Source organism: Pseudorca crassidens, chromosome 2 (assembly GCF_039906515.1).
Source record: "Pseudorca crassidens isolate mPseCra1 chromosome 2, mPseCra1.hap1, whole genome shotgun sequence".
Classification (NCBI taxonomy): Eukaryota; Metazoa; Chordata; class Mammalia; order Artiodactyla; family Delphinidae; genus Pseudorca; species Pseudorca crassidens.
In genome coordinates this window covers 42,514,840-42,734,488 of record NC_090297.1, presented here as the reverse complement: position 1 = coordinate 42,734,488, position 219,649 = coordinate 42,514,840, and the positions used below count along the sequence as shown (strand labels likewise).

The following is a 219,649-nucleotide window of genomic DNA, read 5'->3' as shown; positions in this document are numbered from 1 at the left end:
CGGCTTCAAGTAGTACTTATTGAGCACTTACGATGTGCCTGACACATGTGTTGCATGCTGTTTCATTTAATTCTCCCAGAAACGATGAGGTAGGTAAAACCTTTCTATAGATGAATAAACTGAGTCTCAGAGAGGCTAAAGATCCTGCTGAAGCTAGTGGAAGAGATGAGGCCCTAGCCCAGTCTTCTGATTTGCACTACACCACAAGCCAGGCATCCTGGGAGGTACATTTTGGAAATGAGTTCATTTGACAGAAGAATCATTGTTAGTTGGCCTCCTTGGTTCTGCATCTTTACAGATGTGGCTGTGATTATGTGTATTTATCGGCTAGATGTGGGAACACCCAAACACCTGTTATTTTTTGTTGGATGGATCTCTGGGGACATACAGATATTTGAACAGTTTGAAGGAAAGATTTAACAAGGAAAAAAAGGTGGTAGCATCCAATCTTGGTAAATACACTGCTCTCTTGCTCTCAATTAATAAGAGCTCTCCTTGATCTGGCCCCTCTGCCCTGCAAAACCATACAGCACTGCTTGAAACACCATGCTGTTTCATGCCTCAGGGCCTTTCCACATGCAAGGCATTCTGTTTGGAACACCCACTCCTACCTTTTCTCCTTTTTCAGTTCTTCTTCAGGCATGCCTTCTCTGAAATCTACCCTGACTCTGGAGGGCAGTCAGTGCTTTTCTGAATTTCACTGTCCTGTGTGTCCCTCTATCACTCCCCTTACCACACTGTATTGTAATTGTTTACTTGTCTGTCTTTTCAGACTCTGAGCTCCCTGAAGCTCGTAGGTCCCTGGAGGGACATGGTCAGATTCAAGTCTGTGCCCCTGGTGCCTGGCATAAAATGAATACTCAAGAAATATTTGTTGAATGAAGGAGTAATGAGCCCAGGACCAGAGTACAGTAGAACTGAGCTCTAGTCTCAGCTCTGTAACTGGCAACTGTGTCCATGAGCAAGTTGCTTCCTTCTCTTGGCTTCATTTTCTCTATACACAATACAAGGAGGTCAGGTTAGTGACCACGAAGGGTCGTTCTGGCTTGAGCCTTTTATGATGTTAAGATGTTATGATGTTAAGAGGAAAAGTATAAAACATTAAAATGGAACTTTATTAACCAGGTGACATTATTCTCCTAACAAGAAAGGCTGCTTATTTGAGGACATCTTAAACTGTGGCAAGTTAGATTAGCATCAGTACTGTTCACCCAGAAAAAATGATTAGTGATAAGAAGTTCTGAGTTCTGTTCTAACCTCTCCTACCATAAAGTTCAAGGTGAAAGCTGTAAACTGTTTCAACATGCATGCCAGGCTCAATTAACATTTGTCAAGTGGATTAATAAATGAGTCAATCCATTTGTAAGGCTGAGAATCTATGGCATAGGCAAAAGGCATGACCATGCATCCATTCAGTCATTCAGCAAATGTTTTGGTGATTTACTCTGTGCTAGAAACTGGGACACAAGGGTTAGTAAAATAGTTATGAAACTTCTCAGTCTGGTGGGGAAGACAGACATTACTCAGACTATACACAAATAACTTTATTAATTACAAACTGTAAAGTACTATGGTTGATTCTTACATTTGCTGTACACTCTTTAGGTTATAAAGGACTTTTCACACACATGACTTCATGGGAAGCCGTATAGTATAGGGATCAAGAGCACGGATTTTGATGTTGCAGAGCCCTGGGTCCAAGCCTGCTTTACTCATCTAACTTACAAACTTTGTTCTTGGACAAGTTTCAGAGTTCCACTCTCCTCATCTTTTGAATGCGGGAAAAAATAGGACATTTGTCACAGAGCTATTATTGGACTACAATGAGATACTGCATGTAAGGTCCTCTGCACAATGCCTGACATGTAGTTGCTAAGCAGTAGCTATTATTATGATTACACAAGCTTTTTCTCTTCATAACACTTTTCCCTGCATCCCCCTCTCCTTCCAGAGAAGAGGCAGTATTTGAAATCAAACAGATTTGGGTTCAAATCTCAGGTGAACCACTTACTAGATGCAAAATGGAACTAATAATATCTATCTTAAAGCATTATCCATGGGAGTAAATGAGGGGAAATTTTCAGGGAGCCACACAAGGGTCTAACACATAATAACAAATCTTTTGACTTTGACATCAATTCTTACCCTTCATTGCGTCAACTATGGTCAGGGAAGCAGGATCCATTTCATTCAAGCCACAGCAACTTGAGGCAGGAAGAATCTCCTGGGGCCCCTCCCTCAGGAGTGATGGGTGAGGTCGTCACTGAGACGTTCTGGCCTGTGTAACACGAAGATCTTGGGAGTGACGGGGAAGACAAGAGAAAGCAAGCCCCTGGGCCTCAGGAAGGGAGGTCGTTGGTTGTTAGACTTGAGTAATAGGAGTCAACAGAGCCAACTCAGGGTGGCGTTATTAGAGGTATGTTGATACGGGTTTTCATGGGCAGAGCTAAGACAATAACCCTAGATATTGGGTAGTCGGATTTGAGAAAGAGAAATTCAGCTGCAGGGAGGAGACAAAATAAAGGCTACCCTCAAGGCCTCTTCCATCTCAAGCTGCCAAATTGCCCCATGACTCTGGGACTGTGGTGGGTCCAGGAAGTGGGAGTCAGCAACTCTGAGGCATAAAATCAGAGAGGCACTGAATGTTTGGATGGAGTGCCAGGTCCCAAAAAGAATGCCTCTTTGTCTATATGCCATCTATGCCAAAGCAAAACAAATTTATCACCCTCTCCTTGAAACTGCAGAGGAGAGTCTAAAAAGTTTAAGCAATAAAAAAGGGTAAATGGAAATTGATTGTTCAATATCATCATTACTAATTCAAAAAGTATAAAATGATATTGCTAATCTCTTTACCTGGTAAGCTAATTTTATTATTTTATTTTACTAAACGTAAATATGTATAAGGGCTCAGGCCCCCAACCGTATTTTCCATCAACTTTTATGAGAGTGTCTCATGCCTTTCAAACAAACATTCCTGTAGTGGTTTTCAGGATTTCACTTTCATAGGGGAGGGTGGGTTAGAGCATTAATGGAACACTAATCATATGGTAGTGCATAAATGGTGGGGTTCAGGCATCAGATAGTGAGGGGGATTTCAGGAATACTGGAGTAATATATTTTATTTTACTTTTAATTTTATTTTATTGAAGTATAGTTGATTTACAATGTCGTGTTAGTCTCAGGCATACAGCACAATGATTCAGTTGTACCTACATATATATTTTTTCAAATTCTTTTCCTTTATAGGTTATTGGAAAATATTGAGTATAGTTCGCTGTGCTATATAGTAGTTCAGAGTTACCTTTTGATATCCCGTTACTGTTCCCATAAGACTTGATCAGCCTTGGCTGTATTTCATTGTCTTTAAAAAAACACAAACCATTTTTATATGTTGCTTTACTTCTTAACTCCATAGATGGATGGAAAAAAGATGGGTTGAATCTAAACATAAGCTGGATTATGGCAAATTTCAGCTCACTGCAGGAAAATTTTACAGAGACAAAGCATAGGGTAAAGGTAATTACTACAATTTAAGAACATACTTGCAAGAGGGAGGAGATATGGGAACATATGTATATGTATAACTGATTCACTTTGTTATAAAGCAGAAACTAACACACCATTGTAAAGCAATTATACTCCAATAAAGATGTCAAAAAAAAAAAGAACATACTAATTTACTGGGAAAGTTCTGAGTTTTATACAACTGTTTTTATTTGTGATTACCAGTTCACTTCTCTTTCTTAGAATAAAAAGAAGTAGTAGAATGTGAAGGATGAAGTCTCCACAAAAATAATAATGTATTTGTTGAGTAACAGGTATTTAAAAGTTCTTAGACACATTATCCCCATTAATCTTCCTAATAACTTCATGAGATGGTTACTATTATGTTCCCAATTTTTCAGGGGGCCTCAGAGAAGTTGAATAATTTGCCCAAGGCTATATTCACAGCTGGCAAGAGGTGGGGCTGAGACCTGATTCTAGGTCTGACTCCAGGACTGTGTTCATTACCCCGGACCATACTGCTTTCCCCAACCCTAGGATTTTTTGAATTTAACACTCTGCACTCGAAACAGGGGAAAGCACTATGTAACCCCCAAATACTGCTCTCCCCTGGAGGTGCCTGCTACAATAGAGAACTGAGCAGACAGACCTAGAACTATGACTTGCTGGCTGCATAATTTAGGCAAGACTTTTCATTTCTCTTAGCCTTGATATTAGATGGAGATAATAGTCATCATTTGCCATGTTCATTAGACAGGGCTGCTGTAAGAGCCAAATAATTATTAGGAGGGAAGGAGGAGCTCTAGGCAATGGTTTTTTGTCTGAGAAAGCTTCTGTCCTATAAATAGAATCCATTGATTGTCCTCTGGAGTGATTTCCCATCTTCTTTCTCCTGGCTACTGTTATGAATCTCATTTTCATGTTTAGTAAAGAGGAGAATTACGAATTGGCTTGAACATTTAAAGTCTCATTTAAATCCACTCTGGAAAATTGTTTCCCGAGGAGAAGAGAACTGGAGGCTGTCTGAGTGACTCTTCTGAGGGCTCAGTCTGCACAGCGGCCCACCTACGCTCAGTTTGTTTGTTTGTTTTTAAAATTAATTAATTAATTATTGGCTGCACTGGGTCTTCGTTGCTGCCCACGGGCTTTCTCTAGTTGCGGTGAGCGGGGGCTACTCTTCCTTGCGGTGCTCGGGCTTCTCATTGTGGTGGCTTCTTTTGTTGCCGACCGCTGGTCCTAGGCGCACGGGCTTCACTAGTTGTGGCACATGGGCTCAGTAGTTGTGGCTCGCAGGCTCTAGAGCACAGGCTCAGTAGTTGTGGCACATGGGCTTAGTTGCTTCGCGGCATGTGGGATCTTCCCAGACCAGGGCTTGAACCCGTGTCTCCTGCATTGGCAGGCGGATTCTTAACCACTGCACCACCAGGGAAGTCCTCTACTCTCAGTTTGATTTCTTGGTTGTTGCTCCCCACACCTCATCCTGCTCAGGTTCATTAGGTACCTCCTGGTTTTCTAAAAGGGTTCTGGGTACAAACGAGGCTCCGGGGCGTCCGTGTGTGTGTGGGGAAATCACATGGTTACACAGCTAAGTTTGGTAGAGTGGAAATTCAAGACTTGGTTTTCTACCTGTGGGTTCAGTGCTCTTTCCTTTGAGCCCACTCCTCCCTCCATGAAGTCTTCTCTGGCTTTTCTAGCCTCCCTTGAGGTCTTTGGGGAAATAAGCATGCTCTTTAAAATATAGACAGCTCCTAATGTAATATTAGACATGAAAGTGCTTAAAGCACAGAGCCTGGTGTGCAATAAATGCTCAAGAGACATCTGAATCAGCACCTGTGATCCTTCTGAACAACTTAACGCATATTTATTGAGCATTTCCTCTATGCCAGATCTTTTTTTTTTTTTTTTTCCGCCATGCCACGTGGCTTGTGGGATCTTAGTTCCCTGACCAGGGATCGAACCCAAGCCCTTGGCAGTAAATGCACAGAGTCCTAACTACTGGACTGCCAGGGAATTCCCCTTAGATCTTTATATTAAAGATGCCCCTGCTCTTCAGGAGCTTAAAAATTATTCAGAGACTGAAATAAACTTAATTGCAACATAATGTGACCCAACGAATTACAAAGAGCTGTGGGATCATGAAGGAAGGACCCTCACCAAGCATGAATAATGATAGTCCCTTGCACTTTATATTGACAGTTTACAAAGTGCTGCTCACATCTCTTACCCATTTAACTTTCACGGGAACCCTCTGGGGTATGATTAATTATCCACATTTTGCTGATGAGGAAGCTAAGACTCAGAGAATTAAAGTGACAGAGTCATAACCAGAAAACTGGGCAGCAGCTTAAAATAATGAAAAGACCACTAGCCTGGAAGTCTGGACATTTGGCTTGTGTGTCTGTCACTTGTGACTATATGATCTTAGATAAGTAACTTTCCCTCTCTGGGTCTTGGTTTTGTCACCTGTAAAGTAATGTAGTTAGACTAGAAAGGCTCTAAGACCCCTTACAGCTCTGATATTCTCTGGATGAGGAGATAAAGTCTCGGGTTGGGGGCTCTGGAATTAGATAGACTGGTTGTGTGATTCTGGACAAGTGAAATAGCCTCAATGATTTCATGATAAAGTGGAGATATTAGTAGGGCCCACCTCATAGGGTTTTTATGAGGATTAAGAGTAGTAATACACATGAATGAAACATATTGCCTGGTAAAGAGGAAGTGTTCAACAAATGTTAGCAACAATTATTACTTATTCTAAGAGTCTGTGCTGGGCCTCTTCCTACCACAGCAGTTGTGCACGACAGAGCCTGATTCTGGCCACCCATGGGGTCTTAATAGAAACAGAGCTTGTTTTGTAAAGCTTCAGAATAGTATTTAAGTATCTCTTGAAAATCAGAGACAGTATGGTATAAGGGAAAGAAAGAATCAGTCAAACATGTCATAAAAATCCCAGTTTAGGGGACTTCCCTGGTGGTCCAGTGGCTAAGACTCCACGGTCCCAATGCAGGGGCCCTGGTTCGATACCTAGTCAGGGAACTAGATCCCACATGCTGCAACTAAGAGTTCGCCTGCCACAACTAAAAGATCACACATACCACAACTTAAGATCCCTTGTGCTGCAATGAAGATCTCACATGAGGAAACGAAGATCCCCTGTGCCATGACAAAGACCCGGTACAGCCAAATATATGAATAAATAAATAAATATTAAAAAAAAATAAAGTGGGTGCATTTAAAAAAAATATCCCAGTTTAGTTCCTTACCAGCCTTGTGGCCCTAGGCAGGTCACTTCACCTCCCCGTGACTCAGACTCCTAATTTGTAAAAGTGAAGATAGTACCAATTTTGCAGGGTTGCTCTGAGGCTTGAATAAGATTATGTGTGTAAAGCATCCAGGACGTCACCAGGACGGCATGCAGTAGGTAAGAATGTAGCAGAGATTGGTGAGACCAAGTGCTAGGTTTCTCTGACTGCTCTTAGGGTATTTAAATCTAGAGATTCTGTGCTCTCTGCTCTCAGGTCTCCAGACCAGTAAAGATGCCAAGTTTTATGCCCCTCTCCACCAGGTTCAAGAAGCCATTCAGCAATGAGAACGAGACCTTGGTGGTTCAGTTTTCAGTAAAACACAAGCAAGGCATCCATTGCGGTGGTGGGTTCGTGAAACTCTTTCCTGACACCCTGAACCAGGAGGATATGCATTCAGAATCCGAGTATTACATCATGTTTGGTAAGCTCTCTAATAGCAGTCGCTGTCAGCCCTGTGAGGTCTTAATGAGAGCCACTGTAGTTGTAGAAAAGGCTCAGATGGAAATTTATTTTTTTAAAAATTTATTGTATTGAAGTATAGTTGATTTACCATGTGTTAATTTCTGTTGTACAGCAAAATGATTCAGTTATATATATACAGTTTTTATACACACATACACATACTAACATACACATACTTTTTCATATTCTTTGGAACAGGAAATTTCTAATGTGATAGCTCCACCTCCCTCTGTGGTAAGACTCTTAGAAGACCTGAGAAAAGCAACTCTAAACCTAAATGTTAATATAGAGGTGAAGAGTCACATGGTATTAACAAGGCTACAGTACAGAGAGACACTTTCCATTTCTAAGAGAAAGAGAAAGGGATCAGAAACTGTGTAGATACCCTCAAATGTACCTATTACAATAAGGCTTTGTGCTCTGAAGGAGGTTCCTGCCCTCAGGGAGAGAAAGGCACAGAAGGTTAGGGAAATAACCTTTATCCAACATCTGTAGTGCATCCAGTGTTGCATCTGTAACCTCAGTATACTGGCCCTCCTTGGGGCAGTCCAGCTCTTACTTAGCTCAGTTTCAACGTGGTTGATATTTAAAAAAACAAGAAACAACGGCAACTAATCCAACTCCCAAATCATTGGTGAAGAATGTGGATTTTACTGAAGGTTTTTGCAAATTCAGAGGAAAGGGTTAAACTACACATCATAAACCAACATTTCCTTAAAATTCTCTCTAGATATTTTTTCTTTTCCCAGGGAGCTCCAGATCTCTCTCTTGCCCTCGCCAAAATCCTCCTCTTCATCCTTTTTCTGTCTGAATCCCTTCTCCCTCAACTCTCTTTCTTATCTTTCAACCTCTTTCTTATTTTTCTTTTTTTTTTGCGTTACGCGGGCCTCTCACTGTTGTGGCCTCTCCCGCTGCGGAGCACAGGCTCCAGACGCGCAGGCTCAGCAGCCATGGCCCACGGGCCCAGCCGCTCCACGGCATGTGGGATCCTCCCAGACCAGGGCACGAACCCGTGTCCCCTGCATCGGCAGGGGGACCCTCAACCACTGCGTCACCATGGAAACCCTCTTTCTTATTTTTCAATTCCTTTCTTAGGTAGACCAATAAAGCACTATGGGGGTCTAAAACATGAGTCTGCCCATCTCTATTTTTTTCAGAATCTACACTTCTCACAAGGCGCTTATATCTGTAATGTACATGGTAGTTGTAGTAGGGAAATTGGAAATAGGATTTTTTAAATGTGATTTTTTTTCCCTTTCAAATGAATATTGTTTACTTGATGCTCAAACAACCCAACAAGTTTGGGCTATTATCATCTCCATTTTACAGATGAGAAAACAAAGGCAAGAAATTTGCCCAAGATGAGCAAGTCGGAAGTCAGATTTTGAACCCAGTCTGTCTGGCTGTAAAGCCTGGGCTTTTTCTACTCTACCCTTTTGCCTTCTGCTTGGTGTGGGCACAGGCATATGAATCATTTTTTAAAAGGCAGAATGAAGACATATTTTTAAAAAGGTATTGATGAGGAGTTATGAGATCACAAAAGATGACATGTCCACCTGGGGGCATTTTGGAGAAGATATTAATTATTCTTTGAAGAATGAGTTAGATTTTAATAAGCAGAAAAGGAGAGAGAGGAAATGTAATTTGGGCATAGGAAACTGTGTATACAAAAGCTCAGAGACACGAAATTCAAATGCAAGTAGGAAAACGATGAGACCAGTGTAGCTAGAGCACACTGAGTGTGTGTGTGTGTGTGTGTGTGTGTGTGTGTGTGTGGTGCATGCAGGAACATATTTAGGTTAGTCAGAGAGCAATAGCATGGGAAATTAGGTAGAAAAACTAGGTTAAAACCTATTCTTGGTGAGACCTTCCTGGTGGCATGGTGGTTAAGAATCCACCGGCCAATGCAGGGGACACAGGTCTGAGCCCCTGTCTGGGAAGATCCCACATGCCTCAGAGCAACTAAGCCCGTGTGCCACAACTACTGAGCCTGCGCTCTAGAGCCAGCGAGCCACACTACTGAGCCCATGTGCCACAACTACTTAAGCCCATGTGCCTAGAACCCATGGTCTGCGACAAGAGAAGCCACCACAGTGAGAAGCCGGCGCACTGCAATGAAGAGTAGCCCCCGTCGCTGCAACTGGAGAAAGCCCGCGTGCAGCAACGAAGACCCAATGCAGCCAAAAATAAATAAAAATAAATAAATAACTAAATTTATATTTTTAAAAAAACCCCTATTCTTGGGCCTTTTCCAGGTTAAGCTCTCTGGACTCACAAATCAACAGTTTCCTCTAAAGCTTTCACAAAGCAGGAAGAGCCCCAGGCTCTGTTTCTAGTTAGGCTTGGGTTTAAAGCCCAGCAATGCGACTTATTAGCTGTTTGAACTTCTGCAAGTTGCTTAACTTTTCTGGGCCACAATTTTCCCAACTAAAAGTGGAGATAGTAATACCTCCTTGTGAGAATTAAATGACGTGGTATTAAGTGCCCGGCACAGGAGGGGCTTCCAGTTGGGTTTGGTCAATGGAATCCTGGCAGAAGATCACAGGGAGGGAGGAGAGTTGTGTCCCTTGACTGAAGGTCACAGCTTATCTCCTGGCTGCCCTCTCTACTGAACTCCTTTTTTTTCTGGGCTTTGGTAGCTGCCCCTTCTCCTAGCCCCTTCAAGCTTAGGAGTGGGAATAGCCTGGAGCATAGCATTATTCCTTATATTTTCTCAATGTCCTGCCCCCCACCATTTACAACAGTCCCTTTACACAGGTTCGATCCCTCATTGGGGAACTAAGATCTCGAATGCCTCATGGTGTGGCCAAAAACAAAAACAAACAAACAAAGAACAAAAACAGAAAAAACCCGAAACAAAACAAAGAATTAAAATAGTCCCTTTATTAAATTATCCTCAAATAATCCTAAATTTGTGTGTGCTGTCTCTTTCCTGCTATGTCTGTCTTAGCCACAAAACAGGCAAACTGCCTAAAAGTGATGTAAATTCATGTATTGGGATTTAATTTCCAGGCCCTGACATCTGTGGCTTTGGCAACAACAAAGTACAAGTCATCCCTCATTATCAAGGGAGATACCATGAGAACAACAAGACCATCAAACCCAGGGTGAGTGTGAGGGCTGGTCTTCAGCCTAGGGGGAAGGATAACCATTTTGCATTTGTTATCTCATTTAATCCTTACAACACCCCTGTAAATTAAGTACTATCATCTCCATTTTGCAGATTAGAAAATAGACCCAGAGAAGTGCTGTAAATTACAGGATTTCACATAGAAGCAATTCGTCTGAAAGCCTAGGAAGTCATGTAAGCTTATCTCTTGGAACAATGCTTGCCATGGCCCACTTCCCCACTGCTAGATATTGGAAGAGACGGGGGAGGTGGGGAGTGCTGGACTTAGAAATGGGTGGTGAGTTTACCTTAGTAACATCAGGGTTAGAGAGATCTAGGTTGGCTGGAGGATAATAGCTGGATTTCATCAGCCACTCAACAGGAAATCACTGAATGCCATTTCTGTGCTGGGCCTTGGGCTGGGGATAGGGTGAGCCAGGCATGGCTTCTAATCTCTCAAAACTCAGAGTCCAGTAAAGGTAAGAGTCAAGCAAAGGAGAATGACTACCTAGTCTGATTAGGGTCTGTGAGAGCACAGAGGAGACCCCAACCTGGTGCCTTAGGAAATGCTTCAGAGAAGCACAAAGAAGGTTTCTACTGTGCTGAGTTTTGAATGATGAGCATGAATTGGTCTTGTAAAGGAAGGTGACAATTTTAAGGAGGATTGAGCTACTAGAAGAGGTAATCACATGAGAAAAGTCAAGGAGACTTGAGAAAGAGTAGCACCGCAAGAAGTTTGGCACAAGTAGAGCACAGAGGAGAGGCAGAGACTGAGTCTGGAGAAGACCCTAGGTCCTGGGTCATTGGAGAACTTGTGTTTGGGGCAAAGTCCTTCCCTAGCAGGACTGTGCATACAGGGACTCCCTGGGATCCAGCTCAGGGTAGGCATTGTGCTGGGACCTGCAGATACAACAGATGAGTCAGAAACGACCCCTGCAGTTGAGAAGCTCAGAGTCTAGTGGGACAGACAGAAAAACAGACAAGATCAAAGAATGACCAGAGCTGTGATGAAGGGAAGGATGGGAACTAGGTGAGACCAGAGAAGTGTGTACTCAGGAGAATGAGACCTAAAGTCTCTTTTGGGTTAACCAGAGAAATGGGATGAGGGATGTGGTAAAGTGTGTTTGTGACTATGTGGGAAGTAGCATTCAGGAACTGAGGGCCTGTTTTAGATGGTGATTTTAATGCTTGAGGTCCAACAGGGGACTGAAATATTCCTCGTTCCCTTTCTAGATCAATAAAGACACTCACCTGTACACTCTGATCATTCGCCCTGATGCTACTTATGAGGTCAAAATTGACAACCAGCAAGTAACAGCTGGGGACCTGGAGGACGACTGGGACTTCTTGCCTCCCAGGAAGATAAAAGCCCCCTATACCCGGAAACCAAGGAAATGGGATGAACGCCTACAAACAGAGGATCCTGAAGATAAGAAACCTGAGGTGAGGTGTTTCGATGGGAAGCAGGAGGGGATCTTAGCTGTGGGGATGGGCAAAGGAAGCTAGGAACAATGGAGCAGAAACGGGGAGCATCTTTCCCTCAAGGAGGTGTGCAGCTAAATATTGGTATCCAGAGAGGCATGGAGGGAAGAGGGAAGCACCTCACGTTTATTGAGGATTTACTGCCCCTGCTAGCAGCCTCTATGAGGACAAGGAAAGTGATGCTTAAAAATGAAGTGACTTGCCCAGGCACACATACATTAGAACCAACATTTGAACCTGAATCTCTTTGATTCCAAAGTTATTGATATGGGAAACATGTGGAACATACTCACTGATTCATTATCATTCACTGGAAAGCTGTACTGGATACAACTGTGAATAGAACAATCCAGGGACTGAGAATCCTCCTGGGACTCAGAATCTAATGAGGGATACAGACAAGTACATAGATGCAGGTCACACTGTGTAATTAATGGTGAGAGTCAGGAAAGCCAAATCCTGTGGGAGCCCCAAACAGGCTCCTAACTCAGGCTGAGTTGGGGTGCAGGTGGTGTTCTGGGAAGGAGGAGGCATGCTTCAGTGATTTGGTTAACCTAGGGATTGGAAAAATAGACTTTGGTGTCAGACAGATATGGTTTGTGTCCGAGCTCCACCACTTACTAACTGCGAAACCCCACCTATAAGCAGTTAGACCTTGGGCAAGGAATATAACTGCTGTGAAATTTCACAAACAGGGATTATTATAATACCTATATGTGAAGGTTGTTGTGACGATTAAATGAGCTAATATACATAATTTAATGCCTGGTACATAATAAGTTCTTAATACATGGCATTTATATGTTAATCATGTACTGAATGTCAAACAGTACATTCATTACAGCAAGGGAAATTGAGTTGGAGGAAAAATATTCCAGACCCTGAGAACAGCAGGAGTGAAGGCACATCAGTTAAGTGGAAAGTAACATGGTTATGTAAAGAACTGAAAGCAGCAATTTAGTATTTTAGGAGCATAAAGTTCAAGGTGGAGAGTGATGGAAGATGAGTTGGAATGGTCTGTTGGAGCCAGGTCATGGAGGGCCTCACCTGCTGGGCTGCTGCTCCTGAGGTCAGAGCAGATTCACCCTCATGCAGAGGAGATGCTCAGGGTTCAGCAAGGAGCAGCATGGCACCCAGCAACTGGAATCCATTCTGTAAAGAGAGGCCTGTAGAGAGGTGGGCAGTGGCCCAGCCATGTGTAGGGAGATCCAATGGGCTCCAAACCCAGGGGGAGGGAGGTGTAGTCAGAGAATTAAGGCAGATGATCAAGCAGTGTCTGGATCTTCAGCACCCTGGGAGAATTAGGGACTAGTTTACTTCCAGACCCAGCAGGCAGGCTCAGGGCAGCAAGACTAACCATAGACTCTCCCTCCTGGTGTGGACCATGCACCTGATGTAGTCAGGGTTGGATCAAGGCCTGGGGGAGAGGGGAGAGGCTCCAGGCCTCTATGCTCCCTGTTGAGTAGACCCGGAGAAGGTGGAGACTACTTAGATCGGCTGGGCTCTATCAATTCTATAGCCCCCAGGAGAGGATGCTGACTGTTAATGTCTCAGGAACCACAAAACAGCTGAGGCATCCCAGGAACTAGGGAACTTCATGCTACTGAATGACTGTGAGTCTAGTGGGCTTGGCAGCAAAGCCTTTAGTAAGTCTGGGAAGTGGTCAGCACCAAGGTGAACTGCCAGGTAGATAGAGCAAAACTTTGGAGGCTCCAGAGCAGAAGAAATATGAACGTTAGGACAGGCCATGACTTGGAGCTCTGTCTTAGGAAATAGAAGGGACCTGGGGTACAAGGGAGGACTGATACAGATCTGGGAACATGCTGGGGTACAATGCAGGTCACTAAGAGAGGCCTTCAGGAAGAGGGACACAGGCTAGAAGACTTGTTCTGACCATCGGGGCACATAACTGGGGAACGGAGAGGGCCAGGATAAGGGAAATTCCCATCTTATTTGCGATTAAAGTAGTCAAGGTCAGAAGGATAGAGAATATGAGGAGGCACTGGAGTTGCTTAAAGGCTTTTTCTCTGCTGTATGTTTTGGATTTGTTTGCAGAGCCCTGAGCTGGGCTTTCATAGGAGTGAGGACAGGAGAGCGGCAGGGGTAGGACGCCAGGTCCAACCCTACTGTACTCTGTACCCCAGTTTCATACCGGCCCACCCATCTGCACTCATGGAGGAACATTTTGTTTTAGGACTGGGAAGACTTCGAATACATCCCAGACCCGGAAGCCAGACGACTGGAATGAGGCAATGAATGGGGGTGGGAAAGGCCCCTGATACCAAACCTGAAGTATAAGGTGAGGGGGTCTCTCCTGCCAATCGGTATGAGAAATAAGAGAGAAGAGATGTAAATTTTAATCTACAGAACAGAAACTCTGAGATCCTGTGATCATCTTCCTCCTTTCCCCTTCTCCATAAGACTGTAGCCTCATTTGGGCCGTGTTCTCAGGGCTGTGCCTATCTGGGAGAAGGTGGTCAAGGTTGATGCTGGGAGGCAGAGGTCCAGGGAGCCCTAGGCAAGGGATTTGTCCGGAGTGGTGGAAATCAGTCGAAGGAACATGATCAAAACAGGAAATGGGTCTGGGGTCAGGAACCAGAAGTCTCAGAAGTGGTCCAGAAAGGGGAAGGGTAGGACATGAATGAGCCAGGCATGTTGGGGGAGGGTGGGGGAACTTCTTTTTAAGGGCTAAGTCCTGACCTCATGTCAGAAATGAGAGGGAACTAAAGGAATCAACTATCAAATGCTCCAGAGATAATACTGACTGAAACAAACATTGTTTTATTTGGTCACAGTTTCCTACACTGCACACCAGGAAGAGAATGGCCCCAAGTCCAGGGTCCTTAGATGGTGGTTCCCTGTGAAGCTACATTTTCTTAACATCATGAACAAACTTATGCAGAGAGCTGGGACCAGGCTCAGAATGGGTCTCTGCTACCTTGTTCATAGCCCTCTGGGTAAAAAGGGGGAAACTGGGGGCTTCCCTGGTGGCTCAGTGGTTGAGAATCTGCCTGCTAATGCAGGGGACATGGGTTCGAGCCCTGGTCTGGGAGGATCCCACATGCTGCGGAGCGGCTGGGCCCGTGAGCCACGACTACTGAGCCTGCGTGTCTGGAGCCTGTGCTCCGCAACAAGAGAGGCCGCATTAGTGAGAGGCCCGCGCACTGCGATGAAGAGTGGACCCCGCTTGCCACAACTAGAGAAAGCCCTCGCACAGAAACAAAGACCCAACACAGCAAAAATTAATTAATTAATTAATAAACTCCTACTCCCAACATCTTCTTTAAAAAAAAAAAAAAAGAAAGGGGAACCTGGAAGAGTCTTGTGCATTAGCTCAAAAAAAGGGAGAGAAGCTCAAGGAATCCTGCTCTGAATCCTTATGCCTAATTGATTAATCTTTCTGATTGCATGAGAAGAATGGAAAAATACTAATGCCATGTTCACTCTTTGGTGCTTTGCTTAGGGACAATGTAAACCTCGGATCATTCACAATCTCAGTTACCAGGGGGAGTGGATTCATCCAGAAATAGACAACCCTGAATATAAGCCCGACCCAACCATTTGTCACTATTATAACATTAGTGTCCTTGGCCTGGACCTTTGGCGGGTAAATCTCTCTGGGCTCAGAGCCAGGGAAGAACAGTCCCTCTAAAGGTTCCACAAAGTAGAAAGAGCTCCAGGCTGGAAATTACAAAACTTGAGTGAGTCTTGACCTTTCTAAACCTCAAACTGTTCCTCTTTAAAATGAAATTAATTATATTCATCCTAATAATTACAATAGCTAAAATTTATTGAGTCTCTACCATGTACCGAGCACTATTTCAGAGACTTTGCAAGTGCCATTTAACTCTCACTATGAAATCTCCTACTTCTAAATGTGAAAACTGACGTTCAGCAAAGTTAGCTAACTTGCCTGAAGACACATCTGGTAAGCAGAAAAGCTGGAATTTGAATGCAGGCCTTTCTGAGGCTAGATTCAGTGTTCCAATACTTTATACTGCTAGGCCGGTCCTATGTAAATCTTGGGGTAGTTCTGGAAATAAAAGGGAATCAGAGATGTGGTAAATCTTTGAAATATTAAAATCCCTAGATAGATGTTGGGACTGATTGTCCCAGCCATGATGACAAATCCTGACCTAGCCTCCCTCTTCTCTGCCAGTTACCTTTCCTGGCTCTGATTTGAAGGAAGAGAGGAGGGCTCAGGTACTCAGGCCTTCACAGAGTTGTTTTCTTCCAATGAGACCTGATGTTGAAAATGCGAGTATTCTTTCCCAGATCAGGAGAAAGAGAGCACCTCAAGTGCCTGCCTCAGAGTGAAAGCTTTAGCCCAGGAGACCTCTTGGAAACTGAAACCTATCAATACATAGTCTTGGAATTCCCTTGGAGAGGAAGGGGAAGTGAGCATTAATATCCCTTATTATTACCCTGTATTATGTTTGAGAGAATTGAGAATCAGAAATGTCACATGATGTGCCCAAGAACACACAGCTAGTGCATGGGAGAGACAGGATTCAAAGGTCTGTTAGCCCGTAAAGTCCTTGTTTATTGATTACACCCACCATACAATAGAGCCTCTAGAAACTGCAGCCACTTGTCCTTGGGTGTATCCTGGAATGTTCTACAGCCAGTGAAATCTCTGTCTCTGACCAGTGATTTCTACAGTTCAAGGCTGCTAAAGGTCTCTTGAACAGACACCCCCAATTTGAAGCTTTCTTGGTTTATTTATTTATTTTGACTTTCTTGTTTCCCTGGCTCAGTGAGGCCAGCACACAAGTGTAAGGAAATGATGTATGTAAATTACCATGTGCATAGTAGAGGTTCAGGAGAGAAGGAAGAAGAGAGACATATGTCCTTCTTTTGTTCCTTTTTTCTCTGAAGAATGTGGATACAGTTTGTACAAATTCCCATTGTTATCTCTTTTTTTTTCAGTTGTCCCTTTTTAATAAATAATAGGAACTTTCTACATCTTGAAAAAATATGTGGTCATATTAATATGCCTAATCTGATTGTTTCCTTAAAATGCATTGGGTTTTTTTTTTTCCACTGAAAACATTAAGGCACACACTTTAAACAGTTTCTTTGTTCATATACAAAATTTAAAAATTATTTGACAGTAATTGCTCTGAGTTCTATCTTCCTCCTCAAGTAGGCAAACCTTTCTATTTGAGAATTTAAACCATGCTGAAGGAGTGTTTCTCAAACTTTAACATGCGTATGAATCACTCAGATCTTAATAAAATGCAGATTCTGATCCAGCAGGTCTGGGACAAATCCTGAGAGACTACATTTCTGAAACTCCAGCATTATCTCTTTTTTTTTTTTTTTTTTTTTGTCTTGTGATACAGTTCTGTACAATGCTGACATCACCCTTGCAGGCATCCTTTCCTTTTAAGTTCTAGTTGGGTCTGGCACTCCCAAGTCCTACTCCACCCTACCCACTCAGCCAAACCAACACATCCAGTTTATCACAGGGCCCCTGCACCTCACTGGAAAAGCCTAGAGACTCTCAGCATAGAGATGGGCTGGAATTCTCTCACCTGCCCTGCACCAACCCGGGGTTCCAGATGCTCTGTGAGTCCATCGCCCTCTGCATCAGGTCCTAGCCTAGTAAGCTGCTTAATCTTCCTGCTTAGTCCCTGACCCATCCTGTTCTCTGTTCCTACACTCCCACACACAGTCCCTTTTCTTTTCTTTCCTTTTTTTTTTCCTTAGGCAGAAGATACTGCATTCTTTCATCAGGACAGAGATGGCAGTGAACAAGAAAATTCTTTCTCTTAGCTTTGGGACTCCTTATGATCTTTGAAGGAGTAGTGACACAAAATGCAATGAATATAGCCTAACAACCATAATGCAAAGCAATTGACATTCCTTAGGTCATATGGTCTGTGTCACAGACCTGTGGGGCTGGAGGGTAGGGCTTATCATCTCCGTTTTACTGACCAGGAAGTGGAGGGCTTAGAAAGGTGACTTGACTTGTCAAGATCCCATAGCTAGTAAGTGCCCAAACCTACACTCTTTCCATTTTATGATTCAAGTGGGACATCACAGGAAACCAGGTAACTTTCAGTGAATTAACTTTTTAGGCTTTACAGTCTCACAAAGCTCTTTCTCACATATTCTTTTCTCCTGAGAACTGTAAGAAGAAAGCAGGGAAATTATATTTTCTTCCATTTTCCAGATAAAAACATGGAGGCACAGAAGAGATATGAGTAAAGCAAGGTCCCTCCACTAGTGAGTTGTAGGAAGCAGGACTGGCCCTCATGTCCTGATTCTCAGTTGGAGGCAGAGCCAGGAGTTTAGTGTAGGGGGGATGGCGGTAAGTAAGCACCAAAGAGAACAGGGGAGATTGGAAACATTTCTCCTGCGAGTAGAAAAAATGGAAGAGCCAAAAAATGAGCGGTTCCCTGACCAAGACTGCTGACAGCTCAAAAAGAAAAAAAACAAAACAAAAAATAAATCCCAACTCACAAAAAGAAAAAAAAATCCCAAAGAAAAAAATCGTAAAGTTGCATAAGGAATTATTAAAACCAATTTTTTAAATGGCTCAGAGGAAATTAACGATCTTTATTCAAAGTGGCTATTTTGTCATTTATTTTTCTGCTGAAGGCAGGGTTGGGGGGATGATGTAAGCCAAATAAAAGTCTTTCTTATTTAAAAAAAGCAAAACAAAACGAAACATTTTTCAAACCCTAGAGGAAGGACACATGATAACTCATGCTGCAAACTTTCTCGTGGTCACACAACGGCTCTCACACAATTAACTTGCTGATTTATTTAACATATAACGCTAAAGCAAAAAAATCCAGAATGACTCTCCTTTTGTTTCTTTTGAAACATATCCAGATAATGAAAAGTTATGATAATAACTATTATCATTTATCAAATGACTGTTATCTGCTAGACACTGTGCTTTACATATATTATTTCTAATGCTCATGACAACACTTCAAGTGAGTTAGTTTTAATACTTCACTTATGAGGGAATAGGCTCAGAGGAGTTGAGTAACTTCCCCAAAGTCACACAGCTAGTATGTGGTTGAGCTGGTCTGTCTGACTCCATGACTGCTGCTTTTTCTATTTTGTTCCTTTATCATTAATAAACACTGAAATTATTGTATACCGTTGACTTGATTCATCCTTTTCTTTAATTGTAATATTAAATATGTTATTTTAAGAAAATAGAGAAATATGGTAGAGAATCTAAATTATGCTTGCCCTTCTTGTTGAACCTTTTCTTTTGCCCGTATTCTTTTATTTTTTTCTGATTATATTGAGGAGAGAACCTTAAAAAGGACATCTATAAGTGGCAGCAGAGACTATCAATCTGAGCTGGGGCAAGAGCCACTGGACAGCAATTTGGAGCCTAGCAGAATGATGAAAATTTCTTCACAACCCTCTGAAAGAGTGGTCACAGGCTTGGAGAACACAGAACCTTGGGAAACAGTAACGTAACTTCTTTCTAGAGCAGATCAGCTAAGGTGGTACAGCATTCTGGACCCTCTGTGCTCTTAATCATCTTTGTATTCCCTCACTCCACCTCAGTTATTGATTAAAATCTCTGGTCCGTGGCCTGGGAATCTGCATTTAGCAAAGCTTCCAGTTGATTTTTTAAAGCCTTTTGACCTAGTTCTAATAATCCCATTGTTTTCATTTCAACAGGTGAAATCAGGCTGCATCTTTGATAATTTCCTTCTTACAAATAATGAAGAGTTTGCAGAAGAGGCTGGAAATAAGACCTGGGGAATAAGAAAAGTAAGATTTTCCCTCCCTTGGATTTCCAGGTGTCTGACTCTTCAGTTGTGCACTGTTCTCTGCATTTAAAAAATCAGTCTCACAGTCATTGTCTCATTTGCTGGTTAAATGGCCCTGAGAGGCAGGGTAAAGAACTTGTATTCATTGGACATCTATGACCTTGTACTTGACTCTATGACCACTTTCCAAAAGTCTTCCCACTAAGCCCTTAAAACAAACCAGCAAGACAGGTATTGTTATTCCCGTTTTTCAGATGTAGGAATTGAGATTCATAGAGTATAGATAAACTGTACAAGGTCACATGCAGCCTTTAACTTGTTGAGTTAGAATGCACACTCCTTCTGTGTCACACGCCCTGCTCACAGTGTGGTGATCTAGAAGGGAGCCACTGAACCCATTTCTGATGGATGACTTGGAGAAGGAAGCAAGATGTTACTGCTGTTTACCAGTTTCCCTGCTCTCCTAGAACTATTTTACGGGTGGAGTGATACTTAGGACAATGGCTTCTTCTTGGTGCCACCCTTCACCCAGACCTCCTGGTTCTGGGCCATTCAAGCAGGTTTGTGGCCAATGCTTGATTACCCAAAAGGCAGACAAGGCTCATGGTTAGAGCACCAGCAAAGCACAGGCATTAAAAAGAAATTTATTTATTTATTTGTTTATATTTTTGGTTGTGTTGGGTCTTCTTTGCTGTGCGTGGGCTTTCTCTAGTTGCGGCGAGTCAGGGGGGCTACTCTTTGTTGCGGTGCTCGGGCTTCTCATTGCGGTGGCTTCTCTTGTTGAGGAGCACGGGCTCCAGGCGCGCGGGTTTCAGTAGTTGTGGCTTGCAGGCTCTAGAGCGCAGGCTCAGTAGTTGTGGCGCATGGGCTTAGTTGCTCTGTGGCATATGGGATCTTCCCAGGCCAGGGCTCGAACCCATGTCCCCTGCATTGGTAGGTGGATTCTTAACCACTGTGCCACCAGGGAAGTCCCAAAAAAGAAATTTTTGAGAGAACTTTGATACTTACCATTTTCAAAGAAGCATTGACACAGTCATCATGGAAAAAATAAAAATTAGACTTTTTACACTTCTGAGTCTGGTTTTGTTTTGTTTTTACTTTGAGGTTATCATCTAATACTGTTATTTTTAAAATAAATTTATTTATTTTTGTCTGCGTCGGGTCTTCGTTGCTGCGCGTGGGCTTTCTCTAGTTGCGGCGAGCGGGGGCTGCTCTTTGTTGCAGTGCACGTGCTTCTCACTGCGGTGGCTTCTCTTGTTGCGGAGCACAGGCTCTAGGCGCGCGGCCTTCAATAATTGTGGCACACGGGCTCAGTAGTTGTGGCTCGTGGACTCTAGAGTGCAGGCTCAGTAGCTGTGGCGCGCAGGCTTAGTTGCTCTGCGTCATGTGGGATCTTCCTGGACCAGGGATCGAACCCGTGTTCCCTGCATTGGCAGGCAGATTCTTAACCTCTACGCCACCAGGGAAGTCCTCTAATATTGTTTTATTGAGGAAATATTACATATTGGTCAAGAGCATGAGTTTTAGAGCTAGATTGCTTAGGTTCAAATCCAGGCTCCATTACTTACTAGCTGTACAACCTTGGTCAAGTTGTTTAACCTCTCTGATCTTCAGTCTCCTCATCTATAAATTGGGAATGATGATACCAATTATCTTTTAAGTTCCTGGCATATAGTAAGTGCTCAATACATGGTACTTATTATTATTAACCTATATATTCACTTGGCAAATATTTGTTGAGTGCTTGTTCAAAGCACTGTTGTAGTTGTTGGAGATATACCAGTGAAATAAAACAGAGAATTTCTGCCCTCATGGGACTTACATTCAGTTAGGGGAGCCCAACAAGAAACATATAAAGAAGTAAATATATATGCATGAGATGGTGAGATAAACTACAGAGAACAATAAAGCAATAGAGAGGGCTGTCATCATGGGGGTTTTGCTCTTTGGTCAGGAGAGGCTTTGTTGAGTAAACAACATTTAAGAGACTTGGAGGAAGTAAGGAGCAAACCACGCAGATGTTTGGGAAGAAGAGCCTTCTGATAGAGAGAATAGCAAATGCAAAGTCCCTGAAGTAGAAGCATAACTTGCTTGTCTAAGAAAAAGTAAGAAGTACAGTGTGACTAGAGCTGAGTGAGAAAGAATGAGAGTAGTTGGGGCCACTTCCCTGAGTAAAATGGGGAGCCATTGGAGCCATTTTTAGCAAAGGAGTGATATGAACTGGCTCATAGATTAAGATGTTACTCTGGCTGCTGCATTGCAAAAGTCTATACGAATGAAAAAGGACTATAGGGGAACAAAGGCAGAAGCGAGTGGTAGTGGTGGAGGTAGAGGAATGCTCAGATTCTAGATCCATTTTGAAGGTTAAACTCACAAGAGTGATGGATTAGATACAAAATATGGGTTGGAGTAAAGAGGGATGGCTCCAAGGTTTTTGACCCCAATGACCAGAAGGATGGAGTTATTGAGGATGAGCTTTGGGGCACCCCAATAGTTAGAGATCAGGGAGATAAAGTGGAACCAGCAAACAAAACAGAAAGGGTAGCTGGCGAGGTAGGAAGAGAACCAGGACATTATCCTGTAGGCCAAGTGAAGAAAGTATTTTAAGGGGGAAAGGAGTGATCAATTGTATTGAATGATCAAGAAAGATGAGGACTGAGAATGGACCACTGAATTTAATAACATGGTGTTCATTGGTGACTCTGACAAGAGCAGTTTCAGTGAGACGTATGGGGGAAAAAATGGGTCCAAGAAAGAATGGAAGGAGAAAAACTAGAGACAGCAAGTATAAGCTAGTCTTTTGTGGAGTTTTGCTGTAATAAGTGTAGAGAGAATAGGGTGATAGGTAAAGGGAAATGTTGGTCAAGAATTTTTTTTATATACAGTAGATCTTCCTGCCTGCTTGTATGTTAATGGGAATGATACAATAAAGAGAAAAAACAATATAGGAGAGAAAGAGGAGAATTTCTAGAACACTGTTTTTGAGAATATGAGAGTGGATGACATCTAGTGCCCAAGAAGACGGGTTGGCTTTCCATAGGAATATGGATATTTTATCCATAATCACAGGAATAAAGAATGACTATATAAGAATAAATACAGGCAGGTGGGTAGATTTGGTGGTGGGAGTATATGTAGTTGTATTCTCTGGGAAGCAGACACCAAGATGGTGTTAGAAATGTAGGCGATTTATTGGGGATAATGCCTGGGAAAGATGAAGGGTAGAGGGTGCAGGAATAGGCACCTGTGAAAGGAGAGAGGAAAAGGAGACTTGGGTAGGAATTATAGTCAAGTGCAGTGCAGCTCTGAGAAAGTCTTGCTAGCCCAACATTGCTCCAGGGGAAAAGGAGAAGGAGGGTGAACCAACCACAGAAATATAGTAGGCTCATCAGTTAGCATTAAGGGCTCACTTGAGTTTAGTTTTTGGTTTTTTTTTTTTTAATTGTCAAATGTCTTGGCATTTAAAAAATTTTTTTTATATTGGACTATAGTTAATTTTTGAGTTTAGTTTTAATGAGTTTAAAATGAGAACAATCTGTTTTTACTATTTTCTCTAGCCATTTTCTCTGCTTAGGTGCAGGCCTGGCAAGTTGGATTTAACCAGATTTGAAGATTTGCCCAACTAAGGGAGGGAAGGGCAAAGGAGTTGAGGATGTTTGCAAGAGAGTAATCACATAAAAATAAAGAAAGCAGGAAAGGGAAGATATGAGTTGCTTGAGATCTAATGAAAAGGAAATGGTTTAACAGGTTGTTATAGGTGCAGGTGGGCTTGAGGAGTTGGTAGAGTTGGTCTTTTGTTGCCTTTGGCAAGAACTGTTTTGGTAAGGATCGGAGGTTGGGAACAGATCAGTGAGTAGAGCAGTGAGAGGGAAGTGAAGAAATAGAGACATTAAGTGTAGCCAGTGCTTTCCAGGCATAAGAAAATGAAGGCCTGATTGAAAGAGAGAATGTGGGAATAACGTGGGAAACACAACAAGATGTCAAGCACTTGCTCCCACTAGGATTGTCGAAGGCCCTATCCTACTGGGCATGCAGGTTCTCAATCTAGCTTTGTCCCCCAGGTCTGGGTAGAAGACCACCAGATTCTCTAGGTGAGGATTAAAGCCCTAGAGGAGTTTAGACTGTGTCTTTTTTTTTTTTTTTTTTTTAATTCTTGGCTGCGTTGGTTCTTCGTTGCTGCACGTGGGCTTTCTCTAGCTGCGGCGAGTGGGGGATACCCTTCATTGTGGTACGCGGACTTCTCATTGCAGTGCCTTCTCTTGTTGCAGAGCATGGGGTCCAGGCACGTGGGCTTCAGTAGTTGTGGCACAAGGTCTCAGTAGTTGTGGCTTGTGGGCTCTAAAGCGCAAGCTCAGTAGTTGTGGCGCACAGGCTTATTTGCTCCACGTCATGTGGGATCTTCCCGGACTAGGGCTCGAACCCATGTCCCCTGCATTGGCAGGCGGATTCTTAACCACTGTGTCACCAGGGAAGTCCCAAGGACTGTGTCCTTTCTTTAAGGCCCCTCTGAGTAGTAAAATTTATGAAGACAGCTCTAAGGATCAAATTCTAGCACCTGGATGAACACATTAGAGAACTCAGAAGTCCCGTTTCTGACTGCAAACTTGTACTGGCTACAGTTCAAAAGCAAATTCAAAGAGTTCCATAAAGGTTGTTTTACTGTGATATAGCAGAAAGAGGACCAGACTTGGAACCAGAAAACCTGGTTTCTAATTCTAGTTCTACCACTCACTAGCTATATAGCTTGGGGAACTGATTTAATCAGTCTGAATCTCGTATTCCTCATCTAGAAGGTGGGAGCAGTAACACCTCATACACTGCTGTAAGGAATAGAAATGTGTGTAGACTGTCTCATACCATGCTTAGCAATACTGTAGGCATTCAGTAGATGTTTGTTGAATCTGAACCAATTTTATTTATGAACAAATTACACACACACACACACACACACACACACACTTCTCTCCACCCCACACATACTGAAAATTTATAGGTAAATAAACACCATACCAGAAATCTTTAAGAGTGTGGGAAGATGCCAGACATTTCTAAAGTGAGTTATCTTTGTTTATACCATCTGTAAATTATTTTGAAATTCCACACTCTAAACAGGACATAGAGAAGCAATGGAGAGAACTGTACAAAGAAATGGAAAAAAGAAAACAGGAAAAAGAGGCCAAGAAGAAAAAGGAAAAGGAGGAAGAAAGGGAAGATGACATCTGGGGAATTGAAGAGGGAAGTGAAGAGGATTCTGCTGAGGACCCAGGAAATTACAGGCAGCTGAAGGAAGATGATGATGAAAGAGCATTTCTGGGTAAAAATGTAGAAGTCCATGTTGATCAGAGGATGAACTATAACTGGGTAACAAGTGGTTACTACTCAGAGGCAAATGATGTTGCTTAAAAGGTAGAATGTTCATGGTTTGGCAAAGTCTGGGGAGCAAAATTACTTGCTTTCTCTGAATGAACATTGAATTTGGATTTCTATATCCCATCTTCTTTGCTCTGTATGACCTTAGGAAAGTCCCATCACTTCTTGAGGCTTCTCTTGTCAATGGAAAGGGAGTGATAATTCCTGTTTCATGAGGCTACTGTAAGGATTAAATTAGATATGTGTGCAAAGTGCCTGATATAAAAAGACAGTCAACAAATAGTAGCTATTACTACTTACCATTATCATGGTATTTATAAAATAATTGACAGTAAAAAAGCCTCTGTATAAACCTGAGCCTCACTTTCAACTTATTCCAGTATATCCAGTGATGTTATTACAGATGTAAATCTGTATTATTTAGTATTTACTGAGCAGTTCTGATAGCTGTATTTGTGGGCGATGATGCTTGATGTTTTCTCTTGCAGGTGTATCAAGCACTTAAAAACAAAATCAGACTTCCTCCTAACATAAACAAAGATACTTTGTGAAACTCCTTTTGCTTCTCTGCTGTTTTGTGCAGTAATTTTAAATTAATTATTACTTGTTTGCAGGTTTGCTGGTTTTATAGTTATCCTTTCTGTACCATTGGCTCACTATATTATTATATGCATTCGCATAGCTCTTTACAGATCACAAAGCACTTTCCTATAAATTTGAGCAACTACTGCAATGTGCTCATTTAATCCTCAGAACAGCCATTGTAGAGGATACCATTATTATCTTCCTTTTACAGATGCAGAAACTGCTAAAAGGAGGCAAGTCACTTGCTCAGGGTCAAATAACCAGTAAGGGGAGGGACACGTATCTGAACTCAAGTTTGTCTGGTTCCAAAGATTATCCTTCCATTGCATTAGGCTGTTTGTTGAATGAGTGAGTAAATATCTATTACGACTGAGTACAGATAGTAGGCAAGTCTCACATGGAAAAAATACCCTTTTAACAAAAATAATCATAAAGTAATTTTCCTCTTTTAAAAATTTTCTCAAAAAATAAACATACAAACAAGTAGCTGCATGAAGTGTGACAGCCTTTTCATAAGAAGCTAATGTGGTTGCCAGGTGTTCAAGGCGACCATGGTTGATTCCTGGCCCTACTTACTTATCAGCTGTATTACCTTAGGCAAGTAATCTAACTTGCCTGTGGGAGTTATTTTCCGTGTCTCATTTTTCTGTGTCTCATTTTTCACATTTGCAAACTCAGCTGTGAGGATTAAATGCTGACTCTTCCTTCCTTTATTTTACTAGGACTACACCAAAAATTAATCCCAGTCTAGCTGGAGAGTCAAGCCCAGACACAATTATCATATTATAGCACAGGGCTACAAATTTAGGTATGGAACATCATAGGTGCTCAATAAATATTAGTTAAAAGAATGAACAAATCTCTGACTGGTGCTTTCAGGGAAGAGTTCACGAAGGAAGTAACTTTTGAACCAGCTCTTGAAGAATTCATGAGTCTGTCTTTCAGAGGAGGATATGTGTAAACCAAATTTCAGAGTCAAAGAGCAGGGCACCTGTATGACAGGAGTGGGGTGGTGAGGTCAGGGAGAAGCAGCAAGAACTCCTTCTTCCTTCTTTCCCATAGGTTGGAGTTGGCTGTAGTGTCTGGGCCTGACAATCTTTGGAATGTTCTGGTTTGGAAAACTTGGCTTTGCAGGGAGGCAAAACTTTACCTCTTCCCTCTAAGGGTCTTCAGCTGGGCCTTAGAATTTAGGTAACGTAAGACAGATGCACAGGAGAAAAACATACAGATTTATTCAATGTAAGTTTTATGTGACACGGGAACCCTCATAAGGAAATGAAGACCCAAAGAAGTGGCAAAACCTAAATGCTTTAATACTAGGTTAAACAAAGAGAGGCAATTGTGGAACAGTAACTAAAATGTACAGGGAGGCTAAAGGAAGATAAGAATTATTTTAACAATGTCAGTTTGTGTAGAATTCTCTTGCTCTCAGCTTGATGAGTGTTTCTTTTCTCCTGGTATGTGGAGGGCAGCTCCTACGTGGGAGCTTTACCTCCTGTATTCAGGAGGAAAGGGGAGATCAAAGTATCCCTTTTGTATCTGCTGTTTTTCAAGTGCCTTTAGCTTAAAATAACCCTTATGCCAGAGTGGCATATTTTGGGGTAGCATATCTTGGCACTCTTCACCTTTATACCTGTTTCTATAACATAGAGTCTTCTCATGGTGAAAAAGAGTAAGGCTTCAGGTACTGAGTCTAAACCCTGTCTTGGGGCTGCAGGGCTGGTGTGTGAGGAATCTATGTTTTAGGGATACCATTGTTTACTACCAATGTCTGCTCTGATTGGTCAGGCATATGTTCTACCAGTTGTTCCATATATTCATTATCACCAGATAAAGATACTGATTTTCATGCAGAATTCTGAGGGAGTAGTAAACAATAAAGATCCATTTGAGGGAATTCCCTGGCAGTCCAGTGGTAAGGACTCTGAGCTTTCACTGCTGAGGGCACAGGTTCAATCCCTGGTCGGGGAACTAAGATCCTGCAAGCTGCGCCGGGCGGCCAAAAAAAAAAAAATCCATTTGAATATATTCTTTAAAGTTGCTGCTTTACCTTTGTTAATTTTTTACCTTTATTTTGATTGATTGTACAAACATTATTTCAGAAATTAATGTAATTTTAACAAGAAAAAATTCATGCATAGTTCCATCCATTCTGCACACAGACTGAAATTTTTGTGTTTCCTGCTAAGACTTGTCTTTTGAATACCACCATTCTGCCACTGAACCATACTCCTCCAGATTGAGTTTTTCTTTTGAACTTCTGTTTATATGTTTAATTTTCAAAAGTAACAGATGTTCAATGTAAAAAACTTCATATCTACAAACACATTAAGAAAAAAGTAAAAATTTTTAATTATTCCCAAATCCAGAGACATCTGTGCAATATTTATTGTCTTTTCTTCCAGTTTTGTGTTTATTCATTGGTTAACTGGTTTGACTTTGGGTTGAAATGATTTAGTTAATCACACTCTTCAGTACAGGGCACTTTATCCTCTTTGGTCAGTGATTATCACTTTTAAATTTTATTTGATACTTTTTTTTTCTTTTACTGCCTTTCCCTTCCCCACACAAGCAACTAAGTTCTATCTGATGTAAAACTGTTTTTTGCATATGTTCTTACAAAATATGAATTTTTGTTTGCCCTGGGTGTATTTTTAATTTATGTAAATGGTATAGTGTTTAAATCTCATCTTGTTACCTCATATTTTTCACTATGCACTGTTTTTTTGTTTGTTTGTTTGTTTTTTTGTTTGTTTGTTTTTTTGTGGTACGCAGGCCTCTCACTGTTGTGGCCTCTCCCATTGCGGAGCACAGGCTCCGGACGCGCAGGCTCAGTGGCCATGGCTCACGGGCCCAGCCGCTCCACGGCATGTGGGATCTTCCCGGACCAGGGCACGAACCCGTGTCCCCTGCATCGGCAGGTGGACTCTCAACCACTGCGCCACCAGGGAAGCCCTGCACTGTTTTAAAAATGCATTCATGTTAGAAATAGACAATCTGATGAAAGACCAAACACTTGTAGTGAAATTTAATTTGTAATTTAAAAAAAAAACCTCCCATCAAACAAAAATCAGAACAGAATGGCTTCACAGGGAAATTCTACCAAACATATAAAGAAGAGCTAATATCTATCCTTCTCAAACTCTTCCAAAAAGTTGAAGAGGATGGAACACTGCCAAATTCATTCTACAAGGCCACCATTACCCTGATACCAAAACCAGACAAAGATACTACAAAAAAAGAAAATTACAGGCCAACATCTCTGATGAATATAGATGCAAAAATCCTTAACAAAATATTAGCAAACCGAATTCTACAATATATAAAAAGAATCATACACCATGATCGAGTGGGATTTATTCCAAGGATGCAAGGATGGTTCAATATCAATCAGTGTGATATACTTCATTAACAAAAGGAAGGATAAAAATCACAATAGACATCTCAATAGACACAGAAAAAGCATTTGACAAAATTCAGTAACCATTCATGATAAAGACTACCATCAGAGTAGGTATAGAGGGAATATATATCAACATAATAAAGGCCATGTATGATAAGCCCACAGCTAACATATTAATGGTGAAAAGCTGAAAGCATTTCCTCTAAGATCAGCAACTAGACAAGGATGCCTACTCTTGCCACTTCTCTTTAACAGAGTATTGGAAGTCCTAGCCATAGCAATCAGAAAAGAAAAATAAATAAAAGGCATTCAAATTGGAAGGGAAGAAGAAAAACTGTCACTATTTGCAGATGACATGACACTATGTGTATAGAAAACCCTAAATCCCCACCAAAAAACTATTAGAACTAATAAATGAATTAAGTAAAGTGGCAGGATACAAGACTAATGTACAGAAATCTGTTGCTTTCCTATACACTAATAATGAACTATCAGAAAGAGAAAGCAAGAAAACAATTCCATTTAAAACAGTATCAAAAAGAATAAAATACCGCAGAATAAACTTAACCAAGGAGTTGAAAGACCTATACTCTGGAACTATAAAATCTTGATGAAGGAAATGAATGATGACACAAAGAAATAGAAAATACTCCGTTTTCATGGCTTGGAAGAATTAAATATTGTTAAAATGTTCACACTGCTCAAAGAAATCTACAGATTTAGTGCAATCCCTATCAAAATACCCATGATATTTTTCACAGAACTATAACAATCCTAAAATTTATATGGAACCACAAAAGACCCCGAATAGCCAAAGGAATCTTGAGAAAAAAGAACAAACCTGGAGGTTTCATGCTCCCTGACTTCAGACTATACTACAAAGCTACAGTAATGAAAACAACATGGTACTGGCAAAAAACAAAACAAAACAAAACAAACAGACATATAGACCAGTGGAACAGAATAGAGAGCCCAAAAATAACCTACACATTTATGATCAGTGAGTTTACAACAAAGGAGGAAAGAATATATAATGGGGAAAAGACAGTCTTCAATAAGTGGTGCTGGGAAAACTGGACAGCTACATGTAAAAGAACAAAATTAGGACATTTTCTCACACCATGTACAAAAATAAACTCAAAATGGATTAAAGACTTTAATTTGAGACCAGAAACTGTAAAACTCCTAGAAGAGAACATGAGCAGAACACTCTTTGACATTAATCATAGCAATATTTTTTGGATCTGTCTCCCAAGGCAAAAGAAACAAAACCAAAAATAAACAAATGGGACCTAATTAAACTTAAAAGCTTTTGCACAGCAAAGGAAACCATTGACAAAATGGAAGGCAACCTACTGAATGGGAGAAAATATTTGTAAATGATATGACTTATAAGGGGTTAATGTCCACAATATATAAACAGCTTATACAACTTAATATCAAAAAAACAATCAACTCAATTAAAAAATGGGCAGAAAAACTGAATAGACATTTTCCCAAAGACATACAGATTCTAACAGGCACACGAAAAGATGCTCAACATTGCTAATTATTAGACAAATGCACATCAAAACCACAATGTGATATCACCTCACACCTGTCAGAATGACTATCATCAAAAAGAGCACAAATAACAAATGTTGGCAAGGATGTGGAGAAAAAGGAACCCTAGTATACTGTTAGCGGGAATGTAAATTGGTGTAGCCACTATGGAAAACAGTATGGACAGTCCTCAAAAACTAAAAGTAGAACTCCATATGACCCATCAATTCCACTCCTGAGTATATATCTGAAGAAAATGAAAACACTAATTCAAAAAGATACATGCACCCCAACGTTCACAGCAGCATTATTTATAATAGCCAAGACATGGAAGGAACCTAAGTGTCCATCAACAAATAAATGGATAAAGAAGATGTGATATAGCCATTATTTTGTAATAAGTTTAAATGGAGTATAATGTATAAAAATATTGAATCACTATGTTGTACACCTGAAACTATTAAAATATTGTAAACCAACTATATGTCAATAAAAAATAAAATGCATTCTTGTTGCTGTGTGTATATCTAATCCATTTCTGATGATTACTGCATAATATTTAATGACAGAACATTTACCACATTTTAGCTGTCTACTCTCCCAGTGATAGACAACCAGGTTGTCTTCAAGTCTCCACCATCATAAATAACACAGCAATGAATATGTTTCTGTGTCTGCATAAGAATTTCTTTGGGATATATCCCAGGAGTGCAACTGTGGGCTCATAGAATATGAGTTCTTGATTTGCATAATTTATGTCAGATTGCTTTCGATAAGGCTATACCAGTCCATACTCCCACCACCACATATAAGGGTTTCAGCATCCCCACAACCCAACCAGCTGGCATTATCAATATTTTATAGTTTAATAGATGTAAAATGATAGTACATTGCTGTTTTAATTAACATTTCACTGATATTTTTGAGCATCTCTTCATATGTCTTGATTTTGGGATTTCCTCTAGGTTCATGTTTTTTGCTTATTTTCTTTCTAGGGGTTGCTACCCTCTTACTTATTTGCAAGGATTTTGTGTATTAAATATTTCATATATCTTTTCTCATTCTCTCATCTAGTTACTTTGTCTACAGTGTCTTTTGGTGAATAGAAATCTTTATTATTCATCAATATTATTGTCTTATAGTTTGTGCTTTTTATAATAGGTTTTGCTTTTCCATTCTCCTCAGTCACAAATTGTAATAGTCTCCTATGTTTTTCTTTTATAATTTTATTTTTCACATTTATTATATCTCTAATCTTTCTCAAGCCAGTCTTGTATGAGGTATAGAATTGATGAAATATGGTAATTATACTTTAAGCCTTGATATATCAGTTTCTGAGAGGGGGATATTAAATCTTCTACTACAATTATGCTTCTATCTATTTCTCCCTGAAGTTGTCTATATTTTAAGACTGTATAATTAGGTGCATCTATATGTTTTACCTATTACATTTATGTGTTTGCTTCTTTTATGAATATGTAATGACTTTTTATCACTTCTTATCATTTGAGACTAAAATTCCTTTTTGACAGATACTATGGTCACAACCCAGTTCATATTTTCCTGGTGTATCTTTTTTCATCTTTTTATTTTTAGTCTTTCCATCTCCTTATGTTTTAAGTGTGTCTTTGATAGCCAATTTACTGTTGGATATATTTTTTAAAAATCCAATTAGTGAGATTAATTTATTTGCACTTAACATAATTGCTATATATCAAGAGTTAATCCTACCATCCATGTGTTACACACTTTTATTTTTAACCTCCATTTCTACTTTTTTTTGAAGTATAGTTAATTTACAATGTTGTATTAGTTTCTGATGTACAGCAAAGTGATTCAGTTATACATATATACATGTATATTCTTTTTCATATTCTTTTCCATTATAATTTATTACAAGATATTGAATATAGTTCCCTGTGCTATACAGTAGGAACATGTTATTTATCTATTTTGTATTATAGTAATTTGTATCTGCTAATCCCAACCTCCTAATTTATCCCTCCCCGCTGCTATCCCCTTTGGTAACCACAAGTTTGTTTTCTATGTCTGCAAGTCTGTTTCTGTTTTGTAAATAAGTTCCATTTGTATCATATTTTGGATTCCACATATAAATGGTATCACATGATATTTGTCTTTGTCTGTCAGACTTACTTCACTTAGTATAGTAATCTCTAAGTCCATCCACGTTGCTGCAAATGGCAGTATTTCATTCTTTTTATGGCTGAGTAGTATTCCACTATATATATACATATGTATATATATACATATATAAAACATCTTCTTTATTCATCTGTTGATGGACAATTTAGGTTGCTAACATGTCTTGGCTATTGTAATTTGTGCTGCTATGAACACTGGGGTTCATGTGTCTTTTTGAATTAGAGTTTTCTCTGGATATATGCCCAGAAGTGGGATTGCTGGATCATATGGTAACTCTATTTTTAGTTTTTTAAGGAACCTCCATACTGTTCTCCATAGTGGCTGCACCAGTATACATCCCACCAACAGTATATGAGGGTTCCCTTTTCACCACACCTCCAGCATTTACTATTTGTAGACTTCTTGATGATGGCCATTCTGACCAGTGTGAGGTGGTACCTCATTGTAGTTTTGATTTGCATTTCTCTAATAATTAGCAATGTTGAGTACCTTTTCATGTGCTTATTAGCCATCTGTATGTCTTCTTTGCAGAAATGTCTGTTTTGGTCTTCTGCCCATTAAACTTCTGCAGGTTTAAAATTCATACATAATTTTTTTTCTTGTGGTGGTAGCCATTCACTTCAGAATTATACCCATAGATTTAAGAGAGCTCCTCCATCTCAACGGTTTGAACAAAAACCCAAACAAAAGTTCTAAGGGTGATGCTCAAAGATCTGATGCATCATGTGCACATGTTGATCCAATCACTGTTGCTGAAGTAGAAGGTGTTTGATCTCCAAAGGAAACACAAGGTACTGTTCTCAAAAGAAGGAGGAATGAAGGCCCAGAGACCATAAAACAATATATGTCCACTTCTTCATACTAAATCAACTTTTTAAAACCTCAGTTTCTTTATCTGTGAAATGGCAATGATAATACCTCTCTCAAAGGGGTGATATGAGGAGGAAACTGGGTAATAGATATGAATGTCCCTTGTGAATCATACAGTGCTGTACAAAGATTAGTTATTCTTGCTCTTGCATTCCTCACATGGTATCATTTGTTTAGATATTGGTATTTATCTGTATTGCTACATGGGGAACTACCATCCTAGCCAGCATTCTCCCTAAATTGTGCTGATGTCTGTAGAACTGATTTGCCTTTTCTGAGAATAATGAATGTACAAGATGTCAGGATCATGTTTGACCTGGGAGTCAGTTTCCACCCAAATGATCTTGAAGTTGCAGGGCAGGGTAACTCGCTAGTAGACTTGCCAGACTGCACACAGCTGAAAGCTTGTTGCAATGGTGCCAAACTGGGCTCCAGTTCCCTCTCTACCTCAGATTATATTTGTGACCTTACCCAGGTCACTTTAACTCTCTGAGCCTGAAAAATGGAGGTCATAAGAAGACCCACCACTTAAAGTTGTGGTAGGATTACAGAAGATTATGATGTAAAATGCTCTGGCCTTGGAGAAAATCTTATGCTTGTCAGACACAGATTTAAATCTTTATACTGAGTGCTTACCAATTTCCACTCTGCTACATTATGGCTAGGTTGAGTGCAGGTTCTTTCTCATCTCTGAAGTACATTGAATTTCTCTGTTTCCTTAGAGAATAACTGTTGTCCCTCTCAAAGCCCTATGTCTTTATAATTTGGATCAGGAATACTTGCCAGCAGGATAAAGTCTCCCAGGAGATCCTGTTCTTTATGGACAACTGAAGTTGATAATTCTGCTTTTCACATATGAAAATTTAGATTCAGACTAAACTGAAAGATAGTAACGTAGCTGCTATGTTTATTGGAATAGGTTATGATTGCTCATAAACCTATAATAATCGCATGAATTAGGTATTAATATCCTCGTTTTACTGATAAGGAAATAGAAGGTCACATAAATTAGGTAACTTGACCAAGGTGACACAGTTGATAAGGAGAAGGTAAACAGTCTAGTGTAATGTAGGGAGGATGGACTTTGGAGTTAGAAAGATCTAAATTAGGGTCCTGGCATCGCCGTTCACTAGATCTTGATCTTTGGCCAGGGACCAAACCCCTTAAATCTCAGTTTGCTCACCTGTAAAGTGGGGATTATGATAATGTCGACCTCACCTGAATGTTGCGAGGTTGAACTGAGAGAGTATATGTAATGCAGCGTGCCTGGCACATGGTAAGCGCTCCATAAATCTTTAGGCACTACTTGATAAGTGTCCTGGGAGCCCAGAGCCCGTAGAGCTCACCCACAGTGCGGCCTTAGGGGGAACTTGAATCATCATCAAGCTCCTTTAAAACATTTCACTGGACATTCAAATGGTTGGCCTGACAATCCTTTGGGCTATGGTTCAAGATGAAAGTCCCAGAAAGGAAATGAAGCAGCAATGTGCAGACCACCCCCACCCACACCCTGCCCAACACAGCTGTTTGGACCAGGACTGGGAATCTGCCCCAAAGGCAGGCAAGCAACCAACAACCTACAAATGTGGACTGGCTTCTAAGAAATGAGTTGGACAAATCAATATTTCTCTCCCAGGGGTCTGACTTGGGAAACATGAAGTGACTGAGGCAATTAACAGCAATGAAAACTATAACTAATTAAACTATGACATTGAGTAAGGATATGTGTGGGAGGAGATAGAGCCTGGGTTGTCTCTATCACAAACCAAAGTGATGAGGAAGCAGAAATTGTGAGTAAACAGAAGCTATGAAGTAGAAAAAGATATGTTTATTCAACAAATATTTCTAGAGCCCCTTCTATGAACTAGGCACTGTGCTAGGCTCTGAATATACAAAAGTGACTAAGACACAGCCTCTGCCTTCACAGCACTTAATTTTAGTAGGGAAGAGAGACAAAACAAGTAAACAAACAAATAAATAACAACAAATTGTTTTAAGGACTAAAAAAGAAAACAAGTATGGGGCTTAGATAGAACATACCAGGAAAGGAGCTACTTAAGAAATAGCATGGTGAGGGAAATTCTCTCAGAACAGATCATTAAATTGAGACCTGTAGAATGAGAAGGAGCCAGAGAGAAGAGTATTTGAGGCAGGGGTTGTGCAATGCCTGCCAGTAAGAAAAGGCTTATTGTGTACAAGGAAGCTGGGAAACAACAAAATAAAACAAGCCAGGTTGCTGGAGGGAAATGAAGGAAAGGGAAGCAGCCAGCAGCCTGGCGGGGTAAGCAGGAAGCATGTCACAAGATCAGCAGGCCTTGGAATGGAGTTGGGTATTTAGTCCCTGTGTAGAGAGAGGCCATGAAAGCATTTGAGGTTGGGTAGTAACGTGATCCAGTATAAAGTGGTAGATAAGTGCAAAGGCTAAATATTCATTCTGGGTCCGAGCCTAAGTTCTACCATTTACCAGCTGTGTGATCTTGGGCAGTACTTAACCTCTCTGTGCTCCAGTTTCCTTTTCTATAAAATTGAGGTAAATTGGTTTTTACCTCATGGAGTGGTTTTAAAGACTAAATACATATAAAGTGCTTGCAGCAAGTCCTGGCACATAATAAACACCTCATAAATGTAAGCTTGTACTGTTATTTTGTTGTTAAAAAGGTCATGGTAGCTTCTAAATGGAGAATGAATGTGTGGGAGATAAAAGAGAGGCCAGTTATGAGGCAGATGAGGAGTCTGGGTGAGAGATGATGAGTGAAGGGGTGGTAGTAGAGACCGAAAAAATTGGACTCATTTGACATAATTTTGGAGGTAAAATTTTCATATATCGCAGATAGATTGGACATTGTGGTTGAGGAGCATAGAGAAATCAAGAATGACTCCTAGGTTTCTGGCTACAGCAACCCGATAGAACTGATATTTACTGTGAGGGAGGAGCCTGGGGGAAGCAGTTTTGGCTGGGAAATGAGAAGTTCTATTTTAGACCCGTTACACTGAAGATGTCAGTGAGACATCCAAGCAGATGTCAGTTAGGCAGTTCGTTATAGGTTTGGAAACCAGAGGAAAGGTCTGGGATGAAGATATCAATTTAGATGTCATTAGCATAATCAGCATTTGAAGGCTTAGGCATGGCTGAAGTTGGCTAGGAAGAGAGTACACAGAAGGAAGTGAAGGGAGCCAGGAGGCCTGAGGAATAACACATTTTAGGGTGGTTGAATAGACAAGGATAATGAGGAGAGGCCTGTGAAGAGAGAGTAAAACCAGAAGACTAGGGGAACAAAAACCAAGAGAGGAGAGTGTTTCAAGACTATTGGAGAGATTTGCTTAGAGTGTGAAAAGGTCCAATAAGATAAGGATAGAAAAATATTAGTCACTGATGACTTTGACAAGAGCAGTTTCAGTGAAGTGTGTGTGTTGGGGGGTCACACTTCAAATAGCACCCAACAGGTTGAAAAATTAACTGGAGGTGCTCTTGCTTTGACAGCACGTATAGTAAAACTGGAACAATACAGAGAAAATTGGCATGACTCCTACATACAGATGACACACAGATTCGTGAAGTGCTACATATGTTTTGTGTATGGATCTGACTTTTGGACAATGTTAGCTTTTACATATTCAAAAAAGAAAATTGGGCTTCCCTGGTGGTGCGGTGGTTGAGAGTCCACCTGCCGATGCAGGGGACACGGGTTTGTGCCCCAGTCTGGGAGGATCCCACATGTCGTGGAGCGGCTGGGCCCGTGAGCCATGGCCACTGAGCCTGCACGTCTGGAGCCTGTGCTCCGCAATGGGAGAGGCCACAACAGTGAGAGGCCCGTGTACCGCAAAAAAAAAAAAAAAGAAAATTGAACCAACAAAAATGAAAGGGATTGTAAAACTGAATATAAACAGACAGAAATAAACCTAACTATATTTAAATAAGTAATATAACCATTCTGAAAGAAAATAAAAAACGGATATGGATTACTTTTCAACACAGTACTTTGACTATATTCCCTTAGTCTAAAAACAAAATAAAAATGCAAACAAACACTGAACACTATTTAATAGATTGTTTTCAGGGACTTCCCCGGCGGCGCAGTGGTTAAGAATCCACCTGCCAATGCAGGGGACACAGGTTTGAGCCCTGGTCCAGGAAGATCCCACATGCCGCGGAGCAGCTAAGCCCGTGCGCCACAACTACTGAAGCCCGTGCACCTAGAACCCGTGCTCCGCAACAAGAGAAGCTACCGCAGTGAGAAACCCGTGCACCGCAACAAAGAGTAGCCCCTGCTCGCCACAACTAGAGAAAGCCCACGTGCAGCAACAAAGACCCAACACAGCCAAAAATAAATAAATTAATTAATTAATAATAAAAAATGTTTTCTTTAGTGGAATGGATATAGCAATTCTGAAACTATTTCATGTATATCATAACACTGAACAAATGAAAATAAGACGTTGATGCCGTTGAGAGCCAGAGTTCTCACTGTGGGAAAAGGGAGATGCAAATCAGGAATTGGAGCAAGAACTCTGTGGTGTTGAACTGGAATTAGAGATACCAGTACTGAATTCATGATTAAAAATAGCTGAACTATATATTAAGCTGCCTTTCCTCCTTGGCTCTGTTTACTTAAAGGGCCTAGAAGCAGTTACTCCCCAGTAGCAATGGATATATCCGGTGCCCAGATCTCGGCTTCTAAATACCATTCCCCACCTAAAGGAGTGCTCTTTTGGAGAGAGGGATGATTTCCAAGTCTAGACAGGGAAAATACAAGATGAACCTGGAACACGGTATTATACCAGAAAGCAAGGAAATGCTAAAAAAAAAATGAGCATGTGTCAAAAGGACACAGAAGCCAGCTTAAAGGGGGTCTCAATGGCCAAATCTAGGACAAGTTGAACAATAAAATGAATAATGACAATAATGGATTATAACCTATTAAATAAAATAAGAATCCATGAGGTTTTTTTTTTTTTACTGGTGATAATAAATATAGATTAAATATAGATAAATAAGAGAGAAGGGAAAGATCTTGCTTACAGTAGAATGCTAACTAAAAAAATGTAGATGGACTAATGGAGTTATAGAATCACCATCTTCCTTTTTTTGGCTGCAAGGCTTGTGGGACCTTAGTTCCGCGACCAGAGATTGAACCCAGCCCACAGCAGTGAAAGCACATAGTCCTAACCACCAGACCACCAGGGAATTCCCTAGAATCACCATTTTGCAACTATCATAGTAATTGATTCAGGCAAGAATTATCGGTGAATGTGGAAACCTTTGGGCAAAAGTTTTGACGAGGAACAGGATATTTACATAGTCTCAGCGTACCTCTCCACAGATTACTCATTATTTACATAGAAAAAAAATAATAACTTTACAGTGAAGACCTAGCAGATACCACCTTAACCAACTGATCAAAATGAATATGATCAATAATGGGACCAGGTAACACCGTATTTCTCCTCATGTGACACACTATCCCATAGGTAGTATTCCTGCCCACTCCAAAAAAAGAAAAATATAAATCTCATCATAAGGAAATAGGACACAAACCCAAATAGAAGGAAATTCTATAAAACAATGGCCTGTACTTAAAAAAATGTCAGTATCATAAATAACAATCTATTTTAGATTAAAGGAAACTAAAGAGTCATGACAGTTAAATGCAATGCATGATTAGGGATCAAGCACTGGATCAGACCTTGTACAGGATGGAAAACTGCTATATAGGATATTATCAGGCCAATAAGTGAACTTTGAATGTGGACTATAAATAAGGATTATATCAGTGATAAAGTTCCTGAATGTAATCTTCATACTAGGGGTGGGGGTGGGGAGAAGGGTGTATAAGTATGTAAGAGAATGTCTTTGTTCTTAGAAAATACATACTGAAGTATTTAGGGTATTAGGGGTAAAGGCTACAATTCAAATGGTTCAGAACTACCCCTGACCACACACACATACAGCTATATATTTATGTGTGCATGTGTACACATATACACACACACAGATAAAGAGACTGTGGCAAAATACTAACTTTTGGTGCCCCTGGATAAAGAGTATATGGGAATTCTTTGTAATATTTTTACAACTCTTCTGAAAGTTAGGAATTATTTTAGAGTAAAAAGTTTAAAAATAAATTGGAGATGAGTAAGTAGAAACAGTATGTAGATAACCCTTTTGAGAAATTTGGCTGTGAAGGGGAGCAGAGAAGTAGGCCCAGAGTCAGGGTTGTAAAATATCTCTTCAAAGACGGAAGAAACTAGAATAGGTTTGCATGGTGATGAGAACAATGATGGGCCTCAGTTCCTCCTTTTTAAGAAGAGAGATTTGATGATATACCCTTTCCTCAGGCCCTCTAAGACTCTCCTACCTTTAGATAATGTGAGCTCCTCTGAAAACACATTTTATTCCTTAAACTTCAACCAGGAAAAGACATTTGGGCCACCACTGGAGGGCAGTACAAAATGATGTTGCATGTCATTGTGGTGGTTTTATTGTTTCAGCTGCTGGAACAAAACAAAGCCCTTTACATGATTTTCTCTCAAATGTGTTACATGAAATAAACCTCCTTCTAACGCACTTTTCTTTTTTTTTTTTTAAACATCTTTATTGGAGTATAATTGCTTTACAATGGTGTGTTAGTTTCTGCTGTATAACAAAGTGAATCAGCTGTATGTATACAAATATCCCCATATCCCCTCCTTCCTGTGTCTCCCTCCCACCCTCCCACCCTCCCTGTCCCACCCCCTAGATGGTCACAAAGCACCGAGCTGATCTCCCTGTGCTATGCAGCTGCTTTCCACTAGCTATCTCTTTTACATTTTTTAGTGTATATATGTCCATGCCACTCTCTCACTTCGTCCCAGCTTACCCTTTCCCCTCCCCGTGTCCTCAAGTCCATTCTCTACGTCTGTAATGCACAACTTTTCGCAAATGTTTTACAGAAGAAAAGCCCAACATAATTCATAACAGGAGTTTGGCAGGCGGAGTGAAGTGGTGAGAGGGTCTCATGCTTGGAAAAATGCCTGTCACATAAATTTAATAAAGAATAAATGATAACAGAAAATTTAGAGCATGTCACAGTTGGAAGGGACCCTAGAGAAGGATGACTGCAGCCCCTTTTTTAAAGATAGAACCTTGGGTCCAGAGGAGGGGAAGGACTTGGCCAAAGCTACAATGACAGAGAAGGTAATGGTTTCAACATTTATCTGGTTAGTCTGTGAAGACAGAGGTTGTGATAGCTTCAAATGACATCATAAATATAGCTTGCAAAGAGACTGACCCCATCATTGATATTGATACTGAGTTCCTGAAAAAATTGTGACACCTCAGTTGCGAGACCGTGTCCCTTCCGTCTTCCTCAACCTTGGGAGAATATGACTATTTGCCTTCCACTCTTATCTGCTGCAACCGGTCCTAATGCTCTGGACAGCATAATTCTGATCATATCCAGCCTATTTCCCACACCTCTCTCACAGGAGCTTCAGACCCATAAGGGATCACATGTCAGGCTTTCCTACCAACATTGGGGGGTGGAGTGGAAGGCTATTGGAAAGAAAGTGAATGGGCATGTGGCAGTCCATGGTTTGGAAAGAAACAGCCGTATCAGTGCATTTGAGGGGAAGTGATCTTAAAAGGACAATCAGAAAATCCTAGTGAAATGTAAAAACTCTAAATATGACCTAAGTACATAAAGGAAAAGAAAGACTTAAGACTGATCAAAATACAGAAAGCAATATGACTTCATATCACGCTAATAAGTAGACTCAATTACATAGAAGGCCCCTAATGTCACTATTACCTACATAAAATGTTCAGGCATTAGCCTGGCATTTTATCTCCCACCCCATGCTCCAGCCATTGTTTCCTGAACACTCGCTGCCATGGTACAACTGCTATGATATATCAGGCTATGCTCTATACTTGCTCCATTTTGAGGCTCATCTCAAATGCCACCTTCTTTGCCTGCGTTCCTTTATCTGACCCTCACACTTACTTGAAGATTCTTTTTGGCTACAGCCATTGCATGTGCCTGTCTTTAGCATTCATTTCATTCTGCCTTGTCTTCCCCACTACATAGTGAGCACTTTGAGGTCTAACTACTACTATTTTTTTTAATTTTATTTATTTTATTTGTTTACTTTTGGCTGCTTTGGCTCTTTGTTGCTGTGCGTGGCTTTCTCCAGTTGCAGCGAGTGGGGGCTACTCTTTGTTGCGGTGCATGGGCTTCTTATTGCGGTGGCTTCTCTTGTTGCAGAGCATGGGCTCTAGGCATGTGGGCTTCAGTAGTTGTGGCACGCGGGCTCAGTAGTTGTGGCTCACAGGATCTAGAGGACAGGCTCAGTAGTTGTGGCGCACAGGCTTAGTTGCTCTGTGGCATGTGGGATCTTCCCGGACCAGGGCTCGAGCCCGTGTCTCCTGAATTGGCAGGCGGATTCTTAACCACTGTGCCACCAGGGAAGCCCTACTACTATTATTTTAGGGATTGTTTCCATTCATTAATAATCTACCAATAATCTTTCTTATCTTTCTATACCTCTTCTGTCTTTCCAGCTCACTCACTCCAACAGTTCTTTGGTTCCCCCCTTGGCCCTACAATCTAGTGATCCTAACACCTATTCACCATTCCTTACCCATTTCATGTCCTCTCACTTCTCTTTTTATACACTTCACTTCCAAGGTCCAATGTTATCATCATTCCCTTGATATGTCCTCTCCTCTCCTGCCCCGTCTTGCTTTGTTATTTTGCTTCACAAAATCCCTACCCTGGACAATCTAACTCTTCACTTACTCTCCACCTTTGGGAAAGTGGATGAAGAAAAACCCACAACTATATCAACCGGACTCTTAAAATTCATCACCACTAACCTCACGTGGGCCGTTAGTGCTATCTGGGAATCATTTTATTTTAAAAGTCCATCCACTTTCCCTAAATGATTATTTCATACCTTTTCTTTACTCAAACTTCCGACACCTTCCGCTTTTTTTTCCCTCTCAGCAGATAGCTCACTCACCTGCGTCCATGCCTGCATACCCAGTCCTCTCTTTGGTACTCTAAAAATCAATCCTTTCCCCTCTGCTCCAGTAATCCTCTCTCTTACCTACATAATTAATACTTCACTTTCCAAAGGATCATCACATCAGCTTAAAAAAGTGCTATGTTATTTCTTATCTTAAAAAACAAAATCTCTCCTGACTCCATATCCCCTTCTAGCTACCACACTTGCATCTGCTGTTCTTTTTACCTTGATGGCCACCCATCCTAGATATACTCTTGGTCACTCTCTTACTTTAAGTCTTTTCTCAAATGTTTCCTTATCCATGAGGACTTTTCTGACCACCCTTAGTAGACTCTCAACCTCTCCCATATAAGCTCATATAAGCTCCCATCTATCTTTCTTCCTTCACTAATATATTTTTCTCCTACCAACTTATGATTATATATATACATATTCATATGTATGTATATATATGTATACAATCATAAGTAAATAAGGAGAAAATATATGATTTATAAATTATATTTATAATTTATAAATATATATTATTTATTTATAATTTTATATATAGTTTATATAATTGTCACTCTTCCGCCATTGAAATATAAGCTGCATGAAGGCAGAGTTTTGTTTGTTTTGTTTACCGTTGTATCCTCAGTACCTAGAACAGTGCCTAGCACATAGTAGACTCAATAACTATTTTTAAAATAAATGAACAAATCCTCATGATAACTCTACAAGGTAGATCTATTTTTATCTCCTCTATTTTATAAATGAGGGAACTGAGGTTCAGATAGGTTAAGGAACTAACCTTAAATCACACAACTCATAAGTGGCAGAGCTGAGGTTGGAATTAAGGTGTGTTTTCCTTTAAAGCCCACAACTTTAACCACTGTGGTATACTGCCTTCTCTATATCCCTGCAATCAGTCTTCTTAAGTCTATCACCACTGCCTCTGCCTCTCTCCAATAACTCTTACCAGGATCTCTAAAGCCTCCATCCTTGACCCCACTGCTCCATCCTTTTTTTTGTTTAATTTATTTATTTATTTTTGGCTTCGTCGGGTCTTAGTTGCAGCACGCAGGATATCTTCGTTGAGGCATGTGGGATCTTTCGTTGAGGTGCCAGGGCTCTGTGTTGTGGTGCCCGGGCTTCTCTCTAGTTGAGGCGCGCAGGCTCCAGGTCACGTGGGCTCTGTAGTTTGCAGCACGTGGGCTCTAGCTGAGGAGCACGAGCTCAGTAATTGCGGTGCACGGGCTTAGTTGCCCCAAGGCATGTGGGATCTTAGTTCCCTGATAGGGATCGAACCAGGGGATCGTCCACTGCACTGTAAGGCGGATTCTTTACCACTGGACCACCAGGGAAGCCCCTCACTGTTCCATCCTTTACACAGAGCCAGAGTGACGTGTGTGTGTGTGTGTGTGTATGTGTGTGTGTGTACAGTTAAGTGGTTTTTACTGTACCCACAGAGTTGCACAACCATACCATTTTCTAATTACAGGACATTTTCGTCACTCCAAAAAGAAACCCTGTACCCATTAGCAGTCACTCTCCTTTTCCCCTTCCCCCAGCTCCTGGCAACTGCTAATCTACTTTCTGTCTCCATGGATTTGCCTTTTTGGGACATTTCATAGAAATGGAATCATACAATATGTGGTTTTTTGTGTCTGGCTTCTTTCCCTTCCTTCAGTGTTCATCCATGTTGCAGCATGTATCAGTAGTTCATTCTTTTTTATTGCTGAATAATAATACTCCATTGTATGGTTATACCACATGTATTTATCTATTCATCAGTGATGAACATTTGGGTTGTTTCCATCTTTGGCTATTATGAATAATGCCACTAGGAACATTCATATACAAGTTTTTATGTGACTACATTTTTAATTATGTTTAATTATGTTTTAATTCCTATATACCTAGGAATAGAATTGTTGGGGCCTATGGTAACTCTATGTTTTACTCTTTGAGGAAGTGACAAATTGTTTTCCAAAGTGGCTGTACCATTTTACACATCCACAGCAATGTATGAGGGATCCAATTTCTCCACATCCTTACCAACACTGAATATTGCAACAATCTCAACGACATCACTATTTTGCATGTGGATATACAGTTGTTACTGTGCATTTTAAAAATTATAGCCATTTTAGTGGTGTGAAGCAGTATTTCATTGTGGTTTTGATTTGTATTTCCCAAATGACTAATGATGTTGAGCATCTTTTTGTGTACTTTTTGGCCATTTGTATATATTCTTTGGAGAAATATTGCCTCAAATCTTTTACCCATTTTTAATTGGCTGAGTTGTAAGAGTTCTTCGTATATTCTGGATAGTCCACTTATCAGGTATATGATTTGCAAGTATTTTCTCCCATTCCTTGGATTGTCTTTTCACTTTCTTGATGGTGTTCTTTGAAACACAAAAGTTTTAAATTTTGATGAAATTCAATTTACCTATTTTCCTTTTGCTGCTTATGCTTTTGGTGTTACATCTAAGAAATCATTGCCTAATTCAAAGTCATGAAGATTTGCATCTATTTTTTTCTTCTTAGAGTTTTATAGTCTTACATTTGCATCAATGATCTATTTTGAGTTGGTTTTTGTATATGGTATGAGGAGGAAGCCTAACTTCATTCTTTTTGTTTGTTTGTTTGTGGTTTTATTTATTTATTTATTCTTTTTTTTTTTTTTTTTTTTGGTTGTGCTGCGTAGCATGAGGATCTTAGTTCCAGGGATCAAACTCCTGCCCCCTGCAGTGGAAGCACAGAGTCCTAACCACTGGACCGCCAGGGAATTCCTTAACTTCATTCTTTTACTTGTGGACATCCAGTTGTCCCAGCACCATTTGTTGAAAAGACTATTCTTCCCCCAACTTGAATTGTCTTGGCAATCCTGTGGAAAATCAATGGACCATAAATGTACGGGCTTATTTTTGAAGTCTCAATTCTATTCCATTGATTTATATGTCTCCCCTTATGCCAGTACCACACTAACTTGATTACTGTACTTTAATGGTAAGTTTGAAATCAGGAACTATGAGTCTTCCAACTCTATTCTTCATTTTCAAGATTGAGTCCCTTGCAATTCCATAGAAATTTTAGAATTGTTAGTTTCTGCAAAGAAATTAGGTGGGATTCTGATAGGACCTGCCTTGAATCTATAGATCAGTTTAGGGAGTACTGACATCTTAAATTTTCTAATCCATGAACTTGAGAAGTGTTTCCATTTATTTAGGTCTTCTTTAATTTCTTTCAATGATGTTTTTGTAGTTTTCAGTTACAATTCTTATACTTCTTGTTTGGTTGAACATCAGCTGAAATCTTTGACTTGCATATAGAGACAATATTGAAAATAACCACAAAAAACCCTCTTGAACACTGAGCACCGAGGGTGTATAATTACATTTATATACAGTTAGATGCAAATATGATGCTACCATTCTATTTACATATTTTGATTTTCTGGACTGGGGGACAGAGTGGATAGTGTCTCCAGTGCAAGTATGTGCCCTTTTTTGTCTCTTAGTACCAAATGTTGCTGTGAATTGGGACAGTCTCCTCAGATTTTTAAAATTTGACGGATTTACTTCAGATCTCTGTTAGGGGTGAGACACAGTGTTTATCAGTAAAACTAATGAACACGGGACTGTTATAAAGATAACCAAATCCTTAATCTTCATTGTCATAACCATAATGTGATAGTCCCCATTTGTAGGGCACTTATTCCCATTCCCATGTGCCAGACACTGTGCAAAGTGCTTTATAAGCACCAACTATTTAATTTTCTTAATCACTCTGATATAGTTTGCATAAAACTGAGGCTCGAAGACTTTACATAACTTGTCCATGGTATTATAGCTTAAGTGGAGACCCTGATTCAATATCAGATTTGTCTGATTACAAAGCCCATCCTCCTAACCACTGTCCTGATGTTAGGGTTCCTGGCCTATAAACTTGACTTCCTTTTGGAAGGATAAAATAGGTTCCTGATTGTGCTTTTAAAAAATCAAGGCCACTAGATTTGAAAATACTATCAACACAAAACAGTAATTGTCCCATTTGCTTCCAGTGGTGATTTTGCATCTCTGAGAATCTTCAGACAGATGCATTTCTCTAAGCCTCTTCTGGCCCAGCCGTGGTTCCCTCTGGGTATTTCCTAAAATTCCCTCCTCCAATCTTCCTCTGCTAGTTCCTCCCTCTCCCATCCCCACCATGCTCCATCCCACCAAACATCTCAACATGCCCAGAACATACTTGTTCTTCTGTGCTTTGTTGACACATACTTCACCTGGAAAGACCTGGCTCTGTTGTAGGTCAATGGTCAGGGGTTTGATGAGAAGTCCCTGGAGGGTTTTAAACAGGGAATTGATAAGATCTAATGAACATTTTAATAAGATCACTCTGTCTATTATAAGGATAACAGATGTAGGTGCAAACATGAAATTGGGGAGATTAGTTAAGGAGCTCTAGCAGTGGTCTAGGAAAAAGGTGATGGTGGCAGTGAAGATACTGAGAGATGGTCAGATCTGGAATATATTTTGAAAATAGAATTGGAATTTTAGATATATACTGGAGGTTGAGCTAGCAAAACTTGCTGATAGTTTGGATGTGGGCTATGAAAGAAAGCACAGAATCAAGGAAGAAAAGCAATGAAGGCCTGAACAAGGCATCCTCTATTTGTGTTATGAGATGTTCAATACACAGTCATCGTTTTACACTGAGACACAACTGTGATTGTGGCTTAGAAAATCTTTGACTGAAACAGTTGTCTATTTGTCATTATGTGTTCATGTGGGGTATCTTAGCTTTCTCCATGTACATGAACCTTCTAAGAGCAGGACACTGTGCTAGGTCTTTCACAAAAGTTGCATCATTTAACTTACCCCAAACCTTAGAAGTAGGAGTTAATATCCCCATTTTACAGAGAAGGAAACTAAGACTTAATTTATGATTTCACTGAGGTTACATATTTAGTAATGGGCTGAGCTGAGACTTGAAATCAAATTTTACTCTAAAGCCCATGTTCTTGTCACTGCAATAATTCAAAGGTACAGAATCAGAATTCCCCAAACTTTTCTCCTCATTAATTGAAGCCTCTGTTGACCTTCATGTGCCCTACTTTAGAGCCCAAGGCTGGCAAACAGGACAGCTTTGTTCTGTCTGTAGCCCATCTGCAGACTTGCCTTGTGATTTAGGGCAAGCTTCTTAATTTGATGGTGTCTCAGCATTCCCCCATGTTAAAGCAGGACTTGTAATTAGTTATGGAGACAATTCTTTGAAATCTTCAGATGAAAGGACCTGCAGCCTTGAGTGTAAATATTTTCTTTCCCGTGGTGTTCTTTTTGTTTCGTATAGCTTCTGGGACCCTTCATAAGGAAAAAGAAAAAAAAAGAAAAAAGAAAGAAAAAGGAAGGAAATAGGACAAGTGTACAACTGTATTTGTTTGCTTGCTACAAGCCAGTGGAACTTTCGGGACATAAATGTAATAATCTCCCTTACTCTACAGAACTCAATAAACGTTACTAATAAATGAATAAATTTTATTCAAAAAAACTTTAAGGTAGGCCTTTTTTTTTTTTTCAATATTCAGGTTCCTTTAAGGGTCCCACTGAAGATCTTTAAAAATGATTTCTATTTTGTTTCTGGCTTCTGAAATCCTAAATATTCTCCAGTAGGAGCTAACGCTTATGTAGTGTCTGCTGTGTGCCAGGTATCAGGCTAACTGCTTTCACGTGAAACCTCATTTAATCATCATAATAGCACTATCGGGTAGGTGCTATTATTACCTTCAATTTAAAGGAGAGGAAACCATGGCTTGGTATAGTTCTTTGACTTGTCCAAGGCCACAAAATAAGGAAGTTGGACTAAGCTGGGTCTTCCCAGTTCTAAATTCAGGCTCTTCCCAGGACACCCCCTTGCCCTGAAAAATTAGCAATGACGACAATTTTGAACTGTGCTATCACACCCTGGGTGTGTGTGGCATTTAAAAATCTCTTACTGCTTGTTCTTTCCAGTCCCTGGCACAGGGACAGTTATTTGTGTAGCACAATTGTTGTTATTGTGCAGCCTCACATATTTTTTCTGCCCTGGGCAAACATGAACAATAATGGGCTATATTTATGAAACAAGCAGCTTGGAAGCATGACCTCCAGATTACCATTACAATTGTAGTATAATTTTTTTTCTGTTTTTGTAGCTTAGCACTATTTATATAGAAGGGCTATCTCAAAGTCTCATGCCAATAAACTGGTTCTTTGTATACTCAGAGGGCTCCTCACAGGTTTTTTTCCCCCATAGTTTCGATCAATCAGCCTGCATTTCTAAAAGCTGACGTCACAGACATGCAGTGTTCATGAAGAGCTGATATGACAGTCACCTCCCAAAGTTGGAAAATAAATAAAAGTAGCTGTGGTTTCTCTTAAGGATGGATTGGGGAGGGGCTGTGGAGTTAGAGTAGGATAGAAAGATGGAAAGATAGGCTGATGACAAAGCTGTTCATGATCTAAGTTCTCTTCTTCAAGATCATCTTGGGTTTCGGATTACTATAAATCCATAGCCTCATCTTCAGGTTTCCATGGTCAAAAGCTCCGTATTATGAAGTCTTCTTGGGAGTGATCAATATCTGCAGGACACCAGCAACATGCCCTAGTAAAAAGCACATTTGAATCAGAACACCTATGTATAATTCCTAGCCTTGTCACTATGAATTTGGACAAATTCCTCTTCTGTAAAATAAAATTAATAATAACCCCTATAGTGAGGATTAAATGAAATAATGTACATGAGAGCAGCAATTGTTGGCTATCAGTATGCAGAAGTAAGTCATCGCACACAACTTTACCTAGGGAAACAATGACAGGGATATATGTGTCAGCTGTTCAAAGCACTCCTTTCTAATAGTTAATGTATCTGCAAAACTGACTTAGTAATTGGAGGGTTGTTTGACAGGTAGAGAGTTAAATGGTGATGTTGAAGAATGGTATCCTTATAGGGACTTCCCTGGTGGTCCAGTGGTTAAGACTTCACCACAGAGGGTGTGGGTTCAATCCCTGGTAGAGGAGCTAAGATTCCACCTGCCTCGTGGCCAAAAAACCAAAACATAAAAAAAACAGAAGCAATACTGTAACAAATTCAATAAAGACTTTAAAAATGGTCCACATCAAAAAAAAATGGTATCCTTATATTAATACTGCCACTTACTGAACACCCATTTCAGGCCAGGCTCTTTGATAAGACATTTATGCATGATTTCTAGTCCTTATACCATCCCTACAAGGTAGGTATTATTACCTCCAATGCACACATGAAGAATATGAAGCTTACAGACCCAGAGACATTAAGTTGCCCTACAAAAAACAGATAAGTTCTTTTTGTCTGCTCCATGAAGCTCATTCTTTTTACAATGAATTAGATCATAACATATCTTCCATTAGCTACATTTTACCCTCCTAAAATAGATCTGGGATATGACCCAGTGCTTTGATGAGATCTGGGACACGAATTTGCAAACTCTCATTGGTGTGTCATCTAAAAAAACATCCAGTCCTGGAAGTTCTAGGCCTTTTCCAGAGTTTAGACCATCACTCCCATCCCCCACTATGTCAAGTTTTTAATTTAAACCAGAACCAATGAGCAAAGAAGGTAGCCAATACAAATTATTGGTGGTCTGGAAGGGAGCCTGGGGCAATTCCCATACAAGTAGTCTTCCCTTGCTTAGGGGTCTGATTATCGTTATTATTATTTTAACCAAGGCCCAAACCTGCTCTAATATGGTTTGGAGGAGTTTCCTTGAACAGCAAGCGAATTTGTACTCCCAGTAGCAATTTATTCCATGACTTTAAGATTTCTTAACTAAATCCATGTATCTACATCTTTAGGTATTTCCATACATGTTATCTCATTCATCCTCACAATAACCCTAAGGTTGTACAAGTATTAAATAGTTGAGACAGGATTGGAACCTGGATGTTTCTGATGTCCAAGCCCTGTTTATTCCACTATGGTATACTGCTTTGGTTATTGGCTGTATAACCTTGGGAAAATCACTTAATGTCTATGACCTTCAGTTACCTCATCAGTAAAGTGGGTATGATGATTACTACCTTTCATAGTTGTTAAGTTCAAAAGTGATAATATAAATTAGAAAATTAAAGTAGAAACACCAGTGGTAGTTATAGCTGATAAATGTACCAGGTGGAAAAGGAGTAATTTAAAACATTATTTTCCCTTCTCCCTTAAGTTAAAAAGAATAACAGCAAAAAGAGGCCAAAGGAGACTCTCTTGAGTAAGTTGTTGCTCACCAGACCTGCATGGCTGGCTCTTTGTTGGCTGGACCTTGTAAAAATGGGGTCTGAGTACAGTCAGGAATTTCTGAGGGCATTTCTGGGATGGTTTGCCTGTGGTGGTAAAGGTCTAAAACCTTACATGGGGCTAACTCCATCCTTGGCCTTGTTCAGTTGGCCCTCCTGTGTGTCAAACGGGGACTACTACAAGAATGCTAACAGGGGTGTGGGCCTGATAGAGTTATGGTTTGTTGTTGTGGGAAGCCACCATGACTGAGAAAGGAAGACCCATTCCAGGCAAAGACATTTATTAAGGCCTACTCTGTGCTAGGCCAGATTGTGAGAGGGGTGTAGTTGTGAGTCAGCCCTCTATTCTGATGGATTTTACAATCTAGTGGGGGTATAGAAAAGCCCTCAACTAACTCTTAAAAACAAGGCAGAGTGTAAGGATCATATCAGAGCAACTAAGAGGTGGGGTGGGATTTCCTAGAAGGTTTCTTGAAGTAGGTGGCATATAAGCCAAGCCTTTAAGGATGAGGATTTCAAGTAACTGATCGGCAGCATGAGAAAGTGTAGGCTGTGTTATGTTTAACTTGGCAGGAACTAAGGCCTTTTACCGAGTACATAACGCATTCTAGTGTCTGAGGATATAGAAATATATAAGAAACAGTCCCTGCCATTGAGGAGCTCTCAGTCTAGTGGGTAGACAGATGTAAAGTCATTAGAGTGATGATGACTTCATAAGGTAGAGAAGAAATGTTAAAAAGAAGAGTGTGTAACTCCGACTTGGGAGGTCAGGAGATGTTTTGCAAAGGTGATACTTGAGTTGTGTCTTGAGAAAGCAGGAGGGGTTTGCCATGTGGACTTAAGGGAGGAGTTGGAGTGGTGCAGGCCCCTGAGCTCTTTTATTGAACAGTCTGAATATGGTAGGCAGCAAGTGGGCTAGGAGAATATTCTTTCCCCTTCCCACCTAGATTTTCATTTAAGAGTCTTCTCTTTCGATATGACCTCCTAATAGCCAATGGTTAAAATGAAAAGTATTGGAGTCTGACCTGGATGCTAATCCACCAGCTATCTAATCAGCTTTATGACCTTACGTATGACACATATTTGTGTTTCAGTTTCCTCATTTGAACAACTTATTTATGTCTCGGTTCCTTCACTTATACAATTTAAAAATAAAGCATCCAGCACAGATTCTGGCATATGTAAAGTACCGCTATTATTTCCTATCGTTATCTCATTTAGTCCTCACAAGCAACTTGGACTTTGGGTATAATTTCCCCCATTCTTCCGAAGCAGAAGCTTAGAGTGGGTAGGTGACTTGATTAAAGTTCCCAGGACAATCTGGAGTTGTCTCTGCCTCCACAGCTCGTGCTTAATTTCATCTCCGCGCCGGGTTTTCTCAGGCGGCCCCAGCGGCAGGATCCAGTCCGGCGACAAAAACTCCGGCGCCAGGATTTGGGCGCCGCCGCGGCCTGCGCCCAGAGGGCGGGGCCAGGCGGGGCCGGGCGGGGCCAGGCGGGGCCGGGCGGGGCGGGGCGGGCGAGAGGAGGGAAGTTGTCGAAGTTAGGGGAGACGCCCGCCCGCCTGCCTGCCCGGGCCTCGCCTCCGGCTGCTCCCTCCGCCTCTTCCCCGCCCCGAGACCCCGTCAGCCAGTCCTTCCTTCCCCTCCCGTGCATGATGGAAACACCATGGCTGCGGCGGCCCAGCTCTCTCTGACACAGGTAACGCCACCCGCCAGTCCGCCTGGCTCGGACGGCCGGTGTCCCCGGCCCCCTCCCCCACCGTCCTATGGTTCACCGACCTGGGGAGTTTCTCTCTGCCCCTGGCGGGGCGGCCGATACTGAGAGCGAGCGCGCGCGCGTGTGAGAGTGTGTGTGTGTGTGTGTGAGAGAGAGAGAGAGAGTGTGAGTGTGACTGGGGGAAGGACGCCATCCCGAGACGGTAGCTCAGCCGGGGTAGCCGCGACCCCGCTCCGGCCGGTCGGCGCCGCAGCCCCGCCCCACGCGGCGCCCTCTCCTCCCGACCCCGCCGTGCCCCCCGACCCGCTTGGTGTGTGCCCGCTCCTCTCACTCCAGTTCTGCTTCACCCACCCAGGAAGTTTCCTCCTTCCAGGCCAGAAGCACCCAGGTGAGCTCCTGTTGAGCTCTCGCGGATCAGCCTCATCCTCGGGTCAGCCCTTGTCCCACACGAGGCTCGCCCTCGGGACAGGCAGAGTCACCTTCCTGAGCCAGGCGCTCAGGGTTGCCTCCAAGCCAGTCTTTCCTCTCTAAACCGGCCTTTTCCCAGCGGAGTCCGACGAAAACCCTTCTCCAGCAGTTTTCTCCAGTCAGTCTCTCTTCCACATAAGTCTCATTCTACCAGAGCGCGTACTTACCTTGCTAGCCCCTTCTTGGATTCAGCCTCTTCCCCTCCTGATCAGGTTTCCTGCTGGGTCAGATCCCCTTATTCAGTCTTTTCCTCCTCAGTTCTGCTACCACTCCTACCCGGTGGGCTCTCTATCGCTGTCCAAGCGGAAAACAGGGAAACATCCTTGAACAGGTGTGATGGTCCCACCAGTCTTGGTGCTGGGAAGGACGTAAGAGGTCACGTGTACTGGGGGAATCTTCACCAAAACCTGTTCTCAGGGTCTTTTCTCTTGCCATTCTGCTTCCTTCAGAGTCAGTCCTCGTGCTTCCCAGAAAACCGCTCAGCATCACTCTGGGAGCCTTGTTCCTCGCTCTCTGTAAAGAAAGCCAATTGTAATCTTCCTGTGGTGTCCTGAATGGTGAGGGGGATGTGCACCTGTCAGTCCCTTCCTGCTTTTTTGACCAGATCTCACCCCAACCTCACCTTCTCAGCCTGTTCTCTGCAGAGCTGGTGGCCATGGACTTCTCCGTTGGGGCCCACCCCAGCCTTCCTGCCTGCCCTGTAGTATCTCCCCGCCACCTTGTAGTCTCCTTGGCCTGGATTTGTCAGGACATCTAAGGCAGAACACTGGGATAGGCTATACATTGGGGCGGGAGAGTTTCCTGTGTTGGGATCAAGAGACTTTGGGGGTCTTTTGCCTAGCATTCGAGGATAGAGATATTGAGTGAAAAATGTTCTCCACAGGAACCAGGAATCACGTTAATAACTTGTGCCTCCGGTAAGATAACTAAGTTCAGCTTGCAGGAATTTTCAGCTTCATAAGTGAAGTCTGTTTCTTTTCCAGTTTATTTGGTGTTGCTTATCCTATTTTGACAAGCAGATATTGGGGAAGAGTACTTGGAAAATGGTGATTTAATCTTGGTAGCGAATCTCTTTGGAAGGGTCCTCCTGAAAACTCAGATTCGGGGAATGGCAACATTGACTTTTGGGTGTTCACTTTTTAATAGTCTAGTTAGTGATATGCATTAAGCAAGATCCTGTTGGCAGGCTGTTGCTCTCTGGCTCTGTTGTCCAATTCCAGCGGGAGTTCTCCCCTCTTGAAGTTCTCCCCTCTCCTCCCCTGAGGACTTCTATAGATTTGCTTCTTAGTTGTGTGCATACTTTATTCTCTCCCTGGGTAAGACCATGTTTTCAGTTTCTATTTACTATCATCTCTGGATATTTTCTTCAGGCTCTGTCAATTTTATAGACAGTTAAGTAATTTAAATATGTTCTTGTGGTTATATATTTAAATATTAACATCTACATAAAGTAAATACTGAATCAGGAGTATTATCCTTCATTGTTTTACATGTAAGAGAACAAACACTGATGGTTCATTTATATTGAATAGCCAAATAAGTCAATTTAGAATATTTTGATTTTAAGACATTAAGAGGCAATAAGGTATATTGTAAAGGCACAGGAAAAAGAAACTTCCCAAGTGTTAATATACCCTAATGTGCCTCCTTGTTATTTAAAAACTTTGCTGATTTGTGTTTTTTAATTTAATTTTTTAACTGCTTGAGGCAAATAAACTGAGATAACAGTGCACCCTGGTTTCACATTCATTATTGATTTGTTTATGTCACCATCACCCCCCTGCCCCAACACACATTTAGACATAGCTATACTCAAGTGAGATCCTCCAGGGCAGGGACATCTTTCAACTCATCTGTTTCCCTCAGTGCCCATCTGGAAGAAAGTGATTAATAACTGTTTGTCTTATGAATGGCTGAAAATTCTGAAGGGTTGTATGACAGTTACAAAGATTAAACTGATGCTGAAGTTAGTTTCTGCCTCTGATCATAAGATGATAATGGTTTTGGAGTAGGTTCATTCATTCAGCCAATGTTTGTTCAGTACCTTTTATGTGCTATGTACTGTACTGGGATTGTCTTGTATATAATTTTTTGCCTTTATCAACTAAGCAAAACTGACAGTTGGGGGAAAAACACCTGAAAAATATTTTTTTTTTTTTTGCGTTATGTGGGCCTCTCACTGTCGTGGCCTCTCTCGTTGCGGAGCACAGGCTCCGGACATGCTGGCTCAGCGGCCATGGCTTATGGGCCTAGCCGCTCTGCGGCATGTGGGATCTTCCTGGACCAGGGCACGAACCCGTGTCCCCTGCATCGGCAGGTGGACTCTCAACCACTGCGCCACCAGGGAAGCCCCTGAAAAATATTTTAATTTACTCTTTCCTTCCTCTTTCTTCTGCCTGCCAACCAACCCTCCAATTCCCCAACCAACAAAATAAATTATGTAAATTATCATGGTCTAGCTTCTAGACAGGATAGACTATTAGAATAATGAAATGTTAGTTTCATTCCCAGCTCTTCCAGGAGCTAACTGTATGGCATTAAGTCTCCAGGCCTCAGTTTTCTTAGTTTTAATATTCATTAAACAAATATGTACTGACCATTAATTATGTACTAGGAATTATTCTAGGTGCTGAGGATATACTAATGAACAAACTAGATGGCAGTTCTTGGAGCTTGGAGACAAAAAAAACATGGAGCTTCCATTCTAGTTGGAGAGTTTGAATTAGTTGATCTAAGGACCTTTCCAAAGAACATTCTTTTTATAGATCATATTCAATGATTTGGAAATCTAGTGGTGACTTTCCTATGGTACTTTAGTGCAATATAGCCTTAGTGGTTTTTTTTAAAATAAATTTATTTACTTATTTGTTTATGGCTGCGTTGGGTCTTGGTTGCTGCATGCAGGCTTCCTCTAGTTGCAGCAAGCGGGGGCTATTCTTAGTTTCAGTGCGTGGGCTTCTCATTGTGGTGACTTTTCTTGCTGTGCAGCAGGGGCTCTAGGTGCGTGGGCTTCAGTAGTTGTGGCTCGTGGGCTCTAGAGCGCAGGCTCAGTAGTTGTGGCTCACGGGCTTAGTTGCTTCGCAATATGTGGGATCTTCCCGGCCCAGGGATCGAACCCATGTCCCCTGCATTGGCAGGCGGATTCTTAACCACTGCACCACCAGGGAAGTCCAGCCTTAGTGTTTTTTAATTTTAGTTTTCTTCGCTGGGTATTCTATTCTCGTCAATAAGAAGTAAAACTTGAGTGAGAAAGCTCTTGTGATTTTTGCTTATGGTGGTAGATTACAGAAAGATATTAATGCTTCCTCTTTTTAAACTTTGCTGATTGCCCATTTCTTCCTTAAGGTTGTATCTCTAATAATAATGATAATAATACTATTAGCTTCCCTTTGGGTGTTACTGTATGCCAAGAATTTTACTTCACTTAACCTAACACTCCATTTTACAAATGAGGGAAATAATTTGCATAAATTAGTAAGTGATAGATCTAAGATTTGAACCAAAGTCTGTACGACTTCAAAATCTGTCCACTGTACTTCTCTGTGTACTACATGCTCGGCATATCCATTGCTCCCTTGTATTTTTTATTCTTTTTTTCCAGTATTTGCCTTGTTTTCCTAATTAGGTACTAAACTTCTTGAGTATGGAAGCATTATCTTTTGCCTCTGAATCTCCAGTACCTTTCATGGCTTCTTGACAGTACAATTGTGGGCGTACAAGTACTGCTCTTGATGATGAGGAAGGTTTTATTTTATTGAAAGATGGCATAATATGAGTATTTTAAATAATCATCTATCAGTTCAGCTTTATGCTGAAGTTTTCTTGTTTTAATTTAGCAAGGATTCTTTTTTTTAATAATAAAAAAGCCTTTAGAATGGGACTTAATTAAAAGTCTTAATATTTGATCAAAAACAATACATGCTATAAGGATACTTTTTTTTAATGCTTTTTTTAAATTGAAAGAGTGATAAAACTGCATTACAGAAAATTTGGAAATTGGAGGGAAAAAATCTCCCATAATTTCAGCTTTTGGTGTTTATTTTCAATTTCATTAAAGTAGACAGTATGTGTTAATATGGGTATCACCTTTGCAGTCTGGTTTAACAGTTATGATGGTAAATACAGGGCAGAGTGTGAAAATTATAACATGTTCTCAGAAGCAGAAAAGGAGTATTTATTCAACATGACATATCATTTGAGTTCCTACTATGGGAATGGCACAATAATGATATTTTTCTTTTTTGCCTGCAGTTACAGTCCAGTATATTCAGGAAATCTTTGTTTCCTTGAGCAGTATTTAACAGTTTTCAAAAATGGCTTGGAATGTTCAGCATTTGGAAGGAGCTGTCACAGTTAAAATTAATTAGGAACAGTTGGTTTGTCCAATAGAGTGTATTCTTTTGTTTTCACTCTATTTGCAGACAGAGCAATGATAACAGACTAACATGTAGTAGAAAAAGATTGAGCATCTTTATTTAGTGACGAATCATAGTTCTAATCCCCTGTCTCACTAATAGTCTAATTTAAGGTCTCAATCTAAGGTTTTTACTTGCTCTTCAAGGAATTTTAAACACAGTTATACGCTTCTTTGTTTTGTGAATTTTGGACTTAATAAAACTGGAACTCTGGAAACCAAAATCAGTAAGATGGCTTAAGTGAGAGAAGGGATGGGAGAGGGAGGTATGTAGGGAGGGAGGGGGGGAAAGATCCATTCATAGAGGTCTGGGTAATTTGGAGAATTGGTAGAAATAAATGAAAAATTAACCTAGGCAGAGTTCGTTAGGCAAACCCATATACTAAAATTTCATTTTAAAGTAGTGGAACTCTCATCAACAAGATAAAATATTATGTCTTCATTAAAAATTTTTATTAATCTGAGGGATGTTGTAATTTGAATGCTGTATTACAGTACAGTGGAAACATTTTATTTAGACAAATAATCTAATCCACTTAAGCATCATAGAAAAAAGACTGGAAGAAAAAAACACCAAGATTTTATGATAGCATAGTTATAATTTTTACTTACCTTCTTTTCAACAGTGAGCATGTATTTCTTCTGTAATCAGACAACTTAGCATTTCTGTGTGACAAGTTTTTTGAAAATTCACCCTTTTAAATTGAAATCAATAACTATATGTAATATTGATATCAACTATACTTCAATTAAAAAAATAAATAGCTATATGTTAAGTAAAACTTTGTGTTCTAAGATGGCATCTATATTCACATTTCATCTTAAACATTCCCGTCTTTGGGTTTAGAGAAATTGGCCAGAAGAATGATAAAAATTATTATTACAATTGGTTTGGAGAATTCAGTCAGAGGACTAATTTATAATTTTGTGTGCTGCTTTATAATTTACGAAGCATTTTATGCTCTCTCATTTGATCTTCACAATAATCAGTAAGCTAGACTATTATCATTATTTCAAACTAGAGAATAGTCAGGCTCAGAATTTTGACTTAGGTTTATGCTGGCTCTCTTACTTACCGACTGTAAAACTTATGTTAAAAAAAAGTTCAGGGCTTCCCTGATGGCGCAGTGGTTAAGAGTACGCCTGCCGATGCATGGGACACGGGTTTGTGCCCCGGTCCGGGAAGATCCCACATGCCGCGCAGCTGCTAGGCCCGTGAGCCATGGCCGCTGAGCCTGCGCATCCGGAGCCTGTGCTCCGCAACGGGAGAGGCCACAGCAGTGAGAGGCCCGCGTACCGCGCAAAAAAAAAAAAAAAAAAAAAAAAAAAAAAAATTCACACATACCAGTGATAGTCTCCATCCTGCTCTTGGCCTTCAATCCCATTCCAAGAGGCAGTCATTCTTGATGTTTCTTGTGTGTATTTCTAGCAATAGTCTGTGATGTAGATGCAAAAAAAAAATATATATATATATATATACACACACACACATATATGCACAAACACACATATATATAAGATATGCTATATATATAGTGTGAGTGTATGTATATTTCTTTTGAATAAGCTGCATATTTTGTGGCTTATTATTATTTAGTGTAATTGATCTAGGAGATTGTTCTATACGAGCACATACAGATTTCCCTCATTATCTCCAACACTTGAGAATATTCCTTTATATGAATATACTGTAATTTATTTAACTAGCCACCTAACGATGGACTTTTATATTGTTTGTGATCTTCTGTTGTTACCAGCAGTGCTGCAGTGAATATTCTTTTATACATCTTTGTGCACATGTGTATGTGCATTAATTTTTAGTAGGTATAATTTGGGGCCAAAGGATATTTTTAATTTGGAAAGATACTGCCAGTTTACATTCAGAAAGCTTATACCATCAACAGTGTTTGTGCCTTTTCCCCATCAACATGGTATATTATCAAGTTTTGGTCATTGTTAACCTGGTATATAATAATGATGTTTGTTGAAAGTTGGCCTCATGCACTGTGCTTCCCTATCACATAAATGTGAGCTTTTTAATATTTTGTACAAAAGTAAGATAGAAGTGAGATATAAGAAACTTTGTGATATAAATAATGCTTTAATAATTGCAAGTGCAATAAAAAATAATGGTACTACAAAGCTACAGTAATCAAAGCAGTATGGTACGGGCACAAAAACAGACACATAGATCAATGGAACAGAATAGAGAGCCCAGAAATAAACCCATGCACTTATGGTCAGAACCTATGACAAAGGAGGCAAGAATATACAATGGAGAAAAGGCAATCTCTTCAGTAAATGGTGCTGGGAAAACTGGACATCTACATGTAAAAGAATGAAATTAGAGCATTCTCTAACACCGTATACAAAAAATGGATTAAAGACCTAAATGTAAGATGTAAAACCATAAAACTACTAGAAGAAAACATAGGCAGGACATTCTTTGACATAAATTGTAGCAACATTTTTTTGGATCTGTTTCCTAAAGGAAAGGAAATAAAAGCAAAAATAAACAAATGGACCTAATTAAACATAAAGCTTTTGCACAGCAAAGGAAACCATCAACAAAACAAAAAGACAACCTACTGAATGGGAGAAAATATTTGCAAATGATATGACTGATAAGGGGTTTATATCCAACATATATAGATAGCTCATAACTCAACATCAAAAAAACAATCAGGGCTTCCCTGGTGGGGCAGTGGTTGAGAGTCTGCCTGCCGATGCAGGGGATGCAGGGGACACGGGTTCGTGCCCCAGTCTGGGAGGATCCCACATGCTGCGGAGCAGCTGGGCCCGTGAGCCATGGCCGCTGAGCCTGCGTGTCCGGAGCCTGTGCTCCGCAACGGGGGAGGCCACAACAGTGAGAGGCCCGCGTACCGCAATAAAAACAAAACAAAACAAAACAACCTGATTAGAAAGTGGACAGAAGAACTGAATAGGCATTTTTGCAAAGAGGACATGCAGATGGCCAACAGGCACATGAAAAGATGCTCAACATTGCTAATCATAAGGGACAATGCAAATCAAACCCGTAATGAGATATCACACACCTGTCAGAATGACTGTCATAGAAAAGAACACAAATAACAAATGTTGGTGAGGATGTGGAGAAAAGGGAACCTCCATACACTGTTGGATGTAAATTGATGTAGCCACTGTGAAAAACAGTATGGAGGTTTCTCAAAAAATTAAAAATAGAACTACCATGTAACCCAGCAATTCCATTCCTGGGTATATATCCAAAAAAACACAAGAACACTAATTTGAAAATATACATGCACCCCAATGTTCATAGCAACATTATTTACAATTGTCAAGATATGGAAGCAACCTATGTCTATCAACAGGTGACTGGATAAAGAAAATGTGGTATGTATATATATACAATGGAAATATTACTCAACCATAAAAAAGAATGAAATTTTGCCATTTGTAGCAACATGGATGAACTTGGAGGGTATTATGCTAAGTGAAATAAATCAGACAGAGAACGATAAATACTGTATGATAGCACTTATACGTGGAGTCTAAAAAATACAACAAGCTAGTGAATATAACAAAAAGAAGCATCTATCTAGTGGGCTAAATATTAACGCAAAGATCCTGGAAGGAAAACATTCTTATGCCACTATTGAGAAGGAAGAGGACTGATGTTATGTAAACTACTAAGCAGTAGGTACTTTTAGGTGATTTACATATATTATTTCACTTAATATTCACAGCCTTTCTACGAGTAGGGATTAATCTTCTGCATTACTTACTCAGGGTTGTGTTGTAAGTGGTAGATTTGAGATTTGAACCTGGGCACATCTGTTCTAAAGCACATTTGCTATGCTGCTTCCTGTAAACAGCCATTGACAATATTTCAGACAAATTAGGGATAAAAATGAACATTCACATGATATTACATTCCTCTATTGTTATGTAAAAGGAGCAAATTACTCAGTGGGATCTGTGTGTGAGTGTGTGTGTGTGTGAGAGAGAGAGAGAGAGAGAGAGAGATACAGAGAAGAGGTCAGTTTGGGGATAATAATAATTAATGCATGTTGAGAACTTATGATTTGTCAGGCACTGTTTTCAATAATCCTTACAACCTGTTAATCAGATCATCCTTATTATTCTTGTTTTATAAAAAGAGAAAACTTAGGCACACAGGTGAAGTAACTTGTTCAAGGTCAAGCTACTGCTAAGTGTTAGAGCCAGGGTTATAACCTAGGTAGTGTAAACAACTTATATAAATTGAACGAGTCTGTATTTCTGAGGGCAAAATAGCTCTGACAGAACTAATTAATGGTGCCATTCCTTGGTTATCACTGAACATATGTTCTAGGCTGCAACATCTTATGTGAAAATCAACTTTTCATTGCATAGACCACATCTCTAGAAAGTGATTGTTGTACCAAGTTATAGTGGAGGGTTTTTGTAGACATGATAGAAAGTAGTTTTACATTTTGCTACCTCTAGGAATTTATTGCTTATGAAAACCTAAGCCTATTTATGTTAGTATACGTCATGCCAGTATTTACATTTAAGCTAATAGTCTCTTGGACATGGTAGTTTGGACTTGGAGTTCCTTCAGTATCATATTACTAAAGATCATACTGTGTATCAGAGAAAATTTTCCCTAAAAAACAAACTATTTTACTAAGTAAAATAGAACTGCTAGGTCTGGGGATTTCTGGTGTTCCAGATATTAAAAATTGTTGAAAAAATGGGAGTCTCGGGCTTTGCAGTCAGAATGTCTTAGGTTTCAATCTTTTGTTTGATTGTGTAACAAGTTTCTTAGCCTCTTTCTTTTTTTACCTATAAAATGGCAAATAAACTTAACCTGCAGGATTTGTTGTGAAGAATATGTGAAATGTTTATAAATGTCTTGGATCAGTTTAAATGGTAGCAGCTATTAACAACAACAACTACTACTACGATCACTAGCCAAATGTTTATAATAGCTAGATTTTAGTTATTTATAGGGCTGTTAATTTTTATGAAATGTTACACTTAATTAAAATTTTCATAAATCACTGATACCAAGGATTATTGGTAACTTCATTCCATCTTGTATTCACTAGGTACAACACAGTTACATCATTATGCATATACTAAAAATATGAAGCTTACATGCATTAAAAGTGCTTCCATTATTGTTGGTCCACCCTCTTTTATTTCAGAAAGCATTTACTGAATGCCTCCTGTGTCCCCACTGTGTTAGGTCTTGGACATACAAAGAGAATAAGACCTAGGTTCATGCACTGAAGTACCTTTTAATCTTTTAGGGAGATAAACACTGACTCTGGGGTGATGAGTACTATGATACAGGATGATAGAAGAAAGGCACTTGGGTGCTGTGGAGTATCCTGATTTATGATGAAACTTTTTGTGGTAATTTAGTTTTTAATTTTTTCAGTGTTTTACAGTGTCCAAGATTGGTACTGTGGATGACATTTATTTATTTACTTATTTGGCTCCACTGGGTCTTAGTTGCAGCATGCAGGATCTAGTTCCCAGACCAGGGATCAAACCCGGGCCCCCTGCATTGGGAGCGAGGAGTCTCAACCACTGGACCACCAGGGAAGTCCCAGCATTTTAAATTGTACTTAAAAGGATAACATAAAACCATAGGAATATTTGATTCCAGTCAAATTGTATTTTGGTGCGTCAGGTCCACATTGGGGAAATATCATGTCCATTTTCTTATAATTTATTCTCTTTTTCTTTGTAATAAAGCAAGCATTTTTAACCTAGAGCACAAGACATTAGGAAGGGGTTTCAAGGATAGGCTGAAAGAATCTCTGACCTGCTCTAAAATAGTATGTAAAATAATAAAAGTATCATGATTTTTTATAGTGGGAAGGACACTAGACTTAGTACAAGACAAACCTGGATTTGAATTCTCCCTCTGCCACTTGTACTCTCTCTGGGTGACCATGGCACGTTACTTAAACTCTCTGACTTCCTTTTCCTTATCTATGATGTATATACATTGTTGGAATGTAAGAAACATTAAGTAAATAGCAGTGCTGTTATTATTATTGGTACTTATATACAGAATTCATATGAATATTATTAAAATTTTTTTTTATTTCCAAAATTCTTCACTCATTAAAAAAACTTGTAGGGCTTCCCTGATGGCACAGTGGTTGAGTGTCTGCCTGCTGATGCAGGGGATATGGGTTCGTGCCGCGGTCCGGGAAGATCCCACATGCCGCGGAGGGGCTAGGCCCGTGAGCCATGGCCGCTGAGCCTGTGCGTCCGGAGCCTGTGCTCCGCAACGGGAGAGGCCGCAGCAGTGAGAGGCCTGCGTACCGCAAAAACCAAACCAAACCAAACCAAACCAAAAAAAAACAAACAAAAAAAACTTGTAACATGCAGAAATATAGCAAGGAAAGCATGGATCACCATCCACCCCATTCTTTAAATTTTTGTTTTTTTCTTTACATTTTTTTCTCTTTACATGTTTTTTTTAAACATTGTTGTAACCTCTCTCTTGCATTCTCTCTGTCTCTCTCTCACACACATACACACACACATACATACATATATACACATACGTATAGCTTTGTATTTTATTTTTTTTAACTTAACATATAGGTGTTTTCTTTCTATGTGGTCTTCATAGCATCGTTTTTGTTTGTTTTTTTTCCATCTTTACTGGAGTATAATCGCTTTACAATGTTGTGTTAGTTTCTGCTGTACCACAAAGTAAATCAGCTGTATACATATATCCCCATATCCCCTCACTCTTGAGCCTCCCTCCCACCCTCCCTATCCCACCCCTCTAGGTCATCACAAAGCATTGAGCTGATCTCCCTGTGCATAGCATCTTTTTAATGTCTTTAGAATATATTCATTGATTGGATGTTTTATAGTTAATCAAGCCCTAATGACTACAGATCATTTATATATCAATTATAATCAATGCTGTTGCAAATAACCTTTGATATGCCATTTGCTGAATTCTTTTTTGTAGAGTTATAAATGGTATTGACCATAATTGAGTTATTTTTCTGTGTATACCTTTGAATTTTGAGGTTAAACTTGAGTGATTTTCGTTTAGTTTATAAGATCTTGAATGGCAAAGCAGACAGCAGCAGTAATTTACTCAAGAGCAATAATCTCAAAAAACTACTGTGAAGGAATTAAGTTGAGTATATTTAATTTGGCTGTAAAGACCATTTAAAGATTATAAAGTTCACTTAGCATGGGAAATTGGCATTAAAAGTTGTGAGCCTGAAGAAGATTGGATGATTTCAGTTTGCATACCTCTTTTTTTGCAGGCTAGGTTGCTTTCATTCTTAGTCTGTTCTCTACATTCTGTTCTTTGCTTTGTTTTTTTCTGGCACACTTTTAGGCAGGGCCATGTAAGATCTGGGGGTAGATGGGACCATCTGGCACTTTAGAACAGTTCAGAAACTTAACTCTGTTGATTGTACTTTGAGCTAGACTTGCCTGAAATGTCCTGGTTTGTCTCTGTGCTTGGCAGTTTTTTTCTTTTATATACCCTCATAGCTTTTTTTTTTTTTTTGTGATTCGCGACCTCTCACTGTTGTGGCCTCTCTTGCCGCGGAGCACAGGCTCCGTACGCGCAGGCTCAGCGACCATGGCTTACGGGCCCAGCCGCTCCGCGGCATGTGGGATCTTCCCGGACCAGGGCCCGAACCCGTGTCCCCTGCATCGGCAGGTGGACTGCCAACCACTGCGCAACCAGGGAAGCCCCCTCATAGCTTTTTACAGCTACTTTCTTTCTTACTTTAGTACAGACATTTTACGAGTACTAGTGTTTACAGATTGAGGTAAACAAAACTTATTTTCCTTTAACCTAACCAAAAACATTAATTATCTTTTGAACTATATCTGCATTTAGAAATATGAGCCATATCAACTACTTTTATTTATTTTTTTAATACTTTAAAAATATATTTTAATTTGTTTTTGGTTGCGTTGGGTCTTGGTTGCTGCGCGTGGGCTTTCTCTAGTTGCGGTGAGTGGGGGCTACTCTTCATTGTGCTGCACGGGCTTCTCATTGCGGTAGCTTCTTTTGTTGCGGGGCACGGGCTCTGGGCACGCGGGCTTCAGTAGTTGCAGCACGCGGGCTCAGTAGTTTTGTCTCGCAGGCTCTAGAGCACAGGCTCAGTAGTTGTGATGCACAGGCTTAGTTGCTCTGCAGCATGTGGGATCTTCCTGGACCAAGGCTCGAACCCGTGTCCCCTGTATTGGCAGGCGGATTCTTAACCACTGTGCCACCAGGGAAGCTCCAATCCTCAAGTACTTGTAATAAAATTACTAGAGGTACTGAATTTATAAAATGTTTAAAAATTGTTTAGTTGTTAAGAGATGTTCTTTGAGCTTCCTGCCCTATTATTTCATTCTTTTTATTTTTTCTTTGGCTGCGTTGGGTCTTCGTTGCTGAGCGTGGGCTTTCTCTAGTTGCGGCGAGTAGGAGCTACTCTTCATTGCAGTGTGCGGGCTTCTCGTTGCGGTGGCTTCTCTTGTGGCGGAGCATGGGCTCTAGGTGCGCAGGCTTAAGTAGTTGTGGTACACGGGCTCAGTAGTTGAGTCACGCGGGCCCTGTAGTGCGTGGGCTTCAGTAGTTGTGGTGCGTGGGCTCAGTAGTTGTGGTGCGTGGGCTTTAGGGCGCTCGGGCTTCAGTAGTTGTGGTGCGTGGGCTCAGTAGTTGTGGCTCACAGGCTTTAGAGCACAGGCTCAGTGTTGTGGCTCATGGGCTTAGTTGCTCTGTGGCATGTGGGATCTTCCCGGACCAGGGGTCGAACCCCTGTCCCCTGCATTGGCAGGCGGATTCTTAACCACTGCGCTACCAGGGAAGTCCTATTTCTTTAAAATTAAAAAAAAAATTACTTTTTAAACAGCCATATTGATGTACGATTCACATATTATACAATTTATCCATTTAAAATGTACAGTTCAGTGGTTTTTAGTCTGTTTATAGTCGTGTGCAGCCATCACCACGGTCAATATTAGAGCATTTGTATCACGTGAAAAAGTAATCTCTTACCCTTTAGGTATCATCCCTTCTCCTCCATGCTTCCCCCAGCCCTAAGCAACCACTAATCTACTTTCTGTCTCAATAGATTTTCCTATTCTGGACTTTGTATGAATGTAATCACATAATACGTGGACTCTTGTTGCTGGATTCTTTCACTTAACATAATGTTTTTGAAGTTTATCCAAGTGTAACAAGTATCAGTACTTCATTGCTTTTTATGGCCGAATAATACTCAGTTTTATTGTTAAACCACATTTTGTTTATCCATTGATGGGCATTTAGGTTGTTTCCACCTTTTGGCTATTATAAATAATCCTGCTATAAACATTCATGTATAAGTTTTTGTGTGGATACGTGTTTTCATTTCTGCTGGATATATCAGGTCATGTAGTAATTCTATGTTTAATTGCTTGAGGAACTGACAGACTATTTCCAAAGCAGCTGTACCATTTTATATTCCCACTAGCAGTGTGTGAGGATGAGGATTTCTCCACATCCTCTCAAATAATTGTTACTATCTGATTGTTCAATTCTGGCCATCCTAGTGGGTGTAGAATAGTATCTCATTGTGGTTTTGATCTGCATTTCCCTGATGACGAATGATGTCCAGCACCTTTTCATATGCTTGTCAGCCATTTGTGTATCTCCTCTGGAAAAATGTCCATTCTCATCCTTTGCCCATTGTTTGTCTTTTTATTATTGAGTTGTGAGAGTTCTTTATATATTCTAGATAAAAGTTCCTAATGAGATAGGTGGTATGCAAATATTTTCTCCCATTCTGTGGATTGTTTTTTACTCTCTTGATAATGTCCTTTGATGTACAAAACTTCAAAATTTATGACCCCAAGTTATTTTTTTTTCTTTTGTTACTTGTGCTTTTTGTGTGATATTTAAGAATCCCTTGGCAAATCTCAAGTCATGAAGATTTATCCCTATGTTTTCTTCTAAGGGTTTTATAAGTTTAGCTTTTACACTTAGGTCTTTGATCTGTTTTAAGTTAATTTTTGTATATGATGTAAGGTAATACATTCTTTTGCATGGATATACGATTGTCACAGCACCATTTATTGAAAAGACTATTCTTTCCACATTGAATGATCTTGTAAAAATCATTTGGCCATAGATGCGTGAGTTTATTTCTGGACTCTTAATTCTATAACGTTGATCTGTATGTCTCTCCATGTGTAGTATAGCACTGTCTTGATTACAGTTGCTTTATAGTAAGTTTTGAAATTGGAAAGTGCTAGTCCTTTAACTTTGTTTTTCTTTTTCATGAATGTTTGGCTATTCCATGTTTCTTGCAATTCCTTATGAATTTTAGAATCAGCTTGCCAGTTTCTACAAAGAAGTCATTTGGAATTCTCATAGAGATTGCACTGACTTTGTGATTAGTGGGAGTAATGCTATCTTAACAATGTTAAGTCTTCTGACCCATGAACATGGGATTTTTTTCCATTTATATATATAATTTTGTTCAACAATGTCTTGTACTTTTTAGAGTATGAGTTTTGTACTTCTTTGTTAAATTTATTCTTAAATATTATGTTCTTTTTGACTTATTCTTATTTGAATGGAATTGATTTCTTAATTGCATTTTTACATTGTATATTACAAGTATATAAAAATGCAAATAATTTTTGTATATTGTCTTTGTATTTTGCAACTTTCCTGAACTCATTTGTTAGTTCTAATAGTTTTTTAGTAGATTCCTTGGGAATTTTTATATATTAGAGCATGTCATCTGTGAATAGAGATAGTTTTACCTCCTCTTTTCCAGTCTGGGTGCCTTTTATTTCTTGTTCTTGTCTAATTTCCCTGGCTAGAACCTCCAGTACGATGTTGCATAGAAGTGTCGAGAGTGAACATTATTGTCTTGTTCCTGACCTTTGGGAGAAAGCATACGTGTGTGTGTGTGTGTGTGTGTGTGTTTATTTATTTATTTTATTTTTATTATTTTTTTTGCGGTACGCGGGCCTCTCACTGTTGTGGCCTCTCCCGCCGCGGAGCACAGGCTCCGGGCGCGCGTGCCCAGCAGCTATGGCCCACGGGCCCAGCCGCTCCGCGGCACGCGGGATCCCCCCCGGACCGGGGCACGAACCCGTGTCCCCTGCATCAGCAGGCAGACTCTCAACCACTGCGCCACCAGGGAAGCCCTTATTTATTTATTTTTTCAGTACTTTGAAGGTGCCTAGTTCAGCCATTGATTGTTTAGGAAATCTAGTATTATTTGAAAGGGGTTTAATTCACATTTTGGTTATGTAGCTCAGGGTTTCTTGAGAGTGGTCCTGTACTATCAGTGTCACCTGAGAACTTCTTAGAAATGTAAATTCTTAGACCTCAGCCCGGTCCTATTCTGAATCAGAATCAGAAGTGCAAGGGATGACGAATTACTTAGCTTTTTGCATGGTAAATGTTGTTCATATTTTAAAAAACTAATAATGCTACTAATGAGTAATACATATAGGGTTTTAAATATATGAAGCATGTAATATTCACAAAGACTGCTTATAGTAGGTATTCCCTCCCTCCTTCCCTTTCTTCCATGGAAACAACCCAGAGAGGTTGTCAGTTTCCTGTGTGTTGGGGCAGTGGTTAAAAGAGTGAGCTCTGGCATTGTTCTGCATGGCTTGAAATTCTAGTTCTGCCGTTTGCTAGCTGTGTGAATTTGGGCAAGTCATTTAATCTCTTTGTGTTTAAGAGTCTTCATATGTAAGGTGTAAGAGTGTCCATAGAATTGTGAAAGTTAGATGAGATAATACAAGTGCTGAGAATAGTGCCTGGTCCATAGTAAGTCCTTAATAAATATAAATACTTGCAATTACAATTATTATTGGTTAAGAGCACCCAGCCATGGTCCATTTGTCATAACTTTCTGCTATATGTTTCTTGCTGTACCTGAAATTCATTCCTTTCCTTTGCTTCATTCATTTGACAAATACTCAGTATCTACTATCTGCAAAGCACTGGTGTCCGTATTATGGCATTACATAGTGAGCAAGACAAGTCACTGGCCCCATGGGTTAATGTTTCTAGTCAGGGAGACCAATAGAAACAAATAGATAATAAATATGTCAGATAGTGATAAGAGCTAGGAAGAACAATAGAACAGGATTAGGGAAGAGAGTGCCATAAGGTGGCACTTTAGATAGGGTGGTCAGAAAGGCCTCTATGAGGATGTTACATTTGATCAGAGATCTGAATGAAATAAGAAGTGAGACATATGAATGAATATCTGTGGGGATGTTCCAGGTAGAGGGAGCAGCAAGTACAAGAGCCTTGAGATAGGAGTGCTCTTTGCAGTTGCTTGACTGGTTCCTTTATGGTTTAGTTTAGGTGTCACTTGTAAGTGACTTCCTCAGCTATTTCTTAGTTTGTTATGAAGTAATTCAGACATGACTTTTCTTCATATGTCTCCCTTAGGTGTCACTGATGCCATAGCAACTGTGTTTGCTCCCTCTTGATGTACTTATTACAATGAATTGTTACTGTCTTTTTTTCCCACTGGACTGAGTTCTCAATGTCAGGGATGATGGTTTCTTATTGATACTAATTTTATTATTCCCAGTATCTAGGCGTATAGATGTACAATAGATGTCTAAGTGAATGAGTAATGAATGAACAACCAAGTTTCTTGCCTTCTTATTTCCTCAGTATATTTCTCTCTGTGCTTGTTTCTGCCTGGTAATAATGATAGTAAGTACAATTTATTTGAATACTTTTTTGTTTGTCTGGCAGTCAGCTTTTAGTGCATCAAATACATGTTTGTATTTAGCCATTGTGTTATAATTTCTTTTTTTCCTCTATCTTAAGACTAAGGTCCAGGAGGGCAAAGAAGTTGTTCTGTTTGTTCATCTCTGTATCAGAAGCGTCTAGTATAGTAACATATCAGGAATTGTTTGAATGAGTGATATGTTAGTATGCTAATACATTGAGTCTTCTACTGAATCACATAGACTATATAGCATAAACCATATTTGTATAATATTCCAATAGACCCTGAACTAGGAGCTTTAAGCAAAATAGATCATATTAGATATTCTTAACCCTCCTAACTGCTTTCCCTCAGCAGCACCAATGTTCATGTAAGTGCTCCAAATAGAGTTACATTTTCTTAACTAGAAATTGAGACATATGGTCCAATAATTATACAGAATACTTGAAATTCAGACTGGATGAGTATTTTTTTAAATGTATCTTTATTGGAGTATAATTGCTTTACAATGTTGTGTTACTTTCTGCTGTACAAAAAAGTGAATCAGCTATATGCATACATATATCCGCATATTCCCTCACTCTTTAGCCTCCCTCCCACCCTCCCTATCCCACCCCTCTAGGAGGTCACAAAGCACCGAGCTGATCTCCCTGTGCCATGCAGCTGCTTCCCACTAGCTATCTGTTTTATGTTTGGTAGTATATATATGTCAGTGCTTCTCTCTCACTACGTCCCAGCCTCCCTTTCCCCTGCTGTGTGCTCAAGTCCGTTCTCAATGTCTGCATCTTTATTCCTGCCCTACCACTAGGTTCATCAGTAGCATTTTTCTAGATTCCATATATATGTGTTAGCATACGGTATTTGTTTTTCTCTTTCTGACTTCCTTCACTCTGTATGACAGACTGTAGGTCCATCCACTTCACTACAAATAACTCAATTTCGTTCCTTTTCATGGCGGAGTAATATTCCATCGTATATATGTGCCACATCTTCTTTATCCATTCATCTGTCAATGGACATTTAGGTTGTTTCCATGTCCTGGCTATTGTAAATTGTGCTGCAGTGAACATTGTGGTACATGTCTCTTTTTGAATTATGGTTTTCTCAGGGTACATGCCCAGTAGTGGGATTGCTGGGTCATATGGTAGTTTTATTTTTAGTTTTTTTAAAGAATCTCCATACTGTTCTCCATAGTGGCTGTATCAATTTACATTCCCACCAACAGTGCAGGAGTGTTCCCTTTTCTCCACACCCTCTCCAGCATTTATTGTTTCTAGATTTTTTGATGATGGCCATTCTGACCATGTATGATACCTCAGTGTGGTTTTGATTTGCATTTCTCTAATGATTAGTGATGTTGAGCATCTTTTCACGTGTTGGTTGGCCATATGTATGTCTTCTTTGGAGAAATGTCTATTTAGGTCTTCTGCCCATTTTTGGATTGGGTTGTTTGTTTTTTTGATGTTGAGCTGCATGAGCTGCTTGTATATTTTGGAGATTAATCCTTTGTCAGTTGCTTTGTTTGCAAATATTTTCTCCCATTCTGAGGGTTGTCTTTTCATATAGTTTATGGTTTTCTTTGTTGTGTAAAAGGTTTTAAGTTTCATTAGGTCCCATTTGTTTATTTTTGTTTTTATTTCCATTTCTCTAGGAGGTGGGTCAAAAAGGATCTTGCTGTGATTTATGTCATAGAGTGTTCTGCCTACGTTTTCCTCTAAGAGTTTTATAGTGTCTGGCCTTACATTTAGGTCTTTAACAGACTGGATGAGTATTATCTCCGTACGCATGTGCTAAAATTATCCCTTCTTCCAATTCCACTGTAGAAATTCTTGTTCCTATTATCTTTCAGATAGACGTTAAGCAATTGCAGATTCTGGTCGAGGTAATTCTCTACGGAGTCTGCATGAATGATTAGTAGACAACCCCCAGAGCAGTATTTAAAAGAGGAGTTTGCTAAGTAGGCCAAATAACAGATTGGTGGAATGTGTATAGGTGAAGGTAACACACTGCTAGTATTTTACTAAACTGTGGATTGAAATGCAGCAGATCTTTTCACATTATGTTATAGGTAAGCTGACAGTATTTCTCAGTCAAAGGTTCAATTTGGCTGAAAAAAAATGCTTTATATTTCCTGGCTTTTCAGTTTATTTCCAGGAAAAGACAATGAAACACTTGCAAAGATGGTTCATCATATGAAAGTCGGTCAATACACCACTTTAATAGAATGAAGGAAAAAATTGTGATTATCTTGATGCAGAAAATGCATTGACAAAATTCAGCACCCTTTCATGATTAAAGTATTCAGTTAACTAGAAATAGAAGGGAACTTCCTCAACATGATAAAGTTCATGTATGAAAAACCCACAGCTAGCATCATACTGAATGGTGAAAGATTAAAAACTTTTCCCCTATGATCAGGAGCAAGATGAGGATGCCTGCTTTTTCCACTTCTTTTCAACATAGTAGAGGAAGTTCTAGCCAGAGCAGTTAGGCAAGAAAAAGAAACAAAAGGCATTCAAATTAGAAAGGGAGAAGTAAAATTATTTGTTTGTCAATAACATGATTAAAAAAAAATTATTGTGGTAAATAACATGAGGTCTACCCCCTTAACAAAATTTTAAGTGTATAGTACAGTGTTGTTAACTATAACCACAGTGTTGTATAGCAGATCTCTGGAACATGGGTTCTTTGATAACCCAATATTAATTCTTTTGGATAAACACCAAGAAGTGGGATTGATGGATCATATGGCAGTTCTATTTTTAATTTTTTGAGGAGCCTCCATACTGTTATGTTTTTTTATATGAAGAAAATCCTAAAGATTCCACAAACACACTTTTAGATCTGACAAACAAACTTAGCAAAGTTGCAGAATACAAAATCAACACATAGCCGTATTTTTCTACACTAGAAGTAAACAATTCAGAAAGGAAATTAAGAAAACAATTCCATTTATAGTACCATCAAAAAGAATAAAATACTTAAGAATAAATTTAATCAAGGAGGGAGAAAGACTTGTACAATGAAAACTGCAAAACATTGCTTTGACTTAATGTTTAATTAAGAGGGAAAATGGTGGGTAAATGTGTGCAATAGTGATACTACAGGGAAAATGGATAAATGTATGCAATTGTGGGTTAATAATAAAAAATTATTCTATTAAATTATCTTTATTTTGCTATTAAGTTGTGTTAAATAGAAGGTGGCCCTTACAACTAAAGGTGTTTTAGAATTGGAAAATATGGTAATACCTCTCTGTTATGGAGGTTCAGATGATACATAGCATTTACTAGCATATGAAAGATGCTAGTAAAATGATGGTAAAGGTAAAAACATTGATAATAAAGGCAACAAACCTAAGAATTAAGAGCAAAAGTCCTGCAATCAGACTTCTTGGATTTGAATGCTGGTGGCAACTCTTAAATAGGTATGGGAATTTGAGTCAGCTACTTAACTTATTGATGTCTCATTTTCCTCATCTGTAAAATGGATATAATAGTATGTGCCTTGTCAGGATAAATGGACTCAATGGGTAAAGTGGTTAAGACTAGTATCTGGTGTATAGGAAATGCTCAAAAAGGATTCAATATATGTTATTTACTATGAAGCTGTAAAATGATGACGTTTATGTATATATGATTTTAAAATGTAGTGTATTTAAGTTCATAATTTATAATTTAACTTGCCTTTTTTAAAAGCAACATTTCATTACTGATTCTTTTGTGTCTCTTGGAACTCCATTAACTGAAAATTTTCTTAGTCTCATTTGTGCAAAGCTTATATTTTTTCCCTATCTAATCTACTCTTCATTTGTCTGTATTAAATTTCAGCATGCTTGTTTACCTTCAGCTAGCACAGGTCAACTTAACAAATCATATGATTAGTTCTGGCCTATTAATCATCCCGCTCAATTGGGTGTCAACAGTAATCTCTGAGGATTTGCCCTCTCATATTATGTAAGTTATTACATTGATGAAAATTCTTTTCTGTTTTGGAAGGGAGAAATGGAACAACTAATAAACATGGAAAAAAAAGTTTTCTCAATTCATTTTAAGAAATTGATTTATTTAGGAAATGGTGTTTACTTCAAATTACAATTGAGATAAAAAAGGTTGTGTGGATATATTTTTGAAAATGTTAGGTCTATAATATGAAAAGAATTGAAACAGCAAACATTTCTGTTGGTTTATATTCTTTGGTTGGGTCTATATGGCTCCAAGTACCAGTCAAGAAGTATAAAACTCACTTTATCAGCCAGTTTTATTCATTCTTACGTCAGAACTTTTTCTTGCAAGTAATAGGAAATGGCAGTTCTAACTGTCTTAAGTGGAAAGGAAGTATGTTAGTTTATGTAATCGATAGTTCCAGGAGTAGAGCTGGCTTCAGATGTGTTAGCATCACAGTGATACCACTACTCAGTTTTTCCTTCATATCTTGTCTCCAGTCTCAGGTAGGCTTTCCCATTATAGCAGTAAAATGAGCACTAAAACTTCAGGTTTGTATACTTTATAACTCCAAATCTGTTGGAAAAGAGAGCCTCTTTTATGGTAGCTCCCACAAAAGAACTGTGATTTTCTCTGATTGGACTCAAGTCACATTTCTACTTGGAATAGTTGTTATGGAAAGTGGGTTGAAGAGTAGGTTTGGGGCTTCCCTGGTGGCGTAGTGGTTGAGAGTCCGCCTGCCGATGCAGGGGACACGGGTTCGTGCCCTGGTCTGGGAAGATCCCACATGCCGTGGAGCGGCTGGGTCCGTGAGCCATGGCCGCTGAGCCTGCGCGTCCGGAGCCTGTGCTCCACAATGGGAGAGGCCACAACAGTGAGAGGCCCACGTACCGCAAAAAAAAAAAAAAAAAGTAGGTTTGGCAGAAAAATTTGAGGTTACTGACTGTTACGGGTTGAATTATGTCCCCCCTCCCCCAATTTATATGTTGAAGTCCTAACCTCCCAGTACCTCAGAATGTGACTTTATTTGGAAATACAGTTGTTATAGATATAATTAGTTAAGATGAGGTCATACTGGAGCAGGGTGGGCTGCTAATCCAAAATCACTGATGTCCACATCAAAAGGAGAAATTTGGACACAGACACACACACAGGGAGAATGTCATGTGGAGATTGGAGTTAAGCTGTCACATACCAAGGAACTACCAGAAATAGGAGAGAAGACTGGAGCAGATCCTTCCCTAGTACCTTCAGAGGGAGCGTGGCCCTGCCAGCATCTTGTTTTTGGACTTCTGGCCTCCAGACCGTGAGACAATAAATTTCTGTTCTCCAGAGCCACTGTTTGTGGTACCTTTTTATGGTAGCCCTAGCAAACTAACACAGTGATCACAAATTTATGGTTAAGCCAGTGTGTCCTGTTGAGTGACTTTTTTAGCGGCAGCCTTAAAGAAGGAGGATAGTTGGGTTCATCCAGGTTTGGAGTTTTGCTATCCTGGTGTGTTCTAAAAGAGGAACAAGGGAATTTAGGTTAATGACAAGAGGCTTATTGATATGATGCACCGTAAAATATAAACTGAATGATGAGGAAAGTAAAGCAAAGAGACGGTCCGCTCTGATGGATCACAGTCGAAATAAAAGGCTCCATGGATAAGAGGCCTTATAAAGGTCAAAGGATGATAACTTGAAAGAGAAGGTTATGGTTGGAGAACAAGATGCTTGAAATAGTGGTTTGAGATATAGAGCAGTTTTGGATAACGGTAAAAGGGCCAGGAGTGATGTTACTATGAGAGTAACAGGATGACTGGGCCGTAATATATCCACGTTGGTGGTCCATTGTATAACTCTGTTTTGGAGAGACCACTGGTGTTAAGGACGTCAAGGAAGTAAGTAGCCAGGTTGTTGGATGGGTTGTCCAAATCCGTGGTGAAGTCATTCAGTTTGATGGAGGTTTAGGGTGGAGAGGAAGACAATGAGCCATGTGCCAAAGCCTTAGATGAGTGAAGTAGAGAGACCAGGAGGTTAAAATATAACAGTGATAAGGAAAGGGAGACAGTAATTTTGCTGAAAAGAGAAGAGCCTCAGAAGAGTAAAGCTTTATTTTTTCTTTGTTTTTAAAACAGATAATATGAACAAGCTGTACAGGTGAGCAAAGAGGGTTTTAATCCCATTTCTAGAACCTGAGATTGGCAGGAGGTTAAAACTGGACAGCAGCCATTTGAGAGGGCTTCAAGGGAGGTGAGAGATTATTTCATTTAGAGCAGGGGGTTGGAGGTAACATTCTGAGAAAAGACTGTCAGGCTTTCTCTTCAGGAGAGGACCAGCTGTTATTTCACGTAGGGAGGTGGAGGGAACATTCTCAGAAGAGGTTGAGGAAAAAGGGACTTGCTTACTTCTGTGCTAAACTGGTAAAGCCCTTGAGAGCAAGGAATGTATAATTCATCACTGTGCCTGTCTCAATCTTTGCAAGTAATAGGTTGTCAATAAATGTTGAATCAATTAATTTATACTCCCAGCAATATTTGAGAATTTACTGTAAGAAGGAATTTCACTAATGATCATTTATTCAACTCATAGTTTTTGAGGGCTGTAGGTATTGCAGATTTGATGGTGAGCAAGATAGATGTGATTTTCTGCTCTCATGGAACAAATATTATAGTGAGGGCAACAACAAGAAGAAAGCAAACAGACAAAATGAAAACAAGTTGTAACAGGTCTCTGAAGGAAACAAGCAAGGCTGAAGTAGAAAATTTAAAAAACAGCCTACTTTATGATGATCCAAAAAAGTCTCTGAGTGGGTAACATTTAAGCTGAGTCCTAAAGAAAATGAAGACACCACCTGTGCTTTTCAGGAACAGAGAATGACATGTGAAAAGACTGAATTGGGACAGAGCTCTTTTAGAAGAACTGAAATATCACAGTGAAGTTAGTGGCCTTAAGTGAGTCTGGAGAGGCAAGCAGAGGCTGGATAATGCAGGGACTCAAAGCCACATCAAGGAGTTTGGATTTAATTTTTTGTCAAATGAGAAGCCATTGGGGGGTTTAAATGGAAGAATGTTATATTCTTATTTATATTTACATATACTCTGCAATCTGTGTAGAGAGAATAGAGAGAAAAGAATAAAAGCAGAGAGGATGGATTAAAGGTTCTAATAGTCAAGATGAGATATGAACTACGATATAGAGAGAGGTGGATGAGTTCAACATATGTTTTGGAATTAGAGTTGATAGCATTTGCATATGATAGATTGAAAATTGAGAATGAGGGATATGCTGACTCTTAGGTATTTGGCTTGTGTACCTACATAGTTGGTGGTGGGAGAGGAATAGATTTTTGGAGGAAAAAAAAATACAAGTTCTGTTAGATGTTTGGGAGACATCCAAGTGGAGATGTAAAGTAGATAGTACGTAAGTTGAGTTCAGAGAAGAGGTCAGAACTAAAGATATCAATCGATATTCATCAACATAAGTGTAGTATTTGAACCATGGGAATTGATGTGATCATCTGGTTGCCCAGATGTGTAGAAAAAGGACATGAGAGGGGCTTCCCTGGTGGCGCAGTGGTTGAGAGTCTGCCTGCCGATGCAGGGGACACGGGGTCGTGCCCCGGTCTGGGAAGATCCCGTGTGCCGCGGAGCGGCTGGGCCCGTGGGCCATGGCCGCTGAGCCTGCGCGTCTGGAGCCTGTGCTCCGCAGCGGGAGAGGCCACAACGGTGAGAGGCCCGCGTACCGCTAAAAAAAAGGACATGAGAGATGAGGTTGTGAATGTCCTTTGTAAAAAGTAGGGACTTCCCTGGTGGTCCAGTGGATAAAACTCCAAGCTCCCAATGCAGGGGGCCTGGGTTCGATCCCTGGTTGGGGAAGCAGATCCCGTATGCATGCTGCAACTAAGAGTTCGCATGCCACAACTAGGATCCCACCTGCCGCAGCTAAGACCCAGCGCAGCCAAAAATAAATAAATTAAAAATAAATATTAAAAAAAGGTAAAGTGCTGTAAAATGCAGGAAGTGGTTATTTTGTTTCACTTGTTCCTTATTTGAATTTTTATAAATCCACATATTATTCATGCTTAAAAATAATGCTTCTCCCAGTGATTTCTGTTTATTTTGGGCTGGCTAGAATGACTTATGTAGGACTCACTGTCTTCTGATGAGAGACCAAAACTAGTCTTTGTATTCATTCTTTGACACTTTGCCACCCAGATTTTTGGTCAGGTTGAATTGGATTTAACAAAAGCTAGTCCATTGTTGCTTTGAGTTGCTGGTATGGTCTCTTTACACCCATTGTTTTTCAGTAGTATACAGCTGTACTGTCTTTTGAAATTCTTCTGTCTACTTAAAGTCCCTTTAATCTTTCAATTCTGATAATCTCCAAAGCAAATGTATTCTTGTATTCAGAGTTTGAAAGCTTTCTTTAGAATACTGTTCTTAGAGTGTTCCTAGGTCTTTGCCTGCTAACTGTGTTATCAATTTATAAGGGTTTGTTATGGAACAAGCATGAGGTGTTAGCATGTTTGCAGAATGGAGCATTCCAACTTTTACTAGAATATAAGCTGTTTAGAGGGCAGGAGCCCTGTATGATTTTTGTAAACCCAGATATCTGAGCCTATTGTTCTATACTTAGAAGGCATCCAGTACATGATTATTAAATTATTAAATGAGTTAGGATTTATACTGAGCTTAGGGTTTATACTGTTCATTCTCTAAGGGAACTGCTCAGATGGCTGCTTGTGTTTTCTTGGGCTCCTCCCCACCAGCTCTAACAGTGAGGACTGATCAGATGACTTGCTTTTCTCTACCCTCTATACCCAGCTCCTTTTTAAAGTTTCTTTATTACTGAGTTGCTCTTGACTCTCCAGACAGCTTCTGATTGCTATTTCCTTTGTCAGTTTGGATTGCTGTCGATCACTGTCGCTCCTCTTTATTTTTTCATTCTTGTCTTTTCCTTTTACTGTTTGTTTCCACCCTGTTTTCCTTTGTATTGTGAAATACACAAGTCTTTTTTAGACATCACAATCCTGTCGTCGGAAGGTTTTAGTCTCCTTCCCTGCAAGCCGGTCACATGATGTAAACATATGTGTCAAAGCACAGGCTCTGCTGGTTGTATTCAGTTGGAACTCTGGTCATAGGAGTTGCTGTTCCATTATTGGCAGGGTGGTTGGGGTGGTGGTGGAGGAACTGAAAGGATGTAGGACTAGTTCCCCTTCTGGTTCCTCAGATCTCTTGAAAATGGAGTATTAGAAGGCTGAGTTCTAAAGAGCTGAAGTTTTGTGTGTGAATATGTCAAATATACTTGCATGGCAAATTACCCAGAAAATTATGTGCTTTATAACGCTTATTTATTTTTATGTTCACTAGTACTGAGTTGTTAATCATTTCTTAAATTTTTAGAGAGACTAAAACTAAAAAGATTTTGAGTGGTTTATTTGAAAGAATAAAATCTATTCCTTTGTCTCCTTTTCACTACCTAGACTTCTGTATCTGTTTGCCTTTATACACAGTATTCTTTTTGTGATTGCCACCTTCTCTCTACTTCATCATGGTCTTCGACACCGCCTTTTCGTGGAAAGTTGCAAAAAGTAGTACAGAGAGGTCCCATATACCCTTCATCCAGTTGTCCCTAATTGTTGTAACACCTCGTATTCTTATAGTACAAGAGCAAAACCAGGAAATTGACATTGGCACAATTCACACACTTTATTCAAATGTCATCAGATTTATAGATACTTATTTGTGTGTATATGTGTTGTTCTGTGCATATGCAGTGTTTTCATGTGTGGATTCATGTAGCTATAACCATAATTAAGATAAAGAACTGTTCCATCCCAAAGATCCTTCATGCTACTCCTTTATATTCATACTCACTCCCCTCTTTATTGATTTATTCTTTGGTTATTCTCTGTATCACAGGACCTTGTGATTAACTGAGAAAAAGATTGGCATTTTGTTTTAGAGGATGTCTGTCTATTTTTACCTTTTCCACATTGTACTATAACCATTTACAATAAGCCTGATACTATTTAAAGCTTCAGTTCATTTTGTGCACTATAGAATCATAGACTCTCAAAGTCATATAATCCAGCACCTCCTCCCACCACATAACGCCTGCTAACATGAAACTAAAAGTTTCATGTGAAGCAACTCTTGATACTTGTTTATTAACCTGTGAATTTCCCTAATAACCAGGACCTCTTCTTTCTCCCCCCTCCCCACTACCTGGTATACTTTGGTGTTAGATTACCTATGTGTTAACTTTTGCTAGATTATGCTGCACTAAGAAACAACCCAAAATATGAGTAGCTTATAATAACAAAGGTTTGTTTATTGCTCACATTATAGGTTCCCTAGTAATCAGCTATGGTTCTACTCCACGATTCTTTTTCATTTCAGGATCCAGGCCGAAGGAGCACCCCCTATTTGTGATTTACTGTTCTCTTGGCAGAGAGAAAAGAGCAAGAGCTGGTGGAAACACACAATAGCTCTTAAAGCTTCTACTTGGAACTGGAACGTTCTCATATTTCATTGGCCAAAGTAAGTCACATGGCCAAGCCAACAGTAGGGTATCCACAGAGAGGCACTACAAGTCACATGGCAACAGGCAGGACTGTTAATACTCTTGTAAGAGGAGAATAAATGATTGAGGATTATAATACAACCTATGAGACCTTAGGATGGTATAACTTTTTTTCTTAGTAAAAAAAATTTTTTTCTGCCCTGGGGCAGGCATGTAGCATCTTAGTTCCCCGACCAGGGATTGAACCCTCACCTTGCATTGGAAGCACAAGAGTCTTAACCACTAGACCACCAGGGAAGTCTCCTTAGTAAAATTTGTTATACTTGATTTTTTTCTTAATAAAAATAGCAGCGCCACCCTTTTCTTTTCTTTCTTTTTTTTTTTTTTTTGGTTTTCACTGCATTAGTTAGGATCGCAGTGGCTTAAACAAGAGAGAATTTATCTCTCTCAAGTATCTGTCCAAGTAAGATAAGTGGTATAGGGCTGATATGGCAGCTTCATGATAGTGTCAGAGACTTAAGCCCTTTTCTCTATTGCTCTTTTATTCTCAACCATGTTTGCCATCTCTCAGTCTGGGTAGCTGCTCCATGTTTCACCACCAAATCTGCCTTCTGGACAGCTGGAAGAAGGACCGTGAGGTAGAACGCATTCTCCTTCCCTGTAGGTGCACAACCTGGGAGTTGGGCACATTATTTCCTTTCACATTTCATTGAGGGGAACTGGGATTGCAAGAGAGGATGAGAAATATAGCTTTAGGTAGATGTCCAACATGTTCGAGTAAGATTTAGGGGTATTATTACTAAAGAAAGAAGAGAGTAAAGGATATTAGGGAACAATTAGCTATCTCTCTTTAATTCAGTTAATTTAACTCATACGAAAGCTATGAAGAATAGGTGTTGTTAGCACTTTACAGATAAGGATGCAGGCTTTGCAAAGAGGTGAAATAAGTTGTTCAAGATCATACACCTAAGAAGTAGTGGAATGGGCTTTGAATTTAGGCCTGATACCAAAATGTGAGCGTTTTTTTTTTTTTACAAAACTATATTGGCATTCCAACATCTCTTATTTTCAAGCACCTAACATTTTTTTCAGAGTAGTAATAAATAACTATTGACTCTTTAGAAGGAATTCTTCTTACATTTATGAATATTTTACTTCATGACAACTGATAGGTGTTTATGATCTAGCCAATGAATAATTGCTTTAAATTATAATAGTGTTAGAATTTTTAAAAGTGAGATTTTGATTTTGATAACTTTAGTTTAAAAGTTTTCCTTTAGAAATTAATTTAGTTACTAAAAATTTATATGTAACTTTGCATACTGATGTCAGTATTTTGGATTTTTACATTTTTTCCCAAACTGAAAATAGCTTTATTGTTTTATTCTAATTATAAAAGTAGGAAGTGCTTATTATAAAAAAGTTTTCAGAGAACACAGAATAGTATAAAGAAGAATGTAAAAATCATTTATAATTCCATTATACAGAGATAATTACTGTTATCATTTTAGCTATGCCTCTCAAAATTTTTCTCTGCACATTGATTACGTGTGATTTCTTTAATCTAAAATGATCATATTTCAGTTAGAAAAAAAAAGCCAATTTTACCAAGATACACCAAACACACTCTCTTTGATCATCTTACTTGAAGAGTAAATTGGCAATTTGGATGGCTTTTTCCATTCTCACTTAGCTGTATCGTATTAGTATAGTTAATTAGCACAGGCTGTACTTACTTAGTCACTTAGTGAGCTAATGCCTTCTCAAATGTATTTATGTAGTAACCAGTGAGTCTATAATGTGATGATTAATAAGGTACAGTTTGGAGTTCAGAATTTCTTACTATTTATGAATTTTTTTCTGGGTACTAAAAATTCAACTGAATTGTCTTTAAATAACTCTTTGTTATTGATGGAATGTATTTCATTTGCTTTCTCTAGCAAAGTATTTATACCCTTTTCTGGGAGTAGGGTGAATATGTAAGTTTTTATTCAAACTGGGACATGTTTGAGAATGAAAGGGACATTACAAATATTTAAAGTTTTATGTTTTTTGACTTTTTTTTTTTTGGCCATCAAAATGGTTTTATTACATTGGTAGATCAGTAAAATAGTTCTGTTTTCAAAAATAAAATTTTATAAAACATTTGTTCTATAGTACAACAAAATAAAGTCTTTACATTGATTATGAGAATATTTAAAAACAAAAGCAGAGTAGTTATTCTGGGTAATAGTCATATTTTTTTGTCAGCTTCTTAGACATATCTGTCTATAATATTGTGTCAGTAATACTTTTCTGAACAATGTCATTATTTTCCAATGTAGTTTAACTAGTTTTAATTTTTTTCATAAAATTATCTGCAGCATTTTTCAAAGTTACATTTTATGGTGTGTAGTTGTTAACCCTTACAGTTGACTCTCCTCTGTAACCATTGCTATATATATATATATTTTGGCCATGCTGCTTGGCTTGTGGGATCTTAGTTTCCTGACCAGGGACTGAACCCGGGCCTATGGCAGTGAAAGCACCAAGTCGTAACCACTGGACCACCAGGAAATTCCCAGCAGTGCTATCTTTAATTGCTAACATACTCTATATGTTGTGAACTACTTGGCTACCTCAGGAACAATTTTGCTAAATGGAGAATATTGTTAATTCTAATTTTTTTCTTATTGAAAACTGTAAATTTATCAGCCCCAGTATTTTCACAGGCATTGTCTTTTCGCCTCTATTAAAGGTACTCTTTGACAAATTTTTAATAAGACAAATCTTGTCATATAATTTGTCCCTATTTATGATTATTTGACATGTTCCACTAAATTTAGTTGCTGTGAAATCATAGACTCTCTGTAATTTCATGTCATTCCAGTACAGAATATACATTTATCCAGTTAAAAATAGGAAGACTTTTGATGGAACTTCTAGAATTCATTACAAAGTATAATGATAGAATTTCAAAATTAAATCTTGTATTCTGTTTGAACTCTCATCATTTAATTTGTTTAGTACTTCCCTTGCTTTTGAGGGATATGTTTCAATGTCTTGGCAAACTTTCTTTGTAATAATTGATATTTTCTAAAAGCTTCAATAGCTGAAGTTTTTTTTTTGGATTTTTATTCATTAACTTTAATCTTTGATTAAAAATTTCCCACTGATTTTGAACAATATGCAACCAGTCATTAGATGACTTGTTTTCAAAAAGATTCGATACTGAGACGCTTAAGTTGGATCTATAAAGTCAGTCTTTCAAAGATTCCAGCCTTTAAAATCTGATGACAGGTTGCAAGTAGGGAACACATATTGCCATGTTTAAGTATTTTTTTTGTTTTCAATACCATTTTTATACTTAAAATTTAAACCAGGGATATGTGAAAACATTTGTAAATTTTGGCATTTGCAGCTAACTCATTAACAGTGATGCCACTATAGCTCTATGATAAATAGAAGTAGCCTTAAAATTTTTATGCAAATTGTCTGTCTATCCATTTTCTAGAGAAATGAAAATTTAGTACTTAATTTTGTATTAAACATATAATTTCTTCTCTTTAGCTCATTGTTCCTGAAAGCGTTTACTGGATTAAAAAAAGAAAAAAAGATCGTCAAACAAAATAAATAAACAGTTGTAGAATTATACCATGAAATAAATGACAAAACCACCTCGAGTTTTTAGACTGTTGACTCCTCACACATACTTCATTTGCGCCTAACCTGTAATTTCTCACTTACTTGGCTGGCTAGTGGCCTGATGGATCTTGCAAGTCATTGCACGTGTCACTGTACTGACTGGCACATCAGCCAGTAGCACCAGGAGCCAGCAGAAGCACCAGTGTAAAATATTTCTTGCGCAGTCTTGAACGGATGTAAGGAGTTACCTGTCCATGGTTGCTTGTGTCTGAGGATACTTTTCACTGAGTCTTTTGCATGGTGTCCTTGAAAAGGTTTTAGTTATGTTTTATCTGTAAAGAGTCAGGAAAAAAGTGGAATTATCGTTAGTCCTCTACAATTTCATCACTTGTTCAGTGGTTAGAGCACTTAGACACTACTAGCTTGGCCAGAAGTTAGATGTATATAGTAGAGGTGTACTAAATTCATCCTGGTTTATTTTAGTGTAGTGATTAATAAAAAATAGTTCATTTAAGAAAGTGAGAAATCTGAGACAAGTGGTAAACTGGATGGGATGCTGAGACAACAGATTGTACTGTCCTGAGCAAACCAGGGCATATGGGAAACAGCATGGTAATGTGAAAGAGGATGGAGCTTAGAGTGAGACAGTCCTGCATTTAAGTCCAGTCTCCGCCATTTAAAAGCTTGGACCTCTCTAAGACTAGGTGTATTAGGGTTCTCCAGAAAAACAGAACCAGCAGGACAGACACACACACACACTGATTGATTAATTTTAAGGAATTGGCTCATGTGATTGTGGAGGCTGGCAAGTCCTAAATCCGCAGGGCAGGCTGGAGACCTAGGGAAGAGTTGATGTTGCAGCTGAGTCTGAAGGCGTTCTGGAGGCAGAATTCCTTCTTTCTTTGGGGGGTCTCAGTCATTTCTCTCTTAGGGCTTTCAACTGGCTGGATGAGGCCTACCCACATTATAGAGGATAATCTGCTTTACTCAAAGTTTATGGCTTTAAATGTTAACCACATCTTAAAAAAATACCTTTACAGTAACATGTAGACTGGTGTTTGACCAAACAACTGGGTAGTTAATGGCTCTTGAATCTGTCCCCTTTTCCATCCTTGTTTTCTTTACTTTTAGCATGGCAGTTGAACAAGTTGTCTTCTATAACACTTTATAATCTTATCTGTAATCCTTATCACCATTCAGAACTCCTTACTATTCTCTTCAAACATAACTGAGGTTTCTGTTGATTGCATGCATTTTTGCATGCTGTTACCTTTGTATAGAATCACCCTCTCCCCTTCTCCCTTACACCTCAAATTTCTCTACTGATGTCAACCCTATGAAGCCTTCCTGGACTTCCTTCCTGGTTCCAGAACACTCTTCACATTCATGTACAGGCGAACCTGAGCCTTCAAACATCATACTCCTAAGCTGCCTTTCAGATGAGATAATATATCTGTTCATCAGCTGACCAAGGAACCCTTTGAACTGTGGTATGAATTGAATAGCACTCCCTTCCTGCAAGCATTTCAGAACTGATATCGATATCATCTTTTTGTTCATTAGTTTGTGTATTCATTTGATTATTTTACTGGAGTGGTTTTTGAATTGTATTCATAGGTACCTTGGGCACTTGGGTAGAGGATGAATGCTTAAGGCTTTGGGCTTTTCAGTTCGTCTTTAGCCAAATCATTTCACCCCTAATTTGTTATATGTTGGGTTTCTGAGTAAAATTTTACATGAGGAAAAGAGTTCTGATGTCAAAAATAATTTTAAAATTCTTGTTTTATTTCTTGTCTGCCTGATTATTGGTAATCCATGTGGCTGCCTTTATTCAATTTCCCTTCCTGCCCCCAGAAAGAAACAATGCCAAACTTTTTGAAATCAAGGATATTTTAATCGTATTTATCTTTATTTCATACATCTGTTGGATGAATGCAAATATATTAATAGAAGTCATTGAATAGCATTTAATTTCTAATTATTTATTTATTTTAGTTATCAAGTGGGAATCCTCTATATGAAAAATACTATAGACAGGTAAGATGTTTGTTTCTTTGTCTTCTTAGATTGAACATAAAATATACTTTCAACTCCTGATTGTATATATGCAGATTACCATCCAGCTGAATAAATTTGACATTTCTTGTTTTCATTTTCTTGTGCTTTAATCTCCTGCTTTGATTAATGCTTTTAACAAGCTCCCAGAAAAATGAAGGAAAGATAATTAAGCCCAAACACTTAATTGTCTTAAATATCTATCTTAAAAATCCATGTGGCATTAGATATATTCATCCAGATATAAACATCCAAATTAATTTATAAGCTAAATAGAAATGACTTTTATGTTGTTTTTAAGACTTATTAAAGTTTAATTTTCATGAAGTTAAAACCATGACTCTCATACAAATATATAAAATGAACGTGTGTCAAGGATTTTTTTCAACTCATTAATATTGGGAGAACCAGTGAGATGTAAAAATGGGAATATGAGTTACAGAGATTTATATTCTCTATCAGAGAAAATTAATTTCATTGGTATGGATAGGAATCATTTGTATGGCTATCAGGTTTATATAATTTAACCTCTACCCCTACAGAGTGTAAAGTAGCCGAGTTGATAGAAAGTCAAAGGTGCTAACCATAGATCAGATTATCTAATCTCCTGAAAGTGTAGACAGTCTTATTTGCCCATTTCCAAATATCAGATCATTTTTCTTGATAATCTCTTCACCTTGTGATCATAATTACAGAAAAGGCTGGTCTCCTTATACAAATAAACTGGGTAATCTACATATTGCAGCAAGTGTTAATGAACCACTATAGGTCTCCTTGTGTGACTTGCAAATCTAAAGCCATACACTTACTATTTAACAACTTCTAAGGCCAGCTGATTAATTTCTGCTTGAAATTTCTAAAGAATCTCAGATTGTGCTTTTTAAAGCCTCTGTTATTTATTCTTCTGTTTTAAGGCTAGGATCCAAACTTTAGAAATTCTCTTCTTCATATTTCACATGCAGTATAAATTTGAGTGCATTTACCTCATCTTGAGGTTTCCCATGGCTGCTAAGTTTTCTAGCCTGCTAAGTGACCTTGCTTTACTGCTTGAGTGACTGGGATCTTACAAACCATGTTGCAGGCCAGTCTTCTTGTGGAGTCTTTGTAGACATTGGTTGTACATAAAGGCAATCCCTGATCCTTAATAGCGGCTTGTTCTATCTGAATAAAAGAGAATCATTCTCAAATATGGCCTTGTTTTTGTACAATTGGTTTACTCAACTATAACCTGATAAAAAGGAGAATAAATTGTTATTTAACTTATTTGATAACTATATGGCCATACAAAGTAAGGACATTCAGTTAAAGGATTTGTTTTTGATTTCTGAAGGGTCAGTGAGAATCAAATACCACTGAAAACTGTTTCATTCAGTTTACAAAAGCAGAGCCTACTAAATTGAGGGATGGATATAGAGTAAGAAAGGGCTTTTCCACATATCCATTAGAAAATAGAATAGTAAAAATACCAACAATATTCCACGTAAATAATCATAATTGAATTTTCCTTAACACTTCATTCAGCCCTGCGTACTTAATTCTTGTTTCCCTGCCTCTTGGGTCAGGAGTCTGCTTTCAAGAGATATATCTACTTCCAGAATGCAGTCCTGGAATTTTGACTTGGTCTACCAGTACAGTCTGAAAGTTGTCTAAGTGATGTCAGCCCAGAAGTCTTTATCCAAAAGTCTACATTTTGAAGTGTTAATAGTTCAGAGTATGTGGTATCGTACTTTCCATGAGGCTCTGAGACTGTCTTTCTTTGTCAACAACACAGATTGTGGCCTTTAGCTTATGGCAGAGCCTTTAGGCAGGCATCAGAGTACAACAGAAACTGCCTGTAGATGACAAAGACTAAATGGCTGTGTTTAATTATTATAATAACCAAAAGAATGGAAGATAGTAAAATTATTTATTGGAATACACTACATAAATATGTCATAAGAGCTTAATCTGGGTTTCCCTTTCTCCTCAGTGCCTCTGTTTCTAGGCTATGGGGGGGTAGTTGTTCCTTTTTTATCCCACCCTGGTCAAGGGATAGGCAAAGAAAAGGAGTTGTGGAGAATTCTAGAGGCAGAGTTCCCAACCCTTTCTGTACCTCCTTGTTACCCCAAATTTGGATTGAGCAATTCTTTCCTTTTTGCTGAGTGCCTGATTTATCCCATGTTCTAGCACTTGAAAGAAAGTATTTCTCTTTTGCTTCTTTGCTGAGATTGGTCTGTCTGGAATGCTTTGTATATGTTTTAGCAAACAATCTTTTAACTAAAGTGGAAAAACAGCTAGCTCACAAATATCCTTGTATCATGTTACTATTCCCATGACTTTTAAAAATTTACTTTTCACTTTTACAAATAGAACTTTAGGAAATCTCTACGGAAGTGAGAGTCGTTATTTTTTTTGAACTGTTTTTTTTGTTCTTGGTGACCTCATTCTGTCTTAAAGGAAAGTCCCCATCAGTTAAAATGATGTGTTTCCCTTAATGTGCTTTAGGAACTTAGCAGTTTTTAAAATTTCTTTAAGTTTATAATGCAGTCACTGCTGGTTTTAGAACTGATATTGCTTTGATTTTTAAAAAAAGTGTTGCAGTTTCTTAAGAGTAAGTATAAAAGCAGAAGTTAATTATTTAAAGATATTTGAAAAAAAACAGATAACTGTGCAACTATTCCCATTTATCAGAAGACCTCTCCAGGAACTATTGCCCTTTTCCTCTTTTGCCATTTAAGTTTATTGGAATTTAAATGGCAGCTATAGAAGACTTGGAATCAGAAGACATGTATTAATGTTATGACTCCACTAATCTGTTCTACTTCCTCTGAGCTTCAGGGTTTTGTTTTTGTGTGTTCTTGTTTGTTTTTGTTTTTTAATTTGGCTGCACTCTGTAGCTTGTGGGATCTATGTTCCCTGACCAGGGATTGAACCCGGGCCCTGGCAGTGAAAGCACTGAGTCCTAGCCACTGGACTGCCAGGGAATTCCCTGAGCTTCAGTTTTATCATGTGTGTAATGGGCATGATAAAAAAACACTTTGTAGATTGACAGTGCTGTCTAGATGGTACTCTTCTCATATGGGTCTCCAATATTCCATGGCCTTTGTTAGTCAAAGGATTCCTGTTCCCTTTTTGAAAAAGTCAGTTCCCAAATTACAGGGAGAAAGGCAGGTAAATAATCATAATTTTGTCTTTATGTTTGTTGTCAGCTTATGGTTTGTATCTTTTCAGGTTGATACAGGCAATACTGGAAGGGTATTGGCTTCTGATGCTGCTGTATTCCTGAAAAAATCAGGACTTCCAGACCTGATACTTGGAAAGGTAGTATTTGTTCATTGTAACTAGATATAATGAATATTTATTAGTGTAGATAAATTGGGTGCAAATTCAGAAAGATAACCATTACAAAACTTAGAAGTTAGAGCTGTCATGGAAGCAGTTACAGTAATGCAGTGGAGGGAATTTCTGGTGTAGTGATTTACCCTCTTGAAAAATAAGGTGTTTTTCAGATTTTTAGAAAACAAATTACTTTTTAGTAGGATGAAATGAGGAAGTAATAGTACATTTGAGTGATGTGGGGAGAAACAATGCAGACTGGGAACCTTGCCACCCACTCACAATTGGCTCTTTCCCTACTTCCTCTATTAGAACTGTCTCTATGTTTAATATGTGGTAAATAGAGTAGGGGATGAGAGGCTTAGGAAGGAGCACAAAGAGGTGGAAAAGTCCCTCTCTTGGCTTGATCTCCTTACAAATCCTTATATATGATATTGATATGTATTCAAACCCTGAACAATAATCATTATTAATAATTTAATTATTCACAAATAAACATTAACTATTTCAGCAAATCCTTATATATGATATTGATATGTATTCAAACCCTGAACAATAATCATTATTAATAATTTAATTATTCACAAATAAACATTAACTATTTCAGCTTACCCATAAGAAAGAATGTCATCTTAATAAGGATCTAAAATCAAGGTAGCATGTTCTAGTAGAAAGAGTATTGGACTTGGAGTTGGAATCTGGGTTAATAAAAAAGTCATTGGACTGGAAGTTAGAATATGGTCTTCAGTTCTTTCCCTGATGCCTTGGATGTTCTTGAGTAAGTCACTTAACCTCACTGGACCTTAGTATCTTTGTGTAGGGTTGCACTAAGTGATCTTTAAGGTTTCTTTCCACTTTTAATTCTGTGATTCTTAAATCTGACTACCAAAGAGCATGAGGTTGTAAATTGCAGGGATTTAATTTATCTTTAAGGTGATTTTTGTTAAAATATAGGTTGATACTTTTTTTTTCTAAATTTCAGATCTGGGATTTAGCTGACACAGATGGCAAAGGTATCCTGAACAAACAAGTAAGATTCAGAGATTGACATGAAAAATTTTTGAGTAATTCAGAATAAAAAATAGCCAGCAATTTTTTGTATTTTTAAACTAAAAATTGGTTTTTACCAAAATGAGGGTTTTGCAAGGGCAAGTGTTAGAACAGTGAAAATATTTCCAATCAATAGGCATTAAAATACCTAATTCCCAAAGGTTAGTGTTAGTTTGGTGACATTTAGTTCTCCTGGAGTGTTGTAGTCTGTTTGGGCTGCTGTAACGAAATATCACAAACTGGTTGGCTTGTAAACAGCATAAATTTATTGCTCACAGTTCTGGAGGCTGGAAGTCTTAGATAGGGTGCCAGCATGGTTCTAGTGAGAGCTTTCTTCTAGGTTGCAGACTGCTTCTTTATTCTTACATGGCAGAATGTGCTAGTGATTTCTCTGAATGCTTTTTTGTAAGGCACTTATCCCATTCATGAGGGCTCCATCCTGATGGTTTATGCACTTTCCAGAGGCTCTACCTCCTAATGGCTCTACTATTATTTTTGGGATTTTGAATTTCAATATATGAATTTGGGGGGACACATTCAAACAATAACATGGGATTTATTTTTCTTAGTTATTCAGGGAGACTTCGCTCTTTGTATCTTATTAAGTTTCTTATGTGTACAGGGTTATAAATGAAAGTGGATTTTATTTTATTACTTTTCTTTACATTTATTTATTTATTTATTTATTTTTGGCTGTGTTGGGTCTTCGTTGCTGTGTGCGGGCTTTCTCTAGTTGTGGCGAGCAGGGGCTACTCTTCATTGCGGTGCACAGGCATCTCATTGCATTGGCTTCTCTTGTGGAGCACGGGCTCTAGGCACACGGTCTTCAGTAGTTGTGGCACGCGGGCTCAGTAGTTGTGGCTCGCGGGCTCTAGAGTGCAGGCTCGGTAGTTGTGGCACACGGGCTCAGTTGCTCCGTGGCATATGGGTCTTCCTGGACCAGGGCTCGAACCCGTGTCCCTTGCATTGCATTGGCAGGCATATTCTTAACCACTGCACTACCAGGGAAGTCCAAAAGTGGATTTTATTATTCATGTGTTAAGATGGTATTGTGTATTTGAAGGGAAGCTCTTGGCTAATCAAACCTGAGTACAGTGTATTCTGGTCTAGGTCTTATCTCTGACATATAAACCAAAAAATGGTTTACAAGCCTGAAGTAAACCTTAGACCAGAAATATGTGAAAGTGGTTATGGGCATTGGACACCATCAGAGAACTTTAAAGTTCTGCTTGTTGGGGATGGATTTCAGAGTTCTATAGGATTAAATTCAAAGCTTGCTACATGCTAATACATTGCCTGAGCACTACTACTCAAAGCTAATTTTCCCTATGGGGATAGCTGAAGCTAACTCAGAAAAGGGATGGGAAAAATTAGATGAGGGGGTCAGAATACCCAGTCTCTTATTTAAGATTCCAAGGTTAGATTGTGGTCCCCATTGGACCCCTGGGCAGAAGGGCCAGTTTGGTACATTGGAGACATTGGAAAACTAAATTCGCATGGGCATCCAGGGTGCTCTGTACTCAGTCAGCAAATATTTGTTGAGTACCTGTTTTTAGCCAGGTTTTGGCAATACAGAGGTGAACGTGACAGGATGTGGTCCTTATCTTCATGAACTTACAGTAAAATAAATTCTTCACTGCTGTTCCTAGACTTTGGGTGTTTAGTTTGAGTTCTTTGTTATATCCAGGTGGCTGGATTTATGGATTTGCAGTTATAAACTTTGATGTTTGCATTGGAGGAATAGATTTTTAAATTAACATATGAAATTAAGAAAATAAACCAATACTTACTGAGTTTCTATGTGCCAAAAATGATAGTGTTTTCTTCCTATAGTGTGGTTTTAATTTTGTTCCTTATAATACATTGCAAGGTAGATATTAGCCCCCCTTTTAAAGAGTTTTTTTAAACTTGCCCAAGGCCTCACAACCAGTAGCAGAACTAGAATTCAGTGCAATACTATTTCACTTCAGAGCCCATCCATACTGTGGGAGTGGACCTGATTACCTAAGAGTAATTGACTCTGATTAGAATGAGAAGAGAAAAAGGGTTATTTAGAGTTCAGCATTTAAAGGATGGTAGGAGACATTGATTTCAGCAGAAGATACTTGAAAGGTCAGAGGAGAACTAGGAGAGCTTTATGAAACTATGCCGGTAGAGAAGAGCATCAGGAAGGATCATACAGTCCAGGCTGCCAAAAGAACAAGTAGGCGGTGTTTCCCTGGTGGCGCAGTGGTTAAGAATCTGCCTGCCAATGCAGGGGACATGGGTTCGAGCCCTGGTCCAGGAAGAGCGCACATGCTGTGGAGCAACTAAGCCCGTGTGCCACAACTACGGAGCCTGCACTCTAGAGCCTGGGAGCCAAAACTACTGAGCCCATGTGACACAACTACTGAGCCCACACGCCACAACTACTGAAGCCTGTGCGCCTATAGCCCGTGCTCTGCAGCAAGAGAAGACACTGCAATGAGAAGCTCGTGCACCGCAATGAAGAGTAGCCCCTGCTCACCACAACTAGAGAAAGCCCACGCACAGCAAAGAAGACCCAGTGCAGCCAAAAATAAATAAATTTAAAAAATAAATTAAAAAAAATTAAAAAATAAAAGAACAAGTAGGATGAAGCTTTTTTAAAAAAAATTTATTTTAGAGTCCTGTATTTGGTAGCTAGGAGTTTATTTGTGACATAGGCAGTTGTTTCTCTAGCTAATGGTAGGAGTTAAAATCAGATTGCATAGAAGCTTGTGTGGTGAATGAAAAGAGAAGGGGTGATCTTGAAATAGCATTTTTTCAAGAAATTCATTAGTGAAGGCAAGGTATTGTATAAACAGACAACGTGTAAGTTTCTAGGAATAGGTTAAATATTGAGTAAGAAGAAAGTATTGAGTAGAAAAAAGAAAGTAGAAAGAAGAAAGTATTGAGTAGGTGAGAACAGATGTGAGAAAAGCAGTAAAGGGTTGATTGCATCAGCAGCTGTACTGGAGTATTGACAAGTTGCAAGTAATCATAACTGGAGTAAAGGGTTTTGTTATGCTTATTCTCAGACCTGATTTTAACTCAGAACAGCTGAAAACAAGTTGCTTCAGTGTCATTCCACTAATTAAATTTTGGACCGAGGCTTCAAATGCCAAAAACCCAAGGACCTTTGGGAGAGATTTACAAATATTTTGAAGTCAAGCAGTTATATAATTGTTTTAGATGTTGCATAGTTATTCTTTGTAGCTTTTCTGGAATAACAGTGACTGAGTTACTTGAATGATTGGTCTAGTGTTAAAATTTATAATCTTAAATCCAGAGATGCCTTTTGATAACGTTTTATTTATTTTCTTCTAGGTGCTATTTTCTTCTAGACTTTTTTTCAAGATTCTTTTTCTCACTTAAATTATAAAAATCATTTAACGTCTTTAAATATTCTTTGAAACATGATTATTAATTTTGGTATATTTCCAAATATATATATTTATCAGTATATCAGTTTATTTAATTATTTTCCCATTTATATTAATATTTTTTGCTATTTATAATATTAGGAATATCTTTGTACATAGATCTCTTCTTGATTTTAGGGCAAGTGTTTTTTTTTTTTTTTTTTTTTTGCTGTACGCGGGCCTCTCACTTTTGTGGCCTCTCCCGTTGCGGAGCACAGGCTCCGGACACGCAGGCTCAGCGGCCATGGCTCACAGGTCTAGCCGCTCCGCGGCATGTGGGATCTTCCCGGACCGGGGCACAAACCCGTGTCCCCTGCATCGGCAGGCAAACTGTCAACCACTGCGCCACCAGGGAAGCCCTAGAGCAAGTTTTTCAAGCAAATGTGCCGTTATATTCGCTGCAACATAAAAATCTTGGAGTAGTTGTGAATTGTTTTATATTTTCAGATTAAAGGTATGTGTGTAGATAGATGGATGGATGGATGAATGGATAGATAGATAATGCTCTTAACATTCATACTTTTCTTTCTCAGGAATTCTTTGTTGCTTTGCGTCTTGTGGCATGTGCCCAGAATGGATTGGAGGTTTCACTGAGTAGTTTGAACCTGGCTGTTCCTCCACCAAGATTTGTAAGAAATGCTTTTAAATTTAAATTGTATTTTTAAAAATGATACCACATGATTTGAAAATTAAAATTTACTATATTAAAAAATTTTTCCCTCAACCCCTATCACTCAGCTACCCGATTTTCTTTCTTATGGCCACTGCTGTTATTAGTTTCTTGTGTATCTTCCAGTTATTTTATGTGTATATAAAGACATATAAATACCTATATCCTCAGTTTACATTAATTGTAGCATACTATACACATGATTCTATGCCTTTTTAAATAACTTGATATGTTTTGGAGATCTTTACATAAAAGCTTCCTCATTCTTTTTTACAGCTGGATAGTATTTCCGTGCTTCTGTTTACCTTAATTTATTTAACTTCCTATTGGTAGGCTTTTAGCTTGCTTCCAGTCTTTTATTATTTAAAACATGCTGCGATGAATAATAACCTTGAATCTGTGTCACTTTGCATGTGCAGAAATATATGTGTAACTTCTCAGAAGTGGAATTGCTGTTTCAAAAGTTCGTGCATTGTAATTTTCACATATAATATCTACTTGTCTTCCATAGTGGTTGTATTAGTTCACAGTCCCACCAACAATTGGTTGAGTGTACTTTTGCTAACATACTGTTGTCAAACTTTTGGTCCTTGTCAATTTGATAGGTGACAAATGGGTAGTTTTAATTCGTCCTTTTGGTTTTATGGAGTGAAGTTGAGTAGTTTTTCTCATGCTTATGAGCCATTTACATTGCCTTTATGTGAAATGTCTGTAACCTTTGTCCATTTTTCTTTGGTTGTTTGTCTTTTCTTATTGAATTCTAGAGGCTTTTTATATATTAGGGAAACAGTTCTTTGTCTATATGAGTTGCAAATATTTTCTCCCAGTTTGCCATTTGTCTTTTGACTTTGTGGTCTTTGTGGTGATTTTTTTTTCCGTAAAGAAGTCATTGTTTTTAATGTAAATGAATTATTAGGATTTAAGTTTTTTAATGGTTTCTTTGTTCACATTTACATTAGTCCTGATGTAAGGTATGTGTATGGATTCAAATGTATGTTTCTTCAAGACGGCTACCTTTTAGACTTAATACAGTTTATTGAATAATCAATCTTTTCCATACCGATTTGAAATGCCGCCTCAATCATGTGCTGAATTCTCATATGTATTTTGGTTTTTTTCTGGATTTTTTCTGTTCATACCCATTGATCTGTTTATCCATATGCTGATCTCACATTGTTTCAATTATCATATTTGGTAATTTATATCTGATAGGGCTAGTCCTTCCCACCCTACTGCTTTTTTTCAGAAGTTTCACGGCTCTTCTTGCTTGTTTTTAAATTCAGTATTTTAGTATTTTGTCTGAGTATTATGAATTTAACTTCAGTTTTGAGAATTTCTGTACTTTGAAGTTTAGTTGTGGAGTCAGAGGGTTAATTTAGGGATTTGTTGCCTAACTATACTATTATAAAAAATTTTCAAACATATTCATCTGTCTCTACAAGCAAATAAACATAATAACTTGGACAGGGTGTTGATAGGTTCATGTACTTCTAACTCAGAAATCTTAAATTGAATTCTTGTTCCAGTCAGCTTTCCTTAAATAGTGTAGGGAAAAAGTGATCAGTTAACAGGGCCATAAATATTTTTGTTACATTCAGATATCTTTATCTTGATTTCAGTTGTAATAGGATTTCTTCTATAAGACTTACATGTTTTAGTTAGTGCTCCACAGTCATTTAGTCATTTAGTTAGCTCCACTAACTCAGCTTACTCAGTTTTTGTTTCATTTGTACTCAGATGAAGGTCTAATAGAGTTAATGTAAAATAGTGTCCTTTGTGCATTGAGATCCAACATTTTGTCTGAGTATTTTTAAATCCAAAGATTATTTTCTCCTCATTGTTTATTGATGTGAGGATTTCAGCCCTTCATGTGCTATATTTTCCTTTTTAGCATGATACCAGTAGTCCTTTGCTAATCAGCAGAACTTCTGCAGCTGAGCTCCCATGGGCTGTAAAAGTAAGTAAACTTTGTAACTGTTCTCTCTTTTACTTCACTTTACTTCCTACCTACATAGTCCTTTCCCCCTACTTCCAAAATATATTGCAGTCTGCATTAGACATTCATTTTTTACTGTGGAGGAAATACTGGTACTAGAAATTGCTTGAGGGATGTTGCAGCTCTGTTAGTCATTTTGTGACAGTTAGTATTGGCTTAATCTCATTTCTGTTATAGTGTAAACTAAAAATAATGATCTCATAATCTTGTGTTAACTAAAATATTTGATGAATAGGTAGTTTACCCCACTGGTACTATTTCTTGTTTGAAAAGTTCTACTTAATTAATTCTCTTTATGGCTCTAAAACACTTCTTTATGAAATCTTTTTCTAAAATGGGTATTTTGCATTACAGTTATTTGGAGGCACCAAAATGGTTATAGCTATCTTATCAAATTTTAAAAATCGTAATTTTAAAATAGAATATAGCAGATCAAATAACCTGTAATAGATGTGTACAGTTTTGTCAGAAAACCATTTTGGTTTGTATGGCTGTGTCTGCTTGTATGCTATTAACTTTAAAAAGTGTAAGGATCTGGCCTTGACTTGGAAAATCATGAACAATAGTTTTTATGTTATACAAATAACTTTCTGGGATTTTAGAAAATACCTTGTTATTGATAAAAAGAAATCTTGCTTTGGGAAAAATGGGGGAAACTTGATGTCTATTTCTGTGGCAATGATTTCCTTTTTTTTTTTTTTTTAATTTGTTTGAGTTTGAAATGTAACTAAATACCATGTTTAGAAAGTCATAGAATGTCACTAACTAGCTATGTGTTCTTATAAAAGTTACTGTTTTGCTTTGGATCTGTTTGAGTGAGAGGGTTGGACTTAGATGCTCTTCTCAAAGCCCTCTGATCACTAAAATCTTTTGATTTTAACCTAACAGTAGAAGGGCAAAGATAGTATTCCAGCTACAAAAGGGATGGAGGGGATTCTAGACTTTTGAGTGGAGTAACTTTTAAATTATTATTTACTATAATATATTTTGATGAAAGTGCAAAATGTTTTTTAAATGATAGTTTTAAAAATGTCTATTCTTTGAGGACTCAATTTTTAAAAATGCAGTTAAATTCCTTTCACCATTATTTAACTTTGATCTTCTTTGTATTATAGTCTGAAGATAAGGCCAAATATGATGCAATTTTTGATAGTTTAAGCCCAGTGAACGGATTTCTGTCTGGTGATAAAGTGAAACCAGTGTTGCTCAACTCTAAGTTACCTGTGGATATTCTTGGAAGAGTAAGATATTAAATTCTAAATGTAATTTTTATGTATTTTAATTTTGTATCTACCAGGAACACTTAAAAACACATAGATCTTACTTTGAAGTTGTATTATAGAATTTTTTGTGTTTTAACTTAATATATAAAATTATTGCCAATTTCTTTCTTTCTTTGATTATTCCCTCTAACATATGAGTGTTTGAAATTAGCTATATATAATCCTTTTATGTAGATCCTTTTTTCTTTGAGCTGTATGCTCTGACCTCCGAATTCCTTGATTTAATTTCCAGAGACCATCAGTATTCTGCATCTGCCATTTACTCTGTGGCTGTATCATACAGCCTGGTTAAAGCAATAGTTTCATCTCTGAAATCATAAATTCTACTCTCTGAAGAGAACTTCTTGTCTTTCTAGATTTCTTTCCTAGATACTTGCAAGACTAATTCTTTGACCTCATCAAGACCTTTATTTCTTTATTTTTATTAATTAAAAACATATATTTATTTATTTATTTTCGGGTGCGTTGGGTCTTCGCTGCTGCTTGCGAGCTTTCTCTAATTGTGATGAACGGGGTCTACTCTTCGTTGCAGTGCACGGGCTTCTCATTGCGGTAGCTTCTCTTGTTGTGGAGCACGGGCTCTAGGCATGCAGGCTTCAGTAGTTGCAGCACATGGGCTCAGTAGTTGTGGCTCAAGGGCTCTAGAGCGCAGGCTCAGTAGTTGTGGCGCACAGGCTTAGTTGCTCTGTGGCATGTGGGATCTTCCAGGACCAGGGCTCGAACCCGTGTCCCCTGAATTGGCAGGCAGATTCTTAACCACTGTGCCCCCAGGAAGCCCAGCCTCATCAAGACCTTTAAATCAGACTCTTTTATTTCCCCCATCTTTTGAATTTACTTTTTCCTCATCCGTCCTGGATTTTTTTGGTCCACTGTTTCATGTCAGTATCCTTAGCTTCCTTTGCTGTGTTTTCTAACTTTTCTTCTGCCTGGTGAAAATCCAACCTTGCATGAAGCTAATTATCTGCCTTCTCTCTGGTTGCATTCAGACTACTGAGAAAGTCTAGTAAGATTGGTATCATCATAATTTCATGATCTTCAGCTGGGTTTTCCATACTGCAGCCACTCTTGTGCTGTTTCCATCATGATTTCTCAATACCCTTCTTTATATTTCAAACCTTATCTACTCTCATTAAACCTCTAGTCCTTTCTTTAACTCCTTGCTTAGTCAGACTACATGGGGTCAAACCCTGGTTACACCATTTCTTAACTGTATGACCTTGGGCAAATCATTAGAAAACCATGTCTCAGTTTTCTAATCTTTAAAATTAGCCTGGTTCCCAGTTTGTAGGGTTATACAAATTAAATGCGATAATGTATATAAAGTACCTAGCACAGTGCTTGGTACATACTCTTTGAACGCTAGCTGCCATGATCCTGATGATAACGACTTGCTACCACAACACCAGTACTACTGGATCAGTGTTGTATAGTTTAGGTACTCAATAAATATTAATTTAAAAGCTGTTTTCTAATATTGTTTTTCATTAATTATTTTTCTATTGTGTGATCTATGTGAGATTTCTAAACTATAAATATAATCTTGTTATTTTTTACTTAAAAGTTACCCTCTTAGGTAGCTTCCCATTGCATTTAGGAAAAAGTCTAAACTCCAAGGCATTCAGTGACCAGGCACTTGCTTATTTTCACTCCTGTCTCTTACCAGTATACCTTCTCTTCCTGTCCCAAGTAAAATTTTGTTGAATATCTTTAATACCTTCATTTCAAGGATTTAACATAGTTTATAGCTGGTCTAAAGCTATGGATTCTACTCTAGAGTTAGACCAAATATACCAGGGCCTTTTAGATTTTATATTTATTTTGTATGCCCTGGACATTAGTTGGCTAATGATTAATAATAGAGTGTTCATTGGACACTTATTTCAGATGATTAGAGGTTCTGTATTATAGGGAAAACAATAATGGACTTGGTTGGAAGTCTTCACATTGAAAACTGATTCTGTTATTTAATAATAGTTGTATGATCCTAGATAATTCATGCAGTCTCAGGTCTAAAACAGGTTTTATGGTACCACATGGAATTGTTGCATGAATTAACTGAGATGTTGTTTTTGAAAAAGCATTATAGTTGTTTAAAGTACTGTGTTACATAATTGTTTTCTTACTTGAGAGGAACAAAATATTTTCTTTAAAAATTTGCAAAGGAATTTCTGTTTAAAAATACTTGGTATTAAGAATTATTATTTCTTTTTACAGTAATGTTAATATAGCATGTAATAGTGATTTAATAAAATGGTCAGCATAATTGAAATTTCTCAGAGAAATAGATGTTATAATGTTTAGGCAAAACTTTTTCCTCCATTTAGGTATTGGGTGTATACAGTTAGCACGTGAAATGAAAGAATGTTAATCTTTCCTAATTCTTTTCTTTTTAAGGTTTGGGAGTTGAGTGATATTGACCATGATGGAATGCTTGACAGAGATGAGTTTGCAGTTGTAAGTAACATAATGCTTTCGAAATCTTAAACATCTTAATGGTTTTCTCAAGTGAAAATTTCCCCTTTTTATCTTTAGAGGTAAACTACATTTCTCTTAAAATTGATTGTATGACTGTATTTACCTAGAATTTATAGGTATTCAATAAATATTATTAAACAAATGGATAATGAATGTTTTTGCCATCTTCATTTTATTTGACTTTAAGGTACATAAGAATACATGCTTTGGATAATGTACTCTAAAGATGCTGAGTATAATCTTTTGAATCTCAACGTGACCAGGCATCTCAGTACCTACTTCTGCTGTGGAATGACTTTACTTCAAATATATCCCTGAATTTTCACATTTATTTGATTAAAGGAAAAGATGAATAACATAATAGTTTCATGTCATTTATGAAGGCAGAGAAAGTTTTGACATCTTGTCTGAAGACATGTTATCCTTAGTAACTGGTTAGTTAATTCCGCATAGAGTTGTTTTCATGGCTTCCTTAAAGGTTAGATAAAACTCTGCTGTGGGGGCTTTCCTGGTGGCGCAGTGGTTGAGAGTCCGCCTGCGGATGCAGGGGACACGGGTTCGTGCCCCGGTCTGGGAAGATCCCACATGCCGCAGAGCGGCTGGGCCCGTGAGCCATGGCTGCTGAGCCTGCGCGTCCAGAGCGTGTGCTCTGCAACGAGAGAGACCATAACAGTGAGAGGCCTGCGTACAGCAAAAAAACAAAAAACAAACAAACAAAAAAACTCTGCTGTGAACTCATGAACTGTAAATCTCTAATCCTCCCTTGAATCTCTTATTTGGAAATTAATCTTTTCAAATTTTCTCTATTTTGCTAAGAACTTGTCCATTGCTTTGACTTTCAGATTTGCCACAGATTGCACTATTCTTTAATCTCTTCTGGGTTTATGGTTGGGTTCCTTTCTGTTTCCAAATCTTATGTATTTTTGCTTCTTCTCATTCTTTGTTTAATTGGATTTTTTCTGGCTTATTGATCTTTTAAAAGAGCCATCTTTTGGATTTATTTATCTTTTCTATTATGTTTTGACTTTGTTTCATTCTTTTCCGCTTTTATCTTAATTCCTTCTTTCCAGTTTGTTTTGATTTACTTTTTAAAAAATTTCTGAAGAAAAGTACTAAGTCCCTTTGTTTTTTATCATCTTTAATATGGAAAACATTTAAAGGACGTATTTTCCTCTAAATACAGATTTAGCTGGATTCCATAGATATTGGTACAGTGTTCTCCTTTTCACTCCTTTTTAGATAATTTTTAAATTTTCCTTGGTCATCTGTTTAGGAATATGCTTTTTAATTTCAAAGTAGTTAAGTTTGTTTGGTTTTTGTTACCTTTGTATATACTTTCAGCTTGATTAGATTTTGGCTGGTGAATGTGGTCTTTAAAATTTTGTTAAGGTTTTCTTTGTTGCCAAGGTTGCAACCTGTTTGTACATGTGTTTCCTAGATATGTCAACATTTCTGTTCAGAAGATATTAGACTTCTGTAAATCCATTATACTGATTTTATTGACTACACTTCAGTTTCTCTTTGTCCTTAGTTTTCTTCTTTTTGCCCTTTCATAAATTTTATTCTGTTTATATCCTAGGAGCGAAACAAAATAGGCAGAACACATCTTATCACATTTGAAAAAATATATACAGAAACAGAAAATTTTTTCCTTATAAAGACAAAAATTAAAAATTTCAAAGGAGCATTTGTATAAGCATAGTTAAGCTAGGTAGACAATAGCATTATCTTCATTTGCTAAAACAGTAGTATTTCCTGAGGTAAGTGAGTAAACACAATTTACCTTATGCCCTGAAGCCTTCTCCTAGGCAACTTTTTTTTCTTTTGTAATGAAAGTAAATTTTCATTAAAAGAATAATTTAAGAATAAACAGGGGACTTCCGGGAAGATGGCGGAAGAGTAAGACGCGGAGATCACGTTCCTCCCCACAGATACACCAGAAATACATCTACGCATGGAACAACTCCTACAGAGCATCTACTGAACGCTGGCAGAAGACCTCAGACCTCCCAAAAGGCAAGAAACCCCCCACGTACCTGGGTAGGGCAAAAGAAAAAACTAAACAGAGACAAAAGGATAGGGACGGGTCCTGCACCAGCGGGAGAGAGCTGTGAAGGAGGAAAAGTGTCCACACACTAGGAGCCCCTTCGCGGGTGGAGGCTTCGGGAGGCGGAGTGGGGGAGCTTGGGAGCCGCGGAGGAGAGCACAGCAACAGGGGTGCGGAGGACAAAGCGGACAGATTGCAGCGCAGAGGATCGGGCCGACCGGCACTCACCAGCCGAGAGGCTTGTCTGCTCGCCCGCCGGGGCGGGCGGGACTGGGAGCTGAGGCTCCGGCTTTTGTCGGAGCGCCGGGAGAGGACTGAGGTTGGCGGCGTGAACACAGCCTGCAGGGCGTTAGTGCACCGCGGCTGGCCGGGAGAGAGTCTGGGGAGAAGTCTGGAACTGCCGAAGAGGCAAGAGACTTTTACGTCCCTCTTTGTTTCCTGGTGCGCAAGGAGAGGGGATTAAGAACGCTGCTTGAGAGAGCTCCAGGGACGGGCGCGAGCCGCGGCTAAAAGTGCGGAGCCCAGAGACAGACATGAGACGCTAGGGCCGCTGCTGCCGCCACCGGGAGGCCTGTGTGCGAACACAGGTCACTAGCCACACGCCCTTCCGGGGAGCCTGTGCAGCCCGCCACTGCCAGGGTCCCGGGATCCAGGGACAACTCCCCCGGGAGAACGCACAGGCGCGCCTCAGGCTGCAACGTCTCGTCGGCCTCTGCCGCCGCAGGCCCGCCCCACACTCCGTGCCCCTCCCAACCCCCGGGCCTGAGTGAGCCAGAGCCTCCGAATCAGCGGCTCCTTTAACCCCATCCTGTCTGAGCAAAGATCAGACGCCCTCCGGCGACCTACACGCACAGGCGGGGCTAAATCCAAAGCTGAGCCCCTGGGAGCTGTGAGAACAAAGAAGAGAAAGGGAAATCTCTCCCAGCAGCATCAGAAGCAGCGGATTAAAGCTCCACAATCAACTGGATGTACCCTGCATCTGTGGAATACCTGAATAGACAACCAATCATCCCAAATTAAGGAGCCGTGTGGATGAAAGGCTCTTGGTGCTGCAGCCAGGAGTCAGTGCTGTGCCTCTGAGGTGGGAGAGCCAACTTCAGGACACTGATCCACAAGAGACCTCCCAGCTGCACATAATATCAAACAGCAAAAATTTCCGAGAGATCTCCATCTCAACGCCAGCACCCAGCTTCACTCAACGACCAGCAAGCTGCAGTGCTGGACATCCTATGCCAAACAACTAGCAAGACAGGAACACAACCCCACCCATTAGCAGAGAGGTGGCCCAAAATCATAATAAGTCTACAGACACCCCAAAACACACCACCAGACGTGGACCTGCCCACCAGAAAGACAAGATCTAGCCTCATCCACCAGAACACAGGCACTAGTACCCTCCACCAGGAAGCCTACACAACCCACTGAACCAACCTTAGCCACTGGGGACAGACACAAAAAACAACAGGAACTATGAACCTTCAGCCTGCAAAAAAGGAGACCCCAAACACAGTAAGATAAGCAAAATGAAAAGACAGAAAAACACACCGCAGATGAAGGAGCAAGATAAAAACCCATCAGACCTAACAATTGAAGAGGAAATAGGCAGTCTACCTGAAAAAGAATTCAAAATAATGATAGTAAGGTTGATCCGAAATCTTGGAGATCGAATGGACAATAGAATGGACAAAATGCAAGAATCAGTTAACAAGGACCTAGAAGAACTAAAGATGAAACAAGCAACGATGAACAACACAATAAATGAAATTAAAAGTACTCTAGATGGGATCAATAGCAGAATAACTGAGGCAGAAGAACGGATAAGTGACCTGGAAGATAAAATAGTGGAAATAACTACTGCAGAGCAGAATAAAGAAAAAAGAATGAAAAGAACTGAGGACAGTCTCAGAGACCTCTGGGACAACATTAAACGTACCAACATTCGAATTATAGGGGTTCCAGAAGAAGAAGAGAAAAAGAAAGGGACTGAGAAAATATTTGAAGAGATTATAGTTGAAAACTTCCCTAATATGGGAAAGGAAATAGTTAATCAAGTCCAGGAAGCACAGAGAGTCCCATACAGGATAAATCCAAGGAGAAATACGCCAAGACACATATTAATCAAACTGTCAAAAATTAAATACAAAGAAAACATATTAAAAGCAGCAAGGGAAAAACAACAAATAACACACAAGGGAATCCCCATAAGGTTAACAGCTGATCTTTCAGCAGAAACTCTGCAAGCCAGAAGGGACTGGCAGGACATATTGAAAGTGTTGAAGGAGAAAAACCTGCAACCAAGATTACTCTACCCAGCAAGGATCTCATTCAGATTTGATGGAGAAATTAAAACCTTTAGAGACAAGCAAAAGCTGAGAGAGTTCAGCACCACCAAACCAGCTCTACAACAACTGCTAAAGGAACTTCTCTAGGCAAGAAACACAAAAGAAGGAAAAGACCTACAATAACAAACCCAAAACAATTAAGAAAATGGGAATGGGAACACACATATCGATAATTACCTTAAATGTAAATGGACTAAATGCTCCCACCAAAAGACACAGATTGGCTGAATGGATACAAAAACAAGACCCATATATTTGCTGTCTACAAGAGACCCGTATGCTAACACATATATATGGAATTTAAGAAAAAAAAAATGTCATGAAAAACCTAGGGGTGAAACAGGAATAAAGACACAGACTTACTAGAGAATGGACTTGAGGCTATGGGGAGGGGGAAGGGTAAACGGTGACAAAGCAATAAAGAGGCATGGACATGTATACACTACCAAACGTAAGGTAGATAGCTAGTGGGAAGCAGCCGCATAGCACAGGGAGATCAGCTCGGTGCTGTGTGACCGCCTGGAGGGGTGGGATAGGGAGGGTGGGAGGGAGGGTGACGCAAGCGGGAAGAGATATGGGAACATATGTATATATATAACTGATTCATTTTGTTGTGAAGCTGAAACTAACATACCATTGTAAAGCAATTATGCTCCAATAAAGATGTTTAAAAAAAAAAAAAAAAAAAGAATAAACACACATTTGTAGGAAATTACTACTTAAAAAATTAATGAACATCCATATACCTTCTCCTAGATTTACTAATTTTAACCATTTTGCCACGTTTGATTTCCTTCTGTGTGCATTCCTCAGAAATTTTTTCCAACTTTATCCTGCTTAGTGCCTTTAATTTTGAATTCCAGCTTATGTTATATTAATACTGCTTCTGCTCTCTTTTTATTTGGATTAGTTGATGTTTCTAATGCTTAAAATGTATCTCTTAAAAATGTCACTGCCGATTTTAATTTTTTACCTAATTTGACAGTTTTTGTCTTTTAAGATAATGAGCTGTGTATTGATTTTATTCCCCCTACCAGATCCTATTTATTTTACATTATTATTTTCTCTTTTTTCCTCTTCCTTATTGTTGCTAGTTATCAAGTTGTGATTCATTCATTTCCCCCCTCTAATCAATTTGGAAATTCTGTTATAATGTCTGTTCCATTAATGGTTAATACACCCTTCCTTGTACTTACCATACTTATTGCTCCAGTATTTGAAAAAAAGATTGTTAGCCCTCATTCAAGTAAAATAAGACCTTTAGATTATTTTCACTTCTTTCTCCTTCACCTCCCAACCTCAGAAGATTTTAGAACATTTTTTGTAACTAAAATTCTAGATTTTACTCAGTTAATTTAATTCTTTTGGTTCTAGGATTTCCTTTGTCAATTTTAATTTAATTTCCTTTTGTCAGTATTAATAGTCTCACTAGCATTCTTCTGGTAGAATTTGCCTGATGAATCTTTTTCCATCTTTTTACTTTCGTGACTGAGGCAATATAGTCCATACTATTTAAAAAAATTTTAATTACTACAACAGAGCCAATGTACCTGAGCCTGCAAGTCACTGACCTTTATTTAGCATCAGTATTTTTAAAAACTGAATTTTAAGAGTTCCTTTGCAAATTGAAGTAATTTTTTAAATGCTTTTGCAACAGTAGATTAACTAAACTCTATAAACATTTTAAATTATGTTCCTAAATAAGTAAAGATAATGTACTTATTCATATGATCAGTTCTTTTGGATTATGAAAATTTATACTTGCCAATTTTTGGTTTGTTGAAGTATAACGTAGTATTTTTTCCTTACTTGTTATGTATTATTTTACATAAAACTATTGAACATGACAGTATTTATGCTTAAGATTTAACTCTAAAATTCTTACCTGTTTAAAAAATATTTATTTATTTATTTGGCTTGTGGGCTCTTAGTTTCAGCATGCGGGATCTTCATTGTGGCATGTGGAGTCTCTCATTGTGGTGCTCGGGTTCTTTGTTCCAGTACGTGGACTTCTCTCTAGTTGTGGCACGTGGACTCAGCAGTTGCACTCATGGGCTCTCTAGTTGTGGCACATGGGCTCTCTAGTTGCGGCGCGCAGGTGCCAGAGCGTGCAGGCTCAGTAGTTGTGGCATGTGGGCTCTCTAGTTGTGGCACATGAGCTCTAGAGTGCATGGGCTTAGTTGTTGTGGCATGTGAGCTTAGTTGTCCCATGGCATGTGGGATCTTAGTGGGATTGAACCTGCGTCCCCTGCATCGGCAGGTGGATTCTTAACTACTGGACCACCAGGGAAGTCCTCTTAACCCATTTTCTTTTAATATTTATTTATTTATTTGGCTGCACTGGGTCTTAGTTGCGGCACATGGGATCTTCATTGCTGCATGTGTGGTCTTTGTTGCGGCATGTGGGATCTTTAGTTGTGGCACGTGGGCTCTTAGTTGCGGCATGTGGGATCTTTTTAGTTGTGACATGTGGGATCTTTAGTTGTGGCATGTGAACTCTTCGTTGTGGCATGTGAACTCTTCGTTGTGGCATGTGGGATCTAGTTTCCTGACCAGGAATTGGGCCCCCTGCATTGTGAGCATGGAGTCTTAAGCACTGGACCACCAGGGAAGTCCCCCCATTTTCTTTTAGATAAAATGGTGCTTTATGTTTGTTTTAAAGACCCAGTATCTGCTCTGTGTTTATTATATTTTATTTTTAAAAAAATTTTTATTGAGGGATTTCCCTGGTGGTCCAGTGGCTAAGACTCCATGCTCCCAATGCAGGGGGCCTGGGTTCGATCCCTGGTCAGGGAACTAGATCCTACATGCCACAACTAAGAGTTTGCATGCCGCAACTAAAGATCCCACATGCCACAACTAAAGATCCCGCATGCCACAACGGAGATTCCACACTGGCAACGAAGATCCCACGGGCCGCAGCTAAGACCTGGCGCAGCCAAATAAATAAATAAATATTAAAAAAGAATTTTTTATTGAAATCTAGTTGATTTACAATGTTGTGTTAGTTTCAGGTGTACAGCAATGTGATTCAGTTATACATATATATATAAATATATATATTCTTTTTCAACATTCTCTTCCATTATAGGTTATTACAAGATATTGAACATAATTCCCTATGCTATACAGTAGGTCCTTGTTGGTTATCTATTTTATATATAGTAGTACGTATATTTTAATCCTAATTAAAACTCCTAATTTATACCCCCGCCTTTGGTAACCATAAGTTTGTTTTCTATGTCTGTGAGTCTTTTCTGTTTTGTAAATACGTTCATTTGTATCATTTTTTTAGATTCCAGATATAAGTGATATCATATGGTATTTGTCTTTGTCTAACTTACTTCATTTAGTATGATAATCTCTAGGTCCATCTGTGTCACTGAAAATGGAATTATTCCATTCTTTTTATGGCTGAATAATATTCCATTGTATATGTACACCACATCTTCCTTATCCATTCATCTGTCAGTAGACACTTAGGTTGCTTCCATGTCTTGGCTATTTTAAATAGTGCTGCAGTGAACATTGGGGTGCACTCAGCTTTTCAAATCATGTTTTTCTCCAGATATGTGCCCAGTAGTGGGATTGTATGATCATATGGTAGCTCTATTTTTAGTTTTTAAGGAATCTCCATACTGTTCTCTGTAATGGCTGTACCAGTTTACATTTCCACAAACAGTGTAGGAGGGTTCTTTTTTCTCCACACCCTCTCCAGCATCTTTTATTTGTAGACTTTTTGTTGTTGGCCAATACGCCCAGTGTAAAGTGATACCTCATTGTAGTTTTCATTTGCATTTCTCTAATAATTAGCGATGTTGAGCATCTTTAAATGTGCCTTTTGGCCATTTGTATGTCTTCTTTGGAGAAATGTCTGTTTATGTCTTCTACTCATTTTCTGATTGGGTTGTTTTTTCTTTGATATTGAGCTATATGAACTGTTTGTATATTTTAGAGATTAATCCCTTGTTGGTCACATTGTTTGCAAATATTTTCTCCTATTCCATAGGTTGTCTTTTTGTTTTGTTTCTGGTTTCCTTTGCTATGCAAAAGCTTTTAAGTTTCATTAGGTCCCATTTGTTTATTTTTGTTTTTATTTCCATTACTGCAGAAGACGGATCCAACAAGATACTGCTGCAATTTGTGTCAGAGTGTTCTGCCTATGTTTTCCCCTAGGAGTTTTATGGTTTCAGGTCTTACATTTAGTTCTTTAATCCATTTTGAGTTTATCTTTGTGTATGGTATGGTGTTAGAGAATGTTCTGATTTTTTTAAAAATTTATTTAATTAATTAATTTATTTATGTCTGTGTCAGGTCGTCATTGCAGCACGTGGGCTTCTCTCTAGTTGTGTGTGGGCTTCTCTCTAGTTGCAGCATGTGGGCTTTTTTCTGGTTGTGGTGTGTGGGTTTTCTCTCTCTAGTGGCGTGCGGGCTCCAGAGTGTGTGGGCTCTGTAGTTTGCAGCATGCAGGCTCTCTTGTTGAGGCACATGAGCTCAGTAGTTGTGGTGCGTGTGCTTAATTGCCCTGCGGCATGTGGGATCTTGGTCCCCGACCAAGAATCAAACCTGTGTCCCCTGCCTTGGAAGGTGGATTCTTTACCACTGGGCCACCAGGGAAGTCCTGAGATTGTTTTAATTTCATTCTTTTATTTGTAGATGTCCAGTTTTCCCAGCACCACTTATTGAAGAGACTGTCTTTTCTCCATTGCGTATTCTTGCCTCCTTTGTTGTAGATTAGCTGACCGTATGTGTATGGGTTTATTTCTGGGCTTTCTACCCTGTTCCATTGATCTATATTTCTGATTTTGTGCCAGTACCATACCGTTTTGATTACTGTAGCTTTGTTGTATAGTCTAAACTCAGGGAGCCTGGTTCCTCCAGCTCCGTTTTTCTTTCTCAAGATTGCTTTGGCTATTCAGGGTCTTTTGTATTTCCATATAAATTTAAAAAATTTTTTGTTCTAGTTCTGTTAAAAATGCCTTTGGTGATTTGATAGGGATTGCATTGAATCTGTAGATTGCCTTGGGTAGTATAGTCATTTTAACAATATTGATTCTTCCAATCCAAGAACATGGTATATCTTTCCATTTATTTGTGTCATCTTTGATTTCTTTCATCAGATACTTACAGTTTTTGGATTACAGGTTTTTTGCCTCCTTAAGTAGGTTTATTCCTGGTATTTTATTCTTTCTGATGCAATAGTAAATGGAATTGTTTACCTAATTTCTCTTTCCAACCTTTCTTTGTTAGTGTACAGAAATGCAATGGATTCCTGTGTATTAACTTTGTATCCTGCGCCTTTACTGAATTCATTGATGAGCTGTAGTAGTTTTCTGGTAGTGTCTTTAGGATTTTTCTATGATAAATGTATGATATGTATGATATCATGTCATCTGCAAACAGTGACAGTTTTACTACTTCTTTTCCAGTATGAATTCCTTTTATTTCTTTTTCTTTTCTTATTGCTGTGGCTAGGACTTCCAAAACTGTGTTGAATAACAGTGGTGAGAGTGGACATCCTTGTCTTTTTCCTGATCTTAGAGGAAATGCTTTCAACTTTTCACCATTGAGTGTGATGTTGCCTGTGAATTTGTCATATATGGCCTTTATTATGTTGAGGTAGGTCCCTGCTATGCCCACTTTCTGGAGAGTTTTTATCATAAATGGATGTTGAATTTTGTCAAAAGCTATTTTGGCATCTATTAAGCTGATCATACGGTTTTTAGTGTTCTGTTTGTTAATGTGGTGTATCACACTGATTGATTTGTGTATATTGAAAAATCCTTGCATCCCTGGGATAAATCCCACTTCATCATGATATATGATCCTTTTAATGTATTGTTGGATTTGGTTTAATAGTATTTTGTTGAGGATTTTTGTGTTCATCAGTGATATTGGCCTGTAATTTTCTTTTATTTATTTATTTATTATTTTGGCTGCTCCAGGTCTTAGTTGCAGAATGTGGGATTTTCATTGCAGCATGCGGGCTTCTTAGTTGTGGCATGCGGACTCTTAGTTGCAGCATGCAGACTTCTTAGTTGCGGCATGCGAACTCTTAGTTGCAGCATGCATGCGGGATCTAGTTCCCCGACCAGGGATCGAACCTGGGCCCCCTGCATTGGGAGCATGGAGTCTTACCCACTGGACCACAAGGCAAGTCCTGTAATTTTCTGTTTTTGTGGTATCTTCGTCTGGTTTAGGTATCAGGGTGATGGTGGTCTCATAGAATGAGATTGGAAGTGTTCCTTCCTCTGCAATTTTTTCGAATAGTTTCAGAAGGATAGGTCTTAACTCTTCTTTGAATTTTTGATAGAATTCACCTATGAAGCTATCTGGTCTTGGACTTTGTTGGGAGTTTTTCAATCACAGATTCAATTTCAGTGCTTGTATTTGGTCTGTTCATATTTTCTACTTCTTCCTGGTTCAGTCTTCAGAGATTGTACCTTTCTAAGAATTTGTCCATTTCTTCTAGGTTGTCCATTTTATTGGCATATGTTTGCTTGTAGTAGTCTTTTATGGTCCTTTGTATTTCTGTGTTGCCTGTTGTAATTTGTCTTGTTTCATTTCTAATTTTATTGATTTGTGCCCTGTTCCTTTTTTTCTTGATGAGTCTGGCTAAAGTTTTATCAATTTTGTTTATGTTTTCAAAGAACTAGGTTTTAGTTCTGTTGATCTTTTTTTTTTTTTCTTTTGGTCTCTATTTCTGCTCTGATCTTTATGATTTCTTTCCTTCTACTAACTTTGGGTTTTGTTTGTTCTGATTTCTCTAGTTGCTTTAGCTGTAAGGTTAGGTTGTTTATTTGAGATTTTTCTTGTTTCCTGAGGTAAGCTTGTATTGCTGTAGACGTCTCTCATAGAACTGCCTTTGCTGCATCTGTTAGGTTTTAGATCGTCGTGTTTTCATTTTCTTTTGTCTCTAGATATTTTTTTATTTCCTCATTGTCTTCTTCAGTGATCCGTTGGTTGTTTAGTAGCATACTGTTTAGCCTCCATGTGTTTGTGTTTTTTGCAGTTTTTTTCTGTAGTTGATTTCTAATCTCATAGGGTTGTGATTGGAAAGATGCTTGATACAATTTCAGTTTTCTTAAATTTACCGAGGCTTGCTTTGTAGCCCAGCATGCGATCTATCCTGGAGAACGTTCCATGCGCACTTGAGAAAAGAAATCGTAATCTGCTGTTTTTGGATGGAATGTCCTATAAATATCAATTAAATCTATCTGGTCTGTTGTGTCATTTAAAGCTTGTTTCCTTATTTATTTTCATTTTGGATGATACGTCTATTGGTGTAAGTGAGGTGTTAAAGTCCCCCACTATTATTGTGTTACTGTTGATTTCCTCTTTTATAGCTGTTAGCAGTTGCCTTATGTATTGAGGTGCTTCTGTGTTGGGTACATATGTATTTATAATTGTTATATCTTCTTGGATTGATCCCTTGATCATTATGTGGTGTCCTTCCTTGTCTCTTGTAACATTCTTTATTTTGAAGTCTATTTTGTCTGATTTGAGTATTGCTGCTCCAACTTTCCTCTGATTCCCATTTACAGGGAATACCTTTTTTTATCCTCTCACTTTCAGTCTGTATGTGTCTGTAGATCTGAAGTGGGTCTCTTGTAGATAGCATATATTTGGGTCTTGTTTTTGTATCCATTCAGCCAGTCTTTGTCTTTTGGTTGGAGCTTTTAATCCATTTTCATTTAAGGTAATTATTGATATGTATGTTCTTACTGCCATTTTGTTAATTGTTTTGGGTTTGTCTTTGTAGGTCTTTTTTCTGCCTTTCCTCTTTTGTTCTCGTCTCTCTTGTGATTTGATGACCTTCCTTAGTGTTGTGCTTGGATTCCTTTTTTCTTACATGTGTGTATATCTATTATAGATTTTTGGTTTGTGGTTACCATGAGGATTCGGTATAGCAGTCTATATATATTTCCATGATTGTTTTAAGTTGCTGATCTTTTTATTTCAAGTGCATTTCAGATATCCTGCTTTTGTATTCTCCTCTTCTCGCAATTTTTGTTTTAGATATCATATTTGTGTGTGGATGATTTCCTACCTTTACTGTAGATTTGCTTTAACCAGTGAGCTTTCCCATTTCGTAATTTTCTTGTTTCTCATTTTGGCCTTTTCTTTTCCACCTAGAGAAGTTCCTTTAACATTTTTCATAAAGCTGGTTTGGTGGTGCTGAATTCTTTTAGCTTTCGCTTGTCTGTAAAGCTTTTGATTTCTCCATCAAATCTGAAAAAGAGCCTTGCTGGTAGAGTATTCTCAGTTGTAGGTTTTTCTTTTTCATTACTTTAAAGGTATCATGCCACTCCCTTCTGGGCTGCAGAATTTCTGCTGAAAAGTCAGCTGATAACCTTATGGGGATTCCCTTGTATGTTATTTGTTGCTTTTCACTTGTTGCTTTTAATATTTTTTCTTTCTCTTTCATTTTTGTCAATTTGATTACTATGTGTCTTGGCATGTTCCTCCTTGGGTTGATGCTGTATGGTACTCTCTGCGCTTCCTGGACTTGGGTGACTGCTTCCTTTCCCATGTTAGGAAAGTTTTCAGCTATTATCTCTTCAGGTATCTTCTCAGGCCCTTTCTCTCTCTTCTCCTTCTGGGACCCCTATAATGTTAATGTTGGTGCATTTGATGTTGTCCCAGAGGTCTCTTAAACTGTTCTCGTTTCTTTTCAGACTTTTTTCTTTATTCTGTTCTGTGGCAGTGATTTCCAACACCCTGTCTTCCAGCTCCCTTATCCATTCTTTTGCCTCATTTATTCTTCTGTTGATTCCTTCTAGTTTATTTTTTATTTCAATTATTGTATTCTTCAACTCTGGTTGTTCTTTATTTTTTCTAATTCTTTGTTGAAAACTTCTTTTAACTTCTCACTTTGTGCATGCATTCTTTTCCTGAGTTCTTGGATCATCTTTACGATCATTGCTCTGAACTCTTTCTTGGGTAGATTGCCTATCTCCACATCACTTAGTTGTTTTTCTGGGGTTTTATCTTGTTCTTTTGTCTGGAACATACTCCTCTGCCATCTCATTTTGTCTAAGGTTCTATCTGTATTTTTATGTATGTGGAAGGTTAGTTATGTTTCTTGACCTTGGAGGAATGGCCCTCTGTAGGGGAGGTCGTATGTGTCCCCGCAGTACACGCCCCCTCTCATCACCCAATGACCAGGGACCAGCTGGTCCCGGGATAGGTTCTGACCTTTGTTTGCAGGCTGAGTTCCACAGGCACTGGGACTGTATTTTTCTTGCTTCTGGTATCTGCCCACTGGTGGGTGAGGCTGGTAAAGCTTCCGGTGGGAGGGGCATATCTCTGCCCGCTGGTGGGTAGAGTTGGATCTTGGCCCTCTGGTGGGCAGGGCCATGTCAAGGGGCGTGTCTGGAGGTGGCTATGGTCTCAGGAAGTCTTTAGGTAGCCTGTCTGTTGATGGGTGGGACTGTGTTCCTGCCCTATTGGTTGTTTGGCCTGAGGCACCCCAGCACTGGAACCTATAGGCTGTTGGGTGGGGCCAGGTCTTGGTGTTAATGTCCCAAGTAAGATGTCGGCCTTCACTCCTGGGTATGTTTGCCACCAGCTTTGATGTCCCAAAAAAGAGTCATAGCCACCACCCACCTCTGCACGAGACCATCCAAGACCAACAGGTAGGTCTGGCCTAGGCTCCTGTGAATTCACTGCATTTGCCTTGGTTCCTGGTAATAAGACCTTGTGTGCATCCTTCAAGAGTGAAGTTTCTGTTTCCCCCAGTCCTGTGGAATTCCTGTGATCAAGACCCACTGACCTTCAAAGACAAGTGCTCTGGGGGCTCCTCCTCCCAATGCCAGACCCCCAGGCTGGGGAGCCTCTTGTGGGGCTCAGAACTCTCACTCCTGTGGGAGAACTTCTGTGATATAATTATCTCCAGTTTGTGGGTCACCCACCTAGGAGGTATGGGATTTGATTATATCGCAAGTGTGCCCCTCCTACCATCTTGTTGTGATTTCCTCTTTGTCTTTGGATGTAGCATATCTTTTTTTGGTAGTTTCCAGTCTTTTTTATTGATGATTGTTCAGCAGTTAGTTGTGATTTTGGTGTTCTCATGGGAGGAGTGAGCTCAAGGTCTTCTACTCCACCATCTTGTCTTGTTTTCCTCACTGGGTGCTCCAGCAGGAACAGCACAGAGGTCCCAAGAGCGCTGTTACCAGGTCTTGTTAATGTAGCTTGTATACAGTCATCTTTGGTAAACCCTGAGAAAGTAGAGCGTAAACCATGTGGGAGCATTCAGAAAAAGGAAGGCTCTGTGCTGCTATTTAAGAAAAAAACATCCTGGATAAAAGTCAGCATGGCCCTCCTCAGATGTTGGGGCACATACAGGAGCTCTTTTCTCCTGCACATGTGGCCACATGCAGGCATTTGTCCCAAAGCCAAAGTGTATGTTTATTTTTTGAATGGGAATAAATAAAAATGAAGTTAATGAGAAATTCTAATTTGGTTTCTTGAATTACAATATGGATTTTTAAAAAGAGTAACTTCTTATTTCACTAATGAACCAGAACTTGGTTGAACCTGAGTCTTTATGTTTAAGACTTATCTTTAAAAATTCTTAACCAAACCAAATTCTTTCTTTCCTTTTATAGCGTAGATGGGATTTTTGGTCGGTTTACTTTTTTAATTGGAATAAATAAAGTTGAAGTTAGTGAGATATTCTAACTTGTATAACTTCTCTTGCCTTGTGAATCTTTAATGAATGGTCCTTATTTCTTTTCAAATGTAAATGCTTTTTTATATTCTCTGAAACCTAGTGGTTTAATTAAAAATCCATAATCTAGAATATCTTGGAGGTTTTTTCTTTTTTTTTTAACTGAATTTGTAAAGGTCAGGCCTTAGCATGCCTTGGGTGTTCTGGCCACAACTAAAATGACTTTTGAAGACTTACTTTCAGGAATCATTTCTGTAGTTCATAAAATGACTTTTGAGAGGGGCATGTGTGTATGTATACACACAAAAATAAAGTGGATTTAAAAAATAATTTCTATATCCTTGAATGTTGATTTTTTAAAATGTCTGTGACTATTATTGGTATTCTATTTGCTCATTGATGAATTCTATGATTAGAGAATAAGGATATTGGAAATACATCTTCCTGAGTTTTACTTCTGACTTAGGTTAGGAGAGAGTCTCTGACAGGGCATTAAGGGGACATTTTGCAAATGGGCCAAATTTTCCTCTCTGGTATTTGTTTGAAAACTCAAAATGTATATAAAATTATGGTCTTGGTATTGAACCAAGGGAAGTGACTAATAATCATGTTAAAGTTTATTGTTTCCTTTGTTGGGATGAGTTCCACCAGTATGCAGTCCTATTCTATGAAATAGTTCTTTGTTTTATTGAGCCGGAAACCATGGCTTTCAAACTTAAAGGGAAGACCCCTAAATCTAGTAATTTACTATTTGGTAAATGAGCTTATGCTTATGCTTTTTCATAGATTTTTAGAGTTGGACAAGATTTTGTAAATTAGCTCCTCTAAGCAGATCAGTTAGTGGCAGAGCCAGGGCTGAGCCTGGACCTTCTAGATCATGCTGGGCTTTTTTTTTTTTTTTTTTTTTTGCTGCCTTGGGTCTTTGTTGCTGCATGTGGGCTTTTCTCTAGTTGCCGCGAGCGGGGGCTACTCTTGTTGCGGTGCACGGGCTTCTTATTGCAGTGGCTTCTCTTGTTACAGAGCACAGGCTCTAGGCACGCAGGCTTCAGTGGTTGTAGCACGCGAGCCCTAGAGGTGCGTGGGCTTCAGTAGTTGCAGTGCGTGGGCTTTGTAGTTGTGGCTAGCAGGTTCTAGAGCACAGCCTCAGTAGTTGTGGCACACAGGCTTAGTTGCTCCGTGGCATGTGGGATCTTTCCGGACCAGGGATCGAACCCATGTCCCCTGCATTGGCAGGTGGATTCTTAACCACTGCGCCACCAGGGAAGTCCCAATCATGCTGTTTTTGTTTTTTTGTTTATTTGTTTTTTAAAAAATAAACTTTAAATTTTGGAATGGTTTTAAATTTACAGAAAGGTTGCAGATAGAGTACAGAGATTTCCTCAGTACCCTTCACCCCACTTCCCCTACTATTAACATATTACATTGCCATGGTACATATGTCAAAACTAAAACCAACATTGGTACATTACTGTTAATTGAACTCTAGGCTTTAAATGCATTTCACCAGTGTTTCCTTTATGTCCCAGGATCCCTTCTAGGCTACCAGACTACATTTAATTTCTATGTCTACTTAGTCTCTCTAGTCTATGATAGTTTCTCAGTGTTGCTTTTTTTTTTTTTTAATAACTTTGACATTGTCTAGGAGTACTAGCTGGGTATGTCTGATGTTTTTCTCATGATTAGACTGGGGGTATGGGTTTTTGGAAAGAGTATCACAGATGTAGAATATCTTTCTCGTTGCATTTATCAGGGGTGGGGGGTTACATGATATCCACATGCCTTCACTGGTGATGTTAACCTTCATCACTTGGTTAAGGTGGTGTTCGCCAGGTTTCTTCACTATAATTTCCCTCTTATCTTTCTCTACTCTTTGGAGAGGTAGACTCATGCTCCTTTTACCTGGTATTCTGTCTTCCTATCTATCTATTGGTTTTTACATTCTTACTAAGTCTTAAATTTTTCTGTCAGGTTAAGTTCTTAGACTGAAAGTGGTCTAAATTTTTGTCAGTAGCATTTGTTGGATCCTCATTATATGAAGAGTTTTTGGCACTTGGAGATTTATTACACATCTCTCTTTCTCTTTCTCAACATGTTCACATAGCACTGAAATCAACTTTTTACATGTTTGCTGCTTCTGTTGGGTTGTAAAAATGAGAGATCTCGGGGCTTCTCTGGTGGCGCAGTGGTTGAGAATTTGCCTGCTAATGCAGGGAACACGGGTTCGAGCCCTGGTCTGGGAGGATCCCACATGCCCTGGAGCAACTAGGCCCGTGAGGCACAACTACTGAGCCTGCGCGTCTGGAGCCTGTGCTCCGTAACAAGAGAGGCCGTGATAGTGAGAGGCCCGCGCACCGCGATGAAGAGTGGCCTCTGCTTGCCACAACTAGAGAAAGCCCTCGCACAGAAACAAAGACCCAACACAGCAAAAATAAATAAATTAATTAATAAACTCCTACCCCCAACATCTTCTTAAAAAAAAAAAGAGAGAGATCTCTTCACTTTTGTATTTGTAATGCCTAGCACAGTGTCTGCTGGCTAGAAGTTTTGCAGTAAATATTTTGTTGAACTAAATTGATGAAGGAAACGTGTATTAGTTGGAAAACACAACAAACATCTGATATTTCATCCTAGTTTGCTATTATTAGAAATTAAAACTGGGAGTTCAACTGACTGAGTAGACCAACGAGCAAACAAAACTCCTTAGGAAACTCCTAAAATACTGGTTCTCAAAGCATGGTCTCCTATAAACAACGTCAGCATCACCAGTTAACATATTAGAAATGCAAATTCTCAGGCCGTACCTCAAACCAACTGAATAAGAATCTCTGGGGTTGTGTCAAAAAACCTGTGTTTTAACAAGCCCTCCAGGTGATTCTAATGGCCAGAAATTTGAGAAATACTCCCTAAAAGCATAGAGGATGGAAAAAAATCAAAGAAAGAGAACAGCTAGTGGTAATTAACTGCAACAGTGAATCTAGTCCCCTCTTTCCCTGCTGTCTCTGTCCATGAGTAAGCTTAGGTTTATTTTTGATGCATTTACCTTGAAATCATCAAAAAGATATATGAAATGCTTCTTAGTTAAGTGTCTGTCTCTAACTGTGCAAATGCATTTGCTAGTACATTTCAGTTTAAAAACTAGTTGCTGGCCAGGTTTCAAGCGTTGTACATCATTTGATTTAGTTGCTGTGTTTGTTTCAGTGACATGCTTTGATTAGGATAAAGTACAATATAATAAGAAAACAAACAAAATCATAATTCAACTGTATACTGTTCACTTTTTCTATTTTATTTGGTGGAAAAGTTTTTTACTTCAGTTTTGTCAGGAAAATTATTTTCAAGGCAACATGAACTTAGTAATATATTTTTTTAACTTTGAAAAACTGTGTTGTCTGTTGGCAGCAGATGGCTGACATAGCTTTTTTGCTTCAAGTGTCCACTTTTCCAGGAAATGACTCCCATCTGTAGCAAGAGGAATGCTGACCTTTAATGTGCATGTTAGTCACTTCTTTTAGCTCATTGCCAAGCTAATAATATTACATATATTGTGAATTTGTTTGAAAGTATGAAATAATATTACATATATTGTGAATTTGGTTGAAAGTAGTTTTCTTTCTGGAGTTTCAAGCTTTTGGAAATAGAAAGTTTGTGGGGGTTTTTGTATTTAATAATTAAAAATAATTTTAATAGGTAATACATTCTCGTGGTTCAGAAATCAGTACAATATAAGAAGATATTCAGTGGAAAAAAATGTCAGTCCCATCCTTGCCCTCAACTGCTCCATTTACACCTACTCTATATATTCTTATTTATCCTTCCTTTCTTGTTTATCCTCATAGAATTTCTTAATGAAAACAGATATGAATAATTATTATCCCCTTACCATAAAGGTTACACACTATTATTATACATACACACTGTTCACCGCTATACTTTTTTCATGTTAACATAGTATCTTGGATATCTTTTTTTTTTTTTTTTGCGTTACTGGGGCCTCTCACTGTTGGGGCCTCTCCCGTTGCGGAGCACAGGCTCCGGATGCGCAGGCTCAGCGGCCATGGCTCATGGGCCCAGCCGCTCCGCGGCATGTGGGATCTTCCCAGACCGGGGCACGAACCCGTGTCCCCTGCATCGGCAGGCGGACTCTTAACCACTGCGCCACCAGGGAAGCCCCTTGGATATCTTTTGACACAGAGGGCTCCATGATTCTTTTTCTGGTCAGCTTTATTAAGGACTACTTTACATACAATGAACTGCATTCAATTTAAGTATATAATTTGATGAGTTTTGACAATTGTATATATCTGTGAAGGTACCACCACAGTTAAGATACAGAATATTTCCCATGGATTTGCTTTTTCTTGGGCAGGTGGGGGGTTGGTTTGTTTGATAGTATTTCATTATATGGGTATACCATAGTTTTTTAAACCAGTCTTTGCTGATGAGCACTTGGGTGCTAATACAAACAATTCTATAATTAAAAACCTATTTCATACAGCATTTCCTATGTAGGCAGGTAGAGGATATCTGAGGATAGACTCCCAGATGTCAGATTTCTGAGCCAAAAGGGAAATAAGTAATTTGGTAGATGTTGCCAGAGTACCATTCAGTAGTCTTGGTACCAGTTTGAGCTCTCACTGGCAATGTACGAGAGTGCCTGTTTGCCCAGTCTAGCTAACAAATTGTGTTATGAAACTTTGGACCTTTGCCATTAGAAGGAAAATGGTATTTTCATATAGTTTTAACTTGCCATTTTCTTGCGAGTGAAAGTGAGCATATTTTTATAAGTTAAAGGATGGGCCATTTGTGATATATACTTTTCTGTAAAGTATCTGTTAATACTCTTAGCCTATTTTCCTACTGGATTTTGTGGTTTTCTTCTGTTAATATCTAAGTATTCTTTATATATTAGGGAAGTTAATTCTTTCTTTGCAAATATTTTTTTCCCCAGGTTGTTTTCTTTTGACATTACAAGACCTTTACTTGAAGGGTGTGTGTCTAAGTTTTTACTGCTTAGGATATCTTCCTAAAAGTTGCTTAGTTTTGATTTATTTCCTTTTCTCCGTCCTTCCTTTCATCTCTCCCTCTTTTCCTCTTTCTTTCCTTCCCAGCCTAATTTCTTAATAAAAGGATTTGAGGCAGCTTGAAGATGCTTTTTTCTTGAGCAATAATCAGTTCGTGGGTGGTTGTTGTTAAATGATTTTAATATATATGACCCTGGTTCATCTGTTTTGAAGGCCATGTTTTTGGTATACTGCGCATTGGAGAAAGAACCTGTGCCAGTGTCCTTGCCTCCAGCCTTGGTGCCACCTTCTAAGAGGAAAACGGTCAGTATATCAGGCTCTGTGCGGTTGATCCCCTCTTCAACGTCAGCCAAGGAACCTTATCACTCCTTACCACCTGTAGGCATTTTACCTACCAAAGCACCGTTAAGACAGGTATAGATTTATCAGTGTTAAAGGACTATTTTTAAAAAACAAAATGCATGGCATTTAACAGTTGATTGCTTGATGAAGATAGAAGGAGCAATCAAAGGGATCAAAAATTCAGAGCTCCCTCTGGTTGAACCTATATAGTGTGATGTCCTAGAGAAGACAATCCTCTCCTGCATTTGGCCTTACTTAGGTCATATGGATGTTTCATTGGCTTTGCCTTGATCTACCTGGAATTAAAGTTGGAGAAAGAAGATGCTCCATGTTAATCTGGCATGCTTGCCCTGGCAAAGTGAATAGATGTTTTGTTTGTTTAATCTCTAGTTAACTCTTGATTCTTTGGGATCAAATTTTCCAATTTGGGGTTGTTCAAGGCCTTTTTTTTCCTACAACCTGCTTCTTGTTAGGTTGAGTAAAGGAAAATAATGACAGAATATGCAGATCAGCCAGTTTGGCTACAGTTAAGAACGGGGAATGAAACTATAAAAAAATGGAGATTTAGAATTATCTGAATCTTTTGTTTATGTAGACTCTCCTAGTTACGCATCTTAATGTGGTCATTCATAAGTCAAGAGTTAACTGTGCTTGAATTTACTCATTACTTAAAAAAAAGTAAAATGGACATCTTTAAGTACAGTCCCTATAGCTAACCTGTATTTTTATTCTGTAATTTTCTCTTCATCACAGCATTTCAATTGGGGTGTGATGGAAGTGACACACTGTTGCTATAGTTAGTGGGGTAGAATTGCGCAGAATTAGTGAAAGTTACTGTCATGGGCTGAAAGAGGGACACTTCAAAGTTTGTTTCATTTTGGTGGAAATACTATATATATATTTTTTTCCTGTAGTGGGTTGTATCCCCTGCAGAAAAAGCTAAATATGATGAAATCTTCTTGAAAACTGATAAAGATATGGATGGATTTGTGTCTGGATTGGAAGTCCGTGAAATCTTCCTGAAGACAGGTTTACCTTCTGCCTTACTAGCCCATATTTGGTAAGAGTTAATATTTAAGTGATTTAAAAAACAAATATGGTTTTGTATCAACTCTAGTTTTGTAGATTCTTATTTTTAGGCATTTGTAAGTAGGACAGTTTTTGTTTAGAATTCTTTGTAGAGAAAAATTTAAGTCTGATGATTTCTTCTGGATAGTGGACAAAAGCTTGAGAATGGGTTACCTATAGTTTTATTAGATTGACAGTGTCAGTTAATGGTTACTAGAATGTTAAAATCCAGCATTGGTTTATATCAGCTAATTAAACTTCAGTTTTTAAGAGAGAATCCAAAATTCTGAAATTTAAACAATATAAAACAAATCCAGAATCTTCAAGGTATACTTGTATAATTCTTTCTATAGGGTATATGTATACTTTTATACCTTTACGTGGGAACTATACACTTGGTCCTTAAAAAATGACAAACTTTAGTGTCTCTAATGAATTTCACATTAAATGAGATAATATAATGAAAATGCTTTTTATAGTGTTTCTGCTGCCAATCCACCTGACTATACTGAGATTAGTTATCATGAGGTTTTCAAGGGGCAGCAAACATCAGAAGTGAAACCATATAGTTGCAAAGAGGAACTTAGAAAAGAACAAAGGACAGCAGATCTGCTTTAAAAGGAACAAGAACCCAAGGCTGGGAAAGATTAAATATATGTAGCTAGTGATAGCTGCCACTTTCAAGTGCCTAGGCTAGGCACTATGCTGAATAAATGGCAGCTGTCATGGGTTTGCCATTATGCCCAGACTTTTTATGTACTTTGTCTTTAATTCTCACAGTAACCTTGCAAGATAGGTGTAATCTCCACTTTATAGATGAAGAAACTAAGGCTTGGAGAGGTTAAAAAATATGGCCAATGTCACAAGAAGAAATAAGTAGAAAAGCTGGAATGTAAGGTTTCTTTGACACCATAGCCCATAGTCTTTTAATCAGGCCACATTGTTTTTCAATGAATCAAACAGATCAGGACTTTAGAAAGCTGACCTTAAAAACAAAAGGCGGGGGAGGGGGGAAGCAAATAGAATAAGACATTTGCTGTTTCTCTTCAAGTGATTTTTGTAAAGGTTTCCAGATTGCTGCCTTCTCTCCACACGTGATCTCCATTTGCAGCTGTTATTTTTCTTTGACGGTGATCCTGACATCCTCCTACTTCAAAAGTTGTAGGAAACAAGCCGACATGGAGTATTTTGCTTGTTTTAGAATCATTCTAATGCCACTAACGAACCAAATTTGTTGAAACTTAGGTTTCATTTTTAACATGTTTTAATGTTGAAAATGTTGGGAGTAGAGAATGTTGGAATTCTTTGGCCCACCACAGCTTTTACTCCGTAGAGGTTCTGGAAATTGGTAAGAAAGCACAGAGCAAACCCAAATTAGAGGACCCTGCTCAGCACCAAGGTGAACAGTCTCTTTTTCTTACCATTTTAGCCAATAACTCTCTTCTAACATTTTAGTGAGTTTTTGGCTAGCCATAAGTTGGTATGACTTTATTTTTTAATTCAACTGGTGATTATTTCAAAGCTACACAGTCATATTAATTTTCCCCTGGATTTTTAGAATGGTAATTGTGACATTTACATACTGTTCTTTTTGTTTATTTGTACAGGGCATTATGTGACACAAAGGACTGTGGGAAGCTTTCAAAAGATCAGTTTGCCTTGGCTTTTCACTTAATCAATCAAAAGTTAATAAAGGGCATCGATCCTCCTCACATTCTTACTCCTGAGATGATTCCACCATCAGATAGGGCCACTTTACAAAAGGTAAGACAACTTAAGAGAAAACCTTAATGCATTAACAGAAAAGAACAAATGCTATGCCAGGTGACAGAATCGATTTGTATGGAATAGTGGAGAAAATGTATCTGGCTAGAAACAGAGCAGCATACTGTTTACGGTTTAATTTGTGCCTATAAATATGTTGGAATACCTTGTATGATATCCTTGGGCTACAGCTCATTTATCCCACCATTCATTACACATATGACAACCATACTTTCCAGTCTTAAAACTGGAAAATGTGGTCTTGTTTTTCCCCCGTGGATATGTAAATTAATTTTTATGAATACAGTGTAAATTTTAAATGAAACCTATAAGAATTAAATTACTGCATTTCATTTGATAATTCACTCTTGGAGAAAACAATACAGATTTGAAAACAAAATCTAGGAGATTATGATTGCTTTTTGTCAATTTTACATTAAAAAAAAGAAAAGAAAAACTTGTTGAGGAAAAGTCTGTGTGGTTTTCACCATATAGATGACCCTCTATTCCTGAGCATACAACCGAATTTCATATCTGAACAGCTAGAAACAGGTTTTAGCTACTTTTGGTTCTGGCCAGCAGTGGGAATTTTCAAAACTACATGTTTCAGTAATGCTGTACCTTGATTTTTCTCTTCTCATCTAGAAACCCTTCCTAATATTGTGGTTTATAATATCTTGGCCTTATAATAGAGCTTTAAAAGGACTTGCATGCTCTAGTGGCTGTTTGCCGTCCATACTTTGTGTCTTTAAGTATCTTGTGACCTACAAAGTAACCATGGATGTGGTGATTCTTCAGAGTTACCTATATAGGAGTTGTCACATATTTGGTATCAGGAGAGTTCTCTTTAAAATGTCAGTAGAATGTCTTGCATTAATTTTGTCACATAGGTTAAAAAAATCCCATTTTAACAAATCTAGTAACAGTCAAAATTGGATTTTTTTCCTAAGTCAACTAAATGGAAATTTATAGCCACTAAATATAGAAGTTACATATAAGAGTTTTTATTCTTATTTTCACATTAAGTAACTACTTGATTTTATCTGCTTTGTGAGTGTTTTGGGGGGAGCATTTTGTGAATTTCTGAGATTTCTTTTGATGTAGAACATGGGTTCCCTAAGTTGTAGAGAAGGCTAAAAGTGATGCCACCCAGAAAGATAAAGGTTACAAATTTGTATTTATGCCCCCTGCTCAGTTATGGAACACTGTGTTGTTTCATCTTCTTTCACATATGTAGATTGCTTTTTTTCCTTGCTGCCTTCATTTTATACCCACTGAGTCTCCCACCAACACAAAATACACATACAGCAGAACTTTCTGAAGCAAATTGTTTGTTCATTGAAGTCTCTGTAACATTAGTAGGCACTTTGAGTTGCATCTGCTATACAGAATTTTCAATTAAGTAGATTTACTGAAGTCCATTCACTAGAGCATAGATACTTTTGTCCATGTCAGATATCAGTATTATTCATTAAAATGGGATTTTATCACTGTTGTCCTATCTATAAACCAAAAATTTTAACCTTAAAAATTAAAATTTGCATTTGTTTTGTCTTTCAAATAATCTCTTTTCTCTTTATAATCTAATTTTTTTAGAACTGCATTTTTTTTGCAGCTTTGACTAATCCTTTTTTGAATGTTGCTTTCCTTTCTGTGTTTTTTCTAGTTTGGACTATTTTTTCCATTCTGCAGCACTCTGCTTTTCGCCTTTCTTGTACTGTCAGTTTCTTAACTCTACTCTCTCAAGGTTAGAGCTTTACTTTATGCCTTTTTTAGCATTACGGTTTTTGGTTTACAAGATAACATTTTGAAATTAGAGGTTGTTTATGCCTCAAAGTTAATGCAGAGAAAATACCTAAACAGCATGCTTTTGTCACATGTCTGTCACTTGGTCCTTGTGTGCATTTTAACTTGCCTTCCCTAAGCTCTCTGATCCACTTAAAATCACCGAAGTGGAATTTTTGTGTAATACACAAAACAGGGTGAGAGAAAATATTTTGCAAGAAGGGGACATGGTACATTTTTCTTCATATGCCCTTCTTATACTTTATATACTGTTAGCCGAACTTTTTCTTTGCTTCCTGATTGCATGTTATTTTATTGCTCTAGAACAGGAGTTTAATTTTTGTGTCAGCAATTGAGAGTGACACAAGTACACTTATCAATACCAACTAAGTACACTAATCTTCATTCTGGAGTCATCTATGGTATTACCATATAACTTGTTTGAAATTAAACTTATTTGTCTCACTCTTCTTATTTGATGATATTTTTAATAGGGAAAGACTGTCAAATGTGAGTCACTTTTTTTGAGTTAGAGTGACAGAACAGGTATGGGAGTCCTGAGTTTCTTGGTTTGCTTGCACCTCTGATAGCAAATTTCTCAGTAGCACTTATGGGATGTAAGTTACTCTTGGTGATAAAAGTGAGACTAAGTGCTAATTTTTCATTTTGTTCGCCTTTCAAATTGTCTGGCCAGGCTTAATTAGCTCATAAGTCAAGTTTGGGCAGAGTTAAAATCCTAGTAAATACTTGTCACATTCAGAAACCCACTTTAAAATTTCTGACTTTTTAGAATGATAAGGGTCTATGTGTCAGTGAAACACATAATAGTAAAACATAGTAAGAGGCATATTTGGTACAAATCTGTAATTAATATAAAATTGAGAATAGCGTTAATTGAATCCTAACGGATGAGTTTTGGTATTGATAGTCAAAACAAAACAAAACAAAACATATGAGGACGGTTATGCAGTATAGCATAAAGAAATATAGAAGGAATTATTTGCCACATTTTATTGATGTACCTGTTTATCAAGTTGGCTTTTAGGGTAATGGTTTCGTTTACCTAAATGATCTTAATATGCAGGTGCCAAGGGGCATAATGTGAAATAGCACTTGAATTTGATTAGAAGTCTCCTGATCAATATCGCCTATTAGCTAGCTGGGTTCAACTTTAAGCAAGTCATTTAATATGTTTCTTTAGCTCTAAAATGGGGTTAATAATAATATCTGCCCTACCTACAGACCAGTTTTCAGATTAGTACTTAGTAAATTTGTAAACCATTATATAAATGTGAGCAGATAGGTTACTGTGAACTTTGAGGTTTCTTCTTCTGTTGTGCAAGTTGGTGACATACCTTAAGTTCACAGCAACATAAGTATAATACTAAGTTTTATGTTCTGCTAATAAGGTCCTCAATATATCTTAGTTTTACATGTTTAGGCCTCAGTTTTAACATTTCCTAATGATGATCATCCTGTTATTTGTCAGTTTGGTTGTAGCATTGGGTGTAGGTCAGGTGTTTGAAGGAGCAGTTATCTTTTTGCCTTGACTTCAGCCAGCTATATAAGGCATCAAAAATGGTTCACAAAGGGGACTGAGCCAGGGTGGAAGCAAGTCATTGGGAGCCTTTCCAACTTTCAAGAGCATATTCTGTTGAGGAAGTTAAGTATAATAATAGCTTACATTTATAAAATATCATAAAGTTTGTAGAGGGACTTCATATGCAATATTTATTTAATTTTTAAAGAGGGCAGGGCAGAGATTATTTCCCTGTTTTGCAGTGAAGATCATGCAGCTAGAAAAACAGCAGAGCCCAGAATAAACCCAGCTAGGTTTTCTAAATACAAATACCATTCAGAGACTAATTTTGATACCTCCATTATTGAAAGAAAACAATATGTAAAGGATGTCATATAAGACAGTTTCATGTATGGTGATATTAATATTTACTATGGAACATGCTGAGCGGTTGGTTTTACTTTAAATAGACACTGAAAGTATTTAATAAAAGTAAATACTTCTTGAATTAAATAAAATCAACCACCATTTACTTAATACAAATACAAATAAATCACAATTCACCTCCCCAAGAAATTTATGCTTCAGTGGAGGAATTAGTTTATAAATCTGATATCTGCTTTACTGCAACATTCTGGACAGGCTAAGATCACACGACGAAGACATTGGGATCTCAAGTGGTGGTATATATTACAGAACAACAGGTTTTAGAGAGTTTAAGGGAAAATGTCTTAGTATATAACTGCCTGTGTGTGTGTGTGTGTGTGTGTGTGTGTGTGTGTGTGTGTAAAATTGCACTAGATAGGGTTTTCTTAAGTGAATTAAAAGTGTTAGTAATACCATAAATTATGTATCCATATAGTGCTTTTAAACATTTTTAATGCTTTGCCGCATGGAATTTTATAGTAATAATGTTATAATTGTGAACTCTTTGTTTTTAGAACATCATAGGATCAAGTCCTGTCGCAGATTTCTCTGCTATTAAGGAGCTAGATACCCTTAACAATGAAATAGTTGATCTGCAGAGGTATGTAAAGTAAAATTATACCTGATTATATAAATACATCCACACACTCTGTTTCTAATGTATATCTTGGGTAAGTAGTACTTTATTTGGTTAAGTACTATGGTTCTTAAAATGGGAATCGGTGTACCTTATTAAATCTAAGGCAAATAGAAAGCCCAGAGATAAACCCATGCATATATAGTCACCTAATTTATGACACAGGAAGCAAGAACATACAATGGAGAAAAGACAGCCTCTTCAGTAAATGGTGCTGGGAAAACTGGACAGCTACATGTAAAAGAATGAAATTAGAACACTCCCTAACACCATACACAAAAATAAACTCCAAATGGATTAAAGACCTGAATGTAAGACCAGACACTATAAAACTCATAGAGGAAAACATAGGAAAAACTCTCTGACATAAACCACAGCAAGATCTTTTTTGACCCACCTCTTAGAGTAATGAAAATAAAAACAAAAATAAACAAATGGGACCTAATGAAACTTAAAAGCTTTTGCACAGCAAAGGAAACCATAAACAAGATGAAAAGACAACCCTCAGAATGGGAGAAAATATTTGCAAATGAAGCAGCAGACAAAGGATTAATTTCTGATATATACAAACAGCTCATGGAGCTCAATATCAAAGAAACAAACAGTACAGTTAAAAAATGGGCAGAAGACCTAAATAGGCATTTCACCGAAGAAGACATACAGATGGCCAAGAGGCACATGAAAAGATGCTCAGCATCACTAATTATTAGAGAAATGCACATAAAAACTACAATGAGGTATCACCTCACACTAGTCAGAATGGCCATTATCAAAAAATCTAGAAACAGTAAATGCTGGAAAGGGTGTGGAGAAAAGGGAACCCTCCTGCACTATTGGTAGGAATGTAAATTGATACAACCACTATGGAGAACAGTAAGGAGGTTCCTTAAAAAACTAAAAATAGAACTACCATATGACCCAACAATCCCGCTACTGGGCATATACCCTGAGAAAACCATAATTCTAAAAGAGACATGTACCACAATGTTTACTGCAGCACAGTTTACAATAGCCAGGACATGGAAACAACCTAAATGTCCATCGACAGATGAATCGATAAAGAAGATGTGGCACATGTATACAATGGAATATTACTCAGCCATAAAGCGGAACAAAATTGAGTTATTTGTAGGGAGGTGGATGGACCTAGAGTCTGTCATACAAAGTGAAGTAAGTCAGAAAGAGAAAAACAAATACTGTATGCTAACACATATATGGAATCTAAAAAAAAAAAAAGGGTTCTGAAGAACTTACCAGCAGTACAGGAATAAAGATGCAGACATAGAGAATGTACTTGAGGACACAGGGAGGGGGAAGGGTAAGCTGGGACGAAGTGAGAGAGTGGCATGGGCATGGACATATATACACTACTAAATGTAAAATAGATAGCTAGTGGGAAGCAGCCACAGGGAGATCAGCTTGGTGCATTGTGACCACCTAGAGGTGTGGGATAGGGAGGGTAGGAGGGAGACACAAGAGGGAGGAGATATGGGAATATATGTATATGTATGGCTGATTCACTTTGTTATAAAGCACAAACTAACACACCATTGTAAAGCAATTATTCTCCAATAATGTGTTTAAAAAAAGTAATAAATAAATCTAAGGCAACCTTTAACTGCAGGATGCACTATTATGTAGCACTGAAAAAAGAAAAAACCACTGCCAAATAAACAATGGCATTCCAACAACTATAAGGTACTATTTGATTTTGGACAGTGAAATAGGTATCAGTATATCTTGGAATGAATGGAGTACAGTTTTTTTTTTGAAGTTTTTTAAAAATTTATTTTTGTTGAAGTATAGTTGATTTACAATGTTGTGTTAGTTTCAGGTGTACAGCAAAGTGGTTCAGTTATACATATATATACCTATTCTTTTTCAGATTCTTTTCCCTTATAGGTTATTACAAAATATTGAGTGTAGTTCCCTGTGGTATATAGTAGGTGCTTGTTGGTTATCTATTTTATATAGAGTAGTGTGTATATGTTAGTCCCAAACTCCTAATTTGCCCCTCCCTTTCCCCTGAAATACAGTTTTCCTCCAACTTCAGGCACTTGAATAACAATAGGAAAAAATTATTATTTAATACATTGTATGGAAGGTATGTTAAATGCAGACACCATGCCAAGAGCTTTCATAACTTGTTATCTCATTTGATCCTCACAAAAACCTTGTAACTTGAGATAGATATTACTGTTCTGTTTTATAGGTACGGAGTTAAGATGCTTTGAGAGGTTATTTTACCCAAAGTCATACAAACCTGTAAGCAATAGAACTAATACCTAATCTCAGGACTGCTTGATTTGGAGTTTCTTTTTTATACTCACGTACTGTGTAGAAACAGGCTTGAATACAATTAGATTTGAATCTAAATACAGCAGGTCCTATTGGTATTTCCTAATTCCCTTGTTCCCTAGAAACTTTTTATAGTAATACTCATTGTAAAAATGACCTCCTAAAATTACTTTTTAAAAAGTGAGACCATTTTTCCATCTACAGGGCATTGGATTTAAATATCATTTTACTTACACAAACATTTTTTTTTAACCTTCACAACACTTTAAAGCAGATAATGGCTGATACTTTATTTTGTTGATGATACTGAGACATAAGGGGATTAAATGATTTAGCTGGGTTATATGGCAAGAACTTGGGAAAGATCTTTCCTCATCCATGAGACTACATTGAGATTATTGTAGAGAAACTTAATTATGATTTTTTTCAGTTGCAAGAAAGAACTCAACCCAGACTAAGTGAGAGTGAATTTATTTACTTGTGAAACTAAGACCTCCTAGGGGTAGGGATGGCTTAAAGCATAGCTTCGTACTGGAGATCAAATGACATAATCAGTTCTCTTGCTCTCTCCATTTCTTGTTTCCACTTCCACTGCATGGTTCCATTCTCAGATAGGCTTTCCTGTTATGTTGTCAAGGGGGTTATTGCACATCTGAGTCTCATGTACCTATTATTTCAGATCTAGTGGAGTTACTCTCTTGTGGCGGTTCCTGAACAAATCCTAAAATTCAATCTGATTGGACTGGTTTAGGGTCCTACCTACTGAAACAGTCAGTGGCCAAGGTTGTATTGTTTGCTGATTTGTCATGAGCTCTGTCCTGGGTTGCAGGGTTGGGGTGGGGGCGGCTAGTTTGCCACCGAGACCACATGGAGGAGGGGGTATCCCCACATGAAAATTCTGCCAGAAGGAGGAATGAATTCTGAGACTAAATGTCTATAGAAAGCAGTATAGCTTCAAATCCACAGTAATTTCAGTGATCGCCCTTAGTATCATCTGCCAATTTGAACAGTATGTCTTGACATTCTGTAACCTTAGTCTGGGCACCTTTTTAAACGGGATTGTTTAGTTTTGACTTATCTGCCTTCTACTGAATTCTACCAAAGTCTATTTCCAGCTCAAAAATTGGCCTTTGCCTATTACATAAAGCTTTTAGTATTGGAATCAAAAAACAAACAAATGAAAACAAACCCTTGGAGATTACATAATCCAATTTCTTTTTTACTCGTGGGGGAAAAAATCAAAGTCATACATCAGGTCAGCAAAAGTGCTGGCTGGCACCCAAACCTGGTTGTATAGTTCTAGTTCTACATTTTTTTCTATTATATAAGACAGCTTTTCATTAAGATTTAGAACATTTTTACTTTGGTTTGAAAAAAAAGTAAATATTTGATTACTCAGTCTATAATGGTGTATAGACTTCATTTCATATGGTCTATAATGGTCCATTAGCATTTTTGCTTGCCTTATGAGAAATGTGCATTTAATAGTAGCTAGATTTGGGGCTTCCCTGGTGCCGCAGTGGTTGAGAATCTGCCTGCCAATGCAGGGGACACGGGTTCGAGCCCTGGTCTGGGAGGATCCCACATGCCCCGGAGCAACTAGGCCCGTGAGCCACAACTACTGAGCCTGCGCATCTGGAGCCTGTGCTCCGCAACAAGAGAGGCCGCGATAGTGAGAGGCCCGCGCACCACGATGAAGAGTGGCCCCCGCTCGCCGCAACTAGAGAAAAATCCTTGCACAGAAACAAGGACCCAACACAGCCAAAAATAAATAAATAAATTAACTAATTAAAAAAATAGTATCTAGATTTGAAAATACTTGTCATCTGTGCCTCTCAAGCCTATGAAAATAGACACATACCCCAGTATTCTAGGGCTTGTTTGATTTCAACAGTATTTTACTCATGAAATGTTTTTGTAATGAGTTTTAATAGGAAGTAGAGCATCGTACATAAAATGTTCTTGCTGATACAAACACTTGTAATACAATAAGTCCCCTACATACGAACCTTCAAGTTGCGAACTTTCAAAGATGTGAACATGTCTTCACATGTCCAGTCGCATAAGTTAGTTCACGTGTCTGGTGTACATTGACACGTGTGTGCATCCTCTACAAGTGGTTGTGCTTTTGTGTACTTTACAGTACTTATAGAGTACAGTAGTACAGTATCTTTACTTCAAGCCCAGGATGTCTGGAAGCAAGTGTAAAAGCAGCAGTGATGTAGCTGGTACTGCCAACAGCCCCTGTATTCCAGCTGTTGTACTACTGTACTTTTCAAGGTACTGTACTGTAAGATTAAAAATGTTTTATTTTTCGTGTTTTTTTTGTTTTTTATGTATTATTTGTGTGAAAAGTATTATAAACTTGTTATAGTACAGTACTGTATAACCGATTGTGTTAGTTGGGTACCTAGGCTAACTTTGTTGGTCTTACGAACAAATTGGACTTTAATGTATGTGCTCTCGGAATGGAACTTGTTCGTATGTAAGGGACTTACTGTATTAGTTACATTTTGATAAACTGAGCTTTCACTAACTTCTAGTTACCATAATGTTAAGTTGTACTAGTGGCAGTCTTATATAGTGAATTACAGCTAAACACATAAAAAAAAATCTAACATTTTGTGACTGTCTTATTAAGAAAATCATAGTGCTTCAAAACCTTATTAAGTTTTAAATTGTAGTCACATTTTATAAATGTGTAATACGTTTATACTTGACACTTGTGAAAATATTTTCCCTAGGCTTTTATTTTAGGTCAAATCTACAGTGTAGGCAAACCTCCATCATCTGTCAACTTCAGTAATGTCATAATAAGGCTCATCTACCCATGCTAAAATTATGGTTGTTAAAATTCAGTTTTGTAAATGGTTGTATTAAGTCACTACCACCAAGTCTATAACACATTACGTTATAAACCTTGGCTTTTGTTACTGTGAATGACTATTTTTTCTGTGCAATGGTATTACTCTTTAGCCTTTAAGTCTTTTATTAATATATCAGGCAGTGACGTGTGTAACTACAAAATAGGAAAAAAGAATTTAAACAGATTTTATTTGTGGCTTTTACTAAATTGTCATCTGACAGAAGATTAGCTCCTTCTTATTTGTTTGGTTTTCAGATGAAGATATTTAATTTTAGTCCAGGGATCAAACCTGCAAATAAACGATGCACATAATATGGTACTGTAATGAGAATGTAATGAATATGGTGCTTTACAAGATTTGCTTTTTCCCCCTCAGTGATGGTTATAATACATACTCATAAAAATTTGGAAAACACAGAAAAGCATAATGAAGAAAGGAATGTTTATTTTATTTTATTTACTTATTTACTTTTGGCTGCGTTGGGTCTTCGTTGCTGCACGCGGGCTTTCTCTAGCTGCGGCAAGCAGGGGCTACTCTTCGTTGTGGTGTGCGGGCTCTAAGCTCACAGGCTTCAGTAGTTGTGACATGCAGGCTTAGTAGTTGTGGCTCACGGGCTCTAGAGCACAGGCTCAGTAGTTGTGGAGCACAGGCTTAGTTGCTCCGTGGCATGTGGGCTCTTCCCGGACCAGGGCTTGAACCCGTGTCCCCTGCATTGGCAGGTGGATTCTTAACCACTCTGCCACCAGGGAAGCCCCAGGAATGTTTCTTAGAATAATAATTTGTTCTGAGCATTGAAAATCAATGGAGATATAAAAAACTATATATAACCTCAAGAGTTGGTTGGGTAAAGAATGTTCTTTGTTATCAGTCAGAAAATGAGATGTTTTCTTCCCTAGTTCACCAAATTGTTTCTAGTTGAAAATATAGGACATTGGGAGCTTGAGGCAGGATGACTTTCTGTCATTTGTCTCTTTAAATTTTTTATATGATTCCTTCAACATTTGTTATATAGGGATTTAATTATATAGATCAGATTAAATTAGTATAATATTTTTAACTTAAGGGAAAGCAGTGGTTTTAAAATAATCTTATCAAATACCTGGATCTCTCACCTGAGCTGAACACCTATATTTTTCATTGCCCAACTAGTGTTTTCATCTGAATGTTCAGTAGGACCTGACTTCCTAATTTTCCCCTGACCACTGTCCTTGTCTCTTTTATTTCCCTTTCTCAGTGACATCACCATTTATTGTCACTCAAGCTAGAAACCTGAGATTTTTCTTCTCATTTTTATTCTTCTGTTTTTGAGATGCTTCTTGAAATCATTCCTAGCTCTTCATTTCCTTTGCCTGATCAACTCCTCATCCTTCAGATCTCACCTTAGATGTTATTTCCTCTGGAAGCCTTCCCCTTCCCAACCCTCATACCTATCAAATCTTATTTAAGAGCCTATCTTACATAGTTTTTAAAATTTACACTTGTCATAGCATAATTGTCTGTTTTATTTGGATATCTCACTAGACTATGTACTTCTTAATCATAGGGACTATTTGCTTGCTCACTGTTAATCCCTACTGCTTAGCTTATGTAATAGATACAATATATATAGCTTACATAATAGATATATAAAGAAAATAATTTGTTCAGTGTTGTTGAAATCTGTCCTGTCCTTTCTGCTTTTTCTGTCTAGTTTTAGCCCTTACCTCAGTTCACTTTCCTGAGTATGGCGTAAAATCTCTTCCTTTGCGGTGCTCTCTTGGCATCCTGACCATTCTTCTGTCTTAGCTACTTCCCACAATAAAGTAGGATCATCTCCCACTTTGATAATGTAAAGCAGCAGTCCCCAGCCTTTTTGGCACCAGGGACCGGGTTTTGTGGAAGACAGTTTTTCCACGGACCCAGGGTGGGGGGTTAGGGGGGATGGTTTTGGAATGATTCAAGTGCATTACATTTATTGTGTACTTTATTTCTATTATTATTACATTGTAATATGTAAGGAAATAATTATACAACTCAACATAATGCAGAATCAGTGAGATCTCTGAGCTTGTTTTCCTGCAACTAGATGGTCCCATCTAGGGGTGACGGGAGACAGTGACACCCGACGTGTGTTGCTTATGTCCAGTCTACTCCGTAATCTCGTTTTGGCTGCTGTCACTGCAGAAAACCCTGCTTCACAAAGATAGGGTGTTGGAAATGGAAGCAGCCTTTTCAGTGCTTTTTGTGGCAATCTCAGGATATTCCGCCTTAGCTTTCATCCAGAACATATGGAGATTTGAAGTTGTCTCAAACATACTTTTAAGGCTACCGTCATTTGTGATCTCAACCAGTTGATCCTCTTCTAGCACGGACAAAGTCGATTCACCTGGTTTATTCACAAATGGGTTGCAGATCCATTCCTTCCCAGTTTGGGGGTTTTTTGTGGTTGGGAAGTAATGCTCAAACTCTTTTGAAAGCTGAGATAGGTGATCACGCACCAGCTGGGAGAAAGAAGGCCCTGGCTCAGTCTCTTTCAAAATCTCTGCCAATGTTTGAAACATGTCAAAAATCCCAGTGTTCACTTGTCGCCCCCATAATTCAAGTTTGGCTTTGAATGTAGCCTCTTTTTCTGCCAACTTGAACACAGTTGTTGTTCTCCCCTGAAGTGACAGATTGAGTTTGTTGAGCAGGTTGAGTATGTCACACGTAAGCAAGTTTTGTGATCCATTCTGTGGCACTGAAATGTGCTTCCAGTGGTGACTGTTTTTCTAAAAGAAATCTCTGGAGCAGCTCTCTTAACTCAAAAGCTCTGGCCAGTGATCTGCCTTTAGAAAGCCATCTCACTTCTGTGTATAAGAGAAGACGTGTGTGCTCTGCGTCCATCTTGCAGAGCTGTGCGAACAAACGTGAGTTAAGGGCATGTACTTTACTTTGGTTGATAATTTTAATGATATCCTGCAAAACACTGTTAAGCTCAGGTGACATTTTTCTGCTACCCAGTGTTTCTCTATGGATGACAGAGTGCGTAGACTCACCTTCAGAAACGACCTCTTTGACCCGAGTAGTGAAACCAGAAGGCCGTCCAATCATGGCAGCCGCTCTGCCCCTGCATATACTGACACAAAATGACCCATTCAGTGTTCCTGATAAGTAATCATTCAAAGACTTGAATAGTTCTGCAGCTGTGGTGTTGGTTGGCAACAAAAGTGTACATAACGTATCCTCATGTGCATCCTCCTGAAAAATATATCACACAAAAACAAGCATTGTTGCCTTGTTGTCAACATCGGTAGACTCGTCAATCTGGATTGTGTACCACAGTGACTCATTAATCCTCTCTAACGATTGTGCCTTAATATCCTCTGGTATTTCATCAGTTTGTCTAGTTAGGGTGCTAGCTGAAAGAGGAACACGTGCCACCTTTTGAACTGCAGCCTCTCCAAAAAGTTCATGACAAATGTCCTTAGCAGCAGGCAGGATCAACTCTTCACCAATAGTAAAGGGCTTCTTAGCTTTAGCAATGCAGTTAGCCACTAAGAACGATGCTGTCAGTGCAGACACATTTGATGAAGTGGTGGCCTTCAATAATTGCTTCTGTTTTTTGTGTTCACATTTTTTCCTTTTGAAAAACTCCAAAGGCTTGTTTTTTAATACAGGGTGCTTGTTCTCCATGTGGCAAAGCAGTTTTGAAGGTTTCATGGCTGCGTTGGATAATCGGTTGCCACATATTATACAAAGTGGGCTTGGAGAATGTCAATCACCTGTTGCAGTGAACCCGTAATTTAAGTAGGATTCTTGGTGTTTTCTTTTAAATACAGTTTTCTTTTTGTTGGTAGTCTTAGAGTTTTCTGCTGTTTCATCATTGGGCCTTTCCCCCTTTTCAAAGAAGCTCTCTAGTGACATTTGTTTTTTACTCATTTTGGCTAGGGTTAGCTTGTGGGCTTACCACAACTGTGACCGAGACAAGTGTGCAGTGCGGGAAAGAGGTGCAGATGGAAGGAAGTGGTAAATAAAATAATGGGCGGGGGGCTTCCCTGGTGGTGCAGTGGTTGAGAGTCCGCCTGCCGATGCAGGGGACACGGGTTCGTGCCCCGGTCCGGGAAGATCCCACATGCTGCGGAGCGGCTGGGCCCGTGAGCCATGGCCGCTGAGCCTGCGCGTCCGGAGCCTGTGCTCCGCAACGGGAGAGGCCACAACAGTGAGAGGCCCACATACCGCAAAAATAAATAAATAAGTAAATAAGTAAATAAATAAATAAATAAATAATGGGCGGGCCACGTGCGGACTAAAATCAGTGTCAGATTCTGACTTAAAGCCTGCTACCACATGCAGCTGTACAATTGAAGTACATCAACTCACTTGCCACTATAAAACCTGCTACCACATGCAGCTTAATTGTCAGTTCCCCCTCACTGATACGGTTTTTTTTTGTGTTTTTTTGTTTTTTTGTTTTTTGTGGTGTGCGGGCTTCTCACTGTTGTGGCCTCTCCCGTTGCGGAGCACAGGCAGGCTCCGGACGCACGGGCTTAGCGGCCATGGCTCACGGGCCCAGCCGCTCCACGGCATATGGGACCTTCCCAGACCGGGGCATGAACCCGCGTCCCCTGCATCAGCAGGCGGACTCTCAACCACTGCGCCACCAGGGAAGCCCCACTGATAGGGTTTTGATATGAGTCTTCAAACGATTTATTATGGTCTCTGTGCAGTCAGACCCTCTGCTAATGATAATCTGTATTTGCAGCCGCTCCCCAGTGCTAGCATCACCACCTCAGCTCCACCTCAGATCATCAGGCATTAGATTCTCATACGGAGCGTGCAACCTAGATCCCTCACATGCGCAGTTCACAGTAGGGTTTGCGCTCCTATGAGATCCTAACGCAGCCACTGATCTGACAGGAGGCGGAGCTCAGGCGGTAATGCAAGCGATGGGGAGCAGCTGGAAATACAGATGAAGGTTCACTGGCTTGCCTGCCGCTCACCTCCTGCTGTGCAGCCTGTTTCCTAACAGGCTGCAGACCAGTACCAGTCCGTGGCCTGGGGGCTGGGGACCCTTGCTGCAAAGCTCCTAGAACAGATACCATGTGTTTGCTCTTGTACTCTCTCTCAGTGTTCAGCATAGTGCTCTGATCGACCATTTCAGTTTCATTCCTCCTCTCTAGCCATATGGTGGGTGGGCTTATTACCTCTCAGCTCAACGTGCCACCAGTTTTTATTCTTCTGTGCCTCTGATCCTACTCTTCCCCTTTGCCTGAGCACACCTTTTACCTTGTAAAGTTTTATTCCTGCTTTAAGGCCCAGCTTAAATATCATCTCCTTTGTCAAACCTTCCCTGAAACCTTGATTGCTAGTTCCTCTTTCCTTTCTACTTACAGTCTTTATTCCTTTATAATAGTACTCACCACATTTTAGTGTGATCTTTTTTTTTTTTTTTAATTTTTTGGCTGCATTAGGTCTTGGTTACTGCCCATGGGCTTTCTCTAGTTGTGGCGAGCGGGGGCTACTCTTCGTTGCAGGGTGGGGGCTCCTCATTACAGTGGCTTCTCTTGCTGCAGAGCATGGGCTTTCGGCACAAGGGCTTTCGGCACGAGGGCTTCAGTAGTTGCAGCACGCCGGCTCAGTAGTTGCGGGAAGCGGGCCCTAGAGCACAGGGTCAGTGGATGTGGTGCATGGGCTTAGTTGCTCCACAGCATGTGGGATCTTCCCAGACCAGGGATCGAACCGTGTCCTCTGCATTGACAGGTGGATTCTTAACCACTGTGCCACCAGGGAAGTCCTGATCTTTTTTTTTAATGTGTCTTTTTTTTTGTTTTGATTTGAACTCCTTCAGGACAGGGTCTGTGTCTTATTCATTTGGATATGTCTAGAAATTAATGCACACAGTGCCTGACAACCACAGAATTTCAGTACAGGTTAGTTGGTTGAATAAATAAGTCAAAGTTTGTTATAAATATTAGAATATTTTCCAGACTTAATTCCTGCAAAGTTTATGGCAGACTAGAAACCATCACTAAATGTTGAAATAAAGCAAATGATCTTCTGAATAATAGCTTATTTTGAAGACCATAGAAGAAGATTTTGTAGGCAAGAGGATTTTTAATGCTGAAGGTTAATGGACTGATTTTTCGTATTTTGCCAACCTGTTCTTGTGTCAGGGATTTCCTTTGAGAATCTGATAAAGGCTATTAGACTCTGGCTCCAGAAAAAAAACATGTTTATCCATGTACACCGTTTTGCATTTATTTCAGGAGTTCCTAGACCCTTAAAAACTATCCATGGACCAATTTTTAAGAACCCTGTTCTGAAAGTAAAGTGGCTCAAATAGAGAAGCTCGTGGCAGTGAAAAGGCAAAACATACCAAGAAATTGCTTCAGTCTCTTAGATAGTGTGGTGGTGGTGGATTATGCTGAGGCAGGAGTTAATATTTATTTGTCTTCTACCAGCTTCTCCTTCCTTCCTGTCTTCTGTCCTTTTAGCAAGAACATCAGGAAGTAAAAGCTACATCCTGTCAGGCCAGTTTGTTATCCTGGTCTTGGGCCAGTAAACAGGATAGATTATTACAATAATAGTTATTTGGCATTGTGCTATTCCTGCTTTATATAAATTCTCTTATTCAATTCTTGCAACACGGGTGAAGGGTAAGCAGTTTTATTCTGATTTTTCAGATGAGGAATGGACAAGTTTTCTAAGAAGTTTTCCTTGATATCCACTTCAGCTCAGAGAACACTCAATATCCTTCTCTCCAAACACTTACAATACTGAATTATATTTCTTTCCCCAGTAGTCTCTGAGCTCTGTGTGATAGTACCAACTGTCTCGTAAAATTTCTAATTAGGCAGTATAGTGTAGTATTATTTCAGAGCATGGGCGTTGTAACCAGATTGCCTGGTTTGATTCCGTACATGACTTAGACAAGTTACTTAACTATCTGTGCCTCAGTTTCTTCATCTGTAAAATAGAAATACGAATAATCCCATGTAAAATGCTTAGTACAGTTCCTGGAACGTGGTAAATTCTCAATGCATGTTAGTAATCATCATCATCATCCCCAAAACCTAGCTCAGCATTTAGAGCACAGCATTCACTGAAAGGTGCTCAGCAGACATTGGTTGGAATAGCTGAATGAGCACTCTCTTCCCTAGTTGGAGACTGGAACTGTGTAGCTCGGCAGCCAGAATCTGTGTTCCTAAATATATAGATCTCTACCTCAATCGTATATAAGAACTGATTTTTTAAAAAATATTTCAGGCAATGTTAGCATATGGTTTGAATTTTTTTTTTAATTATGTTTTTGGTTTAGTTTAGTTCAAATACTGTGAGAAAACATTAGCTCTGGAGAGAGCATTGCTTATACTGTCGAATCTGGAATTCTTTTGCTTATAAAATCCAACGTGATCTGTTTCTGGCCCTGCGGTACTGATGCTAGAAGGTCTCAATTGTGACTACCTCAGCAATGGCGTTACTGATTGAGTAATCGAAGCTCTACATTGTAGTATGCGTTTGTTTGGTAATAAGGAGGCACCTTAATTCGTTTTTACATAAAGTACATGGCTCATCATTTAAAACCTCTGCTTGGGGAGACTTTCCTTATTTGAAACCCTCCTTGCTCAAGTCTGAATCTGTGCTAATACAGCAGCCGCTAGCCACATGTGGCTATTGAGCACTTGAAATATGGCTAATCCAAATTAAGATGTGCTATTAGTGTAAAATATACTGGATTTCAAAAGAAGAATGTAAATATTTTGGATATCTTGGATTAAGTGAAACATATTAAAATAAATTTCACTTGTTTCTTTTTAATATATAGCTATTTGATCATTTAAGATTACATGTGTGTCATATTTCTCTTGGACCGCTCTGGTCTGAATCAGTTGTTTTCTGTAAAAATTACGTTTTATTTGCTTGTATTATTTTGTGGCACTGGTAGCTTATTAAGGGGCACTTACCTCTTTTAAGAGAGCAATACTTTTTAGAATGTGTTTCAGTTTGTCTTTGGGAAACAAAAATATCTACCAAGAAATTTCAGCTCCTGAAGGATTTAGGAGTCAGTCTCTACCAACATACTTAAGTCCTAACTGCCATCACTCTGGATGCTTGATTACAACTTTCCAAAAAGCCAGTAAATGTTCTACTTTTATACTAGTAAATTGTATGATGATGATGATGATGATCGCTGACATTTACTAAGCACTTATTGTGTGGTAGGAATTGTGCTGAAGTATTTCTAGATATAATATAAATTAGTCATCCCCATCAACTTTATTATCCCTTTTTTTTAAATTATGAAAACCAAGTTCTAGTCTTACATTTCTTTTCTTTGAGTTTTTTCATCTCATTTTGTTCTGCTAGATAAGTAGAATAAATTAATTATTTGGGGTTTGCAAAATAAACTTTCATTTCTCCTTTTAAAAAGTGAAACATCTAATTTTGGATTCTGCCACTGACAGGGCAGTGGTCATGTGAGCCATACCCCAAAGTTTGTGTTTTCCCCTGATTCCAGTTAGGCTTTCAACAGTTTATGCCCATGAATGCATTCGGACTTTTTTTTTCAAAACTAAAGCTCATTAAGAAAGCCAGCCTCCTAGAACTAAGAAGTTTAGTTTTTCCCATAGGACTGAATGCACTTAAACTTTTGTAGCAATTATCTTTTTTTTATTTAAAGTCTTTATTGAATTTGTTACACTATTTTAATTAATTAATTAGTTAATTAATTTTTGGCTGCGTTGAGTCTTCATTGCTGCGCACAGGCTTTCTCTAGTTGTGGCAAGCGGGGGCCGCTCTTCGTTGCGGTGCTCAGGCTCTAGGCGCGCGGGCTTCAGTAGTTGTGGTACACAGGCTTAGTTGCTCTGCGGCATGTGGGATCTTCCTGGACCAGGGCTTGAACCCGTGTCCCCTGCATTGGCAGGCGTATTCTTAACCACTGCGCCACCAGGGAAGTCCCTATAGCAGTTATCTTAACAGTTTTATAATTAATGGCTATGTTTGTTTTCCCAGCAAACTGTAAGTAGGGGCCCTGGTTTAATCTTTTTTGGCATGTGGAAGATACTCAATAGCTGTTTGTTGAAAGAATGAAATAATATATAGTTATATAATGATTATATATTTAAGGCAAAGAGAAATTAAAAACTTAAGGTACAAATCAATGTCTTTACTCTCAAACTTTAACTTAAGTTTTTATCAACTAAATATGAATTCTTAGAGTGAAAGACCATCTAACTTTCAGACTGGTTTGAATTACACGCCAGAATTTTCTTATCAGCTGTCTGTAGTTGTTACTCTAATCTAACTTAAGACTTCTGACAGTTCCCAAGATAAGCAGAGTCAGAGTGTTCTATTGCCTTTCTAGCAATTGTCATCAGCTTTCTCAGTAATAAGAGCCTCTGCTTCCTCTCTTCCCCCACAGAGCAGAGCCAGCAGAGAAAGAAGAGCTATGTTGTTAAATAATGCCATTCAGAGTTCAAAAAAGCACAGCTCAGAAATCTTTAGGGACTCCCATTGCCAGTGAATTAAAAGTCTGTGTGTCTTTACCCAGTACTGAAGTTCTTTTATAATCTTACCCTGATCTACCATTCCAGCTTTATTTACCACACATGAACCCTCCATCTTAGATAAATTAGTCTGCTGTCTAGAATTTTCTCACCTCTGTGCTTTCTTTTTTATAAATTTTTTCACTGTGGTAAAATATACATAGCATAAAGTTGACCATTTTAGCCATTTTTAAGCATACAGATCAGTGGCATAGGTGTACTTACGTTGTTACACAGCTGTCACCACTGTTCATCTCCAGAGTTTTATCATCCGAAACTGAATGATTTAATTGGACTTGATATCAACTCAACTTCGATGGTATGCAAAATCCTACTTCTGTAAATTCTGTCCCTTCCACCTTATGTTGTTGATGTCATAAATTACATCTTTATATATCATATATCCACTAACATAGCTTTATAATTATTTTTTATGCATTTGTCTTTTAAATCTTACAGAAAATATAAAGGGGAGCTGTAAACCAAAATTACAATAGTACTAGTTTTTGGTTTTGTCCATGTATCTACCTTTACTGGAGGCCTTTATACCTTCGTATGGCTTCAAGTTACTGTCTAGTAGCCTCCTTTCATTTCAATCTGAAGGACTCCCTTTAGCATCTGTTATAGCACAAGTCTAATGGTAATGAAATCCTCAGCTTTTGTTTATCTGGGAATATCTTAATTTTTCCCTCATTTTTGAAGGACAGTTTTTCCAGATAGAGTATTTTCAGTTGACAGTTTCTTTTTTATTTCAGCATTTTAAATATGTCATCCCACTGCCTTCCGGCCTTCAAGGTTTCTGCTGAGAAATCCAATGATAACCTTATTTTTGATCCCATGTACATGAAAAGTCTTTCCTTTCTTATTGCTTTCAAAATTCTGTCTTTGTCTTTCAACAATTTGATTATAATTGTCTCAGTGTGAGTTTCTTTGGATTTTCCTGCTTGGCGTTCATTGAGCTTCTTGGGTTGTGGATGTGTGTATTTCATCAAATTTGGGAAGTTTTCTTCTTGGTTTACCTCTTAGTCTGCCATTGTACTGACATCCTTTTTGCTTTCTTGCATAAGCTCTCCCTTGCATTTGAAATGCCATTTTTCTACCCAACATTGATTCTTTGCTTCAAGGCTTAACTGAAGTCTCATCTTAACTGAGTCTTCAAGATTTTGTGTCACAAAGCATTCCCAGGCTGGAATAATTTCTTTTCAAATACCATATGATAAATATACCACTTACTGTCTGCACAGCTTATTTTTGCAATTCCATAATCCTGCCTTCACTGATACCAAGGAAGCCTTTTCAGACCCTCTCCAGAGCCAGGTACCCATCTTCTGTGTTCCCACAGCACCTTGTACTTACCTGTTGTAGCACCCAGTACCCTGCATTGCAGTTATCTTTTTATGTTCTCCTGCCCAACCCCTCACGTACACTTAATGGAAAGTGTCTGTCTCATTGTTTTTTTGTATCACTAAAGTACAGCACAGTGACAGGTATGTAGTAGAATTCAGTATTTGTTTGTTAAATCAATATGTAGGTTTTAAAGTTGCATAAGGATATATTGGGTACCGTTGTGTATTCTCGTTTTTACTCCTCACAGCAATCTTTGTGTGTGATATGTAAAGTAGATATTACCTTCAATTTACTTTAAGGAATTAGCTCACACAGTTGTGGAGCTGGCAAGTCTAAAATCTCTAGAACAGGATGATAAGCTGGAGACTCAGGTAAAAGTTCATGTTGTAGCTCAAGTCTGAAGACAGTTTGGAAATAGAATGGCCTCTTCCTTGGGGAAGCCTCAGTTTTTTTCTCTTAAGGCCTTAAACTATTGGGTAAGACCCACCACATATGGAGGGTATCTACTTTACTCAAAGTCTGCTGATTTAAATGTTAATTTTATCTAAAAAAATACCTCTATAGCAACATCCAGACTGGTGTTTGACCAAATATTTGGGTACCATGGTACCATGGCCTAGCCAAATTAGTACATAAAATTAACTATCACAGAGGGTGATAGCCAGGGCTTAAGCCCTTCCAAATTTCTTTGTCTCCTGCCTTTCACCTCTGCTTCTTTGTATGAAAATTTTATTATTCTTTAGACAGAGACAGCAAATGCCAACAACATCTTGACCTACATTTGCCCATCTTCATCATTTCACAGGAATGATTTTTCTTAAGAATGAATGAAATAATCCATGTAAAGTACTTATCACATAACACCTATCATATAGTAAATAGTTACTAAGTTCTAGTTTCAATAATTGTTATTGTTAGTAGTTGTAGTAGATATGGTAGTGGTAATAGTGGTTTTCCATTAATTCCAAATTAAGGCATCCTAGATAAAGATTTTAACCACCTTGGCTTTGATCATGGGCCCAATCTTGAGGTAATTCCTGTGATTATGAGGTGGGAAGCTGTGACTGGTTAAGCTTTGGTCAGGAGCTAATCCCTGGCCAGTTACTACTCAGAGAGTTTGAGTCTGTAAAAAGATGGCATTTTCTACTTGAACTATATGGGTAGAAAGATAATAGGGAGAGAGGAGCAGTCTCCTAAAAGAAAGATTGCTGAGTACTAGGAGAAGGGAGGGTCAACCAGAACAAATAGCTGTTGCTACAGTGATTTAACAAAGATGACCTGTGATGAAACCAGTATTTGAATTCCGAACTATATTTTACTCCAAGTCTTATGCTTTGAAAATCATATAATAAGTTTCTAAAAGTAGACAGCAATTATTTTGATTATTAAGACAAGATCAATGTTTTATAAACTGTTTTGTACCCCATAATTCCTTTTAACAAATTTAAAAATTACTCCATCAATATTATTTAAAATTCTAAGTAGTGTTAATATTATGAGTAAAACAAAACCATAACATAGGCTCAAAGCCTGCTTTTTTCTTAATTACTTGATATCTTGTACATTTCACCTTACACATCTTAAGATGGTAGAGATATCAGCATCTGCAGAGTGAAAAATAATAATCAGAGTCAGAAAAACCATTTCATGGTAGAGCTAGATTAGAATTCTGGTCTCCAGTCTTGCGAGTGGCTTTTGCCTACTTCATAGTAAGTTTATGCAGTTATCAACTTTAGGCTTCTGAAAGCTTAGCTTGGGCTTTGCATTTCTTCCTGGTTCAGATTCTAGGTTCCATGGAATCATAGCAGTCAACTTTTGGAACACCAGGGAGCTCCTTCTCTATAGCTTTGGTATTTGTGGATTCCTCAGGATGTGCTATTATCTTGGGAGTGAATAGGGCCAGAGAGATAGTCTAAAATGGAGGGTGTATAGGATCATTTCCCTTTTTTAGAAGTTACTAAGGTGAAGGCAATAGCTTTTCCTGATTTCCAAGATAAGCGGCAAAATGCTCACACACCTGTTTTGAAGTATATGTCTGTCTTATCCACATATACTGGTGGGCTCCTCAGGAAGCTTAATCTAGATGTCTTTTTATTGTGGCACAGAATCTTGAAAAGAATTAAAATTTTAAATTACTAATGTTAAACAGAATGCTTGGATATTCTTGTATTGACTAATGTATCCATCACCTTTAGAAAAATATACTTGTTGTTTGAAAGAGAGGAGAATGTAAAGAACATGGTCAACCATGGTTAGTGTACCTAAATGTGTGTTTAGATATGTTTACTTGCCTGAAATGAGAAGGATAGCTATAGAGGTTAAGTGTCTGTGGAATACCACAGTATAACAATTTCGTATCTCTGAAATTATAATCTAAATTAATGAGAAAATTATTTGATTTTCAGTCTGGTTTATAGCACAGATTTTCATTAATAATGTTTTTTATCGAAAGTAATATAACTGGTCATTTTATTATTTTTAAAGTTTTCTGTTCAGTACTTATGTTATACTACTTGGTTTTGGTAAAAAAAAGGACTTATGAGACCAGAATTTTACTAGATAAAAGTGGATTGAAAGTTAAGTTCAGTTGATCTCAGACTAAGAGAAATTAATCTCTAAAGATTCCCATATTTTATTTAGTTGAGAATGGTCTTCAGGATGTTTGACATCACCACCACTCCGCACCCCTGCCACACCCAAAATTATGAAGAGAAGTTTGTACTTTCTAAGCTTCCTCCATTTTAGCCAAACATAGACTGTTTGCTGGTTAGAGCTGAGAGTCCTTTGTAATCTGTTTTCTTTTTTCACTAAGTGAGCTTCCTTCTTTTGCTCTCCCATTCTTGTGTCTTGGCTGTGTTAAGTCAGCTCACTGCCTTCTTGCAGCCCTGTTTTCCTGCATGCACACTTTATCTTCTGACCAGGCACAGTGACAGCAGTTAACAGGGGAGCAAGAAAGGATTGAATACAAACATGCACATTAGTGTGTGCAGTTTTGGTCTATGATACCATGTTGCGTCTTCTGTTTTTGTCATTATCTACTGTCAGAAAGGAGGAGCTGAGCTGATACTGACCTAGTGTGGAATGCCTGAGGATTTGGGATGAAGGGAGGAGGCTAGTGTTTCATGTGACTAATCTTTGACATGCTGCGGCAGGACTGAAAACACTCTTCTCACTTAAGGAGGAAAGAAAAAATTTCTAAGATTTCACTTGCAGAATTTGTGGAGTATATTTAGATGTTTCTTCCTGTGTTTTTCTAGTTTTCAATTTTATCTAATTTTATAAGGATTGGAAGTGGGGAATGAACTTTGCTTAATAAGTAGATTGAGGTATTATGGGAGTAACGGGCTGCAACAATGATTCACATGGTAAGAGAATGTTTAAAATCTCCACTGACATCTTGACCCACATTTTGACCCATCTGACAAACGGTTAGTGAGCTCCTTGGCCATCTCAAGTATTTAAAAGTAACAGTATACAAATAGCTTTATTACTGTGCTTTTTTTCCTCCCATATAAATCTTAAGAGCATTGCACCTGCATATCCAAAACAGTTGATTTTTGTCTACATTTAAAATCTCACCTCAAAAAAGGTGAGAAATATAAATGTAGCATGTAGTGTTCCCTTAAGTATCTCCTTTGGTGTAATTTTCTCACTTTACTTTATGCCTCAGCTTAATGGAGGCTGATCCTCTGTTTGGGTTATGTCTGGGATGAAACTGAAATATAGCCATGAAGCTCAAAGAAGAAACTCTGCAGTACTAATCTGGAGGACTTATTGAATGGCATCCTCCCTTCTTATTGCCTTCTTTTACCTTTCCCCCACCCCCAAAATGTATTGCTGCAGAAATCTATGGCTTTTTCCTCTCATTTTGTAGAAAAAGAAAGTGAAAGGAGTGGGGGTGGGGTGTGTAGATTTCAGTACAAACGGGCATTTAAATTTGTTATGTCAAAAAAAAATAGCTCTGTTTTGTAATTCTGAATCTAAGGTTGCTTAAGATTCACTTTAGGAATCCAGCTCTGATGGAAGCATGTAAGACTTTAGATAATGGTGTTTCGAACTAAAAGTGGATCCTAACATGTTTGACCTGAAGAGTACAAAGAGATAAATGCTAATGTGATTCTTTTTTTACTTAGTGTACATTGTCTTATATATTTGATCAATTGGTATTTATGGGTGATCCTAAAATAGCTTTTGAGCAGATGTGGTATTTAATAGAGCAAATGGCCTGTGTTTTGACAATCTTTTTTTATTTTCTCTGTTGTTTCATTCTAAAATTGGTGCACCCAAGTGAGATTTAAGAGGAAATTAACACTTCAGTAAATGTCCTTTTCCCTAATTTTGTTGACTGTTTCTATTAGCCATTTTCATTTTATTTGACAGTGATACTTAAGGGTTAAGCTTCAGAGCTGATGCAACTCCTCCTTTTTTTCACCAGCAATTTTCATTGGGCAGCATTTCCGTAGCAACAGTGAGATCAGTGAAACCTGAGTGTTTCATTGATTATTTTTCTCCTCTTCCTTTTTTAATCTATTCTCTCTTCACCACATTTTAGTGAGAAAGCGATTTTTTTTTTACAAACAGAGCTTATATTGATTTCTATTCCATAAATAATTAAAAGAGGGTAGAAAAATCTGCCCTTCATTTAAAAATTGAATGTTTCACTATGTATTTAAAAAACGATTCAGGATTAGGAGGATGGATAACCATACCAGCTGTAGCTGATGTTCTCAAATATTCTTGCATTGTTTGCTGGTCTTCTAGGGAAAAGAATAATGTGGAACAGGACCTTAAGGAGAAAGAAGATACTATTAAACAGAGAACAAGTGAAGTTCAGGTATGTGAACTGTAAAATTCAGTATTCCATATCTGATTTAGGAGGATTCATTTTAAATGTATGGGGTCATTTACTATGTGATGGTTGTGGTATTGATGAGTAGGTCAAGGGAATGCCTATTATTTATGTGATATAAATCTTTATCTTCTGCAAAATGATTATTTTTCTCCTAATTCTGGCCTGCAAAGATTACACTACAATGATCAAGCAGTATTTTTCAGTGTAAATTTCTAGCTTTAAAGGTATTTTAAGATGATATTTATTTGCATATTATATCCTTAAAGGTAAGTTTGAATGACTTATGATATAAATATTATTATGCCAATAAAACTGAATGAGTGAGATCATCATCATCATCATGAAAACGCAGATTGCTTTTCCATGGGTGTGAGATTTTGTTAACTAGGAGACCTTGTATTTTAAAGGACTGTCTCTCATAATACTGATAGGGTGGGAAATGATATGGAACAATTTACAGTAGTATTTTATAAGTTGCTTAGTAGCCAGGATATCTTAAACTTTGGCATAAAGAGATTTAATTCATTTTCACTAAGTGCTAAGTAGCTTCATTTTACAAATAGAAAAGACAATAAAACTTCAGTTTCTGATTGGGAAGTGACGCAAACGAGGTATTTCAAACATTAAAAATACAGAAAATTGGGCAGTGTTGCATTTAGAGCAGTAAGCAATGCATGTGATCATGTTATTGGAGCACCGTTTCTTAAATGCCACACCAGCACATACAGGAGGTTGGATATCAAAGCACTGGTAGCAGTTGCCAGTAAGAGCTCATGGATGGGCATTTCTTAACATGTTACTTGTATGTTGGATTTCCTTGTCCTGATAGTTTGAAATGGGCAAAAGCTCTAAAATTGTTAGATCCATTATTTTGTTTTAATGTAGCACATTCACCAGAGATTGTCTGACAGGTGGACCATGCTAGGGTGGGGAGAATGATTTACTGAGGGGCTGAGGAAGAAGCCAGAGAGAGAGACGCCTTATTAGAAGTTGATTCCATTATTGTACTTATTTTTCTGGAATTTTCTTAAAGGTGATACAAAGTTAAGAGATGATCACTAATATATTTCTCTTTGTGGTAGTGAGATATGGAATGGTTACCTCAATTACATTATTTTTGTGCAATTTTTGAACTTCTTAAGAAATGCAAAAGAGTCATAGACTTTAAGCAGTTATTGCTGAAAATAGCTTAAGAATGGAATATAAAATCTCAAAAGTTTTCTCAATCTGAAGCGGTAGAAATAGTTACTGATATAATATTGGACAGCTTCTAAATTTAGCTAGATAATGTTTCACAGTACAAAGGTTTTTGCAGTAGACAGTATTTTTTTATTTGTGTACATCTATCTATGGTTTTTCACTATTGCATCTTTTGAGGATGGGAATTTTAAATAGCCACTTTGGGAGAACACTAAAATTTACATTGTTCTTTTCAGGCTAAATCGGCTACCCTCGAATATTTGATTTCTTATATTTATAGAAGTTTTGTTATCAGTCAAAATTGCTTTGTTATATGCTTGTCCTTCTTTTACTTAGTGGTGATGGTAAGGTATATGTTAATTCTTAAGCTTTGCCAAATCCAAAATGTGTGCTCGGCAGAGGAAGTCTAAATTGTTGAATTTTTTTGCATAAGGTGCTGTAAATAAAAGATATCTTGGGGCGTGGTTAGTATAGGCCAAGTTCTAATGGTTGAGCGTGCAAGTTCATTGAAAAAAAAACACAGGATTAAAGCTTTGCATTAGTAGATTCATTACTTATTCCACCCCAATACAGGTGTTGTATTGTCCATGGTAATGAGATACTAGATTAAGAATAACATGATAATTGACAACTACAAGTAATTAAAACTTTTCATTTTAGTGATTATTTTCAATTTTCTGGAGCAAGACAACTTACCTGAAGATGGTAACAAGTATATTGTATTACCTATTGAGTTAACTCTGATTTAGCCATTGGTAATGAGGCACAGAGTAGGAATAACATGAATAATTAAGATCTGTAACTAACTTGAACTCCTAATGCTTATTTTCTAATTTCTCTGGCAAAAGGCAGTTTACTAGAGCTTATTAATAACTATCAGAATCAAAGAACTTCACTGCTTCTGACACCACTTTCTAATGTAGGTGCTAATGAATAATGCCAGAATGAAGACATCAAGGGAGAAGTAAGGGAATATTGACCATCAATAAATGTCTTTCTGCCTAATCCAAACTTGGCTTTTCTGAGTATTCTTGCTTTTCTCCATATTTATAAAGTCACAGATAGTGATTATATGAGCTCATATCTCAAGCACAGAAACCAAACTTTCAAAGCCTCTTTAGATGTGACCAAAGTGCCAAAAGATTAGTTTTTTTTAGCATTTATATAGTCTTCCTAATTCAGTTAAATTAGAAAATCTGCTACATAATTAATTTCTACATGTTTGTTTCCTGTATGTATTCCCATGAATTACCATCTTGAAAACTTACAGTTCAAGACTTTTTTCTTAAAGAGCAAACCAGCAATTAACTTCCTATTTTATGTTGTGAGATGATCACTTAACTCATATGATGTACACTGCTAGTTTGTCAAGTTCCATGGAGAAATTAGGCCCAAAATGATCCAAGGAAGGGAAACTGTAAAAGGATATTCTATCTCAGATGTTTATGGTTTGAGCTTTTTGTTGTTATAGGGAGAAGGTAGACCCACATTCTTTCCTACCTTAAACTGCATATGTACAGTTTTATTAAAAATTTTCTTCAGGTAGTCAACACATATTTAGGAATTCACCCTCTCATATGTATGCTTTTCAGTTTTGCATAGAAGTTTATAGGAAACGACTTGGTGTCAGACAAACTTAATTCAGTTCCTGGTTCTGGCTCTTCCAAGGTTTGAGATCCTAAGGAAGGAATTCAACCACTCTACATATTAGTTTTCTCTTCTGTAACATGAGATAATAAAAATACCAAACAGTTTGCTGTTAGAATAAAACGATATAATGCAGGTAAAGTGCCTCAGAGTGATTGGCACAAGGTAAGCGTTCAGTATATGTTCTAATTAATAGTAGTATTCTATATCTTACTGTCATCTCCGTTACTCTCCATCATCATGCTCTTTCTTCTCTGACTTCTATCTTCACATGGCTATATAGGACTAACCAATTTGAAAATACCTTTTTGTTGTTGTTGCTGTCACTTTAGCTACCAGCCTGTTTTTCTCTATTGTTGTTTCTTTGTGTGGCCCTTTTCCCCCTTCCTAGCTTTTCAGTAACCCTACTTAGTTTCCTGTTCACCCATACCATTGTGCTTAATTTATCTCCCCAGAACCAAGAATAATCTTAAGGCCAAATCCATTGGTCCTTCCTACATTGGTTACTGATTTCTTGGGTTGCATTCTCCTAGATATTCATAGCCCCACCTCTTTGACCCTTTGCTTCTGTTGCCTTTGCCAGGGACAGACGGACACACTCCGACCCCCTCTTTCCTCCCTTTTCCATACCCTCTGTCATCCGTATACTGATAACTCACAAATATTTGTCAAGCCCTCAGTTCTCTTGAGTGCCAGTCTGACATCTCCAGTTAGGCATTTTGAGGTTTATCATTTCAAAGCCAGTATATCTAAAATGAGTCTCATCTTGTTGAAAAAAATTGGCTTCAAGTTTTGAACTTTTCTGTTTCTGTCAGTGTTTTTCTTTCTCACTACTGCCACCCCTATCACCTAACATCTGAAATTTTGACGTCAGTTGTAAGTGCTTACTCCATCCTCCTCCTGACTTTCTTCCTAAACCAATTTTAGTTATGACTCTCAGATGTGAAAATCTTTACTGCTGCCCACTGCCACTGTTAATAATGGGAGGATGTCATCCTCATGGATATATTGGAATTGGAAAAAAAATTATAGGCCATCCTCTTGTACTACTTATTTTTTGATTGCCTGCCTCTGAACTGTGCGCCATACACATGCCCTTTTTTATTCCCACCCTTATACCTTTTGTTGTTGCAATCTAGAATGTTCCTTACCCCCTTGCTTATGTGAATTCTACCCATGCCTTAAAGTCCAGCTCAAACTGACCACTTTTCTAAACTTTCTCTTCTCTGTCCCTTCAGTCTATACCTGTCTTTCCTGTGTTGGAACTCCCAGAGAAGTGTGTGTACACTTATATGGCACGTTCAGTACGTTACCTTATTGTACTATTTTAATGTGTATGTATATAGATTCCAATATCTTATAGCTTATATTGTGAGCTCCTTAAGCTTAGAAATTGTACCTTGGATCTTATTTTTCACTGTGTATGGTAATTATTCTTAGATGGAGGTAAATTTAAGGAAGATATTGACAGTAGAAATGAATAAACTTCCATTTTGTGCATGAAATTAAAAATAGGGCAACACACACTCAGAAACCACAGGCAGAATGGATCAGGAGCACAGCTGGTATCATGAAGAGTCAGACATTTCCATATTGTTCATACTACCTTCATGAGAGAGAAGCTCCCAGTTATTTAAACTTTATCAGTAAAGATTTAGTAGTTCCTAGTAATTGCCCATATTTTTTTCCCCTAGATGAAGAAGGATGACTTATTTTGGGTAGAAATAAAATTAGATACATGAGCTCAACATTCTTTTCCTGGCGATAATGTTCTTAGAACATGCTGAGGAGCATATGATTGAGAAATAAAGGCAGGCTGTTAGTAGGGTTTTCTAACATCTACCCTAGTTTAATAGACTCCCTTTCTGGTCTTTGACTTAAACATCTTGCTCTATAGTTGATACTTTTTTATATGAAGACTATTCCTAGGGGCTTCCCTGGTGGTGCAGTGGTTAAGAATCCTCCTGCCAATGCAGGGGACACGGGTTCGAGCCCTGGTCCGGGAAGATCCCACATGCCGCAGAACAACTAAGCCCGTGCACCACAACTACTGAGTCTGCACTCTAGAGCCCGTGAGCCACAACTACTGAGCCCACGTGCCACAACTGCTGAAGCCCACGTGCCTAGAGCCCATGCTCCACAACACGAGAAGCCAGCCCAATGAGAACACACCACAACAAATAGTAGCCCCTGCTCGCCCCAACTAGAGAAAGCCCACGCGCAGCAACGAAGACCCAACACGGCCAAAAATAAATAAATTTTTAAAAAAGGAGAGAATATTCCTATAACTTCCATTTTGAGAATTAGGCCAACGTAACGAATGTACCTGATTATTTGTAGTTTTGGATTAGTCTGTAGGATTTTTTTTTAATCACTTAAATAGCATTTTCTGTAAGATTACCAAAATACTTCAAGTTACCTTTGTTCTTTTTAATAGTTCTTCAAGTATGGATATACTAGTGTACAAGTATAGATATACTGTATATATGGTTTGGGTTTTTTTTAAAGTTTTATTCATAAACTGGTGTCCTGTTGTTTATTTTTTACTCTGTATTTATATGAAACAGATACAAATGTATTCATATTTCATAGATTTACCTCTTTAGTTGTACAACTGACTTGGGTTGCTAAAATTAATTATTTTATTCTTAAATACAGCTGAGAATTTTTTAATCTTTTTTTTTTTTTTTTTTTTCGGTATGCGGGCCTCTCACTGTTGTGGCCTCTCCCATTGCGGAGCACAGGCTCTGGACGCACAGGCTCAGCGGCCATGGCTCATGGGCCTAGCCGCTCCGCGGCATGTGGGATCTTCCTGGACCGGGGCACGAACCCGTGTCCCCTGCATCGGCAGGTGGACTCTCAACCACTGCGTCACCAGGGAAGCCCTAGCTGAGAATTTTTATGTATTTGTTTAAATTTTATTTCCACTACCCCCCGTAGCACATCAGGGAATATGGAGGAATGGGGACAAATTTATCATTTTCTTTAACTTGTGTGATTTCTAGAAAATAGGACACTTCCCTTGAAATTTATTTTTATTTTTCTTATTTTTTTGAAATTTATTTTAAAATAAAGCCAAGATCCCAGTCAAGGATCCCTTCATTCCTGGATGAGGAACCTTGGATGTGGCTTGCTTTGGTATTTTTCTAAAACAGACCTTGGCAACGCATTACAGAAGTCTTGTTCACTTTATCCTTGCCATTTTCTAATTGCTGCTATCCTCTTTTCTTTTGTTGTTGATGACACAGGTGAGTAAGTAGAGCATGATCATGGAAAGTAGAACGTAACTAGGAAGGCATCTGCAAATGTCTTTAGTCACTCACTTGATGAGATGGCATTTGATAGTAACTGAGGTTATGCACTAATTCAGGAGAGGATTTTCCCAAAGGGCTACCTTAAGATAAAAAGAAAGTTATCCTAGTTTAGTGGAAGACACTGTTTGCAAGAGAACCTGCTGCTGCCCTAGTCAAGGGTGGGCAGGAGGTGGGGGCAGGGAGGGAGATGTACATCTGTTGACTTTACTTAGTCTCAGGATAAGCAAGTCTGTACCAAAATAAAATAGCCAAGTATATTTGGATATTGAAATTTTTGTGAAAATGCATTATAGTGGTAGTAGTCTTACCAAGTAATTTTACAGTGAAGTTTGATTCTTATTCTTGTTCACGTGTATGTTTGCATCTGTTCATTTTGATTTTGTGCAGTTTACTAAGTTTGCTTACTGAAGAAGAAGACCTTTGTGTGTGTGGATTAATGTTGGAATTTTTTTTAGAGAAGATCTTTTTCATATTTAGATGAGACATGGAGAAACATTAATTATAATTAATTTTAATGTGGACATCTATCCAGCTTAAAATATATCACTAATGTGAGGTAGTTTCTCAGTAACCTTTCGCTTAAGGCCTGTGCTTTTGTGTTACTATGTGGACTTTTACTATAGCCAAGAAGTGAGGTTGGGAAATTTGAGTGAATGTGTTTGCTCTTTGGAAGAGAAAGGGCAAGAATGAGTAAATATTATATTGGCTTGTTTATTCCCTTTCCTCTTGCATAAACTTTTCTTCCAGGGGTGCGTTTAAAGTGACTCTCTAAAAATGCAAGTTCTGAAATCTGGTTCATTTTATTAAAGGAAACCAGCATCAATCCCACTATTGGTAGTTCGTACATAAAAATTCAGTTACATCGGAATATTTTTATATTGGTATGAAACCATGAGAGGTATGTGATACTTAAAACACTGCAAACTTGACATTTTATGATTATAAAGGTAATATGGGTCCCTAGTAATCATGTAAAATAAAGAAAAATATAAAAGGAAAGAAACCCTACAATTTCACGTTCCAGGGAGAGCCATTGTTAACATTTTGCTATATTTTCTATGAATGTATATAAATGGCTTTGTATTTATTTGCCATTATACTGTATATGCCTTTGTGTTCAACTTTTAATTTTTATTATTTTTTTGGCTGTGTTGGGTCTTCGTTGCTGCGCGTGGGCTTTCTCTAGTTACAGCGAGTGGGAGCAACTCTTCGTTGCGGTGCACGGGCTTCTCCTGCAGTGGCTTCTCTTGTTGCGGAGCACGGGCTCTGGGTGCGTGGACTTCAGTAGTTGCCACGGGCCCTAGAGTGTGCGGGCTTCAGTAGTCGTGGCTCGCGGGCTCTAGAGCGCAGGCTCAGTAGTTGTGGCACACGGGCTTAGTTGCTCCACGGCATGTGGGATCTTCCTGGACCAGGGATTGAACCGATGTCCCCTGCCTTGGCAGACGGATTCTTAACCACTGTGCCACCAGGGAAGTCCCTGTATTCAACTTTTAAAAATTAGCATTATGTCCTAGACATTTTCTTACATTACGTGACCCTTTTAAGGCAAATTTTGTTTTTCTAATTGTACTTACAATGTAAGTAGAGACATCATAATTACATCTATTTATAAAGACTGGGTATTATTAGTGATGTGAAGTCCAAGATTTTTCTTCGGGGTTTGGGAGAGGGTAGGAAATTAGACTAGAATATTCGAAGATGGGAATAAGTAACATATTTTTCCTATTCCTATTAAGCATTTCTTTAAAAATGCTTTTTGGATCAGTATATCATTATATATAAACCATATAATAATTTTATGAACAGAGTATTGACAGTGGGTTGTTTTCCCAAATATAAAATTACTTCAGATCTGCAGGTGGCATGCTTTCAAAATATTTTGTAATTAAATTATGAGAATTTTTCAAACCACTGTAGTTTTTCAAGCTACTGCGTTAAAGTGAAGCTGTTACTATGCCTTTCTGAAGAGTAAGAATAGAATATAATATAAATGTAAAAAAAGAAATTCATAAGTTTAAAAGCATGAGAAAGATATATGCCACAGTGACATGCTAAATCAGTAAAGATTATTTCCATATAATGGAAAATTTATTATTTAAAAAATTGTTTTTAATTTTTGGCTGTGCCACGTGGGATGTGGGATCTTAATTCCCCGACTAGGAGTTGAACCCGGGTCCCCTGCATTGGAAGTATGGAGTCTTAACCACTGGACTGCCAGGAAAGTCCCTGGAAATTTTTTTTTTTTTTTTTTTTTTTTCTGTACGCGGGCCTCTCACTGTTGTGGCCTCTCCCGTTGCGGAGCACAGGCTCCGGACGTGCATGCTCAGCGGCCATGGCTCACGGGCCCAGCCACTCCGCGGCATGTGGGATCTTCCTGGACCGGGGCACGAACCCGTGTCTCCTGCATCGGCAGGCAGACTCTCAACCACTGCACCACCAGGGAAGCCCCCCTGGAAATTTTAAATGTCAAATCAGTCTTGGTCTATTGACTGTACAAATATTGAATCAGTATAGAAATTTAGATGTTATTTTAATTTAACAAAGTGCATTTATTATAGGTCAGTTAGAGGCTAGTTTTAATATTTTGCTATAGTTTAAATGCAGAGTGAAGCTTTCCCATAGTATGTTGAAAGAACATAAAGCCCTTTCTGTCAGCCTCAGGCACGTTTCCCACTAGTTTCTCCCAGATACTAGAATCCTTGTGATAGTTACGAATCATTGCCTAATTAATCGTCTGGAATGTGCGAGGTATTGCACTAGATTGTGGAACCTCTAAGAAATATGAGGCATTGGCTCTGTCCTTCAGCAGGTTATTATTTAGAGGTAACTATAATGCAGTGTAGTAAGTGTCATAATAGAGGTTAGGTACAAACTGCTGTAAGAGCACAGGTAAAGGAACTTCAAGGTGGGTCAGAGGATATTAAATTTGGCTGGGCCTTGAAGAATGAAAAGTGAGCTTCCAGATAGCAATGGTGTGGAAGGGCATTCAAGGCAGAGCAGATGGTGTAGGAAAGGCACACGGACATTGCAGTATATTGTCTTTTGGAGAAAGAGGGTCTATTGAGGATGGGGCACAGGTGACCATGAAGAAAAGAGGGTAGTAAAAGAGGAAGGATAATGTTGGGCCCAGAATTGAAGGTTCTAAGGTATCTTGTAGCCTGTTTTACTTTATCCTATAGATAAGAGGGAACCATCGTATATTTTTGAAATAGCAGAGTGATTAAAGAAATCTCCTTTGCAATGAGTTATTTTTTTAAGAAAGTTAGACATTTGGAATAGGAAGAAACAAAGGCAAAATAAATTATGAATCAGGAGAGGGACAATGAAAACTAGCATGTGTCTATTGAGAGCCAATGTGAGCTGCATATGTAAAGGTGTATCTCCATTTTGAGTGTGGATTGGTTAACAGTGTAAGCAAGGTTAAAAACTTAGGCATTAAAAAAATATTTAGGCATGCTGCTAAATTAATAATAAAGTACTAGCAGAGCTCACCATTATGAATCTGTAATCACCTAGACGCATGGAATGTTAACCCAAGAGGAGTCTTTCATTGATCATCCATTGTGTTGGCTCTTTTAAGGGAATTTTTAAAGGAAAGCAGCATGGTAGTAGTTGTACTTTTAAATTGATCAGTTGGTTGAGAAAATATAAGTTAAAAAGCAGTTATTAAAAACATGGTTCAGTGTCTTATTTAATCACAAGAGCATCTGCATATATTTGAAAAATAGTGGCACATGTGTGAAACATTTAGTCTACAGACAGTGTGTAGCATAGCATATAGCAGAGCTCAGACTCTGGAAGGAGAAATGAGAACGTACTGTATTGCACAGGGAACTCTACTCAATGCTCTGTGGTGACCTAAATGAGAAGGAAATCCAAAAAAACAGGGGATATGTGTATATGTGTAGCTGATTTACTTTGCTGTACAGTATAAACTAACACAATATTGTAAAGCAACTATACTCCAATAAAAATTTTTTTAAAAACCTAGTTTGAATTTGTCACTTGCTAAATTGTATCTTTGAACAAGTTACTTGCTCATCTGTACCTCAGTTTTCTCATGTGTAAAATGTGACTAATAGTATCTACCTCATAGATTTGTCATATGGGGTGTAAATGAGTGTAACAGTACCTAGCACAATGTAAGGGCCATTGAAAATGTTTGCTATCATGTTGATGATGCTATCTTGTATAAGTCATGCAATAATTCAGAGACCTTCTGATAAGTTTTTCTTCTATTTTCTTAGATTCTTATTCTGATGAATGATCATTGGGGTCTTTGAATAGTATGTTATTTAAAGGATATTGTTACTTTTAGAAACTTGTGTTCACAATTTTACTTCACTCTCTTCGAGATCTCTGCCCACCTCGTGCAGACACATGCCTTAGGAGTTATCAATCCATTCTTCTTTCTCACCCGTGGTTCCTGGAGACAATCAAGTCCTAATTCCCTATGGAATCCTTTGTATATAATGAATTAACCTCTCTCCTGTGCATCTGCAGTGGTACTAGTAATTTACCATTCTTCAGAGAATTGGGAAAATAGTCATTCAAATGATCTTCTCTGGTTCAAATGAGGAACCCCAGTTGTCAGAGGATATGTAAATTTGGCCATCTTGGCTGCTGTGTTTCATGGTGGTAATGATAATGGCAAGGTTGCATTCATCTGTCTCTCAACTCTCCCTTGTACAGAGATTTCCCACTGTATTTTTTTTAAATCTGTATTCGTTTTTTTTTTAATAAATTTATTTATTTATTTAGTATTTTTGGCTGTGTTGGGTCTTTGTTGCTGCACGCGGGCTTTCTCTAATTGTGGTGAGCGGGGGCTACTCTTTGTTGCAGTGCGCTGGCTTCTCTTGTTGCTGAGCACGGGCTCTAGGTGCACGGGCTTCAGTAGTTGTGGTGCATGGGCTCTAGAGTGCAGGCTCGGTAGTTGTGGTGCACGGGTTTAGTTGCTCTACAGCATGTGGGATCTTCCTGGACCAGGGCTCGAACCTGTGTCCCCTGCATTGGCAGGCGGATTCTTAACCACTGTGCCACCAGGGAAGCCCCTAATCTCTGTATCCTTTATCATTAAGCATAAGATCTAGCACATAGATGAATAAATAAACATGTCATTTTCAAAATGGTTTATCTTTTTTTGTTTTAAGAAATTTTCTTACACTGAGATCTGTATTTTCTTCTGCACCTTTTAAAGTTTTGTCTTTCACATTAGGTCTGTAGTATACCTGGAATTAATTTTTCTGTTTGGTATGATTTAGAGACTTATAATTTTTTTCTTCTTGCCATACGGGTATGCCCAGCATCATTTACTGAATAGTTAGTTCTCTTTTCCTCCGGTCAATTTTAATGTCATGCCTTCTCATCATTTTTTCTTTATATATCTAGATCTGTGTCTAAGTTCTGTTTTCTCTTCCTTTGATCTATTTGTCTATCCTTGCATCAAACCAAGCTGTCTTAGTTATCCTAGCTTTCCAGTAATTCATAATATCTTATAGGGTAAGTCCTTTTTACATTTTATAATGCTGTTTTTGGTTTTTTTCTTTGTTCTTCCAAATAATTTTTAGAATATGTTCTTCCAGAGCTTTTCAGGTTCCTTGGAAAATCTTGTTAGGATTTTCATTGGAGTGTATAGATTAATTAGGAGAGAATTAACATCTTTACTGTGTTACTCATCATTCACTAAATAGTAATGGAGTACCTCTTGTATACTGGGAACTGGGAATATAGCAGTGAACAAAATTCACAAATATCCCTGGACTCATGGAGCTTACATTCTAATAGAAGGAGATACGTTCTATTACTCATAGTAGCCAAAACTAGGATCAGTCTAAATGTCCATCAAAAGTATATCCATACAATAGAATACTACTCAGCAATAAAAAGGAACAAACTACGTATACATGCAGTAACATGGATGAATCTCAAAATATACTGGGTATAAGAATACAGTAGACTACAAAACAAAAAAGAAAGAATACAGTAGACTACACATTACCATAGACTACATATTATATGATTCTATTTATATGAAATGTCTATAAAAGGTAAAATTATAGCAACAGAAAGCAGGTCACTGGTTTGCCTGGGGCTTGAAATGGGAATGAGAATTGACTCCTAAATGGTATGAAGGAACTTTTTAGGTTGTGGAAGTGTTATAAAACTGAATTGTGGTGATCATTGCACAACTGTATATATTTACTAAAACTCAGTTGTATACTTACAATGGGCACCTTTTATGGTTGTATAAATTATATCTCATAAAGCTATTTAATTATTTTATGCCAACTCAGATGCAACTTGAAAACATGCTAAGTCGCAAAGAAGCCAGTCACAAAAAAAACACGTTGTATGAGTCCATTCATATAAAATATCTAGAACAGACAAAGCTATAGAGATAAAAAGTAGATTGGTGGTTGCCTAGGGCTGGGGTGATTGAGAGAGAAATAGCGAGTGACTTGCTAACGGGTATGGGGTTTCTTTTTGCAGTGACAAAAATGTTCTAAAATTGTTGTGGTCATGGTTCCACAACTCTAAATATACTAAAAACCATTGACTTGTACACTTTAAATGGGTGAATTGTATGATATGTAAATTATCTCAATAAAAGCTCTTCTAGAAAATAAATAAAATTATATGCTGTATATGAAGGAGAATCAGTGGAGGGAGATGGTGATGGGTGATGGTGAGGAAGGCCTCACTGAGAAGTTAACAGTTGAGCAAAGACTTCAAAGAGATGGGGGATTGAGGCATGTGGATACTTGGGGGAAGAACTTTCTAGGAAGAGGGGATAATCAGTGAAAGATCCCGAGAAGGGAGCATATCTGACATGTTTGAGAAGCAGCAGTAAGGCCAGTGTGGCTGAAATAGAGTGGGCAAGGGAGAGAGCAGTAGGAAATGAAGCTGGGAGATGGGATCACGTGGGGCCATTGTAAAGACTTGGGTTTTTACAGTAAGGGAGATGGGAAGTCAGTGCAGAGTTTTGCGTAGAGGAGTGACATCATCTGACGTGGGATTTTATTTTATTTTATTTTATTTTTATTTATTTATTTTGGTGGTACGCGGGCCTCTCACTGTTGTGGCCTCTCCCGTTGCGGAGCACAGGCTCCGGACGCGCAGGCTCAGCGGCCATGGCTCACGGGCCCAGCCGCTCCGCGGCACGTGGGATCTTCCCGGACCGGGAAACGAACCCGTGTCCCCTGCATCAGCAGGTGTACTCTCAACCACTGCGCCACCAGGGAAGCCCTGACGTGGGTTTTTAACAGTGGCTGCTGTGCTGAAAATAAACTGAAAGGTAGCATGCATGGAGGAAGGGAAACCAATTAGAAGGCAGCAGTCTAGGAAAGAGAGAAAAGTGACTGGGACCAAGGTTGAAGAAAAACATGGCCAGTTTTTTAAGTATATTTTGAAGGAAGGAGCAAAAAATTTGCTGACAGATTGGAGATGAGATGTGAGAGAAAGAGAAGAGTCAAAGAAGATGCTATATTTTTTGGCCAGAGAAACTGAGAGGGGGAAAATGGAGGATAAAGCAGATGGGGTGGGGGAAATGCCAGGAGTTCTGTTTTTGATATGTTAGAGAAGCCCATCAGACATCCAAGGATGGATTTGAGTAAGCGAATTGAATTTCTAAATCTGGAATCTAGGGAAGAAGTCCTCAAGTAAAGATTGTATTTAAAGCTATGAATCCTCCAATCCATCAACACAATGTACTTAATAAGATGAGACTTTACTTTCCCTTAAGATAGGCTTTTATAAATTGTTAACCTTCCCCTGCCTCCAAAGATAATAAATACGTTAATTTTCCTGTATTTCAGGATCTTCAAGATGAAGTTCAAAGGGAGAATACTAATCTGCAAAAACTGCAGGCCCAGAAACAGCAAGTACAGGAACTCCTTGATGGGCTGGATGAGCAGAAAGCTCAGCTGGAGGAGCAACTGCAGGAAGTCAGGAAGAAGTGTGCTGAGGAGGCCCAGCTGGTAAAGTCTGGCGGTTTACTATATCTATACCTTAGTTGCTTTTGCTGGCTTAAGATGGAAACATTCTCTGCTTCTTGTTGCTTTTATTGTTAGATGGCAGTCTAGTCAACATGAAGTTCAGGGAATTGAAGGAGATGGGGCATGTTTCATCCAGAAATTACAGGGGAAGTAGGACACTTCATATATTTTTTTTCCAAATTTTAGTTGGAGGTATGGTACCTATGCCTTCCACTCTCCTCTGTCAGTCCCCTGATTGCCCTTCTCTACAAAAAATACATAAAAAAACCACCAAAATAGTAAACTAAACAAATAAACCTAATGCATTATGGAATATTTTAATGACATTTCTTTTTTTAATCCCCCTTTCTTCTCATTCACCTCCATGTTATAGATCTCATCCCTGAAAGCTGAATTAACTAGTCAAGAATCACAGATCTCCACTTACGAAGAAGAGCTGGCCAAAGCTAGGGAAGAGCTGAGTCGCCTACAGCAAGAAACAGCAGAGTTGGAGGAGAGTGTGGAGTCAGGGAAGGCCCAGCTGGGCCCTCTTCAGCAGCACCTGCAAGATTCACAGCAGGAAATAAGTTCAGTAAGTCTTTGTGGCAGTGAAAAATACACTCAAATGGGCACTCACATACCCTTTTAGTAAATGATATTTTCTCGATCTGCTTCTTCTCCCTCTGCCTAGTTTATTTTTCATTTTCAGTCATTTTGTATGAATAGGCTTCTTGTCACCTGTCATAAGTTAAAACTGTCACGTATCTTGTACATCTTATGGTTATCACTGGAGTCTGGTTGAGTGTGCAGGATTTGTAGTTAGATGGTTTAGGTTTAAATGCTGGCTCTGCCACTTACTGCCTCAATCTTCTCAGTATCATATTCCTCATCTTTAAAATTGGAGGACTGCGGGGACTTGCCTGGTGGCGCAGTGGTTAAGAATCCACCTGCCAACGCAGGGAACACAGGTTCGAGCCCTGGTCTGGGAAGATCCACATGCTGTGGAGCAACTAAGCCCATGCGCCACAACTACTGAGCCTGCGAGCCACAACTACTGAGCCCACATGCCACAACTACTGAAGCTCACGTGCCTAGAGCCCCTGCTCCACAGCAAGAGAAGCCACTGCAGTGAGAAGCTCGTGCACCGCAACGAAGAGTAACCCCCACTCGCCGCAACTAGAGAAAGCCCGCGCTCAGCAATGAAGACCCAATACAGCCAAAAATAAATTTATTTAAAAAAAAAAAATTGGAGAATTGGGAATTTTCTGGTGGTCGAGTGGTTAGGACTCTGCCCTTTCACTGCCAAGGGCCCAGGTTTAACCCCTGGTCGGGGAACTAAGATATCCCGTAAGCTGTGTGGCATGGCCAAATTTTAAAAAGTAAATAAAATTGGAGAATTAACAGTACTCCTCTACCTCCTAGAGCTGCTTGTAAAGTTTCAGTGAGGCAAAACCAGTGAGACGTTTGAGCACAGTGGTAAATAAGTGCTCAGTATGTGTTGCTTATTTTTATAAATAATAACCCAGTGCCTTCCCTTTTGGGATTCTTATCTTAAAATCAGTTTTGCTCATTTAGAGACCTGTATTTTTTGTAATTAGGAAATTGTTCTTTATATAGATAAATATGCAGTGTTATGGTAGATCAAGAATATAGATCCTTCGCTATGCTATTTCTTGACTTCCCTAAATGGAGAATAATATTTTATAGAATGATGGTAAGATGGTTAGGTGTACATAGAGATAATGTAGCCCATTCCTTTCATTTTGAATTTGAACAAATTGAAGCCAAGGAAGGTTAAGTAACTTGCCTATGGTTACATAGCCTTCAAAAGAGCCACAGCCTAAGATTCAGATCTTCTAAAACCTGGTCACTTAATTATTATACATAATGAAGTCCTTCCCCTTGATATGCTTCCCTCCCCCCTCTTGCCTGGCAGGTGAATACCTGCTCACTCATCTTGCAAGACATAGCTTAACCTCTTATTGCTTTGTGGGATTTTCTGAACCCTGCCTTTATTGGACATTGTACTTCTGTTATAGCAATCATAACATTTCCCCCTGCACATTTGTTTATGTGTCTGTCTCCCTCAGTAGATGGAGCTTTTAGGTCTAGAAACATACATTTTTATCCTAACATTTAGCACAGTTCTTGTCCCAGTGTAGGTACTCAATAAACAGGTAGGAAACCCAAAAGAAAGTCATCCTAGTGGGAGTGATACCAGATAAATGGACAGTCTTTAAAATAGTTTTCTTTGAGTTTAAAAAAAAACTGTTGTTTAAAGTATAATTTATAGACCGTAAAATTAACCAGTTTTTTCAGTGCTCTTTCTACTCTGCCACCAAACACCACAACAGTCTCTGTCATTGGAAATCGGAATGAACACGGTGCACTGGGCGGTGTTTCCTTTTCTTTTTTCCTTGAGTAATAACAAACACGATTGCACAGTCACTCATAAAATGTTTGTTACTCTCCCCACCCAACAACATCCTGATTTTTAGTTTAAACTGTTAGCTTGGAGCAGTAGGCATTTCAACAATAAAAAAACATTCTCTTTCCAGTATACCTTCAATTTTTTCTTATAAATATTCATTTGAATATTTCCATTTGTGGTGGAAGCTTGCTGATTTACTGGAAGTTGATTCTGTTCCCCGGAAATGTCACTTGGGTGGCCCTGCTGGGCTAAAATGCAAAGTCCAAGTACTGATTTTTGAACCCAGAGTTCTGTGTAAGATCCAAAAAAAAAATTAACCAGTTTTAAGGATCCAATTCAATGATTTTCAGTAAATTTAGAGTTGCTGAAACATCCCAATCCAGTTTTAGAACATTTCCATCACTCCCAAAAGATCCTTGTGCCCATTTATAGTCAGTCCCCACTCTTACCCCTAGGTAACTACTAATCTATGTTTTGCTTCTATAAATTTGCTTTTTCTGAACATTTCACATAGAGAAAATCAAGCACTGTGTGGTCTTTCTCATGTGGTTTCTTTCACTTAGCATAATGTTTTTGAGGCTCATCCATGTTGTAGCATGTAACGATATTATAGTCCATTGTATAAGGTATTTTGTTTACCCATTCATTAATGGGCATTTGGATCCTTTCCACTTGTTGACTATTACAAATAATGCTGCTTTAAATTTTGTATTTGCATACAATTGTTTGTGTGGACATATGTCTTCATTTCTCTTGGATATGAAAGTTGTTTATATTGTAAAGTTATGTTAAACTTTTTTTTTTAACTTTAAATTGCCAAACTTTTCCAAAGTGGCTGTACCATTTTATGTTCCCCCTAGCAGTGTATGAGGGTTCCAAGTTTCTCCACATTCTTACCAACGCTTATTGTCTTTTTGATTATAGTCATTCCTGTAGATGTAAAGTGGTACTTCATAGTTTTTAATTTGTAATTCTCTTATGACTAGAGTTGTTGATCATCTTTTCATGTGCTTATTAGCCATTTGTATATCCTTCTGGATGAAACATCTGTTTAAGTCCCTTGCCCATTTTTTAAAAATGGGTTCTTCTTCTTATTAAATTATAAGTGTTTTTAAAAATATATATGTATTCTGGAGATAAGTCCTTTATCAGATAGTTAATTGATTTGCAAATAGTTTCTCCCAGTCTCTGGCTTGTCTTTTCATTTTCTTTTCTTTGACTTTTTTGAAAGAGGATTTCTTTCAAAGGAAGGAGCATAAATGAGAAAAATAGAAAGGACTCTGGATATTATAAATTATCAGAGAGAAAATAAAACAGTGTTTTTGAGCATGGAAAATAGTTTCAGCAGGCTGTACTACCAAGTGTGCCAGAATATATTTGGTGTCTGTGAAAGGAATTAGATCCTTGTGTCTGATCTCCAAACCTTAAGAATAAACATACCAAACTGTTACACTTGACTCAGTGACTATATGTCTTTCCACAGAGGGCCTATAAAGAAGAAGTTGCTCTCGAAAGCTTAACTATAGCTTTTTTGGGAAAAGAAATAACTAAAGAAAAATTTTCTGACTTGCTGAATTTTTATTTTTACTTCTTACCTTGTATTTGCAAGAAAACAAAGAACCTTTGACCTTAACTCTATGTAACTTACTTATACAATATATACTATTTATCCAAGTATTTCTGGCACTCTAAATGTTTATTGTACTTTTCTTGCACAATTTGCAAAGAGCTTGTGTTAGTTGTGTGATTTTTTTTTTTTCCCGTATCCTCTAAGTTTACGTAGAGAGTAAGGCTTAGTGACAGGTGCATGGGAGAACCAGACACAGGAAAGCCTAGTTGTGTTCACGATTCTATTGATTGTCTCAGAAATAACTATAAGGAACAAACTGCCCTAAACAGAACTTTCTGATAGGCAAGTATTTCACCCTACTGTTTCATCTGTATGATGGGTATTATTTTAGTATTAATTTTTAAATTTTATACTGCAAGGTAGTAGTGGGCATTAAAATTGATTTAATGGTCATGATAAATTTTTTAAATGAAATAAGGGAGAACAGGAAATATCAGCATGCATTACATGCAGTAAGGGTAAGTATTACTTCGTGGAACTTGTTTTACCACTGTATGTGCGTGTGTGTGTGTATAATTATATATATGATGTATGCATCTATATATGTGTGTTTATGTATATAAATACACACAGAGAGACATATATAAACATATATATTTACTGGGTCAGGGAATCTATTTCTTTCTATGGATTAAAGTAAGTTTATAAGCCACTGCTCTGTAACACTAGGAATATACAAGGCCTATGCTGTGGATTAATAAATATGTAGTATTTTTGGATTGTTAGTTTAAATCCTAATTACAATGCAGTTTGGTAGATATGTACATATATGCTTACTGATGCCCACTGTTTAAATTTATAAGCATAATAGTTGCGTTTTTCAGTGAACATATATTAAGCACTTACAGTATGCATCATTGTCCTAGATGTTGGAGATACAAAGTTGGTAACAAAAATTGTGGTCTCTACCCTCAGGCTCAAGTCTTTATCTTTTTAAAAATAGAGTGAATTAGTGGAAAAGGAACAGGAATATTTAATTGCTATAATAGTGAGAAATGCAGTGTGCCAGGTATTTTTACACACATTGTCCATCTTTTACATAGGGCTTTACTTTTTTTTTTTTTTTGCGGTACGCGGGCCTCCCACTGTTGTGGCCTCTCCCGTTGCGGAGCACAGGCTCCGGACGTGCAGGCTCAGCAGCCATGGCTCACGGGCCCAGCCGCTCCGCGGCATGTGGAATCTTCCCAGACCAGGGTACGAACCCATGTCCCCTGCATCGGCAGGCGGACTCTCAACCACTGCGCCACCAGGAAAGCCCAGGCCTTTACATTTTACAGAGTTCTTTCAAATCTATCTTGCTCCACTTAACATTCATCTATGGAGATAGTTCTTACTACCTTTATGGATTAAGAAATGGAGGCTTGGAGAGGTTACTTTGACTAAGATCACCTAACTACAAGGTGATAGAGCTAGATTTACATCTGTCTCCCAGTCCAGATGTTCTTTTCCCAGGTTATGACCCTGAAAAGACCTTCGGTAAATTACAGATTCCAAATTGAGCAACTTAAAAACCTTATGGGGAATGTTAGGGGAATAAGATTAGGGAACAGAGCCTTGATTTACAAAATGTCAATAGGTAATTTTTATATTTGCTAAAAACAAAAAATACAACATGCTAATAAAGAGGACTCCAATATAATTAAAAAATATATATTTTGTGTGAAAATGGGTGCTATTCAGTAAAATTCCATTTATTATTCCTTTTCACTAGAAACAATTTTGATTCTGCTATCAGTTTCTTTGAGGTATATGTAAATTTGTTTTTATTGTAGACGTTGGTATAAATAAGCATTTTTTCCTTCCTCTGGTGCCCCACAGTTTTCTTTTTATATATATTACAATTTATTGCATACGATTTTTTGTCCCACTGTTGTCCCAGGTGTATAAAGTCACTTGGCTATTGAGATTAAAAAAAGTTCTTTATTTAACCTGTTTGGCATACCTTAGATTTAGAGACTACTTCCTAGGGCTCTAGCCCATTAATAAGTAATGCCACAGGATAGAACACTAGCTTATTTCACCTCTGTCTTCACTTCTCTTCTTCCCAATAGGAGTATGGATGGCTCCAAAGTCTTGTGTACTCTTCCTCAACTTCCTTTCTCTCTCCTAAAGCTTCATCACAAAATCTTCTCTTGCTCTGCCACTGTGCTATCTTTTTCCTAGTACCCTGACCTTTTTTCTAATTATATTCTAAAGGATTGCCAATTTGCAGATATTTGAATTAAAATTCTTAGAGCATCAGAAGATGTACAAAAAGCATATCCATATATATTGGAATTTCAAGAGGAGAACTTGCTGGGATGGATTACTAAGTCATGCTGCATTCCTTAATGGAAGCAAATTTTTCCTTGACCAAGTCTAAGTATATAGTTATTTTTACATTACATGTCTTTCTATTAATAAATTCTGTTTTGTATTTCTACTTTGTGTTGATAGATGCAAATGAAACTGATGGAAATGAAAGAGCTGGAAAACCATAATAATCAATTAAATTGGTGCAGTAGTGCACACAGCATTCTTGTGAATGGCGCTACAGATTATTGCAGTCTCAGCACCAGCAGCAGTGAAACAGCCAATCTTAATGAGCACACTGAAGGCCAGAGCAACCTAGAGTCTGAGTCCATACACCAGGAGTCTCCAGTGAGTTTAACAGTTCCTTAAATTTCGTAATCAACTTCAGAAAAAACAATTAATTTAGATCGAAGTTTTGTTGACATCATACCTAATGTAAATATGTGGCCTTGCCTCATCGGAGACAGTTGAGAGGCGGAGAATGGGTTCTAACAGTTTTAACTAGTGTAGAAATATAATTTTAACTGATCTATTGTTATAGAGCATGTTTTCAGAATAGTAGTTCTGTAGATAGTAACTTTTAAAAATAGTTTTTAAGTACTCTTGCCCAAAGCTGAAAGTAATTCTTTATTTCATAACATTGAGGACATTTATTTACTGGTTTTTTTGGAGAACACCAACTAATGCAAGAGTGCTGCTGTTATGTATGAGAGCTACAGAGACAAAAGACCTTTAACCCCGTCTTCAAGCTGCACACAGTCTAGTCATGTAACACTGTTAAAAGGCTGTGTTAAAGTAAGCATAGGATATTCAGGTAGGACAGCTTGGAGGAGGCTCAGAGAAGATGTCATAGGGAAGCTTTACAAGTGGCCATTGAAGTGAGAAGGGGTTAAGCAACAGAGAAGGTAGTACATTCCTAGCAGAGGAAACAGCATTAGCATAGGTATGAAATGGGAGAAAACATGCTGCACAGGATCATGAGAAGTTTTTGGAGGATATTTTGTGATGGTGGGGAATGTATTGGTAGGAGATGAGGCTCTCTCCTAGGGGGTTACCTGCATTACCTCTGTACTTTTTATCAAGATAGAGATGTCTGTGCCCCACTTCAAACTTGTTGAACTAGAGTTTCTGGGTTGAAGCCAGGTACATATATTTTAAAAACAAATTCCATGGGTGATTATAATGTGTACCTAGATAAAAATGACCACTTGTAGGTCAGAAAGGACCAGAGAGTAAGAAATTTGGATTCATCTTGAAGCATTGGGGAATTCATCTTACTACAGTGAGTAGCTATTGAAGAATTTTTAAGCAAGAAGCGACAGGATTGAGTTTACCTTTTAAAAAATGTGGATAGGGCATTCCCTGTTGGTCCAGTGGTTAGGACTTGGCGCTTTCACTGCCGTGGCCCAGGTTCAAGTCCAGGTCAGGGAACTAAGATCCTATAAGCCGTGAGGTGCAGCCAAAAAAAAAAAAAAAAAAGTGGATAATAGATTGAAGAGTAGGACTGGACACAGCCGTATGGTAAGAGACTGTTGGAATGGTCTGTTTGAGAATTGTTTTAACCTAGACTTAACCAGTAACAGGAGGGATGATGATGAGAAGAATACAAATTTGAGAGATATTAAGGATGTAAAATTAACAGACTTAATATTATTTCTGGGTATATTATATCCCGATATATTGGATATATTGGATATATTATACAATATTTTGGATATATTATATCCAAAATATATATATTGGATATATTATACAATATTTTTTTTAAGCACAGAATGGAGATTACGAGGTTATCCTTCAAAGACATAGGGTGGTTTGAAATGGAGATTGCCCTTTGCACTTCTTAGATCAGAAATTTAGATCCAGAAAACAACGGGAAGCCATTGAAGGACTTTTAACCAGAGAGTCATGATCAGATTCACATTTTATATCTATTGCTTTAGCTACCATAAGAAGGTAGATGGGAAGGACACATATTGGAGGCAGAAGGCAGTTGGAAGGTTATTATTACAGTAACACGGACCAGAAATGATGATACTGTAAATGAATGATAGTGACAGTGAGGATGGAGAAGAAAGGAAGGATTTAAGAAAGAGATAGGAGGTAGACTCAGCAAGACTTGGAATATAGCTGGGGGATGACCAAAGGGGAGTAGTTAAGAAAGACCTGAAGTTTTCTGGCCTTGAGTGGCTATGATGCTTGGTAATACCATTTTCTTAAGAAAGATTACGGGAGAAGTCATTCACTGAATATGTTCTGCTTGTCTTTTAAAATTTTTTAGTAATTTTTGACTATTCTTTGTCAGTTTCTCCTGCCAAGTAGAAAATACATTGTAAGTCTATGAAGAATTAATATTTTGTAGGCAAGAAGTAGTCCTGAAATACCGCCTTCTGGTGTGACTGATGAAAACGAAGTGGTGACTACAGTTGTTAAGGAAAAAGTTTGTCCTGAATTTAATAGTGACAGACATTCAAAAGAGGTAAAAATAATTTTATAATTAAATGTTTTTATCACTGTCTTCTCAAGATGGGCTGTACACTATTTTAGTCTAAGGAAAGAGAAAAATGTGTTAAGTGGACTTTATGACCACAAAAATATTTATGTTACCATCAGTTGATTTTTCAAACATGTTATTTTATTTTTAAATGTTACCTTTTAAAACATTGGTTTCTAAAACTTTTTTTTTAATTTAAAATTATTTTTAGGACGATCCATTTAATGTAGAATCAAGTTCACTGACAAATCCAGTTGCAGATTCAAACTTGGATTTTTTCCAGTCTGATCCTTTTGTTGGCAGTAAGTACTCTTATATTTATATTACAGATTTACCAAAAAGGGTTTTAATACATAAGCTGTATAGGAATTCGGGCTTCAGTTTTGAGAGCCTACTCGTTATAACAAAAGTAAAAGGGAGAGTGAGGTTTTATATAGTCAGATTTTAGTATTTGTCCCCTTCAGGCAACTAAGTCCTGGAACTAAGCCTTTGCTTATGTCTCAGGGACCCCTAATTAAGAGTATGTTTCTTCTTCAGAATAGGAGCCCAAAGAAAGAGAGGAGATTGGGCACTCTTAAGTCAACCGGCAATTAATTACCAAAAGTGCCAACATCATGCTTTTAAAAGAGTGGAAATTGTAGTAGTTAGTAGCCCGATCACTGCCCTTAAGGTGCCTACAGTCTTATTGAAGAAATATGAGTTTAATAAATTAAAATGTCTGATGTCATTGTAAACTACGTTAAATACCATTTGTTTCAAAGTTCTTTTTGCTTTTTACTTATTTCCAAACTTACCTTGTGAAACTGATAGGTCAGTTTTAAAGATGGGAAACTGAGGTACATAAATGGAATAATTTGTTTAGAGTCATGGCAGAAATAAGCCTAGAAATTAGAACTCTTTTTAAAAAAACTTCCTTATTGATAAAGTGATAAAAGATATGTAAATTGAGCATTTAAAGTATACAATTAAATTGTTTGAGTACATTCACAGAGTTGTATAATCCTCACTAAAATCTAATTTTGGAACATTTTTTATCACCCCATAGAGCAACTCCATACCCATTATAAGTCACTTCCCATTCCCCTATCCCCAGCTCTAGGCAACCACTAATCTACTTTCTGTCTCTGTAGATGCGCATATTTATGGAATTACACAATACATGTTTATGTCTGGCTTCTTTCATTTAGCCTAATATTTTCAAGGGTTACTCATGTTGTAGTATGGTTCAATATCTCATTTGTTTTTATCGATGAATATTATTACATTGGATGGATATACCACGTTTTACTTATTCATTGGTTGATGGACATTTGGGTCGTTTCCACTTTTTTGACTCTTTTGAATAATGCTATCTTGAACATTTATATACAAGTTTTTGTGTGGATATATGTTTACATTTCTCCGGGGTATATATCAGATCATAGTACTCTATTTAATCATTTGAGGAACTGCCAAACTGTTTTCCAAAGTGTCTGTACCATTATATATTCCCACCAGTATTGTATGTGGGTTGCAGTTTCTCCATATCTTTGTCAACACTTGTCACTGTCTATTCTTTTGATTATAGCCATTGTAGTGAGTGTGAAATGGTATCTTATTTGGATTTGATTTTTATTTCCTTAATGAGTAACATTGTTGAACATCTTTCTTTGTGGTTATTGACCATCCATATATCTTCTTTGGAGAAACATTTATTCAGATCATTTGCCCTTTTTTAAATTGGGTTGTTTGTCTTTTTATTGTTGATTTGTAAGAGTTCTTTACATATTCTGAATATAAATCCCTTATCAAGCATATGCTTTGCAACTATTTTCTTGTGTTCAGTGTTGTCTTAATTTTGATGAAGTCTAACTTACCTATTTAAAAAATTTTTTTCACTCGTGCTTTTGATTTCATATCTAAGGTCCAAAGCCATGAAGATTTACTTTTTCTGCTAAGAGCTTTATTAATTTTACCTGTTATATTTAGGTATTTGATCCATTTTGAGTTAATTTTGTATATGGTGTGAGATAGGGGTCCAACTATATTCTTTTGCATGTGGATATTCAGTGTCCCAGCACCATTTGTTGAAAAGACAATTCTTTAACCCCATTGAGTTGTCTTGGAACTCTTGTCAAAAATCAAATGACAATAAATGTGTAAGGATTTATTTCTAGACTCTTCAATTCTATAAGCACTTTTTTTTTTTTTTTTTTACCTCAGTGAAACTTAGTGTCTTTGTTTCTAAAGTGTTGATGGTAATACCTATCCAGTAATCCATTGAAAAGTAGAGATTTTGTTAGTAAAATTCTTGCTGTCATGCCTGTCTTTTCCCCTCCATCTGTAACCTGACCTTGTGGTCAAGAGGTAAGTATAGTTGACTCAATTCAGATTTGTCTCTTTTATGAGGTGTATTGATGTTCTGCCCTTACTTACTACTTTTAAAAAATATTTCCTAAAGGTGGATGGCATTCATTGTTTTATCTACTTTGAGGTAGAGTTAATGAAACAAACTTTGCTTTAAGAAACTTTGCTTTTGTTTTAAAGTTACCCTTTAAGTAATGGTGCCACAACAGTGAATATTGTGATTTTGATTTCTGCTTATTTATTTTATCACAGATGATCCTTTCAAGGATGATCCTTTTGGGAAAATGGGTTAGTATATTATTGAGGTCCTTCTTAGCTTTAATTTGATTCTACTTAATTATAAGCTTATGTATATTTAGGAATGAGATCTCACAGTTGGGTAGTTACAGGAAATGGACTTCCTTTTTATTCAGTTTTAAAATTGACCCAAGCCCTCACTAAGATGTTGTATGTGCCTGGCATTTTCAGAGAAAAAGTGGTAGATACTTGTGAATTTGCTTAATAAACTGTTAGCTGTACTTTATAAAAAAAGATATTAGTGCTTGTACTTTGATGCTTTTAATAGTATTTACACTGATTTCTCCGTATTTGCCAAGGATTAAATAAACAAAATGATCTACATTCCTACAGGGTTTAGAACTTTTGTTTTCCTAAGATTAAAGCCTATTTGAATGAATGGGGGAAGAGTAAAGATCTTAAAGAATTACTGAGTGTTAAGCTTTTTAAGATATTCTTTCTCTGGGATTTTTGCATTAGAATAAAGCAAATCTTGTGTACCATTTAGTTATGCTTCCCAAACCTGTTCCAAACTATTGGCTGTTACCCTTGAGCTCAGAGGGAGAAATACATTTAGAAGTTTTTGTTGTTTCTTTAGTTATGATAGCATAGAATAAGGGTCTCAAAATGGGATCACTTGATATTATATGCTAATTAAAAAATAAGTTTATTAGGTGAAAGACTCTGTCTTTTATCAAAACCACAAAGGAAACTGTGATTCTGTCCCCACCCCCAAAATTAAAATCACCAGTTTAGAGGAATTATTTAATCCTAGCGTATAGGCGACATTTGTGTAGTAAGTGTTGGAATTACTGATTTGCTTTGAATGAATGATGAACATGTAGGAAAGAATGTTAATTAAAGCTATTTAACTAGATGCAACTGCTTGTACTTTTTTCTGACCAAATAAGTAGTCAAAATATAAAGTACCTAACTTAGATTCTACAGGAGTTCAAAATGCCTTTTAATTAAGTCAGTTATCCTGCCTTTGGTGACAGGAAATTTAGAGTAATAATTTTGTAATCTCTCATATTTGTGTTGTATTTTCTTAGATCCATTTGGAGGTGATCCTTTCAAAGGTTCAGATCCATTTGCATCTGACTGTTTCTTCAAGCAATCTTCTACTGATCCTTTTGCCACTTCAAGTACTGACCCTTTCAGTGCAGCCAGCAATAGCAGTAATACGTTGGTAAGTAGGAGGGTTAAAAAATGTTGAATGGATAACAGATGTTCTGAAAGAGTTTCTCTTTTTCTTTTTTAAGAGCAGACGGTTTATTGAGCAGAAAACTAGTGAAATAACAAGACTATTAATCATTGCTAGATAGTAAATTCCTTGAGGGTAGGAACTATATCTTATAAAACATTTAGCACACATGCCTTGCCTGTACTGTGGTTAAGTGGTCAATAAATATATGTTAACTTCGGTTTAATGGTCAGAGAAGAAGTAGGGAAAGAGACGAATGTAGAAAAAAAATGATAAAAACAATTTACCTATAAAGTCATACACTATTTGAGTCATCTTTCAAATCCGAAGGATATAAATAATTCAGTACTCTAGACAAGAAAATTATTTGCCAAACTGGCATTAACTCCTGGGAATGAGAATCAGACACCTTCCTGGTAAATCCTATTCCTTCCACATCAGGCATATACGTTACAAGTGAAGAACTAATTGGCCAAGTATATTTTGTCTTTAAGAGAATGGGTATACAGTGGATCTTTTGGATTCTGTCTGCAAAGGAGTTTCTTGAAATACACAGTGATGAAAGAATCCTCTTGTAGATTACTTCTGATGGACCATATAAAAATTTCAGCCTCATCGAACCCATCTAGTTTTTGGTTCAGACTGGTATTTCACACCTTGATCACCCATTGGAATTGACTAGAATAACTCATGTCATCCAAATATCAAGTCCACCCTTCAAAGGACCAAATTTTATCCCATTGGGGATATTAAAAATAAATGATTAAAAATCCGTAAGCCAGTGTTCAGTAAAGCTTTTAAAAAATGTTTGGTATGCATTATTGAAATAATGAAATCAATTTAAAAGGAACAGCATTGATTTTTTTAAAAAAATAAAATCATTTCTGTTATTTTATAGACATATCTGGAGTGTTATTCTTGTAAAGAAGTATAAATTCCCACTAAATGTCAGACTCTCTTGATAACATATACATAGAACAACAATTACTATTTAATAACCATGAACTATGATCCCGGTACTTCTGTGTGCTTCACAGTCATAATTTCTAATCTTCACATCAATCTTGCAAAGTAGGTGTTGGTGTCCCTATTTTAATAATAAGGACACCGGGACTCAGAAAAATTAACTAAGTTCAGACAACTAAGTGCTTTATCATCTGGAGGCTTTGAAAACAAAACCTTTATGTTATGGATATTTAAACACATGCAAAATAGAGTAACATAATGAAATATTTTAACTTCCATGTATCTATCACCCAATTTCAATAATTATGAATGGTTTTGGAGGGCTTTTTAATTGCTTTTTTTCGTGTTTGTTTGGTTTGTTTTAAATTTTTTATTTGAAGGCTTATTTTTTGAGGCAGGATATTTCACATCTATAAGTAAACCAGACCTAGAAAGGAACAGTTGATTGACAGGCATGTGAAGCAAAAATTTTGTCTTTTAATACTCTTAGATTAAGAAAACTTCCTTAAAAGAGTAATTGATTCTTTTAAAGATAATAGACTTTGGTGTTCTTGAATTACTTCCTTACTGTATTCTAATACAGTATTCAGTACTATATTCAGCTACTTGGCCAGCAGCTGGTTTTTTCCACTGATGTAAAACTAAGCAAATGCCTCTGTAACTAAATATTTGTGGTTTCCACAGGCTACTGGATACTCTGTTTTCCTACAACACTTAGTTTGCAGTGTGGGCCCATTTGCCAAATTTTTCTCAAATTGGCTGCAACCTGAATTCTTTTCCTCTCACCTTATTTTAGCCTCTCATTATCCACTCTTATTGTTTAAAGAGCAAGAAAGCCAAAGCAGCTCTTCCTCATTTAAAAATAAACAAGTTTTGGGCTTCCCTGGTGGCGCAGTGGTTGAGAGTCCACCTGCCGATGCAGGGGACACGGGTTCGTGCCTGGTCCGGGAAGATCCCACATGCCGCAGAGCGGCTGGGCCCGTGAGCCATGGCCGCTGAGCCTGCGCGTCCAGAGCCTGTGCTCCACAATGGGAGAGGCCACAACAGTGAGAGGCCCGCATACCGCAAAAACAAACAAAAACAAATAAAAATAAACAAGTTTCTTTTGTTCCTCTTCCCTGGTGAAACTTTTCTACCATTCATTCTACTTACTTTTTCCCTTTTCTCCCCAGGTTTTGAAAGCAAAAATGCCCTTGCTGACAGCTCTTAATTTCTCCATTCAAAACTAAACTAAACACCAAATTGGCAATATAACAATAGTTACTTTTATCTAATCTCTTCTATGCTCCAGGCATGGTGCTAAATTCTTTTCATGTGTTACCTCATTTAAGCATCACAGTAATCTTATGAGGCTCATGTTTCATCCTCATTTTAAAGATAAAGATCAATAAATGAGAGGTTAAGTGTAAGTTAGTAAGTGATACAACTAAATTCAGACCGTGGTCTATCTGACCAAAATCTAAGGTCTTCACCACTGTAGTCTAAAATTTAAACTCATTTCTTCCTAGCTACAAACCCCTGTTTTTTGTCATCTTCCTTCTTTTCAAATGGGCCTCTATTAATGCCTCCAGACATGAATCTCTCCCCACAAATCTTTCCTATTCCTTCAAGGATGGTCTCTGTTCTCAGAAGGACATAATTTTAAAAACCAAACCAAAAAAACAAGTGCCATTTCCTACTATTCTAGCTAGTGTATGGTAGCTACTGTGTACGTGCTAAGTCATACTGTGAAATGAGGGAGTTGATGGCTGATGCAGAAGAGAGAATTTCAGTGATAAATTAGGTGAATTGTAGGAGGATTTTGGAACATTAATTCTATAAAATTATACCGTCTGTATTTTAGTTATGAAAATTACTTTTGTGTACTAAATTGCCTAATTATCAAACTGAACATAACATAAAGAGTTTTGTGGCCACTTATTCCCTCATGGGCTGCACAGTCCATCCTGTTCCCCTTGCTGTCCCAGCGGCCTTTTAGGTTGGTTGCACAGTGTATGATAAAGGAATAGAAATAAAACCTGACGCACAGGTAGGCATACTTTTTCTATTTCTCTCTGTGACGGTACATAAAATCTGCAAGCTATTGTTAAAAATCAGGGCTGTTAGTTTTTCCTTCTCTCAGTTTAGAGAAGAAGCAGTAATAGTTGGTGACTTTAGTTATCATGTCTGTGACTGTCTCTCACACTGGCATTTTAACTATTATATTAGGAACCATGGAGAGTTACTTGCTATACAGACCAACTTGATATTTTTCCCCCTTGAATGCTATTTATTCATTCAGCAGATAATCAGAGTATAAGGTAGTATGTTCATTTAATAAAAATGTAAGTTAAGATAAGCATCAGATAAAATAAGTACTATCATTTTCAGTTTTGAAAACATCACTAGTATTTACTTCTTTCTGCTAGTAGTTTTGTTTTAATGGGTCCTGTTTTATAAAACGAGAATATACTCGAAGTCCCAGTTAGCATTGCTTCTGTCTTTTCAAATACATGTTTCACTTGAGCTCTCCAATATCCTTTGACATTCAATTGTTAATACCCAATTTCTTGATGATTAGAAATAGATCCTGTAATACAGATGACATTGCTAGTCATGAGTCAGAGTAGGAGATAAATATTCCCAAACTCTTTTCATGCCCCTTTTATCTAACTGTATGCCAAGGCTTTTGGCTGGCCTCTTAAAAAGAGCCTGATGCCAGAAAGTTAGTTCGGTTATCTTCTTAAATATATATTTTGTTTGACTATGATTTAAAAACAAAGTAAAGTAGGAAGACAGTTCAATACTTAGAATCACTGGCTTCTGGTGAAGTCCTCACTCTTTGTAGCCTCTCACCCTTGCCATTTGATCCAGATTTTTACATGGCTTATTATTGAAAGCTGCTGAATTTTTTTAGCAGAAAGCACTCTTCCTCGCTCAAGTTCTCTCTCTCTGCCTCCCCCTCTCTTTCTCTCTCACACATTAACATTAGAGGAAGGTGAGTAAAGGGCCTATGAGAAGTCTCTGTATTATTAGGGATGGGATTGTGATTGGAGTGGGACACATGAAGACTTTTGAGATGTTAGCAGTTTCCTGGGAGGTGATTGCATAGGTGTTCACTTGATACTTATTTATTAAACTGTACATAATGTTCCATATATTTTTCTGAATGTATGTTATGTTTCACAGTAAAAGATTAGAAAATGATATGTATCATTTCAGTTTAATAAGTTTGCAAATCAGTAGGGGTAAACATTTGCTCCTAATTGATTTAGAGTTTGTAAAGAATATTTTCTTTGGTGTGGCAGTGTGGTTTCAGCTCTAAAATGTTGCCTCTCTGAGTCATGACTTGTGTAATTTGTTTAGGTGGAAACATTAGAGCACAATGATCCTTTTGCTCCTGGTGGGACGGCTGTGGTTGCAGCCAGCGATTTGGGTAAGGAGATGATTTATCAGTGTCTTTCAACAGTAAACACCACCCTCTCTTTAAGCATCTTTCTTTTCGTGTCCAAATATATTCATCCTGTTTACTTATTTATGGCGTTAAAATGATCGCATAGCTATATCCTGTTGCATTCTACCAATAATAAGAATGGTGTTTTTGTATCACTTTCTACTTATCATTTTTTATCTCATTTATTGTTCTTATTAAACCGCTTAATATGTACTCTAGCCAATGTCAGTAAAACCAATAAAAACCCTTTTTGCTTTATAAAAGGCAGCGTTGCTTGGCAGTTTCAAACTCAGCATTCATTCTTATGGATCTTGACCTAAATTTAAAAATTAGTGGCTTCCCATAGGTACTGCTATTAGCTTTACTATAGTGCATAGGTCCTGTTAATAAGACAGAGAAGAACTAAATGTTATTCTGGTACGCAGTTTTCATGCTTTATTTATGGAATCTAATTTTCCATTTATCCTTCTTTTTTCTTTTTTTTTTACTTGTATATTTATTTATTAACATCTTTATTGGAGTGTAATTGCTTTACAATAGTGTGTTAGTTTCTGCTGTATAACAAAGTGAAGCAGCTATACATATACATATATCCCCATATCTTCTCCCTCGTGGATCTCCCTCCCGCCCACCCTATCCCACCTCTCTAGGTGGCCACAAAGCGCCGAGCTGATCTCCCTGTGCTATGTGACTGCTTTCCACTAGCTATCTGTTTTACATTTGGTAGTGTATATATGTCAGTTCTACTTCTCTCACTTTGTCCCAGCTTACTCTTCCCCCTCCCCGTATCCTGAAGTCCATTCTCTATGTCTGTATGTTTACTCCTGTCCTCCCCCTAGGTTTTTCAGGACCTTTTTTTTTTTCTAGATTCCATATATATGTGTTAGCATACGGTATTTGTCTTTCTCTTTCTGACTTACTTCACTCTGTATGACAGACTCTAGGTCCCTCCACCTCACTACAAATAACTCAATTTCATTGCTTTCCATGGCTGAATAATATTCCATTGTATATATGTGCCACACCTTCTTTATCCATTCATCTATCAATGGACACTTAGGTTGCTTCCATGTCCTGGCTATTGTAAACAGAGCTGCAGTGAACATTGTGGTACCTGACTCTTTTTGAATTATGGTTGTCTCAGGGTATATGCCCAGTAGTGGGATTGCTGGGTTGTATGGTGGTTCTATTTTTAGTTTTTTAAGGAACCTCCGTACTGTTCTCCATAGTGGCTGTATCAATTTACATTCCCACCAACAGTGCAGGACGGTGCCCTTTTCTCCACACCCTCTCCAGCATTTATTGTTTGTAGATTTTTTGATGATGGCCATTCTGACTGGTGTGAGGTGATACCTCATTGCAATTTTGATTTGCATTTTTCTAATGATTACTGATGTTAAGCATCCTTTCATGTGTTTGCTGGTGACCTGTATATCTTCTTTGGAGAAATGTCTATTTAGATCTTCTGCCCATTTTTGGATTGAGTTGGTTGTTCTTTTGATATTGAGCTGCATGAGCTCCTTGTATACTTTGAAGATTAATCCTTTGTCCATTGATTCGTTTGCAAACATTTTCTCCCATTCTGAAGGTTGTTTTTTCATCTTGTTTATGGTTTCCTTTGCTGTGCAAAAGCTTTGAAGTTTCATTAGGTCCCATTTGTTTATATTTGTTTTTATTTCCATTGCTCTAGGAGGTGGGTCAAAAACGATCTTGCTGTGATTTATGTCACAGAGTGTTCTATGTTTTCCTCTAAGAGATTTATAGTGTCTGGACTTACATTTAGGTTGTTGATGTATTTTGAGTTTATTTTTGTGTATGGTGTTAGGGAATGTTCTAATTTCATTCTTTTACATGTAGCTGTCCAGTTTTCCCAGCACCACTTATCAAAGAGGCTGTCTTTTCTCCATTGTATATTCTTGCCTCCTTTATCAAAAATAAGGTGACCATATGTGCATAGGTTTATCTCTGGGCTTTCTATCCTGTTCCATTGATCTATATTTCTCTTTTTGTGCCAGTACCCTACTGTCCTGATTACTGTAGCTTTATAGTATAGTCTGAAGTCCGGGAGTCTGATTCCTCCAGCTCCATTTTTCTTTCTCAAGATTGCTTTCGCTATTTGGGGTCTTTTTGTGTTTCCATACAAATTGTGAAATTTTTTGTTCTAGTTCTGTGAAAAATGCCATCGGTAGTTTGATAGGGATTGCACCGCATCTGTAGATTGCTTTGGACAGTACAGTTATTTTCACAATGTTGATTTTTCCAATCCAAGAACATGGTATTCTCTCTCCATCTGTTTGTATCATCTTTAATTTCTTTTTTTTTTTAAACGTCTTTATTGGGGTATAATTGCTTTACAATGGTGTGTTAGTTTCTGCTGTATAACAAAGTGAATCAGTTATACATATCATATTTTCCCATATCTCTTCCCTCTTGCGTCTCCCTCCCTACCCCCTTCCCTATCCCACCCCTCCAGGCGGTCACAACGCACCGAGCCGATATCCCTGTGCTATGCGGCTGCTTCCCACTAGCTATCTACCTTACGTTTGTTAGTGTATATATGTCCATGCCTATCTCTCGCCCTGTCACAGCGCACCCTTCCCCCTCCCCATATCCTCAAGTCCGTTCTCCAGTAGGTCTGTGTCTTTATTCCTGTCTTACCCCTAGGTTCTTCATGACGTTTTTTTTTCTTAAATTCCATATATATGTGTTAGCATATGGTATTTGTCTTTTTCTTTCTGACTTACTTCACTCAGTATGACAGACTCTAGGTCTACCCACCTCACTACAAATAACTCAATTTCGTTTCTTTTTATGGCTGAGTAATATTCCATTGTATATATGTGCCACATCTTCTTTATCCATTCATCCGATGATGGGCACTTAGGTTGTTTCCATCTCCGGGCTATTGTAAATAGAGCTGCAATGAACATTTTGGTACATGACTCTTTATGAATTTTGGTTTTCTCAGGGTATATGCCCAGTAGTGGGATTGCTGGGTCATATGGTAGTTCTATTTGTAGTTTTTTAAGGAACCTCCATACTGTTCTCCATAGTGGCTGAACCAATTCACATTCCCACCAGCAGTGCAAGAGTGTTCCCTTTTCTCCACACACTCTCCGGCATTTATTGTTTCTAGATTTTTTGATGATAGCCATTCAGACTGGTGTGAGATGATATCTCATTGTAGTTCTGATTTGCATTTCTCTAATGATTAATGATGTTGAGCATTCTTTCATGTGTTTGTTGGCAGTCTGTATATCTTCTTTGGAGAAATGTCTATTAGGTCTTCTGCCCATTTCTGGATTGGGTTGTTTGTTTTTTTGTTATTGAGTTGCATGAGCTGCTTGTAAATGTTGGAGATTAATCCTTTGTCAGTTGCTTCATTTGCAAATATTTTCTCCCATTCTGAGGGTTGTCTTTTGGTCTTGTTTATGGTTTCCTTTGCTGTGCAAAAGCTTTGAAGTTTCATTAGGTCCCATTTGTTTATTTTTGTTTTTATTTCCATTTCTCTAGGAGGTGGGTCAAAAAGGATCTTGCTGTGATTTATGTCATAGAGTGTTCTGCCTATGTTTTCCTCTAAGAGTTTGATAGTTTCTGGCCTTACATTTAGGTCTTTAATCCATTTTGAGCTTATTTTTGTGTATGGTATTAGGGAGTGATCTAATCTCATACTTTTACATGTACCTGTCCAGTTTTCCCAGCACCACTTATTGAAGAGGCTGTCCTTTCTCCACTGTACATTCCTGCCTCCTTTATCAAAGATAAGGTGTCCATATGTGTGTGGGTTTATCTCTGGGCTTTCTGTCCTGTTCCATTGATCTATATTTCTGTTTTTGTGCCAGTACCATACTGTCTTGATTACTGTAGCTTTGTAGTATAGTCTGAAGTCAGGGAGCCTGATTCCTCCAGCTCCGTTTTTCGTTCTTAAAATTGCTTTGGCTATTCGGGGTCTTTTGTGTTTCCATACAAATTATGAAATTTTTTCTTCTAGTTCTGTTAAAAATGCCAGTGGTAGTTTGATAGGGATTGCATTGAATCTATAGATTGCTTTGGGTAGTAGAGTCATTTTCACAATGTTGATTCTTCCAATCCAAGGATATGGTATATCTCTCCATCTATTTGTATCATCTTTAATTTCTTTCATCAGTGTCTTATAATTTTCTGCATACAGGTCTTTTGTCTCCTTAGGTAGGTTTATTCCTAGATATTTTATTCTTTTTGTTGCAATGGTAAATGGGAGTGTTTTCTTGATTTCACTTTCAGATTTTTCTTCATTAGTGTATAGGAATGCAAGAGATTTCTGTGCATTAATTTTGTATCCTGCTACTTTACCACATTCAGTGATTAGCTCTAGTAGTTTTCTTGTAACTTCTTTAGGATTCTCTATGTATAGTATCATGTCATCTGCAAACAGTGACAGCCTTACACCTTCATTTCTGATTTGGATTCCTTTTATTTCTTTTCCTTCTCTGATTGCCGTGGCTAAAACTCCCAAAACTATGTTGAATAATAGTGGTGAGAGTGGACAACCTTGTCTTGTTCCTGATCTTAGAGGAAATGCTTTCAGTTTTTCACCATTGAGAAAGGTGTTGTCTGTGGGTTTGTCATATATGGCCTTTATGATGTTGAGGTAAGTTCCCTCTATGCCTACTTTCTGGAGGGTTTTTATCATAAATGGGTGTTGATTTTTGTCAAAAGCTTTTTCTGCATGTATTGAGATGATCATATGGTATTTCTCCTTCAGTTTGCTAATATGGTTTATCACATTGATTGATTTGCATATACTGAAGAATCCTTGCATTCCTGTGATAAACCCCACTTGATCATGGTGTATGATCCTTTTAATGTGTTTTTGGATTCTGTTTGCTAGTATTTTGTTGAGAATTTTTGAATCTCTGTTCATCAGTGACATTGGCCTGTAATTATCCTTCTTTGTGACATCTTTGTCTGGTTTTGGTATCACAGTGATGGTGGCCTCGTAGGATGAGTTTGGGAGTGTTCCTCTTCCATATTTTGGAAGAGTTTGAGAAGGATAGGTGTTAACTCTTCTCTAAATGTTTGATGGAATTAGCCTGTGAAGCCATCTGGTCCTGGGCTTTTGTCTGTTGGAAGATTTTTAATCACAGTCTCAATTTCAGTGCTTGTGATTGGTCTGTTTATATTTTCTATTTCTTCCTGGTTCAGTCTCGGAAGGTTGTGCTTTTCTAAGAATTTGTCCATTTCTTCCACGTTGTCCAATTTATTGGCATAGAGTTGCTTGTAGTAATCTCTCATGATCCTTTGTATTTCTGCAGTGTCAGTTGTTACTTCTCCTTTTTCATTTCCAACTCCGTTGATTTGAGTCTTCTCCCTTTTTTTCTTGATGAGTCTGGCTAATGGTTTATCAATTTTGTTTATCTTCTCAAAGAACCTGCTTTTAGTTTTATTGATCATTGCTATTGTTTCCTTCATTTCTTTTTCATTTATTTCTGATCTGATCTTTATGATTTCTTTCCTTCTGCTAACTTTGGGGGTTTTGTGTTCTTCTTTCGCTAATTGCTTTAGGTGTAAGGTTAGGTTGTTTATTTGAGATGTTTCTTTTTTCTTGAGGTAGGATTGTACTGCTATAAACCTCCCTCATAGAACTGCTTTTGCTGCATCCCATAGGTTTTGGGTCGTCATGTTTTCATTGTCATTTGTTTGTCGGTACTTTTTGATTTCCTCTTTGATTTCTTCAGTGATCTCTTGGTTATGTAGTAGTGTATTGTTTAGCCTCCATGTGTTTGTATTTTTTACAGAATTTTTCCTGTAATTGATATCTACTCTCATAGCGTTGTGGTCAGAAAAGATACTTGATACGACTTCAGTTTTCTTAAATTTACCAAGGCTTGATTTGTGACCCAAGATATGATCTATCCTGGAGAATGTTCCATGAGCACTTGAGAAGGTGTATTCTGTTGTTTTTGGATAGAATGTCCTATAAATATCAATTAAGTCCATCTTGTTTAATGTATCACTTAAAACTTGTGTTTCCTTATTTATTTTCATTTCGGGTGATCTGTCCATTGGTGAAAGTGGGGTGTTAAAAGTCCCCTGCTATGATTGTGTTACTGTCAATTTCCCCTTTTATGTCTGTTAGCATTTGCCTTATGTATTGTGGTGCTCCTATGGTTGGGTGCATAAATATTTACAATTGTTATATCTTCTTCTTGGATTGATCACTTGGTCATTATGTAGTGTCCTTCTTTGTCTGTTTTACTGGTTTTTATTTAAAGTCTATTTTGTCTGATATGAGAATTGCTACTCCAGCTTTCTTTTGGTTTCCATTTGCATGGGATATCTTTTTCCATCCCCTCATTTTCAGTCTGTACTGTGTCCCTTGTAGACAGCATATATATGGATCTTGTTTTTGTATCCATTGAGCCAGTCTGTTTCTTTTGGTTGGAGCATTTAATCCATTTACATTTAAGGTAGTTATGGATATGTATGTTCCTATTCCCATTTTCTTAATTGGTTTGGGTTTGTTATTGTACGTTTTTTCCTTCTCTTTTGTTTCCTGTCTAGAGAAGTTCCTTTAGCATTTGTTGTAAAGGTGGTTTGGTGGTTCTGAATTCTCTTAGCTTTTGCTTGTCTGTAAAGGTTTTATTGCTCGGTTGAATCTGAATGAGATCCTTGCTGGGTAGAGTAATCTTGGTTTTAGGTTTTTCCCTTTCATCACTTTAAATATGTCCTGCCACTCCCTTCTGGCTTGCAGAGTTTCTGCTGAAAGATCAGCTGTTAACCTGATGGGGATTCCCTTGTGTGTTATTTGTTGCTTTTCCCTTGCTGCTTTTAATATTTTTTCTTTGTATTTAATTTTTGATAGTTTGATTAATATGTGACTTGGCATGTTTCTCCTGCATTTAATCCTGTGTGGGACTCTCTGCACTTCCTGGACTTGATTGACTATTGCCTTTCCCATATTAGGGAAGTTTTCAACTATAATCTCTTCCAATATTTTCTCAGTCCCTTTCTTTTTCTCTTCTTCTTCTGTGACCCCTATAATTCGAACATTGGTGCAGTTAATGTTGTCCCAGAAGTCTGTCCTCCATTCTTTTCATTCTTTTTTCTTTATTCTGCTCTGTGGTAGTTACTTCCACTATTTTATCTTCCAGGTCACTTATCCAGTCTTCTGCCTCAGTTATTCTGCTATTGATTCCTTCTAGAGAATTTTTTATTTCATTTATTGTGTGGTTCATCATTGTTTCTTTGCCCTTTAGTTCTTCTAGGTCCTTGTTAAATGTTTCTTGTATTTTCTCCATTCTGTGTCCAACATTTTGGATCATCTTTACTATCATTACTCTGAATTCTTTTTCAGGTAGACTGCCTATTTGCTCTTCAATTGTTTGGTCTGGTGGGTTTTTACCTTCCTCCTTCATCTGCTGTGTATTTCTCTGTCTTCTCATTTTGCTTAACTTACTGTGTTTGGGGTCTCCTTTTCACAGGCTGCACGTTTGTAGTTTCCATTGTTTTTGGTGTCTGTCCCCAGTGGCTAAAGTTGGTTCAGTGGGTTATGTAGGCTTCCTGGTGGAGGGGACTGGTGCCTGTGTTCTGGTGGATGAGGCTGGATCTTGTCTTTCTGGTGGGCAGGTCCACGTCTGGTGGTGTGTTTTGGGGTGTCTGTGGCCTTATTATGATTTTAGGCAGCCTCTCTGCTAGTGGGTGGGGTTGTGTTCCTGTCTTGCTAGTTGTTTGGCATGTGGTGTCCAGCACTGTAGCTTGCTGGTTGTTGAGTGGAGCTTGGTCTTACCGTTGAGATGGAGATCTCTGGGAGAGCTTTCGCTGTTTTATATTATGTGGAGCCAGGAGGAGTCTGGTGGACCAGTGTCCTGAACTCGGCTCTCCCATCTCAGAGGTACAGGTCTGATGCCCGGCCGGAGCACCAAGATCCTGTTAGCCACATGGCTCAGAAGAAAAGGGAGGAAAAAAAGAACCAAAGAAAGAAAAATAAAATAAAGTTATTAAAATAAAAAATTATTAGTAATAAAAAAATTAAAAAGTAATTTAAAAAAAGAAGGAAGAGAGCCACCAAACCAAAAAACAAATACACCAATGATAACCAGTGCTAAAAACTATACTAAAAAAACAAACAAACAAACAGAAATCAGACAGAACCCTAGGACAAATGGTAATAGCAAATGTATACAAACAAAATCACACAAAGAAGCATACACATACTCACAGAAAGAGAAAAAGGAAAAATATATATATATTTATATATATAAAAAGAAATAAAGGAAGAGAGCAACCAAATCAATCAACAAATCTACCAATAATAAACTCTAAATACTAAAGTAAGGTAAATATAAAACCAAAAACAAATTAGATGCAGAAAGCCAACCCCAAGTCTACAGTTGCTCCCAAAGACCACTGCCTCAATTTTGGGATTATTCGTTGTCTGTTCAGGCATTCCAGAGATGCAGGGTACATCAAGGTGATCGTGGAGATTTAATTTGCTGCTCCTGAGGCTGCTGGGAGAGATTTCCCTTTCATTTCTTTGTTCTCACAGCTCCTGGGGTTCAGCTTTGGATTTGGCCCGGCCTCTGCGTGTAGGTCACCTGAGGGCGTCTATTCTTTGCTCAGACAGGACGGGGTTAAAGTAGCAGCTAATTAGGGGGCTCAGGCTCACTCAGGCCGGGGGTGGGGCAGGGAGGGAGGGGTACGGAATGCAGGGCGAGCCTGCAGCGGCAGAGGTGGGAGTGACATTGCAACAGCCTGAGGCATGCTGTGTGTTCTCCCGGGGAAGTTGTCCCTGGATCATGGGACCCTGCAGTGGTGGGCTGCACAGGCTCCTGGGAGGGTAGGTGTGGATAGTGACCTGTGCTTGCACACAGGCTTCTTGGTGTCGGCAGCAGCAGCCTTAGCATCTCATGCCTGTCTCTTGGGTCCGTGCTGATAGACGCGGCTAGTGCCCGTCTCTGGAGTTTGTTTAGGTGGTGCTCTGCATCCCCTCTCCTCCGGCACCCCACAACAATGGTCTCTTGCCTCTTAGGCAGATCCAGACTTTTTCCTGGACTCCCTCCTGGCTAGCTGTGGCGCACTAGCCCCCTTCAGGTGTGTTCACGCAGCCAACCCCAGTTCTCTCCCTGGGATCTGACCCCTGAAGCCCGAGCCTCAGCTCCCAGCCCCCACCCGTCCTGGTGGGTGAGCAGACAAGCCACTCAGGCTGGTGAGTGTTGGTTGGCACCGATCCTCTGTGCGGGAATCTCTCCGCTTTGCCCTCTGCACCCCTGTTGCTGCGCTCTCCTCCATGGCTCCGAAGCTTCGCCCCCGACCACCCCCCATCTCTGCCATTGAAGGGACTTCCTAGTGTGTGGAAACTTTTCCTCCTTCACAGCTCCCTCACAGAGGTGCAGGTCCCATCCCTATTCTTTTGTCTGTGTTTCTTCTTCTTTCTTTTGCCCTACCTAGGTATGTGGGGAGTTTCTTGCCTTTTGGGAAGTCTGAAGTCTTCTACCAGCGTTCAGTGGGTGTTCTGTAGGAGTTGTTCCACATTTAGATGTATTTCTGATGTATTCGTGGGGAGGAAGGTGATCTCCACGTCTTACTCCTCCGCCATCTTGAAGGTCTCCTATCCATTTATCCTTTTAGTAACCTTTTAAATAATATTCCCATTTTAAAAATCAGGAAACTGAAGACCAGAACATTAAGTAACTTGATCAAGATTTACAGTTTACTAGATTTGAACCAGGTAAAACCAAGGTTCAAACCTAAATATGAAAGAGTTTAAAAGCTTTTTCAACTAAGTAACTGTTTCTTTCTCACTGTTCATTTGGAAATAAAATAGACCAGCTGTTGGGTAGGAGAGCAGGGAATTAGGGGGAAATAGACTCAAACATGTAAATACTTCAAAAATAATGGCTTATTTTTCCAGATGAAAATAGAGTGAGTTATTCAGTACAGAAATTTGCTGATTGTGACAAATTGAGTATTATGAGTGTAAAGAAAGGTAAGTAGAAATGCCTTCACAGTTTGGATTTCTTGTGCAAATTGTAACAAGATGAGATTTAACAGTGTGAATTATTTGTTTTCAGCTTGAAAATTAACTTCCAACAGGAGCAGCTAGAAGAAGGAATGTAAAAAAGCAGATATGTAGAAAATAAGATTTAATGTAGTGCTGGGTTTTGATTTCAACCAAAATTTAGAGTGACAGCAAATAAGATTTTTAAAAGACTTATTGTAATAAAAGTTATTAAATTATATCTTTTTAAAATACATGTGCTCTTTTAGATTCTCATTATTGAAATGCTGAATTAATATCTTGCTAGGGATGTTATATGATTAGAAAGTATAACCGAAGAGAATAAAATGAGAGGTTAATACATTTTAATTAACTCTTGATTGCCCACAGGAAAGAATGGTAAGTGCCATGAGAATTCATTAAAGCTGCAAAAATTTAAAGGAAAGGGAGATTGCCTCCATTTAGGGCAAGTCATAAATGTTTTCAGAGCAGAAGGTGGCCTTTGTGGTTTACCTTGAAAGAATGGGCTACATAAGTAGATATGGAGAGTAGTAAAGAAAGCGAAGAGAGTAACATGAGCAAGGAATGGAGGTAGGACATATAGGACATGTTCAAAGAAAAACAGACATTTTGATAAAGCTTATTTATAGATAGAGGAATAGGTTAAGGCTGAAATGGTCGATTGCCATCTCACTGTAGGTTTCTATTGCCTTTGTTGGTCTCATCTTTCAGTTCCAGTTCCTAGCTTGTTTCCTGTAAAGTGGTAGAGTAAAGGACTATAATAGCCTGGAAGGGGGCTAAGGTTTGTTGTTGTTTATCATCATAGGAAAAGATACCATTTATTGAGCACTTACTTAGTTCTGGCACTCCATGTGCTAACCATTTTCCTGTATTTGGTCTCGTTTAATTCTCACAGCAACTACCTGAGAAAACTTGTATTATGTTTATTGTACAGACAAGGAAAATCAAGAAATGGAGAGATGAAGCCAGTTCACAAGGTTAAAGAAGTAGTAACAGATTGACTCACATTCAGATGTTGTCTCTGGTGTTCCACCAGCCTCTTTGGTCATTCCTTCTGTCTCCTTTGCTGATTCTTCCTCTTTTCCCCAACTTCTTTATGTTGTGTTGCTCTAGGTGTCAGGCTGTGGACTTCTTTTCTTCTCTGTCTCTACTCCTTGGGGATCTCATCTAGTGTCATGGTTTTACATACTCTCTATATGCTGATTTTTAACTCTAGCCACATTTTTCCCCTGAACTCTAGACTCATATATCCAACTACTATCCATATCTCCACTCAAATAGCTCATAGATATATCTAACACAACATGTCTAACACCAGACACCTAATCTTCCTCCCCAAACCTGCTTCTCTTGAACCTTTCCCCATCTTAATTAATGGTAATTTCATCTTTAACACTGCTAAGACCTAAAGCCTTAGAATCATCCTTGGTTCTTTTTTTCCTCTTACTCTGTCTCTAATGTATCAGGAAGTCTTCTTGACTTCCTGCCAGGTTCTACCTTCAAATTATGTACAATAAAAACTTTACAATGGCCTAAACCTTTCTAATAATATCTCATCATTATTCCCTTTACTCGCTCTGCTCCAGCCACAGTGACCTTCTTACTATTGCTCAAAAAACAGGCTCATGAACCTTAGGCCCTTTGCTGTTCCCCATTCCTAGGATGATTTTTCTTCATATAGCCACATGATGATCTCCATAACCTCTAACAAATCTTTGCCAAAATGTCACCTTCTCATCTAGCCCAGCACTCACACCGTATTGTTCCCTACTCTTTCTTATTTTATTTTGGCTTATTACTTTCCAGCGTACTATATAAATTACTTTGTTTTTCTCTTATCTGTCTCCTCCTCCTCCTCCCACTAGATTTTGAGGTCCACAGGAACTTAACTTTTTATTCACTGATGTATCCCAAGAACTTTAAACCATACCTGAGTACATAGTATTACTTAATGAATGGGTGAATCAATTACTGTCCTCACAGAGCATGTAAAAGGAGCTCAGTGGATGAGAATCTTTGTAGGGGGAGGGACACGTTGTTTATTTTTTCTGATAAGTGGGGTTTTTTTTTTAACATTGTGGTAAAATATACATGACATAAAATTTACCATTTTAAACATTTTTAAGTATACAGTTAGTGGTATTAAGTACCTTCACATTGTTGTGCAACCATTACATTCATCTATCTCCAGAACTTTTTTCATCTTCTAAAACTGAAACTCTGTACCAGTTAAACAAGAACTCCCCATTTCCCCTTCCCACCAGGCCCTGGCAACCACCATTTGCTTACTGTGTTTATGAATTTGACTACTCTAGGTACCTCACGTAAGTGGAATCATATAGTATTTGTCTTTTTGTGTATTGGGCTTATTTCACTTGGCGTAATTTCCTCAAGGTTCATCCATGTTGTAACATGTACCAGAATTTCCTTCGTTTTTAAGACTGAATAATATTCTGTTGTATGAATATACCATGTTTTGTTTGTCTATTCATCCATCAATAGACACTTGGGTTGCTTCCACATTTTGACTATTGTGAATAATGCTCCTATTCATATGAGTGTACAAATACCTATTCAAGTCCCTGGTTTTAGTTCTTTTGGGTATATACCAAGAATTGCTAGATTATATGGTAATTCTATTTTTGATTTTTTGAGAAGCCACTGTACTGTTTTCCATGCCTTACTATTTTACATTCCCATCAGTGGTGCACAAGGGTTCCAAGTTCTTTACATTCTTGCCAACACTAACTACTTTCTGGTTTTTTGATAATAGCTGTTTTAATGGGTGTGAAGTGGCAGCTCATTAATTTGATTTGCATTTCCCTAATGATTAGTGATTTTGATCCTTTTGTGTGCATATTGGCCACTTGTATATCTTTGAAGAAATGTCTGTTCAGGTACTTGGCACATTTTTAAAAATCAGTTGTTTGTTTTTTTGTTGTTGCATTGTAGGAGTTCTTTATATACTCTGGGTATCAACCCCTTAGGAGACATATGATTTGCAAATATTTTCTCCCATATCATAGGTTGCCTTTTCATTCTGTTGATACTGTCTGTTGGTTCACAAAACTTTTTAATTATGATGTAGTCCAGTTTATCTACTTTTTCTTTTGTTGCCTATGCTTTTAGTGTCCTATCCAAGAAAGTATTGCTAAATCCAATGTTGTGAAACTTTCGCTTAAGTTTTCTTCTAAGAGTTTTTAGTTTTAGATCTTACATTTAGGTCTTTGATCCATTTTGAGTTAGTTTTACTTCATTCTTTTTCATGTGGATATCCAGTGTTCCCAACACCACTTGTCCTTTCCCCACTGAGTGGTCTTGACATATTTGTAGAAAATCATTTGACTGTACATACAGGGGTTTATTTCTGGGCTCTCTGTTCTGTTCCATTGACCTAAATGTCTTAAGGCTAGTACTGTTTTGATTATGATAGCTTTGTAATAAGTTTTGAAATCAGAAAGTTTGAGACCTGTAACTTTGTTATTCTTCTTCAAGAATGTTTTTGCTCTTCAGGGTTCCCTGAGATTCCATATGAATTTGAGGATGAATTTTCTATTTCTGCAAACAAATGTCATAGGGATTTTCACAGTGATTACATTGAATTCTATGGATTGCTTTGGATAGTATTAATGTCTTAACAATACGAAGTCTTCCAATCCATGAATGTGGGCCGTTTTTCCATTTATCTGTATCTACATTCTTTCAGAATGCTTTTTTTTTTTTTTTTTTTTTTTGGCGGTATGTAGGCCTCTCACTGTTGCGGCCCTCCCATTGCGGAGCACAGGCTCCGGACGCGCAGGCTCAGTGGCCATGGCTCACGGGCCCAGCCTCTCCCCGGCATGTGGGATCTTCCTGGACCGGGGCACGAACCCGTGTCCCCTGCATCAGCAGGCGGACTTTCAACCACTGCGCCACCAGGGAAGCCCCAGAATGTTTTATAGTTGTCAGTATACGTGTCCTCCTTGGCTAATTCCTAAGTATTTTATTCTTTTTGATGCTATTGTAAATGACATTGTTTTCTTAATTTCCTTTACAGATTGTTCGGATTATCAGTGTATGGAAATGCTATTGATTTTTTGTTCATTGATTTTGTATCCTGCTACCTTGTTCAAGTCATTTATTCTAAACACGTTTTTTGTTTGTTTGTTTGTTTGTAGAATCTTTAGGGTTTTCTGCATGTAAGATCATGTCGTCTGCAAACAGAGATAATTTTACTTCTTCCTTTCCAGTTTGGATGCCTTTTTTTTCCCCCTTGCCTAATTGCTCTGGCTAGGATTTCTATGTTGAAAAGAAGTGGTGAAGGTGAGCATCCTTGTCTTGTTAAAAATTTTAGAAAAAAAGCTTTCAGTCTCTCACCATTGGTATGATGTTCAGTGTTGGCTTTTCATATATGGTCTTTATTATGTTGAAGTAGTTTTCTTCTTTTCCTAGTTTGCTCAATGTTTTATCATGAAAGGATTTTGAATTTTGTCAATTGCTTTTTCTGCATCAATTGAGATGATCACATGGCTTTTTTTTCCCTTCATTCTGTTAATGTGATGTATTACATTAGTTGATTTTCCTATGTTGAACCATCTTTACATACAGAATGAGAGCCTGTAGCTTCCTTACCAGTGATCTAACTGACATCGTGATTTGAATGAGGATCTTAGAACTAAAACTCTTTAGAATTGAATGGGCTTCGTGTTAGTGGTGTCTGGGGCTGAGTTATACAGACTTTCCACAGACTCAGAAATATCAGAGGTCTGAACGTTCTTTCTCTTTCTTCTTTTGTTTTCAAAGCTATATACAAGGTCATCCAAACTTTGTTTTTGCATTTTTCTCATTTAATCTTTAAAATGGTTATATGAGACAGGTGCTATTTTCTTTCTCACTTTAATAATGAGGAAAATGAGACTCTGACCAAGCAGTTTGCCCAAGATCACAATAACTGTAGCAATGCTCAGTTTCTAATCCATGTCTTATTTCAGAGCTCATGCTGTTAATCACTTTGTTACCATGCCTCTGCCTTATATCTTCTCATCCAGTTCTGACAATACAAAAATTGGCATAGGGTGATGCCACAGATTTTTTTCTCTCTCAAACTTACATTACTGCCTTTGTTAGAGCAGAAGGAACCTTAGACATGCTATGGACCAGAGTTTTCACATTATCTTCCACGAAACCAGCTTCCAGAGAAGTCTTCAGGGAATTGGTAGAACCTAGTTTCATTATTTTTTAAGTATCTTTGAATTTTTAAAAACTGCAAGTTAATTAGGTATATGCATTCATATCTGTTACAAACCAGATTTTAACATATTGGAATGCACTGGTGCTTTAAAGAACTATCAAGTTAAGTGGTTTTTGTGCAAACCTCTGAGTAAACATTTATTTAAACCACCCTGAGATTACGAGACTGTTGTTCAAAAGTGTATATTATAGCTACTTTCTTGGATGAATTATGTTTTTCAAATAAAGCAACCAAAACCAAGTACAGAAATAAGTTTGATCCCTGACTTTAAACATTTGTGTTAATCAAAATTGCTTCATTGTTGCTGTGATAAATAAATGTTATAAATTTGAACTTAAAAATGAATTTAAAGGGCTTCCCTGGTGGCGCAGTTGTTACGAATCCACCTGCCAATGCAGGGGACACAGGTTCAAGCCCTGGTCTGGGAAGATCCCACATGCCGTGGAGCATCTAAGCCCGTGTGCCGCAACTACTGAGCCTGCACTCTAGAGCCCACGAGCCACAACTACTGAAGCGCAAGTGCCTAGGGCCCATGCTCCGCAACAAGAGAAGACACCGCAATGAGAAGGAAGTTCAAAGTTAGTTACAATATGGAATATGAAACTGTTACCAATGAACTTTTCATACTCTGTTAAACTCCATTAGTCTTTCTTCCACATTGAATGAACTTTTTATCCATATATGATTTTGTAACATGCATTGATCATTTGGAATTGGTTCACTGAGTTATGCATGTCTTCCAAATGTTGACACATTTCATTATAAATAGTTTCTTAAATCATCCTTATTGATATCACCATCCATCTCATGAGTGTCTTTTAAGTATTGGTATAATGTTAAGCTTACAAGGCAGATAATACTTTCCAAGGTTCCAGTTTTTACTTGAAAGCTTCAATTTTCATCATCTGCAACAAATACTTTCAGTTGTTTTCCTTAAAGTGACAGATACACTTTATTTAGGAAGAAGTGTTGCCCAATACCTAAATCTGAATAACCATTGTTATCTGTCACTTCTTGCAAGTAAAAATGGTGTTCCATGAAAAAAGCAGCTGGTTCACCTTGTTTCTCAGACCATCATATAAGTGCTTTTCCTCCTCATAACTGATTATACTTTGGTACTCAGCAGAAGTGCTTTGTGTGTATTTCTAATTTTGTCTTCCATAGTTTTTAAAAGAACCTAAGGGTCGCCATTTATTTTAAATCAATAGTTTTTATTGATTCATCAAGGACAGATGTTCATAAGTGCAACTGGCCTTTTTATCCCCCTGCGAGTTTGTGAGGGTGAACAGTACAGTTGCTACCAGCCAGTACAGTTTGGTGCTGCTGCCTTGATTCCCACTAAAGCACCCACCACTTTTTTTTTTAACCCACCACTGGTTTTGCAACATTGTTGCAGATAATACAGTGAGAAAGATAAATAACATCTTCATATTCTGAAAGTAGTTTTGACCTTACAGACCTCCCTTAAGGGGCCTTGGGGGACTTTTGGAGTGCTTGGACCACACTTTGAGAACTGCTGATCTAATATATTCTAAAACATTTTCCTGTTGCCCTATACTGCGCTGGTCTCTGTTCCCTCAGGCCAGTTTGCTCCCAGGAGGTATCTGGGACAGATGTCTCCTTTTATTCAGAACAAGAGCAAGAGAAATAATCTCAGTGTTCTGGAGAAAAAACTGAAGAGCGAGGCTATCTTTTTAGTCCCATATTTAGGCTGGTGCTTCTGCTCTTCTCTTAATACACACTTCCTGTGGTGGTGTTGTCTGGTTCTGTGCCTTCAACTACATCCTGTTTCCTGATGACTCCTAGATTTTGTCCTCTATGCCTGAACTCTCTCCTGAACTTCCAGTACTTTCAAGTTGCCTGCTGGATATTTCTCCTTAGGTGTCAAGCTCAACAATGCTTAAAGTTAATAGTCACCTTTTCCAATTAGTCTCTCCTTCAAAGTATAGTATAAACAATAACAAAGAGCCAAGCTTTACCTCCTTCTACATTCTACTTTATGTACTAATGACACTATTATTGGCCCTCAGCCAATCATCCTAGACTTTTTCTCTATCATTCCTCATCTCCCATAAATTGCCAAGTCTTGTTCTTTTACCCGCAATTGGACTCTGATTGTCTGTTCCTCATTATACTCAGCTTTGTTTGGGTCCTCATCATGTTTTACCTGGACTATGATATCAAGTCTCCTCCAGTCTCTTTACCTGCTGGTCTTGCATGACTGCCAGAATTGTCTTTGTTAACATTTGATCATATTACTAACCACAAATCTAATCACTAGCCTCGTGCTCCAAATATATGTGTGTGGATATATATATAACTTTTTATTACTTATATTTATATGCTATTTATATTGTAAACATTTATATATCATATATTATTATATATTTTTTAATATATTGTCTGTTATATTATTTATGTGTGTGTGTGTGTATATATATATATATATACATATATATATATATATTTGATGGTCTTTTACTTAATGTGTCACAGATATATGTCTGAAAGTAAAGTTGTCCACCTTATGAAATGTAAAACAATACTAAACATCTGGATATCCCATCTCTGCTCATAGCACTACCATCTACTCAGTTGCCCAAGCAGAGACCTGCAAGTCATCCCAGGTTGCATTCCTACTCTCCCATCCCAGAACTTTCGACACATAGCAAAGGCTTACAGATTGACTGCTGAAAAAATGAATAAATCATTTGTCTCAAATCTGCTACATTGTCATAAGATTTTGAATTCAATGGAAACATAAACAGTCTAGAGAGGAGTTGTCATCCATAGGACATGGATGCTTGAGTCCAGCTGCCTGAACTTACTCAGATAACAGTGCTAGTTCCTTAGGTTTTCTAAGTCTCAGTTTCCTAAAGTATTTATTGTGGTTCCTGTCGTAGTAAATGGTAGTTGTTGTTATTGCTGTTACTGCTTTTTAGTTTAATGGTTTCCAAATGCAGACTAGTTACTTGTAATATACTCTTCATTAGTTCCAAATGAAATAGAGACAAGGGAGAGGGAGAGAGTGAGAGTGTGTGTGTGTGTGTGTGTGTGTGTGTGTGTGTTTGTGTCGTCAGCTCTTTTCCTGGAAATGATTCTTTTAGTCTACAATTGTTTTCTCTTCTCTTTAGTTTTTTAAGTTCTTTTTGTTTGACAAATGAAAGCTGGACTTTTTTTTTTTTTTAGTTTTCATGGTTAAGTTGTTAAATATGTGTTTTCCCCCAACTTATATATAGGCTCTTAACATACTTATTTAGTTTACTTGTTCATAAACTCAACATCTGAAAACCACGGAGCCTCAGAGAGGTGGCATTACGTACCCAAGGTCACAAACACAGGACATTTACCTTCCTTACTCACACCTCTATACCCCTGTCCTTTTTCACCGGGAAATTTAGTCAGCAAAAAGATTAATCCCACAGAACAGGAGAATTGTAAGCTTTCAAAATAAATTAGAAACATAAGGGTAAATTTTTGTTATTAAAAATTAATCACTCTACACCTACCTTTAAAATATTGTAGTTATGATAGTAATAGAAGGACGTTAATTTTTTTTTTTTTTTTTTTTTTTTTTTTTTTTGCGGTACGCAGGCCTCTCACTGTTGTGGCCTCTCCCGTTGCGGAGCACAGGCTCCAGACGGGCAGGCTCAGCGGCCATGGCTCACGGGCCCAGCCTCTCTGCGGCATGTGGGATCTTCCCAGACTGGGGCACGAGCCTGTGTCCCCTGCATCGGCAGGCGGACTCTCAACCACTGTGCCACCAGGGAAGCCCCCAGGACGTTAAATATTTTTAATATTTTGTCTCAATTATTTTAGCATTTCCTCCTGGTGATAGACACATTGCAGACAAATAAAGAAAACTAAAGAAAGCAAATTCAGGTCACTCAGTTTCTACATATATTTTATTTTGACTTGTAAATGTTCTTTTTACGCTTCATTATAAATGAGATTAGCTGTGGTGCCAGAAAATTTTTGCATGGAATATTTTACTAACTCCTAACTGAGAAAATGCAGAATCTTTCCAATTCTTTTTTTTTCTTTGATAATCTCCTGTTATTTGCTACCAGCTACCTGTACAAATGAAAATTACATTGATGGTGACTATCAAGAATTTGAAGAATTCTTTTTTTGTATTTTTTAATTTTTTTGGCTGCACTGTGTGGCATGTGTGATCTTAGTTCCCTGACCAGGGATCGAACCCACACCCTCTGCAGTGGAAGCGAGGAGTCTGAACCTCTGGACCACCAGGGAAGTCCCTCCAGTTCTTAATTAAAGCTTTATAACATTCTGAGGATATAGAAGGGAACTCATGGTGTCCCCAGAGCATCTTTGACACCAGCATTAGTAAAATGCCAAGTAGGTCTTCGTTTTTACAGGCAATGACTCAGGCTAAGCATGCAGATGTTCATATATTTTACAATTCTTAGCCTCTGCTTTCTTTCATGTTTCTTCTCTAATTTTCTCCATTTCCACAAACCACAAGTCATGAATGTTTCTTCGAGACCACTTAATTTTGGAATGGAAAAATGTGTATGCATGAGCAGGTGTATATTTGGGTATAGTGAGTGTATATCTCTGTCTCCTCCCACCTCCTTTCTGTCCACAAGTAAAAGTGTGAAAGCTTTTTTGTAAAGTCTTTTTTGCCCCTTCCACATAAATCTAGGTGTTATTTCTCCTTTACTCTCTTTGAACTTTAACACTTACTGTGTAGCAGTTGTGTACATGTATATCACTCAGTTAAATCATGAGTTCCTTGAAGGTAGATGTTGTGTCTTATTTCCCCCTAAATCCCGAGTACCTAGGCTTAAACATAAAAGATGCTTACTAAATGTGAATGGATTAGTGGGTCAGTGAGTGAGTGAACTAATTGAAGACCAGCTTGAGAAAGTAGATCCTTTACTAATGACTATGATTCACGAGTATCTCTTGAAGGTTCTTTGTGAGCTTGAGCTTAATTATTTTATGGATTGTGCATGGGTCATGGAGAAAAAAAAGCGTTCTTCTTCCTCCCAGGATTCTCTGGTAGACAGCTGTTCTTTGGGATTATTTGTGAGCCTTAAGGTTTCCCTTATTCCTTGTTGGTCAGCTGGTTGTACTAAGAAATGTTATGGTATCTGTTTGGAATATCCTTAGTAACTAGATGGTTTCTGTCCTTTTTATCCTTTAATATTTTCAGCAAATATGAGTGTTCTTGACCTTGAGGATACAGTAGTGAACAAAACAAAGTTCCTGTCTTTTTTAGAGCTTATGTAAACAAATATATAACATGTCAGTTATGATGATTGCTATGAATTAAATGAGAGTAAAGGGGTAAAAAGTGATATGCCTAAAATGTAGCTTTATCATTCACACCTCACAAAAAATTATGTCAGCATAGTATGATCTCAAATAAGTAAGGAAAAAAATACCAGGGAAAAAAGCTGGTAAAGTATGATAAAATATTGGTATGGGTTCCTTCTTTCCTTGTCTCTCTTTCTTTCCTTTCTTTTAAATTGAAGTGTAATTGACGAGCATTATGTTAATTTCAGGTGTACAACATAATGATTCAACATTTGTGTGCATTGCAAAATGATCACCTCAATAAGTTTATTTACCATCTATCACCATACAAAGTTACAAATTTTTTTCCTTGTGATGAGAACTTTTTAAGATTTACTTTCTTAGCAACTTTCAAGTTTGCAATACAATATTACTAACTTTAGTCCCCATGCTGTACATTACATACCCATGACTTACTTATTTTATGACTGGCAGTTTGTACATTTTAACCCCTTCATCCATGTTGCCCATTCCTCAACCCCTCTCCTCAGAATTATTTCCGCTAATCAGATTATAGATGATATTTTTAAATTATGCTTTTATGTATTTCTCCAAAGTGATCATTACCTTTATTCTTGGGGAGAAGAGGGTGCTAATCAGATTACCTTTGCATTCAAAGTCTGATTCTGCTGACCCATGGCTCCTGTGTGCCTCAAGAAAAAGAAAGCCACGTACTGAGTTCCTCTCCCAGTATTTCTGTGACTCCTCAGCAGGTGTCTCACACATAATGTGAACAAGTTCATGCTCAGTGAGTCCTTCCAGTTTCTGGACAGGTCTCTGCTTCATATCAACCATGATCAATATCTGAGAAAGTTCTTTCCAAAGTCTTATTTTCCCAATTCAGGCAAAAGTGCTTTGTCATTCATCTAGGATACATTCCCCAGTGTTTGGACCAATGCTGAATTCATTTCTTATGATGAAGGACGTATAGAAAAACTCTGAGGAGACCTTCAAGATGGCAGAAGAGTAAGACATGGAGATCACCTTCCTCCCCACAAATACATCAGAAATACATCTACATGTGGAACAACTCCTACAGAACACATACTGAACGCTGGCAGAAGACTGCAGACTTCCCAAAAGCTGTGGGGCTGACAGGGTCTTTGTGCTCCAGCCAGGTGTCAGACCTGTGCCTCTAGGTGGGAGAGCCAAGTTCAGGACATTGGTCGACCAGAGACCTCCTGGCTCCACGTAATATCAAGTGACGAAAGCTCTCCCAGAGATCTCCATCTCTGGAGATCTCTGGGAGAGCTTTCGTCATTTGATATTGTGGAGCCAGGGCTCCACAATATATGTGGAAGGGGCAAAAAAGACTTTACAAAAAAGCTTTCACACTTTTACTTGTGGACAGAAAGGACCCAGCTCCACTCAACGACCAGCAAGCTACAGTGCTGGACACCCTATGCCAAACAACTAGCAAGACAGGAACGCAACCCCACCCATTAGCCTAAAATCACAGTAAGGTCACAGACACCCAAAAACACACACCGGACATGGTCCTGCCCACCAGAAAGACAAGGTCCAGCGTCATCCTCCAGAACACAGGCACCAGTCCCCTCCACCAGGAAGCCTACACAACCCACTGAACCAACCTTAGCCACTGGGGCAGACACCAAAAACAATGGGAACTACGAACCTGCAGCCTGTGAAAAGGCGACCACAAACACAGTAAGTTAAGCAAAATGAGAAGACAGAGAAAACACACAGCAGATGAAGGAGCAAGGAAAAAACCCACCAGACCAAACAAATGAAGAAACAAATAGGCAGTCTACCTGAGAAAGAATTCAGAGTAATGATAGTAAAGATGATCCAAAATCTTGGAAATAGAATGGAGAAAATACAAGAAATGTTTAACAAGGACCTAGAAGAACTAAAGAGCAAACAAACAATGATGAACCACACAATAAATGAAATTAAAAATTCTCTAGAAGGAATCAATAGCAGAGTAACTGAGGCAGAAGAACGGATAAGTGACCTGGAAGATAAAATAGTGAAAGTAACTACCGCAGAGCAGAATAAAGAAAAGAGAATGAAAAGAATTGAGGACAGTCTCAGAGACTTCTGGGACAACATTAAACACACCAGCATTTGAATTATAGGGGTCCCAGAAGAAGAAGAGAAAAAGAAAGGAACTGAGAAAATATTGGAAGACATTATACTTGAAGACTGCCCTAATATGGGAAAGGCAGTAGTCATTCAAGTTCAGGAGATGCAGAGTCCCACACAGGATAAATCCAAGGACAAACAGGCCAAGACACATATTAATCAAACTATCAAAAATTAAATACAAAGAAAAAATATTAGAAGCAGCAAGGGAAAAGCAACAAATAACACACAAGGGAATCCCCATCAGGTTAATAGCTGATCTTTCAGCAGAAACTCTGCAAGCCAGAAGGGAGTGGCAGGACATATTTAAAGTGATGAAAGGGAAAAACCTAAAACCAAGATTACTCTACCCAGCAAGGATCTCATTCAGATTCAACCGAGCAATTAAAACCTTTACAGACAAGCAAAAGCTAAGAGAATTCAGAACCACCAAACCACCTTTACAACAAATGCTAAAGGAACTTCTCTAGACAGGAAACAAAAGAGAAGGAAAAAACGTACAATAACAAACCCAAACCAATTAAGAAAATGGGAATAGGAACATACATATCCATAACTACCTTAAATGTAAATGGATTAAATGCTCCAACCAAAAGAAATAGACTGGCTCAATGGATACAAAAACAAGATCCATATATATGCTGTCTACAAGAGACCGACTTCAGACCAAGGGACACATACAGACTGAAAGTGAGGGGATGGAAAAAGATATTCCATGCAAATGGAAACCAAAAGAAAGCTGGAGTAGCAATTCTTATATCAGACAAAATAGACTTTAAATAAAGACCAGTAAAACAGACAAAAAAGGACACTACATAACGACCAAGTGATCAATCCAAGAAGAAGATATAACAATTGTAAATACTTATGCACCCAACATAGGAGCAGCACAATACATAAGGCAAATGCTAACAGCCATAAAAGGGGAAATCGACAGTAACACAATCATAGTAGGGGACTTTAACACCCCACTTTCACCAATGGACAGATCATCCAAAATGAAATTAAATAAGGAAACACAAGCATTAAACGACACATTAGACAAGATGGACTTAATTGATATTTATAGGACATTCTACCCAAAAACAACAGAATACACCTTCTCAAGTGCTCATGGAACATTCTCCAGGATAGATCATATCTTGGGTCACAAATCAAGCCTTGGTAAATTTAAGAAAACTGAAGTTGTATCAAGTATCTTTTCGACCACAACGCTATGAGAGTAGATATCAATTACAGGAAAAATTCTGTAAAAAATACAAGCACGTGGAGGCTAAACAATACGCTACTAAATAACCAAGAGATCACTGAAGAAATCAAAGAGGAAATCAAAAAATACCTAGAAACAAATGACAATGAAAACACGACGACCCAAAACCTATGGGATGCAGCAAAAGCAGTTCTAAGAGGGAAGTTTATAGCAGTACAATCCTACCTCAAGAAAAAAGAAGCATCTCAATTAAACAACCTAACCTTACACCTAAAGCAATTAGAGAAAGAAGAACACAAAACCCCCAAAGTTAGCAGAAGGAAAGAAATCATAAAGATCAGACCAGAAATAAATGAAAAAGAAATGAAGGAAATGACAGCAAAGATCAATAAAACTAATAGTTGGTTCTTTGAGGAGATAAACAAAATTGATAAACCATTAGCCCAACTCATCAAGAAAAAAAGAGAGAAGACTCAAATCAATAGAATTACAAACGAAAAGGAGAAGTAACAACGAGACACTGCAGAAATACAAAGGATCATGAGAGATTACTACAAGCAACTCTATGCCAATAAAATGGACAACCTGGAAGAAATGGACAAATTCTTAGAAAAGCACAACCTTCCGAGACTGAACCAGGAAGAAATAGAAAATATAAACAGGCCAATCACAAGCACTGAAATTGAGACTGTGATTAAAAATCTTCCAACAGACAAAAGCCCAGGATCAGATGGCTTCACAGGCGAATTCTCTCACACATTTAGAGAAGAGTTAACACCTATCCTTCTCAAGCTCTTCCACAATATAGCAGAGGTAGGAACACTCCTAAACACATTCTATGGGGCCACCATCACCATGATACCAAAACCAGACAAAGATGTCTCAAAGAAAGAAAGCTACAGGCCAATATCACTGATGAACATAGATGCAAAAATCCTCAACAAAATACTAGCAAACAGAATCCAACAACACATTAAAAGGATCATACACCATGATCAAGTGGGGTTTATCACAGGAAAGCGAGGATTCTTCAATATATGCAAATCAATCAGTGTGATAAACCATATTAACAAATTGAAGGAGGAAAACCATATTATTATCTCTCTATGACATAAATCACAGCAAGATCCTTTTTGACCCACCTCCTAGAGAAATGGAAATTAAAAAATATAAACAAATGGGACCTAATGAAACTTCAAAGCTTTTGCACAGCAAAGGAAACCATAAACAAGATGAAAAAATAACCCTCAGAATGGGAGAAAATGTTTGCAAATGTATCAACAGACAAAGGATTAATCTTCAAAATATACAAGCAGCTCATGCAGGTCAATATCAAAAAAACAAACAATGCAATCCAGAAATGGGCAGAAGACCTAAATAGACATTTCTCCAAAGAAGATATCCAGATTGCCAACAAACACATGAAAGGATGCTCAACATCAGTAATCATTAGAGAAATGCAAATCAAAATTGCAATGAGGTATCACCTCATACCAGTCAGAATGGCCATCATCAAAAAATCTACAAACAATAAATGCTGGAGAGGGTGTGGAGAAAAGGGCACCATCTTGCACTGTTGGTGGGAATGTAAATTGATACAGCCACTATGGAGAACAGTACGGAGGTTCCTTAAAAAACTAAAAATAGAACTACCATACGACCCAGCAATCCCACTACTGGGCATATACCCTGAGAAAACCATAATTCAAAAAGAGTCAGGTACCACAATGTTCATTGAAGCTCTATTTACAATAACCAGGACATGGAAGCAACCTAAGTGTTCATGGACAGATGAATGGATAAAGAAGGTGTGGCACGTATATACAATGGAATATTACTCAGCCATAAAAAGAAACGAAGTGAGGTGGATGGACCTAGAGTCTGTCATACAGAGTGAAGTCAGTCAGAAAGAGAAAAACAAATACCGTATGCTAACACATATATATGGAATCTAAAAAAAAAAAAAAATGTTCTGAAGAACCTAAAGGCAGGACAGGAATAAAGATGCAGACATAGAGAATGGACTTGAGGACACGGGGAGGGGGAAGGGTAAGCTGGGACAAAGTAAGAGAGTGGCATGGACATACATATACTACCAAATGTAAAATAGATAGCTAGCGGGAAGCAGCCACATAGCACAGGGAGATCAGCTTTGTGACCACCTAGAGGGGTGCTATAGGGAGGGTGGGAGGGAGACGCAAGTGGGAGGAGATATGGGGATATATGTATATGTATAACTGGTTCACTTTGTTATAAAGCAGAAACTAACACACCATTGTAAAGCAATTATACTCCAATAAAGATGTTAAAAAAATACTCTAGTAACCTACATGTAGCGTATTCTTCATATACAAGTGTCATGTTTTTTATTAGTGTCTTTCACAATGTACACTTCATAATATTTCAGTCAAACCTGACCTAACTCAGCAGTGTTGTCACATGTGTTATGACTGCTTGTAACAGCTGTGGTACCATGGCAGAGCAAAAGCGTGAAGCAGATTTTTCAGTCCGTCAAGTGAAATGAGCCCAACTCCTTTTCCATCATTACCTTTATACCAATCAGGAGAGCGTCTGCATCCTGCTCAGGCTGTGCCTCAGCTGCCACTGCATCGGGAATTACAGGAAGAGGAGGAGAAAGAAGGGAAAGCCTGAAACAGCACGCATGACTAGGCAGGACCTGAGGCTGTGGGACGCAGCAGATATGTAGTAATACAAAACCATCTTTTATGGCTAAAGCTGTAGGATTTCCTGTAAGTCTGGACTCTCAACATCCTCTTCAGGTTCAGAGTTATTGGTGTGTCCCTAAAGGACTGATTTTCTCTGTGCTTCTACCCACCTCATGACTGTCTTGGTGACAAGAAAAAGATAATGTGTATCTTCCTTGCCCCTCTTCTGTTTATGTCCATGGTGTACTCACTGTTAGAGGTAAGGGCACACTTTACACATTTAAATGAGTGGGTGAGCACACTTTGTCCTAAAACTGATTTGATGTAAAGATGAGTTAAGGAAGAGCAAGGAGCATTTTTCTATGCATCTTTGCTCTGTCTTACCGTCTCTTTTGAGATTCACTTTCTTCTTCCTTTGTTTCTTTCTGCTTTCCTATATCAAGCAGCAATTCCTATAAATATTCTTTGACCTTATTGGTAGCCTTTATGCCTGAACAGACAAAAACTATCTCAAAGTAAGTCAGTTTGTTCCAGCTGAAAATGTTAGTCTATTTGTTAAGTGCACTATGATGGAACAGATAACTTCTCATGCCTGTGGAGCAGGGATTAAATACTGCTTTTGCAATGACTGTTCCTTCTGCCTGGAGTAGATTTCTCTCCCCCATCTCCATCTATTCAGCAGACTCCGTCCCTTATTTAAAAGACCTAGGTCAAATGTAATGGCTTATTTGATGCTTTTCCCGATTCTCCCAGCAGTTAATGGCTTCTACTACAGGTTTTTTATACCTCTCTAATAGCTCATTTAAGATTATTTTATTATTGTTTGTGTATATGTCTGTCACTATACTATGAACTTTTCAGACATAGGAACTCTATCTTCTTATTTTCTTCAGTTTTATATATGGCCAATGAATCTTTTTTGACCATTCGTTCTTTGTTGGATAAGTGTTATTCCTTGTTTTTAAGGACCTTACAATCTAGTAGGGGTGATATATCAATCACAGATAACCATAATACAAACTAGAATGCTGTCAGTGCCACAAAGAAGGAAGAAATCACTTCTTGCTGTGTGAATTAGAGATACCTAGGTTATTCTAGGCTTTGTGGTTATGGTAGTATTTGAAATGGACCTTGAAGGGTGTGTGTGAAATGTGGAATTAATGGTGTAGTTTTTTTTACTTCATGATGTCTTTATTAGAAATAGTTTAAGCACACGGGAGCTATATTATTTGACGTGTATTCCAAAGCCTTAAACACTTTACCTAGAGTTAGTTCACCTGTTTTTGATTCTTCAATGATTCATCCGTGTGTTAACTGTCTTTGTGGGCCTAAATTCAGGGATTAATATTTGGCATTCGATATTTTTCATTTGTCTGAATGTTACTAACCAAAAGAGGACATGAAATTTGATGTCTTTCTGTCCTATTGCATTGATTTTCTTTATTCATTTTAGCCACAGACCCCTTTGCTTCTGTTTTTGGAAATGAATCATTTGAAGATGGATTTGCTGACTTCAGCACATTGTCAAAGGTAATCTGCAATACTTAGTAGGAAAGTAAAATATACTGTGTTTCCACCAAAGGAGTGATCCTTTCTTTTGATTTTATAACCTGACCCTCACAGAGGTTGCAACTTGATTTCAGTAAGGCACAGCAAACATTGATTTCAGACAGAAATGAAATATAAGATGTAATCAAAGTAGACATTTCTGTGCACAAAGACAATGGTGATGGTACAGATAATTATAATTTTCTACTGGCAGGTCTGCTCAACAACTTTAAGAGTCTTCTGTCTTTTTAAATATGTTTCTTCCAATTGAACTACATTTTCCCCCTGTTGACTGTCTGGGTCAATAGCTGTAAAATCTGGACATTCATTCCATCCTCTCTGTACTGATTGCTTGATTTTATGTTCTGAGACTGTTAAGGTTAGTATTAAGATAATTAATAGCCCAGCAGTATTAGGTAGTGGACTATATATGTCAACTACCTATTTTCCAATGTAGCCCTAGGATTGATTCAGGCCAAAAGAGTAAACTTAGAGTATATGTCACACTGTCTCTATCATTGGTTCTCAACTGGGTGTTATTCCCCCCACCCCCACCCCCCAGGAAACATTTGGCAATGTCTAGAGACATTTTCGGTTGTCACAGCTGAGGAGGAGGGCTGTTCATATGTAGTGGATAGAGACCAGGGATGTTGTGCAACACCCTGTCCAGTGCCACAACACAGAGCTATATCCAGCCCAAAATGTCAGCATGCTTCTTTAGAGAAACACTGGCCTAAACTGTAATATCCGATTCATTATAGAAAAGTGAATCTTTCATTACTCCATGTATTAGAGAGGCCAGGTCTTCAGACCCACAATAAGACTTATGCCATGGGATCAGTTTGCTTAAAAAACAAAATTGACTTTCAGGTTGTCTTTAATGTTTTTTAAGATGCCATTTTCTTTGACTTTAGTATTAAATCTTTCCTATATTTAAGTGCATTGGCAAGTGTGGAATCAGTATTTTTTCCTTTATCATTTGGATCAGATAGTCACTTGAGGAAAAATATATTAGTCTCTTTATAAAGGGCCTCAATGGTTTTGTATCACCTGAATCTTAATAAACCTTTAATCCAGAGTTGGCTTGTTTTGGTACGATCTGTTGCTCTTAATAAGTAGTGATGTTATAATCACTACTCATATAGAAAAATTAAAAAATTTTTTTCCATTTTGGTTCTGAATGCAAAGGTTAAAATGTTAGTGCTCTCAGAATTGAAATAAATAAAGCTGCGTAATACTGAAGATCACTCTTCCAAATGCTCCATAACCGCGTACGGTTTGGTTGGCATAATATATATAACCATGAGTAATTTCTTTTCAAACAAAGGTCAACAATGAAGATCCTTTTAGTTCATCCACATCAAGCTCCATCAGCAGTATGGTCATTACAAAAAATATGCTTGAGGAAACATCCATCAAAACTGAAGATGTACCCCCAGCACTGCCACCAAAGATTGGAACTCCAACAAGACCCTGCCCACCACCACCTGGTATGAGAGTTGATACCTTTCCTAAATCAACTACTTCCTTTTTCTTTCTGAAAAGTATTGTGTGGGCCTTATTTGTAGACTTTATATAAAGGGCCTTAAACAAAACAAGTCCAAAAACACAGCAGAAGCCTGCTGCTATCATCTGTTCTGATCTTAATGCAGAATTACAGATATGTGCCTAAGAAGCCAGCCTGTGTAACTGTCATGAACTATTTTTCTAGCAAGAGCTAATTTCTCTTTAAATCATTTTAGAGAGGCAGTAAATGAAAAAAGGAAAGTACCAATGAAATCTCTTACTTTTTGGAAGCTCATTGATTACCATTTGAACAACAGTTTCCTGTGCTTTGGTATTTTAATAAATTTCTATAAGCAAAGATTAATTTGAAGTCCCTTTCTTTTTCCTGCTAAATGTGAAGTCTTCCTTAAGTCCTTTAATGTGAGAATATATGGCCTTTTTGGTATCCAGAATTCAGCTTTTCGGTATCAGAATTTTAAAAGAAAGTATTGTTTTTCTTGAAGGAAAATATGATTTTACTTGACTTGATAAGAGACTCCTTTATTTTATAAAAGTGATGTTTTTGGTCTAGAAACAAATTCTTACTATTCTTATTTTTTTTTTGTTTTGTTTAGCACTGTAAAGAAAAAGGGGTTTTGTTTGTTTGTTTTTAATGAAGATAATAAAGTTCATGAGAAGTGGTAAAAAGGCAATCCCCTGAATAGTTGTAGTGCTACTTGTGAGAAGACACATCTGGTACATTATTGTTTTAACCATATGTCATTCCGTGGTAAATTTTCAGCCTCAGTAGTTCTAGAATATTATTCTTGCCTTTTCATAATAGCCTCCCTATGGTATTTCTTGGGCAGATTTTTTTTTCTTCTTTGATTTAAAGAATTGCAAATAAAATTGTTAATACCCAGCTACCTGTTGAAAAATCAGGTGAACTGAACTGAACTCCTTTTATCTTTTAAGGAAAAGTAGCCTGTATCATACATTACTAGAGAGTAAGGTTGTCAGAATATATTTTTTAAAAATGATAGTTAATGTGCTCATTTAAGTTTTATACCAGTAAGGTGCCAATAGTGAAGTTATTTTTAAAATCCTACGTAATATACTAGTGCTGTAACTAAATCTAAGACTTCAGCAAAGTGAGTATATATCACTGTAGAAAAATCAAGGAAAGAAAGATGGTTTGTTGAACTGCAGCTTAAAGATCTGGGTTCTAATTCTGGATATTCTCTGACTAGCTCTATGATCTTGAGTGTGTAACTTCATATGTCTGAACCTCAGCTATCTGAGCTATTAGATGGTGGCATTAATTCTAATGTTGCCTACCTTCACAGCATTGTGGAAGGATCCTTTGAGATATGAGATGTGAACACCTTTTGTAAGCTGCTACAGTGCCAGAAAGAATCTGTTGTTATGATTGCTCTTACCAGCTTAACACATCTTTAGGAAAATATATATATTTGAAGATATTTTAGCACCTGTTCTTATTATCCTTTCTGCAGGATGTACTGAGTTTAAGCCTTTAAAATTAGAAAGCTTGTTTGAAAATGGTGCTGAATTAATGAGCAACAGTATGCTGTTTGGTAAAAGATTTAGTTGATCAGCACCCACGAAGATTTAGGGCCTGGGCTTCAAAGCATTCTCTTTATTCTTCAGTTTGAAATATTGTAATAGCAAGAAATAGGTGGGCTTTACCAAGGTAGTTTTTAATTTCATGCTCCCAGGTGTTACATATAGATCCAGAGGAAAATCAGAAGAATATTAGCATTTTTCAAAGCTCATTTGCCCTTCCTGCCACTAGTGGATAACTGTATCAGGCAGAGGTTATCACAGCAGAGGCCGTTTTTGTCATTATTCTTTGTCATTCTCCTGCTGTTTTGTCCATTCCTCTCTCTTTTCTTGGGAACATGCTGCTTTGGAGAAGAGAAGGTCAACTCTCTGGGCAGATAAGATTCCCGGCCCGGGCTTCCCTGGTGGCGCAGTGGTTGAGAGTCCGCCTGCCAATGCAGGGGACACGGGTTCGAGCCCTGGTCTGGGAAGATCCCACATGCCGCGAAGCAACTAGGCCCGTGAGCCACAACTACTGAGCCTGCGCGTCTGGAGCCTGTGCTCCGCAACAAGAGAGGCCGCGACAGTGAGAGGCCCGCGCACCACGATGAAGAGTAGCCCCCGCTCGCCGCAACTAGAGAAAGCCCTCGCACAGAAACGAAGACCCAACACAGCCAAAAATAAATAAATAAAATTAAAAAAAAAAAAAAAAAAGATTCCCGGCCCATTTCCCCCCTTCTTTGCTATTTTTCCATTTAGCTACATAGAGCTAGAATATATTTGAGAGGTTGTGTGTGAAAATTTGAGGACATAGTGTTGGTTGTAATAGTTTAAGACCATATTAAGAATGTATTTGAGGTACTGACCCCCATTCCCCACCCCCAGCTCTTTAATGCTCCCTGTGTTCATGTTCTTGTGTGTTTGTGTTTGCCATATTTGCTGGTTGAATTAATTGTAATGATTTTGATCCAGGGAAAAGACCCATCAACAAATTGGATTCTTCTGATCCCTTTAAACTGAATGATCCATTTCAGCCTTTCCCAGGCAATGATAGCCCCAAAGAAAAAGATCCTGATATGTTTTGTGATCCATTCACTTCTTCTTCTTCTACTACTACCACTACCAGTAAAGAGGCTGACCCAAGCAATTTTGCTAACTTCAGTGCTGTAAGTACTGTGAATGGGCTGTTTGGGGGAAAATCTTTCCATTTACAGTTTAAAGAGTTTTCAAAGATTATTTTGGAGTCTGCCAAATTTGCATTATTTCAACTAAATTTACCAATATGTTAAAAATGATCTTTATTCTTCCCTCAACCAAAAAATCTCTGTTTGATTCTGTTTGCTGGTTCTAAAAGTATTTCATTGCGCAAATGATTTTTGTAGTCTTAATTCTTGGGTTATATACCAGTTGTTTTGCAAAACCCTTCTCTTGATCTTGGTAAACAATATAAATAAAATTCTGACAGTTATTATTTTGCAAATTGTTATGGATGATGGGCCATTAGAGAGTCATTTGCTGTCTGCCCTCTGGATGAATAATGCCAATAATGAGTTTGTGTATTTGTAACTGTGTTTGTGTGTTTGTGTATAAAGCCTTGATGATTTCTGGAGACCAGTCAACAATTATGAGAGGATAGGTCCAGGAATTCTTTGAATTGAAAATAAAACTCTGGTTTCATATAATAGTGTTCCTAAAAAGTAAATGTTGGTTTTATTAAATAAATATGATTGTTAAGAGCTAAACAATCTTTAATTATTTGGGGGGCTCTAATTCACTAGCATTCCATATTTACTCTGCATCCTCCCAGAGCTGACTAACATAGGCAGGCCAGTAAAGACAATAGAAGAGTTCTGTGACAAGACCATAGGCAGGGTCTATAAGATCACAGAAATGGGGCAACCAACTTGAAGTGTCACTCTGGAGGGACGGACATTAAGCAATGACATGTATTCCATCATTATTTAGATAAAAACAAGGCTTTTTTTTTTTTTTTTTTAAATTCTTAGAGTAACTAACAGTGTTTCATTTTCCCAGATGTTTTTTCAGGTAAAATGACCTTCATTATCGCTATTTTATAACAAAGCAATTTTCCTCTACTTAATACCTTAAGCACTTGAGATGATTTTAGAAATAAGAGATCTAGTGGCCAGGTGACTCTGACCACAATCTGCCTAATGTCTCCCTCAGTGTAGCATTGGGTCCCTCAACCCGTCACTTTATCCCTGCAGCCATTTCTAGTTAGAAAGGAGGTAGGCAGGAATCTGTATGCAACTAAGGCAGACAGAATTAGTCTCAGCTACCCAGCTTTTGACTCTGTACTCTTTAAGTTTCAGTGGCTTCCTCTGAATGTAAAGGAGCAGAATAGGAATCAATATTTTGAATACTGGAAAACAGAGAGTGTCAGAATTATACTGCCTTTTATTAGATGGAATTTGAGTTGTTTCAAGCAGAGAATCCAGAATTGCTCTTCTTAGTATAATCCTCTTAATATAAAATAACCTTCTGGCAGTTTGTGGCATTTAATATCTTAAATATGATTTCAGCAAGTCAAAACCTGGTTGGAATGAGTCTTGAACAATAGCTAAGGCATTTTGCTTATTTCATATTCCAGAATCTCAGTATAGTATAATATTAAGCAGCTCATAATAAAAATGTCTTCTTTTTTTAATTATGAAAGATTTGTTAAGTATTATAAGTTTCAAAGGCCCTCTAATTCCCTAGGGGAAAAGCTACCATTTTCAAAAAGCCTGACAGTTTCTTTCACTTCATCCTATTATGGTATTCATCCTGTTATGGTATTCCTCTTATGACAGGACTTGAAACCGGGTAGAATTTTTTTATTTAGTATCTGCCACGGTTGCTCTTTCAGGTGGATAAGTGTATTTCCTTGACTTAATAATTACCAGCATTAAGGTTTTATTTAGACTAGGTCAAAAAGTTCTCAATGTCTACTGAATTCTTTATAATGCATTAAAAAAATTGATCAGGTTCACATCTTATTTAGTATATCCAGTACTCTTATTTTATGTTTAACAAAATTTATGTATGTATAGATATTCTTTGCTTCATAATTTTTCTGTACCTGAAGGGCTAGGATAAGGTAGGAAATCACCAGTGGGATTAAGTTGAAAATGATTTATCATGTGAGGATACTCACTGAAGTTGAAGTAGTAAATGTTTCACATTAGATAAAAATGCTAGCCCTCTCCTGTTTTTAAATCTCCTGATTCACCTTAAGAATTTCCACTTTTTAAAAAAATGATGTTTAATGTTCAGTTTTATAGACTATCTGTAGACTGCATTAATTTTTAAGATTAAATCATATTTTAATAACTGATTAAATGTGTTTTCAGAAAAAAAATTAACAATTAACAGGACTATTTACAGAGTCCTTCAGAAGGTGAAACAAATAGTTAAATATCATTTCGTAAAAGTTCTTTTTCCTTCTTGTGTTTGTTCTGCTCATGAATTTATTCGTTTGTTCATTTGTCTTTTAAATGGCAGTATCCCTCTGAAGAAGATATGATTGAGTGGGCCAAGAGGGAAAGTGAGAAAGAGGAAGAGCAGAGGCTTGCCCGACTGAATCAGCAAGAGCAAGAAGACTTAGAACTGGCTATTGCACTCAGCAAATCTGAAATATCAGAAGCATGAAGAATTTTCCTGTTCTTTGTCAATCACACAATACTCTTCTTCCTGAATACTGAAGCTATTTACAGTGTGTATCAAAACTACCTATGAGCATGGGAATACAAAAGGTTTGAGATTCCTGTAAATGTGACAAAAGTTTTTGTTTTTTTTAAACTCCATTTCAGATTTGTCCTTTTTTTCCCCCTGTAAAAGCGGTAACCCAGATAACTTCACCTAGGCCCCCGTTCTGGTGTGCATTTAGTGTGAGCTTTTGCCTGCCTGTGCTACTTTTACTTGGAAAGCTAGAGCACCCAAGCTTCTGCCTTCTGGAATATAGAGAAATAGTTTCATCCCTTTGCTACCCTTGTTCTGTAGTTACTCTGATGATAGCCAGTGGGGTTCTTAAAGTTGGCAGTATTCTCCCCTAATTTAAATGGTTGAAAGAGGGGAAGGGAAAGAACATCCTATTTCTTTTATGACAGAGCAAGTTGGCTAGTTTAAAGTACATGTTTGTATTTCCTTATAATCAAAATACTGTTCAATTTGTTTTTTATAGACAAGAAAAAATATTTTGCATAAATTGACTCCACTATCGAAAAAGGGATGCTTTAGATTGAACCATTATAGCTTCAGACTCAATCTTTTCCTAAATAAAAACTTTAAAGCCTCATGTGTGAAATATATTTAAAATTTTCTTCTCTGGACTTAGGGAATTTTAGATAAACACATACCTCTCCATAATTTTAAGCACTAGAGGGTGGAGAAAAATTACCACTTAAAATATACCCATCAATATAAGGTAAGCAAAAATCTTAACCTGGCAGCCATTCTGCCACTGCCATGGCACTGTCCTCTTTAGTTCATGGTAGGTTTATTTTTCTACTTTTGCAGAAGAAACTTTAGCAGGCTAGAACTGGAAGGTACTTTAACTTTTTGTATACATATATATATTTTTTTTCTTTAATGAAGGTTCAGTTACTTGAAATGTAAAAACATTCACTGAATACAACTGAAAAAAGTGACATGTATTAAATCATATTATTCCTTTTTGTCCATTTTTGTGGATTAAAATAGTTTATTCTCTTTGTGTTTTTCACCTACAAAATTGGCAGGCTAGCAAAAAAATTTTGTGTTTTTTAATTGGGAGAGAAGAGACCTGCCAAATTATCGAAGCTCTTTATGTGTTAAAAGCCTATCTCCTGTAAAATTGACCTAGCAGACAAGCTGAATTTAAAATGGACTGTGAAGTAGGCTGTAAATTGTAATCTTATTTTTTTTTAACATGAGTCAGTGATTTAGATAATGTATTGAAAACCAAGATAAAGGAAAATGCACCTAAAAACTAATTAAATATCTCTGTGGTTACCAAGTCAAGGTGGTATTGATCTGTGTTAATCAGAGTAACTTGTTGCCTAGCCTATGAATAAATTCCAAAATATCCAGTTTATTTCATCTTGAAATGGTGCTTTTTTTCTCTCCACACACAATTGAATTGCTGCAGTTTAAAACAAATTTGAACCACTTTCTTGCACTGTTAGCTTTTTTCTACTTTTATAGATTAAAACATTTCAGCATAAAAGTCATACGTATGAAGCAAGGGCTGAATCATAATCACAAGGGTTTAATTTTGATAAACTAATCCAGTTATAAGGATATACTGCAAAAGTTGATTGAGAAAGTAATATTGGGAGTTGTGAATGGTAGTGAGTTTTGGGTTTTTTTCTTCCCCTTAACACTTTAGGAAAAAGGTAAGTAGACTTGAACAACCTTCTTTTGCACTGGGAAAATGAACAGATGTTTGAAATGGTTTTAAAATATTTTTTTTAATTAAAAGAACACTCTGGAAAGTACTAAATATCTGTAACTTATAAACACCAACTTTCGATGTAATAAGTATACCTTAATCTTATGTGTGTTTAACTGGATTACATAGATTCTTTTATTAAAATATGTATACTCAGTGGACCAATATAATATATTAAAGTATGTATTTTATATATATATATATATATATATATATATATATATATATATATATATATATATAAATCTCCATGCTCACTTGTGTAGGATGAATGTCTTAGAGTCATTTATGATTATATTTTATGTTGTTGACTCTGGCTCCAGAGCCTGTGCTTGAAAGGACAGATAAGTATTCCTGAGAGCTAAGTGGCACTACTTATGAAGTTTTAACCATCTTCTGCCTACTTGTTCAGGTTTATTTGAGTTCTCTTTATAGAATTTTCTCTTATGTTTCAAACTTCTAAACTGTAGCCTGTAATTATGAGAACAATAAACTTTAAATTATAATAAACCATACTATCCATACATCCTATCTGAAATGGAGTTTTGCACGATTCTCTGTTATGTCCATGCTGTGTCTAAGGAGGGGTAGGCATACAATCAGCACAGATTAATATGTGTAAAGTGCTTGAGACAGTACTTGGTATAGAATAAAATACTCAATAAATGTTAACTATTTTTTAGTTGACATGTCCTGTTTTTTTGAAAGAAAGATAGGAAACAGGTATGCATAGAAACAGCGCCTGAAACGTGGGTGGTGTGTATGTATTTGTTGAATGAGGATTTGTGAGATGGACTCTAGGAGGGCACTGTGGTGTGAAAAATTCAGACAACCCTGGTCTGCCATTTTTAGGAAAGATGACTTTGACAAAGTTACTTAGCCTCCCTGAACCTCATTTTCTTCTTCTAATGAACATCTTAATACCCAACTCACAGGATTGTTCTGAATGATTTGAGTTTGACAGCTTTTTAATATTATTTATTTTAATCAAACAAATGCAGCCATGTTATTATCAATAGTGAAAATAGCTATTGGTTATTGAATGCACTATACTAAGCACTTTATGTGTGTCTTCTTGTTTAATCTTCACAGAAGCCCTAAGTAGTACTATTATTATCGCCTGTTTTAGAAATAGGAAAAATGAGGCTCAAAAAAGTTAAAATAGGGCTTCCCTGGTGGCGCAGTGGTTGAGAGTCCGCCTGCCGATGCAGGGGACATGGGTTTGTGCCCCAGTCTGGGAAGATTCCACATGCTGCGGAGCAGCTGGGCCCGTGAGCCATGGCCGCTGAGCCTGCGTGTCCGGAGCCTGTGCTCTGCAACGGAAGAGGCCACAACAGTGAGAGGCCCGCGTACCGCAAAAAAAATAACACACACACAAAAAGTTAAAATAATATGCTTCAGATAATACTGCTAATAAGTAGATGAGCCAGGAATTGAACTCTGGTCTGTCTGATTCTAAAACATGATATTCTTTCCAGTTTACCGTGCTTTGTCTCCTTTTCTGTGAAAAAAATATTGCCTATAGGAAATGCTAGGAACAGGGCATGATAAATAATAACAGATAACATATATTGAGCTTCAGGCAGAATCCTTAGTGCTTTCCGTATATTATTTCATTTCATCCTTAGAAAAGTAACCCTGTAATGTATAGGTACTATTTTGTCTCCATTTCACAGAGGAGGTGCCCTAATTAGGCCACAGTTATGTAGCTAGTAAGTGACAGAGCTGGAATTTGAACCCAGAAGACTGGCTCTACTGTTTTGACCACTGCTCTCTATTCCTGTTAAAGGTGAGAAGCCAGAGGAGAACTATCATAAATAGAATAATCCATGTAATCTCTGCTCTTGAGGATTAATGAAATAAACCTACTACATAGCATGTGGCATCTTATAAAACATTTCCTAATTCATTTTCATATTTAATCTTTACCAGGATTTAGAACAGTTTTTGACACATGAAAGCACTCAACCATTGTAAGTTACCAATATTATGATAAATGATAAATCGGAACATAGGGGAGATAGCCAACCTTTCTTTTATTAAAGAAATACAAATTTTAAAACCACAAAAGCTGGCAAAAACAAAAAATAACTTATTAGTGCTGGCAAAGCTCTGGAAAGAATACATTAAAAGGTAGGCAAAGAGTAGATTTTGGAGAGTTTGCCACACAGATGGAGGGACAGGGCATTCTAGGCAGAGGCCATGGTTGTATAAAGAAAAAGTGGTAGGACACGACATAGTGTGCTAGCAAACAGCAAGAATTGAAGTAGTTCAGTGTAACTAGAGTTAGGTTTGTGGGCAAAAGAGTGAAGTATTTGTGTTTGTGTGTAAGAAAGGTCTCACTGGTAGTGATTTGGTGGATTGCTTTAGAAGGAAACCAGGTAAGGCAGGGAGAGCAGGTGAAGGCTGATGGAGTCATTCAGGTGAGATGGTAGGTACCTAAAATATGGCTGTGGCTGAGGCCCGAGAAAAGAGGATTGATTTAAGAGAATTATCAGGCCTTAGAGTCTGATTAGATATGGGTGGTGAGGGGAAGGGAGTGGTTGCAAACTTCAGCAAGCATCAGGATCACCTGGAGGGCTTGTTAAAGTACAGATTGTGGACCCCATCCCCAAAGTTTGTGATTTCAGTAGGTCTAGAGTGGGACCTAAGAATCTGAATTTCTGACAAGCTCCCAGATAATGCTGAAGTTGCTGGCCCAGGGACCTCGCTTCGAGAACCACTAGAATAGGGACTGACTTCCAGGTCTCTCTGTCCTCCTGCACGTCTTATTAGATGTACTCATTTCGTTTGCAGTGCTGTTGCACCTTGTCATTCTGTACTTGACCTGTTGCTTCTGCTTCATAGTGTAAAGCACCTCTAATCTTCCTTGTGGATAAAGAGAGTTTTTAAA

General features: G+C 38.2%; 2 protein-coding genes and 1 non-coding gene across 5 annotated transcripts; all 3 read left to right on the top strand.

Annotated features, from left to right (window-relative positions):
- Window positions 1-7,023: 7,023 nt before the first annotated feature.
- LOC137218724 (calreticulin-like) lies at window positions 7,024-28,135 on the top strand. The gene is made up of 5 exons (XM_067726097.1): window positions 7,024-7,230; window positions 10,284-10,378; window positions 11,614-11,823; window positions 19,522-19,614; window positions 24,726-28,135. The coding sequence occupies exons 1-5, from the start codon at window positions 7,041-7,043 to the stop codon at window positions 25,014-25,016; spliced, it is 879 nt and encodes a 292-aa protein (XP_067582198.1). The 5' UTR covers window positions 7,024-7,040; the 3' UTR covers window positions 25,017-28,135.
- An 8,874-nt stretch (window positions 28,136-37,009) lies between these two features.
- LOC137220287 (U6 spliceosomal RNA) lies at window positions 37,010-37,118 on the top strand. The gene has a single exon (XR_010941596.1). It is a non-coding gene; the product is annotated as a U6 spliceosomal RNA (small nuclear RNA).
- Window positions 37,119-52,338: 15,220 nt separating this feature from the next.
- EPS15 (epidermal growth factor receptor pathway substrate 15) lies at window positions 52,339-217,294 on the top strand. Of its 3 annotated transcripts, none has more exons than XM_067726095.1 (25): window positions 52,339-52,539; window positions 86,232-86,273; window positions 89,502-89,591; window positions 90,589-90,636; window positions 94,612-94,707; window positions 96,640-96,705; window positions 97,860-97,985; window positions 100,422-100,481; window positions 120,798-120,887; window positions 121,841-121,986; window positions 123,602-123,758; window positions 128,004-128,089; window positions 148,902-148,974; window positions 162,968-163,129; window positions 163,521-163,718; window positions 169,624-169,827; window positions 171,842-171,958; window positions 172,185-172,275; window positions 174,572-174,607; window positions 175,648-175,784; window positions 180,111-180,180; window positions 208,186-208,262; window positions 209,608-209,770; window positions 212,298-212,491; window positions 214,830-217,294. In XM_067726095.1, exons 1-25 carry the CDS (start codon window positions 52,507-52,509, stop codon window positions 214,974-214,976), a joined length of 2,709 nt encoding a protein of 902 aa, XP_067582196.1. In that variant the 5' UTR covers window positions 52,339-52,506; the 3' UTR covers window positions 214,977-217,294. The 3 variants fall into 3 exon arrangements, with proteins under 3 accessions (XP_067582196.1, XP_067582195.1, XP_067582197.1); XM_067726094.1 differs by having other exon boundaries at window positions 120,798-120,998; XM_067726096.1 differs by lacking the exons at window positions 208,186-208,262; window positions 209,608-209,770; window positions 212,298-212,491; window positions 214,830-217,294 and adding an exon at window positions 192,463-192,662 and having other exon boundaries at window positions 120,798-120,998.
- The last annotated feature ends 2,355 nt before the right edge of the window (window positions 217,295-219,649 follow it).

Bases quoted from the DNA above. Each gene is read 5' to 3' on its own strand.
- LOC137218724 (XM_067726097.1), top strand. From the start codon at position 7,041: ATGCCAAGTTTTATGCCCCTCTCCACCAGGTTCAAGAAGCCATTCAGC. The intron at 7,231-10,283 runs GTAAGCTCTCTA...TTTAATTTCCAG, and splicing joins CGAGTATTACATCATGTTTG to GCCCTGACATCTGTGGCTTT. The intron at 19,615-24,725 runs GTAAGATTTTCC...CACTCTAAACAG, and splicing joins AGACCTGGGGAATAAGAAAA to GACATAGAGAAGCAATGGAG.
- EPS15 (XM_067726094.1), top strand. From the start codon at position 52,507: ATGGCTGCGGCGGCCCAGCTCTCTCTGACACAG. The intron at 100,482-120,797 runs GTAAGTAACATA...TCTGTTTTGAAG, and splicing joins ACAGAGATGAGTTTGCAGTT to GCCATGTTTTTGGTATACTG. The intron at 180,181-208,185 runs GTAAGGAGATGA...TATTCATTTTAG, and splicing joins GGTTGCAGCCAGCGATTTGG to CCACAGACCCCTTTGCTTCT.